Source organism: Xyrauchen texanus, chromosome 24 (genome assembly GCF_025860055.1).
Source record: "Xyrauchen texanus isolate HMW12.3.18 chromosome 24, RBS_HiC_50CHRs, whole genome shotgun sequence".
Classification (NCBI taxonomy): Eukaryota; Metazoa; Chordata; class Actinopteri; order Cypriniformes; family Catostomidae; genus Xyrauchen; species Xyrauchen texanus.
The window spans coordinates 15,161,638-15,436,500 of record NC_068299.1 but is presented as its reverse complement, the minus strand read 5'-3'; the positions used below and the strand labels follow the sequence as shown (position 1 = coordinate 15,436,500).

The window sequence follows — 274,863 nt, the reverse complement described above, 5'->3', positions numbered from 1 at the left end:
CAAGTATTCTTACCTTTGCTAAGAGCACATAATGCCTTTTCCCCCTTTCATGACATAATTTGGAGGCAGTTTTTATTAGACATTTTTCTTTGAGTACTGACTGTTTTTTTTATTTTATTATTATTATTAAAGTGGAAACAGTGGTTCTACTAACAACATTTTTCATAATGATATACATTGAAAAAATTGTTTAATGTCACAATACTTCTTTCCCAGGGTAATGTGCAGAGATAACTATAATAAAGCTATTCATATTACTCAGCCTGTCATATTGACTTTTGACTCAACCGACTTGTAATGTTCTGTTCTGTTTGTGCGACCAATGGAATACAAGGGGAGTGTTTGGGAAACCTGTATGAAAACAGTCTATATTTATGCAATTCACACTGAAAATAAAAATGCTGTGTTTAAATGTGAAGTGTGTCATTTCTGCACTTCTAATGGCATCAAACTAAATCGCTAAAATGATGGCTTCAAACGTTTTTTCCTATTTTTGGTTGGACAAACTGTTAGTCCTGCCCCAAACTCACACCATTGATTGAGCTCAAACATTTAGAACAATGTTTTTCTTGAGCCACAGAGACAAGGAACTTTTCAAGGAAATCAGACTATTCATGGTTTAATTATAGTTCTGCATATTAAACTGGGATACAAGAAAGTATTTTAACATTGGAAATTGCACACATGCAGTCTTTGATACACAATTCCAATGAGATTTCACTGTGGCGTTATTGGTTAAGACAAAATATTCAGATTTGAATGGCATACGTGTTTTTGTGCTTAACGCTTTTTCTCTTCGCTGCTGGTTAGGACACTGTGTGAAGGTGCTGTAGCACTCTTGTCCTTTGTAGTGCCCTTAATTGCATAAGATCTGTGTTTGCTGGTTGGTCCCAGTGATCAGTTTAAGGTGCATTATTGATCCCTGAGTTGAGTGTGATGTTTTATTCATCAAAGGAACACCCAAGTGATTGGTATCTGTTAAAAGCCCAAGGCACAGATAGAGGCAGTGTAGAGAACAGCCCATAGGAACCAAGGAGGTCTGGAATACCTGCAGACATGTATGCTCTGTAAGTATTCCCTCTCAACTCATAGGCAGTTTCTTGGCTGGCACATGCATTCCCCAAAGTTTGCGACCTTTAAAATATAAATCATAGAATAAAAGATAGTTCAACCCGTTAAGCAGTCGTCACCTTGTTGAAAATAGCCTTCTTGATCAGCAGATTAAAAAATTACATTCCTTGCCTAAAACAGTCATTTTCTAGGCTAATTATTCAAAAGCAACAATGTTTTGATGAGAAAAATTAACACGTATTAACACATGGAAAGACTGGACTTGACTCACCTTGGGCGATTATCCTGTGCTTAAAAAAGCCAACTCGGCAGAAGAATAACTTAACAAGCACACACCGATAAAGAAGACTCAAATGTGAAAACATCCATTGCAGCTTTAACCCATCGTTTTGTAAATCTGCTTTCCTCACCACTACCGAAGTGATTTCATAGCTACTTTGCTGAGTTTTGTTGTCTAGCGAGAGGACATTTTCCTGTGCGCCCGCGAGTGAGAGGGAAGAAAAGAAGCACTGGGTCTACTGTGAAATGAAGCTTTGTATCTGCACCAGATATCCTCTTTTTTAAATAATGTTTGTATTATTAATTGTATTTAAAATGTATAACATTAATATGACTGTAATTTAAGTGCAGCCTCTGTAAAAAATAAAGCAAAACTTATTATGTAAAAATGTTGAACAATTTAATGGAGAACAATATTAACCGACTAGTAATTCCAGTGTCGACTAGCAGCATCAGAACCGTTTAGTCGACTTGTCTCACACATCCCTAATGGGCATACTGTGACCGAAACGCTTTTTATTTATTTATTTTTATAGCCAATCACCTGAGCCGTAAATGTCATGCAGCAAATTACTCTGGATCCACAGGAAAATGACATCCTCACAATGCTGATTGCATCACAACAACACCCACAAGGCCAAGCCCTTCACTGTAGAGACTAGGTTGGTGATACAACAGAAATCTTATATCACATATGAGTAGTTTTATATCAAGGTATCGATATATATATATTTTTTATATTGTCATTTATATATTTTTTGCATTAAATTAAAATCCAGAATGTTCTACATTTTAAAAACTTGGTAGTAATATGTATGTTTTGATAATCTTATTGCTACTAATACTTAAATATACTGAAATACTTTTAAAATAAATATTGTTTGATTTATTATAATTATTATTAATAATAATAATTATTATTATTATTAATATTGTTGAAACTAAATAGTCACACACCAAAGATAAGATTACAATTTAGATAATGATCTTTATTATTAATTATAATTATTGACCAAGTAAATGAGCTGACGTGAAATGCATTAGACAGGGGAAATTATTAGCCAATTTCACACTTGTAAGTGCTTGCCAACAAAATAATAAATGACAAAATGGCACTGACAAGTAATATACTATAATGTAATGTATTATCAGGTACTTATAATTGAAGTCATAAATGTATATAAACTTAGTCATTAAAACTAATTTTTTAACCATTCCGCAGATTTCATATTAGCAAACTATAGTTTTGGCAAGTCGTTTAGGACATCTACTTTGTGCACAACACAAGTAATTTTTCTCACAATTGTTTACAGACAGATTGTTTCACATTTAATTGACTATATCACAATTCCAGTTGGTCAGAAGTTTACATACACTAAGTTAACTGTGCCTTTAAGCAGCTTGGAAAATTCCAGAAAATAAAGGTTGTCAATAAAGAAACAGCCTTTTTGCCTGTATAATGGTTTAGTAACAGTATATACAGGACCAGCAGGGGCTTATTTTCTAAACTTACCAGCAAAACCCTGACCCCTTGACTGGAACATGTTACTGTTTAGATTTTGGACAGTGGAAAGCGGTTGGATGAGGGTGTGATCTGTTGATGTACATGGTATAGGTCCATATGATCTCAAGGCAAGAAGAGAGAGTGATTGAGAGCGAGAGAGTGATAAGTTCTTTGCGGAGCTGTGTGACACCGGGGTGCAGACCTCTGCTCCAGGCTGATTGACCCTCCGTGCTCTGGCCAGTAGTTGTTGGATTCTCTGCTCATGCTCTATTGATCCACCAGAGCCCTTGTCCACTCACATCCACATTCACATTGACCCTCTTATAGAAACACTGCTCACACTGGAGCTGTCACACTTCAGTCAGGGAGAATGCTAGGCCTGTTTGCAAGAATATACAGACCTTTTTCACAGACTGTTATGACACGTTTCCGCATTAGGTAGCAGTATAAATCTTGCATTTTTTTATATTCTAAATTTGTTTAATATTTATTGTCAATTTATAACATTATGCTATGTGTTATATAACCCTGGAATTAGTTTTAAAAAACGAATTACCACAGTTGTGAGGGGGTTTCGATTACAGCTACTTAGAGAGTAGTGATGTATGTCTCGAGACCGGTCTCGAGATCACTTTTACGTGGTCTCGGTCTTGTCACGGCCTTGACGGTCTTTGGTCTTGGTCTTGTCTTGGTCTCGGATCTCTCGGTCTTGTCTAGGTCTCGCTGTCTCAGACCAACATAGTGGTCGGGGGATTTAGCAATACAATACTACAATATCCACGACGACACAACGTTCGATAATGCAACAGTATTATTATTTCGCGCCCTTCAAATGCAACCAATCAGATGTATTTTTTTGTGACACAGCCGTTGGCGCTCATCCATTCATATAACATTATACCTCAGTGAGTGAGTGTAACGTAGAGCGTAAAGAGCACAGTCAGTCAGTAGCATGTCAGTGAATTCCTTGGTCATAAAATTTGCTTTCGTAGAACACAATGAGTTCTTCTGCACATCGTCAAATAAAAAGAAGCATTCGGCGAAATGTAGATTCTGCAAAGTCTGCTTGACAGAGACAGCCGGGACCACATCAATGTTCACCAGACACCTGGAGCGTAAACACAGGGAAAGCTGTCTATGCATTTTCAAACTCTTTGAGGTAAAACCTTTCCAACCTCCCATGACCAAACAGATCATGTATCTGCTGAATTATTGGTGTTTATCATGTGTCCTTCTCACACGTATGGTATAAGTTATTTAGGGATATATTTTTTGCAAGCCTCTCTAAGGACGTAACTAACGTTAACCTGATGAAGAGTGTAACTAACGTTACATGCTAAGTAACGAGATTTTGGGTAACTGCACAACTGACAGATGACTTTGAGCGCACCACCAACTGTGTGTGTGTGTGTGTGTGTGTGTGTGTGTGTGTGTGTGTGTGTGTGTGTGTGTGTGTGTGTGTGTGTGTGTGTGTGTGTGTGTGTGTGCGTGTAACCATAGCGACAAAACGACCAACTTTCGGATCCTGCACTTAAGCCTATAAATTATGAATTACTTTATATGTAATTGCTAAAAACAAATGAAGATTTCTAGAATATTTCAGCTCTGTAGGATACAATGCAAGTGAATAGAGAACAGTCCTTTCAAGCTCCAAAAATCAAATAAAGGCAGCATAAAAGTTTTTTTTTCCCTCTGGTCTCGACTTGGTCTCGGTCTTGGTCTCGACTTGGTCTCGGGTCTGTCTTGGTCTTGTCTTGGTCTCGATACCCTCTGGTCTTGGTAGTGTCTTGGTCTCGGTTTAGGCGGTCTTGACTACAAGTCTATTAGAGAGTGATCTTAATCCACCGCTCTCTATTTTTTTCCTCTTCTGGAAAGTCATTCAAATGTAATATAGGAATTTTTCTTTTGGTCAGAGCAAATGGGTATGTGAAAATAATATTTGCTCTGATCTCTTATTCACCACTGTCAAAATTTACCCTGCAAACGTTTACTTCCGCGTTCCAAAACTCGAAGTGTGAAATATGTCTATTGGGGCATAAATCAGATCATTTATACATGATTATGTGTGTACCATTTTTGTGTGTCTTTTGTGTGTTCACAAGTGTGAGTGTGTGGTCGCACTTAAACAGAGTTGAGGGTGGGGAGAGAGGCAATAAGGAAAGAATGATTACCAGATAGGCCTCATGCTCACTGCAGATATGCAGGCCTGGCAGTATTTTGCCTCTGCACAATGTCAAGCATATTGATCAGCCTTTTGTAATAAAGAGAGGGCAGTGTGCAAAATCAATGTTCAATTTTTTTTCTCTCTCTCTGTCAAAGTACCTTTCTAACTTGCATTGAAGCTGATACACATCTAAAGCTGTTTATTCTGCCACATATACAAACACCATGTGTGGACATCTCTAAGAAGTAATTGTCCCACTGATAGATCAGTTTATTATTTATTCTGCATTGTTCATTGCCTGATTCACTTAAGGAATTACACAAATCAGGTAATGCCGCAAAAACGGCCACAAAATTTGTGCTAAACGTAATTTGCATGCAGCAATTCCCAGTTTTGCATGCCAGTGTTCTAAGTGTTAGGTTGTTGAGAATGAAACAGAGATCCACCAGACATTGTGTAGTATAAAAACAAACATTTTATTAAAATCTTGTTTACTGTCAGCTCTCTGTGGAACGGTAAAAGCAAAGTTTATGCAGGCAAATAGCATTTTGTGAATAAGCCATAGAATGGAGGCATATTTGTGAATAAGATGCAGAAATATGGTGTGCAAATTGCCCTAAATGTATGGTGAATTCAACCCTTTTTATTATTATGACATCATAATGGGATTAACACATCATAATTGTTACATTGTTTCACCTTTTTATTTTGAAGACTTTTCAAATGAAAATATACTGTATACACTACTGCAAAAGTTTTAGGCACTTTTGAAAAATCTTGCATAGTGAGGATGTCTTCAAAATAATGCCATACATTTTATAGTTATTTATCAGTTAACATCATACAAAGCCCACTAAACAGAAAAAAAGCTAAATTAATATTTAGTGTGACAACCTTTGCCTTCAAAACTGCACAAATTCTCCTAGGCACACCTGGACAGGTTTTCTTGGTTGCTGACAGATAAAATGAGGATGCCCCTTGAAGAACTTGCCACAGTTCTTCTATATATTTAGGCTGTCTCAATTGCAACTGTCTCTTCATGTAATCTCAGACGGACACATTAATGTTGAGATCCTAGCCCAGTGTGGGCCATACCATCTGTTTTAGGACATCTAGTTCTTCTATTCAGTTCAATTTGGAAAGGGAATGTTGAAATCTAAAATGTATATTTCCTACTGATACACAAAAAGCAGAGTATATAAAATAATCCTTTTAAGACAAATGTTTGCACCTAAAACATTTGCATATTACGGTGTGTGTGTGTCTGTGTATATATATATATACATATATACATACACACACATACACACACACACACACACACACACACACACACACATATATATATACACACACACACACACACACACACATATATATATATATATATATACACACACACACACACACATATATACACACACACACATATATATACACACACACACACACACACACACACACACATATATATATATATATATATATATATATATATATATATATATTATATATTTATACTTGGGAGCAATTTCCAAACCCCTGATGGTACCACGTTCATCTGTAATAAAAATAGTACGCAAGTATAAACACTATGGAACCACGCAGCTATCATACCGATCAGTAAGGAGATGCTTTTTGTCTCCTAGAGATGAATGTGGTTTGGTGTGCAAATCAAATCAAATCACAAGTGCAACAGTGGGTGAAAGTCTTGGGTGCAGTTCTGAGCAACATAGCAGTCATGACAGTGATTAGACATATACCAATTTACAATAACATCAGATTACAATTTACATATCTAATATACATATAATTACACGCAACACAATATAAAATTATAATCTACAATGTACAGTATACAATACACATAATATATAATACACATACACAGAATATAGAATACACAATATACAATAAAAATAATATAAAATATACAGTATGTTGTATTGTGCTGTTTTGATATTCAGGCATTCGTTTTGATAGGCAGTATTGCCAGTATTGTTAAGAGAGAATATAATTTATGACTGTCCAGTGTGAGATAATAAGATTAATAAAGTGCAGTGCTGATGTATATTGATTGTGAGAGATCAAGAGTTCAAAAGTCTTGAGGGAAGAGCTGTCATGGAGTCAGCTTGTGTGGATCCTGATGCTGCGATACAGCCCGTCTGAGGGTAGCAGTGAGAGCTTTTTCCACACACCGCCTGATATATTTGTCCTGGAAGTAGGCAAGCTCACCTCCGATGATGTGTCTGGCAGTTTGCACCACCCTTTGCAGGGATTTGTGGTTGAGGGCGGTGCTGCCGTACCAGGCAGTGATGCAGCCAGTCAGGATGCTCTCTACAGTACTGGTGTAGAACCATGTGAGGATGTGGTGGTCCATTCCAAACTTCCTCAGCCATCTCAGGAAGAAGAGGCACAGGTTAGCCTTCTTCACAATGGCCTCAGTGTGGACAGACCATGTGAGATCCTCTGTGATGTGGACAGAGAGGAACTTGAAGCTGCTGGCTGTGTTCCCTTTCTTTTCTCCTGAAGTCCACCACAAGCTCCTTGGTCTTACTGATGCTGAGGGAGAGGTTATGCTCCTGACACCAGCATGTCAGAATGTTCACATCCTCTCTGTAGACTGATCCATCATTGTCAGTGACCAGACCTACCACCGTCGTATCATCAGCAAACTTAATTATGGTATTGGAGCTGTGTGTTGCCACACAGTCATGTGTGTACAGGGAATCCAGGAGTGGGCTGAGAACACAGCCCTGCGGGGGCGCAGGTTTTGAGGATCAGTGATGAGGAGATGTTGCTGCCCATACCACCTGGCGTCTGCTTGACAGGAAGTCCAGGATCCAGCTGCACAGCGAGCTGTTTAAGCCCAGAGCCAGGAGTTTCACATCAAGCTTGGAGGGCACTATGGTGTTGAATGCTGAGCTGTAGTCTACAAACAGAATTCTCACATGTGTTACCTTTTTTCAGGTGGGAGAGAGCAGTGTGTATTGTAGATGCAATAGCATCATCAGGAGAGCGGTTGTTGCGGTATGCAAACTGCAGTGAGTCCAATGAGGGAGGCAGCACAAAGCAGATGTAATCTCTGATTAGTCTCTCAAAGCATTTGCTGATGATGGGGGTCAGAGCGGTTTAGAGCGGTGAAGGGGTTTAGATTGCTTTGGTACAGGCACAATGGTGGACATTTTAAAGCATGTGGGGACCACATACAAGGAGAGAGAAAGGTTGAAAATATCCATTAAACCACCAGCCAGTTGGTTCGTGCACGCTCTGATGATGCAGCCCGGAATGCAGTCTGGACCCGCAGCTTTACGGATATTCACCCATCGTAAGGATTGGTTACATCTGCTACAGAGCTGGACATTCTATAGAGGGACTATTGACAGCATCCTGAGCAGCTGCATCACCGCCTGGTTTGGGACTTGCACCGTTTCTGACCGCAAAGCCCTGCAGAGGATAGTGAGGACAGCTGAGAAGATAATCGGGGTCTCTTTTCCCTCCATCAAAGACATTTACACAAAACGCTGCATCCTCAAAGCAACCAGAATTGTGGATGACCCCACACACCCCTCACACAAACTCTTCACCCTCCTGCCGTCTGGCAAGAGGTAATGAAGCATTCGGGCCCTCACGGCCAGACTGTGTAACAGCTTCTTCCCCCAAGCCATCAGACTCCTCAATACTCAGAGACTGGACTGACACACATACACACCTGTACACCATCCAACTTTTGCACATGTCCAGAGTTGCACTTTAATTCATTGTCACTTTATACCTGGCTGCTACCTCAAAAACTTCTATGTACATATAACACTATTTAATGGTATGTTATGTTTACATTTAGCATGTTAAAAAGTGTAATCTTTTTGCACTACTTGATTACCAATGTGTACTGGTCGGTGCTGCACTGTCTCTTACTGTGCCTATTGTCCTGTTCCTTTTATTAATTTATTGTACTGTTCTGTACTTTTTGCACACGTTTGCATGTGCACTATATGTAGAAATGTTATTTAGTCTGTGTAGTCTCATGTGGTTCTGTGTTTGTCCTATGTTGATTTATGTAGCACCATGGTCCTGGAGGAACGTTGTCTCATTTCGCTGTGTACTGTACTAACAGTATATGGTTGAACGACAATAAAAAAGCACTTGACTTGAGAGTGAACTAATCTCTGTAGCTGCGGCCATGACATCTCTCTCCACAAGGGTGGTGTTGTTTCCCTCGAAACAACCATAAAAATTGTTTAGCTCATCCGGGAGAGAGGCAGTGGTGTTCACGGTGGAGTATTTATTCACTTTGAAGTCTGTGATGATATGAATTCCCTGCCACATACTTCTAGAGTTGGTGGTGTTGAACTGTCCTTCAGTCTTGTCCCTGTACTGACATTTGGCTGCTCTGATAGTTTTGTGGAGGGCATAACTGGCTTGTTTATGCTCCTCCATGTTCCCGGAATTAAAAGTGGAGGTCTGCGCCTTAAGTGCTGCACGAACATCACAATTAATACATGGTTTCTGGTTCAGGTAGATCCATATAGTTTTGGTCGGTACAAAGTCCTCTATGCACTTACTGATGAAACAATGTCATCATCAGAGGCGGTGAACATCTCCCAGTCCACGTGATCAAAACAGTCTTGAAGCACAGAATCTGTTTGGTCCGACCAGCACTGGATCGTTCTGAGGGCGGGTGCTTCCTGTTTCAGTTTCTGCCTGTTAGCGGACAGAAGCAGAACGGATTAGTGGACCAATTTGCCAAATGGTGGGCGGGGTCCAAATCCCGGTCCCCTTGTGTGTTGCAACTGATGTGTTGGAAGTATTTCCGTGCGATTGATTTGAAATTGGCTTTGATGAAGTCCCTGTTCACAATGAACTTGGCCTCATGGTGCACAATTTCCTGCTCCCTTATACTCCCCATACAGTTCCTTGAGTGCCCGGTCTGTGTCGGCATGTGGCGGGATGAACACAGCTGTGATATTGACCGCAATGAATTCCCTCAGTAGCCAGAATGGCTGACACAGAAGCATGTGTCTGCTTTTCTGCGGTCGGGCAGCCCAGTCAAAGGGCTCTGCTGGCATGTTTGTAAACAGCGGTTTGGCATTGAGGAATTTAAAGTCCGGATTTTGATGTGCTATTGCAGAACCAATGTCCAAAAGTGTTTGTCTAATGTAGAAATAAGGCAGCCAACATCCAAGTAAAAAAACATAAGAATTTTAGACTAAATAAACCAAAAACTGCGATGTTGTATTGGAGCTCACAATGCAGTAGCCAAACTCTGCGTCTGAAGAGCCGCAGAGGAACTCTCTTGCGGCTCTTTAGGAAATGATGTTCTCAGCTTTATGTGCAAAAAGGAAACCTCATTTGGGGATTCTTGGGGCCACATACGGTCCAGATCTTCCGAAGAGGAAATATCTGGCCAATGTGTTGCCCTCAGCTTTTCTCCTCTCTCAGAGGAGATCCCACAGGCCTTTTTTGCAGCTGAGCATGAAATCAATCCCAGAACAACAGCAAAGGACCTTGTAGGCAAGTATCTATATACACAGTAAAACAAGTCCTATATCGATATTACCTGCTGCTCGGCATGGAAGAATCCATTGCTCCAAAACCACCATAAAAAAGCCAGACTACAGTTTACAAGTGCACATGGGGACAAAGATCTTATTTTTTGAAGAAATGTCCTCTGATCCAATGAAACAAAATTTTAACTGTTTGACCATTGTGACAATCGTTATGTTTGGAGTAAAAGGGTGAGGCTTGCAAGCTGAAGAACACCATCCCAACTGTGAAGCATGGGGGTGGAAGCATTATGATGTTGAGGTCCAGCAACTTATTGTGAGAAGCTTGTGGAAGGCTACCCAAAACGTTTGACTCAAGTTAAACAATTTAAAGGCAATACTAACAAATACTAACAAAGTCTATTTATAATTCTGACCCACTGGGAAAGCTGAAATAAATCATTCTCTACAATTATTCTGACATTTCACATTCTTAAAATAAAGTAGTGATCCTAACTGAGCTAAGACAGGGAATGTTTTCTATGATTAAATGTCAGGAATTGTTTAAATGTAATTGTCTAGGGTGTATGTAAACTTCTGACTTCAACTGTATGTATATATATATATATATATATATATATATATATATATATATATATATATAAATATAAAGTAATATAAAAAAAATTATGTTTTTTTTTATCTATGACAATAACTTCAATACAGCACAGCACTCTTTTTGTATTTAGCGCCTGGTAAAGCTGGATTGTAGATAGTTAGCAGTGTTGGATAAGTTTCTCTAAAAGTTACTAATTTCTAGCTACTATTTACATCTTCTACAGTGTAATTAGATTACTGTACTAATTACTCTGTCTAAAAAGTTATTGCATTACTTATTACTAATTACATTCTAAAAGGCTTATCAACCTTGACCAGATGAAAAACATAAGGATAGACATTAAATTGTTCCAAATAAATCATTTAAAATCAAATATATTATTCACGAACTGGCCAAAGAATTTAAAGGGGCTGCATTCAATTAGAAAATATACATTTACACATTAAATGTTAAATTTCAATTTTAAATTCACTTGTTTTTATATAGAATTGTTCTGTAGTCTATACGGTATTTAACACAATTACATCAGAAGTAACTGTAATTAAATTACTGAAAAATTAAGAGTAATCCCTTTACTTTTTTCAATGAAAAAGTAATTTAATTACAGTAATGAATTACTTAGGAATGAATTACACCCAACACTGATAGTTAGTAAAAAAGACGCAATTTTTTGTGCTGAAACATGGCATGCAAAAGTGCCCTAACTGTTTAGTGAGTTCATCACTATCTCATTTGATGACATCATAACTGGGATAAGCATGTCATCATTGTTCCATTGTTTGACCTTTTTGCTTCAAAGACTTTTGAGAATGGAAAGAAACCCCTAATCAGATGAATTATTTATGCATTTGTTCAGTACATTGATAATGTTGATGAGTCTGCATAATGGGAAACAGTGAAAATGAGGTGTCAATATACTGTGAAATCAAGTGTTACAGATGAGTTTGCTTGAAATGGGATGTCCAGTTTAGTCTAGTCTGAAGATAAAATCAGGCTTTCTGTTATGCAAGTGTTCCCATTTGTTCCCTTTTTTCTCTCACTCAGCATTTGATACAGATTATACATTTTTTTTATAAAAAGATTACAGCCGTGGCCAAAAGTATTGGCAGTGACATACATTTTGTGTTTCAGTTGTTGTGGTTTTTATTCACATTGTTTCTAGAATATTATGCAGAGTGATCAGATGCATTTTAAATAATTGCAAAAAGCTTCTTTGGCCAAAAAAAAATTAACTATCACAAAAACCCAAATTTCACAGTTTTTTGGTCCTGGCACAAAATGACCAGCCAACATCATTTCACTAATCATATCAGCAGCACCTGGGAAAGTATGAACAAGTACTAGTTAGGTGAAATCCCTCTATCATTCTGATTGGATTATAAGAGCAGACTGATTGCTATAAAAGGAGGGTAGAAGTTCTTCAAATCATTGTGTTCTTGTTAGCAAAGTTTACCTTTAAAGAAAGACATGAAGCCATCATCCCTTTGTATCAAAATGGCCTCACATGCAAGGAAATTACTGCAAAGAATTTTGCACCTGAAAGAACCATTTACCGGATCATCAAGAACTTTAAGGAGAGAGGTTCAACTGCAGTGAAGGCTTCAGGACATCCCAGAGTGTCCAGCAAGTGCTAGAACCGTCTCTTCCTGAGGAGTCAGATAAGGAATCGTGTCATCACCAGTGTAGAGCTTGCTCAATATTGGCAGCAGGTTGGTGTGAGTGCATCTGCACGCACAGTGAGGCGAAGACTTTTGGACAATGGCCTGGTGTCAATAAGGGCAGAAAAGAAGCCACTTCTCTCCTAGAAAAACATCAAGGACAGACTGAACTTCTGCAGGAAGTACAAGGATTGGAAAGCAGAAGACTGGTGCAAAGATATTTTCTCTGATGAAGCCCCCTTCCGACTGTTTGAGACATCTGGAAAATCGATAGTCTGGAGAAGAAAAGGTGAACGCTACCATGAGTCCTGTGTCATGCCAACAGTGAAGCATCCTGAGACCATCCATGTGTGGGGTTGCTTTTCATCCAAGGGAGTGGACTCTCTCACAATGCTGCCCAAAATCACTGCCATGAATAAAGAATGGTATCAAAACGTCCTGCAAGAGCAACTTCTCCCAACAATCCAGGAGCAATTTGGTGATGATCCTTGCATTTTCCAGCATGATGGAGCACCATGTCACAAGGAGTAATAATGAAGAGACTCGGAGATCATTATATTGAAATTTTGGACTGTGGCCAGGCAACACCCCGTATCTTAATCCCATAGAGAACCTGGGGTCAATCCTCAAAAGGCGAGTGGACAAACAGAAGCCCACAAATTGTGATCAAATCCGAGCACTAATAAGTCAAGAATGGATCGCCATCAGTCAGGATTTGGCCCAGAAACTGATATACAGCATGCCAGAGCGAATTGCAGAGGTTATGAAGAACAAGGGTCAACACTGTAAATATTGACTCTTTGCATAAATTGAGGGGTTTTGCCAATAAAAGCCTTTAAAACTCATGAAATGATCATCATTGTTTTCCAGTATACCATATAAACATGTGAAAAAATTATCTACAAATACTGAAGCAGCAAACTTTGCAAAGCACAAAATTTATGCCACTGCCAATACTTTTGGCCATGGCTGTGGGTCCCAGTATGTTTACCATAAGAAAATAGAATTAATTTAGGTAATCCAGATGGTTTTCCTCAGTTTTTGTGTCTGGTATTTGGCCAGCAGTCAACAGCTTAAAGCAGCTCAGGGTGAGCTTTTGTGTTTGCTCACATGTTCAGCAGTATCATCGCTGACAATGTACAAATGAACACCTGCTGGTCAAAGGTACCTATTGTTTAATGTTACGAAAAATGTATCTCAGTCCTCGCAATAAATGCAGTCAGTGTCAGTGGTAGAGTCTCTGGCAAGACCTTTTATTTTGATGCTACAGAGAAAATGTATTGATTTTTTTCTGTAAACCAATTAATGCGGCTAAATGCACCTGTGTATTATATTGTTGTTGAGGCCTGGCTGTCAATACCTATTTGGCTAATGCATCGATTATATTCACAAGAGAGCTCATTAGAAAATAGTAGACATAAAGTTGAGTTCATGTTCACTGGTAATAAGCAGTCCCTTAAAATTCAACAGAAACCTCTGATTTTAGTAGGGTTGGTCTGCCTGTTACTCTCAGTTCTACACATTGTACATTTAAACACCTCTAGCTCCTTTATTAAATATTTTAGCTACACATTTTTAATGTTTGAATCCATTTTACACATGTTTACAGATTTTCCCCCAAAAATGTCCACAGATTTGGTCTGAGCTTTAAGGACTTCTGACTGTAAAATTCATTTTTTAAACATTTGACATTGTGTAATCTTTATTCACCTCTCTGTCATGTATGCCTCAAATCTCACTTGCTGGAATTCTGCCCCACGAGTCTTTGTTTCACTCATGTAATTGATCTGGCATGGGCTACTGTATGACCTTATGGCAGCACAGACCCCGTGACATCAGTCAACGCCATTCGTCTTGAGGCTTCAGCATCTTAATGAGCATTCATTTTGCCAGACTTGGCCAGGCCCAGCTCTTCTGGTTTGGTTTGGAAGCTGGCCTGTGCTCCACCAGAAACCACCCTGTCCCACTCCCAGCCCTAACACATACACATGTGATCCGCCCAGCTGGATAATCTTTTCCCAATGCTGCAGGAGTACAGGAGGATGAATGTTTTTTCCTTCAATTCTCTGACACACAAATGCACTCAAGATTTGACCCCTGAACATGATCTTATTAGTATTTGTAGGTATTCCTATTTCCTACATAAAAGTGTGATTTTTGTTTTTTCACATGTTTGCTTGATTAACAAAATGTAACGTCTTAAGTGTAAACCCTTTTGTATTTTAACAGTTTTAGAGAACTACAAATGTGTACAAATCCAATAGAGTAAAAGAATCAGACATTTCAGAATATATTGTTAGTATTTGTAGGTATTCGTACCTAAAGGGACATTTGTATATGTTTGCATAACTACAGAAATGTTCAATATTAATATATTGACAACATCTAAAATGTTAACAACTTTAGGGAACTACAAATATTTAAATCATTTTGGTTTAAAGACTCACTGTGTTCATAAAGTGTAATTTTCATTTATACCAAAATATGCCATTAGACAAAGTTTCTCTGTCATTCACTGACAAATAAATCTTTATTTTCTGTTATGTCAAATTTCTTTTAAGTTACAATGTCATGTCTTGAAATGAAAGTGAAACACAAAATTTAAATAAACCGTAACATTGTCTTTGGGTTGACTTTCTTAAAATGTATATTCTGTCATTTACTTACCCTCATGTTTTTTAAAAACCTATTCTATTTAGTTTCTTCTGTGGAATATGAGAATACATAGTAAAATGTAGATGCTGCTTATGAGGATGAAATGAAAGCGAGGCTGTCAGTCCCTATCATGATTCAGTCGTTTGGGTTTGGAACAACATGAATATGAGTATAAATGATGACTCATCTCATTTGACAAAATGTATTTTGTCATTTAGTTGACAAATCTTTTGAGTTCTCAAATGCCTATCAAGGATTCTGTTTTCTGTTTTTAATGCTTTAAAGCAAGTCTGTTGTCTAAAAGGCATGCTTTTTTGGTAACAAATTACAGGCTGTCATGCGAACATTACAACTGGAGTGCTGGCATTTTGCTCGATTTTGTTGTACATGAAAATCCTTATTGCCATGTCATAGTGTTGTATCAGTTGTCTGGGACAGATACTCCTAGTCAGGGTTAAAGCATTCTGCACAAAATAATACATTTCACATTTAAAACAAGTCCATTACTGTATAGAAATGAACATGTTACACAAACAAGATTGGGCCATGGAGCTTTGTGATGTCTTACCACCAATAGCACAAAAGTTTTGTGATGTGGACTGGAGCAGAGATCACCAGTTCCCCAGTATCCTCGCAACTCTTTTATTATTATTATTATTATTGTTGTCCTCCTGTATCTCACAGCCCATATACTTCATGAATTAATAAGTGAAATGTGCATTGTTTTACAGGGTTAACATAATAATTTCTTGTAAGTAACTGAACGGGGGGCGGGGCCGGGTCGGAATATCGCGCGCCCGGTCCCCAATCGGCCTGATGAGGCGCGCGAGGGATAAAGGCGGCCGAGAGAATTACAGGCATGTCCATCATGTGTGTGTTTATGTTGTCTTTTAAGTTTATGTAACACAGTTAAAAGATGGGCAAGGAGGAGGCGAGATCCGGCTTGTCAATATAAATAATAATTTAATGAGAACTTAAACCAAAAGCACAAACATCAGCCTCATCAGGCCGATTGGGGACCTGGCGCATGATATTCCGACCCGGCCCGGCCCGCCCCCCTCCACTCCACAGTAACATTGGACTGGTCTGCCATAACAAGTGCTGAAAATATAAATCCTTTGAAATATTACTTCAATACATTTTATAATACATTAACTTAATGTGAAAACAAATGAATGCCATAGCAGATCTTGTGCACTGTGTGAAATAAGGTATTAATTTATGGTTTGTGCTCCTAAGATCATCTAATATAATTCATGTTTTGTAAAGGCACTATCTGTACTACTGATCTTTTGTATTGTCTAGTAGTGTATCTGTTTGGATCTGCCAAGTAACATTAAGAGTAAAGGTTTTGATGACACATACAAACATTTCCATTAAGTAGCTAGGAGTTTCAGTCAAAAACTTGGTTGGAATTAAAACAAAACAGGACACTCTACAAATGGAGAAATTTATACGAACCTTAAGACACAGTGTTTTTCTGATGGCGTCCGTTTCTTAGAGTTTGTAGCCTTGGACATTATCTGTATGTGCTTGATTCCATGCTTATGAGAGCGCTGTGACTCTGGTCCTGCCCTAATAGCAAAACAAAGCATGATTGGTTAAAGATAAAAAAATGCTACGATTGGTCCAAGTAATGTGGCCGTTATCTGATTGGCTTGAGTAGACGATGGGTGGAGACCAACTATTTGTGGATTGTGCGAGAGCTGCGGGAAGAAGTCACAAATACACAGCAAGCGTTCCACAAATGAATGCTGGACAGAGTTGTGTATGGGTGTTAAATAAATATATTGGTAAAAAAATATTTTATTTGCATATCTTATTTTCTTTATTTGTGAATTCACTGTATTTTTGTAAAAACCTTAATATATATTTGTAAATCTCATTCTTTTTAATTGTGAATTAATTTCATTTTTGCTAAAGTCCTTACATTTATTTTTGGATCTCATTCAATATATTTGGGAACCATTCTTTTTTTATTTGTGAATCTCTTTCCATTTGTATGTTAATTAGAAACATTTTTAACCCCACATATTCACACTCGCAGTTGGACTCTGAGTGTTTTTTACAAAAATGCACATGAAGTATGAATATCTAAACAATACTTGTGAGATCGCATTGGATCCCTCTGTGAGCAGATGCCCTATCTGGAACGTTTTGGGCCCTGGCGGTACGGTGGGCTCAGCCAGTGCAGGTTGGGGTTGGGCTGTTGGGCTAGGCCATGGCCATGTTGGATGGGTGATGATGAATGCGTCTCACCTGGTGGTCTCTGTGAGGGCTGGCAGGCTGCGCTGTGGGAGTCTCCCACCAGCCTGTCCCAGCTAGTGTGTGGCAGGAGGCAGCAGCTAGGGCCACATTAATCAAACCCTCCACCTGCCTCTTTCTCACCGTCTCCCTCTCTTTCTGACTCCCCGCTCTTCTCTTTACACATTCTCCACCAGGCTCGTTGCATAGAACAATGAGCCTTTCAACAGAGTCACTGCAAGGCCATCAGAACCGACAGTCTCACTGACAGTGGCCATTTTAAAGCTAAACCTTGGACTCTCTTTACTCTCATGAAGTAGGTGTGTGATGCTATTACGGTAAGATGAATTCTATCGAGCCCGAGAGCATGTATAAAAGCTAAAATAGACTTGAGTTCCTTTAGCACTTAACATTAGTAGGCTTTTGCCATGCTCTGAAGTCTTAACAGCTTTGGCTCTTTAATACTAGAGTTAGTGATGCTCCTTTTGAGGTCACTGAACACATAATTGGGTACTTAGTGGGGCCCAGTGCTTAGCATGGACCGCTACAAGTTATACTTAATGTCATGCTGGGAATATTGTGGTCTGGCAAAAAAAAAAAAAAAGATGATAGATAGATAGATAGATAGATAGATAGATAGATAGATAGATAGATAGATAGATAGATAGATAGATAGATAGAAAAAAAGCTTGTTAATCAGAGAATATACTGTATCTTAAATCAAATAAATTTTTCTTAACCATTGGTAAATAGTTTTTTCTTGTTTTAAGCATAAACCTCTCTGAATATTGTTAGATTTAAGATTAAAACAAATAAGCAAATGAACAAAAAAATTATGTTTTTCATAGATACATTTAAAATAAATGTTGAATTAAGATTATTTTCTGCCATCTTTTCCTTTTTGGGGATCAGATGAGCACTCGTGTCTTATTAAATATACATACTGTGGGTTGAGCTGAGAAAGCCAGTTTTCGTTCACTAATAATTGCATGTTGATTGCAATATCACCAGACTCCACCTCTCCTTTGCCTGTGTAGGGTCTCTTTGCAATATAATCAGTAAATAACGGTGTCACTGGACCATACCTCCTTGCTGCAGAGATTTCACATCGCTTCTTTCAAAAGGCAGCATCTCAAACAGCGGTTGATCTCAAACACAAGCTGCCATGTTCCGCAGGTGGCAGCCTGACTTCATTATCGCACTTGTCTCTGCGTGCGTGCATGTGTTTGAGCAGGTTCCTAGATGAAGGCTGATATGATACAAAGTGATCTGTGTCGAAGCAGCCTTCGTACATCAGCGCCAACCGCGCATGTGTCACTCTCTATGGAGAGATTTGCATTGTGGATTACAGACATCAGTGGAGCAGCACTGATGCTTTGATGCTAAACTGCATCATCAAAGCTGACTAAATTGTGTTTACAGCTACATCCTTAGTCTTCCAGGATCAAACTGTCCTGCGTTAACCATGTACAATCAAACAAAAAGCATCAGGCAATGCTAGCTAGGGATGATGACATCAGCAGGCAAGGTTCAGCACAGTGTTATCTTTGCTGAAAAATGTCTTATTCCAGCCTAAGATGGGTTGCTTGTTTTAAAGCTGGTCTTAGATCTCCCAGCCTAATCAGGCTGCTCTGGTTGCTGGTTTTAGAGGGTTTAGGGAATTTATTTTGCGTGCCAGGCTCAAAGATCAACTAGGCCAGCTTGGCCTGACTAGGAGACCATCTTAAACCAGCTCAGACCATCAAACTACCTAAGGCTGGTCTATCTTTTTTTCTGTGCTTACAGTATGCATATTTTAACATTTGCGAGTTAGGGCAGTATACAAATAAGTGTTTTTATTATTTAGTTATTTTAGCAGAAGCCATTTTAAAGTACTGCCTGTTTGTTAATCATCTTATCTCCATGTAATTAAGGGCTAGAGTGCCCTTCCGTGCATTTCTATTTAAATCATGCCAATGATACCGTGAGAAACAAGCAGAGCCGGCCCATACGCAACTCAATTACTGCATGCTGATGGAAAGCTAAAACTGTCTATTACGGCACATTTTATGGATAAATTGTTGCTGCTAACTCATAAATCCTGTGGCTTGTGCGTGACACAAACTCTGTATTTTTTTCCTTTAGATTTAAAAGGAGATCTTCAGGATCTGTTGCTATTGGCTCTGGCATTGTGTTTGTATGTGCAAGTGTGTAGACAAGTGTATCCACTGGCTAATATGTGGAAAACACAGATCGCTCATTGCACGTTCCCCAGTTTGCAGATTTGTCAAAACACTTAAATTTCATTTGGGCTTGGAAAGCTGGCTTTCCTCTCAGGAAGTGTTGTTCCTCTCCTTCTTCTATAAACAGTGGAAAAGGGACTTGAAGAATATGTCTCAGACTCACTCAGACTCACTATTTCCACTGTAAACACTTCTGAGCTTTTTCCATCCACAGCTGTGGCTTACAGCTAGGGCTGCCCAAGGCCCCTTTTCAGTGGAAGGATTTTCTAGTGAAGAACTTTGTTTTGATTTTATAGCAGCATCGCTAACTGCTGTCCCTATGAGGGTGTGGATTTTTATGCAAACTATTGCTTAGACGTAGGATGCCAGCCTGAACCAGTGATGACCTTTTAAAAGAGTTAATGTCAAGTCGCTTGTTCCAAACTTTGTTTGAGGCGACTCTACAACCTTCTATAAAATTAAATTAGTTCTGAGGGGCTCTTCAGTGATATGTTGAAGACACCAAATTTCATCCATGTCTATTACTGAAGTTATTACTCTATCTAGATGCTAAAATTAGCTTACAATTACTTGTTGCTCACGTATCCTTTTAAAATAAACAGTATTTATTTTCTGGGTAAACGGACCAAAATATCTAACTCATCTCGCACTCACAGACATATCCAAAGTTTTGTCCAATAAATTGTTCTCTATAGTGAGAATGTCCCTTCCCCTACAACCTGTCACTGACTAGAAATAGCAAGCAGCAAATCATGGTTCACAGCTGAGATGTAACTAAAGCTTATTGGCTTTTTTAAAAAGGCATCAGCCCTTGAATATGTTGCGCCCCAACTTTCTGTTTCAATAGAAAATACATCAACACAGGAAAGTAAACCATGCACAAGCCATGTCAGGGAATCTATAAAGTGGTGATTTATCCAACATGATCACACAGGAACTCAATATATTGCTGTGGAATATTCCAGTATCCTGACATCAACCTCATTCTGACAAACGGCATCTCCCATCAGATATATTTGTGTCAATTCACATGTGTTTACCATTTCCTGTTGCGTGTCTTATAGCATTTTGTGTGAGCAGCTTCAGAGACACGGGTTTTGGTCCAGTGGGAACTAGGAAGAAATTATGTTCACACAATCTATGATGAGTGTGATTCGAAGGTTGCATTTCACCTTTAAGATTACATTTTACCCTACTGACGGTTCGGTTTGGGGCTGGGGTGTATGGTTAATAAAATACTGTATGCATTCCTGTTGAATGTATTATATAATTTACAACTAAAAACAATTAACTTTTGGCACCACTCTGTGGACGGTTCACCAGGAAACTCAAGCTCACATTTAGCTGAAGATCTTTTGACCTACTGTTTGCCAAATTCACTGTGAGATAGATTCTTGAATTCATTGATTTTTATGTCTTGTTTCTCTGTGTAACTCTTTGAAGCACATTGTTTTGTTACTTTTCTTGGTCCTTTTAGGATCAAGAAGGATAACAGTATCAAAATATTAATTTGTCCACTCTGTGGTCTTTGGAGATTTCATTTCCTTCAAATAAGAATAGTAATATTTCTTTCTCTGTGTGTCCCCCTTCTCTTCATTATACAGTAGCTACAGTAGCTATAAGTGAACCTTATGGTGGTCTTCATTTGTTCCATTCACTAATTAAAGTGTTAAGAGAAGAAAAATCTCTTTAAATCACCAGTACCGTACACCCACTGTCTGCCTGATAGGAGAGGTAAACCTGAATTTGAGGCAAGGAGAGCCATTTTTATTGCATCGTATCAGCCGTGATAGAGGTGCTAAGATGGACACTCTGTATCACCGCAGAGCCAAAAACTAATCTAAATGGAAAACACATTGTCTTCATTATTTTGCAAGTGCTGAAAGAACATTGTTGCCATAGTAACAGGCAGGGGAGGCCGAGGGCTGCTTCAGGTCCAGTGAATGGAATACAGGAGAGCCCTCCCGAGCCCAACCACAGAAATGGCCAGTTAGTGAGTGTAAAAGTGCTGCTCACTCATGTAATTAATTTTATGGAGGATTGGTGTGCAGGGTGGGGGGTGGCTGAAATACAAGGTAACACATTTAACATGGATACTTAGGAGCTCTTCGCAGTGCTTAGCGCCGCAAGTCAAATGGCAGCACCTGAGCATGCGAGCGATAGGGACAGTATACGGGCGTGCAGTGGGGGTAGATGAGGGAGTATGTTTGATTAACAGCAGCGATGATGGCATGCTGTTTTGCAAACACGCGGCTGAAATTGCTCACATCCATAAAGCCGTGGCTGCCAGGCATAGCTTGAGTTTTTCTCTAGAGGATTTTTAACGGATGCCAAGAAAGCTGTTGTTTTCACGAGGTGGTACCAGACACTGTGCACACATACGAAGACTAAAAAATTAAGACAAAAAGATTTAGGGCATTATTACAAAAATAAATGAAGAAAAATAACATCAGTTCATATAACTTTCTCTGTAATGCCACCAAATCCATACCAAATCCATCATGTGCTCATATTTATCTCATCTTATATTTTGAATACCAAAAGGATATTTTTTTCAAGCTTTTGGCTGCAATTCTGGCAATCCAAATTGTAATATCTTGCCAAAGGGGTGGAGCTTCATCATTAATCCATTGCATGAAGATTTGTGTCAATCAGCTAATGGCACAGCTTGCTACATGACACACTCGTTCTTTTAAACAGCTTTCTAGATCAAATGCAACACGTTCACAATATGAAACCTGTAGGTGCCTCACGATTCAATTTAATTTAAATTTATGCCACATCCACACTAATTTTCTATAAAACAAAATCAGTTTTCAGTTTCCTAACATCATTGTTTTCCAAAGTATGCAGTAATGGAGAGCGGTTTTGGAAAATGGAGGAAAACACTGTATTAGTGTGGTTGAATTTAGCAAATGAATATAGCTAAATCAATGCGTTTTCAAACAAAAACCTTACCAATGTTGACGTTGGGAGTCAGGATCTGATTCCACTATGATTCTCAATTCATCTCAATGTTTCAGCAACAACATAGGGGTGCAAACTTTGGTGGTTTAAGGTGGCTTGTTGCCAAATTCTGTATACAAATTTGACATTAAGACCATACTAAATTATGTTTGCTCTGACAAGCTAAGTGATATAAAATTAGCGGGTATAATAACTTTGTATCAGAGGTTCGGTGGCTTTCATTCTGTGATATTTGAAATGCTGCATCAGAACGATCTTAAATTTTGTCATTGGCGTTCAGCGTGCCCTTTGTTTCTTGTAGCTTGGCGCAGGAAGGATCATCTTGATTTTTTGCATGTGATACAATGTGTCCAGATATTGTAATTCCTGTGTAAATTCATTTGTTTGCTTAACATATAGAGTGATGCAGAATATTGGTTGAATATTTTTCTTTTTCTTTTTTATTTTTTTTATTTTGTAAAATAAAACGTATTCAGTCTTTTTCTACTTGGCTGTCAAAATTTCATGGGGGCTCCCATGTATGTTGTTCTGCACATGCTGTATCATGACACATTTCTATATTGGTATTGTTTTGTGTATGCTTCTTTAAAGTAATTATTGATCATTCAAATTTGTAATAATTTTATGTCAATCAATCCAGAATCATTTGAGAAAGAAGTGAAATGCATTGGTTAATTTTTTTGTCCCCACCCCTAGCCTGATCACTAATTCACAGTAAACATAGGCTACTTGGTTACAATAGGTGCTGGTTAATGATCTCCTGGTCCGCTAATGAGGAAGAGCTAACAGAAGCAGGCCAGTGTCAGGGACAGGGCTCTGGACCGATAGGGAGGACAGTGCCGTGATCGCTAATGGCTCTGCCGCTTGTGCGCAGAGACCGTTTGTCATGACGATTCATGTCAGGGTTTAATTGGTTTACCTGCTTGTGTCTGTTGTGAGGCTTGTCTGCATAGCTAAAAACAAATTACCCACCACTGACCTTTCAGCTACACCAACCGCCTGGCCACACCGAGGGGAACAGGGTGGGAAAGGAGTGAAAAGAATTGAGTATTTAGGAGAGTGTGTATTGGAAATGGAGTGCCATGATGGCAGTATTTTTTGGCTCACTGCTGTTTGAAAGAGAGTGTTTGAATGAGGGATGCCTTTGGGGATATTTATTTGAGCCGGTTCACAGCATGCAAGGTTTTAAAAGGGACAGCCTGTGAGAGCGGAGCATGTGTCCCTCACAAACCCAGTCGTCCCCTGCTCTATTTGCCTGTGAGTAGTTGAAGGCAACCGCTGGTTTTGAAAAGCAACACTTGTACCATGCAGCTTTGCTTGCACCACTTATCTGTCAAGAGCAGTAAAGGAGGGGGAAAGAGACGGCATAATTTCCCACTTCCTGCATGAAGGATACAATATCCATTCTAGTGACGGTGTAGATGGGCCTCAATTTAAATCTTAATCCACGGGGCTGAGTCGCAGTCCGCCAAATTGATTCTGGCCTGCTGCGTGTGCGACTGTGTGCTCCAGGCGACACTGCAACTTTGATATTCTTTGTGATTGTCTGACACTTTGCCGCCACCTTCCACGTACATGTATGGATGACAAAAGCACTCTGCCCCTATTAGTTACATTATCCTCCATGCCACATGGAGCCACTTTCAGACGAAGTCTGGAGTTTAATTTCTTAATTAACTTAAAGAAAAGCAGAGTTTGGGGCCCGGGTTGCTCAGTGAGTATTGACACTGACTACCAACCCTGGAGTCATGAGTTCGAATCCAGGGTGACTCCAGCCAGGTCTCTTAAGCAACCAAATTGGCCCGGTTACTAGGGAGGGTAGAGTCACATGGGGTAACCTACTCGTGGTTGCGATTAGTGGTTCTCGCTCTCAATTTGTGCATGGATCGTGGAGAATAGCATGAGTCTCCACATACTATGAGTCTCCGCAGTGTCATGCACAGCGAGCCACGTGACAAGATGCGTGGGCTGACTATCTCAGAAGCAAAGGCAACTGAGACTTGTCCTATGCTGCCCAGATTGAGGTGAGTAACTGCGCCTCCACGAGGACCTAGTAAGCAGTGAGAATTGGGCATGTCAAATTGGGGAGAAAAGGGAGATAAAAAAAAAAAAAGAAAAAAAAAAGAGTTTTTTCACATAATTTGTTTAGCAGTGTTAAGAGCCAGCCATGATTAAAGACAATAAAGTTTGTTTAGACTTCTTGTATTTTGGTTTCCATCGTGAATATATACAGTATGAAGGGATATCTTGAAATACTGATAAACGGCCAGGTGCCAGGTTCATCAGAAACACTGTATTTTGTAAAGCTATACCATATTTTCCTTTTTGCTCATGAGTTTCTCATGTACTGCAGATCAGCCGGTGTGAGTTCTTTAAGGCATGCTGTAATTAAAATTAATCATACCTTACACTTCACAGTAGATGCACTAGATGACAGTTTATATCACAGCATGTGCACTGAAGGTCAGGTTATATATTATCATATTACATATTATGTGGTTTTTAAATGTTTATAATGATTATGATAGATAAGATGCGATCGCAAATGCTATGCATATCGCCATATTTTTGTTGCAATGCAAGATGGGAGAAGGCTCGAGTGGATTGACTTGTTTGTATATTATTTGACGTCAGAAAAAATGGCCGCTGCGCTGCATCTAAACAGTGCGCTCTGATGGTAACAGCTTTATACTTTTATTTAGTGATTGTTTGAAAGTTTTTAACATATAAAAATAGACTATTTGAGCAGTTGTTTCATTATGACAACCGATTTTGCTGGTAAACAGCAGAATGAATGCAGATCACACAGGTTTTATCATACGCATCTGAGCCCAGCCTAGTGTAATCACACCGGTTTGAAAGGGTTAAGATATCTGTTCACCTGATTGACAAGTTCTGGTCCAGGAAAGTGTCTTTTCCCTTTAATAATTTTCTTTGCTTTTAATTGGAGTTACACACTAATTAGATTTGTCTTCGAAACACAAGAAAACTCTGGCACAGCAGGAGCTGTTGAGCAGGAAGTTGGATGTTGGGGAGCAGTGTGCGAGTGTGTCGCTGTGTTTGAACGTCTCTGTTGCTGTAATCTGGCTTTATAAATTAGGGCAGTCTTTTTCATAATGTGTTGTTTTGTCATCAGTTTTTTTTATGCAAATGTATAGACATAAATGATAGAGAACAGTTTCCAAAATACCCTCATTCTATACTTCCCCACCCCCAGCAGTCCTCCACACCCATCAAATTAACATGCTTTAAAAACAAAAATCTGTGTTTATATACCCTTCACTTTGATTGTATGGATGCAATGGTAGTGAAAGGTAACTGAGGCTAACATTCTGTCTAATATCCTTTTGTGTGAAATAAAGAAAGTCATTCGAGTTTGTAACAACATTAGGGTTGAGTAATGACAGAATTTTAAGTTGTGGGTGAGCTATCCCTTTATTGGAGATCCTGTCCTATGGTGTGGAAGTGAGTGAACCTAGAGCCCGGTGGTGGACTAGAGTTGCTGATGTTTCAGCACTTTTAAGGCAGGCCTGAAACAGAAGTCCATGGAATTTCTCAGCTTACCTATTCAGCAATAAGAGCCCTGAGGAGTCCACCAACAGCCAAGCTGGTCTGCTGCCTACAGGGTTCGGTTTCCACCAGCCTGTCAGCTCTTCACCTCATGGTCCACAAATGCAATGTTCAGTTCTGCTGAGCTCAGCCCCTCACTGATAGAGGTAGAGCTTGAAATACAGTCATTCAAACTGTGCAGGAATGTAAATTAAGTTTTTCTTTTTCTAAAAACCTGGTCTGGAATTCCTCCTCTCTGCTGTCAGAGGAAATTAGAAATCTCAAGATATAAGCGTCTTTATGAAAGAAAGACCACATTCTCTTTCATGCACAGCTGGGGTTTGTCTTCCTCTCTTTAGTGTTACCACAAAAAGAATAAATTGGTGTAGTAAACTTCCAACATTGTCATATTACAGCCAAGTCTTAAGTTCCCTCTTTTATACAGGTAAATTGACATGTAAACGAATAAAAAAGTTTGAACTTGCATATTCTGGCAACATTTTACTGATGCAACTAATCTTTCTGAATCCATTTGAAAGCGTCCTTTATACTCTGTGAGATGCTCAGCCTTGTCGTGATGTGCATTAATTTCTATTTTTAGATCAGAACACCACATAAGATTCACAATCATGTGCCTCACTGTGACCTGATTTTAAGACTTACTGTCCTTCCATTCATAAGCACTGCCGGCAATAATGTGAAATCTACATAAACAGACATGTAAATTCTTGAACATTTTGTCCCAATTTCATTGTGTGCGATCAATTTACATGTAGGTGTTATTTGATAAATCTAACATCATCTGTACTTGTAGTTTATTTAATGTATTATGGTACAACAGGAATAAAGGCTCACGGGGTAAGAGGCTCCATTGATTTGATTTTCTCCCAAAACACTCAAGAGCAACAGAAATGACCACAGGAATTTCCTAAACACCTGTTTGTCACTATACACTCATATATGTCATTAAATCAAACATTTTTCAAGAACTGTCCAGTAAGTGAAAGGATAAATAAAAAGCCCCCCTGTTGCAGGGGCTAAAGGCCTCTATAAAACACATATTTTTTCTTAAATAGATTTGTTATGAAAAATTTTCAAAGTGTCCCTTTATGATTATATGAGTCCCACTGACTCATACAATCATAATAGAGATTAGTTTGTTTATAGAATACTTGAGATGTAATAAAATGCCAAATGTGATTAAAGTGAACAGGAAATGGTTGACCTTTTTCTGAAGAAGTTATTTTTGAGTAACCATCATCTTAATTTGTTACTCAAAAAAGCATATTGCTGTCCTTCACACTCTCACAATGAAATCGTAAGAATTCATATAATTTTTGACTTGACTTTTAATCCAAGTGGTTGGTAAAAGGCTCCCTCATCACCTTCTTTTTAAAAACTGAAAATCTAAACAACCTTCCATTATTATTTATTTTCAAATAAAATTGTTGCTCCATCAATTTTTAATAAAACAATCATTTTTATTTACATTGATACATTTTGTGACCAGAAAAAAATGAATCCTTAAGGGGTGCCTTTATCCCCATTGTACCCTGCTAAATTACAATGTATCAATGTATTGTTCTGTGTCATTTGATAAAAACCCCAAAACAAAAACATAAAATAATTAAAAGGTTTATTTGTTTTATGTAGAAATGTAATGTAATATTTTTAATACTCTGTTAAATCAGAATGACTTAATTGCATGGTGGTGCATGTGTTTTTTTCATAGTTTTATCATAGACACACAGTAACTAAATACATTTAATTTAAAAAATAAATCTGTTTAAACATTAGTTTTTGTTGAAAAGGTTTAATGTAATTGCAGTGCATTTGTTTTTCTAAATGTAATAAAGCTCCTTGAATATTACGTGTGTGTGTGTGTGTGTGTGTGTGTGTGTGTGTGTGTGTGTGTGTGTGTGTGTGTGTGTGTGTGTGTGTGTGTGTTATTTAAGAGGAAATAGAGCCAACAGCGCCATGTAACAGAAATGGTCTCACCAGTGGGAGATTTAAGATGGTTTACTGCTTGCCACTTTAACCCACTGTGAGGTGGAAGCACTTCCTGGTTTATTTACACAGGGCCGTCTAGGCCTGGCTGTTGGCGATCTCTGATAAATGAGAGAATCTCAGGATGAGCCAGAGGAGGGTGAGAGAAGATTTTTTGGAATGCTGGACATGCCTTTGCTCACCCTTCCACAGACAGACACAAACACATTTGTGCAGTCTCTCACACACAAACAGGCAGTCTTGGACAGTATGTTGATAAGAAAGAAGGGTTGAAGCGTGATTTACGCTCACAGTGATTTGTGGCCATCTCAGGTTGGATGAGCAAAGCGCCACACAGACCCACGGAGCTCTTATCTGAGAAAGCTGGAGTTTTTCATGGCTTTGGTCTCACCCTGTGCCATGAATCAGAGCTGAAGTGAGCAGACACCAAGGAATGAGAGCATTAGGGAGAGTGAGTTCATGGTTTGCCCCAGAAACACTGTCGCTGTTCCACCAGTATATTCATGGTATGATGGGATTGCCCTGGGGTATCTAGTGACACATACCTGCCATCGTAGGGACCCCTGGCAACGTACTGCTGTTCAATATTTATAGATGCCAAATGCTCTCAAATATCAAATAGTTAAACAGCTGTGCACAATTTCAAAACCGGCTGCCTGTTTTGGAGAGTGTGCAAGCCCTGGTTGCCAATATAAAAAAGTTTTTTATCACTCTCCTATATTGGGTAATTAATTGACTTGAAGACCCCATTAAATGTTTTACTTTTCTTGTGTTGACGTACTTCCTATTGAAACGGTAAGTTTGGGCATATTGTAAGTCTTTAAAATAGCCGAGGCCATGTTTGATTTCATGGGGTCTTTCAATAGTGATGCCATACCTGTTTCCATGTATGTCACCGTAGATGGAAGAGTTTATCAAAATACCACACTGTTCATCACTGATACTCAAACAGCTCTCTCAGTCCTGGTCATGACATTTACTATTAGCAGATACAAATCAAAACTGCCCCTAGATTTGTTGAAAAAGGTTATTATTTGCTAACAGCATGCAGTGAGCTGATGAAAAATGGCTGTCACATCTCCAGCCTGGCGTCAGTAGCTCCCTCATGAGAACTTCCCCTCAGGTGAGAAATTAAAGTGGATATTATCTGTGCGGCAGCCCAGCAGCAGATCAGTATGGGGCCAGGATCCATTTTGCTCTGTGCACACAGGAAATGCTGGGTTGACATTATTTTCAGGGTGGCCGTTCTCGCCATCTGATGTGCTTTTCATTCACTCCCGGTGCCTCCACTGGAGGGCAAGGTCAAACCGACTGAGGTCGTTATGCTTCTACAGAGGCGTAAAAGTATTGAGAGCAAATAAAGTGCATAAAGAAACACCATGTTGAACGGTTTCAAATGTGAGTCTCAATGCAAATACATTTTGGGGTCACTTGACTGAAATGATTCTCATGATCTTAAAAACCTTTTGATTTGAAGGCATATGCTTAAATGTTTGAAAGTAGTTTTGTAGACAAAAATATAATTGTGCCAACATATTCATTTATTTCATTACAAAACTAACATTTTATTAAAAAATATTTTTTGAAATGGATGACTTGGATGGAATAATTAAGAAATGCAGCTAATAAGTGCCCAGTATTAAATGGAACTCCATCAAAACTGTTTAAAAAGCATCCCAGCGTGATACATTTAAGAAGCTGGTTGAGAAAATGTCAAGAGTACATTTCTGAAAATTCTATGCTAAATTCACCATAAAGTAGGGTGGCTGCTTTGAATATGCTAAAATATGACATAGTTTGTATTTATTTTAGAGTTCTTTTTAACAACACAATTCCTATAGTTCCATTTCTGTTCTTCCATAGTTTTGATGACTTTTCTATTATCTTTAAATGTGAAAAATAATAATAATAATAAAGAATGAGTAAGTGACCCTAAACATTTGAACAGTAGTGTAGCTGTTGAATGTTCAGTTAGCATTTCTAATAGATTAGGTAAAAACTATATAAATACAGCTACTAACAAAACACTCTCTATTCTTGGAAAGAAGTATTCACAATGTCCATGGTTAAACATTAGCTATGAGCTGACAGGATAATATCCTACTCCATCAGTGTCTCTGGAATAATGTAATCATGTAATGTGCACTAATATTGCATCAGAAACGTATTGCTTGTACTGTAGCTACGAATAGTATTATTTCATGTAAACTAGTGTTGACTTGTCAGATCATTCACCAGCATTTAGTTAAATATATTGAAAGTAGTGATAGAACAATGAGAATGTCACCTTGGCCAATAACTGCCTCCTTGGCCGATTAGCAGAAGTGTTAACTCTCCCTTGTGCCAGTTTCGAAATCTACTAATAGCCGAAACACTAATCAATATTTCTGCCAACATTTGGACATTTTGAGTTTATGATAACCATAAATGGTTATGATAACTGATAACCATATTTTGTCCATTAACGGAAGCATAAATTATCCTTGTGCAAGTTCCATTTGGCCATTTGGAGGTAATCAGCATAACTGCATCGGCTGATAACCAATACTGCTACGTAAATTACCAGAAGCATTTTCTCTCCCTTTTGCCAGCTCCAAAAATCTACTAACAGCCAAAATAAACATTAATTGGCCAGGCCAAAATATCGGCCACAATTTGGCCATTTTTGGCAAGAATTTGCCCATTTGGAGGTTATCAGGCCAATAACTATTCCCACCTAACTTTAGCTTATATTTGCATCTTAATTGCTATAATTACATTGATTTAGCCTCTACTATGCTATACACTCACCTAAAGGATTATTAGGAACACCTGTTCAATTTCTCATTAATGCAATTATCTAATCAACCAATCACATGGCAGTTGCTTCAATGCATTTAGGGGTGTGGTCCTGGTCAAGACAATCTCCTGAACTCCAAACTGAATGTCAGAATGGGAAAGAAAGGTGATTTAAGCAATTTTGAGCGTGGCATGGTTGTTGGTGCCAAACGGGCCGGGCTGAGTATTGCACAATCTGCTCAGTTACTGAGATTTTCATGCACAACCATTTCTAGGGTTTACAAAGAATGGTGTGAAAAGGGAAAAACATCCAGTATGCGGCAGTCCTGTGGGCGAAAATGCCTTGTTGATGCTAGAGGTCAGAGGAGAATGGGCCGACTGATTCAAGCTGATAGAAGAGCAACTTTGCCTGAAATAACCACTCGTTACAACCGAAGTATGCAGCAAAGCATTTGTGAAGCCACAACACGCAGAACCTTGAGGCGGATGGGCTACAACAGCAGAAGACCCCACCAGGTACCACTCATCTCCACTACAAATAGGAAAAAGAGGCTACAATTTGCAAGAGCTCACCAAAATTGGACAGTTGAAGACTGGAAAAATGTTGCCTGGTCTGATGAGTCTCAATTTCTGTTGAGACATTCAGATGGTAGAGTCAGAATTTGGCGTAAACAGAATGAGAACATGGATCCATCATGCCTTGTTACCACTATGCAGGCTGGTGGTGGTGGTGGTGTAATGGTGTGGGGGATGTTTTCTTGGCACACTTTAGGCCCCTTAGTGCCAATTGGGCATCGTTTAAATGCCACGGCCTACCTGAGCATTGTTTCTGACCATGTCCATCCCTTTATGGCCACCATGTACCCATCCTCTGATGGCTACTTCCAGCAGGATAATGCACCATGTCACAAAGCTCGAATCATTTCAAATTGGTTTCTTGAACATGACAATGAGTTCACAGTACTAAAATGGCCCCCACAGTCACCAGATCTCAACCCAATAGAGCATCTTTGGGATGTGGTGGAACGGGAGCTTCGTGCCCTGGATGTGCATCCCACAAATCTCCATCAACTGCAAGATGCTATCCTATCAATATGGGCCAACATTTCTAAAGAATGCTTTCAGCACCTTGTTGAATCAATGCCACATAGAATTAAGGCAGTTCTGAAGGCGAAAAGGGGTCAAACACAGTATTAGTATGGTGTTCCTAATAATCCTTTAGGTGAGTGTATATTGATATATATATCAACCATTGGCCCCTGGCCACACGACTCTCTAGTTTTGGAAATTGGCATTGGCCATTAAAAAAACAATATCTGTCGACCACTAATTAAAATAGTCTGTTATTTTAGCAGAGGTTTAATATATGCCTGTATGTGGCTCCTCTCCGACCAGTCTACAGATTCCACCTCTGAACAAATAATGAGAGAGAGAGAGGTAGAGAAAAGGAACAGAAAGGACAAATGAAAGCTTGCGGGAAGTATGGGAACTGTGAGAAAGTGAAGTATAAGTTGGGGAGAGAGGTGAGGGGACAGAAAAGAAGACTCAAGTCAGTAGCTAAGTGCCTTGTGACCAGAATGAAATGGGAAGCCTCAGGCAGATGTAAAGAGTAAAGAAGAAAGGAGGCAGAAAAGGAGGGGTGGAAAGGAGGAAAAATAGCGGAAAGAGGGGAGTTGGTTTGAGAGTAAGAGGAAGGTAAAGGGAGGGCTAAGGAGGGGGAAATGGTGGGTTGGTGCGGGCATGTTGATTGGCTTGTATGAAAACACATGACTGCAGTGGGGAGCCTCTTGCTCAGGGTGAGTGGCTCTGCTTCAAACCAAACCACATTATATGAAATGAATCTGTTCCACAGCCTGTTAAAGGAGCGCACTGCCTGGGTTCCAGAGAATGAGAGTGGGAGGAGGGGAGAGGAGGGGCAGATTGAGTGGCAGGAGAGAATGGGCAGCAAGAGGGGAAAAAAAGGAGAAATGGGGGCAGGAGGAGGCCAACACACACACATACACACATGGTGCTAGAGACTGCTCGGGAGATTACGGCACATTTTAGGTAAGGACAACAGAGAGCAGTGGAGAGCCTTTACACTACCTTTCTGGACTTGCATAACAAACGTTTGTCTTGTGCTGTCTGCTGGGGCCACTGTCCAGCTCACTGCTCCTCACTGTGCACACACACACACACACACACACACACACACACACACACACACACATTCAAAACCACACTTAAATCCATCCAAGGGGTTAACAAAAGAAGAATATGTTTTTTTTTTTTTTTTTTACCATTTACGTATTTAACACAGTTAAATAGTTTGTGGGTTTTAAAAGAAACCTAACAAAGCATATTCGATATAGTGTTCAAAATGAAGACAAATATTTGGACACCTTCTGGAGATTAGACTTGGAACAGTCCACAGATAATATGATGAATTACATTGATTAGGACACATTTGTGAACTTGAGGGGAACTGATCTACTTAAATTCAATAATTCATTGGATAAATGTCTTTGAGAAGTTAAGTTAGTGAATAGATCTAGCATCATTTGTTTACAGATGCCTCTTGGTTTGATATTTGTTATTTAATGCAATAACTTCATACATTCTGGTATATATTATATTATAATATTTGTAAGGGCCATCGTAGGTGGCTGCTGCTCTTGATTATTGTCGCCAAATCCCACATTGTGACTAGGAAGGCTACTGTCTGTTTGTGCTCTAAATGGACTGTGATTGTGTGTGGCTTTTTGTCCTGCAGCCAATCGATTGGAGGGGGTGGCAGAGTGCAGTGTCAAATTTAAACTCACACTCCATGGACCCACGCCTCTCTGCCACTCAGCTGCGGTGGTCGCACCAACAGGTATTGAGACACATTCTCTGTCTCCCCTCCGTGGGCAGTCTGATCACAGTCTGACTATGCTCTGATCTCTGATCAGCCAAGCTTAAATCGAGCAGGTCCTGTGTGTCTCTGTTCACAGGCCATAATCCATTTACTGTCTAATGTATATTGTACACAAAAATGGCAAGAGCTGCCTTTTTGAAATTGCCATTTCCAGTCTGATTGTCTGGTGCTACGCAAATTCTGGGAGTTTGGGAGTGCACCAGTCTGCCTCGAAATGAAGTTGAGTTTACAGTTTGATACAATGAGCACTCTTGATGAAGAACTAATAACTGGATTTTTACAGGTTAGTGACACAAAATCTTTAAAAGATGTTCAGAGTTTTGTTTGATGCGCTTTGTCTTGATATCAGCAATTAGTTGCTTTACATGTCACTCAAACAGACCTACCCTTTCTAGATGGGCTGATCTTGACCAAAATAAGATGCAACGTGGACCAATATTGATAAGAGGTATTTGGCAAATGAGACATTTACACCACATGTGTCAAGTTGCAATGAGAAGATTCGTGATGAGATGTTTTAGTATGAGCTGTAATTATGATCAGTCTGTTAAGCTTAGCCTTTTTCTTGGATTGTATTCAGGGCTGGTATTAGTCTCTCAGTCCCTGTCCTTAACCCAGGAGAGTGACTGATGGTATTTATAGAGAGCTGCCTTTGTAAAGGGAGTCAAGCGTAAGTGGAAATGCAAAACTCACTCAAGAGGCGTGTGTCTGATTATGAAGACATAATTCTCCCTGCACAAATTAACCCTGTCTCTCTCAGTCTTTCTTTTAATCTCTCGATCAGCCCTCTGCCTGACCCCACCTTTCTGAGGATTAAACATAACATCTTTCCACTGTATAATTTGTACCCCACTTCTATGCTTTTGTTTTCATTCTGACAGTATGAATAATGTCTGCTCTCATTCCTCTGATATGATGATTGTGGTACATTGATTTTCTGCATAATACCTGATCATCACTACATCTCATTTTGTGTGTTTGACGAGACGAATTCCATAAAATGTTGTGATCTTTAAAACAGATGTTCTTGGATGTTGATTGGTCTATACAGTGTTCCTGCTATGCTAAAATAGTCCATATAGTAACAACTATAATGCGAAATACCTGTTCACCCTGCTTCTGTGTATATCACTGCGTACTACTCCTAGAATAACATTTTGTCAGTGTTTATGTCAGGGACTATATCTTCTAGCAGAAGGATGCACATTTTAGATTTAATGAGAAATTGTGTCTTTGCAGCTTATGTGTGTGATATCTTTCATTGTTAAAATACTTTCTCCTATCCCAGCTCTGTTTATTTTAACATCCTGCCCATTCAGACATGCAACCAATGGTGTGAGCTTTGGGCGAGGATTTGAGTTCGTGATTGGTAAACCTTTTTTAAAACAATCAGTTTGAAACAATGTTTTTGCAATTATAGTTACATGCTTCAACTTATATTTTTATTTAGTTGAAGCCTGACTGTTTTATAAAAGCATTTGAACAGTTGCTTAAGTAGAACATTAAAGTATAATATCCAGGGAGCTTTCCAAAGGGCAAATGCTAACAGTATAATTAACAACATTTTTAAATGATATGCAATTTGAGTTAGTCAGTGGCAACAGCAATGAAGTGCTGTGAAAAGCTAGTGTCCCACTGTACACTTTGGTGCTTGAAATGGAACCATGGCTAGCTTCGGCTTCTCTTTGAATAATGAGAACAAGAGTTTGTTTTCATTGAGGTTGTTGGTGTGTTATATAACTGGTGTTTTTCCAGCCCTTCATTGCCTGCGGGGCGAGAGAGTGAGAGAGGGAGGATGCGTGATCAAGCTGTGTGGAGTTTTGGACTCTAGGCTCTGCTTTACGGCTCTCTAACGTCATACATCAGGATGTTCACCAGCCGCTGTAATGATGTCGCCATCGCCTGCTAAGAGTTTGCACACCAAACAAAAGCCATCTCACGAGAGACAGAGTGTACGGGAGTGATAGAACTCTTTTTATTTATTTTTTTGGCCTTTTTCTTCCTCTATGCTGTAGCTTGGTGTGAGAGTGACAGCAGGGTAAGGAGGGAAATAGTTAATCAATAGCCACAAGGTCAGACGGGCGAGCTGCTGGTTTGAGTGTTCGCTTTTAGTGGGTTGGAGCGGAGGATTTGTAATGCTTGTAAAGGCTTAAAGGAACACTCAGCAGTTATTTGTGGTGGTGCTGATGGTCGGGGTGGCAGCGCTGCAGTGTGTGACTGTGTGACACCTGCTGGCGTGTGACTGTCACTGCAGCCAAGATCACAGTTCAAACTCACAGCCCAGTTCCTCCGTGTTTCAACAAGCTGGATGTCTGGCATAAGCATTGCTAGACCTTAAAAAAAATTGATTATATGATCACCCCTCACATTTTCTGAAAACAGGGTCTGCAGTATGGTATGTGAGTTTATTTCACTTGCTTACCAAAAATTAAAGGGATAGTTCACCCAAATATGAAAATTCTGTCATCATTTACACCCTTGTGTTGTTTCAAATCAAGACTTTTCTTTCTTCCATGGAACACTAAAGGAGATGTAAGGCAGAATGATATCCTCGGTCACCATTAGGGCTGCAACTAATGATTATTTAAATAATTGACTAATCTAACAACTATTAGAACGATTATTCGACTATTCGGGCGATTATTGCAACGATTAATCATTAGCTCTTAACTGACTATTCAGATTGTGCCCTGACTTAAAAGGTTGTTATAAACATGATTGATAACAATAAAGTGGGAAAAAATTATCTTTTAAATATTTTTTTATTGTCTACATTGTCGATTATGTTGACTAATCGTTTCAGCCCTAGTCACCATACACTTTCATTGTTTGGAAAGAGATGCAGTGAAAGTGAAAGGAGATTACCACACTCCCTAACATTTCCAGTTGTGTTCCATAGACGAAAGAAAGTCATACAGTGTTGGAAGAACATGAAGTGGAAAAAATTATGACAGAATTTCCATTTTCTAGTCCATCTCTTTAAGTGTAATTCTACTTCCCTAGTCATTGGCGGACCCTAGCCAACATATTGGGGCAATGTTTGGCACAGACAAACAGACGTAGGTTTTCTTGATTTAAATATGTAAATTAAATAAAAAGTTTATTTATAAAATATAATTGTCATTCAACTCTTGCAATTTCACAAAAAACAGACCTCTTGGCCTCAGCATCTCCTTTTTGGGTAATGGACTGAGCCTAAAAAGGCTACAATAGCCCCTGATGTCTGGTGCCATTAGATTAACAGTTAGCCGCACATTCTGTGATGGGGATTTAGGTTGAAATTGTAGCATATCATGCTTTTGTAGGACTTTCAGGTTGTGGGTGCGGTAGACTGTCAATAATCAGCTACAAGTCCCATGTCACCTCATGCGTGACATACATACTTAACTTTAAAAATTCAGAGCTAAAGAAAGCAGTCTTAATACCTGTCCTGACATAACTTCCTAAAATGCACTTACTACTTGAACATATACAGGGAACAATCTAACCCTCCTGATAGTCAGAGACACCCTTCCTGTCACGCAGACAGCCGATGTGTTTGAAGTGAGCTTTATCAGTCTGCCACAGCGGCCTGGTAGTGGGAGGTGGGGAATTTTGCTAGGAACTTTTAAAAGCGACGACAGAAAAGAGGTCAGATGAGAGATGAAGTCTCAACTCTCCCGTTTTCCACCAATTAATCTTGCCGCACGTCCGCATCCTGAGTTATAGTGCCGGCCGGCCATGGGGCCTTGTATTTATTTGCCAGTGAACACGACTGTAAATCAGCAGTGAATGTAGATAAACTTAAATGCAAGGCGTGATACCTTTTACAGCATGTAATAGAAGCACTGATTGGGTTCTGGCTTTACAGAAGTCTGGGAAGACAATTGGAGTGTAATTGGTCACAGCTTCTCTACCAACACACACGCAGACCTGAGAAGCTACAGTATATTAGAAAGGACCTCTCAGACACAATGGTTTTTATAATTACATAATGATATTTACTATATGTTACCCCTAAACTTAACCCTCACCAACGTTTTTATTTGCATTTTTTATCATTACATTTAAAGCAAAACATGAGGCAAAACAAATTTGAGCCTTTCAAATGGTAATGAGCACTTAAATGTTCTCCCTGGTCAGTTTTTACTATACAGACATATTTTACTATATTTAGGAGGAAATGTTTAACTATTTGGCCCTCACAAGAATAGCCAAACCTGTTCACAGTCACATCTACTTAGCTATGTCAATTTAGGCAAACCAAAGGCTTCTTTTGTTTTCACAAAAAGCTAAATATAATTACTGTAGACTAACCATACCCCTAAAAGAACATTTTTTGAATTAAAAAAAAAAAAGTATTTGCTTAATTTATAAATTGATTTTCCAATTTAGGATGTCCCTCAATGTCTCCAATGTGAAGTTTTCTCAGATTTAGCTCACTTTTGGGTACAGTTTTGATCCTAAACTATGGCTAAGTAAACACATATACACACACACACACACACACACACATACTGTACTTGCTCTCTCTGCTTCAACCTTACCGATTGGAACTACAGCTAACAACATCAGAAACAACGTGTTTTATTTGTTGGCTTGTAATTTCCACCTGATCATGGTTGTGCTTGTGTTGTAAGAATCTGACGGGAGTGTAACTCTAGTTACACCTGACCTCCTGTTTCACAGAGCAAATCCATGATCATGAAAGATGGATGGGAACGCTCGTCACCTACAACACAAATGTCATCTGAACGCTAAGTGTCTTTCAGGGCCTTGTTAAGCTTGTGAGGAGATCACAGATCCACACTGAAGTGCCCTCTCGTTTTTCTTACTGCCTCTGACACACTCTCTTTGTCTATTTTTTTTAGAGAGAAGATCTTTTAATGGCTTCCAGGTAGAGAGAAGGAGGCAGCAGTCAAGATGAACTCGATTCCTTCAATGGACAGGCACATCCAGCAGACCAATGACAGGCTGTTGTGCATCAAACAGGTGAGAAAAGGATAACAATCCCAGTACACTTGAGCACTGTTCTTATATTAGGCAATCTCTTATCAAAAGATTTACCCACTCCCACCAAAACACTAAGTAAAAAGATTTTCAATAACATTATTAGATTTGCATTTTCTGAAGAAAATTTCAGTGTTTAGAATGCAGCTTTTATTTTGGGCCTTGGTTCTGCATGAATGAAATACGTACAGTAAATGAATCAACACGTGCAGTGTTAAGGTTGCTATATGGTAAAATATATGCAAGGAAGACAATACCCACCCCTGGAGTTGCGAGTTCGAATCCAGGGCTTGCCGAGTGAATCCAGCCAGGTTTCCTTAGCAACCAAGTTGGCCCGGTTACTAGGGAGGGTAGTCACATGGGGTAACCTCCTCATGGTCGCAATAATGTGGTTCGCTCTCAGTGGGGCGTGTGGTGGGCTGTGCGTGGATGCTGCAGAGAATAGCGTGAAGCTTCCACTATGTCTCCACAGTAACACGCTCAATAAGCCACACGATAGATGCGCTGATTGAGTGTCTCAGACATGGAGGTAACATCCTCCGCCACCCGGATTGGAGAAAAAAAAAAGAAGGAAGACAATACCAATCACAATTCATTATGCTAATAGATTTAAGAAGAAGAAAAATGTTTTTAGTTTACCTAATTTTCAGATTTGTGGTCAATCAATATGGGTTTTTCAATGACTGTTTATTTAAATTTTGGTTATTGCCTTGCAGTCATCACAAGGAGATTTTCACATTTTAATTTTAAATTTAATCCACTTTAAAAATATAAACTTTACAAAGTACAGCATGTATCACACCTAAGGCTGAAATGATCTATATAACAAAGGTTGCATTTGAATGTACTGTATGTTACGTAGTTCACTCTGAATTGATTACTGAAGTTTAAAGCTTAGACTTAGGACTGGGTGAAAATATTGATTTTCGATGCATCAAGATCTTCATTTGAATTATATCAATTCTTAAATCCCAAGCTTGATCTTTAACTATGTGTGCAACACTATACTACAATGAGAGGAAATAATTTGCATTTGCCTCCAAATTTTGCACTATGCAACTGAGAACATCTCTGATTAGCCACTGGCTGGTAAACTTTCAGATTTCACTTAGTGATTGTGTAGTATAATGAGAAAGAACTGTGTGTGTTGTGTGTGTCCAAAGATGAGATCAACGCAATACATTTTTAATTGAATAATGTCTTTTTTAATACCCTTTATGTTTTTACAGTCAGTTGTTGATCAAAAACCATAAAAAAAAAAAAACATTTAATTGTAATTATGTATTGCATGGCAGATTTAAATCTATTCAAATCCTCTCTCATTAATATGCACTCATTTACAGATACTCTTTACAGAACAGCCGGTTCATTGCAATATACCCATATCGATATTGTGTTTGTCTGTCTGTCTGTCTGTCTGTCATCTATCTATCTATCTATCTATCTATCTATCTATCTATCTATCTATCTATCTATCTATCTATCTATCTATCTATCTATCTATCTATCTATCTATCTATCTATCTATCTATCTATCTATCAGCATCTCCTCACCCTATCTGTAGAAAGCTTGTTGTTTAGCAAACTCACTCACACACTTACACATACATGCTTGAGTAGGGATGACCCAAGGCTATGTCTTCTGATTCTAGACTTTTAAAATTACAGTGTATCTAGCAGGTGTGACATTTTGCATCTCTCGACAGCTTTATTGAAATATTTACCATGCCAGCCTCTGTTACAGGCAGTTCAGGATTTTTCTCTTCTGCACATTTTTTCACATGGCTTTGTTGTCTCTGCCTCAATTAGACAAGTCTTAGTGCTAAAATCATGTCTACAGCATGTAAGAAGCCATTGAAATTTAAGCCTATTTAATTGGTTATAAATGACATTTTTGGCTCTGTTATGCATCCCAGATTGGGTCTGATTACACCTAAAGACAAAACGCAATTGATTGCTGCTCATTAATCATATTGATATGGCACATTTAGTGTGGTGAGAGCTGTGAGTTTAGCCGGTATGACTGTTGTCCTAGTCAGCTCAAGTTAAACAGAGAAATCACAGACAGTCGACTTACATACAGCACAGAAATTTTAAGCAAGGAAATCACAGATGATTTGCATGCAGCACAGAGATTCATAGTATTATTTGGTGGCACTGGCTTGGGCTCACACTAATGCTTTTTTGTTATATATATATATATGTTTTTTTTTACCTGAGCAGTACAGTCTGATCTTGTCTAAAGGTGAACAAAATCACCTTATCACACCAGTATGTTTTTAGAAGCCACACTGTCTGAAAAGCTGATACTCTCTCAATCGAATTATGGCTTTCTTCTGACTTCGCTGTTTCCTTTTCTCTCTGTCCCATTCCTCCTTTTATTGTGCTGTCATCCTTTCACTCAGTCATGCGTCCTCCTGTCAGGAAGTCTATTCTTCCTGCAACTTAGTTGGTTATAATGACAGTAGTGTAAAATGTTATGTTCAGTCATATGGCTAACACCTGCTCAAAGGTGTCAGCCATCAGCTAGTGGTAATTGTAATGTCGTTAAACACCATATTTTCTACATTTACTATTAGGTCTGTTTCACACTGCCCATGAAAGCAGACCATGTTAACAGCATTCACACATTAGGATTTAGAACAAGTAGAATTTTGGATGCTGAATATAGTTGCATATCAAGCTAAACAGAAAATACACTATAAAACTATTTATAGTAGTCTTTTGCAATATGTACTTTTATGTAGCAACATAAAATTATAGAGCAAACTACTCACCTGTTGGCAGTGTTGGGGGGTAATGGAATACATGTAATGGGATTACGTATTTAAAATACAAAATATAAGTATTTTATAAGTATTCCACTACAGTCACAATTTTTACAACTTGTAATGTAAAATAATGAGATCTTTATAATGCCAAGCAGGCAGTGTAATGCTGGGAAGTCAGGAGAAGGCAGACAGGAGGTGCGGATCCAAATGCAGGTTTATTAGCAAACTTGAATAAAATAAACAAACACAGGCACAAAAGAACAGTCCACAATGGGAAAATAAAACTAAAGCACGGACGAACATAAAGAAGCTACACGGGTTGGGGAAACATCCACGAAGGGCCGAACGAACACGAATAAACATCCAGAGAATAAGAAGACCAAGAGTGAACATCAGGGAGCGGGAACAGCGAGCATGAAACGACACATCAACATTCAACAATCGACAGTCACTAAACAAAGAACCAGGGTTTAAATACACAAACACAATGAAGACTAAACGAGACACAGGTGAGAACAATGAAGATTGCAGGCAGTGAGAGAGGCCAGGAATTGTGGGAATTGTAGTTTATACACCGACAGTGAAACATGGGGCGGACAACAAGGAAAACGTGACATGGAATATGAGAAGTGGCGTGTGAAACAGGCAACACGGGGCAGACAACACAGGAACGTGACATAAACGTGATGGGTGAAACAGAGAACATAGGGCAGACACACAGGAACGTGACAGTCAGCATATATAAAAATACACATACAGATATTAGTTCACATTTTAAAATATATCTTATAAAAAGTATATATCAGAAATGTAAGTGCTTTTTGTTTTTGTTTTTTATAGTGGGCATGAATGGAATGTAATAGTGATTGAGAGATACCTCAAAAGCCGGTTGTATCATATTTGATGCATGTATTTTCAACATGCTTTTTCAATAAAATAATATGCTACATTTTTAACCAAGCACAAGTTGCTTATATTCAACAAATATCAGTAAAAATATAAACATTACTGTCCCTTTTACTTTATTATAAGAACCTGTAGTTTATCCCAACATAAGAGTCACTTTTCGCACAAGTCCGCTGCCATTATAAATGGATCGATGTAAACATTGAAACCACTTTTTTTATGTACTAATAACCCCTAGATGGTGCCATAAGAATATTAAACTTACATACCAAATGTTTTTGGCTTTTCAGCTTGAAGAGCATTATTGGGGTAACATTGGCAAAGAGAATGTGTGTATAACTATATAACAATATATTGCTATAAATAATTTATTAATTAAAAAATAATTTATATAAAAATAATATATATATTAGTATTTCTAATTTTATTATATATATTTAATAGTGATCATGTAAAATCAACACTTAACGTGCTTATCCAGAAATCACATTATTTTGTGTAGAAACACAGCTCTGTTACACAGCAAAACGCTGTCAGTATGTGACGTTGCTGCTTAATTTGTGCATAGCTTATGCATGCAATGTCAAACAAGCCTTATGCTTATACTGTAATTTCTCCATCTTTTATTTTTCATGTCCTTACACAACCAGTATCTCACATTCCCATCTGATTTTTATTTATGGAGCCTTTCCTACAGAATTCCTGTTTTCTTATTGTGGGTTTCTCACCAGCAGTTAAAGCCTGCATGCTGAACAGTTAGCCAATAGCTGTCATTCACACAAAATGAGATCCTCTTCTGTCTGAGAGGAGAAGGCTGACATCATTATCAGCTTCAGTCAAACTGTTGAGTCAAACTGAATTGCGTATATTCTCTTAGGCTTATAGTAGAGACTCCACTTTCTTCATTTCCTTTCTCTTTTTTTCATATTCATGGGGCAGAGGTAAATTCTCAGATGCTTTGTAAAAAAAAAAAAAGAAAAAAAAAGCTTAGGCCTATTGTTCACACTGTTTACCTTCGAATGCCTGATGATCAGAACAATTCTCTTGGCCCATTCCCAGTCAAGAACATTCCCAGAGGCATTTAATAATTAGAAATAATAAGTGAAACATGGCACAGCATTTAATTAGACAGTCTTTATTTCCCTTTTCTTCTTTAGCAAAAGGAAGGAATTATCATTCACATGGAACATGAATACAAATATGCAGAGTATTCTGATACTGGAGGAGGCAGTTATTCATGGTTCATGTCCTGCGTAGAACTGATGAGATGAGCTCATGCTCAGGGATTTCCTCTGACAGATTAGCTGATGAAAGAAATTGCCCATAAGATTTCAACTTCCTAAACTGTTTTGTCTTTTGTCTTTGTGAAGTTCTGAGGTTATTTGAAGAGTTTTTATACATGCGATTCATTAACTATATTTAAAGGGGAAATATTCTATACTTTTTAACATTTTATCTTTTCCTTGTCCACCAAAAATACCACCAAAACCATTATTTAATTTAGCATGACCATTGCTCAACATTTCTGACCATTATATTTAGAGATCAACCGATAGTGATACCGATACAGATACTGATAGCTAAGGTGGGAGAACTGAGGTTGGATAGACAATCGATCAGATTTTCTAATGATAATTAAATTCACTTAGAAACAAAACCTCTTTGGAGCACTCATGTTTATAATCTGACTGTTACAAATTGGGGTAACTTTCATGTTCCAGCATAGTTCACATTGTCCTTCATTAGGTTGGGCCAAGTTACTGACTACCTTTTTTATCGACATATTTACATGACTTCCAAACATTTGTGATTGCTGGATAAGGATAAAAAAATCGTTTGATAGAGAATAAATGTTTTAGAGTTAATGTTGCGCTGAATCTTTAAAACGATTCTCAAAGAAGTACATTTCCAAGAGTGCACCAGCAGTAGTGATCCAGGTGCTTTATTAAGAGCACCTGCTGAAGCATGAAGGTTCACAGTCATTCAGACAAGCAAACTTCAGAGAAGACACTCCAAGTTCACTCATAGGTTCAGTCCAAAGACGCCAATGGTTGGTGAAATGTTTAATTTACTTTTATGATGTTTGAAATACTGCTAAATATGTTCAAGCTATGTTTAACTTCTGTGTAGATGGTTTAAGGAACACATTGCAGCATTGACTTCATTGATTTTGTGTTAAATGGGTTTGTGCTAAGAAATATTTCATTTGTGTTTGGGGAAAATTAAAAGTATAAGATTTGAAGGATGTACAAAGTTAAAAATGGTAAAATATTACATTTCTGGTAGATGTTAAAAATTTACAAATGAATTTGAATTCATGAAATCATTTTTCTTTATGTAAAAGGAATTAAATGTTTAACTCATTTAAAATTTATTTAAAATGCTTAACGAAATGTTTAATTAAAATGGTAAACGTTTGTTCTCTGTTTTGAAGGTTTACAACCTATCACATTACAACCTAACAAGTTGAACAGACCAATCAACTGACAAAGAAATGAAAATAAAAGTGATTGAGTCGGAACATTGAGTTGTCCTTGTGTCCTTTGGATGTTGAACTGGAGGAGGACTTGACAGTTAAGCATAACTAGACAAATATATCTTCGCTATAGAAATTTTCATGAATTCTTAGCATTTTATAATCATGCAACATCATTCAAAACCAATTGTTTTTAGTTTCTGGTGCCAATGTAGAAATTCACTGCTCAGTCAGCCATGATTAATTTAATCCCTGAATGAAAGTGTCCAATAGCAGCATTGTTAAAGAGATTAAGCGAGTAGTATTCAGCTGGTCATGTGATCTAAACATGGCAGCCCCTATGAGAGGACCCTCTCCATGAACTGTCTAATAAAACAGCTTTTTAAAGGTTACTGAAATGTCTAGAGACTTCATCTCATTTGAGTGCTCAATAATTTCTACATATGTTTCAAAATGACTGTTAATGTCTTTAGGAGTAAAGCCTTTTTTAACGAGGAGAAAATTACTGAGTGCAACTTTAAGAATTCCCTTATATTTCTTGATTTTGTAAATGTGCTCATTTGTAAGTGTGTTAGGTATGTACATGTGCCCATGGTTGTGATCTCAGTATAATGTTTATTTGATGATGTCTTTTTGTAGCTTAATTTCCATTATTAGACTGGATTTATTTCAGAAGACCACATCAAATCTTGCTTTCCAAGATATGTCCCCTTTAAGAGAGTAAGAAATACAGTGTAGAAGACCAGATCTTGTCCAGCAGCAGAACCAAATGACTCAATGCCTTAGTGATAGACCACACTACACAGAATTGGCTTGAGGTGGAGTGGTCCTGCATGGACACTGTATGCATGCAGGGGAAAGGTGGAGTGCTGATATTTGGCCTCAGTTATGTTAACACCTGTGTTGCAATCCTGCCAAAAACCCAGCTTTGCTGACACAAAGCTCTGAGTGTCCACCACCACAACAACAAGCTTTACATACCCTCCCCTATTGCCCTGTTTCCAACCCTCTCTCCTGATTACCTAGAAATCAGAATGTCTGCTTAAAAGGGATAGTTCTCCCAAAAATGACAAGCCTGTCTTCATTTGCTTACCCTTATATTGTTCCAAACCTGCCTGACTTTCGCGAGGGTGGATAAAAATGACAACATTTTCCATTTTAGCTGAGCTGTCCCTTTAAACATAGAACTGCCTCTCTCAAAAGGAGATTCATTTCTATCAGCTTTTGCGGCAAAAGGGGGAATTCACTGCCCACTTATCTTGTATGCTGTGCAGGATTTACTCAGCAGGGTTCAGCAGCAGTAGACATTGGCTCTTTGTCAGATGAGCTCTTTGTCAACACACACACAAATGCGACTCATTCAAATGGCGACCTCTGGCACCCTCGCAAGACAATACTGCTTCCTCGCTTCGCGCAGGGAAGAGGAGGTGTCTGTCCGAGTATAATGCTCTTCAAAGTGCGCAGTCTCCTTCTCAGGAGTGGCCAAACAGCACCAGTGTATTTATGTGCAAAGCCTCTGAAGAGGGTGTACAGATTGCTCGTTTGTTTAAATTTCTTGTCATGTCTTGTGCGCCACCGGGTGGTGGAGAGGTTGGGGTGGGGGAGGGTAATCCTGAGGGGAGAATAAGCAACCTATATAAATAATAAAAAAAGAATCATAAGGAGGAGAGAATAAGTCTCTTCTCATTCAATTCTGTCATAATGCCCCCCTCTTGTGCTAGCCTTATTGGCCAGACTGCTTGACTATTGCTTTTAGAGGTTCGGATCTATTACATCTTAGTGGACAAAAGATAATGAGGAGTCTGGATTAGGCCTTGAAGCACACTGGGCTCTTTGTCAGGAGGATGGATCTGGCCCAGAACGCACAGCTGCGTTCAGACCAGGAGGCCTTGGGTTACCGGCTGGGTTCTTGCAGGGCTGTACAGATGCACTGTCAAAGGACAGGAGGAGTTTGGAGTGCTTGGCAAACTAAATGGCCTGAAAATGATATACTCTTTTAGCTCAGAGAATAGTACTGGTCATACATAAATTAAATCTAAGTGGAATATGGTATATAATTCAGTAAGGGACAGAATCAATGGAGTGGTTGTTGTTGTTTTTTTACATACTCTCAAACCTTTTTTTCTTTTAAATGAGTGGTCTTGTTTTAATAGCCTCATTGTAGGTTATTTTAGATAGCTGAACATCTTTCATCCAAGCTCTCCTGTCTATTTAAATACATTTTCTTGGTTAAAAACAAGTTTTCACAAACATCAGTGGCATGTTGTCAATTAACACATAAAAATTATTTGATCTCATCTCGGTTTGTTAAAAAGAAGGGGGAAAAATGCATTTACAGTAATGGACTGACAATTGAAGCCCAGCAGGCCAGCATTCCAGAGGTTTTAAAAGCATTTAAATTTGAAGCTTACATTTTTTAAAACATTCTTTAGTAAAAAGCAATTCCTTCAGTAATTTTTTTCCTCCCCAATTCCTCAGGAAAATTATGTTCTTTATTTGAGCTGGAAAGTTATCTAAATCACGTTTCATTCGGGGACTTACTGTGGGTGGAGTTTGCTCAATGTAAACAGTGCTTTACAGATAGTTAATCACAAACATTACATTCCTCCCATATCGAGAGTTTTTGTGTAAAATATGCCTAAAACTTCTCATCCGATTATTTCTCGCCGATATTAACTGTATTAAATTTGTGATTTCTTCTCTTCAAACAGCACTTACAGAATCCGGCCAATTTCCAGACTGCAGCAACAGAGCTACTGGACTGGTGCGGAGATCCACGAGCCTTCCAGCGGCCCTTTGAGCAAAGCCTGATGGGATGTTTGACGGTAAGTTGGCAGCTGCCCTTGTCTTGTCCTCGTGTCAGGGGCCAGTGACGAAGGTTAAAGCAACAGTCATGCTTCACCTGTCCCTCTGCCCACCAACCCCTCTCTCTCTCTCTCTCTCTCTCTCTCTCTCTCTCTCTCTCTCTCTCTCTCTCTCTCTCTTTCTTTCTCTATCTCTGTCTCTTTTCTTTTCTCCTGTAAGCTCCCTCATTTTCTTTGATATGATACTGGTGTTTAAAGCTGAAGTATGTAATATTTTTTCAATGCTAAAATAGTTTCACTGCTTAGTATGCGGAGACTATAAGTAAGCCATTCATAGGTAAATTCCCCTAAAAAGTGTAAACACTAAGGTTCTGTAATGCTATCAAAACATTGCTCTATTTGTTTTTGCATCCTGATGCAGCAACAACAGCTCAACCAGTGGTGTGACTTCAGGGCAGGTCTATCTTGTTTCTCTAACCAATGGTGGATGGGGGAGTGTTCAAGAAACAGACTTTTTACGTTCATTTCCACTGGGTGTCTTTCATTCCAGCACCTTTTGTGAAACAAGTTCTTCAGATAATGATTTAGTGGGAGGCTCTCAGAATATTTTCTAGCTATACTTGCATCTGTTAACCTTTCTGGGATTTTCTTTTCTTAAAGAGCATCCAAATTAAATATCCTAGATGGATCAGGAGCTTTGGAAACTAAATAGCAATGACAAAGTAATCGTTATTCTTTAAATACAGCCCTAACCCCTTTAAAGCCTAGAGATTAAACCTCCCATTACGGATTAAACCCCTTTATAGCTTATTTCCATTTGATTAATTAATGTACACACTTTTATCAAGAGAAAAAACTACAGGAAGGAAGACACAGAAGGAAGGAATTTCTTGCATTGTTTAACTTGACTGCCACACATCAGTGAAAGCTGTATGCTGACAGTATAAATGACAAGTATAATGTACAACATAAAGGACGTGTTCAATAGTCCACTCTTATCCATCCGTCCGTCCGTCTGTCCGTCCATCCATCAATCATATGAAAATACATTATACATTACACAAAATACATTACATCTACAATTTAAACAATACCCTTGCAAGACATAGTATACCAAGAATACTGTATACTATAGCTGAGTTAGAATGGCATGTGTGTGCATGACAATGTGTCCCTGGATACTATTTTCATACCTGTGTTCACTCTAAAAAGATGTGTAGTGTGTTTGCATTGTGTAATTAATTTGTCTGATGGAGTGTGTTCCCTCTGAGAGCAGTGGAGAGGTTCTTCTCCCCAGGTGAGGATGCTCTGGTGAGGATGGAGGAAAGATGAAAGAACTGGGGAGATAAGAATGTTGGCTGACAGATGTGGACATGTCTTACACATTTTCCCTCAGGCAGCAGGTAGCTCTCCATTCTCTGCAGACCTGTATATGGAGCTGTTCTTCCATTTTCTCGCAGCTGCACAGTATCAGCACTCAGCCAAATGATAAATGACATCTCCAACTGTCAGTAGCTTTAGCGATGACAACTATCTCTCCAGTCTTTTCGTGTCAACCGCTGCATATCTACAGCTCTTCGGGTCAAGTGATCGGTTGGGTTCTCTTCTCCCACTCTGTGTCAAGAAATAAACAGGCCATTTGTTTTTTTCTTGTGGATTATATTCCATGTCACTGTTTCGATGGCCCTCTGCCCTTCAGCAAAGCTGTAAAAGAGAACATTAGAGTGGTTTAGTGACCTGGAATATTTCTGTTTAATGCATTCTGAGAAAGGAGTAATGCAGAAAAGGCTTATGAGAGGTTGCATTTCTAAATGGCAGTGGAATCTATACGAGCCCTTGTGGCAGCACGACAGGCTCCTGCATTTGGCAAGTGCAGCTGCAGAAGGGAAATTAAAGTTTGGCATGAGTACAACAACGCTGCCTGTCCAAAATTTCAAAACTGTCTGTAGATTTTCTTTTTCATAGATGCCGTTCATCTGCTTCTGGAGTCCCGTTAAGCCATCAAAGCATTATTTTCCCATTAAACCACAAATAGAAATCTGTCAGTGCAGGTTTAATTTGTCATTTTTGTTGCACTACCTTGGTAGCAGATGTATGACAGTTTATGATTATGAAGAGTTAAGTGTGCACCCTGTGTGGAACATAAATTGCACGTCAGGCACGGAGTGTTAAGAATTGAGAAGGTTAGTAAGTGGATAAATGCTGTGCACAGCTGCAGCAGTGTGATACATGAGTCATTAAAGATCATGTGCATTCTGAGTAAGATTTTAGAGCTACCAACGGATTATCCTAAGGGCTAAATGCCTCTCGTGCCATATTGGTTGAAAGATTGAATAATAGAGAGAGAATTCAGAGCAATATATAAACCCAGGACTTAAAAATGGAGAAATAGGCACTTTAATCTGTGTAAACACTGCAAAAATGTCTATTTTCCAGTGCAAATATCTAAACATCATTGGATAGTTCACCCGAAAATGTAAATTCTCTCATCATTTACTCACCCTCATGCCATCCCAGATGTGTATGTCTTTCTTTCTTCAGCAGAACAGGAACGAAGATTTTTAAAAGCATATCTCAGGTCCTTACAATGCAAGTGAATGGTGATCAGACCTTTTGTAGCTCCAAAAATCACATAAAGAAAACATAGAAGTAATCCATAAGGCTCTCCATAAGATTGGTTAAATCCATATCTTCAGAAGGGATATAATAGTCTTGGGGGAGAAAGAGAACAATATTTAAGTCCTTTTTTACTCTTAATATCCACGTTAACTTTAACTTACCGATATGAAGTTGAAAGTGAAAGTGGAGATTAAGAGTCAAAATAAAGGACCTACTGAGCTGAGATATTTTTCTAAAAATATTTGTTTGTGTTCTGTTGAAGAGAGAAAATCAAACACATCTGGGATGGCATGAGGGTGAGTAAATGATGAGAGAATTTTCATTTTTTGGGTGAACGATATATCCCATTAACACTTGTTCCCCTTCTGTCACTCACTCGACGTTGTGTCAGTTTTTTCCCAGTGAATGTCCAGGAGTCTAATGTATTTAACTCTTAATTGAAATATTTTAACCTACTATATAAATTTTTTATGTTTGCAAGGCAGATCTCAGCAGTAAAGTCTCAGTTCTGTATTCTCTATGCCACCTACCACTTCTGTTCTTACATGTGGCTTTAAGGTTTTATTTACCCACTTTTGTATTTTCTGCGAAAGTTTACAACATGTTTTGAACAAAGCTGTAGTTGTGAGTTCAAGGGGCTAAGTGGGGTCTGTGGTCTCTACGGATTAGAATATTGAGAGAACAAACAGAGACGTCTACACACCAGTCACAGAGATCTCTGGGGAAAGCTCATCAATGGAGCCCCCAAATATCAACACATTCTTTACACAAATGTGCATCAGTGGAGGTGACTTTTATTTTAGAATACATTATTCATGCGCTTCTAAATATTTCATATGAATGCACTAAAAAGGGAAATTGCTCTTTTAAGTGTAGTTTTTGGAGAGATATTTGGTGTACAAGGAAGAGGGGGGTGATAGCCGCGTGATGCAAGTATTCCGCTGTGTTCTCGTGTCTCTCTTGGGAGTCTGGGGTAGAATTTCAAGGAAGCTTAATTGCTCATAGCTCATGTAGACTATTGAAAAATTCAATAGCCTTAATGCTAAAGAGTGAGTTTAGAACATTTTAGCTTGATTTTCCTTCAGTCCTTAAGCAGGAAAACTGTTTGCGGCTTACTTGTGATTGCAGAGTTTTGAGACTCAGAAAAGGGGAGAATGTTCAAACAATGGAGACACATGCAGACAAACACACACATACACATAGACCTATGGTAACACAAACGTGGTTTCTCTCCACAGGTTGTAAGCCGGGTCGCAGCTCAGCAGGGTTTTGACTTGGATCTCGGCTATCGGCTCCTGGCTGTGTGCGCAGCCAACCGTGACAAGTTCACCCCAAAGTCTGCAGGTAAGACTCCACGTTCAATGCACCTCTCATGAAATGTCTCCTCTCAAACATCATCACTAGGCCCACACGGAATCTGAGCCCACAGAAATCATGCAGTATTTCCACAGATTTGGAAAGTTTGTCATTTTCAAAGTCTTTCTTGTAAAGCTGGTGAACAGTGTGGCAATGTTACAATCAGACCAGCATAAAACCAGCACAATAGCCAACATAAACCAGCCTGGATCAACATGGAAATTCAAGCTGCTCTGATATGGGCTACAGTTCACCCACCCCTTGTGTTTTAAAATATTAAATGTTTTGGCTAATTTACTTGTACTTACAGCAACTTATAAGTGCATAGTACCGTCAGATATTTTAAAAAATGTTCATAATTTACTCACCCATTTCTTTAACACGTTTTACCAGGTTTCAATCCATTCCACAATCATAGATGCAGAAAATGTGTCAACAGATTCTGTCTGGGCCTGATCACCACTAATAAAACAGAGTGGCACACTGCCTGTAATTAATATACATTTCTCATTCTGCAGTGTGACAGGAAATCTTTTAATTGTGGCATTATACAATCACAGCGCACGGCCATGCATTAGCATCCTTTCACTTTCCTTTGTCTGATACTCACCCATCTCCTTAAGATGTCATGAGGCGATTTAACTTTCCCAGCTTGTCTTTTTTGCCGATTATACACACCGAGCTCTCGGTGTGCCAAAACTGCCTCTGAATAATTCATTGATAAACGCCAGAGTTCACTTTCCAACAACGATCCATCAGCAGAACAGCATTGCTTTGTAATCAGCTCTGTTTGAAATCCTGACCTTCTCAGCCAAAGCTGAGTGTCCTGTTCTTGTACATTTGTCAAAGTGAATTGCGGATGGGCATCAGCCAAACAGAGATAGATGGCTGGCAAACTGTGGGGTTGAGGTGTGTGAGTGCACTTCATTTGAGAAAGGCCTGACGTGGCTCGCTGTTGGGAATGAAGATAAACTGTCTATTTGAACCATGGTTACTGTGGGACACCTTGGAGCTTCCAGAAAGTATTTTGTTTGTGTGTGTGGGGGGTTGGGTGGGTGGTTTACAAGGAATTTTTTTAGGTTACAAACTGGTAATAACAAGGGTATTATGCTATAAATTTGGTTTATAAGGCAATAGTTTCCCCATAATTCAAATCACTTAGAAAACATACTTAGCAATGTTGTTTGAAAATGTAAAAATGCAGAGCGATTTTTGTTTGGGTTAGGGGATAGAATCTATAGTTCGTATTATATAAAAACAACACACATCATTTCAAAGCAGCTTTACACAAAATTATGCATTAACAGAAAATGAAACCATAATATCTATAGTCATCATTGTGTAGTTTGATTAAATATGATTATGAAGTGTTTATAAAAATAAGTCATAAACCCAGTGAGCAAGCCGAAGGCAACTGTGGCAAGAAACACAAAACTCCATATGATGTTGGTTAATGATGAAAAATAACCTTGGGTGAAACCAGACTCACTGTGGGGGTCAGTTCCCCTCTGGCTAACATCATGAATATAATGCCAATATTACTTATAGTGTGCAGTGCTAGTCATGGTTTAAAATGAGTCAACTAAGTAAGTGTTAAGGGTCAGTGTATAAACAAACCTGTTGTAAGAACTGTAAGATTAATGAATAATGTCTTTGAAGTTAATCCTGGATTAACTGCAGAAGTTCATATAGATGCATTGTCCTTGCTTAGTTGGCTGATGAAGACTGCTGGTCTTTCAAAGAGGGGAAGATCATTTTCGGCCTACATTATAAACTTATTTACCCTATTTTTTGCACTAAATCAATCTTAGGTGTTGATCTGCCCTGCTGTTTAATTCAAATTTTTTCCTCGTAAGGAAGACTTTCAAATGGCTTCGCCAAAATCAAGTTGACAATATTAGCACCGTCTGCCATCGTGCGCAGTTTCACCCGTACGACGCTAGCCTAGCCTACTGTATGAATGAATGAATGAACGAACGAACGAACGAACACTCTAAAACAAAATATATTAAACTTGGTAAAACTGAAACAAGGAATGTGGTGTATAATTGTGTGAAATGTATTATGCAAATTGACTAGCAATTTCGGCAAACAAATATAAAGAAATAGGTTGCAGCAGTTTGTCTTTCGACTACACTTGAGAAATCCGCGATGGGACTGAGCGCGAAATAGATTCAGTGACTTCTTATAGTACAGATTCGCTGTCAATCAAAAGGAGATGCAGTCTTTCGACAGATCCTCCAATCATCACGCGGAAGCCCGGAGTCCGGGCCAGCCCACTCCTCATTCACCCCCAGAGACACTGAGCGTCCGTGGGCGGGACATAATCGCAGCATTTATCCAATGACCGTCTATTTTCGGAGCACTGATAAAAACTGTTCAGAGCAGTCACATTGAAGTCAATGGACGCTCGGCTTCAACCGGGAAACGCACTGACGCTACGGGAATGTATGAGAAGTAAATCGAGTCAGCCGACCTGCTATATGTAATGTAGCTGATTCTGAACGAACTCGTCTTCGAGATGAACGTGTTCTAACGCATTTTTAGTCAATAAATTGTTTACACAATAGTACATATTTGACCATTATTTTTTTGACATTATAGGGGAAGCTGAGCTTCCCTTGCAGTCTTAAAGAAATCCCCACTGTGTGTTGGCAATTTACAACTGTAAATGTAACATTTTCCACAAGTGCTTAAAACTTTTACACAGTACTATAAGAGGCTTTAAAAATATATTTGTGGCTGAAATGTTACTATTTTACAGTAAGGCATTAGATAAGTGTTCTCAACTGTTTTTGGTGCCATGACCCATATTTTACATATCAATGCTGACCCAAAACAATGCCACATGTGTTTATCATACAAAAATAAGCAAAAATGTCTGTGAAATACATTACAATATAAAGTATATAAAACATTGAAATGTTTTATCACTACGATCTGCTTGAGCCCATTAATATGCACAATTATTAACATGACATAGACTGAATAGGAAATATCATTTCTAGTGTTTTTAAGGTTGTCCAGCCCTCTACATTGCGAGTAAATGCTATGTGACTAAAATATGATTCATTTGAATAAAAATTAATTTTATTAGCCACTGGCGAGTAATAATCCAGATTTTACTTGCCAGGGCATAGTTGTGTTGTGGCGAAGAAGATTTTGAGCACCACGATCATTTTAATGATGAAGAGAAGCCAGCAATTAAAAAACTGGAATCAGACTTGTCTTTACTGCGTGTTGTGTCTTGTGAGTGCGACCCTGAAGGAAATTGACCATATTTGGCTGCAGTGGCTCCAAATCTGTCGTGATTGTGCTGTCTCCATCTGTCTCCATCACTTAGTTCAGCCTTGGAATGTTACTGACATTGCATTTAATGACGACAACTCTGATTTTGGGTAAATTGTTCAAAGGACTATTCATTCTCAACATTCTCCATTAAAAGTGTTGCAAAAGTTGAGAGCTTGTAGATATTAATTTGAGAACGTGCACAATAAGTATTTTTACAAGCAAGGCATAGACATTATACAAGTCAAAGTTTCCTTTTGCTTAGTTCTGTATATTTTGTATCCAAAGACAAGACCCAGGTACCCCATTTCAATTCATGTCTCTCTTAATAACCTTTCTGTTATTTACAGTCAGTTGGTGATAAAAACATATTAAAATAAAACATTATTTCTAGTCATACATTGCACGGATGAGGGAAAAACAACTGTGCAACTTCTCTCTCTTTACAGTGCGCTCACTCAACCGTTAACACTTCTCTTAAAGAGACAGTACCAATTTAGCCCTTGCTATACATTAATGTAAACTCTGTGTAAATCGCACAAGTAAGGAATAATTGACGGCGGACTGTTGAATTGTTTAAAAATAATGCACACCTGAGGTGGTAATGCATTCACAATATGCAGCAGAGTAACTATTACTCCTCGGGTATGCATTATATTTTAAACAATTCAACGGGCCGGAGTCAATTATTCCGCTTATACCACGGCAACCACACCTTAAGACATCGTTCAGGGTTTTATCTCAAGATATTTTCTGGTTTTCGTCCCTAAAATGCTCTAATGAGAGGAACATACTTTCGCCACAGATTCAGCTTCTTGCTTTAATACAGTCCGAGCCTTCGTTGCTAATTCGAAAACGTCACGTTAGAACTAGCAACGGAGGATAGCGAGACTTGCGCTGCTTTACTGGAGCAACAAGTTAGTGCACGTGTGTGTGTGTGTGTGTGTGTGTGTGTGTGTGTGTGTGTTTGAGCTGTGGGTTGTTAGAGAAACTTTAGAAAATTTAGTATCACGCTTCTGGGATTACCTTTTTTTTGTTGCAGCTCTCGTCAGAAATAACATCATTTCAAAATCGACAAGATGCGTGTCACCATATTCCCATTGTAAACCTTAATATCTTTTATTTTCATCCCCACTGAGGAGATGCAGGAGTGTGCTGACATGATGAACCACTAACCACATCCTCCACAGTTTTAGGAATAAATGATTTAATATGCGTTATTAATAAAAATTGTATATCCTTATATTCTAAAATGTTTACTTCCCTGACCCTTGACATTTATATGTTAAAAATCTATTTTTTTTTCGATTATTATCTCTATCTCATTTATGTATAACTTTTGGTTGGTTTATATGTATATTTTTATTATTTTATATAATTTTTATTTTTTTTTATTTTATTTTTAATTTTTTTTCTTCACCTGTACTTCACCTGTACTTAGTGATTGTATTCATAAATTGTTTGATTTTATTGAACATTTATATAGATAAAACTCCACAGTTTTAGCACCATTTGTGGACTTTTCAGACGGTCCCTTACCCACCATATGCAAATTTTCCAACATATATATTTTAAATTAGCGATGCCATCTGACCAGTTTGAATTCGGGACAAATCGCGTCCCGTATTGATTCAATATGGGACGCATCATTTTATCTTTTAATATGTGATGATCCAGTATTTTACCGGAAGGGTGGTAACCCTAGTCATGGAACCTATCCGTTTATTCGTATACACGTCTCAATACAGTAGAGTTTGATTGGATGTGCAGACTTTTTACATCAACAAATTAAGATATGGGAAGCATTTTTAAAAGTTCATGCACCTTTTTGTTTTGCTTCCCTAAGAAAGCACAATTATATGGTTTTGTTCTCGCTTTTAGCATGGCTTTATTTTTATTTTTCTCTCCACAAATGTATTACAGGGTTCCCATGGTCAAGGAAAACCAGGGAATATCAAGTAATTTTAAAATTGTGTTATCTAGGCCTGGAAAATTCATGGAAATTAATACAATCTTAAAAGGTCAAGGAAATTTTTATGGACATTTCTATAGTGAATATACATTTATCTAGTTATGCTCAGCTCTAAAATATTAGAATATATAATTTTGTGAGTACAATCAAAAAAAAATGTAATCCTTTCCCAGTAATCACAAACAACTGGAAAAGTCACAAATTCCATTGGTTAAAAGGTATGAGAACCCTGCTATTGTAATAAGACCTTACCATTTTTAATAATGACCCAGTCATTTTTGGGTCACGACTTACCCATTGAGAACCACTGTCTTAGATAGTTAATCTCAAGCTAAGACTTAGATACAGTGTTTGCAAGAGCAGTAGATGATAAAGTAATGGCTGGAAGCAGATATGAGTCAGACTTCCTCTCTCAGTCCATCATGGTGACATTCATCTTACCTCTACCATGATGGCGTCTGCCACCCCAGACAAGGAGACGACAGTGGCAGAACTCAGACTCATAAACCTGCTCTTTGCATCCCTCTCGTTTTCTGTCCTTACTCCTTCTCTCTTAATCTACCTACATTCATCACACAAACACAAAGAGAGAGCAAAAGTAAAATGAAGAGATAAGAGATGTGTCCGTCAGGTGAGGGATTTGTTGAGAAAGTGCATTCCCAGCGAAAATCCAGTGAGAGCCAGGATGGCGACAAAGGGTCGGCCACCTGATACCACATATTGGAGTTCAGTGTGTCTGGCTCACTCAAAGCCTGAGAGTGGTGCGACACACCCACATTACATGATCAATGCATAATCAGTGGGCCAAGGAGAGACTGTCACCATCTACACGATGAATTTTTCTCATTTTGCTGTCTCTGTGATATACAATGCAGCTGACACTTGGCTGCGAGGATGGCCAAAAGTCATCCACTCGCACTACGAAATATGGTTTTATTTACCTCTCGTAAAAGAATGCTAAGTACCTGTAATGGACAAATGCCAGAGGCTGTCTTGTAAGATAAATGTAATTCATATATTTATGCTTTGAGCTCACGTTAATGTTACTTTTAAACAGTTATAGCAATATAAAACAGTCACTTGGATTCTTTCTTTGTTTTCAAGATGAAATTTTGGCAACAGTGCCAAATCAAACCCATACGTCATCAGGTGCCTGAAGGGTGTAATTTTCAGTTGATATGCTGTTCACACATGTTTATCACTGACAAAGATAAGGTATGATCAGTAAAAAGTGAGGACAGCTTTTTGTGCATTTTCACCTGTTCAGCTTCAGGAATGTGTGTGGGTGGTAAGATTAAGTGGTTTACAAGGACTTTTTTTTAGGTTACAATCTGGTAATTACAAGGGTATTATGCTATAAATGTGGTTTATGAGGACATTTCTAGTGTCCCCATAATTCAAATTGCTTTAAAAACATACTAAACAATATTTTATTGAAAATGAAAAAATGCAGAAAGTTTTCTGTGAGGGTTAGGTTTAGGGGTTATGTTAGGTTTAGGGTATAGAATCTATAGTTCGTACAGTATAAAAACCATTATGTCTGTGGATAGTCCTCATAATGGTAGCTGCACCAACTTTGTCATAACAAATAGTTGCAACAGTTGTTTACATACCGAAACTGTGAATAAATTGAACCAATTGCATTGCAAAGTGCTAGAAACACTGCACGCTTCTATTGGATCTATTGGTCACAGACATGTAAATGCAATGTGAAGACTCAAGCCAAAAGCAGGATCAGTGGGGGTTTTTTTTTCATTTTTTATTTTTTTTTGTTTCGGTGGAAACATAACTCAAAATTATCAGCAGGGAATTTACTGACTTCCAATCAGCAAATCGTGATCTGTCTGATTTTATTAACCCAAATGATTGCTATTATTCAGGGGTTCACTGTAGGATCAAGCAACCCTAGCATCAAACCGAGAACGTGTCTAAACAGTGTGACGTAACAAAGCCTCATTTGCTGAAATCACACAGCTTGGCCAGTTTGATACTCGCTTTGAAGCACTGGTTCAAGGTTTCAACGCTCCATGAAGCAGTGTTTTGAATGAGTCCATCACTAGCATTCAGTACAGATAGACAAATTGTGTGTCGCTGGGATAGTCTGGTTATTGTTGCATCAAATGAACTCTGGTTTGCACCAAAACCTCTAGTGTGAAAGTGCAAGAAATGTAGTCTGTCAGGGTTTGCTGGTTTGAGAGTGTTGACCTCTAAATCAGTGCTATTAATCTGTGATTATGGGAATTATCTTTCCATAGTGTGTGTTTGCATCTGTGTGTGTTTGTGTGTGCTTTCTTATCGAGTCTGATCTGCTCTGCTTACATGCATTTGACAGATTATTTAACCCGGACTTTGGTTGGCACCCTGCTGCCAGTGCAATAAGATAATTGTTTTTTCTAAAATCTCTTTAGTGCACATAGCTGCGTCTGTACCATGAAACACAAAATACTTTGTCTGAAATTCTTTTATTGGGCATATGTTAATTATATATGGCATAACAATTGCTTTTCGACAGCATTTCAACAATATGCTGTCAGGAGCAACCGTCTGCTGTCTTAGATCAACATCAAATTCTTCCCTCATGTCATGCTGATATTTAATCGAGAGCAGATTAGTTGAGAGAGTGACAGCTAATGTGTTTGTCTATTAGGGCATGTTTCTCACTCGTATGCCTCCGTTTAGACAGCCTGCCATTATTTAAACTTTTTACTGACAAAAAATCACAACTTCCCAAATCACTTTTGTGCCTGCACACAGGAACAGAGATAGTGCTGCATTGTTCAGAGTGAGATGTTATGACAAGATAATTGCAAGGTGTGTCTCAACCCAAGTCTGTTATTGAGCAGATTTGGCATGACGTGCAGAAGACATGAAGTACAGGAATTTAAACAATTCTTTGTTTTCCTCTAAAATCTTTAGCCAGCGTTTAAAGAAATCTACTAATTGTGTCACTTTTACACAAACACACACTTGATATTACTTTATTCCACAAGAAGACCGAAGTTATGTATGCTTCCAATTGTGCATACAGTTTAGTTTGTCATTGGCTGGTCAAAAAGCCTATGTGGGTTGTCTGGAAAGGTAATGGAAAAGTCATAAATTAATTCATCATAAAGTGATGGCACCCTCTTTTAATTGATTTCAGTGAGTGACCTTTCACTGTATTCAAGTTTTTTTTTCAAGGCTATTTGTCCTTTTTTCATTTTGAGATACTCGGTTGGTGCAATTGGTGTCAATGTAAGGTTGACTCATTTGCAATTCTCTAAATGGAAGGGAGAAAGTGAGGTGAAACAGACCTCTCAATGCAACAGAGAGGAATGTTCCTGCTCTACATAGGAAGTCTGTCAGCAGGTTGTAAATCAGCCCAGCTGGAAGGCACGTCAGACGAGCAACCAACCCACCATGTCTAGGGTGATGGATTGCTTTCCAGAGCCCTGCCGTAATTCACATGTCATGTACATGCATGGTTTACAGAGAAGACACAAGTGCAAATACACAAGAAACTCAAGCTCGGGACCTCCCCGTTGTTTTGAGATACCACAGACTTTGCCCACGTTCAGTTGTCAGTGCACACTTAAAAAATGTGCTGTGTCTTTGAGTTTGCTACATCAAAGGTTAGGTGATTAATGAGTCACAATCTCCATTGTTAATATCCTCTTATATGAACCTTCGTGTCTGAACCAGTAGAATCTTATTTGCCCCCAACATATTCTGTTGATTTCTGATGTAATCACTCAACAACAGTTTAGTAACCTCAGACATTGTTATAATAGAAACAAAGGGTTTTGTTTTTTTATTATAGTTTATCTGCTTTGTTCCAAAACCTAGTGACCTGCCTACAAAGGTAGCATTTTAAAGGGAGAGTTCATGAAAAATGAACAGTCTGTCAACATTTATTCACCCTCATGTTGTTTGAAACCCTTGTGACTTTATTTCCTTCAGGCAACACGAAAGGAGATGTTAGGCAGATTGACAGCCTCAGTCACCATTAACTTTCATTGAATAATTTGACTAAGGCTGTTTTTCTGCCTAACATATGCTTTTTTCATTCATCGGAAGAAAGTAATACTGGTTAAACAACGTGAGGGTGAATAAATTATGTTTTAAAATGTAGCTGCCTAAGTTGACAGTAGGCAGTGAGGCAGCTCACCAGGATTTGGAACAGAGCTATTATCGGAAACAATATTGCTTTGATATGTAAATTGCTTTAAAGTAAAGTAGTGTGCTCAGATGTAAAGAGTGCTGAAGTGCAGAGCTGAAGAGAATGACTGGGTTGATTTGAGTGTATGATCAGTGTTTGTGTGTGTTGGTGGAGTGCTATGACTCACAGCTTTGCAGTTAAAGTTAAAGGAAGCTCAAGTTCCTGTTTGAGCCAGCTTTAGCTCTTCACCTCTTTTTTCATGTAGCCGCTCATCTCCTCTCATTTTCTCTGAGTAATTTCATTCTCTCGTAGCTTTATATTAAAGATATCTGTCACACGCGGCGATTTGAAGTCGACTGGATGAGCGAAGACAATGTGTGCGCTGATGTCTTGATGTGTCAATACATTGTAAGTATTTGCGCTTGTTTTGGATCTTAAAGTGAATTATTTCTAATTTGATGTCAGGGGAAATTGATACAGGGTAAAATTGCTGAGTCAAGGAAAGTCCTGCTGTTGATAAAGTGCTATTAATTTACCTTTTAATTTGCTTTACGAGTGCCGTTTTCTTGACTGTGTTATTGTATTTCCTATTAAAACAGGAAGCTGAGGTGGGACATTTTTAAGGGCTCGTCCCTTTTTTAAATAGTCAATAGCCTTTAATTAACATCATAGCCAGGGACATGATTCGCTACTTTAGCTAGTCAGTTTCAGGTGGCATTAGGGGGAGGGGCATTCTCATACAAAAGAGCATGTGGATGGACAAAATGAGTGAGTGCAGTGAGTCATCAATAGTTTTGGTCCTTTTAGAGACTATTAATTTTAAATGCATTTATCTTGTAAAAGTACATTTTGTCAATGTTTAGGAGTACACTAGCATCTAGATGGCTTCAGCGCAAACAGGCATGAAATAAAAGACACAATTTTGATTTCATGGGGTCTTTAATAGCAGATTTGGCTACTTTAATTCAACAAATGAAGAATAGCTATTCATTAATTTATTAAAGGAGTCATGCTATTGACAGCTTGTGGAAGTGCTGGATCACTTTTTGATATTCAACACTTAGGTGTGTGTAATTAACAGTGTTAGCAAGTGTCAAGTTTGGCACTTAGCGTTAAAAGCTAACACAGTTTCCATTAATTTCACCCCTCACACAAAGCTCATGAGTGGCCGCCCACCAGCCCCAAGCTTAATTAGTGTGTGTGGTCTGATGGATTTATACATCAGTGTCATGTGATTAGGCTCTCCAATAGACAGGATTCAGCCGCTTTGATAGCAGTAATCACGGGCTGCAAACAGAGCTTTAACTGAATTGATTTGAGCTTGTTGTTTGTTCTCTCTCTCTCTCTCTCTCTCTCTCTCTCTCTCTCTCTCCTGATGATTTGGTCTCTGGCCAAGATACAGCTTGTCTGCCATGATAGGCCCCACCTCCACCCTTTGCGAGTTTGAAATGTGAGCCGCTCATGCTCTTCCCCTCTTCCGCCCTTCTTGCAAAGTGGCCATCACATTGCATGGATGAGTGAGCGTGCGTGTTTGAGTCAGTGTGTGAATGTGTGGTTCCATGCATGTATGTGGCCATTCATTTCTTAGAAATAGGGTTTTAGTCAAAGGATAACTGGTTAAGAGCATGTAGACATCACTTACAACACCATATATATGAGATGAGGTGAGATTTGTTTCATTTTCTTTCTCTTTTCTTCATTTTCAAAATACTTTATTGGCTTGATTATTTTACATTACCATATTTTCAAAGCTAATCAGGTACACAAGTAGCTGTCTAAACCTACTGGGCATTATTGCCTGCTGCACCTCCCCAGTGAGCTCAGTCCTCCAAAATATAATAATATAAAATATCAAAATAAAGTATTTACAAAAAATTGTATTAGGTTCCAGTAGTGTTAATACAAATAATAATTGCAGTCCAAAAATACTACAATAAAATAATACAATTATTTACAAATATGGAAAGTAATGCTAATTCTATTAATAATGGCAATATACAATCTAAAATAAAATAGAATATATTAATCATTTAGCTAGATAGGACATACACAGAATGAATGAACTAGTGTGTGGTGATCAGAGCAGTGGCTGGTTTCTTAGTGTGTAGTATGCCTATACATACCCCCCTCGCTCTCTTGCTTCTTTTTGAACCATTTTGAAACACAACTTTGCTTCCTGTTCATTTTGTGGTTTTGCACAGCAGACAGTTTACAGGCATATGATTCACTGTCTGTGTGTGCGTCTCAGTGTGTGTGTGTGAAGTTTTGAAGAGCTTAACCTGATTTCCCGCGGGCTCCGTCTTGAAGCAGAGGAGCCAGGTACCTGGAGCCCATTAGCACAGAGCTCCATCTGTGATTGGCTTTGCACTAGAAACCCGGAGACCGCTGCTGAATAATTGATGTGCATTGTGCAGTCGCTGGACAGGCGAAGAGAGAGAGAAAAACAGAGAGGCATGGTGCCCCTGAGAAACAGACAATCAGACAGCGATAAAGAGAGCTTGTAGATTCCTCTGGAGTTCTTCTTTGCCTGCTGTTCAAATCCCATTTCTCTGTGCAATGAGAGGACTACAATGAGAACCACAAAGGCAGATCTCAGCTGTTGGTAAGTCAGAGCGAGGCTTGTGAACACACTTGAAAGTAATGTAGTGCATGTATTGCTGTTTGTGCGTGTGTGTGGGCAATTTGCTGGCAGGTGTATGTGCAGGCTGTGTAAATCTCTTCAAAGAAGAGTTCACTCAAAATTGAAAATTATTGTATTATTCACTCACCTTCATCAACCCATATGACTTTCTTTCTTCCATGAAAAATGTGTCTATAGTAGAATGTCCAGGCTGATCTTATCCATTCAGTGAAATAGAATGGTGTCCATGGCTGGCATCATTTTTGTGAATAATTATGTAAATTTCAGTCTGTTTCTTCAGAAGACTTGGAATATAGTTCACAAGTCATGTGGACTACTTTTATGATGCTTTTATAGTGCTTTTTTGTCTTTTTTTGAGTTTGACTGCCCCATTGTTAAACCTCTCTGGTGGTGTTCCACGAAAGAAAGACATACTGCTTTGGAACAGCATCGAGGGTGAATTTGGGTAAATAATGACCAAATTTTAATTTTTACATAAACTATCCCTTTTACTGCATCCTCTCAGGGAAATTTTAACTAATGGTATAGGACACAGAAAGCACAACTGGAGCTCTAAGTTCTGCATGTGATAGCTTGACTGTGTTTGACCTAGTTCCCTCACTCCTACACACACACACACACACACACACACACACACACACACACACACACACACACCTCATACACAAAACACTCACACATAGAGGGTCAAAGTGGGCTTGATTATCTCCAGGAGGACAACTGACCTACTTGAGGCGCAGTGTTTTTGTCAGTCCTTTAGTAGTTTGACATGAGTCTGGCGACAGCATTTCTTCAACTACTCGTCTGGTTACATGATGAGTCTCTTTCTCTCTATCTATCTCTCTCTCTCTCTCTCTCTCTCTGCCTCTCTATGCATGGCTACTCTTTGCAACGGATGCATTATCATTCTTTATGGGGTTGTAGATCATTGGGTGGAAGAACATTTTCTTGCATTGCATCAGAGGATCTGTTTGCTGGGATGTATAGGGCAATTTAAAAAAGCATGGGTCTTTGAAAAGTACTGGTTGTCTCCTAGAAAATGGGGTCAATGAACATTGAAATGTTGAGTAGTGGGGGAAATGTATTTATTTGTTTATTTTTTTTATTTTTTTTGCTTCTTGGTGTTTCTACAGTGTGATGTCTAAGAATGATCTTTAGTTTTTTAGTAAGCAGTTGCTTGTGATTGCTACAGTGCAGCATTTATAGTTTACGTCCATGCTGAGTCGTTGGGATAACACACTGCACAAGCAAAATCCACAGGTATTGTTCCTGTAATATTTTGTTAAGGCTCTGAGTTTGTACTGATGGGGAAATAAACAGTGGTTTACTAAAATGAGGATCCTGCTGTGCATGTGTGAAACTTCCCCCTTAGTGGTTAAGAGCTTTTAATAGTTCTGAGCTTTTTGCCCATGCACCATTTATGTTTGGTGGCTTTATTTGATTTAAACATGCAAATGTTAGTGTTACATTTTGTATACAAATATTACATGTTCAAATACTTGAGCTGTCTGAAACTAAATCAGTCTAAATCTGCTTTTGAGAGTAAGACAGTTACAAGACAGTTATAAGACATATACACCTTTTTCTGGACTTAAATGTAATTTGTAAAATCAGAATCAGAATCAAAATGAGCTTTATTGCGAAGTATGCTTACACATACAAGGACCATGGCTTGGTGACAGAAGCTTCCAGTGGACAAACAATATTACAAGACAGAAGTAATAAAAAAAATATAGAATAAAAATTAAAAAGGATGTATACTAACATGAGATGAAAACACCAGTCACATCAGGAACCCAATAAAGATTGTTTATTTTCCACGAGTGGGTCGCCATCATATTGATAGCACATGACACCATGTCATGCAAATTACTGAGTTACTACCACTAATAATGGAAATAATAATAACATGTTTACTTTATATAGTGCTTTCAGCCAATGCTCAAACATAAAAGTACATGTAAACAAAACAAACAAACCAAACAATAAAACAACAAACACTATACTTACTTGAAACCACAACGGTGCCCAAGTTAACAATATAGATGAGAATGATGATATGTGTTGATCAGCAGGAGTGTGATCCACCAGACCATCCGAACAGAATGTGTGTGCAAGTGGAAATATTAAATGTCTAAAGAAGAGTCCCTGACTCAAACCGCTACTACCAGCAGCTCTTACGGTGCGGATCACGAATAAACAGCGCAACCTCAAATGCCAAGCACAAGCACAAGGCGGTGTTTAGAAGGTAGAGAGCTTGTGAGTCCAGGCTGTGCTGTCATAGTCTAGCATGCAACAATACACGGATATTCATTTGGATTGAATACAAGAATGTCCAAAATAGGGATGTATACAAGGACAACAGCGGGCATTATACAGCACAAAACCATAAGCACTACTGGGACCGATGGGACAAGTAAGAGCTGAGTGCACCTTTAAAGTGCATATTTTACAGCTTTAGGAGTACACTACCTGTTGTGCAACTGAGGTTAAAAAGTGGTCCGGTGAATGCATTCCATACATTTTCCACAAATCCTGATAAAGTGCCATTCCCTTAGTGCAATCCTTTACTGTTGCCCTTGGTTACAAAGTGGATGCTAGGTACATGTCAAAAGAATTAGGTTATTTTAACAAACTAAACAAACCGTAAACTATCTGATTGCTGTAAAGGTTTTTAGATCACCATGGTTTGACAAAAAAATTGCATATGTATAAAACTGATATTTCCCTTTCTAAATTCTGATTGAATGGGTTGTGATCAAAGCCATTGTAAAAGGCTGATAAACGCACATACACCAATCAGCCACAACATTAAAACCATCTGCCTAATATTGTGTATGTCCCCCTCGTGCTGCCAAAACAGCACCAACCTGCATCTCACAATTGCATTCTAAGATGCTATTCTTTTCACCATAATTGTACAGAACAGTTATTTGAGTTACTGTAGACTTTGTCAGTTCAAAGCTACAGAAATACTCAAACCAGCCCGTCTGACACCAACAATCATGCCACAGTCCAAATCACTGAGATCACGTTTTTCTCCTTTCTGATGGTTGATGTAGACATTAACTGAAGCTCCTGACCCATAACTGCATGATTTGCATATGCACTGCAATGCTGCCACACGATTGGATGATTAGGTAATGGCATGGATGATTGTTGGTGCCAGATGGGCTGGTTTGAGTATTTCTGTAACCAGAGGTGGGTAGAGTAGCCAAACACTGTACTCAAGTAAAAGTACAATTACTTCAAAAAAATTATTACTCAAGTAGAAGTTAAAGTACTTACATAAATGATTACTTGCGTAAGGGTAAGAAAGTATCCAATTAAAAGAGTACTCAAGTAGTGAATAACTCGTTACTTTCACTAATGGCATAACAGACGTTTACTCTCCTATAATGCATTACATAATTCACATTTAACATCTATTACATAATTATTATTATTAATGGAAATTCTGTCATCATTCACCATTATGTTGTTCTAAACCATTATGAATTTCTTTCATCCATGCAACACAATAAGGAGATATTAGACAGAATGTTTGCCTGAGTCACTATTTACTTTCAGTGAATGTTTTATATATATATATATATATATATATATATATATATATATATATATACTGTCAGTCCCTAACATTCTGTCTAACATATTTTGTGTTCCAAATAATACAATGCATTACACTGGTTTGGAACAATATGATGGTAGAGAAATGATGACAATATTAAATTATGGCTGAGCTAGTTTACTCCAAAATGAAAATTATCTCATCATTTACTCACCCTCATGCCATCCCAGATGTGTATGACTTCCTTTCTTCTGCAGAACACAAACAGATTTTTAAAACAATATTTTAGCTCTGTAGGCCAACATTTTAATGCACCAAAAAGCACATAAAGGCAGTATAAAAGTAATTCATAAGACTCCATTGGTTTAATCCATGTCTTCAGAAGTGATATGATAGGTGTGGGCAAAAGCAGGGGGCTATATGCAGAGAATGTGAATCACCAGAAACGTTTTGACATGCCTTGACATTTGTGCTTTTTTCAGTTGCTTAAAAACATATTAATGGCTAAAGTCTGATAACACTGTCTTCAGCACAAACTGGGCTACAATAATATGTGAGCAACATGTGTATACATGTTTGTATTTTTGAGAAAATAACGTTTATGCATGGTTTTTGAAAAAACTAAAATTTTAAGTCACTGAAATAAGGTCATATAACACATACTAAACATTTGTCCTCAAGCCTTTTGAGAACTGAATCTTGTAGCCTAGAGTTTTTGCAACAAAATTATGTGAAAACCATCCTGATCACTCATTCATACAAAACAATATAGTAATTTAACTTTTGTAAGACAATTTTAGTGTTGATATGCGAGGAGGCGTGAACTATCATGAATATTTATGTAATTCACACCTGAGGACACAAAGACCCCTCCCCTGGGCCTATCAATGAGGAATGTGACAGAAAGAGAATGAATGTGATGAGACTTAATGATCAAAATCAAGTTTTAAGTTAAAAGAAGTAATTTGACTATACATTTTCTTTACATAAAGACTTGCAATTTGTGATCAAAGCTGAATTTTCAGCATCATTACTGCAGTCTTCAGTGTCACATGATCCTTCAGAAATCATTATAATATGCTGATTTTCTAATATGGGCATATTTAAAGTGCATTTTACTAATTTACACCTGAACAGATATTTGCAAGCACAAGCATTGTTGATGATAACGAGGCAGCACAAACACGTTAAAATATAATCTAAACATTCACATAATTTTATATCATATTACATTTCATATTTATATCATACAGCATACACTTTAAATGCCTGCTTTAGCAGAAACAGCATTTAAATGTAACTAAAACTTGCTTATTAGGACATATTTCAAATGTCAATACTCTGAATCCTGTCTGGAAACAGTCCCACTAGTAAAATATGTATGTATATATAAATAGCACGTCAGCTAATGAAAACTAAATTACTTACTCTTCTGAAATTGTATCCTCTGCTGGATCAAATCTCTCTTCAAAATACAAACGTTCATCTGAGACCCGCTCTTCTTCTGAGGAAAATGTTAACTCATCCTTACATCCAGGAGTTTACAAACACGCAGAAATGTTTAGTTGTGTTGTGTTGTGTTGTGTTGTGTTGTACATAAAATCTCGCAGTCGGGGGCGTTTACCATTTGCCTTGATCGTCTCAGCACATTAGCATATGAATGGCACGCTCTGCTGGTGGGTGGGATCACATTACCTATAATGAAGCTGAGCCAGGAAAAACGTACATCACTTTGTTTCATACAGATTACATTGTAGGAGAATATTTGTTTTAAATTTGAATTGTTTTATTTAAAAGTAGACATTTTAAGCTTTCTTTAGACATATGTTTCATGTTTGTGTGAACAGTATTCGCAGAGTTTAAGTTAATTTTTGTGACGTGTTTCTGAAATATGCTCGTGAACACAGAGACTGCTGAAAGCTCACCCTTTTTATTTTCTTTATTTTACAAAAGCACAAGGTTTTGTTGTTATTGTGAGTGTACACAAATAAAAGTAGACCCTTTATAGTCTCTAATGATGTCTTAAACTTATCTGTATACCCAAAAATGACGGAGTATTTTAAGTTGTTTCTGCTGTAATGACCAAAATATCTAGCAGGAAGCGCCGGTGCGTCCGTCGACCCCAGAGGGTTAAATTGGAGATGTGATTTTAATCTTGAATTATCAGCTTGTCTTGGTGTTAAATGAAGGCATTGCATGATGAAACTATTATTTTTTTCACTGTGCGCAGTGAAGAAAGTGTTTCACTTTGAAGAGTTTGATGCTGCTGCAGTGACACAGGCTCAGGTAAAATCTGACGTAAATGTCCCATTCAATAATCTCTCAATAAATTACACATTAATTCAAATTAAATCCAGTAATGTAACGACAGTAACACCACACATTGTAATTAAGTAAAATAATTTCATTAGAAATATACTTGAGTGAGAGTAAAAAATACCCACTTTTAAACCTAAAATATTTTTCCCAAAAAGTTACTCAAGTAAATGTAACTTGTTACTACTACCTCTGTCTGTAACTGCAGAACTCCTGGGATTTTCACACACAACAGTCTCTAGAATTTACTCAGAATGATGACAGAAACAAAAAAACATCCCTTGAGCGGCAGTTCTGTGGACGGAAATGCCTTTTTGATGAGAGAGGTCAACAGAGAATGGCCAGACTGGTTCGAACTGACAAAGTCTACAGTAACACTGTACAATTGTGGTGAGAAGACTAGCATCTCAGAATGTTATTCTGAGATGTGGGTTGGCACTGTTTTGGCGGCACGAGGGGGACCTACACAACATTAGGCAGGTGGTTTTAATGTTGTGGCTGATCAGTTTATACATAGATATATCTGTGACCAGACATTCTATGTTGATGTGCCAAGTTGCTACTTTGCTTGGCAACCACAAACCATTGTTGAGTTTATCCATATTTGAAAGTACAGAAAATAAATCAATAATGAGAATAAGATTAATAACATAAGATATACAGCAACGTGTAAAGGCAAATTACTGTGGATGATTATTAATATGACTAATTTGATATTTAGGTGATGTTTTCTCATACAGTGACAAGTGTGTTAGTCATATGAAGTGTAACCAAGGTCTATGCATATAAATCTCACTGTAATTGCACTGCTTCTTCATGAAATATTCAGTGGCGTGTTACATTTTTTCAATAGAGGATTTAAGTTGGAATGTCATGTTAATAGTTACTTATTGCATTTTTACACAAATTAATTGTAGTTTGCCATTACTTAATGTTTGTTAATAATTATTAGTAGGCTACTACAGTGTATAATTACTTTAGACCAAAAAAAATGCTTTAATAACTCTAAATTTGGCCTGCTCCTGAGTGAAATATCTGACAAATGTGCAAGCAACCTGGAATATTTCAGCAAATGTATTGATTTGAGATATTTATCTTTTCTAAAAAGAGAAGTCAGTGTTTCATACAGGAAAACCTAGAGATTTCTCCGTATCAGAGCCAGTACGACCCCGTTAGTCACCAGGACATCAGTTCACCCATTGATGACGTCAACTCTGCTTATTGATACTTTCTTGTCTTGATAATTGCTTTGCCCCCTTGAGTAAAATGTTGAATTTGAACCCTACAGAAACCAGCACCTGCAGGAGATGTCAGAGTGACACAGGTACTCTTCTGAGTTCTAGCATTGTTTGGCTTGTTGAGAGTGCTCTCTCTCTCTTCATCGTCATCCTGGGCATTCATTCTGTTATTTTATTCATTTGTGAGCAGTCACAGAGAAGATGAGTCACTGTGACGCAGATGCTTTTGATGTGCTTCTTCTGTTGTGGGGGTGTATATGTGGGGGGTCATTGGCTGCTGACTGAGCATCCATACCTGTTTCATAGATGCATGGGCTGCACTGTCAACTCAGATTAAACCGGGATGGCTTTTTCCCTGTCATCTTTTACGAAGGCATTAGGTACAGTCCAGGTTTCCGGCTTTATTTGGACTGTGCAGCTCATTGAACAGGAATGATGTTTTATCCTCCCATTTTTGTGCCTTCATCCGTATGTCTCTCACTTTCAGGGCTGCCCTGTGTTGTTTGCTAACGTTTGTTTGCTGGTTAACAAGTCTTTCTGTGAGCTCTTCCCTTTTCATGACAGTCATTAATTTCCATCATAGTTTAATCTTTTTCAATTTAATAGAGCATCAATCTGTTTTGATTCTCTCAAATAGACTGAAGAGAGTCAGTGAGTCTTAATTTATGTGAATGTTACAGTGCTGTTGGAGCAAGTTAGTTCCACTCCTCTACTCTGATTGGACAAGCAGCATTCCAAAAGTGCTGATATTTGCTATAACTAGGATGCTGTGTTCCAGCTGTCAGTCTATATATTTCTTGGCCACGAAGAACGGTTGATCCTGCTTTGACTAAGTATGGAAGTATATTTGTAAGCAGAGCAAAACTAGACAAAATAACTGGACATATTGTGTCTAAAATGTAAGTTACTAAATATGTGCTGCTTGTTTATAGAACTGTTAGAACTCTTGCTTGGGTAAGATTGCTGAAATATTACATATGACATTGACAAAAAAACATGCAACAGTTTATTTATTCCAATTAGAAATATCAGTTTCATTACTTCAAGCAGGTTCTATGTGGTTGTGTTTGTTTAAATCTATGATAAGTGTTGTAATATGGCAGTAGTTTAGCACACTGTTTCTCCCTCTGTGTGTAGGTGTTATGTGAAGCAGAGCGCTACCCTGAGTGGTTATGTCACCTGGTGTGAATGGAGGTCACTTTGTGGCATGTTAGCCCAGTTAGGGGTTAATAACTCCTACTTGTGGGTGTGTGTGGCCTACACTCAGGTTCAGATTTGGCCTTAATTAATATGTGAGCCTCTCTCGTAAGTGAGGACCTGCCCTGTGTCATTATTTAACAGCGGTCCTTTCCTGAGCAAATGCCTGCTTTACTGCCAGACACTGGGCTGAAAGGGAAGATGATATTCTTAGACCTCACAATGCCACAATCATCATCAGTGGTTCATTTGTACAATCTTTCCTGTTAACTGGCCCAGGCAGAATGTTCAGACTTTTTCAGATTTTCTGAGATGATTTTAGCAGAAAGTTTCTTGGATTTAAAGATAGGAAAATGTGGAAAATGGAATTGAAAGTTTTACGCTGATTGCTGAAAGCAACGTCAGATTAGCCAAAGTATTTAATGAATTAACACAGAAGGGGCGGCAGGATTGCATAAAGCTTTCCGAATTATGGCTGTTCGAATCTGCGGGTATGCTGATATTTGTCATTAAAGTGTGGGTGTTACACTAAATAACAATGTTAAAAAATGTGAAAGTCTTGTCTTTAGATTTGAGAATTTTGATAAGGAGAAGTTGAGCGCCTCTCTTTCTTGTTTACAACGTCAAAGGCTCTCATCTTTCTTCACAAGCACACATTTTTCTGCCTTGTGTGAGGTGTATTACACAATTCTCTCTATGAAGGCTGTTGGGATGTTCTCCCATAAGCTGCTTTTACTCACTGGGAAAGACCTGTATTAACACATTGCGGTATTTAGGATGGACAAATTTAGAGTGAATTCATAAAAATGTGGCACAGGGACACAATATTCTCGAATGGCCAGATTATCTGTGACTTAAAGTAGAATTCACAATCATATTCTGTCCTGAATTTTTATTCCCTTACATAAAAGACTTTGAGTCGCACAGTTTGTCATTCTAGTTTCAAAAACAGCTACACTCTTAAAATTCTCTACCATGTTCTCCATTATGCATGGACAGTATCTGTGGTTGCATTTCTCTTTCATTGGTTTCACAGGTCAGGTAAGGTGATACGATGGTCTCGGTGGGGTGAGGATGAAGGGCAGACACGGTATGGTCATGTGGACAGCAGGGTAGGTTATTTACACTGTGGAAACCCTAATGTGTATAGGAAGGCCAGCCGGCATGTCTGCCAAAATACTGTGACGTCAGTTGTAGCTCTCAAACACTCACAAATTGAGAGAAAAAAATAGTAAATATCTCTGAGGACTTGTGAATGTGGCTTGTGCGAAGAATTCCAGCTACATTTACATTCTGGACATTTGTCAAGCCAAGAACCCCTTGGTTGATAGAGAGATGGAACAAGGACCCCCTGTTACATAATGTATAAAATGAACGTTGCATTTTAAGCCTGGCTTATTGTAACATGTTTAGTACCGTATTAATCTATTTACATACTTTATGATGCTTATGTTGCAGAGCCATTAAAAACTATTTGCATCAATTGTTTGCCCAATTGTCTGGTGAAATCACATGAATATACGACAAACTAACCAATAAATGTTGCTGCAGTGGTGTGGGGTGTAAAGACAGTGTGTGAATGTGTACTGTCATCCTAGCAACTGCGGTTCGAATCCGCGTTTTGTCCCACTCTTTTTTACATCAGATTTCCTGTTTCCACTCTTAATATTTCCTTTGATACTACTTAAAATAATAGATAAAAATGAATAGAACTGTTGATTTAATCACAGTGACTTGGTCATGGTGAATGTCGATGAGTGCAAATAAGGGTTTTATCCGGAGGCTGGGTCTGTCGATCGCAATTGTTCCCGAGTGAAACCATGGTTACTGTAGTAAAACCAAGGTTATTTTTTTCAATGTAAGGTTAAGGTTATGTTTAGGGATTGCGGTTAATGTAGTGTGCTTGTTGGACTCTAAATAAACACAATAAACATGATGCAGTGATGCCCATTTACTGTATGTTAGTATTTAATTATGGATGCAAATGGTATCTGGCACTATTTGCACTGAGGTTTAAATGACATACACCATTATTTAAACCAGGGTGCAAATAGCATCTGACTTAAAATAAACATTAAACTTGAATCAAATACTTGAGCTGATATTCTTTAGCTTTGGTTGAAGTTACCGTATTGTATTTTTCTTGTTTTCACAAAACTCCCCTGCTCTAGACATCTTAATAGAGTTTAGATTATCATGCCATTTGTTTTCTTTAATAAAGTCAAACCAAGTTCTGTACTTAGATTCGGTGTTCGCTTGGGAATTGCTCACAAGTAACCTTGCTTCAACACCTTTACTCAAAAATTCAAACACCACTTGTATTAATCAGACTTTTCAAGGCTGCATTCAGTGAATAAGCAATGGATATGACAAAGACCACATAATGATTTTGGCCAGGGTTTGCCTGGGTGAGAACCCTGTGGTAAAATCAGACACTAAACATCACCAAACTTTTATTATATGAAGTGGAGTCTGCTCAATTTGGTCCATGTTGGTCTCCATCCACTTTTAATTAGCAACATCATTTAAAAAAAGGACATAATGAGGTGTAAAGGCAGTAAAACCAAGAGTTTGGCTGAGATGGGGTGCTGGCAGAGATAAAGCAGCCAACCTGAGATGGAACTATGGGCAAACATTCTTGGGGTGGCTACAGAGGTGATTTTGGTAACCAGGGTGACCTGGGATCCCAACACACTGGATCATTTGGGGATTTACTCTGGTCAGTTATTCAAAGCCCTCTAAACCTGCTCAGAGAGTTTCTTCTCCAGACAAATAGCAGACAAAGAGAGGGGGGTGGAATGGGTTGTTTGTGTGGTGTCTGTCTCTCTCTGGTCTGTTTTGCCAGAAGTCTGTAGAGCCACAGGCTGTTGTCCCCACAGTAAGACTGTTTTTAGTGCAGTCTGTCACCTTTAGGAACAGCAGAACGTGGCTAATATGAGTCACTATGGACAGAACCACAGAGCTTGTATGAATTTGCATGATCTTGCAGAGCTACCAAATGTGCCTGTCTGATCACCCAGTGTACAATCTTTTTAAAATAGTGTGGAAAAACCTTGAGAATAAAGCCAAAAAACATTAATTAAGCAAAACACGTGCAAATGGTGCAAGCCTGATTTGTAAGCACAGCATAGTTCTTGCGGGAAGACTAGCAGCTGTACATCATCGCACCATTAGCTAGGTAATTCCTAGCCAATCACATGTAAGCCATTGATTTATAATTCTGCTCACAATCTGTCATATTGCTGTTTCAGTGTGCTAACACAGCAACCTCCACCATCCCACCACCACCAGTCCTGTCATGCACTGGGGTAGGCCTCTCTTCGGTTCTAAGTACAACTTCGTCGGACCGCCAGACGGGGCTTACACCAAAGAGAGTCATTACATTTCTGTTTTATATACATCAAATAATTGTCATCTTAAATTTCACTCAAGTCTGCGAGTCTTCGTGATAGAAGTGTTATTATTCAGGGGACTAGCAATAAACATGTCCAGTTCAAGAGAAAACTGGCCATAGAACAAAACAACGATTAAGTTTAAGAAGAAGATGCAATCTACCGTGTTGCATTCAAGCGTCAAGGTCGAATTTGGGACCAGAATATCCCAGACTTGGGGTGGGCTTATTTGACTTTGGACAGTGTTAAAAGTTTCGTGATTACACAATGAAATGGTGACTCAATATTTTGAAAACACTGTTCATGTCTTTGTTCTCACCATTAAATTACTTTTTTTACACTGTGTCTACCAGCAGTTGTTGGAGTTGCTCTGTTGTGATAATAAACAGCATGCTGTATGCTAAACCTCGGACTGGATTGGAGTCTGGCTAGTGTAAGCAAATCACCGTTTTAGTGTCTGGCTGCTGTTGGCTAAGCTTTTATGGCAGTACTTCTCTTTTCCTGCTGGGGTCCCTGCCTGATGCACACCGCTGTGAGCCAGCCTTGCCACCATAATCCAGTTATGTTGTGGAGACCACAAACATATGTGAACCATATAAGTTCTACTGAGACTATTCTAGTATAAATCTCTATATGGAGAAAGTCAAACCTCTCAAACTGACATTTTGATATTGTTTATTTATTTATTTATTTTCTCCCTGCAGAAGCACTAACTGGTAACTTGTATAGATTAAGATTAAATCAATTAGGGTGAATCTGTTAAACTTTATTTTTGTAACATTTGTGAAAGTTGAGTTCTATATTATTATCTATATTATAGTAGCTATATTCGTTTTTTCAATATATGTAACAAATTCTATAGTATATAAAAAGTTTACTTTAGTTTTTAAAAAGACTGTAAACATTAACTTAACCAAAGTAATGTTGTGCCATCCATGGCCTTACCTGTGATAATGGCCCTATCATTACAAATGCCACTGTTATATAATTGTAAAACAATAATACATGTAATGAAGGGGCTAAAACTTCCATGAATTATGGACAAATGATTGACCTGTTCTCTCCTAATTCTGTTCTAACTGGCCATGTTTGCCTCCAGATATTCTAACGTGACTTAATTCATTAAGCCTGTGTCCTGCTAAACTGATGTCATTCTCGTTCAAATAAAATGTCCAAACAAATGCATGCCGTTACAGTCTCCAGTTACTGTAATCACTTTTTGTGGGACGGTGGATTTTGGCTAGTGAAAATGCTGAGAACCTACTGACCTTGGAAACAACTGGCCATAGTGGCCGGTGAGTCAAAAAGTTAATTTCAAACTTTGCATACAATGAAAGTAAACCTTTACTGAGGCTCACATTTCTGTTCCCGAATGTTGTATACACTGAATTGTATCACTTTTTGATATCGTAACATTTTAAAAATAATAAGTAGATGAGCACAGTATCGGATCTAAAACCGATGCCAGTACCATGCCTTATATAGAGATCATAATGTAGTATACCATACACATTAATACTGTATGAAAACAGCCTTGTGCTTGTGCGTGAGAAATGATGTAGTCGTATTTAGCTAGTTGAGTGGTTTATTGTACGTTGATGGAAGGTGCCGTGTTGATTATGCTAAGCACTGCTTGTTTTTCGTGAGTTTACTGGTTGAATCGCAGGCGGGAGAGCTCTAGTCTTTGTGAGGTGTGGGAGGCATGCTAGGAGGAGAACAACAGTTGAAAATTGGCAGGCGGTGTCTGGCTGTAACCTGTCATATGAGCTCTAAGTTGGTCTTTTGTGCGAAAATAACAGTTGCCAGCATGCAGAGGTAGTGATTTAGCCAGCCGATAAGACCTCTGTAATGGCAGGGTGGAATAATTCTCATTGAAGTAGGTGGGTGATTCCAGCCTCCTGCTCCTATCCTGCTGGGATGGCTTTCACGCCTGTTGCAGAGAGGTGAGAATTGTTCTCTTTGAAACAGACCCCTTTGATATATTTACACAAACACTATTTTCTCACTGTAATTGTGTGTTTGAACTTGGAAAGGAAAGTGAGTCAGGTGCCACTGGGATATTGAATAACTTAAAGTGGTTTCTTGGAGAACTCAATTTTGGATTGAGCAATGCAAGTCAAGTCAGAATAACGTGAGGGCCGGTGGAGACCACAAACATATGTGAACCATACAAGTTCTACTGAGAATATTATAGTATAAATCTCTATATGGAGAAAATCAAACCTCTCAAACTGATATTTTGTACTGTTTATTCTATTTATTTATTTTTTTCTACTTGCAGTAGCACTAACTGGTAACTTGTATAGATTAAGATTCAATCAATTAGGGTGAATCTGTATTTTTACAGATATTTTTGTAAACTCTGTGAAAGTTAAATGCATAAAGTGTCCTAAAATTGTATTCTGAAATGGTTATTAATGTAGACTTGAAATGACTAATGTCACACAAATGAAGCTTAACATGCTGTCTGTGGTAAGACTGAGGTGTGCGTGCCATGCAGTGTTTTTCAGTAGCGTGTGTGCTCATTTACATTCCTCTAGCAAAAAAGGCGACGGAGACAGCTGAGCAGTCTTAGTAGTCATTACTGGCTGATCGATTCAGAGAGGAAAGAGCCAAGACAGACGTCTGTCTCTCTGCACCATTCAGATTCAGAAAGAGAGCGAGAGAGGCATTCTGGACTCTTGACACCTCCCTCTGTGTTCAAATAGCAGTACCAGGCTTCTTTTTTTTTACTCATCTACTGTCTGTGAAGTAGATTTAGAGAAGAAAGGGGGGGTATTGTTCCATGTATGAACTCATCTATGGGGAAAGAGAATATTTTATAAGGTCCCTTGCAGAATATTTTTGATGGCAGAGAAAGACAAGAGGTGCTGCAGTACTGAAACAGTTCCTGGCTTTTGTTTCTGGTCTGTCTGCGTGCAATCGTTTTTAAAGAATATTTGTCTGTCTCTTTCTCTGTGCGCAGTCAGTCATTCTATGAAAAGGGTGCATTTTCCCATTGAAAAGGTGATTTTTAGAGTACATTTCTTCTAGAAACATTTGGTCAGACAAAGTGCTATTGCACGTTCTGAAGTTGCAACAGGGTGGAACAGTTTCAACCAAAATTACTTTTGCTTTCCCTGTTATCAGTTTATGGTTATGGCCTCCTATCATTAGCGTTCAACAGTCAACATTATGAGTTTTAAATTGTAAAAACAAAACCAAAATATTTATGTTTGTTTAATGGGACAAAGTATGTTATGCTTGAAGAATCTTGTCAAACATGAAAAAAACTAAAGATAAGGAAAGTGCTGAATTTTTTAACATGGCTCTGAAATCTCAAATGATGTCACTTCCTGTTCATTATGTCTTTTAAAATGGCAGTTGACTATTATAATTTTTAATTGATATATATAAGCTTACAATACATTTAAGAGCAGATTTTTTTGTGCACTTTATCAAATGTTTTGGACACAAATGGAAAAACTCTGGTACAAGATACATGACTCTCTAAAAACAGCGTAGGTTGGAAAATGTTTGTAAGAAAAGCACATAAATGCAGCACCAACATCCCTGCGGTTTGCGCCTTTGGCAAAGGTCTGGCCCTGTGCCAGCTGCTACAACAGCAGCCTGAACTGACTGTATTGCCATGTCAAGAGCCTCATTTTGTCACCCCTTTCTGGAGTAAAGTGCTGCCAGGCCACATCAGTGGCATGATTCACTATCCTCAGCACTCATTCTCATCTACCATTCCTCGCTCTTTCTCTCTCCCGTCTCTTTCATCATCCACCCTTCGCGAGAGGGGAAGACAGGTCTTTTGGAATAGAATCAGTGCTTACTGTACACTGCAGACATAAAGCATATGATACAGAGAGAGGCAAGCTGAAAAGCTGTTATAGAGGATCCCAACTGTAGTGTAGTGACCTCTAGTGGTAAAGACATGAACTGATGCAGAGATTGCGACACCTAACCGATGCTTGCCTTAGCAATTACTGTCTACGGTTAAGAATTTGAACAAACCCAAAACCAACAATCTTTAACTTCGGCACATAACTCGTCCTGTACTGTTTGCGCTGGAGGCAAGAATTGTAACGAAGGAGGGACCTGAGCCATATGTAGCGACTGAAAAACCATTTGTCTTGGTGCTCAAGATCATTCCTAAACTCTCTTTTTCGTTCTGTTTTTCTCCTTTTTCTGCAGCTCTGCTGTCATCCTGGTGCGAAGAGCTGGGACGACTGCTTTTGTTGCGGCACCAGAAGAATCGTCAGAGCGATCCACAGGGCAAAGTGCCCTTACAGCCGCCCATGAACTCTATGAAGCCCTCACTCTCTCATGGGTCTGTACTCCGACTAAACCCCACTCTGTAGATCACTAACCTGACACTCGCTGGAGCTGTTCCAGGCACTGTTAAAAACCACCGTAGTTTGGTCCACACAACTGCTTTCTCAGAACTAAATTTCCTATCAGAGTTACAGGTCAAGTAGATCATCCAGTACAGCATAGTTTGTTTTTATGTGCCATGTGAACTTAAAGACTAGCCTTTTCCAGGAAGTCATTGACCAAGCATTCATAAACAGCCTTGTAAACATGTTGATGAAATTCCTTCTCAGAAATATGCAAGTAACAGAAAAATAAAATGTGATAACATGAAAACTTGAAACATTGACGTCCAGGTATGTCGAGGTTGAGAGAGCTGTTCTTTGGCCCTGGTATTAAGATCCATCTTGGGTGATCCAGTCTTAAGTGGTCAGATGAGACACATCACTGTTCACACTTGATGCGTCTCCTGTGACCACATGATTTGGGATTTTCGAGGAAAGGGTCTGATTTCATGACTGCATATATCAGTCACTACATCAGTGCAAAACAAGACAAAAAGAATGCACAAAGAAAAAAAACAGCACACTTTTTCTTACAGATATGCTTTGAACATTTATGGCAGAATTCTCAATTATTTTAGTGAAGTACCTATATTAACTGAGGTTAAGTTATGCCTCTCATCCACACTAGAACAATGTTTTCCTCCACAGAAAACTGAGATTTTCGACAACGCTCTCTATTACTGTAGACTTTGGAAAATGATGACATTAGGAAGCTAAAACAGATTAGTGTGAATGTGGCCTGAGCTTTTTATATTTGACCTTGCATGTTAATTTCAAGCACACTAAAAAGTTCTGTTAAGTTCTTGTGCATGTAGACTGAATGTGTGTGCTTTTTTTTTTAAATATCCTGATCGGATGGTAATTGCCAAGCTCAGCCACCATTCACTTTTAATGAATAGGAAAAAAAGAGCAGTATCAATTTTCTTCAATATTTCTCCTCATGTTTTCCACTGAAGAAAGTTAGTTGTACAGGTAAATTTAGTAATTTATATAATTATATAATTTTCGTTTTTGGGTGTACTCTCCCTTTAATACCAGGTGGAAACAGGGTCTTGGATAGATTTTCAAAGAAGGTTTTGCTGTGCTGGAAAGGGTGTCTAGAGTCAAAAGGTTGAGGGAAATCACTAGCTAACTGATGTTGTAAAGAACATATTGTGCTCTAGGGCCAGTCCTGACCTCACAGCTTCATTTTCAAAGAAAAAACATAAGTCTTGTAGTCAGGAGGGAGCATTATCTCTGTGTAAACCCCCAGGGCTGTTTCTGACTCTTATCACAACCACCACTTCACTCTTTCTCAATGCATATTTTCATTTGAAACCACTGATATCTCATTACTGTTTGAACACTGTTTTGTAGTGATGGGTCCTTTCCATATGATGGTGTTCCCTGGCAACAGAATGCTAACCAGGCCCCGGGCTCGTTGTCAGTGGTTACGACGGTGTGGGGAGTTACCAATACGTCACAAAGTCAGGTGAGTCATACATATCCTAGAAGTGTACGAAAGGATATAATAACATTGGTAATGAAAACATTGATCTTTTAACCTAAGCTGCTTTTGATCTAGGTATTGGGTAACCACATGGCCAACACCAACAATCCCATGAACCCCGGAGGCAATACACTAGGGTCGGGTATGTCAGCCAACAACCCAGGGATCAACTCACCTCATTTCCCTGGCCAACAACAACAGTTTTCAGCCAAAGGGGGTTCCAACCAGGCCTACATGCAGCAAAGCATGTATGGTCGTCCAGGGCATCCGGGAGGAGGAGGCTATGGTGGAAGGTAGTGTTTCAAGAGCTTGTTTTAAGCCTTAGAGAGGCAGTTCCAGACAGGATGATGGGAAGTTTTTTGACAACGAAAGGAGTCTTGTTTTGCATCACTCTGGGAGATTCAGTAAGCTACAGCAGAGTTTCCCAGTAGTGATATTTGACACAAGATTTTAAAGCTAAGCCAACAAAAAAGGAATGTTTTTTTTGTTTTGTTTTTTCAAAAGGGATGATATCCCCTTTATGTTGTGCCAAGAGCAAAGACAGACTACAGATCCATAAATGTTCAACAGATCTCTGAAATTCCTCTGTTATTTCCAATTATTGTTATTGCAGTAAAGATAATTTTTTTTTTATATATAGCAAGGGAACCTGACCTTTCGTACAAAGGTGTTCGGTGTCCCAAATTTCATTGGTGACCTAGAAATAGTGCAGAAATGTATTTATTATTTAAATATAAAAATATTTATTAATTTTATGCCAGAATGTTGCTTTGCTGTGAAAATCCTAAAACTCTACACAAATCTGTTTTTGTTTGACAACTATTTTTCAGTTTCCCAACATCCTCATTTTCCAAAGTATGTGGTACTAATTAGCTTTTTTGAAATTCTCTGTTTTCAGTGGAAAAAAAAATGCAATTCTGGTGTGGTCAAGAAGCGTACTGTATGTGTAGCAAAATCAAAGCATTTTCAAACTAAATATTAGTGTGGATGTGGCCTCAGACTTTTGAACCTCACAGAATGCCTCTTGCTTTAATCTAAACGTTTTATGTGAGTGTGTGTATATTTCTTCTACTTAGTTACCCGGGTGGGCCGAATGCTCCGGGTGGCATTGGCATGTCCCCTCATTCACGCCCCCCCTCTGACTTCACCCAACCTGCTGCTGCAGCTGCTGCCGCTGCTGTTGCTGCTGCCGCTGCCACGGCGACCGCCACTGCCACGGCGACCGTGGCTGCCCTGCAAGAGACCAGCAAAGACATGAACCAGTACAATCAGGTTGGTAATTTACAAAAAGATCAATGTGCCCAAGTGGTTTGGCTTCCTACTTGGCTTGCACTGAATGCATTTGTGTGCCCACCCATTCAAGTGCTATTGGACCTCTCCACAGGTCTGTTCATCTTTCCAGATGGGACCTACGCAAGGCTACAACAGCCAGTTCATGAACCAGCCTGGGCCCCGTGGCCCCCCGTCCATGGCAGGAGGCATGAACCCAGCTGGTATGGGAGCTGGCATGAATAGCTCCAACATGAGTGGCCCACCCATGGGCATGAACCAGCCCAGAGGGCCAGGGATGGGACCCTTCGGTGGCCATGGCCAAAGGATGCCCCAACAGGGTTATCCTGGCCCCAGACCTCAGTCAATGCCCATGCAGGGCACCAAGAGGCCCTATCCAGGAGAGGTAAGACCATGGTACAATTCCAAAACTTAAAGGGTTAGTTTAACCAAAAATGAACATTTTGTCATTATTTACTCTCATGTTGTTTCAAACCCATTTGATTGGCTTACTTCCATGGAACACCAAAGTAGATTGAAGGAAAAATGTTAGCCTCATTCACCATTCACTGTCATTGTATGGAAAAATGACACAATGAAAGTTAATGATGAGGCTTACATTGTCATTTTTTATTCCACGGAACAAAGCAAGTCAATGGAGTCATTTGTGTGTGAACAATGTTTTTTAAAACCGACTTGCAGAAAGAATTTTATATTTGCTTTTTCTTTGGTGAAACATTTGTTTGTGTGGTTTTCACAGCCAAACTATGGAGGCCAGCAGTTTGGACCCAATGGTCAGTTTCCCAACCAGCAAGGGCAGTACCCAAACCCAAATGCTTCAAGAGCTCTTCCTTCACCCAATTACCCTGGCCAGAGGATGCCGGGACAGCAGGGCTCTGGCCAATACCCCCCAACAGGAGTTGCCATGGGCCAATATTATAAGGTAGATTCATTTTGCTTGCTTGGAACATTCATCTGAATCATTACATTGTTCAAGCAGATTTGTTTGTTTCTCTGACAGGTCATATTTCTTCATGGCTACCATGAAGGCAAAAGTTACATGAAGAAAAGGAATAAAGAATGAGAAAATGCTCTGAATGGCATATTACTTGCTTTCCATGTTGTTTTTCAACATTTTACTGCTTTTCTTATTTCAGCAAGAGCCATTTAATGGTCAGAATAACAATTTCTCCGGAGGTGGTTATGGGTACAATCAAGGAAACGGAGTAAGTGGAGATTACTTTCTTATTTTTCTTACATACAGTGGCCCCAAAAGGTATTTAGACCCTTGATGATGCTTAAAAATGCATGAAGACCTGTTCACATTGTCAGCAATTTTGTCACTAGATGGCACTAATCTCTCTCTTCTTGTCGCTAGTGGTAGCTCCTAATGCTGTCGCTCTAAAATAATTGGTTGGCTGCACAACTAGCCATAGTTTTCGAAAATCTGATCACAGATGAGCTACTGTAGATTGCCAGTAAAACAAATATATCATTCTTATTTGACAAGGAATCTGTTGTTTTGCCTCTAATAATAAACATTCTGCAGGGGAGAGTGCTTTTATTTTTGCAGTGTTATAAACTGCAGCAATACTTGATGCATTATTTCAACCCAAAGATCGATCTTTCAATGTATCAATCAAACTCACTCAGAATGCTGACAATTTCTGACACTGTATCCACGCATCACTGATTTAGTTTATCCATGTAAGTGGTTACAGAAACATGATATAACAGTGAAATTGATGACTACAACAACTCCATATTTCCTGCACTCATTTCCATTGTCTTACAGGAGACGGATGTCATGAGATTCACTGTCTTTTCTCATTGGCTGGCACAGTGATATTGCTCTGCATTTGCATAATGTTAAACGTTTCTCAACTTAGTCACGTCTTGACATTCCCACATCTTGTCGCCAACGATCACTGTCGCTTGAGTCGCCAGCTCTAATTGAAAATCAATGGTCTCCTGTCGCATCCAGGGACAAAATAGCTGACGATGTGAACGGGGCTTGATTGTCGAAAGATTTTATAACAAAATATCAAACCAAGTGGTATCTGCAAACAAATAAATCTAGAGCTTTCTTCAGAACTAATTTTACTTTTTAAAGCTTTTTTTTTTAAAAAAGTGCACAACTGTGTGCACTTGTTTCCCTCAAGTGCACACAGTTGTCCTAGCAGTGTAAGCACAAGTGTAGTTCATCACATTACCTATGGACATATTTCACTACTTTGATAATCAGAAAGTGCCCTAATCCTTTTATTATCATTTTTAACAATGTATCTTTTGTGTTCTACTGTAATTTGAAGCCTGACAAACTTTTTGTTTTGCTTAAAGTGTGCTTTTGATGTCTTTAAAATAAATGTACTTAGTTTTATATTTTATTATACAATTCATAGATTCTGATGTGTGCCTCAGGTGTCCAAATACTTTTTGGGGGGCTACTGTATGTTTATTTCTTTTTGATTTGTGCATCAGATAATATGTGCAGTTCTGCTATTTTATACATTTTGGCATTGCATTGAGTGTTTGTGTGTTTCTTCGGCTAAAGCCTCCTCGGCAGGTGGTGAACTACCCCCACTCGCCTGTTCCCGGTAACCCCACACCTCCCATGACTCCAGGAAGTAGTATTCCTCCATACCTGTCGCCCAATCAGGACGTTAAGCCCCCTTTTCCTCCAGACATGAAGCCAAACATGACGTCTCTGCCTCCACCTCCAAGTGAGTCCTGCAGAAAACCACACACGACCATTTTGTTTATTGATCTGTACTCTGATTGTATTACAAGCTCAGTCACAGTCTATAAGAAGTAAACCAGTATGAACCCTTTGATCCTTTCATCACCTGCAGCTGGGTGAAAAAAAAGGCCCATTTATCTGAGATTCATGCAATTTTCACGTCCACTCAGAGCTCATTCACAGTAACAGTTCTAGCTTGTATGGCATGGGGTGTCGCCCATGCATAAATCCGCCACTGCTCATTCATAATATATGTGCTTCAGTGGGAAAGGTTGAAACTAGGTGAACTGAAAGGCGAACTTCTCTGTGCATCTCACGCACTATTAATATTACAAACAGAGCACTGAAGTTACACTTAACGTATAGTTCACTCAAAAAAGAAAATTCTGTTATCATTGACTAGGACTTTTAGTAAAAGACTCGTGAAAATGTCTGAATCTTGAAATTTGTTCTTTTAGCCAACCCCAATGAAGAGCTGCGTCTGACGTTCCCGGTGAGGGATGGGGTGGTGCTGGAGCCCTTCAGACTAGAGCACAACCTGGCCGTCAGTAACCACGTCTTCCATCTGCGTCCCTCCGTCCACCAGACACTCATGTGGAGGTGTGTGCTGTACTTTACTGCCTGCCATGCACTGAGCAGGCCTGTTTTTCCACAATGGCATCTACTATGTGAGCTTGTTCTACTACACTAAAACTGTCTTTGCATGTCCTCCAGGTCTGATCTGGAGCTGCAGTTTAAGTGCTACCACCATGAGGACCGGCAGATGAACACCAACTGGCCCGCATCCGTCCAAGTCAGCGTCAACGCCACCCCTCTCACTATAGAGAGAGGTGACAATAAGACATCTCACAAACCCCTGCACCTGAAGCACGTGTGTCAGCCGGGGAGAAACACCATCCAGATCACCGTCACGGCCTGCTGTTGTGTGAGTATTCCTCTTCCACTGCTCCAAAAGACCTTCAATAATGTATAGTCTCTCATGCAATGGCCATCTCAGAGAGTTGTTATACAGCTTGTAATAGGAAATCAGATAACACTGATTTGAAGCAGCTTCTGTGTTCTGCCTTCCCCCTACATTTGCAGCTGGTATCAGTTTAATGCTTGCTTGTTTGAAAGGTGAACGACACAGATAGTGTGTCATGTAAAGGATATTCTAATGATTGTTAGTGGATTGTAACATGTTCTTGTCTTGTTCCAGTCACACTTATTCGTGCTGCAGCTGGTCCACAGACCATCAGTGAGATCAGTCTTGCAGGGTCTTCTGAAGAAGAGGCTCCTGCCTGCCGAACACTGCATTACCAAAAGTAAGTAGATGCTCAAGCAGATATTTTTAGCTTTTCCATTGCTAAATGTTTTTGGAATTCATGGATATCTGCCACTGTGTATTTAGGTGATTTTCATGAAACCTATCAGGAAAATGTCCTGGTCCTATTTTACTCTAAAATGTCCTGTTTTACTCCAAATTTGATCTTATAGAAAATGAAGCCTTTTTTTGGGACTATTAAGATTTTTTTCGTTCTGACATGACAGTAATGCACAGTTTAGCCCCCAATTATCATTGCCGCAATTTGAACATTTACAAACTGTAAAATAGTTATACAGCATTTTAGTACTCCCTTGGTACTGCATTTCATTTTCACTGATTTGAATAAAAATAAGCATTATAATATAGTAAAAAAACAAAAAAGACTGTTACAGTAATGAGAATCATCATTGAGCATGCACACCATTATGCTAGTTACTCCCAAAAATCTGGTTATTTAAAAAAAATTAATCCATGTTTAAGTAACATTTGAAATAATCGCGTTATTCTATGCTTTTTATGTCAAAACGTGAAGAGGCATGCACACAAATTGTGCGCGCATTTGAAAATCCATTAAGAATGGCGGTTAATGTGTTTACATGCAATGTGATATTGGCGTATTGAGCAGAAATCTACCCGTGTCTACCTGTTTATTCTTATGCCCTTTATGACCTTACATCGCAAAAGGAATGCTGTTTAACGCGTTTACATTACCACACACTTATTAAAAGTGCTGTAAGTGATTTTTTTCATGGAAAATTATGCAAAACATTATCCTAGTCCCTTAACGATATTAATTAAATAAGTGTCCTGAGATATCTCACCGGTCTCTCTGACAACTGTAGACTTTGTAAACAGCAAAATGTGTCCACGGACATTGACACTTTTCACCTGTAAATCATTTTGCTCACTCTCATAGTTTTGTATTTGAAGTGGATCATTGAGGCTATGGAGGCGCAATTGTGCCACTGTTGAATTTGACAGCCACAGGAATAAACAATGCTGCTCTTTTGCTCAGATTTGGTCTCAAAATTATCTTTGAGTGCTTGGTTTTGGAATGAGGGGACGTGGCTAATTCAACAGCTCAGTCACGTACGTAAAAGCTGCATAGCACTAAAATCGCTTACAGCACCTTTAAGCATAACTGGTGTAAGAACGTGCATGTAAAAACGCACAATGAAAACAATTGAAATCGTAACAGTAAAACCCCCAGATGTGATACGGTAATGAGAATTGCTAAAAATATGAATGGTCCTTAATGTAGGCATAATTTTCTTTATGCAAAATATCAATTAATATCTATTTGTATTGGTTTGTGGTTAAATGCCAAGACATCTTCTAGAATGGTTTTGTGAAAATCACTCATTATAATCTTCATCACGCTCTAATTGAAACAATGTCTCTGTTGGTTTTCCTGCAGTTAAACGAAACTTTAGTAGTGTTGCAGCCTCCTCTGGGAATACCACTCTAAATGGGGAGGACGGAGTAGAGCAGACAGCCATCAAAGTGTCCCTAAAGTGTCCAATCACATTCCGAAGGATCCAGCTACCTGCTAGGGGACACGACTGCAAACACGTGCAGGTAAGCAGTGCTTCTGTATCTACAACCGGAACCATGCTTCACTATGGGGTGCTGGTGTGTTTATCAGTGTCCGTACAAGGTGACATTGAAAGCCTTGAAAAAAGCAATTTTTTACCAAGAGGTGGTTTACAAAGTGTTTGAATTCTAAAAAAAACTTTAAATACATTGCGGAAATCATTAAATAACTTCAATAATTAAATACGCTATTTGTTTTCGGAAAGTCATGGATACAATCCTGTTACAGAAACACATATCCCCACTGATACAGTCAAACACTACATCCCCCTTCTCCCACTTCTTGCTCTCACAGACACTATTTATGTCATGAGTCATAGAGAATGAACAATTGATTTGATGAATATGTTACTGCATACCTCTTTGTGTGTGTTGTATGTTTCATATTAAGAACCAGTTCCCAAAAAAATAGCATGGGAATTTCATGAATTTCGGTTCCTTTATCGGTTCTCAAACGGGAATTCTTTCGTGATGTGGACAGAACACACATGGGGGAATTTGCTAAGGATGAATTGCGCACAGTAAATGCACTATTTATTAGCACCCTCTCTCTGTGCTGGTTTCACTAAAGGAATAATGCAGATTAGGCAACAGTGCAAACGCACCAACAAAATCTATGATGAACGCAAATCGCAAACACAATTCTGATCTTGCAAGCCGATTTTGAGTGCTATATAGCGGAGGATGCAGCTGACCACCTTGATATGACACACTGCAAGGGACTGTAAGCTCTAGTCTGTTCTATTCTATGCTGAATTTACATCAGGAAACTTGCAGCATGGACAGTGTAGTACTATTTGCGAACAAATGACTCCTATGAGCCGGTTCTTTGTAGAGAATAAAAAACATACAGGGCCAGATTAATCGCATTCAAGGGGGCACCAGGTGACGCCAACTGCTTAGTTTCCTTTGGCCAGCAGGCTCTCTATAGAGTGCAGCACATCTATGCACTGCTACTGAAGCAGTGCATAGATGATGCTGTCATGTGGCACCTGATTTGGCACCAGCCAAATTATTTGTTGAGGATTTAAAAAAATATATTTTATAGATACTGCTGTGGTGTATTTTCATTCACAAGTACAAATCTTTGCAGCAAAAATTTCTCAAACGAGATATATATAAAATGTTCTGAGGTTTGAATGCAGATCATTGGAGGATTCAGTTTTCTCCCTCAAGCATCCTCAAGCAAAGCTTTGTGTCTCACAGGTAGTGGCTGACAACATTTGCAATTTTGGTCAGTTCCTTACATAAAGCTGTTAAAACTTTAGAAAACATGGAACAGATCTCATGAGTCATATGAACTACTTTTTAATGTTCCAATTATTCACTTTTGTTGGAAAGCATAGTGCAATTTAAGGCTGCACACATATGAGTTGTGTTGTAATAAGTTGTATTTTATAAATAATAAATTAAATGAATAAATATAACATATATTTTTTATTTCTCTTATCTCTTGCATAGTCCTTAAACAAATAAAAATGTGCTTTAAAAGTCCTTGAAAGTCCGTGAATTTCACTTTGATGCATCTCTATGAACCCCGGCTGGTATAATATCCAATGTTTCGACGTTTAATCTCTCCTCATTCATGTTTGTTTATGTTTAATAGTGGAGCAGGACTTTGGTCAAATTAGATTTCAGTGTGGGTGTGGTTACCTAGTGTGACGCCACAGAAATAAAAAAACTAAGCAAAGTTAGGACACTTAACTTCTAGTCCAGGCAGGGTAGGTCACATATAGTGTAACTCTTCACAATTCTGTTCATTTGAACTGTTGATTTACTTATGTGGTGATTTTCTGTTTCAGTGCTTTGACTTGGAGTCCTATTTGCAGATGAACTGTGAGAGAGGAACGTGGCGATGTCCTGTGTGCAAGTATGTGCATACACAATGAGAATTGTCTCAAAGAGCCAGATAATTTATGTTATTCCACGTGACATGTTATTCCTTTTGGCTGTGTATGTTATATATTTCTCTCTGTCCCCAGTAAAACAGCATTGTTGGAAGGGCTGGAAGTGGATCAGTACATGTGGGGAATTCTCAATGCCATTCAAAAGTAAGTTTATTAATGGGCACCGCAAATTTTCAAAGTGACATCAAGTTTTTTTAAAAACACTTGAGGTTATGATGCAATTGTTAATTTATAGCCTTCCCTTTACCTGAAGCTGTCCTGATATTTCAATTCCTTTTAAACAAGCTTTGTTTGCCTTTTAATTCTTCCAGTTCAGAGTTTGAAGAGGTCACCATTGACCCAACATGTAGTTGGAGGCCGGTGCCCATAAAGTCAGACATTCACATAAAGGAGGACCCAGATGGCCCTCTGGCCAAGCGTTTTAAAACCATGAGTCCCAGTCAAATGATCATGCCAAATGTGATGGATATGATCGCCCAGCTGGGTCCTGGCCCTTCACCCTACACCTCCCTACCCCCACACCATGGAGGAAACAATGGCGAATATGGTGGCCAAATTAGAGGTCAGCAGCCAATCAGGCTCATAATCTGTTTTATAAAATAGTCCTGGCTGATTTTCTGTCCAAGCTGTCTACATCTTTCTAGCTCTTTGTTTCTGATCTCCTGAGGTCATAGCTCCTCACTGCTGTTCTGTTTTCTGCATCAGGCAATAGTTACCAGGGCCATGGAAACTTTGACTTCTCCCACAGTAACTCTGTTGGCGGAGCTCCTATGAATGACTTCATGCATGGACCCCAGCTCTCCCATCCACCAGACGTGCCCAACAGCCTCATGGGCCCTGACAAGCCTCTCGGCATTGGCATGCCCGACTTGGTAAATCACCTCAAATCCATAGGTTTTACTGCAGCAAGTAGCGCTGCTGTTTGAGATATATTCAAAGCAAAATTTTTTTTTTTTTAACATGAACTGTAGACAAAATCTCCCAAAGGGATAGTTCACCAAAAAATTTAAATTCTCTCATCATTCACACACCCTCATGCCATCCCAGATGTGTATGACTTTCTTTCTTCAGCAGAACATTTTTAGAAAAATATCTGAGCTCTGTTGGTCCATTCAATGCAAGTAAATGGTGATCAGAAATTTGTAGCTCCAAAAATCACGAAATATTCTTCTAAAATCTTTGTGTTCTGCTTAAGAAAGAAAGTCATGCATATCTGGGATGGCTTGAAGGTGAGTAAATGATGAGAGAATTTTCATTTTTGGGTGAACTAACCCCCAGAAGTTTGTGTAGTATCACTTTGAAAGCTTGCTACTTGCTCAATATTTTCCGATACTCGTTAGTTTTCAACAATTATAAAACCAAAAAGTGGTTGATATCCTAATGAAAAGATTAATTGAGAATCAGCAGACAATGAAAATTGTTTTAGAACTATTAATAATTAATTTAGTTTGTGATTATTTGCCATATATGATTGTGTCGGGAACAAATAGCAAGAGAGAGCTAGAGTTGAAAAAACATATATAGCATTTAGATGCACATGATGTACAGTATGTCATCAGATATAAACGTGAAGGGAATCATGATCTACCAATGAGCAATGAATATCTGAGTGTTGTTGTCATCGTGTCATGCTGTAGCTTACAGCAATTAATTTGCATTTGTTCTAGGCAAATACACAATCAAAAACAGGATATGTTTTCTGCAAAAAGGTGCAAACACTGTTTATGTGGTTAAGGTGTCATCGCTATAATAGTTGTCTGTTGATAACTGCCTTCAAAAGCTGCCTAAATGCATAAATGTGTGAGGTCACAGCACAAACTTTTAAGGTCACAACATAAGTGTGCAAGATCATAGCTTAGAGAGAGAGAGAGAGAGAGAGAGAGAGAGATGCACATGTCTTTGAAAATTGATCTTATTTATCAATCTTAACTCTTTCAACATTTACTTCCCCTCATGTTGTTCCAAACACCCATATGACTTACTCTCTGTTCCATGGAACACATAAGGAAATGTTAGGCAGCATGTTAGTCTCAGTCACCATTCACTTTCATTGCATCTTTTTTTCCCCATACATTGAAAGTGAATGCTTACTGAGGTTGTCATTCCGCCTAACATTCTCCTCGGAAGAAAGCAAGACATGTGGGTTTAAAATAACATGATGGTAAGTGACGACGGAAAGAATTTTCATATTTGGGTGAACATTTCTGTGGTCATATTTCACATTCACCACAGGCTAACAGATTTCTCAGTTCAGAGGTTGATGTGCTCTTGAATCATCAGCATGGCACTTGCTCTCTGTCTGTCTTCAGCTGCCACTTGAGCTCTCACAGTTGGAGTGCTCCACCCTCATCGCCTCTCTCTCCTCCCTCCGCAGATGCCCCATCCTGTGAGTGCTGATCAATCCCATGCTTCTATGCAGCCAGGCATGCACGCATCTCCACATCCCAACAGCCAATCAGCTCAGCCATTGCATCACAGCGGCCCCCCATCCTCCCAGCCCCCACGCCAGCCCCCGCCCCTACTGCAGCCCGGCCAAAACAGTCACCCGCATCCCGATATGACCTTCAACCCTGCCGCTGATGGGCATCCAGGTGGCCAGGGATCTGCAGACATGCCCGAGCCTTCCCTGGATGTGAGTATTTGCTCTGATAGTGCTACTCTCATTTCTTGCTACGGCACAATCATGTTAACATCATGCTTTTTTCACAGCTCAAAGCACGCAGACTTTTCAAGAATGTGTGATTAAAGGTTCTTTGGCAATTCTTTGTGATGCTAAGATCTTTGAGATCTCATTTTCAAAATCAAGGTGAACTCTTTTTGTTTATGTTGCTCTGGATGTTATGGTGGTCATTTTGGACTTAAACTGACATCTAACGACATGGATGCAGCAACATCATGCATAAGCAAGAGATTTTGGTTACTGATGCCAAAAAATTTGCATGATTCAATTATTACATGAGTGAAAGTGAACTATACAGTATAAAAGTTGGGTTCCAGATGCAAAAATCACATCCAATTAGACAAATATATATTTGGCGGCTGTGGCTCAGGTGGTAGAGCGGGTCGGCTACCAATTGCAGGGTTGGTGGTTCGAATCCCGGACCACACGGCTCCACATGCCGAAGTGTCCTTGGGCAAGACACTGAACCCCGAGTTGCTCCCAATGGCAGGCTAGCGCCTTGCATGGCAGCTCTGCCGCCATTGGTGTGTGAATGTGAGTGTGGATGGGTGATTGGGACACAGTGTAAAGCGCTTTGGTAACCTCTAAGGTTAATAAAAAAGCGCTATATAAGTGCAGACCATTTACTATATGCTCCTATTAAAGCCATCTGTCTGCTTTATTTCAACTTCAAAAATCGTGTTTAATTGCGTAAGTCGTGGTGAGGAACCAAACTATCCATGAATCCTGAAGGGGAACCAATGATCCACTCAGAGAGTCACATGTCTCCTGACACTCAGTCTACTTTTATTTATATATACTGTATATATAAGTATTTTACAATAAAGTTAAAATATATGGTTTCTATGCTTTAATTCATTCAGTGTTGTAACGTTGTCTTTTTGTCCAGTAGGCCGTTATCACACTTCCACGTTTACAGAGTGGAAGCTTTGCTTAGTAGCTTAAAACCACTTCCATGACAGTGCCCACAGTGTGGAATTATTATGGACTATTTTATGTACAGTTCATCTCAAATACTTAATCTAAACAGACCTACCTCACCTTCCAGTCATTACTCAGGGATGATGAAGTAAAGAAAAACGGTGTCATGTTGTTTTAAACAGGATGTGTGTGAGCAGGGAACCCTTCATATAGTATAAGTATTTTTTTTTACTGAAGGAATGCAAGAATATAGTACAAACATGAGCACATTAGAACATTAGAACAAGACAGGTATACAGTATGTCATAAAGGAAGTAAAGACTATTTGCGATAATAATGATCACATTGCTTTCGTGTACTTTATATAATCTCCATGTATGATATAAGATCCATTTCAAAATAAATAAACATTCCCATCCCAGATTCCGATTACAGAAAATAAATGGTTTAATCGTTTTATACGTGGAGTTATATCCTCGTGGTTTGAGTATGATGAATGAAGCGCCCACTCGCGAGTCAGGACAAAATGCAATGTAGATAAAACATAGAGATGAAAATGTACCAGTGTCTACAACTGTATTATATTTACAAACGGGAGATGAGCATGCTGCAATAGTGAAAAAATGACATTAAAGCATTAAACGCTGTCTCTTCGGACTTGAGTTGAGCACTTTCATCCTCTGGGAGTGAGCTGAAAAGCGTTCACAGCTCCTGATGAAAATATTTTTTGCTGATAAACACCTCGCTTGGATACTATTACACATTAAAGTGGTAGATAACACACAAAGTGAAGTGTTGTGTTAATCCAAAGAAACCGCTGATGTTTACTGCCAAGTGCATCCAAATTGGCTAAACCTTTTGAGAAATACTGCAATAATCCATAGATGGGCGGTTGTTTTGTTACGCTACTATTCAGTGCCGGATGTGACGGCAGGTGGACTGTGATAAAGGCCTGTTTCAAATACTTTTTTGCTTCAAATCAAAGCTTGTTATCTTGGGATTCACATTAGAGTTGCTTGGTTTATAAAATGAGTAGGATTCAGCTGGTCATGTGATCTCAACATGGCAGCCCCCATGAGACGACCTGCTCCATTTAAATAAAAACACAGTTTATTAGGCTACTAATATGACTAGAGACTTCATCTCATGTGAGCGAGAGTGATCAAATTTTTTGTTGTTGTTCGAAAGTGCTATTTATTTGCAGTATTTTACGAAATAGTGCACATTTAAATGATAAAGTGCTTGTGATATCTGTATAGCGTAGAAGTGCCCATTATAATGTCTGTGTACTTGTCTGTCACTCTCTGCAGCTTCTGCCAGAATTGCCGAACCCAGATGAGTTGCTGTCATACTTAGACCCACCTGACCTCCCAAGCAGCAGCAATGACGATCTGCTCTCCCTCTTTGAGAACAACTGACTTCCTTCAATTGGCCTTTTGGAGAGGCCTTAATTTGTTTGGCTGTCAGGAATCAAGAGGCACCCTGACCCTGAGGCACTCTGTACTTTGTAAACAGGAAACAGCCATCCTTTTGCCTCTTCCTCATGTAAATATCTCACTCTTTTACAAGCGACCTTTCCACACATATATGACAGCCATGTTGGTTGGCACTAAAGTGATATCTTTCAATACTAATGGAAATACATGTGCAGCTATAATCAATTCATATGAATACATCACACAGAACTGTGTGTGTGCTCACTAGGAAAGTATTGTAGCATTTTTTAAATTCAGAAAAGAAGACCTAAATAGACAAAACATATATATATATATGTGCCAGCCTCTGTGTGTCTGCAATCTCTTGAAGGTTTGCTCTTCCAAGCTTTACCATCACATCTTCCCAAATCCTTGTCAAATGTCCTTAGCTGTCTGTCTGTCCATCTCCATTGAAAAAGCACAAGAAAATGCATCAAACTGCACCTGGAAGCCTGTAAAGGAGACAACAAAGGGAAGAAAGCTTATATCACAATCACCGAGACAATTGGCACCAGAAGGATGTAACGCTCGCATCCCAGAGACCAACGATGGGAATTTCCGAAAGTCCTCCAACACTCCCATTCTCTCATTTCTCCCATTCTTGTCACACCATAGGATACATGCGAACATGTTCTTTTCCAGTAAGCGCAGCAGCTTTGCACCTCGTTTTGTAATATGATTCATATGTCCACCACATTCAAGCATATGCGTCATGTTCAAAGTTAAACAAATGCTAGAGGGCATCACGACATGTATTGTTTCCTTCTCAAGACAAAAACATTTCAGCACTGTACCCTTGGCATTGTGCATCTTCCGATATACTATACCTCCTCCCGCAATGTCCTTTGGATTCTCCACACTAATGGTCACAAAGCAAGAAGAAAGCAAATCACATTTCGAAGAGTAGTGAATCTTGTGTCATCTGCCTTCTGTGAATTCTCGTCATGCATGAGGCTTGGTCGTTTTAGGCCTGTAATGTTTGTACCTCTCTTTCAACAAACTGCATACGATGTTTAAACATTCAGTGTTGCCAATCGCCCCTTATTTTAGTGATAAATTAAGACTGATTTTCTTTTGTTATTTGTTGTTTTTATTCAGCCTTTTATTCATGAACTGTCATATTTAAAATTTTATTTTATAATGCACAATATATTGTTCATATTATGGTAATAATTTTTTATTTCTTTTGTCCTGTTGTTACAATAGTACAAATGTACAAAACATGTACATTTATCACAAGATGTCCATGGATTACCAAAGTTATGCACCCTGATATGAGAAGGTGTCCCAAACCTATTTCGACAAGGTTAAACCTATTTTCAACCAAATTGTTAAACATAGATTTTGATAAAAATGTGTAATTCCTTCTCACTTTTATCATTTTGTTTACATGTAAAATCATAGTAATTATGCAGCAAACAATGAAGAAAGCTTTTTTTTAGAATATGTTCTATATTTATAGATTTTACTTTTTAATTCATCTATAAAATTAAGCTATATATTAACTCCACATCCATCAAAAATATTACAGAAACTGTACATTTCAGTTAATTTTTACATAAATATGCGCCCTATCTGTGTACATCTCAGTCTAAACCTTTATACAATTAGATAACAGCAGCTCACTAAAGTCATCATCAATGTCCACTTGTACAATGTTTTTTTTATTTTATTTTTTTATGAGAACGAACGTTTTCTGGATTCTTTTCAAATCAACAATGCCCTCTTGAATAATTTTCAGTATTTATGAGTATGTTTGTTTGTAGTGATGACATTTCCATGAAACTGATGTTTCTCAAAGGCTGTCCTTTGTCCTATTGAATACTGTTTGGAATGCGTTTTGTTGAATGCAACCACCGTTTGAACATGTTTTCACTTTAAGTTATTTTTTTATGAATTGCAATATTAGGTTTTAGTTGTATCTGTTCTTCTTGGTGTAGAATTATGTACAAAAATGATGTTTGTCATTGACGATTGAAATACTTAGAACTCCGACAGGAAAATGTGAGTTCAAAGTCTATGGAGTTTGTCCGTAGTTCACTTGTATATCTTTTTTCAAAGATGCACTGCCACGTATTCGTTCCCACCTTGTAGACACAAATAGGCATAAACTGAACTTTAAGACTCCTAAAGTTGGCTCATGCTGAAGTCTGAGTTGTCACATACTATCGCTGTACAGTTGTTGAGGAGACAGTGGATGCTGGGGCAGAAACGGAAAGGGTTCTATGAATTAGACTGTGTTTACTTCTGAGCCACAGGTGAGGGTTTGGAGAGGGTCGAAGAGAAAACAGGGGAAGGGGCACATTACAGTAGGGATGCATGTACATATGTAAATGATAAATAGAGACATGTTAACAGAAATGTATTCATTTTCCCCTGGGAAATGTGCATTGTGTATTTAGAATTTGTAAAGCTTGCATCCTCCCATCAGAATCTAAATTGGGTAAAATGAATCTGTGTTTGTTAGCGTCTGTGGAACCTCTCGGCATTTGTTCACTTTTGTAAAATATCCATCCCACATAACAGGAATTTGGGCAGGGGATAAAAAGAGACACATTTGTTTTACATTTGTGTAATATTTAGCTTATGTGTATTGCTCCATTTCTTGTGTACTTCTCAAGGTGCTACAAAAGATAATGAAGAAAATCCCGGGGAATAATTTGGAAAATAGGGACACAGGGCCATGAGCAGTTCTAAAAGATTGTAAACAAAATCCAGAGTTTGTACAATTTTGATATCATGATCAGGAAAAAACAAAACAAAACAAAAACAAGGTACAATCTGAGGTGATTGGCGCCAAACGTTGCAGTTGTCTTTGCTTGTACATTCTGTTGTACAATCATTTCATATTCTAAACTGGTCAGAAGAAAAGAAAAAGACAAAAACAACAAAAACTAATTGTGATTTTTAGTCTTGCAAAACTGTATGTAGTTAGATGCTGTGACATCCTAATATTTATCTAATAAATATGTATTCAGATGAAACAACTTTCCATTGTTTTTTGATGTCATTTGGTATGCATGCATATCTAAGATGTAAAAATTGCAGACATTTCTAAATAGAAGCCTATATTCACTGCAAGAAGATGCCACCACAAAGAACACAGCAAATGTGATTTTGAAAAACATTGGCTGGTCAAATTGTTTCCAATTGGATAAGAAATGTTCCTCAAGGGGGTGCATCGGGATCAGAAAGTACAATGCTCAACAGCTGTAAGCAAACCTTTTTATATTCTCATTACCAGTCAAAATTTAGTGACACATAAGACAGTGATGCCCTGCTACTTTCAGGGGACCCACTTTGAGTAGGGCATAGAGATACTCACTTTAGATTGGAATTAACCCACTTGTAATCACAAACGGCTGTGATTGTTCCATACTGACCAGCGGGGAGAAGTTATAGGAAGAACCAGGACAGCATGTGAAAACACTGTCTATGTGCTACATCAGCAGTGGTGTGGATGAGTATGTATGCCTTAATCAAAACACTGAGAAACTTTAACAGCAATTGAATTGAAAATACAGAGTTAAGAGTAAAAATTGGAAATGTATTAAAGGAACAGATCACCCAAAATGAAAATTCTCTCATCATTTATAGTTATGTGGATGTGCAAGAATTATTATAGAGGCAAGTTATGATCTATTACAGCTAATTTGTACATAATGCTGCTATAGTTATTTGTCAAGTCAAATGAATCTTGTGAAAAGATGTATGGTAAATGATATTCTGACTCATTGACTTGTTTTTGAACTAATGTTGTCAACAGTAACAAAATGATAATGTAATATTATGAATACATGTGTTTCTTATTTAACAGATTTTATTTGCAGCTCTGTGATGATCTGTTACCCAAAACGGCAGGTAAGCATAATAATAATTATTAGTGGTTATATTTTAGAGGCCCAAAAATGACCAGACACGCATGTCAAAATGTGCAACAAAGTGTGTAATGTACAATATTTGAGCAAAGACTGTAAATTCCACACTTTTACATTGCAATAGTGTTCAGTTTTCATTTGTTTTCAGAGATTTTCAGGGCCCTCTGTACAGGAGAGAATGACTTTGGAGATAAAGGCTCAGTGTATCACAGAATCATTCCTGAATTCATGTGTCAGGTGTCCATTAACTTTTCATAAGTTTTTATATTATTCTGTTTTTTTTTATTCATCAATTCATCTTGGTCAAGCCAGAAATGAATTTTTCCATTAAGGGGCAACTTTTCCCTCTGGATTTGATTTTCAGGTGCATTTTGTAGCTTTTAATTGGGCATTTTTTCCTAACCAAAAACAAAAAAAAGGGTACATACTTTTATGTCAAATATTACATTAAATAAAAAGATAATCTTAAATGTGAATACTTTGGATAATGTATTTCCTGTTACCAATAAAATTAAATCAATATACTGTGTACAAGATTATAAAAAGGCCTCAACAGAGAAATTTGTTATGGGGAATTGTTTGCTCCTATATTTAGAATTTTTAGGACATTTGTCACTTTAAGTGGCATTTTTGCCTTGAGCTCCTGATAATTTCTGACCCTGATCTTGGTTACGAGTTAAATGTTAGGCCATCTAATGATTTGCTGACAGGGTGAAGATTTTACTAATCATAATGGCACTGGCAGAAAAGCTATTTATGGAAAGAAATTTAAGGATGAGAATTTCAATATGAAAGACACTGGACCAGGTGATGTCACTACTGTACCCTCAACTTACCTCTACTTACCTTCAACTGCTGAGAGCTCCTGTCCACTAAACACAGAGATCAAAGTTCATATACAGCAGCAGCCTTTGACTACACACGCAATTATGTTTACATATTCCATGTATGCATTTGGCATGCAACATTATTCAGCTAAACAATAGAGACCCTTTTAGCTCCTCAGGGTTCTGATCTTCACAACTTCATTAAAAGCATGTCAAAAAGTGCAAAAGCCGCACATGCACATCTGTTTAAAACCACAAGGTGGTGCTATGTCTCCCTAAATTCCTGAAACAGATTTTGTAATCTTCTAACAAATGACCTACTTTCCAAGTGAATCAAAGCCAGTGTACCATAGTGCATTTTTGGTGCCAGGGTGTTCCTACACCAGCAAACCCTCTTGTTAGATTAATACGGGTAAATGGTGTTGGGTTGTATAATACGTGACTGGATGTAATAGAAGTAGAGAGCTGTAACTTACCTAAGCCAGATGTTGTCTTTCATCCAGTACCTGCTGCTTTTCAAACTTTCCTTTATTCTCTGGTTGTTAATATCATGAGATTTTCCCTGAATTTATACATCATTAAATGATTCAAATTGACAAATTTGCCAATAAAATTTGAGCCTGGAATAAGCCAGAATTCTCAGCAATCCGATTCTTCCCTCTTTCTTATAGGTGTATTGTCAATGGCAAACTCTGGGCCAAACACAAATGGATTACAGTTTTGCACTACAAAAACAGAATGGTATGCTAGTACAGAGGTTATTTGTTTAATTGTTACCCATTCAGACTGTCTTAAGTGTTTTTACCGGCTTGATATTCCTGTCATTCTCTCTGTCTTGATGGCAAGCACGTTGTGTTTGGTCAGGTCAAAGAGGGCATGGAGAATGGTTCTCTCATGGAGTCCTATGGCTTACATGTTGGAGGAACTGTAAAGAAGGTTGTCATTACAGACTGTGGAGAACACAAGTGATCCTGGAGAGTTCTGAATAAGTATATCTGATCATTTTAAATAGATTTGAATCTTTTCTATAACTGAAACTGCTGAAAGTGTCATGATATCAAAATTGTGCCACTGAAAGTACTTTTGAAAAGTGGACATCCTGTGACATCCTAAACTTCATCTAAAACAATTTTTATAAAGTGTTATGCTAATTATTGATAGTTACTACACAGGCAGCTTTTATGACCCCAATTCCTTGGTGTTCACCTGGCGGAGAACCTCAACTGGTCCCTCAACACCAGCTGTATTACCAAGAAAGCCCAGCAGCATCTCTATTTTCTTCGAAGTCTGAGGAAAGCACACTACATTCTATAGAGGGACTATTGAGAGCATCCTGAGCAGCTGCATCACTGCCTGGTTTTCAGACCGCACAGCCATGCAGAGGATAGTGAGGACAGCTGAGAAGATAATCGGGGTCTCTTTTCCCTCCATCAAAGACATTTACACAAAACGCTGCATCCTCAAAGCAACCAGAATTGTGGATGACCCCACACACCCTCACACAAACTCTTCACCCTCCTGCCGTCTGGCAAGAGGTACCGAAGCATTCGGGCCCTCACGGCCAGACTGTGTAACAGCTTCTTCCCCCAAGCCATCAGACTCCACAATACTCCGAGACTGGTTTTACACACACACACACACACACACACACACACACACACACACACACGTGTCCTGAGTTGCACTTTAATTTTGTCACTTTATACCTGGCTGCTACTTCAATAACTACTATGTGCATAGAACACTATCTCATAGTATGCTATGTTTACATTTGCACAATGTTATTAGCATGGGAGCAGGCTGTGCCAGCCGCAGTCTTTTATGTATTTGATTTGGCTGGGGCCATCTAATGCTATTATATGCATCGGGGAAGGTGTTCTTTTCCTTTCCTATTCCTTTATAATACCCTGCAGAGAACACATCCTGCCCGACGGGGAGGTAACATGTGGCAATAAGACACGTGTGTTCATCCGCTGCAAACCGGCTCAACCCAGTGACCAAAAAGTCTAGAAGGTATTGGGTGTTGCCCAGCCCACTGCCCAGCAGATGCCTGCTAGAGAGGTGCCACTGCCCACAAGGATGCCAGACTCCTTGTAGAGTGTGCTCGTATTCCCAAAGGGGCAGGCACGGCCTGGCCTGGTATGCCAGCACGATGGTGTTCATGATCCAGTGGGATCCAGTTGGAGACAGCGTTCCCTTTCCGCAAAAGCAGACAAAGAGCTGCTCAGAGCTCTGCGTGAGATCCAAATAAGTGTGCAAATCATGCACCAGACACAGCAACGATAAGACTGGGTCTGCCTCCTCCAGGGCAGCTTCGCTTGCAGGCTCACCACCTGACCCCTAAAGGTGTTGTGGGATCCTTGGGCACATAGACCGGTTGGGGTCTCAGGATTACGTGAGAATCTACTGGACCAAACTGCAGGCAAGTGTTGCTGGGAGAAAACGCTTGCAGGTCCCCAACCCTCTTGATGGAGGTGAGCACAATCAGGAGGGCCGTCTTTAAGGAGAGGGCTTTCAGCTTGACTAACACAAGTGGTTCAAACAGGGCTCTCCAAAGGCCCAGGAGGACCACGGAGAGATCCCATGAGGGGAAGAGGTGTGGCCTTGGAGGATTCAGCCTCCGGGCGCCTCTGAGGAACCTGATGATCAGGTCATGCTTCCTCAAGGACTTAACGTCCACCACGTCATGGTGTGCCACTATAATGGCCACATACACCTTCAAGGTGGAGGTGCACAGCCGTTCCTCCAGCCTCTCCTGCAAGAGAAAAAAAGATCACGATCACACAAACTACACAAAGATGGAAAGGCATCTTTAAAAAGTCACGTCTCTAAAAATACATTCACGTCAATGTGTTTTTCTCTAACAGAGAAAATACCACAGCGGGCAGTTGGAGGATTCCCATGAAGCAAACAGGTCCACCTGTGCTTTGCCGAATCACCACTCTCCGCTGAGCGTCCCCTGCCACGACAGCACATCCACTGTGGCATTGAGGCAGCTCAGGATGTGAGTGGCCCGCAACGAACTCAGAGATGGGCGCACTGAGAAAGCAAACTTTGTCAGCATCCCGGAGGAGTGAGTTGTGGCATGAGCCACATAAGCCGCCTTGGCGGTTTTATATATGCCACCGTCGCAGTGTTGTCCGGCCGGACAAACACACGATTTGCCTGGATCAACAACAAAAGCCTCCGCAGGGCGAGCAGTACCACCAACAACATGCGGCTGTGAGCGCCGCCCCGAACCCAGGAACCAATCATCTAGCCGCGAGGGCTCAAGAGAGGCTGGAGGGTTCCAGTCAAATCCAACACTCACGGCGGCCAGGGCAAGCATGGCTGTCAGCCCGTGCCCATTGAAATCCCCAAATCACATCCAGCGCCAACCGAGCCGGCCTTGTACCCGTAGGTAGAAGGCACGGCACAGGGGGCGGCTGGAGCAGCTTTCCCGCGGAAGAAGGAAACGATCACATCAAGGAACTACACAAAGATGGAAAGGCATCTTTAAAAAGACGTGTCTTTAAAAATACGTTCTCTCGAATTGTGCAGAAGGAGAGAAAGACGCTGGAATGCGCCATATATCCAACAGCATTCACTTCTTAATTTAGAGGCGAATGGACCGGCAGTGGGTTTCAGCTCGCTGACACACAACCACTCGGCTCCGAAGAAACATCCTGAATGAGTGCCCGTAAGGGGGAGTGGCATGCAAATTCCACTAGACAATTCTCACTGGCCTGGTGTTTGTGGCTTCCAAGTGCGAAACCTAGTGTCACTACATCGACACAACATCGAGTGAGTGACAGAAGGTGAACTCCAGACCACATGAATTGTGGAAAATCAGATGTGATCAAGGAGCTTTTTACAGGTTAATAAGGTGAATAAGGTCTATCCAACTTTACCTACCTGTCGCCATTGAAGGCATCAGTCTGTGAATTGATTAAGGTATTTTATGCTTACAATGTAAGCGAGTTACTAAGTATGGTTATACATACTACACAAGCTTGAGGATCAAATGCCATGGGGGAAATTATAGTTAAAACCATTATTAGTAATTTTTTTTTATTATTAGGATGAAAGATGAATGGAGATTGTTTACCTTCTATGAACTATGCCAGAGGAACCCAGAAGGTATTTAAAATAAATAAATTACACATGAAACTGGTTATAACATATGAATTTCTTCCAGGATATTTGAATCGTGTACCTTTTTTTTTATCGACTCGGCTGTTTATCAGAATTCTTTTAAATGTCCCTTAGAATAATCTCAAAACTTTTTTTAAACTATCCAGCGACAATATTTCCTGTCCCCTTAAGCACGATATGACATCCTGTTTGGCTACAAAACACCTCTAACCAAAAAGTGGAATTTACAACAAGAATCTTCTCATTAACATGTACTGTACATATTAATTAAACATTCATGTTGATTGTGGAGATTGGTTTATTTTTAAAGTTTAGGAAACATTTCGGGAGACAGGCTATTATAAATGTAACCAATTCTGCCGTGCAAAAGCAAACTACGTAACTATATATTTTGTCTAAATTGAAAACAGTGCAGTCTCCTAAATGAAAACATACGGGGTCTGAACTCACAACTGGTTTGTTTGACTTCTCAGATTGCAATGTTTCTATAGAGACATTCTTATTCCCTTTCTCTTTAAGTCTGCATTGTTGCAACAAACTTGATATAATTTGGGCCTCCACCCTCTTGTGAAGTTTAAGGGATTTGGAATGTGTAGGCCAATTACTTAAAGTTGGCTTCAAGAGAAAAGCCAGCTCCTTTGCCAAGTACTAACATTCACATACAACCTTCATATTCTGATCAGCCACAACATTAAAACCACTGACAGGTGAGGTGAATAACATTGATTATATTGTTACAATGGCACCTGTCAAGGGGTGGGATATAGTAGGCAGCAAGTGACCAGTCAGTTCTTGAATTTCATATGTTGGAAGCAGGAAAAATGTGCAAACGTAAGGATCTGAGAGACTTTGACAAGGGCCAAATTGTGATGACTGGGTCAGAGCATCTCCAAAACGGCAGATCTTGTGGGGTGTTCCCAGTATACAGTGGTTAGTACCTCCCAAAAGTGGTATAAGAAAGGAAAACCAGTGAACCGGCGACAGGGTCATGGCGCCCAAGGCTCATCGAATGCGTGTGGGGAACTAGCCCGTCTGGTCCGATCCCACAGAAGAGCTACTGTAGCACAAATGGCTGAAAAACATAATGTTGGCCATGATAGAAAGGTGTCAGAAAACACAGTGCATCACAGCTTGCTGCGTATGGGGCTGCGTAGCTGCAGACCGGTCAGAGTGCCCATGCTGACCCCTGTCCACCACCAAAAGCGCCTACAATGGGCACGTGAGCGTCAGAACTGGACCATGGAGCAATGGAAGAAGGTGGCCTGGTCTGATGAATCACATTTTCTTTTAGATCATGTGGACGGCCGGGTGCATGTGCATCGTTTACCTGGGGAAGAGATGGCAGCAGGATGCACTATGGGAAGAAGGCAGGCCGGCGGAGGCAGTGTGATGCTCTGTGCAATGTTCTTCTGGGAAACCTTGGGTCTTGGCATTCATGTGGATGTTACATGTACCACCTACCTAAAGATTGTTGCAGACCACGTACACCCCTTCATGGCAACGGTATTCCCTAATGGCAGTGGCCTCTTTCAGCAGGATAATGCACCCTGCCACACTGCAAAAATCGTTCAGGAATGGTTTAAGGGACATGACAAAGAGTTCAAGGTATTGACTCAGCCTCCAAATTCCCCTGATCTCAATCAGATTGAGCATCTATGAGATGTGCTGGACCAACAAGTCTGATCAATGGAGGCCCCCATCTCGCAACTTACAGGACTTAAAGGATCTGCTGCTAACATCTTTGTGCCAGATACCACAGGACAACTTCAGCGGTCTTGTAGAGTCCATGCCTCGACAGGTCAGAGCTGTTTTGGCGGCACAAGAGGATTTGATTGGTTTATGTATACAGTCGTTACAAGTAAAACACACATCTGTGTCTTCAAACCTCCAATGTTGCAAAGATGAGGCAAAAGGTTCACAGAGATTACTTAACTAAAAGAAACACTCTTCAGTCCATTCGACAATAAATTAAGCTGATTTCAGAATGACAAGTGTTCCCTAAGGCTTCAGACTTGGTGTTCAATTGCACAATCATAAGCATCATTCCCCAGGTCTACATCTTAATAAATAATCAGTCCATTTTGCATTCAGCATGACTGATTTAAAATGGACAGAGTTTCCTAACACCCAGAGATGTGCCAAAGAGTGTTGCAATACAAAAGCATGCTGTGCATACATTTAGGCCAAACTGAACTGAAATACACATGAGAAAGTAATAAAACCTCAAAGTCACGGTTCATTTAGAGTCAATGTTTTAATTGAACAAACTTCTAAAAGCACAGTCTTCAGTTTTCCTAGCAAACAAATAAGGCACATATCGGAATGCCGTTTCATGGACCATGAGCAACAGATTTTGATCTCTCTTCACATTCTAATACATTCCTCCTTCAAACCTTTGTTACTCTGTCCAATCCAATATGATCAATATGATGACAAATATACAGACATTATAAACATGAATTTCTAATTTGTCACATGAAAGTTAAATCAGTACATTCAGTAACTTTATTAATGTTACTGGAAATCCTAGAAGTAAATAAAGGCATTTATTCATAACTAATAATTGGAGAGATGTATTCTACAAAATATATCTTGCCAATAATTAAAAATGTATTAATATTAAATAAAATACATTGTACAAATTATATTTCTTGAATCGTTTGGAAAAACATGCACATGCAAATTCAGTCCCACACGCTTGTTTGAAAATGTTACATATTATAAAAACATTTCAACATCATTCCTGACTTGGCAGTAACTGGGGATTATGGCTAATTAGAGCTCACAGTTTCATACAGTATGGGCCTAATTTACTAGAACATTTAATTGATGTAAAAGCAATTCAGTTACATGGTCAATGACTGGAGTTAGTCACATCTTTTGCTCTTTATGCCACTCTTTTGCTTATAATAAACATATCAGTAAAAAAGGCCCTATGACTTACAGTGTGTGAGTCAGTCTCTATTCTGTTTCTACAATGTTAGAACAAAAGTGTTACAACTTTCCTATAACTGCAATGCAAAACATTCATGCTGTATAGCACACAACAATTCTAAACACACATTTATACTTATAACAGGCAAGGCTACTATATACCAATAACATCTATAACAACAAAACACAAATAAAATGGCTTGTAAGGGCATAATCATTTTGTACCAACTTTTGAATAATATTCTATGTAGTCATCAATATTTTCTTCATAGTGTAGATTTAGTTGCATATTTTATACAAAAACAAAAAAAAAGATTTGAATTGTTAAAAAAAGAACAAATCCTTTCATAAATATTTATATCTGTAGGATATAACCAAAGATTACTGTAAAACATAACAGCAAAACAACAAAAGAAGATAACAAAAAACTCCCAGCTCTTTTGTATCTCAGCAATTTGCCCTTTTTCACATACAAAGTTTTAATATTGCATCATAACATTTTGAAAGAGCTTACTTGGCAATGATGGCAATCTAATATATACACAAAACACATACTTGTATCTTTGTAAGGGAAAAATAAATCTTGTCAGGATAACAAATTGCTTCAAAATCTTCATTGTCTATAGTTTCCAAAATACACATACCTTTAATAGAAAATAACATGATTATACTGAAAGTGAACTATAAAAGTCAAGTATATGTATTTCAAGACAAACACAAGCGCAAATAAATCACTTTGTATAGTTTTAAATGCATGTACGCTTTGTCAACACCACAAGCTCTGCCATTCGTTCAATAAAGCAGAGACAAAAAACCTACTGGGACATGATTTCAGGGGAAGTTCCCAACAAATAATAATACAATTTTCCTAAATATGTCTTCAACATTTGCAAAACTCAGGCCTGTTATCATTAAGTCAATGAGGAAATCTTGGTACTGCCTTTGTGTAGTGCAATGCAACTAATAATGCATGTTTTATTATGTGGCCTTAGTTGCGCATTAGATCATCTATTCATGTTTACAGAAATTAAAATGAATTAAATTGATCCAAAGATGCAAGGAAACATTACAAGTAAAATGTCAGCTATGGGCACTCATTCATTTCACTGGTTATTTTCATTACATCATTCATTATGGTGTTTATCAAAAACTAGAGTAACTCATTCCAGCCTAAATGAGGCTTGAAGTAAACCTTGGCATGTAAAATGTATGCACAGTGGAGCCATTAGCAACACCAGAACATTGTGAAAAGTACAGTTACTTAGAATCAATGATGGCATTCTGAGAACAAAGTAGCGTCAACTTACAGACAGACTTGATTTTTATTCAACAGTGATCTAACAATTTAAAAGTGGATGATTGTTTGATTGAATGTACCATGATAATGGCAAAATAAAAATATAATGTCTCCAAATCATTACTAAAGCAAGAAGAATAATTAGCTGGTTTACATTTTCAGCCATCCAATCCATACTCTTCTTCCACAGCATCAGACATGACATCACCTACCGAAAATCCAGACTTTTCATGACCAAGCTGTATTACTCAACTAAGGCACTAGACGTTCCCTTCCGACAAGATTAATATCAAACTGAGGTTTTTCCTATGAATGAAACATTAACAAATATTCAGACAACACAAAATATGTGGACTCCAAAGTTAAGTAAACAATTTTACACATTGTATTTACCATGTAAATGCATTCAACTTAATATGTACATCTTAGATTTACAAAGCAATAACCTCAATTAGAAAATTTCTCACAATGTCGTCTACATTTTACTTTCCAAATATGTAAAGCTACATTTATTATTAGATGATCTTGGGTCACAGTCAAATATGACCAATTAATACTTCATATAAGTCATAAGAAGAGGTAAACGGTGCATAGGCAAGCTGTTTTATCCTGTACACACTTCCTTCCATCCAAATGTTAATGTACTCCCATCATAATGCTCTCAAATACTTCTGTCTCCCTAATACATCTTCTGACCAATTACATTTACCCAAATATTACAGATTACATCTCCAAAGACTCTTCAGATTTACTTACTTTATCTTTCTTTTCCATTTACAAGCTTGTATTGTCCACCAAGATAGAAAATCTTTTCCAAAAATCACAGTTACGACAGGGTATAATTAATCTATTTTCAGTCTAAAGTTATGTTTGCAACTAATGCATAGACATACGATTATGTTGTGTTGGGTAATGCTTAAAGGGATAGTTTACCCAAAACTTTAAAATCTATTATAATTTACTTAAATTTAATCAAAAACCATGTGACTATCTTTCTTCTGTGGAACAAATAAGGAGATATTAGGTAGTATGTTAGCCTCAGTCACCATTCATTGCATCTGTATTGTTCATTCAGTGAAAGTGAATGGTGACTGAGACTGGCATTTTAACATTTCCTTCTGTGTCCATGGATTCATGAATGCTTGTTAATTAGTTAATTAAAACATTTTAGTGCAAGGGTCTGTGGTCAAATTAATGGTTGTGAATGAATAATTAAGGCTTACATACCACATATTGTAAAGATATAAAGGTTGTACCTGCCTATAAAGTAAGGCCTGAATTTACATACAACCTTTTTCCGGAGCAGTGTTCATATAAGATACATGAGCACTGGTCCATATGAGATGTGTAATGCAAATACACTCCCTATCCTGAGGCAAATACTTTTTCGTAAAGAAACCATTTTTAAATGGTAGAACATAAACGAAAAGCACAATGCTTGACCCCTGCACCAGAAAATTAAAAACCTTTACATGGGTTTCAAAGATGACTGAACCAGTTCTCTGGCAAAAGTGTACAACCTACATAATCAAATTTTTTAAAGGACGGTAATGGCAGTTCTGCACATCAGCTAGCCGTGGCTTTGTTTTTAACATCCACACACAACTTAGCAACAGTATGACAACATAAAGGAATAAATGACTGCATAAGTTGTTATGGTTTTGCATAGTTGCCAACAACTCCATGAAAATGTTTTGTGTGCCTCCAGGGCTACATATAGCAGGCTTCACAAAATTATCTAGCATTTGGCATTTCATTCATATGTGTGAAGGATATAAACCACCTGTATGCAGCTAAATCGAAGCATTCAAAAAGTCTATTCTACAGTAGTTTCTAATAGCAAGAGATGGAGTTAGACAATATCTGCCTACATATAAACACAGATGTGATTATCCCAGTTTCGTAAAATCCATTGCACTACGATACGATATACAAACACAACAAATAAATATGTGACATAAAAGCTAGGGATGGAAAATCCATTATCCCTCTGTTAATTCACAGTTAATATGATGTGCTATTGACCCCAGAAAAAATCTGAAAAGGCACACTGGGCCCTTGTTTAAGTGAACTAATTTCACACTTTTGTCGCTCGGCACATCCACATAGTTCACTCGGCAGGGAGAATGAAAGGAAAGTCTGTAAACACACAATCAGGGGACGCAATGATGAGGTAATCCATTGCGTCCTGTATGGATAGAAATACTGTCAGTGACAAATGTTCCAAACATTTTTCAATCGTCCATTATACACATATGAAAATGTAATGTGTTGCAAGCTGCTGATAAACAAAGCCGTTACTATCATTAGAGATATTTACATGAATATTTTGGCACTTTTCACTTTTTTCTTGGAGCGCTTGGTAGGGAAAGTGAAGGGAAAGGGGGTTAGAGGAAGGAAGGAGATGATGGGTAATTCAGGGAACCTCCTTATTGCACACGGCGGCAGTAGTAGCCCAGGACTTTACACTTCTCGCACAAATGTTGCGGGTGTTCCTTGCTCTGGTCAGAAACGTCCAGGCCATCGGGTTTTTCTAAAGGACGCTTAGAAGAACAGAACATGTGAATCACACTTTTATAACATAAAAAGTGTTATAACTGTGAACAAAAACTTGAACTCAAAAGTAAATGAAAATATATATATATTAAAAAAAATATATATAGATAGATAGATAGATAGATAGATAGATAGATAGATAGATAGATGATAGATATAACTGAAATGATTGAAAAAACTGAAACTACATAAAAATACATTTTAATGACTTCAAAATTAAAGGAATGTTCCAGGTCCAGTACAATCAACAGCATTTGTGGCATAATGTTGATTACCACACACACACATAAAAAAGAATTGCTGTTACAGTAAGGCACTTACAGTGGAAGTGAATGTGGCCAGTTCACAAGACAAACATTTTATGTGTTGACCTGATTGTAGTGTGACGAATCATGGATTTTTTTAGCATTACAGTGTTAACCAGATTACAGGGTTCCCCGTTATTTTGGATAGAACTTTACACTGATAAGGTTGGCTGGCAATTTTTTGCATACTAAAATTGTGTTAACATGTACAGTATATTGTTTATTTCTTGAGGTTATTATTGTGAATATTTAAAAGTTTAAGGCCTGGCTCCATTCACTTCCATTGTAAGCAGGCCTACCTTACTGTAATCGAAATAATGACACAAATGCTAGTGATTAAGTTTAGGCAGAGGCTATTTGTATGAAGTGTAAAAAGCAACAAAAAGCATCTTTGCACTAATTGGAAAATATGAGAGAAAATAGTGGCAGGTACTATTACACCCCTAACATACAGTATAGTGGCATCACTGCAGCACTTTTATTGTGTTTATTTAAAGTCATTCAGACACCCTAAACCTAACCATACCTTACCAAAATTAACCATGGTTTTACTACATTAACCATAGGCTCATCATGGTATTTTGTCGTAATACATTTTTACCATGGTTAACCTCATCAAAACTATAGTTTCCACCAAAAAACATTGTTACTACAATATTACTACAGTAAAACCATGGTAAATTCTATCCAGATCAAACCCTGCTCTCAATCCATTCACCTTTACTGTGAACAAATCACTGTGAGGAATCACTTTTATTTATTATCATAATTATTATTTTAGGAAATATTAAGAGTGGAGACATGGGGGAAAAAGTATGACAAAAGGCGGAATTCGAACCCGGATCATCAGCGTGACAAAGCATTTTCACACCGTCGTAACACTCTGAGCTACTACAGCAACACGTGGGGGTGCATTCAGTCGTTAACTTTCCAGATTACTGGAGTGCAAATAGTCACTCAATTCTCCGTTCACTTAACCCACTAAACATCTAACCCATTAACCAGTTTAAGTTAAAAAAATGTTTTACTGAAAAACCAAACTAAATCTAGAAAACACTGAAAACTAATACTAAACTGAAAACTAACTAAAATCTAAACAAAATTGAAAGGACACACTGAAAATAAAATATAAATTAAAACCAAATTCAAAATTCAAAAATATAATAACCCTGGCACAAACCTTTCTGTCCATATTATTCAGGCTGAATTCTGAGATTTGTTTTTCCATTTGGCTAGACTCTATGGAGATATGGTTTTGGAAATCGAAATATCAGGATTTTGTATGTGCAAGTTTCAAACCACAATGGATCAACCACAGGGGTGTGTCAAAAGTTTGTTTAGGACAGATTTCAAGAGTCAATTCATCATTCTTGTTATTAATCTTTGCCAGCAGTACATGCTTTTTCTTTTTTTAAATTAATTCTTCATTTAATTCTTTCCTACTTATTCTGCAAATCAGTATATTACACAAAAGGATTTAAAGCTTTTGTAGATGCCTACAGGATTCCACTTCTTAGGCTACCAACCAGCACAACAACAAGTGAGGGAAGACTCTGTAGTAAATCTTTGTCTTGGACATAATGCAAAAGACACTGAGAATATGCGTGAGCCAAATCTTTTTGGGTGTTGATCACAAATAATACTTCTGCAATTATTTGTTTTCCCACCCATTGCTTTTGGAAGATCGTTTAACAGTCTTGTTATTTTTTCCTGTATGTCTCATCTGCACTCTGTGAATTATGGAAAACCAGGTTACAACAGGCCACTGGGAGGAGATAGCGCTGTAACCTAAGGGAGTGTTTGCACAAGAGCCAAATTATCATTTATGAATGATAATATGAGGAAATGTCTAATACCACCGCAAATTAAGAATTTGGATACTCTAGCATGATGCTCTTAATACGCACAATGAGGTCCTGCCAAAATGAAAAAAGCGCAGGATGCTTGGGGAGGACTTTATATTATACCTCTGTTACATGTCTGTTCTCATACTGTAAAGATGTCAGCCTAGTTCCCTGTGCATGTCATTAAATATGAGAATGATAAAAGCAGGGATCTCCAGATGCCAGCCTCCTAGAGCACATTCTGGCAAAGGGCTATTTTATACAACAGTGTGGCATTGGCGCCCAATAGGAACTGTTGTAGATATAAAATACTTTACAATGTACAATTTGGAGAATAGAATGATTTCCATACTCCACATCTTGGAAGAATGATTTCCATTGTGAGAGAACAATAAAAACTGCATTTTTATATGTTTGCTTCAGATACAGCGTAGGAGAACCAGCTGCAAACCCTAAAAGATTCTTTGATATACAGTATATTGCAGTGAGCTGCATGTGCTTGCTGCAGGAAACATGTTAAGTGGGTGAGACTGAAATGCTAAAGGATTTGCTTGTCAAAAGGGAATTACCAATAATACTCTCTTGTGGATGAGCTTGCCTTCTTAACAGCTGGCTCCTTCGGTACAATGTCTGCTAATGCAATTGGATGCAAAATTACTTAAAGAAAAAGTAATTGCAAAAAATGTGTCCTTCTCAGAACCACAAAACATTATTTGCAAGAATACTTGCCTATGTAGTGTTGTGCTTAAATGCAATGTTAACCAGTGACACCGTGGATGTCTATATGTAATCTTGAGATCATAAGTGGTTCCTGTTCAAACATATGTTTTTTACTGTGTTGTGTATCTATACTCTTTTTCAGTGTTATCGTTAACAAAAACAGTAACACTTCACAATAAGGTTCTATTCATTAACATTAGTTCATTTCAATTAATCAAAATACTACTGTTCATGTTTATGTTAGTACATGGTGACTTATCTAATGATAACATCAAACTTTTAATGTAAAAATGTATTAGTATTCGTAGAAATTAACAAATTAAAAGATTAATAAATGCTGTGTATTGTTCATTGTTAGTTTACTTTACTCTATTGTTTTTAATAATACTAAATATTTTCGTAACATAATTGGGAAAATGAAACTAAACTTAAATGCATTTTTACGTAGGCAAAACGAACAAAAATATATAATTAAAAAAACAATAATTAATAGGATTGGATTTTAGTTTTTGATCAACAGTATGAAATATGAAACCTTTACAACCCATCTTCTTCATTATACATTAAAATGCCACTAGCATTTTAATGTTACATAGCAGTAACACCAGACAGTCCTAAAAAATGAAAGGCATTAAACATATTTAAATTAACGCATTATCTTTGGCAGCCCTAAAATACTGTAAAATATCTAAAAAACTAAAAATCATAGTATGAAAACTGAAGGAAACTAAACTAACTTGAATGGACGAATAAAAAATGAAAAATAAATAAATTCAAACTCTATATTAACTATTAAGTTCCCCTGATCATGAGTGCTTCCTAAAAAAGGAGCCCTTCTCAAGGGTCCAAGGAGTATGTAAGATTGGTGGATGCCTTGGGCTTGTTTCAGGTTTCAAGAGCACCCGCTGGGCCCCATCCCCAAATACGCCCAGGGCAATCTGGAGCCTATTGTAAACCGGCCGCGCTTTTCCACTGACCTGAGAGCCAAATGGTGACATAACAGGTTACTGTCTATGAGGTAGTTTCACGTGACTACCTCAAACATAAACAAACATGGCACGTCACAGTGTGTTTGTAGACAGCTTTTACTCTTGTTTTTGAGAACATATTTAAACATACATTGCTCAACAAGATTGTCAGAGAGGACATCTACGCTAAAGACGACAGGTAATGTAATTACATTATATTGTATGAACTATGCAGATGGTTGTATTTAGATTTTTGCCATAGCATATAATATTATTGATTGAGAATCCTACTGTTTTACTTAACATATAGCCACGATCTTCCAAACTTAGTAGCTGGTCAAAAATCCCCTTACAGAACAAAACAATGCACAAAATAAGATGACAACAGAGTAAGAAAAGCTAACAAAGTTGCCAAATATAACAACTTACTGAAATCAAGTGCAGAGAACACCGGCGATTCACTGTTTATCATGAGCATTACTGGCTGAATTCAATGAAATTCAATTCAATGCAATGTTAAATAGCAGAATGTCCGAGTCCAAAACATCATTGCTCTGTTCACTTTAGCTTTTGCTTATGTCCTTCTTATGGTCCATGTACTCCCTAAACTGTTTTTCAGTTTGTTTATGATTGGTCAATTGAAGGCGGCGTGCATTTTTTTCCCTTTGCGATCTCTCTAGTCTATCTCAGACCTTTCCATACCATATTGCAAGTAGAGCACTCGTTTCGTCATGTTACCTGAATGCTTTTGATGTATGATAATTTTGTGGGTTTTTAATGTTGTTATAGAGTGAAGAAGTACTCCTTGTTGCAGACGGTAGCTAATGTTGTTGTTTGGGAAAACTTTACAATGGTGACAAAACATTATCCTGCCCTCCGTCCCCTGACATAATCGGTTCCTGAGTAGAGACCAACAAACTTTTGGGGCCGGTGCGGAACCAGGTTTTCAGCCCCAGAGCAGCCTTTTCTGTGGTGGAAATGTGCAGAACAGTTCGAGATTTCACACTGGCCGAGGAACCCACACCCACATGTAGGTGGAAAAGGGCTCACATAGGCCTACAGTTTACTCCCAGATTAGAAAAACGTGGATCTATCATTTTAGTGTTACAAATTATATGGACTGTTACAAGAATTTCACTGTACCTGTTTATGAGGATACACATTGATGTGGCATTTGATGCATTCTTGTCCCATGTTAGCCCAGGAGTTCCCACTCATCCACTTCCTCTTGCATTTAGGACACTTGTATTCACCAAAACACCTCTTCTTTCCCTGGTATGGAGTCAGTCCTTCACCTTTGGGTCTGGCCTGATAGGGCATAATGGAGGGAGAGTTTAATGAATAAGATGAACACAGAATTTAGCTCAGAAGAGCTACATCCACCAGATCAGCTAAAACAGCTCTGACCTTATTTTAGGTCCTGAACAATTAGAGGACTCAGTGGATGATGACAAATTTGTATAAATTTGTGACCAGTCAAATTGTATGCAAATAAGTAAGGCATTGTGCACGCACTTGTTTTTGGGGGAACATGAGAATGTGACTTCCTTCTTTTTGTTAAACTGTCTAGAATACGACTGTCATGAAATTAAAATAGTGACCAAGTGGTCTACATTTAAGTTAAAATCTATGGCCAATATTGTTCTGGATATCAAGTAAATATAGTATTTAGAAAGAAAAATCTTACAGTCGACTGATTGGGAACTTCTGGTTTATATATTTAGCCTGAAAGAAGCTGGTATGTGAATCAAAATATTACATGAGTTTATAGCAAGTGTTATATTTTGAATCTATAAATACAGGCTATATTTTATGTGTATTTAAAATATATAAATAAAGTGTCATTTAAAACAGGTGTAATTTTTTTTATCTGTTTGGCATACAGTATCAAGAAATGGAATCATCCAGACCTAAACTCATTATAATGGAAAAGGCTTTAGTGAAGTATTAGTATTTGCAAGGGTGTAGCACTCTTTCAAAAGATAATTTGCTAAATCTTTTCAAGCTAAACCCATATCAAGTCTAAAAGGTGGATTTGTATACAGTATTCTTTGCGTTTTGTTACTTTGGGTTGATTGAGTGTCCATCAAGCCAATCACCGGTTTCATGAGCTGAAACAACACTTACATAGGCTGTAAGTCAGACAGTCTAATCAATGCGGCTCTGTTCATTTCTACAAAGTTGCAGTACAATAAATTACTAACAATGAACAGGACAATAGATACAGTAAGGCACAGTGTAGCGCCGACCAGTACACAGTAGTGCAAAAAGATGACAGTTTCTAAAAATGCCAAATGTAAACATAACATACTATGAGATAGTGTTCTATGCATTTAAGCAGATTACTTGATCTGTGTTAAATAAGTAAAGCCATTTTTTAAATCAGCTGCTGTTTTTACCTCTGTGTTGGTGTGCAGTCGAAAAACTGGAGGAAAAAGATAAACCAGCTGTGTTCTTCGAACACTTTACTGAAGTGAATGGATATGTAGACACACTTTTTTTATACATGAAAACGCATAGATGTTTTTGAAACTCATTATAATAATATAAGGCTATTATTGTTGTCACAGACTGTAGGGAAATTATAGATTTGCTTTGTTCTTATTATGCTTTAAACTTTTACTATAGTCTCTTTGTAGATCAGTAGACATACACATTTTAAAGAATTAAAATGTTCTTTTGATTGGAGCTTTGTTGACTACCTAGTTTCACACTCGTTTGTCACATTCTGGCATCACCAGAAATGGTCACTGAACGAATCATTAAATGGATCTGAATGAATTTTGTGAACGTAGTCAAAACACTCGAGCCACATGGATACATTTACATCCCACAATGTACAAGTGCAGAGTAAAAAATTAATTGTGCACAATTGTCATTATTGTAATTGATTAAAAAATGTATTCAGGACCAGCTTGTTCTCAGTACTTTATTGCCATGTGTGAAACAGAAGCAAGTGCTCCACAAGAAGCCCTTTATATTTGCATCTAATTATGCAAAATGTTGCAATTAATTTGCAATACTTGAATCTTTAAAATACAAAAAATATTACATGTACATAATATGCATATATTAATATGAAACATACATCAAATATATTAATATATACTGTAATATATTAATACTGCACTGTAAGTGTTGGGTCAGTGCGAGCCACCTACTGACGGTTGTGTCCCCCCACTTTTAAAATGACTGCTACGCCCTTGAGTATTTGATTGAAACATTGTGCAGAGCTGTACGTCCACCTCTATTGAATTTCCATGTCGAACTCACATACTTTTTAAACAATAAAAATCATTAAAATAAAATCCTGTAGCAACTGCAAGAGAACTACACTAAGAAATTAAAAAAAATAAAAAGGAGGGGCTGTTTTTCATGAGTTATATGAGACTCTTAAAAAGGAGAAAGTATTCTCACAAGGACTTTATTATGGGAGTAGTTTCAAAATGATTAAATGCTGACATCAATATCTAAGCCTCTACAACTGCAAAAAGGAAAAGACTATGTTTTCCCTTGAGCATCACAAACATCATCATTTTGGTCTCTAAATGCAAAGTTTGTCCAAAACAAACACAATTAAAAAGCTTAACGCAAGCCGATCAAATCCTGTCACAACTGATTCTGTGCTGTACACAAAACGCAGAAAAACATCTAAACAGAATGTTGGTACTTACAGAGAGCTGATAACTTGAAATATGATACTAATCTAGACAAATGCATCATCCTACACTGGACGAGATGCTATGTGTGGTATGGCAGACCTCTCCTGGAAGGTTTAGATTCCAAACCACTGCACAAATTTGAAAATTCTGAATATGAGGAATTTTTATTATTTTAATCATGTAAGTAAATTCAAACCTCAGATAATTGCAGTGTGGTCAAAACATGCTTTCTGGTCATGGAGTTCAACATATTTCCTCTTTCCTTTTTCACTTAAAGTGATAGCTGACCCAGAAATTCTGTCATCATGTACAAAACCTCATGTTGTTCTAAGCCTGTATTACTTTCTTTCTTCAGTGGAAGACAAAAGAAAATGTTAGGCAGCGTGTTAGTCTCATCTGCTTTTGTGGTCTGTGAAATAAAGTTATCCCTTAAGTGAAAAAGGAAAGTGGAAATATGTTGAACTCCATGAAAGCATGTTTATTACTATCCTAACTATCCATTTAAAAAACCTTAACAAAAAAACGAAACAAAAAAACCCTAAAAGAAGTAGCCAACCATAGTGCGCTATGAACCCATCAGAGTGGCTGTGATTTTTACTCAAAAAAGGATTTAGGATATGAATGCATGCATAACTGTGTGTAATCTTGCATAACCAATTGTCCCTTTCCCTGACTGCCAGAGTGTTTATTCCACACTCTTTAGGGGAACGAGTAGCCTAAAGCTGCTTTACTGGTGAGAGGATTTGGAAGTCCCATCTGAGTTTAGAGAGGTGAAATCATTCATTAGCATCTGCTCCATCCACCCAGAGCCAACTGGCCAATTGACACGATGCATGCAAAAGGTCCTCCTCCCCAACCTTAGTAAGTCACTGTCAACAAAATAGTCGAAAACAGCTGGAAACCATGACCGTTGTGGCTGTTGTTTGGCTATACTTTTGAACTTCAGAGAAAGACTGACGCAAGTATATATCTATGACGATGCCAATCCCTTAACTATTGTAACACTGGTGGTCTGGTGTGGGTGGGGTCCTGAATATGAGAAAAGGCAAAATAATCAAAGCGATGAGTGCCGTCAATACCACTGATGCAGACTTTCCATCACTGCTTTTAAACATTTAGTAATTAACTCAACATGGAGTGTGATTTTGGTGTTATGATCTGCCCAATGGTGGGAGATTCTGATATCTGCCAGATGACCTGTTTAAAAAATAAAAAACTGGTCTCATAGAATTACGTCACTATACCAACATTTTTGCAAAATTATTATTACTTGGCTCCTTCTACTTTATGTACTATGGCAGTGTCCTCGTGAAATGAACACAAGAGGCACTACAACAACAACAACTTTTATTCTCTTTCAAACAAATCACTAGTAAAAGTACAGATTCAAAGTTCATAAACACTGTTCCTCACACAATGCTATCATGACATCAAAACACTTTTACTATAGTGCCTTGTAAGGCGATACATTTTACATTTGCATTACATAACTAACTACAAGCTTGTTCAAATGCGATCAAATTGCACGATAGTTCAACCAACAGAGTATTGTCCTCACGATGCAAAGGACGTGTGCAATCCTGAGTTGACACGTGAGCCGAAAGTGACATAAAAGTGCCACAAAAGGACTTTAGCAATTGCACTTTTCATTAAACACTTTGCCTTTTATGTCACTATGGGTTAGTTTTAGGTTTGGGGTATGGAGATACGTTTTGTTGATTTAAACATTACTCCATACAGCATTAACCTTAAACCTAATCTCTTTGAGAGAAAAAGTGCTTTTAGCACCACACAGTGGACATTTTACCTCGGAAATTCAGCGATACGTGTAATGAACCACATAATAACGTTTTGCAAAAATCAGGCTGGTTTTTGATGATGAAAGGATTGAGTTAAAGGGATAGTTGATTCAAAGATGAAAACTGTCATAATTTACTCAACCCCATGTCATTTATCAAACAAAACAAAAGAAGTTTTGAAGAATGTTCATGATGCTCTCTTCCTTGCAATGCATGTGGATGTGGGCCGGGGGCTGCAAAGCTTTAAAAAGGACAGAAAAAGCATCATAAATTAGTCCATATGACTTATATGACTTAAGACTTCTAAAGCCTTACAATAGCTTTGTGTGGGAAATAGGACCAAATTTAAGTTAACTACAAAAGTCGTGGTTCATTTCACTGTATGGAAAATAGATGCTTGGACACTATGCTATAAATAACCCTTTTTGTTTTCCATGGAAGAAAAACATCATACAGGAAAGACATGAGGGTGAGTAAATGATGAGATAATGTAATTTTTTTTGGCAAAATATTCCCTTAAATCTTACTATCAAATCCCTGTCTATCAAAATGATCCTATGCCTCACTATGTGATATATTTTCTTAAGATAGTTTTCACCATCCTTATTTTTATCATGATGAGTTCATGAAGCCATGGCTGCTCAGCAAATAATGAGCAGTTCAGTTCGAATGGCAGCTGTACACAACAGGGTAGGCACTTGCAAGTTACAGCATCTCAATGAGAGAGATTTGATTAGCAGCCTTGAAGAATTCACAACCCTGTGAAAAAGGTTCTATATATCCAGCACTGCAGAGGGCCCTGGGCGAATGCCAGAAGACACACATGATATTCTGTTTACAGAAGTCTGACCTATTTTGGTTGTTTTTAATAGATTTCAGACCAGTAGAGGTACACTGGCAATGCTAACCAAACCTGATGAAATCAACATTTTGAGACTTGAGCACATTGAGAGGTTGGATCGAAATATTCTGTAGCAGTAATAGGAATAAAATATTACAAAAAATTAAATTTTATCAAATTTATTATGTATTGTTAAAGCTGAAGTGTGTAATTTTGCACCCCTAGCATTACCAAACATATATTTAAAAAAAATGATTGTTTTCAAACAGGTTTCCCAAACCTATTGGTTGAACAAAGACCATTGGTTGAGCAAATGTTGCTGTATTAGGCTGATCAGGATGCAAAAACAAACAGAGCCATTTTTTAACAATGCTACAGAGCCATGGTTTCTGTTAACCGGTAAATACTGGCTTTTGACTGTTAAAATGTCCTAAAGTCCGACAAAATCAAACATGGTAGGGCACAATATACGGTAAAAATATTAACACGATACATCAGCAGCAACGCCTTTAGTTGATGCCACAAGTGCAGAGCGTGATGTCATGCCAATAATAACAGTGCTTCGCCGCCACAGATGTTTAAACTTTCTCGAAGCTTGTGGAGTCCTAATATGTGACTGCAATGCGATGTATCCCACACACTGACAAAAGCAGCCGTTATTCCCGTCTCGGCGTGCCTGCAGTGAGAAGATTCTCACTTCAGAATCACATTCCATTTACATTTATGCATTTGGCAGATGCTTTTATCCAAAGGGACTTACAGAGCCCTTATTACAGGGACAATCCCCGCTCGCTCAAGGACACAATGGTGGTGGCTGTGGGGATCGAACCAGTGACCTTCTGATTACCAGTTTACCAGTTATGTGCTTTAGTCCACTACACCACCACCACCACATTAAAACAGCCTTGTGTTGCCATCATCTGGAGGAGCTTTATGCTATGAAATATCATAAAAATATAATAAAATGTTAAAATAGTCATAAAAATAAAGAGTCAATGTAATTAGCCAAGGTGAGAAATTATATAACATAACTAGGGTTGGGCGAAATGACCAAAATCTTACATCAAAATGTGCACGGGTGGGTTTATGGCCCCAAGCAACCGACCAACCTGGGGCCCCATTTCGAAAATGTTGCATAAAAAAATTACATATAATTGATTTAAATCATAATTTTAAAAACATCATAGGAGCCGATGTAGCTAAGTACATTTAAAATGTTTAATGAAATACAATTCTAGTTCAAGATAATTAATGCATGTTTTCCCGTTTTTACAACAATACAGTGATTAAAAAAAGGAATATTTACCTATGTATATTTACGAAAACCTTTTTTAACTTTATTTTTTTTTTTTAATGAACAGGGTGTGCTAAAACCTAATCCATCACTCACTAACATTTTGGAATTCAGTTTTTATTTATTATTATTATTATTATTATAACCCAACAATTATTCATTGTTGTCCCGTTTTTCATTATAACAGAGTATGATACAGTAAAATTATTATTACTTTGATGATTTGTTGTATAGAATAGTAATACATTTCGGTCTTATTAACTTTAATTTAACCTGGAGCTAATATTGTAATGCTGCAGAGTATTGTTCATCATATTGCAAAAGGCTGTATTTTATGTAAGCATTGTAGGAAACATTCGTAACAGTAAACACACAAGGCGTGGCATCCCCTCAGCACAATAGAGCAGAAGGAAACAAAAAACATTGCCATTTATCAAGCGCTGAAACTTTGCTTGGTGCAGAATCATCTGAAATAATGTTAAACATTGTAACAGTCACCTCTTTGCAACCTGAACTTGTTAAGAACATTAAATCTTTGTGACACCTGTGCAATCTTGTACAAATGTGAACCACTTTAAGAGCGCTGACAACAGAGTATTCCCGCATGTACCCAGAACATCATAACACCCTTCAAGTGGTTTTTGGAGAGCTTTCCTACCGGGGCAGGAGACACCTTTTTTTTTTTTTTTTGCACACCTTTGCTCCCTGTTGAGTGTTTTATATTTTATTTTATTTTTATTTTTTAGTAGATGCTAAATTAATGGCTAGATGGACATTTTTTTCTTCTTTTATTATAGAAAAGCATGTATAAAACAAACATTTACCGTTTATTTTGCGTCATTATTATATTACATTATTATGCATAGACCACAGCACTACAGCAAAATAAACATCGAAATGAGATGGCCAGATTTTTCCATTTTGTCCGGAAAATTTTGGCATTCCTGGGTACGTTAGCCGGCACCTAAATTTTTTAGTGAAAACTCTGCACAAAGCCACAGTGTTAAATTTTTTGTGGAAATCGACCTACTGTACAAATTGCTTTGAACTAACTTTTTGTCTGGCTTATGGGTGTTTTTGAGTCAAAGAAACTCAAAATGTGAAATATTTTGCATCTATATAAAACACGTTAGACCAACAAATTCCCCCATACCACAACAGAGTTGTCTGAACAAACAATTTCATATTTAATAAAGTTGCTTATTTGCAAATTCCCAGCACACACTGCATCATGAATATAGAGTATTATGTGGGTAGTGTTACAGGTTTTTTTTTTTTTTTTTTTTTTTATACATTTGCCGAATTTATTTACATTATGCCGTTTTTATTTTGTGTTTTGGTTTTACCACTGTTAGTCAGTTGTTGTATGGTGATATTAGGTGCTCATCTTTTAACTTAATGAGGTTTGCTGATTGTCACCATTATTGAGGTTTGTTAAGGATTGAGGTTTATTGTGTGTCTGCGTCAAACAATAATTGAAATGGTTACAAAATGAAAGTTCTCATATTGAGAATTGATAGTTTGCTGAACAAGAAATTAGTAGTTCTCTGAACAAGAATTTTTGCATTTAGGAAAAAATTAATTCACATTGACAAAACAAAGCAATGTTACTGAGGACAATTATTAAGACAGTTTTTAAGAGAACTAAAAACTCTTACTGAAAGTTTGCTTTTTTTCCAGTGTATTTTAACATTTAAAATATTCTGCACATCCGCTTTAAATATGATAGAAAGCATAAAGAAAAATTTTCCATTAACGGTGCTGGTTTGTACTTTTTTATTTGAATAAGCTACAGTAAATAAACTATTTGTTTATCATTTGGAACACATTAGTCAACTGCCAGATCTGAAATCCACAAACAGCCCCAGAACCCCAATTTTATTATGCTATTGTTTTCCTGTGAGAATATTCCACCCACAAAACAAGCAACTGCGCAAAACACTCCTTATTTTCCAATTGAAACAATCTCAGAGGAAATAAGGCAATCACGAGTATGCTCTATTTAGAGCCACTAACAGGGAAATGACAAACTAATGTCGTTGACAGTAACGCCACAGTCTAAACAAATCCTGACCAAAGCCTGTGTGTTTCAGATTGGTGTTTACACAGTTCTATCCAGTGCATTGCTCTGGAAGTAATATGACCATTTAAACCCAAATCTAACTTGGAGTTTAATAGAAACAGCAGGATTGTGTAAATCAATCTGGTTTTGTTTGTCCAATGAAAACAGAGCTAAAAGACAGGAAGGGAATTGATAAGAGCAACACTGAATGAAGAGTTGATGTTTGATATATCTTTCCCAACCTGTCTGTGAATGTGTGTCAAGACAATGTTTACTTCAGAGGCAATATGCATTAAGGATAAGGGGTTTTAGAGGGAGGCCTCACACTGTCCGGCTGTTTAGGGAGTTATAAAGTAATTTTTTGGAACAGAAAGTGGACAAAACAGTTTCCCACTATGAGCATGTAACTATAAACACGAACACTAAAATATTTACTGCCTATCCATCGCAAGGTCAATCCAATGTTCCAAACACCATCACTCCATCTTAAAGGAATTAATCAAAATTCTGTCATTATTTACTCACCCTCAAGTTATTCCAACCCCATATGAATTTCTTTTCCTTGTTAGAACAAAATAAAAAAAAAATTTGCATCCAATTTTCTCCCAATATCGAATGCCCAATTCCCACTACTTGCTAGATCCTCGGGATGGCGCGGTTAATCACCTCAAACCAGATGGCGGAGGACAAGTCTCAGTTGCCTCCGCTTCTGAGACCCTCAATCCGTGCATCTTATCACGTGGCTTGTTGTGCATGACACCACATTGCATGTGGTGGCTCATGCAACTTTCTGCGATCCACGCACAACTTACCACGCACCCACTGAGTGTGAGAACCACAAATTGTGACCACGAGGAGGTTACCCCATGTGATACCCTCCCTAGCAACCAGGCTATTTTGGTTGCTTAGGAGACCTGACTGGAGTCATTCAGCACACACTGGATTGGAACTCGCGACTCCAGGGGTGGTAGTCAGCGTCAATACTCGCCGAGCTACCCAGTGATCTTTTCAAGAACATCCTGGCTACTCATTTTCAGATAATGACAGTGAATGAGGACTGGGTCTGTCTAGCTCCAAAATGACTAAAAAAGCACACAACATTTTTCATAAAAGTAGTCCATAGTATTCGTGTTATATTTCAAGACTTCTGATGCCATAAGATAACTTTGTATGAGGAACATGCCAAAAAAAAAAGAAATATTAATATTCTCTGAAAATATTGACACGCACCCTAGTTTTTCTTTCCACAATCATGAAAGTTCAAGAGAGAAGTAGCAATCTGTAAACAAAACGTCTTTTGGGTCGAATCTTTTCAGGGAATCAGCTTATCGACTTCATAAGACCGGTTTGAATGATTAATGCATGTGAAACATAAAATGCAGTGGTTAACAGCTCTCTGGATAAGATTATCACTGCAAAATTACTGCTCTGTTCCTCACACAGTTATCTCATGACTTCAGAAGACTTGGAATATAGTGCACAAGTCATCTGGACTCCTTTTAATCTTTTATGGTGCTTTTTTGCCTTTTCGGATCTTGACAGCTCCATTCACTTTCATAAATGGAAAAGAGTGGTCAGGATATTTTTCAGGACACAGTCACTTTAGGAGCCTTGATCGCAAATAGAAGGGTCACCATCTGAGGACCAAGCAGAAGTCTCTGAGTTTGCAGAACGATCTGAACTTTAGATAGCAGTATACAGTGATGGTAAATGCTTAAGGAGAAGGGAGATCAGATCGAGAGTCTCCTTTCACCATCCCTCCAGCTGTGGTTCCTATGGAGACAGAATATGTTGTGGGGGGGTCCTAACTGCAGAGCCAATCTCCCCACAACAGGACAAATACCACTGCATGGTAGTCATCGCTCACAGCTGAGACGTTCCTCCAATCAGGCCCTACAGGACTAAAAGGGGAGGGAAATCAAAAGCAGATGGGTTCCACACTGGTATAACATGAGAAAACACTAAAAGTCTCTTTTCAAATCACCCCTCTGCTTTCAATTAGGACTGTATAGATTAACAAAAGGGTGCTAGAGGGCAATTGTGGATAGGGAATCTAAATAGTGATTTAGAGAATCAGCATTTGGATGCATCCACCAGACAAGAGATAAGACTGCATATCAAATGAGAGGGAAATGTCAAAATGGTAAGGGTAAATTTAAAAGAAGAAAAGAGTGTTCAGATAGTTGACAAATACTGTGTCCATGGACTCAAATGTTATATGAATGTATGCCTATACCATAGGTTCTGTAACTTCTTCACAATTTTGAATCACATTTTTGCCTTCACTGGTTCATTTTAAATGGTGCTGCGTGTGACAAATGAAAGTACAAATATTCCATGTAGTCTCTCAATTTATATACATTATGAGGCCATGCAAAAGTTGCATGCATAATATTGTAGCAAAATGCTGTTTAAAATGGTTTTACATTGAGTATAACATCACACTTTCCAAAAGAATTTCATGTCAATTACCCATTCACTAATTATGAAATCATTTATTATAAAAATTTTAAAGACTAAAATTTGACCACATTTTGTATGGTTTATGTGTACTTCTATGGGCAAAATAAAGGAATTTGCTGAAGAGTGATTGTGCTGTTAAAGAGAATTCTTGGAGGTAATTGCACAAAAACCAAGTTTTTGGCCTCTGCTGCCCAAGTTTGGTTTTGCAAGGAAATGCATGTCAACTCCTGGAGCAGAGAATCAACAAGAGATTGCAAAAATCAAAACACTTTTTTTTTCTTTCACTCACACAAAAAAATGCTGTGTATCCAAACATAAACAAAAAGTATGCCATTATGTTTGGCCAATCGTGAAAGCCACAGTGCTGGTTAGCTGGCATACAACAACAGATCAAACATTCCAATTCATTCTTCATTCTTGTAAATATCACCCAAATGATCTGCTATGATTTATATAAAGTTGAATTCTTTGGCATAAATACATGCGCTTCACAGAAGCAGAGTAGTTTCACACAGAACACTAAGCACTGGAAACTGCTAAACCACATATTTCCCTTGATACAAATATCCACAAAAACACAAACACTAAAGACTTCTATTTTTTTTTTTAATAACGGTAATTCATTATGATTACTATAGACTAGCACTGCCCTTAAAACAGAGCTTTGCATTTATTTATTTTAAAGCAGTATTTGCTTTATTTATAAATCAGTTTTCCAATTGAGGATTCCCCTTAATGTCCTCAAAAGGAACATTTTGTATGATTTAGCACATTTTGGGGGGAAACACCATGCCACCTCAAGTGGATGCTGTTATTACAGTAATAGGGGGAGGTACGAAATAAAAATAAATTCTGATATTCATGTTATTTTATTTATTTATTTGTTCTTTTCACTAAAGGTTTTATCTTGATAAAAATACTTTGTAAATTTTTTTTTATTAAATTAGAAAAATACAAAAATAGAAGCATTTTTGAACAGCACTGTATATGTATGAGTTAATAAGTGTATTTCTATTTATTCAACTCTGTGTCATCCATGCGTGTGTTACAGAGCTCTGGGTCATTAGCATTACAATGTGGGAATGGATCAAGTGGAGCTCTGTCTGGCCTGGATGAGGAGATTCAACCAAGGCCAAGACAGAGCCTGCAGATGTCCTTTCCCAGAGTCTCACACACAAGAATGATAGTGTCGAGCTCATCAGCTGCGTCTGTGTATGATTTCCGGAGTGCTCTGCGAAAGCCCGGACTTGAGCAAGCATTCCAGTCAGGTGCACGCTGCTGTTATTTATTAATCCCAACTAGGATCGCTAAATGAAGCTAGTGTTTCCTTGGGTCTCTCCGTGTCCTTTTCTCTTGGGTGCAGCTGTCTCTTTTAATGCCTGAAAGGCTAGGACAGCATCACCGAAACTGACAAGAGTGAACAGGTGTGCTGTTTAACGATGAATCTGTCAGCTCACAATGCCTTAGTGTTAGGAAAAACAATCCTCCTTAAACCAATTGTGTAAAAAGAATTCATAGAGAATCCAGCAAAACCCCCACTGAGAAAGCATGTTAGGTTTACTTGGACACATTATCGTTTTAGTTGCTGACCTGGTGTCAGCATTGAAATTTTTTATTGATGATTGGTGTTGGAGTCTAGAGTAGCTGATATTGGATATCTATGTTTGTTATGTGAAAGGGAAGGAAGCAGCTATTCACAAAGAACTTATCCACAACAGCAACCCTGCACAAGTATGATGGCACTAAAAGAAATGTGACATCAGATTAAACAATAAACATCAATAACTCAATCATTTAACATGTTCAGCAAGCCAACTGGATATTTCTTAAAACAATGACCATAAATATTCCCAAAACCAACTGTTTTGAATTGTGAAACCAAAACATGTACAGTGGTCACTCATTATCAGTTTTAAAATGCAGCCCAGATTTTTGAACTTTCTCTCATTTCTTACTTATTACAAAGCTAAGCAATGTTTTCCAAGTATTCCAGATAGTGCTGGACTGCTTCCTGGTTTTTTGGCATAGGCCCCTGGAGTTTGGCTGCTCCCTCTGCCAGCATCTGGAATCCATCAGTACAAACAATGGAGGCCCCGGTTCTGGAGCCTCTCACCCCGCTCCCATGGGATTCCACTCCACACAGCACTAGAACACCAATACCACCAGATACAATGTGTTCAGTTACCCAACAGAGAAGATGAGGGGGGAGACTCAACTTTCTACTAATCTGTGTTTAGCTTGGCCAGGATACAGAGGAGATTGATTTGCTGATAGATGCTGAAAGACACTCAGATCAAACTTGGCCATTCCTGAGGGCACAGTCTCTGAACTGCTCTGTTTACTATTATAATTAGCTGCAAATCTCTTGATTAAGACTCCTAATATTCGGTCCATTGTTTATGAGTCATACTAATACACTGTACATGATGCACTCTACACACAAGCACAGAAATTCATCTGACAAACATTCAGTAATGGAAATAGCAGCACTCATTCCCTTGACCCTTTCTAGAACAGCAACATATGTTATAGAATACTTTAAACAACAGACATTTGGCCATAGTGAACAGCAATCTAACACTTGCTCTGAAATGTATGGGATAACAGATTCCTTTCGTATACCCCTTTACCAACACCAAACCAGAAATGTGTTCCTTTTTACTCATTGTACTGTATATAATTTATTATTATCATTAATACAATTAAAATGGCCATTGCAGAGCGCAACAGTGCCCATCCACTTTTTCAGACATCTTCAGACGATTTCATAAAAGTCTCTGAGATTAATCACATTATTACAAGCTTTGATTTGAAGCAAAAAGTATTTGTAAATCTGACAAAAAGATGAAGGTCAGACTGTGTGCTTGTAAAAACAATGTAAATATATACATTTATTGATTTTTATTTGTTGATTGTTAGTATAGAAACAATACATTTGACTATTATTGCATTATTTACTATTATTTAAATTATTCAGATATTTAGATAGTTTGAGATTGTATAGGGAACGTGTCATTCATCAATATAATCTCTCTCTCTCTCTCTCTCTATATATATATATACACACACACACTGTACAGTATCTCCACATATTAATCTTACTTAAAAACAAAAAACACAAAAATGTTGACGGCCCTTAGGCTATATTTGTATTTTATTTTACATTCTGTTTATTCGGTTTTACACAGCAAAATTTTCCCACCCTGAAAACTGCTTAAGTACCGCCCTGGTTGGGATTCACTGCTTTAGGGGCACAAAGCATGGTCTGATTGCTCACTTGAACTTGTTGAGATTGCTGGCAGTGGGAGCTGGCATTTCATAGATTCCAGACTAATATAGCCAGACCAAACCCATCTACACTGACTGGTGTGAAAGAAACAGAGGATGCAGAGGTAGGCGACCCTCATACTTGGTCACTAAGTACATCTAAGTGAGAGAGTCTCTTTATGCTAAATCTAGCTGCGGAACACACTTCTATTTATTTATGAAGACATATTTATTAACTAAAGTAAGTAAAGTACCACTGCCGTTGTGTCAAGTGTGAAAGATGTCCAGATCTTGCAAGACACAAATACTGTATGTACAGTATATGCTGTATAGGAGGCTAGTTGCCCAAAGACAAGCATTGCTTGCACACTTAATTTGTCCACTAGCAGCTGCTCCTCCAGGGCAACGACTGCTGAGATAAGCATTCTTATCTTCTATAGGGCAGTGTTGGCTAAATATACTGTTACACTTATACAATCACTGCATTAATACTTTTTTGCAATGATGAAATAAAAATAAAACAAACAAAATTTGTTCTTAAACATTATACTCTTCACTGCAATCGATTTTATTTTCTTCATTTTTCCCAACTAAAAAACACAGATCAGATAAACGCAACAACAGGTACATCCATGCAAGAAATGATGCATTTCTATCCCCAAAATATTTAGCTCACACGGCATTTCCTGTTTTTAACAATTTATGAAATGTTTAATAAAGCAATATGCCATGAGAGGCTATGCGTTACACTGATTTTACGACAGGTAAGGGGTTGTTCTCCACTTTGCATTTTTCTTCAATAAATAGTTACACTTATTAAAGGAATATTGTCCCTATTTACTTCCTCACTGCAACCTCAATTTTTCCTTTTCTTAAAGAACATAATTTTTGTGGTAATCAACATTATGCCACAAATCCTGTCGATTAAGCTTAACTTGTATTGAACCTGGAATATTCTTTTAACATTCAAAATCAGAATAACCAACTCTTCCACAAAGTAATATAGTTCATTAACCTAACTGTAAGGCTATTTACAGTTGACAAGCAACGTACTGTAGCAACTCAGAGACTTTTCACACCAAATATTTTTTGCATTGGTCTGCTCTGTCTTTCAATTGTTTTTCTATGTAAGCATGCACTAAAAAAACTTATTTGATCTTTGAATAACCCCATTTTTGATTTTCGGATGCTGTCTAGATAAAAAGAACCAAGAAAAGCTTTTAAAAACATTTAAATAAGGTGTCAAGACACCTGCATTCTGTATTATTCATTTTGCAGCAGCAACAATGTGTTCCATCTGAATGGCCCCTTAGAGTATTAATATACAAAGTGTGGTTAAAGGTGTACTTTTATTGCCATTGTAAAATAGCTTAGAACATGGCTCATCCAATCAAAATCTATTGTCAGAACTATTCGTTTAATAATTCACTTACATAAATAATGTTTGAAAACTTCTTAGAGCAAAAATACGATTTGATAAATAAACTGCCGTGGTTATCGTAGCTGTTCTGCTACAATGACTCATTAAGAAGGTGTTTAAGATAGACATCCAGAGGTCAGAAGTGGTCTGTGGCAACCATCCGTGCAAGTTTATGAACTATCCAGGGTTTCTAAAAAGACAACTAGGGGCAGCATTCTTACAGGCCGACCAGGTTCCAGAACAAAATCACTGAGGGTGCTTTTGAAAATAGTGGGGGTGCTCTGTATAAAGTGGAGATGTGTCATAATTACACATTTTTAAAATATATTAAATCATGTTTAAATGCTATGTACAAAACATTTATTGTTTCGTTTTTTCACATGAAAACTACAGCAAAATTCTGCACATGATGATTTAGGACATACTGATTTGCACAATCATACATGTTTATATGTGTTGATGCAGCAATTGTGTGTTCACAAACTGCAGGGATTTTTGGGTGTTTGATGGGATTCAAGGAAATCTGCTTGCCAATTTACAGTATTAGACGTACATATTCAATTGAGCAGAGGTGTGCAATTGTTTTGGTACAAGGGCCACATCAGCCGTTAAGTAGAACTTGAAAGAGAGAAGGTAAAAATGTCTGCATAGTTGTATCTTTTAAGCAGAGTAGTAGTAGTGCACTCATGCACTCAATGAATGATGCACATTTTTCTGCGTATACAGACTGATGGGACCATTCTGTGATTGCTTGAATATTGCTGCTACATTTCTATCATGTGTTAGTAAAACTGAATTAAGACTGAGTATAATTATTAATTGTATATTTTACCTTACTTCAATGCAGTAGTAATTTAGTATTAAATTTAACACTCTACATCAGGAGTCTGTTTTAATAGTAAAAGAAAATATTTGGAAAATATAGATTTTAAAGGCTTATTTTAATGTTGTCTACAAAGTGGACACATTTGTTTTATTCTTAGAACATTATCAACCTGTTTACACACTCATAGGTCATAATGTGAGTCTCATCAATGTTTGGCATCCCATTCAGCACACATCTGAATAAAACAGGCTGCATGACACTGATAAATGATTGCTGCCACAGTAACATTCACATAAAGGTGTATGGGATTCAGCATTTTACAAATAACACAAAGAACAAACATTTTCCTCTCTCACTTGGTTTTGTTCGCGTGTCCCCTCCACGTGCGAATGATGTGAAGATCTATTGGGATTTCACTTAAGTTCATCACTGAAAATGTTTGCTTGCAGACTTGGCACTAAATAGCACATGCAGCATCATAAATGGACACGGAGTGACTGCATCACACTTTTCTTTGAGCATACTATTGCACTCTTGAGCACTTTAAGGTTTTCTTTCCGAAGTGGAGAAAGCACGAACTCGCATGCATGGTTGCCAGATTGCATAAAATAATTATGACATAAGGTGAAATATTTCCTATTTGTGCAAGTTTAAATCTCTGATTGTGGTGTTGCGTCTATTATCTGGCAACCCTGAGCATATTAAAAGCTTGTGGATGCACGATAGGTCCCAGAGCCAAATAAATGAAAGATCTAATAAAAAACGTTCAAGACAAATCGACTCGCGGGCAGCAATTTGCCCTGGTCTGCAATTGTGGGTGCTCTAAGGTTCGTTTGAGTGTGCTTAGCAACCTCAAGCACCCCCGTAGAACCGGGCCTGCATCCTTACCAAAGGGTGTAATTGTGCAACATTTCCAAAAACCTTTCCAGTCATGCACAAAAAGTAATGATAGTATAAACCTTTCCAAATGTTCTTCAAAAACTCACAACAATGGTTTTGAGCAAGACATCAATATAGCAGCCTCCACTAGAGGCTGAATAACACAACACTCAATAAATCAGTTCTTGGAAAATAGAACTTTTTTTTATTTATAGGCAATCAAATTACATTCAGTCTCACTAATAAATGAACTACTAATTAACATACCACACTATTTGCTATGTCCCACCAACCCCAGTTTCAAAAAGAAAAAAGTATTTCCAAGAGGCCATACATCCATGAAAATGATGGAACATATAGCAACATAAAGTACAGCATATTATGATAATAATGGGTCAACAAGCAAGAGAAATGTTAAAGGAGATGTGTGCACTAACTCATAACAATAACCCAATTCAACCTATAGTCTCAGATTTAGTCGACACATTCACGGAGTGCCTACAGGCCATTTGCAGACCGTCTGATGCATGTTGCACTCAAAACTGGAAAGTACTTTCTTGATCTGGCAAGCACTTGTCTAATTAAAGGACCTGGAAGGATTTTTTATTATTCACTGTATAAAAAATAATCCTGGTAGCTGTGGTTTCCAGAATAATTATGTAAAAAATACAGTAAAAATGTAAAAATATTTACAGAACAACCTGTACATTCTACAGATTAGAACTGTTGTAATTAATATGTTATTAATGTAATATGTAATTAATATTATTAAAAATAAGAAGAAACATAACTATTCCCATAAAATATAATTAAATATGATGGGTCATGTACGGCATTGTGGGAAAGCCTGACTATTCCTTTTTACTGTAATTTCAACAATAATTTACTGTAAAAAGTACATGTACTCTCTTGTTAAACATAATATAATTTTTTTACCATTTATTATACAGGAAAATCATACTTTTAACATCTAAAAAAAATATATTTTTACAACAATGACTGTATTGTCTTAAAATATATTTAAAACAATTTACTGTATATTTTAGTTAATATTTGATAATCAATTAACATTTTATTTCTGTAGCATTTTTAAACTCTTTTACCATAAAAATGGCAGACATTTTCTACAGTGTTCCAAAGGTAATAAGTAGTGTTTGTAAGTTAATGGGTTGATCTAACAAGTGCTTTTGAGACTAAAATAATCACAGGATTTGCCAAAGTTGTCAGGTTAGTGGAATCAAATCTTTGAAAGATATTCTAGTTTTGCATAAAAGCACTCTGTAGCTGGTTAACTAGATATCCATGAGCAGAATTTTAAGTTGAACTGTTTTTTGAGTTATGTCTTTGAAATAATCAGTAGTGATAACACAAATTATTTCACTGTGGTGCTTTCAGTACAACAATTTGTAGAGACTGAAGCAGTATTATTATTATTATTGTTGTTGTTATTATTATTATTATTATTATTATTACAGCAGTCTATTATTGTGGTATAATCTATTTCAGAGACATCCACCTCTATAAGCCATGTAAAAAAAAAAAAAAGACTGCAGTTGGCCACTTTACATGTCGATCAAATGCTCTCTTGGTGTGAATAAGCTGCAATGTGTATCAGACTATTTGTTATTTGGTCAAAGTTCTAGTAATGGGATTAGTGTCAAGCTAATAACCTAGCTGAATGTTTAACAGCAAAGGAAGATTGAGTGAGAAAATATTATCTTCAATAGTCTGATGGCAAGGCTGAATATATTGACCCACAAAGCAGTGTTAGATTTACACTGAGGCAATCATCTCAACTGGTGACAGGCAAATAGCTGGCAAACCACTGACATTTTTCATGAGGGCTTATAGAACACAAGTGCTGTCCATTCTGTGGTAAACACTGTAAGTTGGCCTGTACGTACTGTAGATCAAACCCTAAGAGAGCCTAATCTTGAAATAACAACATGTTCCATTAAAATTTAGAACAAATGTGGGATTTTATAAAGGCCCAAAAACCCATCAAGGATGATACTATATCTTATTATGCAACAGTAAAAAATTCAGTCCTAATTTCTTCACTTTCACATATTATTTTAAAGCTCCATGATTAAGCACACAAGCCCTTATTTTTCATGAAGGAGCACCTTTGAGGTTTCGTTTGATAATTTTACAGAAGTAGGCCAACAGTAATCGAGCGTCACCTCCTGTGTCACTATGTGTCATTAACACCGCGTGTATAAACCCCCGATGACCAAGAATATTTGCCATTAGACGATCATTTAAAGTGAAGCTGGAGCATTTTGAGTTCAATATCAAAGTTAATATTTGTTCATTTATATTTTCGCAGGAGTTTGGCGTGGGCCTCTGGCTCTTCCATACAGGAGCTGCACTGGTTGACATCCTTGTTGCGGCTCAGTGTAGCCCGTTGTTCAACTGAATGACAGACAAATGTGCCGTTGATGGCATTTATATATATATTCGCTTAAAATTCCCTTTTTTGGGCTAAAATGTTAAAGGAATTTAAAGTACACAATAATCGATCAGATAATTATAATAATCGCAAAAGGTCTAAAACTATGCCATTGTGTTAAATCTGACAAGCTTTAACAATCAGGGCCATTTACTGTAAAGCTGTACACATAAAACACAATCCTCCTTCAAATACAGCAATGGACAAATAAGCTTGGCAGTGTCTGCTGCATACACTGCATTTAGTTACATACACTTTGGCAATAAACTCAAATATGTTTTACATTATATTGAACTTTTAAAATAATTACCAACATTTATGAAATGAGACCAGTGTCCATATTTCAGTGTTTAGTTGACTAAACACTGAACAGGGTACAGTTTATAGAATATGCATTCTTCCTCACTGTATTACAGCCTCTGTAAACAACTCACTTTTGGTGCCCATCCATGGACATTTCACCAAGAAAATGAAGCTCACACGTGGCCATATGTGCAACTACACATTTGCAGATATTCAATAATAAGATATACCTTGATAATTAACATGCACAGTATTGTTATTGTGAGAACTTCAAAATAACATGAACATTTCTAGATAACCTATTTGCCATATTGTTTAGATTGTTCTGATTGCACTGTATTTCAGATCCTGCATTACCATCAATAAATTAACATTTCCAACACTCTAACTCTTACAGTAATTAGAAGATATACCAAATTACTTGGAAACTCTAAAGTTCATGTTTCTTTTTCAATTAAACTTTTCCCTCAAAATGTTACCGTTGTTGCTACTTGTTCATTTGTACTGAAAATAAACCATAATAAATAAGATAAATGCAAAATAGAAGCATTAGACTCTTGAACTGGACTTTTGAAAGCCACCATGTCTCTTTGAATATTATATAGTTCGATCTTTGCAAACATACTTCCTTTGTGATCTTTTCATTTAAAAAGTACAAAACAAAACAAAATCTTAAAACTTTTATTTATATTTAAAAGTTTATTTATATTTCATCCCATTGTGTAATTTAATACAATACAGTGATAATACAGTATACTATGATAAATGCTTAAGCAATTATCGTGATATAAAAATGTGATACCGTCACATCCCTACGTGCAACAACAGTTAACGCTTTGGCCACTGGAGGCAGTGTTTCGCATTTTGGAAGGACAGACTAAATTCAGCAAAAGAAAAGTCAACCTACTGTTTCCGAATTTACTGTGAGATCAGTCTGAACTATCAAGGCCAATATGGATATCAATTCTGACACCTCTATAAAATAAAACGTTTTCGTGATTTCTGAGAATAAAATGGTTAATAAAATCCCTCAAAAAGCCATTATTTCCAAAACATAGGCCTAAACTGCAAATTTTTAGACTTTTTGTTTTTGTTTTCCATTTAACAACAATTGTAGAACATGATCAATCAGCTTCTATAGTTCTAATGTCAAATTGAAAGATCAAACAGAATACATTTCACATTTTCTTTCGTCTTTAATGAAATAACTGAGTGAAATAACTGCATATTATGCATATTTTCTCTGTCATTAGCCCGGGTAAGTATTTCTATTAAATGAGTTCAGTGTTTGAGCTCTGTCTGTGTTTGCTTAATATGACTACTTAGTAAAAAACAAAACAAAATAAGACAAAAAAAAAAAAAAGCTTATTAAGCATTAATTTACTTGTAAAATAATTAATACAAGCATTAGTTTTGCATTAAAAAACACTTACAGGAGCGATTCAAGTAATGTTCAATTCTCTCGATATAACATAAGTATCAGAAGTATCAGTATAACAAAATCAATCTACCCATCACTATGCATAACTTCTTTGCTAAGATATGCTGATGAAAACACATATTGTGTTAGTGCTAACACAGAACTAAGGCAGTTCATGTTGGTCTTTCAAAGCAGGGTTAGTGGAAATGGTCTCAGTCAGCCTGCTCAACAACTAATGAAAGATCTCATATCAGTTACTCCATCAGAATAATGTCATTTCAGCACAATTCCCATTCAGTTCAGAGAATATTGTTCTAGCAGAATAAATATATAAAAAAAAACACAATTCCCAAGCCTGCCTGTGAAACCCTGCTGGTACTAAATGCCTGTAATACAGGTAAGCCCTCCATCCCTTAAAACAAACCAGAGCATGTTTACTTATCTTAGCAAACTAATATGAATCACATCTGAAATCTCTCTGCCTGGAATACACTTTATTATCTCTCATAACATTATTATAACCATGTTATTAATATCTTGGCTTTTAGGTTCAAATCAGTGTTGGACTTGAAAAAAGTGCGGGTGGGAGTCTTATTTATGAATGAACACATTGTGTTCTTCAGTTTCTCAGGAGGCTTTCTCTTGGCCCGATGTGTAGATAAATGTTTTCAATGTATTTGGTTTCACAAGAAAAATGCAAGAGGTTCACATTAACACTAGCTGGCATTGGCAAAATATCTCCCACAGATAATGCTGACATTTCTATTAGTCTTTTCTGATCACATTAGAAATGTTCTCTCTCACACTCACCATAAGTATATTCATCATCTTAATGAAGCATGTGGTCCTTGAAAATGGAAACTAAATCAGTTGCCATAGTCAATGACATGGGACCCTACAACGTAAACTGTCGTATTCTATAATCACGACAGTGATCGAGGTTAAACAATGGCCCACAATTATATTTGTCATGCTTTCTGAAAACATATACATGCAGGAGATCAGGGTCCTTGGTACCAAGCGTGTTGCTTTCAGGAAAGTAACCTCTGCAATGGTCAAAATCCCAATTCCCTAAACCCCTGTGCGATTCCGGGAAGCCCTAACAACTTGTACAGCTGCAAAATGGGATTAAGTTTCCGTAGCAATGAATGACATGAGCAGGTTGATTAGCTCCTGTGTTAAAGAATGAGGTTATGTATCAAAATGTTTCCATCTTATTTCAAAGCACAGAGTATATTGCACAATATATTGGTTACTATTAAAAATGCAAGAAAGCTGCATGTGGCATGGGGGGCGTGGTTGTGTGTCGGTCTTCGCTCAGTATGATTGCTGAGCAGTTCTCTGTTGTTTCCAGAGCAGAGACTGTCTGTTATATCTCCAGCTCCACAGATAAGCTCTATCTGTTTACATTTCAGCATGTTTTACTGTCCTCTCTCATACCCCCACCAATATCTCACTCTCTATCATACACACACTCACAAAGCTACATATAGGAGAGATTAGGGAGTGTTGCAACATTAGGTGAGTTCTAACACTATCAGTTTAACCAATTGGAAATTAGCTACAAAGGTGAAATCACTGTCATACTGTAACGTTGGGTACTTGGAGAGGAAGAGAGCAGACGCATAAGTGTAACAAACTATAAAGCTAAACATGACAACAAAACACAACGTAACACTTCAAAACAAACAAGTAACACTTTAAGGACCAACAATGGAATGAACAAAACAGGAGTGTATTTATACAAACAATGACTTATGATGGAATGGAGGACAAATGAGGAGGTTTGGAAACAGATGGAAGAGATGAGGGCAGTGGATTAGGGGCAGTAGTCTAGGGGCAATTTTCAAAATAAGAGTCCTTAGGAAACCATGAGGGAGACAGACTGTGACACATACATGACCACACACCTCACCTGAGGTGGTTTATAATTTCATTTGTGATCAATTTAATAAATTACAGAAATAGTATCAACTGGGACAGCAGGTTCTGCTATATAATCTGATATATAACATCCACAAAGTTTTTTTTAACCTACATTAAATGAAATATAAATATCATGGCCAACCAGATGAAGTGGTTGGCAACAATAATTTCCAAATTACTTCAACGGGATCCACAAAGATTGTACAATATGGGACAATGCATAGGGATATATTATATATTTATATATAGTATATTTGTACTTGACATTAATTTACACATTTAATTCATTTAATTTGTAACAAACAATTATAAAAATATTATATCAAAGTTTGATACATAAAGTGTACAGTCCACAGAGTTACAGACATTGAAATAAAATGTATTACAACACTTTCCGGTCTCCCTTAATGTCTCTGGAAAAGCATACATAGGTGGGAGCAGGAACCAGATAGACTCAGTATGTTAGTGATTGGCTGGAGCAGAATAGAAGGAAGATCACAGGTCAGACAGTAAAAACATTCCCATACTGCCCTTCCCCCCTCACTCATTCTCTGCCTCACACCCCCACTACTTCTTTGAGCCCTTCCAGCTGCCACAGTGACTCAACACAGGCCTTCCAGCATGCTCCAAGAGCCTCTTTTGTATGTCTTTTGTGCTAGGCTCAAGAACCAGTAAACCACAATATGACTTAAACTTGATGACAGGAAGCCATTTCTTCCATATAAAGCAAAATCTGAAAAATCACTACAAGTTGGTCTTGAAACATGAACAATATTCCAATCAACCAATCAGATTTTAGGGTTAGGTTTATGCTAAGGGTTAGGATACAGGGATGACATACAAATAAGTGTAGGCTGAACAACATTCTTACCAATTTAGCCTTTCCCTCTGATCTTATGGATTTATGTTAATGTGGTAGGAATGTTGATCCAGGACCAACAAAACATGTTGATACAGGAACACATCATACATGGCAAAATCACAACCTGGGTGACGAATGATTATGTAACCTCTGTCAAAAAATTGAAAGGAACTAAATTTGTAATTCCTGAAGGAAATACAAGTGCTTGCAAGGCAGCAAAATTACACTGTTGTCATAAAACTCACTCACTGAGCTCACACGTCTTGTTGTCCGTCAACTGTGAAAAATAATTAACACAAAACGTGACAGTCTGTTTAGTGTAAAAGCAGCTACAGTAGATGCAAGAACTAAAAAACTTGAAATTGACATTTCTAAAAAAGTTTGCAAAATATACTCACCCTCATGATATCGCAGGTGTGTATGACTTTTTTCACCAGAACACATTTGAAGAAAAATATCTTAGCTCAGTAGGTCCTTAAAATGCATGTGAATGGAGATTTCACATTTGAAGCTCCAAACTTCACAGACACTTAGCATAAACATCATCCACATGACACCAGCTGTTAAATGAATGTCTTCTAAAGTGACATGATTGCTGCTGGTGTGTGTGACAGGGAGCATCCGAGAGGGATAAAGTGATATAGTAGTGGTGGTGTAGTGCTCTAAGCACATAACTGGTAATCTGGTAATCAGAAGGATGCTGGTTCGAGCCCCACGGCAATCACCATTGTGTCCTTAAGCAAGGCACTTAACTCCAGCTTGCTCCAGGGGGATTGTCCCATGTAATAATGTCCCCTGTAAATCGCTTTGGACAAAAGCATCTGCCAAATGCATAAATAAATAAAATACGAAATAAATAAAGGCTGACTGCAGAGGGTGGTGCTACGAGAGATAGATCGTTTACGGTCAGCTGACCATCGTGTGTTTGTGTCTTTTTGTTCAGTTTTATATTTAAACTATTATTTATATTGTCAAGCCGGTTCTTGCCTCCTCCTTGCTCATTTAAATCCCTTTACACCGGTGCCGAAACCCAGGAAGGAGGAGGGATGCACCCTGGGTGGACGGCAGTGTCGAGGACTCCGCGACGGGCATCCCTTCTCCTTTTCTGAACCGGCTTGACGATATAAATAACAGTTTTAATAATAAACTGAACGGAAAACACACAAACATAAAAACAGAGCAGCTCTTTAACCATCGTCACCGGCCGCCTTTATCCCTCGCGCGCCCATATCAGGCTGATTGGGCGTGCATTGTTCCAGCCCGGCCCCGCCCTCCTCCACTCTACAGTGTGAAAAAGATCTATATTTAAGTACTTTTTTAAACTCAAATTCATGCTAGCAACGGTATGCGTGTATGACGTAATCTCATTGGCATTTGAAATGCGAGGCACTGAGGCACGTGCGTAACAGCTGGAAGAGCAGTGCTGTTTGCAAGTGAGAAGCAGTACTTTGGTTGGTTTTGGTTTAGATCTGTATTGATCTGTTTCTTTACTCACAATGGTGAATATGTCACACGAGAGACAGCTTGGACACACCCTCTCATGTTGCTTTAGAAGACATTAATTTAACTGCTGGAGTCGTATTGATGACATTTATGATAACTGTCTGTGAATCTTGGAGCTTCAAAAGAGAAATCTCCATTCACTTGCATTTGAAGGACCTACTGAGCTAAGACTTCTATTTTTCTTTAAATGTGTTCTGGTGAAGAACAAAAGTTATGCACACCTGGGATATTATGAGGGTGAGTAAATAATAAGAATTTCCATTTTTGGGTGAACTATTCCTTTAAAAACTTTATTCTCTCATTGTGTGTGAACAATTTACGGAAGCCCTGAACCACAAGGTGAAAAAATAAAAAGTGTGTGTCTCAGTTCTCTTACGAGAGGTTCTCTTGTATTGCGTAAGCTAGCTTACGCTACGGGAAAGATTAATCTTTTCTGAGATATTGAAGCCAAAAAATTATCCTTAATTTTGTATCCATTGTCAACGCAGTGCAGCAGCTGCATACCTTGAGCGGGCTAGCTAGCGAGCTCATTGGTTGCTCTGCGGCAACTGCTGCAGCCTATAGACGAACTTGAGTGAACTCGCGTCCAATGAGAGGCGCCCGCGCCGTCACTGTATCAAAGCCGCCAGAATGGGCGTGGCTAGAGTGCATATAAGCGTAAGTTTGTAGGCTGGAACTCTGATTTCCATCTATTCAGCGAAGCTCTTCGCATCTCTGAACTGCAGAAGCCGCGTCGGCGTTCGAGGGGCATCTAGCAAGCTTGGACAGCGCTCGAAGAAGCCGGCCGTCTTCGCCACCTTCAGCCATCCTGCGAGCTACGCCATCCGGCGACGTATCCTTTTTAGAGCAAGCTAGTTCCTCAGCGAACTTCACAAAAAGAGCAACGAGCGTCTTTTTAAAGATGCCTCGCACCACCTGCGCCTCATGCCGCGCCCTCTCAGCGCCGGAGACCGCCATCTCATCTGCGCTCTCTGCCTGGGACTGGAACATGCAGAGCTCGCCCGCTGACGGGCGGATGCGACCTCTGCGAGGAGCTTCCGATGTCGACCCTGCGGGCTCGACTCGAAGCACTCAAGACCGAAGCTGCTGCGCCGCTTTCGCTTCGCCAGCAGAAAGAAGCGCCGCTCCCAAAGGCTGCCGGAACCGGTGTTAGAAGCGACTACCTCGCCGGAGCCTCTCCCTCGAGCCTCGCTCACCCTCCCCGCCTCGGACGCCGCAGTTGCCGCCGAGCGGCCGCGACTGCTGCCATCTCGGATGACGAGGCGGAGGATAAGGGCTGCTGTTTCATCATGGCTTCGGACAGCGAGGAGTGGTCAGGCTCCCAAGCCTCCTCCTCGGCCCAGGAATCCAGCAGGACCTGCGCCGAGTCGAAGAAGAACTAACGCCTCCTCACACAGGCCGCCGACCGCCTCGGGCTCGAGTGGTCACCGCCCTCTGAGCAGGCTCCCAACAGACTCGATGGCTGCTTTCTTCAGAGCCGCCGCCATGGCGCCGCGGCCGGCCGCTGCCTTCCTGCCGAACTCCACGCCGAGCTCTCTAAATCGTGGAAGCGCTCTCTCGGCCAGGAACCGATCCCATGTCTCCACCTCTCTTGCTTCGGTGGACGGCGCCACCGAGAGGGCTACTCTTCCATCCCCGGTCGAGGATTCGGTAGCAGCACACCTTTTCCGCCCTCCGCGAGATGGCGGTCTAAGCCAGTGCTCCCGTCTAAGGCCTGCAGAACTACTTCTGCCTGTGTTGGCAGCGCCTATGCCGCCGCCGCCAAGCCGCATCTGCTCTGCATTCCATGGCCGTCTTACAGATCCTCCAAGCTGACCTTCTTCGAGAGTGGGATGAGAAAGGCAGGCACCCAGAGGCTGTTTCAGATCTAAGAAGCGCGACGGATCTCGCCCTCAGCGCCACCAAAACTGCAGCTCAAGCCCTAGGGAAGTGCATGGCCGGCTGACTGTGACCGAGAGACACCTATGGCTAACGCTAGCCGACATGGGAGAAGCTGAACGCTCCACGCTCCTCTACGCCCGCTCTCTCCGTCCGGTCTCTTCGGTTCCGTGGTGAGTGGCATTGTTGACCGTTTCTCGGAAGTCCAGAAAGCCACCCAAGCCATGAATCTCTTCCTGCCTCGTCGCGCTAGCTCCTCTGCAGGCCGCCCACGTGACCAGCCTCCTGCACGAGCCTCTTCACAGCGCCCAGCTCAGCAAAGCCAGACTTCTCAGCGTCGACAGGGCGGCCACCCTAGATCTGCGCTCAGACAGCCGCCGCAGACCGCCGCCCCCCCGCGAGCCTCGGCCTAAGATTGCGCTGAAACCTGAGCAACCGAAGTCCTCCTAGCTTTGTTGAGGAAATGACAGCTCAGTCCCACCGCGGCCGGACCACCGTCAAAGCTTCGCCCCCTGTCAGTCCCCTTCTCTCAGGCTACTGCAGTGGTGGATTCAGCAGCCAACAAGCCGGTGATACTGCCCACTTGCCTGCACTCAAATGCCGTTTTCACGGCGACCCAAAGAAACGGCCAGCAAACACCTCTCTGTATGTAAGTCCCATGCCCGTGACTATGCTCGCGCATCACTTAACAGATGTGACTCTTTCCCCATTCACCTCAATCGGGAAGTCACTCACAGAACAGCCTGTCCCTGCTGTCTGCGAGCAGTCATGCATAAGCACAGTAAGCACGCTCACACATTCTGTTCAGCTCGCTGTGTGCGGCAATCAGGGCGACTTGGCCATTCACCATCTAGCTGCTACGCTTCAAAGCGTGGAAAGCTATCCCAGGGATATCCAAATGGGTGTTAAGCACAATAAAACAGGGCTATTTGCTACAGTTCGATCGCCGCCCTCCCGCTTCAGAGCTGGCTCGAAACTACTGTGAACACGGAAGCAGCCTGCATGCTTCGTTCAGAAATAGCAAACCTTCTGTGCAAAAGGGCCATAGAGAGAGTGCCACCTTCTCTGAGCGAAGTCGGGGTTTTACAGCCGTTATTTTCTTGTCCCCAAGAAAGACGGCGGCCTCAGACAAATATTAGATCTCAGGGTTTTGAACAAGGTGCTCGCAAAAAGACCGTTCAAAATGCTTACAATCAGGAAACTCCTCGCGCATGTGCGCCAGGGGACTGGTTTATTTCTCTCGATCTGAAAGATGCCTACTTTCAGATTCAGATAAATCCCGTCACAGGCCATTCTTGTGATTCGCCTTCGACAGCCAGGTTTATCAATACACCATCCTTCCGTTCGGCCTGTCTTTAGCACCCGTACTTTCACGAAGTGCATGGATGCGGCGCTCGCACCCCTGCAGAGTCAGGGCTTGCGAATTCTGAACTATTTGGACGATTGGCTGATTTTGGCACAGTCACATACGGAGCTTCTGTCTCACAGGACAGTTCTCCTCAGTCATCTGAACAGTTTGGGTCTTGCAGTCAATTGGACCAAGAGTTCACTACAGCCCAGTCAGGCAATTTCCTTCCTTGCAATAGAACTAGACTCCATGGCGATGACAGCTCGCTTATCTACACAGCGCGCGCGCCGTGTTCAGCGACTAGCCGCGTCCAGCGACTAGCCGCGTCCTTTCAGATGAACAGCCACACGCCTCTGAAAAAATTTCAGAGAATGCTAGGTTACATGGCCTCAGCCGCAGCAGTACTTCAGCTGGGTTTACTGTGCATGCGCCCGCTTCAGCATTGGCTAAACACCCGCGCGTCTCGCCAGGCTTGGGCCACGGCCCGCCAGCCGATCAGAGTGACTCAGACCTGTATCTCAGCTCTGCAGCCCTGGGCAGTGGCCGAATGGTATCAGCGGGGAGTGACGATGGGAGCTGTATCTCACCGAAAAGTCATCTCGACAGACGCGTCCAACACGGGTTGGGGCGCGGTCTGCGAGCGCTCTCCGGTTTTTGGCCTATGGTCAGTTCAGGAAAAGCTCCTTCACATAAATTGTCTGGAAATGATAGCGGTCGATGCACGCCGCCGTGCGCTTCCTCCCGGTCATTCAGGGTCACCACGTCCTGGTCCGTTCGGACAACAGATCTGTGGTATCCTATCTAAACCGTCAGGGCGGTGTCAGATCCAGGAACCTCTTCCATCTGACAAAACGCATACTGAGTTGGTCCCAGTGCCACCTGCGCTCGCTGAGGGCGACGCACGTGCCAGGCCACCTGAACGACGGCCCAGACAGACTGTCCAGAGACAATATTCCCTAGGGGAATGGTCCCTGCATGCTCAAACAGTCCAGAAGTTATGGAGCATATTCGGCAGAGCAGAGATAGACCTCTTTGCTTCAGAAGAGAACTCTCACTGCCCAGTATTTTTCTCGAAAAGTGAGGACGCGCTGGCCCAGGACTGGCCCAACCGCCCGCTTTACGCCTTCCCTCCTGTCTCGCTATTGCCACAGGTAATGCAGAGGATCAGGGAAACACGTCACTCGGTGCTCCTCATAGCCCCGCGCTGGGAGAATCAGACATGGTTCCCGGAGCTTACGCAGCTGTCACTGACAGCCCCGTGGCCCATTCCAGTGAGAGCAGATCTCCTCTCTCAAGCTCGCGGCACAGTCTGGCATCCCCACCCAGAGTGCTGGGCGCTGCACGCGTGGGTGATCAACGACTACCCGTCGCTTTGCCAGAAGGAGTAATAAACACTATCATACACGCTAGAGCACCTTCCACGAGAAGACTCTATGCGTCCAAATGGTCTGTGTTTTCAAAATGGTGCACCGACAGAGACCTGGACCCACGGACATGTGGGGTGTCGTCGCTGCTCGTGTTTTTACAAGAGCTGCTGGATAAGGGCAGATCCCCATCCACGCTCAAAGTGTAGCGTGGCGGCCGTCGCGGCGCTCGCCGAACCCCTGCACGGCCAGTCACTGGGAAAAACGAGCTGGTCATCCGCTTCCTCAGGGAGCTAGAAGGATGAACCCCGCGCTCCCATCAGTTCCTATCTGGGAACTTTCTGTAGTTCTCGAAGCTATGAAAGCCCCCCTTTCGAACCGCTTCAATCCGTGGATTTGAAATACCTTTCACTCAAAACCGTTTTTCTAACTGCCCTGTCATCAGTTAAACGTGTGGGAGACCTTCACACGCTGTCTGTCAGTGCTGCGTGTCTTGAGTTTGGACCAAGTGACTCCAAGGTCATATTAAAGCCTAGACACGGCTATGTCCCCAAGGTGATTGGTACTCCTTTCAGAGCACAAATCATTTCCCTATCGGCGCTGCCAGCATCCGATAGCGAACGCGACGCCAATCTCCTTTGCCCAGTCAGAGCACTGAGATTGTATACTGCGCGCTCCGCCTCTTTCAGACGCTCTGACCAGCTTTTGCTTCGCTCGAGGGCGCACCAAAGGTTTCGCGCCTCGAAACAGACACTGTCTAGATGGATAGTGGACGCTATTGCTGCCGCGTACACGTCAAAAGACCTACCATGCCCGTTAGGCATTAGGGCTCACTCCACTAGAGGCATGGCCTCCTCGTGGGCATGGTCCAGCGGGATTTCCATTCACGACATATGTGTGGCAGCGGGCTGGGCTTCTCCCTCCACCTTTGTCAGATTTTACAATCTGGAAGAGCACGCCCTGCAGGCAAAACTACTAGCGGTTTAATACGCTACAGCTCCCCTGGTGAGCTGCACTGACGGGACACATTCCACACAGACCTGCACCGCCGCTCTGTCTTTCCCTTCCCACTATGTGCTTATGTATTACACACACACTGGCCCGCACTCTTGCCGGCCAAATATTATTCCCCCACTCACAAGGGCTCCCCGGTCCCCCACCCCGGGGCTCATGCAGTGGATGCTTGGTGCGCACGGCGTTGACAATGGGTTCCCGTAGCGTAAGCTAGCTTACACAATACGAGAGAACCTCTCGTAAGAGAACGAATCGGTTACCTAACGTAACCTCGGTTCTCTCTAGATGAGGGAACGAGTATTGCGTAGCCGGCCGTGCTTCGCGCCACGCAGCGACTTTCGCTTCATTCAATGAAAACCAGGGTTCCAGCCTACGAACTTACGCTTATATGCACTCTAGCCACGCCCATTCTGGCGGGCTTTGATACAGTGACGGCGCGGGCGCCTCTCATTGGACGTGAGTTCACTCAAGTTCGTCTATAGGCTGCAGCAGTTGCCGCAGAGCAACCAATGAGCTCGCTAGCTAGCCCGCTCAAGGTATGCAGCTGCTGCACTGCGTTGACAATGGATACAAAATTAAGGATAATTTTTTGGCTTCAATATCTCAGAAAAGATTAATCTTTCCCGTAGCGTAAGCTAGCTTACGCAATACTCGTTCCCTCATCTAGAGAGAACCGAGGTTACGTTAGGTAACCGATTCGTTCTTTCCTAAGTCTTAAAAAAAAGATTTCTCTCTTACAAAATATTTTTTCAGTGTTTTTTTTTTTTTTTTACCTTGCAGTTCAGGGCTTCCATAACAATGGACTCATTTGTGTCTATTTTTTTTTTATCTCTCTTCAGGAATTTTAGGAGAATCATAACATTAATACTTCTGTAAACCATAACTGATAACTCAATTAAAAAGCAATACATTTTAAAAATATTTGAAGAATATATTTTCCTCTGGATAGAGCTCATTAAAGCCAAATCAGTTCTGTACAAACAATTGTCAGACTGATTGTCAGAAAGATCACAGAAGCGATAGCCTCCCTCCATGCACAGCTGACTAATTTCACCGTTCCTTAATAAATACAGACTCTATAGATGGAATCTTGCCTTTACTTTGATTAAAAAGGAGAAAGATCTGTGGTCCCGAATTGTGCTGTAGTCAGCATCCCACTGGGTGAACAATACGGGCTGACTTCCTGACCCCTCCTTCTGGGGATCCTAAAGACAAACAATGGAACCCTTAATTAACATTGGCCCTTCCCAGCACTAGGCCCTTCCTGATGGTCCTGTTTCAGACCTGAACACAAAGCTAACTGTGTTACTCCTCTGACACTATCTCCTGTACTTATGTGCCCTGGCCCTCCGTAGGAGCGCTGCCAGTTAAGCCACAGTAATATACTTTCAGAATAGAAGACAGAGAGAGCGATTAGTCCTTTCACATCCTTAGGTCAAATGCGAGCAGTGGTATTTAATTATGTGAACACTGGATTCCAGCGAATCCATGGAGAATGATGGATCCGACAGTGTTATCTGTCCACAATATGAAATGAGCTCATGGTTGTACATTATCTGTTCTACAAAGCTGGGCAGGATGTGTTTCCATGTTAGATAAGGCCAAACAAATGGTCGTTTTGCTGAAGTTATTAGGTTGGCTACAATGCAATCAAAGGAACTAGGTTGTAAGTAGTCTTGCAATAACAAACAACCTCTAACAATACTGATGACCTTGTGCAAGTTTATGGTGACTTTTTCAAATGTTCAATCAGTGGTCAATTCAAAAAGTGACTAACCACTGTAAGCTTCATTAGAGTAGAGCTAAGCTCTCGCAAACTTTAATAATAATAATAAAAAAAAACACTCTCACCCACACATAAGCTTCAAAATTCATGTTTGATGTATGACTGAGTATTTTATGTTGCATAATTATTATTTTTTTAAATAATCCTTTAAAGTCTCCTCAAGTAATGATATCAACGGATCTTATTTTACTAAAATTGAAATAAAATCGCCTACAAATCACAGTTTCTCATATCCTTTTTACCAGCTGATTGTATAATATTAGTACCGATACGGAATCCACTTCTTATGATTGTTTTCTTTCATTAACGTTTGTGGTCAAAAGACCAGACATGACCGCAACCCCTCATTGGGAAGCAATTGAAATCTATATGGAGGTATCTGTACAAATACAAGTTAATGAAAAAATAATTACCATGGATTTATGAAATAATTGAAGTCAAAGCTCAGTGAAGGGCTGAGGATCTTAGTCTTTTAGTCTCTTTATCCAAGCAATTTTACCCTGTCTGCACCAAAGCAGGAATTGTCTTGTTGAAACCACTGTGCTTGTTTTGTGGGCCTTTTTAAGCCTGAGAATGCCAATGTGCCCTTTAATTTGTCCTTATGAATCTCTTTGAGGAAAACATACTTTTAAAAATAAAAGGAAAAAACAGATCAACTCAATGGCCAGTTCCCATTTTTTGTTTTCTCATTTCTAAATATGACAACAAATCAGAACTCACTTGAAGATATGTTATAATGTTCCTCCTATGATTGTTGACATAGAGTACTCATTCAAAGAGACAAGTCCAGAAAAAAAGAGAGGAGCATTTGCTGTTGTATCAGCAAAGTCAGAGGAAAAGAACACAAAGCAGCTGACAGGAAACCCTCTTATGATATTCTTTTAACTTTGATTTCCTTTTTGAGGAAGTGTACTAAGTGTGCTCTCCCTAGTGCTGGCCTTCAGCTGACAGTTTCCAAATGCTGACAAGGGCTTCTCTAATGATACCAGCAGCAAAATTGTACCTTTAATGTGAAATCAAGATTAAATGTTAAAATAAGCACTCTGTTCTACACTTAATCACAGTCTATTGCACAATTCCATATACTGTATAATTGTTCAGCAGGTGCTATTTTAGCAAAGTGACTAAGTGTATAACTATTTTTACATTTTATTTAGTTAAATATTAGTATTAATAGCCAGTATTAAATGCAAATAACTAGTACCAGTATGTGAACACTATATTTTTTCTAATTTGGATTTCTGTGTTGCAACATCAAACGGGTTGTTTCCAAGGACAACAGACTGACTGGCTGTGAGAATCACTGAAAAGCTGGTAGGGTTGGGAGGGTTACTTTTGAAAAGTATTCCACCACAGATTACAGAATATATGCTGTAAAATGTAATTTGTAACATATTTAGTTAGATTACTCAAGGTCAGTAACGTATTCTAAATACTTTGTATTACTTCTTCAGCACTGGTAGATTTTTTCAATTGTTTTGACTATAAAAACTCTGTCAGTACAGTAATACAATACAAACACAAGTTAAAAATACATTCTCTGAAAAACCTAAATATCTTATGCAGTGTTGTTTCTTGTTATAAGGATTTATAGATATTTTTTACAGGAAAACAATACAAAAATGACTATCAAGAACACAATTTTTGCCCTAATATCAAATGTCTTAATAGACAGGTATGCATGTAAAATGACTAGAAATAGCATTTTAGCTTAGCATAAAGCTGACAATTTACACAAGGTTTATTTCTTATCACCAAACTTATCGAAATTACACATCATTAGAAAGTGTTTCACCGCTGTTCAAATGCACTTTGGATCGCATCATTTATATGTATAAATGTTTTCCATCTGAAAGGACTAAATATTAAATGAAACAAATGACAATAAAATGCAAAGTAATCTCTTCAGTAATCAAAATACTTTTTGAATGTAACTGTAGTCTAATTACCAAAAATTGTAACAGTAGTGGAATACAGTTACTTGTATTTTATATTTTAAATATGTAATCCCATTACATGTATTCTGTTACTCCCCAACCCTGACAGCTGGCCAGAACAAACATGAATGCAAACAGATTTATGAAGCAACATCACACTAAAATTCGTTGTATAATATTAGTCTCTTAGTAATAACACCATGTAAACTCAGTCAATAAGTTACTAAGAATATTGACAACACTAAATTAAAAACTCCTAATTTGAATTTGAATTTGAAACCCCCCCAAAATTATAGGGTGTTTGGTAATTAGGACGTCAGGATTTAGTCCGGTGTCACACAATATCATACCGTTTTTGGAGTCAAGTTAATGGTTTCACTAATTCTAAATACAGACAGTCAGTTTGGGCCCTGCGATGGACTGGCGACCTGTCCAGGGTGTCCCCCGCCTTTCGCCCAATGTTAGCTGGGATAGGCTCCAGCCCCCCGCGACCCTGTACACAGGATAAGCGGTTGACGATGGATGGATGGATGGATGGACAGTCAGTTTGAGCTGAATTTCAACTTAGTTATTGTTCTCTCTATTAATTCATAAATTACTGGTATGTTCATAGGAAATTACAAAGCAGTTCACAGCAGTTTTCCATCATGGTACAACATTACCAGCAATGATGACACATAATGGCACGAAGGGGAACCAAAACTCAGATTAAAATTCTTCCTTTATTTAAACAACTGCCTGATTAATTGTCCCAATAACCATGACATAATAAGCAATAATAATATCTAGCGTTGAGTTCTGTGATTTAGAATGTATGTTGCTTTTGAAACATTCATTAAAAAGTGATCTACCGCTCAGAGCAATGTATCATCTAACATAACTGTACAAGTACACCCTTGCATATTTCAAAACATTTCTTAAAGTACACATTCACGGTTTATTATTTGGACCTTACAAAGTTTCTGATTGAAAAAAGACTTGCTTATGTATGCGGCTTACAGCTATTTATTTGTTTCTATCAAGAAGCAGAAAATGCATTGTCATTTTGGCTCCCTTTAAGAGCCATATGTATGTTATTATCTCAGTAAGGGACTGGGGAGAAGGTGACTGTCTCCTAAGAGCTCTATGATTGCCTCTTACATCAGAGTGTTTTCCTTTCATTGGCAGGTATAGTTGTAATGGGAGCTTTTGTTCTTGTCAAACAAATAACACAACCTTAGGCCAATGTTTACAATTTCAGTATATTACATAAATGGAAATGCCCTTGATAACAGCAACAACAAATCACAAAGGCTTGATCACTTTGACTAAAAGCAGGCAAAACGTTCAAGAGCCAAAAATAATTTCAAAAATTGTTTACTTCAGTATTAACTGAGTTAAGATTGCACTGATGGTAATGGTGTGGGGGGCAAGACACCGGCACCATTTGTTCTAAATAACCCCCTGAGTGTTGAATCAACCACCTCTAATCAACTGTTTAAGTGGCCCAAAACACTTGGGGGAAAGAAATCATAGAACTTAAGGGAAACATTTGTGTTGTTATGCTTGTTGAAACCAAAGAGATTCCTGCATCCTGAATGAATGCAAACAACTGAATCAGAAACTGCAAATTACTTGGTTAGTTGGTTTTTGGTTTCCAAAAAGGAAAATAAAAAATATATGTGATGACCTGATTAATTAACTGAGTAAATATCAAATTCAAATACATGACATTATTGTGACATTATTGTGGCAGATGAGCAAAGCATTAAATAGACATTACAAAATGTCTCATATAGAAAGTCAATGATTTTTTCTTTGTTTTCACAAATCATTGAACATAAGGTAACTGTTACTGCCCTACAATCGAGTTTGTCAATCTGTACGAGGTAGACCAAGTGGCCTTTATCATTGAACAGATTCTTGCATTCCAACTGCACAATTTTTGAATTGTTTCTCTATGTACAGTACACATCGTTTCATAGCACTGTGCTTTTAAGATGTGGTGTTTACTATTTAAAAACAAATCTCGAGACTGCCGAATTCTGTTCCCTTCTGTTGTTCTCCATCTTGATGTTTTTAAATGCAAGAACATGTTCTGTTCAAACGGCTCCTCACTCATGCTGTACTGCCTGCTTATGGTAAGTATGGTTTGGTGGGTTAGGTGACATACAGTAAATTCAATGCGTTAATTAAGTTATCTTTTTATAATTATATTAACTCGAGAGCACAAGAAAAATAAATCACTTTCTATTCCAGGATGTGAACATCCAACAAACCAAGACCCCAATCAAAAACAATAAAGGGCCTTCAACTGTTAAAAGCTACAAAAAAAATTAAAAAACAGCACAATGTACAATTCGTTAAAGAAATCATGAAGAAAAAGGAATATGGAAACAGGGCTATATATACACACATTCCATTGGCGTGATTATGATTCGAACAAGAGATGTATTATCTTAAATGAATAATGAAACCTCTGTTTTAAATCAATGGCATTCATGTGTTTTGTATTAACACAATGGAATCGTCATGAGACCACTGTATCTGGCTCATCACTGAACTTCTTCCAAGTATGATTTGCATGATAATTTTAGAGATTTCTAGCATGATTTGAGCACCAGAAACCTACAGAGAACATCCACTGTGTACCCAACATGCAATGTGCCACTTGAATGAAAAATGCAAGTAGGAGAGAGAAACATGATTGTGACCCTGCAGTGATTTTTTTTCCTACAACCAAAGGCATTATTTTCTGCACCCTGTTTCAACCATATCCTAACAAGACTTACATTGATTAGAAGAGGGTGGGAGTGAAAATGCTTGCTGTGAATGACAGCCAGTGTCACTGTGAGACTGTGACACAAAAAAGGGCATTGGCAATAAGGATACATTGCAAAGGACATGACTCAAGGGCTGATCTTACATGCAGAGGCTCTCACAAGCCCTGCAAGCCGCATTCCAACACACACATTTTCCATGAGGAAATCCCAGCGCACCCTTGTATGCTGGGTAGGTATGAGTTTCATCCCCTGAAACAATCCGATATTCGACTGGCATAATATAACTGGGTCACATTAAAAATCAGACATTTGAGAAAGGGGTCTTCCAACAATTTTTTACAAACCTTGGAGTCCCTTTCACGCCCATGTATACCATTTACTGTATATACAGTATATATATGCATGTCCCAATGGTTGATTTTTCATAAAATGAACAGAGTTCAAATTTTCCTTTTTGTTATATGAGGGTTTCATTAAAACAGAATTGGAAACGTTTGAAAAAATATCACTTGTGAGCAGAGTATTTCATTGGGCATAATTTCCAAACAATTATCAAATAACAGTATGCAAAAAGTGTGAAAATATGATTTAATTTAATATTTAATTGTGTATATTTTGGGTACATAAAATGTAACCAATGAAACATTTAACTGTGGCCGGAATTCTCATGACTTGCCAAAAAAAAATTTAAACTGTATATAAACAGTTGGAAGATTATTATTTTTTATTTTTTTAAAGTGATATCAGTAAATAGTATTTGTAATTTTGTGGCTGTGCGTTTATGTGGACAAAATAATAAAAAGTATGGAAAAAAGGTCTTGGCATAATAGTTGGCAACAGGAATTCTTGTAAATGAATGATAGAGCAAAACTGTTCCCCCATTTAGTATAGCCTGTTTACATAACTCTCACTAGCTACCCCAGAGCAGAGCAGAGTTGGCCTACAGCTGCCAGCTCTATGGTGTTCTTTTTTTTTTTTTACTTGTTCCCTGTAGAGCTCTACCGGGGCCAGAACCACTTCCCTTAAGTGACACATGTGAGTAAGAGTGGTCTATTGCTCTGCAATCTGAACCACACACACCAGAAGACCTAACCAACACACATGCTTCCTGCCCCCTCGCACTGCTCTAACTGGGTCATGACATTCCCCAATTCCTGTCTGTCCTGTGTCTCTCCAGACACCCCAACCATGGCCAACTCCAGTCTCTGAGTTGGTTGTGTTTTGAAATTCTGCCCCTGCACTGTCTGGGGAGCTTGGCCACATGCACCTCTTCTGCTGGGAAGTGAATAGACCTAGATAGTGCCCTGGGAGAAGGCATGAGAATGTGATTCTTAGCGCTTGCTTTAGATCACAGGTCCTGCTGTGCCCTGTGAAGTCAGATCCTCAATGTTTGTGTTGGCAGGGATTATGTAGTCCTCTGGACAGGACAAACCCTAAGTGGAATTAATTTCCTTTGAGACAAAGACTCAGCAAGTGCATCATTTTCCAACTGTCCATTCTAGAGCACTGCATCCGAGACCTATCCAGATGGGTAAATACGTAGATGCGCCATATGATATGAAAAATGGAAAGTAAATCAGAGAAAGTGGGACTCCAGGGGAGGTAAATTGCTGAAGTGTTGAACTGAGTAGGTGCGGACACTATCAGACGACTGGTCTTTCCTTGTGTTTCCACTGGCATGCACATGAGCAACTGAAATTTAAAACAGGACAGATCTGACAGTGATTTACTCTCAGGCTCTGTGCTTGAGCTGCTCTACGCATACTGACTGGTCTCCAGCTAATATAATAGACAGTAGAGTTTTGTCCTAATTAACTCAAAATTTGCTCTTTTAGTATGTGTCTTCATATGCAGTTTCAAATCAGAGGATAACACATCTGACATGCATTCAAAATTACACCATTAGACAATTGATCTCCAGTCCTTTTTGTCTTATGTACCCACGTCATTTCAAAGCTTTCCTTTTTACTTTAGTGCATGTCATAGATTAAAAAGGCATACTACCACACTACTCTTACTATTTCTGCCATATCTTTTTACAACAGAATTAGTAAGAGTGTTACGGTAGTATGCCATTTCGAAATTAGCCCATTAAACGTCAAATGTGTCTCTGGGACAAAATTATGCTAGAGCAGGTCACATATTCTGCTGTACTGTGTCCACACAAACTGACACAAATTGCATTTAACTTTTGTTTTCTTTCCTGAACTGAAAAGACATTTATCATATTAATCTTTTGGCAAGATTTACATTTTACATCGTAATTTATGTTTTAATGAAGCAAAACCTAAATCTTTCCAAGTAACACCTGGCTGGAACTTGCTTATTTGACCACTGGTTAGTAATCAGTGATTTAGACAATACTCATGGATAAATTACCTAGGAGGAAAACAATATCTTGGCAATAACAATAATATCACAATCGCTATAATATCACTTTGAATTCATGATTACATCATATAGCACAGATACTGTAGTTATATGCCAAATTGAAAATGAGTAATATTTTCCATAAGTCATTAGGGACAGCAAACACCCTTGCAAAAACAAACATAAGTGTATGTCAATGCACAGTGTTGACAACGTCAAAGGAGAATGCCGTAAATTACCTGAGCCATGCACAAAGAGGTGGAGATATTTTATCATGATAGGACTTTTAGCGGTCTGCAGGGAACCCTCATCATCTTTCATAAGGGGAGGTTTGCCACTTTAATCCTACATCTGGTGTGCATTACCATTCCATGCAGCTCTGACTTAAGTCTGGGCCTGAACAAGAACCTCACCCTCTCACTGTGTCCAAAAACTATAAAATACTAACAGCTTGAAATTAAAGATGACACTGTCTCCTTCACAAACTCTTGTATTTTATATTTGTTTTTGGAAAGTTTACAGGTTTAAAAAAAAAAAAATGTCTTCATGAAATTACTGTTGGAATGAAGAAAATGAAAGAAAAGACAAGGGAAATGTCAGCCAATTCTCTGAAATGGGGCTTCAAAAGCTGCCTCCATTTAAAACTACACATTTTTGGTTTCACCTTCAAAAGTAATACAAGATTTTTAAAGGGGCCAGAACATTTTTTTTTTTTTTGCTTTTAGATCGCTGTGAGAATGCTGTTGCAATAAACTTATCCAAACAAGAAAATTAAAGGTCAGGGAGTGTTTCTCATGACCTAGCTCATGTTATCATTTTGAGTGTTTTTCCAGGTAAAACAGTGAATTTAAGTGTATAAGCTAATTTAAATCACAAACTTGTCACTTGTTTATCTCGAGGGCAAAAATATTCTCACTCTGGTATCTCTGATTTTTGCAGTATTTCTTGTCTCACTGAGCCCATTCATACTACATTAACTAGAACATTCATTGAAATGTGTTGCCTTGTAAACATGTAAAACTGTAAAAAACAAAACTGCTTCATGAAGCTGAGGAAGGGGGCTCTTTAGTTACATTTGCTAGAACAACAGCAGCTAATAGCACCTGTAAAACACACAAGGCTACCTCCAGGATGACACTATTTCTGAAAATGATGCCTCATTTCCTGCTGACCACAGTTTATGTGTGTCCCTGATGTTAATCATGTTTTTGTTGTGGTGGAATGATGCCACTGATTTCAGATATTACAGAAAGAGAAAACAATTATGCATGTAGACCAAGATCAAATCTTCATGAAAAAGAGAAATCTTAAAAAAAGCTTGATTTCCATGCTTTAAAAAAAGATTGTTAGGTGGCCTCCGTTTTACCTCAAGGCTCACAACAGTAGCTCTCTGAATTAACTTGATACACATGACTAAAAAGACAGTGAGAAGCCTGTTTGACAAGTAGGTCAATGCAGTCTGTCTCTCTCTTTTTCTTTATCCCCAGGGTGTGCAATTGTTGGTTCCTTACCTGAGGGCAATCTTTGATATAGTGTCCCTTGTTAAAGCAGAGATGGCACAGGTAGTTTGGTGGAGGCCTCTTGCTGGGCTTGCGTGGCTCAGAGGATAGGGAGAGGTCGGAGAAGTGGTCCGTTAGAGAATTCAGGCCATCCACTATGTTGTTAAGTGAGCCATATGGGGAAACACTTTTGTATAAACCATTATTCAGTGCCTGAAAAGTATAAAAGATCAAGGAAAACAACAGTTTAGTTAATCACAATGTTAACAAAACCGAAGCACAAAAAATTATCAATATCTTCTTAACAATTTAAGGCATGTTACACTAATTAATTACAGTTTTAAGACTTTACCGAAAATAGCATTGGCCAATAAGCAGAATTAATTCTGGGTTTCAATGGTCCTAGAAAATGTGGACATATCAGAAAATTACAAAAAAAATGATTTCACAGCCAGAAAAAGTAACTGAAATTAACACAATCATATATAAATATATACATATACACATACACTGGCAGCCAAAAGTTTGGAATAATCTACAGATTTTGCTGTTTTGGATGGAAATTGGTGCTTTAATTCACCAAAGTGGCATTTAACTGATCACAAAGTATAGTCAGGACATTACTGATGTAAAAAACAGCACCATCACTATTTGACAAATGTCCTTTTTTTATCAAATCTAGACAGGCCCCATTTCCAGCAGCCATCACTCCAACACATCTTATCCTTGAAGAATTATGCTAAATTGCTAATTTGGTACTAGAAAATCACTTGCCATTTTATCAAACACAGTTGAAAGCTATTTGTTTTGTTAAATGAAGCTTAACATTGTCTTTGTGTTTGTTTTTGAGTTGCCACAGTATGCAATAGACTGGCACATCTTAAGGTCAATATTAGGTCAAAAATGAAAAAAAAAAAAGAAGCTTTCTCTAGAAACTTGACAGTCAATCATTGTTTTGAGGAATGAAGGCTATACAATGCTTGAAATTGAAGATTTCATATAAAGGTGTACACTACAGTCTTCAAAGACAAAGGACAACTGGCTCTAGCAAGGACAGAAAGAGATGCGGAAGGCCAGATGTACAACTAAACAAGAGGATAAGTATCAGAGTCTCTAGTTTGAGAAATAGAAGCCTCACATGTCCTGAATGACATTCTGAAGCTGACAACTTCATTGAATTCTACCCGCTCAACACCAGTTTCATGTACAACAGTAAATTGAAGATTCAGGGGCGCAGGCCTTATGGGCAGAATTGCAAAGAAAAAGCCACTTTTGAAACAGAAAAACAAAAAGAAAAGGCTTGGCAAAGAAACACAGATATTGGACAACAGATAATTGGAAAAGAGTGTTATGGATCTTAACCCCATTGAGCTTTGATGGGATCATTTGACTGTAAGGTGTGTGAGAATTGCCCGACAAGACAGCCACATCATGGCAAGTGCTACAGGAAGTGTGGGAGAAATGTCATCTGAGTATATGGACAAAATGACTGCCTCTTTGAAGTAGTTGAAGTAATTTTTCACGTTATTAATATCCTGACTATACATTGTAATCAGCAGCATGCCACTTTGGTGAATAAAAGTACCTATGTCTTTGCATAAGAGCAAAATCTGTACTTTATTCCAAACTTTTGGCCACCAGTGTATGTGTGTATATATAAATATATATATATAAGGCCGTAGCAAGAAATTCTGGGATCTTCAAAATATTGCTCTGGGCCCCTTACCTAATACAGTTTCGAATTTATTGTTGGTCCCCCTGGGACCTCTGGGCCCCTAGAATTCACCCCACTGGCTACTGCCCTATATATATATATATATATATATATATATATATATATATATATATATATATATATATATATATATATATATATATATACATACATACATACACATACACATACACATACACATACACATAGTACCGGTCAAAAATTTTGAAACACTTACTCATTCTTTATTATAATGTTTTTTTTCTTTACATTTTAGAATAATAGTAAAGTCATCAAAACTATGGAATAACATAAATGGAACTATGGGAATTATATTGTGACTAAACAAAATCCAAAAATAAATCAAAACTGTGTTATATTTTAGCATCTTTTAAAGTCGTCACCCTTTGCCTAGAATTTGCAAACATGTACTCTTGACATTTTCTCAACCAACTTCTTGAGGTATCACCCAGGGATACTTTTTAAACAGTATTTAAGGAGTTCCCATCTATGTTGGGCACTTATTGGCTGCTTTTCATTATTATTTGGTCCAAGTTTTGGTTTTATAATTAAATAAATTAATATGGTAGCACAATGATATTTTTGTCTACAAAAGAAATTTCAAACATTTAAGCGTACGCCTTCAGATCAAAAGATTTTAAAGATCATGAGAAAAATTTCAGTCAAGTGTTTCAAAACTTTTGACCGGTAGTGTGTGTGTATATATATATATATATATATATATATATATATATATATATATATATATATATATATATATATATATATATATATATATATATATATATATATATATATATATATATAAAGACATGGAAATGTCCATAGTAAAAAAAAAAAATTTCTAGCTATGCACGACTTTGAAATATTTTCATTGGCTAGATATTTTGAGTGCAATATATATATATATACAAAATAAAAAATATCAAATTATTTAAAAAAATCCTTATCCAGCAATAACTTATGCACAACTGGAAAGTCGTGGAAAAATTATGGTAATTCATTCTTCAAAAGATGTTGAAGCCGACATAACCCCCTAGAGCAAGTAATAAGTACATCAATCTGAGATTTGCAAATCAGATTGGCATATAACAACAGAAAATAGTTCAACGTTAAGCATGCGTTACATAGACGACAGTTTGGAAGGGAAGATGTTGCTTGAGTGATGTCTTCCTCTGGTTATGGTTTCTGAGGTTATGTTATTGTTGAAGTCTAATGTTGGACAGTACTGAAACTTTATACTTGGCAAGAGCAGATAGCTGTCATCTAGTTCTTAGCAAGGACAATAAACAGTTTCTTCCCATATCTCCCAGACGAGTCTCTGTTCATCTGTTAGATAAACTCTGGATACACCAAACAAGCTTTATTAAATCTTTTCCTATAGATGTACATCTGGTTATCATTTTCCATCCCAGATGATTTCCATTCTTTGTGGAAGAAGTCCCTGCAAAACACACATCCCAAGTGTTTGCACTTCATTCAAACTGTAAACTAATTTACGCAATTCTGAGCATGTATGACATAAGATTATGAGTCATGTAAAATCAGTAATCTTTAGAAGTGTTTATGTTCAAAATAAGTAGGCCAACAAAAAGCAGTGTCATGAGAAACTGTGTGTCCAGCTAAACTTTTATTTTGACTTGCATGACCAACAAACAGTAAGTCTAAGATCAACAGGGAATATGAATAGGAAAATGGAAAGTTCTCCCTAAACATAAAACTAACAAATTCCAGCTATGGTTGCAATTTTATGAAAATACAGTGATGACAGCTACTAGCAGTTTTTTATCAGAATTCTTTTCTAATATCAATGCTTATGCAATAATGCAATCACAATTTTGATTGTAGTTGCCAGAATGGAATTTGCCTAGGATCTCTGGGATATGGCCCTCACACATTTACGCCAGTGGAGGACATCTCTCCTCACCCCTCCCACACAGCTAGAGAACCAGTCAGGGAGGTCAATCCTGCCCTTCACTGCTGCCACTCGCTGGACAAGCGAGTAGCAGTATGTACACACACACACACACACACACAAGCAAAGGTGTTATAAGACATGTGACTATTTAACTGCCACCTAGATGATGTACACAGAACCATTTGCTGGCAATACTGCACAAAAAATAAACAGAAACCATATCTATAATTCATGCAGAGATGATCAGATACTGTATGTTAATTTCACAATACATATAGCATAGACTGCTAAAAAATCAGATTCTGACAGGTTGATTTTGGCATTATAGAAAAGAAATGCTTTGATAAAAGCTGATCAAAGAACTATTATTTGTGCAATGAGAGGTTTTTGAAAGCATTCCTAACCTCTAGCATCCTTCCATTTGAAATTGCATCCCAAAAAAAGAAAAAGGAGATGGCGAATTAGAGAGAGAAAAAGGCATAGGGAGGGAGAGAGAGACTTGTCACAATGTTTTTATTAACTCTGATTACGAATTAAAGTTTTGCCGTTCATCAAACTTTCCACTAAACATCACCACTTTGACTCTGTCTCAGCCACAATACTGTCAATGCATCATTAAAAAGAAAATGTGTTACTCAAATGTCCATGCTTCTGGAAGTAATTATCTTGTTTAGAAAAATAAACCAAAAAGTACAAAAAGAATCAATAGTGAATTTTAGTTCCATGAGCACTCCAATTAGTACACAGAAATTTATTGAAATGTTGCATTTAATTTGAAAATCATTCCCATTTCAATGAGATTTGAAAAGAAGCCACACCCATTCTTGGCTTCTTATACATGTTTCATGACAAACTTAATTATCAAGACAACATAATGGCACAAAATAATATAAAAATATCGACAGTACAGTACATTAATCTCACTTGAATCTTGACTATTAAATTATAGAAATGTATCCTTTATTGGAAAAGCAATCTACAGGATGATGCCATCTTAAAAAGAGATTCAGCAGGCAACAATTTTCTTTTCCTAATTTGTGTTCTTAAGCTTCTACACTTTACATCGTAATATATTTAACTATGTTCACATGCACATCAAATTACTATCTGGCCCTATATACTCTTTAAATAATACTATCAAACATATTCATTCAGAGAGGATCATTAATAATATTGACTTTGTTTATGTGATAAAGAATAATAAAATGACTGTCATGTCTGTAACCACAAAAAACTAAAAAAAAAAAAAAACTCACAAAGAAGCATCATTTTTGATTACATTGAATTCAGATAGGGCATTCCATTTTTTTAGACCTTTAAATCTCATTCTGAGATTTGAGACTAATTGGACCTAAACAGCCTCTACTTGTTCAAATTAGGCAGTTGGCAAATAAAAAGCAAGTAATCTTATGATCAACATGAGATACTTTCAAGGATGACTGCCTAATTTGGCTGTCCACGTGCAGTTACAAAACACAATAAACTGAGTGTGCAAAGCTGTACTGAGCACGCTGACACTGATGTCTATTTTTAATGCCACTAAGTGATTCATTCTTTGTATAGTGCTATTAAATATAAATACATAAAATCGTCAAACTAAAAGTAAAACTCTTAATTGACCTCAATTATTTTACAACAAAATCTAAAACGTATTACTAATAATAAAAAAGGGTGAGAATAACACTATTACAATTTTTCTTTGGCTAAAACAAATAAATAATAAAAAATATATATCTTATGCAAATCGAACAAAGCGTTTTATAGAGTACAAACGTAGCTTCGACCAGACACGCGCACAACATCAGATCGTGTCAGACTGCGCTTTCCTTAATAAATCTTATTCCAGACGACGGAGACCGTTCTCTGCGTAAACGTATATTTTCACTCCAGAATAAAAGTACACTGCTGAAGTACAGAACTTTAGTTACCTCATTCCTCTGCAGCTGAAAGAAATTATTGAGATAGTTGGAGTTGTGAGAGCTCAGGTCATTGGCAGGAGTTTTGCTGAAGTTCAGGTCCGGGTGGGAAGAGTTGGGCTCGGGTCGGAATGCATCGAAGGCACTCGTCTGATGTGTGTCTTGTAAAGAAAGGTAAACCCAATTTAGAAGCTGTGCAGGCTGGTACACTGATGTACTGCTGTCTATGGCAGACAACAAGCTCATGTTGTAATTTTGAGTCTTCCACTGTTACTTTTGGAAAGGGCTAACTTTGTTGACTTGTTCCGAGTCTACTGTGAATGCGCCGTCCGTTTTCCACACCCCGAAAATGAGCACTTCTCACTTCTTCCAGCACAGACCCTTTGCTGGGATCCCGGTCCCAGGATTATAGTTACACGAAAGTCATTGCTCTAACATGTCAGAATAAAAAGTTTTAGCCCGCTGTCCATGGCCCGTTATCTCGCTTTATTTGCACTGTAACTAGAAAACTCATTGAATATTCATGGTGTATCCGCGTACATCATTGTCTGCAACAGCCAATCAATATGCGCTCTATAATATATGCGCTTATGTATAGGGACAATCTTTTCATTATTGGCTACCAGCTAATTTGAACAGATAAATAATATTTTCACTGTATTTATTTTTTAAACACATTGCAATGCTTAGTGCATGATTTTTGTTTTATTAAAGATTATTTTAAAAACTAAAAGATCATACTGTATGTAGTTCATTCAACATTAATTCAAGATTTAACAAAGAAACTGTACTTCACAATCTATTTCAAAAATGTAATTTGGGTTGTATACCAGTATATTAATTAAATGAAAACACTGTCAAGTGTTGTACTCGTAATATTGTCATAGAGAAAATCATCAAATCACCTTAAAAATCTCTCCCTGGAAAATATTATTTGATTAACACCAGTCCACATGGCTGTAGATATCCCTTAAATACACAGAAATATATGTGAAACAAAACACATTAAAGAAGCCAATAGGCTGATGTAAGCAAATGGCTTTGTTTGTTTAGCAACAGGGGTGAGATTCTTGAGTGGTAACCCCACAAACAGATCCCAGGGAAATGCCCCATATTTCCTAGCCATGTGCCCAATAAGGCTAAAAACTCCTAAAGAGAATAAAGAAGAAAGTGTAAGAATGAACATTTGTAATGTATCCAATTTATTTTATAATTAAATAGAGTAGGTAATCATAAAATATAAAACAAATAAATACATAAAAAAATAAACCCATGATAAAAAGGCTGCATTTTGCACAACCAGTCGAAAGCAGGAGGGTTTTGACATGTCCTAATGGATTCATAAGCATTTCAATGTTTGATTGACTCACCTGTGGTAGCTACAAAATTCAATGGCAAACTAATTTGTGCTCCACCTTGTGGTGTTAAGATACTCATCCTCCTGCACCACTTTCTAAAACTTAATTCACCTCACGGATCTTAACCCTAAAATGCATAGTTAATTGTACCCCAAGAATGTATTTGCAATTCAATAAGATGCATATTATTCCTAAAACTGCCTATTACAATTTCTTGTAATCAAATAAACCACTTTTACAAAAAACATTGAAATCTTTCAGAACAAGATTCAATACATTACTTGTATATCTAACATTTCAGTATTATAGTCTAACAGTACAGAACCTACACGGAAATACGTCTGTGTGTGGGATCTTAGTGCATGCATTGGCAGCAAATCACCAACATGCCACTGTGGTCTTTACAGACAGGGGCACTGCAATGAGAGCAGGTTGTGCTCACTTTTCTGTCTCTTGTAGCTCGACAGTAAGAACATCTCTTTCTGTTTTTCCGCAGGTCGCGCTGTTCTTGAAGTTGACTGGTTATACCTGGCCATGATTTTACTACCCCACATATTTTCATGGCCTCAAGGATGGTCTTTGGTAACTTTGGGGTTTCTTCGCAACGCCTATGCATTTGAGGCATTACAAGCTCTTTCACCAGTTCCTTCATGAACAACCTCTGCATGTTATAACCACTTGACATGAAGTTGGGGTGCTGAGCAATAAAAATGGAGTAGGAGTTTACAACAGCAACATCCAACATATTATACCACAGCAATGTGGGCCATCTCCCTGTTTTGCGTCTGCAGGTATAATTCCGGGTCATTTGGTCAACACTGTCGACTCCTCCTTTGGTGAGGTTGAAGTACTGGATGACCTCTGGCTTGTTTTTAGCACTTGTTTTATCCAGCGCTTTGCTGGTATGCATGGTGCTTAACAGGATCTTTGCCTTTTTTAACTTTGGCACATAGCTTACCATGGACATATTGCCACAAAAACCAAACTCAGAGCTATAAAGTGCTCGTAACTTGGATGGCCACATGACTGGTGGTACATCTGGATTATTATGGTGAAGGGTTCCAACCATGGTCAAATTTCTCTCAAGCAGCTTTTTTGCCAGAGGGACACTGGTAAAGTATTTGCCCATTGTAATGTTGAGACCTATCATAAGAAACAAACACATAAACGGACAGAGAGTTAGGCAACTTGCACAAAAACAATAAGGGTGGCCTGACAATGGTTGTGACAGAGTTGGTGAATAGAAGGTTGCTGGTTTGGTCCCTTAAAAGTGTGAACCATCAACTTTCAACATTCTGCTCTCGAGCAATGTAGTTAACCCTAAGTTGCTCAAAGGGTTTACTTAGTTTTCTTTGGATAAAATTGCGGGCTAAATGGCTACTGTTTATTTTAAATATACACTAGAAAAGCAAGAAAGTACAAAAGATATTATAATGGTTTCTAAGAGAATTATCACATCCTTATTAATCTATGACTAGAGGTCAACCGATAAAGGATTATGCCAATACAGATAACTAAGGTGGTGAGAAAGGCCGATAACCAATTAATCGGCCAATAGTTTTTAAAATGTATTTATAGAATGTAAAAACAATAAATGTATTCTTTCCTATGACGGGCACAGAAAAGAGTCCAAAATAAAAAAAAATGTTATTGTTCAACCAAAATCCCAATAATAACCAGACATTTTTTTAAATATTTAGTGCATAATGCTGGAATTGTAAGTATAAAGAACAACAAGCCCCCCATTTTGAAATGACAAAAATAAAAAAACTAGCAGCATAGATTTAATCTGATGACTAATAATTATGAGATTTACCTGTTTCCTGGAGTCCACTGGACAACTTTAGGACAGTGTTCTCTGCAGGGTTCACCTCTCCTGGCAGTCTTCCTATGAAGATGACAGCGTCAATGGCATATGGGACTCTGGCATCACACATCCAAAAGATTTTTATACCGTATTTGGTAGGTGGGCCTGGCTTGAATTGCAGAAACTTGCACCTGCCCCTGAATAACACAAGTTGTTCACCAACAGTGACACAATCACTAGGGATGAACCTTTCTCTACAGTTGATTAGGAACCGATCCCACACATGTCTGAAGGCTGCCAATGTGTCGGATGTCTCTCTTTCTACTCTGGTTCTCTTGTCATCAAATCGCAGGTATCTGCCAATGTCCTCAAATCGTCCGCCTGACATGGTAGCTTTATAAAGTGGGTTCTGTAATGGATCTAGAAACAGCTCCTGTGTAGGGACATCCTCATTTTTTTCCATACCGATAAGTAGTGTCAGACCAATAAAGGCTTTTAGCTCTTCTTTAGTGACCTCTTTCCACAATTTGCCTTTTGCTGATGCTGCTCTCTGTCCTTCCATGTTGGTGCATTGAAGGATCTCATCAATGATGTTTTCACTGATGAAAAGTTCCCAAGCATCTTTAGGTGTCACAACTGATGGTCCTAGTGCAGGTCCTGGACAGCTCCTTGATGTAGAGCTTCTGGTTTCACTTTGAGGAGGAGGAACTTTGCTCCAATAAGACTCATTATTACTCTGTCGACTCAAGTGATCTTTACTCTCTTCATCACTGGATTCTGCAGATGAGTACTCAAAGTCAGTTGTACTGCCAACTGCTCCCACTATTTCCTGACCCACTGTCACATCTGTGGAACTGCTACATTCTGGGTCTTCAGTGTCGGAGAGCTCAGATTCTGAATCTGGGGAGGCGATGGATTCATATTCTTCTCCAACCGTTCCCAAACGCTCAGCTGTATTCCTTTCAACAATTCGGTGAACCACGGACAACACTGTAATACAAACACGAGAACTGTTATATTGGCATGAAGAAAATGTACAAATAAGTAAACATGTTAGTTGCATGCCTGCGTGAATTATTGTTTTAAATTAAACGGTATGTAACCACACAGAGCATTCTCATTCATCTCATTCAATATAAGCCTATTTCATCACATACACTCTACTAATGTCTAGCTGGATGGCTCTTCTTTGAACTTGCTCAGTGAAACTATGAAATAGCAAAAACCAAGCCAATTTTTAAATAAAAAGACATCAAACATCGACACAAAGAGGTTTAAATAAACTGGACTGCATGAATGAGCATTGTCTTTGCTTACTCAGCAAAACGTTTTGCAGCAAAATCAGGAGCAGACAGAAATGTGCAGTATTTGATCTCCCTCTGGTGGATAAATATCAAGTAGCAGTTTGGGACACATTAGTCTGCATATCAATATTTTGAACAATTAAGATTTCTATTTATACTTTTTTATCTCACTTGTGCTGGTACTAAAATTATTCTTTAGAGAGTTTTAATAATTTGTTAAAACCTTTACATTTTTCTACACTGATTAGAGATATATTTGCCAAATCTTTTAAATTGGAAAAACTGGAAAAACATTTCTCTCAGTCAACAACAATTTGTCAGACAGAGAATTAAGACTTAAGTCTGTAATACCCTTATTTTAATGTAAGCTTGATATAGGAAACACAAAGCAACTTCTTTGCATAACATTAAAATATGCAATAGGCAAAGATATGGTATGTTATAAAGCATTAGACAGCTACATTTGCCAAAAACCATACATTCTTCAAATTGGAGCAAAAATACATCATCCATGATAATTGGATGATGTCATTCTTTCAATCAAACAACTATAAGAAAAGCAAAGATAAAAGCAGTTTCGGTCAGAAAAGATTGCTATAATCCAATGAACATTAAAACACAATTATAATTCAGTTTCCTTCTAAACGTTTAACAAATATGCTGTTGCACATCAGGTAATCTATTCTTAATGGTATTTCATATGCAACCTGTAACTGTACCCATATCTGTATGCTTTACCACACACAGAGCACTGGAAAAGTCTCACCTTAGAATGTGTCCATTTATGTTATAATTAACAAGTATGTAAACATGCTTAAAACCCTTTCTTTACTCAGAGCAAATATAAGGTCTCTCTCCTGTGTGATCTCTCTGGTGCACTATTAAGTCATATTTGTAAAAAAAACTGGTCACATGAAAACGGCCTGTCACCGGCCTGTCACAAGCATGTCTATGCAAGTGTATTTTCAAATAAGAAGGCTTGGCGAACTTCATTTGACACTGATCACAAGTGTGCAGCTTCTGTCTCCTGTGAATTTTAAAGTGATCCATGAGCAGGTCTGATTCATTCCCACAGGTTTCACCCCTAAATCGCTCTCCTTTGCAGTTAGTTGAATCTTCTGCCTTTACCTGCCTTCTCAGCAGGCTCACGGCGATGTTCTATGGCCTTTCTTTGCTTAATTAAATATAGAATTCCTCTGCTTGACACATCAGAATTCATTTTAGTAGATATTATTTTTTCTGTTGTCTTACACTGCTCTGTTGAACATTTCATTCCTTGGATTGATGCATCACAATTTATCCCTGTTGTTTTTCTTTTTCTGGATGCAGCACTTCTTTCTGCAATTTTTTTTCTTCTGTTCAGAGGTTTATCAGAAAAAGCAAGAGTGTTCCTTTCGAACTCATCATCCATCTCAACTGGAGGTATTAGATCAGTTGTTAAGTCATCAGGCACTTCCTTCATAACTTGTAGACCAAGGTCCAGGAACTCATCTGTCGCACCACCATGAGAATGAGGGGACATTTCTATTATGTTCACATCAACCAATGAAGAGGCATCTTGATCATATTCCACTTTTACTTCTCTTTGGGGAATGTCTGACTGACTGAACTCTGATTGCATTATCACTGTATTTGTCAATGTGTCATTTTCCCCTTTTAAGTATCCACTCACACAGTGCAATGAAATTAGCTCTTGATTATTGGAAGGAAGCGTACTGCTCATTTTATCTTCAGAGTTTGTTTGCATGAGGTTCAGCAGAGATGGCAAACTTTGCTCCATTATAAAGAAACATTTGCCTTTTGGTGTATATTCTATCATCTAGTTCATCTTTGATGATGAGCTGTAGAAGAGGTCTTGTTGTTGAGAATGGAGGTGAATCCCTCTCGTGGCTGAACCAGGACTACAACAAAGAAAGAAGGCCGAGATTAAGCAATCTATCCCGTCATGCATTTGTTTGTAGTATGGAGATGACTATTAAAGATTGCATTGCTGTTTTATTTTTAAATTACCACCACCATACAATTGCATAACCATGTTGGTTAAACTAAACTCGCATTTCGTCGTAGGTAAATTAATATTTGGTAACTTCAAGGCAGATAAACAACTGGAGTATCGGCGCAAAATAATAGCGGTTACAGATAATGAAACTAGAAATCTACACTTATATCCTTTACATGATTAAAAAATAATGTATATGTAATACTCTACTCACCAAAGCGACTTAGCACTGGAGGAAATAGGCCTTTATCACACTTCCGCGTTTCTCGCTTCCGAGGGAGCCCCTCGCAGGGTAAACTTACTTCCGGTATCAACAACTGCCTTTGAAACGTGAGCAAGATATGATGAAATTAGTCTTCACACAAATTAAATAGCGTATGAATGTTTGATCTGACTTGTCAACCCTACAGAGCTCTAATTACGAGCTTGATTGTGGTAAAATAACATTCTGACACCTTTGAGGAAGCCACAACGTGATAGAATGCAGCATATTCAGTGAGAAATTCGAGATGCTAATAGCCTAAGACTACACCGGTAATAAGTAACTTGTGAATTCGCTGTCATATCGTTGTCTGTTTGGGTTGGCTCTTACACTATCACAATTGAAAAGAACACGTTGTGTGCGGAGAATCATCGGCAGTTTGCTCCCTGAACAGCTCCAGAATGAGAAGCAACGCGTCTGATCGCTCGCACCATGGACACGTACATAAACAGGGACACTTCTGGCATCTCTCTCTATTACATCTCATTCACATGCTTTTAACACAGGCAGACAACTTAGTGGGATAAAGTTAATGTTCGAGTGGACATTCGGGATTAAACTCTGTTTTTCACATCATGATGCCAATCCAACTCAGATATACAGGTGCATCTGCCCTTTTTTTTTTTTTTTTTTTTAATAGCACACGGCTCAAATGTCCAAACAATATATTTTTTTAAATGGTCATTTTAACATCCTTATAAGTAAAAGAATGGAACCATTACTCAGATGTTCAGGAAAAATATAAATTTCCTGACCGTTTCTTCGTGAGAAATACTATTAAATACATCGTTTATGGCACAGTTCTTATTGCTGTCTGTTTATCTTTTTAAAACTGTATTTATATATTTGGGAATTTCATACGAGGTTCAGTTAGACATTTAATTTTATTTGTATTTTTGCATCTGTGCTGGAAGTATAGCTTTTTAAAATGTATTTCCCTTGATATCGTGATGAGAGGTGTGGTTGAATGAATACAGACTGCGGACTGAATTGCCTAATCAGTTGAAAAAGGTGATAAATAATTGATGTGTATATCATGTTTGTGACTTGTTGGAAAACATACCATATACAAGAGGTAAGAAGCATTACTAGAGGCAAATGTAAACTAAAGCAATAGCCGCAAACCTGTAGCGGAAGTAGCTTTACTCTGCGGTGACGTAGTTTCTGATTCTTCTTCTTCAGTGGGTTGCGAACCAACGAAATAGGTGCACACTGCCACATAACGTGCTGGATTGATAAAACAATTAAGACTAGGGAGATTATTAATGTTTTCAATATAAGAATTCTCAACACCACCTTTATACTTTTTTATGTTTATTAAAATTGTATTCAAATATAATTCTGATATACCTTATTAAACATTTGTTGGATGAGGATGAAATGGAAGTCTTATACATTTTATACAATCATGAAGCCTTAAATAATTCAGTCATTACATCCAGATTTTCCGTCTATTCCATTTTAGGCACAAAACCCTTCGGATCTCACGTTAATCACTTATGTCAAGCTTTTCTAGAACAACAGGGCCATTTTCAAAGCTTAGATGAACGTGACCCTGATGGTGGTGTGTAGTGAGATAGATAATCTGCTTCTCTCCAGACATTTACTAATGATCTATGCACTGTAGAGAAGAAAGAGACGTGTGCTCTCTCCTGCAAAGAACATCTGCTGTAAAGGACTTAAATATCAATCTTTTTCTCACCCACACTTATATCGCTAAAGATATAGATATTTCAGTCTTGGGGATTACATAAATGCTGCCTTTATATGCTTTTGGCTCTTCAAAATGTTTTTACCCAGTTACTTACATTATGAGGACCTATAGAGCTGAGATATTCGTATAAAAATATTTCTTTGTGGTCAGCAGAATAAATGAATTCATACAAACCTGGGGTGGTGTGAGTAAATGATGAATTTTCATTTTTGGGTGAACTATTCTTTTAAGTCGAAATCCCCTTAATGTAAGTTTGTTCTGCAAAGCTCAATAACCTATTTCTAAAACAGTAGGCCTAAAATATTATAGTGTAATATAATTGAATTATATTGCAAACTATTCCATAGGGAAACTAACTCGATTGCGTCATTCAGTGTGGAAGTGTGCCGTGGCTGCAGAGCTCTTTTGGCGCATTCTGTAACTGGTGGCTCTTTCATTGCTGGATCATGGTGTGCATAGTGGGTAGTGTAGATCCTCCCCAGGAATTCTGTTATTAAACACAATGAAAAAACAAAAACAAAGATGAAGTGGAAATAGCACAGACTGATGGGTCCAGCCGAAGTACATACCACTAATTAACAACATCAGAGCTCATGCTAGCTCTGTCTTTAAAGGGGTCATGACATGAGAAACCAAATTTGCCTTGATCTTTTGGTATATAAGAGGTCTTTGTATCATTAAAACGTCCTGCAAGTTTAATATTTTAAGACGTCCTCCCCATTCTAAACGAATCATTTATTTAATCAAGCTCAAAATACAGCTCGTTCTGGATTCATGGTTAGAAGTGACGTGTCGGTTAGAAGTGACGTAACAGCGTTTGCATATGACCGCCTCCAGCACAAGATAACTACGATTTAAGCGCAAGACAACTACGCTCATTTCAGTATCGCCGTCGCCTCACAAGTGTTCAGTCGATGGACAGCGAGCTCTGACAGAGACTACTTGTGCACAGGAAAATTACGATGCCACACAGATGTGCTGTTCCTGGCTGTGGTCAAACAAAACCTCTGAATAAGCTGCCGAAAGATCCAGACGTCAGGGAAAAATGGATGCAGTTTATTTTTTGCGGACGTTCCAGTCACGGCAGTGTTAACTTAAGCGTTTGTTCTGTACATTTTAAGGATGACTGTTTTGAGAACAAATCTCAATATGATGCTGGCTTTGCCAGAAAACTGTTGCTCAAAGATAAGTCCGTGCCGACTATTCTGGGAACAACGACGACGCAAACTGTAAGTAATCTATTTTAAACTTTTAAACTACTTTTTAAAGCGCAATTTCATTCATTATGAATAATCACAGTGTTTTTACTTAGTTTACTTGCATATTGTTCTGGCTGGGGGCGTCAATAATTGATACATAGGCACTGACGTTAGCCAATCATAACAGTGGGCGTTAACACTGAAGTCTTAAATGGAAAACGCCCCCAAAACAGACTGTTTGAATCAGAGGATGAGAAACAGGGTGGGAAAAGGTCATAAATCACTAGATTTTAAAAGTTTTCTTAAAAAAAAAATATATTAATACTATAATTGCACCTAAGGGAACATAATAATACAATAAAAAAACCATGTCATGACCCCTTTAAAGGTTTACAAGTAGTCATTAATAATTCTCTAATGGATAAAGAAGAATCCAGGAACCAGACTATCATGCTCTATTCAGCTGGACAGGGGACTCTAACATGGCAACCCTCTCTTTATGTATAAAACAGCTTTTAGAAGGCAGACTGAGTCTTCATCTCATGTGTGTTATTGGTTTTTAAAAATTAAAAAAATGTCATTTCACATCTTTTGGAGAATAACGTTTTTATTGAGGATAAAGATTACTTAAGGGCACCTTTAAATGACTACAGAAATAACATATGCATAACCCTGTGTTCATATGTCCATTCCATTATGAGAATTTACATATATTTGATGCTTTAGTCTTGTCAAACTGAAAAAAACTGATTAGTTTAGATCACACTTGTTAGTTTATACCAACATTCCAACAGTTTACACAACATATTGTAAGTAATTCACAGTCATTACAATCAGATTTTTTGGAGTGGATTTGATTTGGATTAGATCCCATTGGATCTAATAATTATCACTGGTGTCAAGGTTTTCAGCTTTTTTAGAAAAACACGGCCATATTCACAGCTTAGATGAAAGTGACCCTGATGCAGGAGTGTAGAGAGATACAAGACGCTCTGCTTCTCTCCAGCCAGTTAACAATGCTCCATGCACTGTAGAGAAGAAAGACCTGTGTGTGGCCTCTCCTGCAAATAACACCTGCAAAGGCTGCAATAAATAAATGAATTAAAAGTGTTATTCATATACCCATATTTGATATTACAAGAAATAAATGAGGCTGCTAGATAAAAAAACATTTAAAAATTAGAGTTGTACCATAGCATTTGAGTCTTTCAAAGGTAGGGGTTTAGCAAGGTTATCTATGTCATATCCTGAACAACCTTTGGCCACATAGGTGTATGATCCAAAGGAATAAGGATCATGGAACCATTGTGACCTCAGGAGCTTTCTTGGTGCAATAGTTGGATTTCCTAAAAATTGTTATGAAGAACATGAAAAGCTTTTATTAGTTATTGGGCTACTGGTAATATTTCATATTCTGCATATTTTGATTGCTCCATAGGAATCTTCAGACTAATGAGACTTGTGTTATCGCAGGCCCTGTCCATTCAATTTAGTATAGATATGTATCATTAAATGATGTACCATTAAGCTGTAAACAGCCTCTTACGGTACTTACGGAGTACACATTACCTGTAAATTTGCGAAGGAGCTGTGTGACACTTTGCAACACTTCAGATTCAGAAAGAGTTTCCATGTATTCAGATTCATGCCCCGCTATCCAACCACAGAGGACGTTTCCAAATCTGTGTAACATTAGAAAAGTAGTAAAATATCTCATATTTATGATGGCTTTCTATATATATATATATATATATGATATTATAAAGTGTAGTATTGAAACATGGTCTAGGATTGTGCTTGCCTCTCAGCGGGCTTCAGCACATTGAACCCAAACAACTTTCTAATCCAGGACATCTTTACATCAGAAACAACATCTGCAAGATCAGTCTCATCCTCCCATACAAGGTAGATCAATTCACAGTCTTCCTCCCAGAAAGGCTGCTCAAACTCCAGAAAGATCTTGTTGTTGGTCCCAAAGCCCATTCTCTGAATGGAGTGCAGTTTCTGCTGTGGAAGAGAAGGGCTCAGAAAAGTGTCCTGGTGCTTCTTCAGGTATCCTTTGATGGAACAGCAAATCAAATGAGTTGCAGGCCTTGCAGAAAGCTATTATGTATTTAAAGCAGCATTATGAATTTATGATGAAAATAATAAAAAGCTAAATCCATCAAGTTTGCAAATACAATAAAAACCTCTGACAAACAAAACGATTCTTTTATTGTTCTCATTGTCTTTCTTTCAAAAGCAACTTAAAGTATATTAACGTAAATATATTATGTTGATGACAAATACACAAGTATTTTAGCAGTGTTTTAGGATACCAGACAAATACTGCCTGAGAGCTAAAGGCAAATGCTCACTTACCCAAATTAAATGTAGGAGTCATGCTACTAGACTTACCCAATGGAACTGTGACAATGACATGGTCTGCTGCAAATGTCTTTCCATCAAGACATTCAATCGTAACAGGGAATGACGTTCCTTTAGTGTCTGGTCCATTTTTTGTGTAGTTCCAGTGAATACACTTCACTGGCTTATTGTACAAGACTATGTCCTTGGGAAGTTCCTTCATCATGTGATCAATTAAACCTTCATAACCCCTGAGTGACAGACACATTAAAATATTGAATTCCCAAACTTAGGAGATTAGAAATCTCTGTTTGAATTTTATAACTGAGTAAAATCTACAGAACGGTTCTGTCACTCTGATCACTCACCCTGGGAAAGTGCAGTCCAGTCCTGGAAGAGTCTTATACATGCCAAAGGCTCCCAGGCCCACATCATCCATTGTGTGTGTTCCACTGACACAGCACTCCACCTTTAGCAGTGTGTTTATCATGGCCATTCGTATCTCTATGTTAGCCTGGTCTTCCTTCCACTCCTCTGCGGCCGTCCGTTCTGCTTCAGCCTTGAGAAACTCTCCAACACTTGGTACAGGCTCTCCACCACTTTCATAGAACTGCTGACTTCTTTCCAGTAATTTCATGAAAAACTCCACTGCTGGCGCCATCGTTTCAGGCCCCAGTTTCCGACCTGAACTGGTAAACCAGTTGGGAACAAATAGTGGATGTCCACCAATGTCAATCACCTGGTTTTCTTCAGACATTGACTCTTTGTCAAGGAGTTGGTAGTCACAGGCCAAGCGAAACACTGGGTTCTCCTTTGATGGGCCATGGATCCAGTTAGCACCGATCTCTACAATGTTATCACCTTTTTTTTAAAAAAAAAAAAGAAAACTTACTGACAATATATTATCTTGAGAATGTGCAAATGTCATTGGCCCATCCCATTCCAAACATGTGTTTCATTAACTTCTCATTAAAACAATTTCACTCTCACTAGTTTAATTTGTCTACTGACAATTTGTCCACTATTGTCAACAGTGAATGCGTCACATGAGAGTTTTGTACCCCCAAAAAAAAAAGTTAAGAAAATTCCCACCACATATCAAATTCTGAATTGTGTGGGGAAAATTGATGGATGGTGATGGAATATAGTCTACATAAAAGGAATTTGACCGTTACGGCCTATAGCCTACTTAAAAAGGCATTTAAACAGTAACAAAAATAAATGATTAAGGCACGGTAAAGCCTAGTTTCTTTAATGTTTTGAATCGGCAACTTTTCTGCAACAAAAAGACTCAGATCTCATGACAAGTAACAAGACAAGTCACAGACACTACGACAGATTACAAACCAGCTAGATGTCCACACGTCTTTTCACCAGGTGTGTACACTGTACCAACGAGTGAGAGACAGACACATGAGCCACAGCCAATGAAATATATGAGAGATGGCAAGTGGAGAGTAAGGTATTGGATGGCAGGAGACAAAGAATTATAGAAAATAAAACAAAATATAACCCACATCTGCCTACCTGCTATCTTTATTATTTTCAGCTGTTTTTCTAATTTGTACCTTTAAAAATGGTGCATATATTCACAAAAACAGGCACAAGCCAATCCTTTAATGTTTGTTGACATGCTATCATGAATAAACTGTGCAAGTTTGTGAATGAATTTCACTATTGTAAAAGATGCTGTTTGGGCAATTCGTTTGAAACGGGAAGATGCTAAAGACAGCTGTAACTGGTTCCAAACTCTTTTGGAGAGTTTTCCACTTCAAACACATTCAGACATTGGGCTGGTAGAGTCACAGCAGCTGAGCACTGCATAAACAAACAAGATTGACTTTGCCAGTTACGCATCTTAATACCAGGTGTACACAGTGGCTAAGTTGAGAATGGTCATGTTGTTGATACACCCAGTCTGCGATCAGTTCAGTAGTCAAGTTTGTGAGATGCAGAGAGCCGACTGCAAGCTGTGTAGTGTGCGCCTGACTTAAAATGTTTTAAGGCATGAAAATAAGTTTTAATGTACCCTTCATAACACAAAAAGAAAAAGTTTAAATCTGTTAGTGTAGAAGAGTCAAGAGTTGCACCAAAGTGCTGAACAGTAAAATTTAAAACATATAAAAGAAAAAATCCAAGTGAAAACATTAATAAACAACATGCGGCATACAAAAAACACTGCGCAATAAACAGAATACAGAATGTATAACTAAAACATAAAACACTTAAGCTAAGAATTATCAAAAGACAGAGAATACAGATAAGATTTAAGAACAGATATAAAACTAGCAAGTGATGGAGCAGACCTCACGTGAAAGGACAGGCTGTTCCAAAGTTTGGGAGCCGCAGTGGAGAAGGCCCAACCACCCTTAGTTAAACAGCGACAACGAGGGACAGATAAGAGAAGTTTATTACACGACCCAAGTACACTTTGGGGAGAGTAAAGAATCAAAAGGTCACTGATGTACTTCAGTGTGACACCAGATAAAGCCTTGTACACATAGACAGAAATGTTAAAATCAATTCATTCATTTACAAGAAGCCAATGTAAAGAAGGAACATAGCTGCCCCCTCCAAACAATCTGGGTCTTGTCCATGCGCTAATCACGCTAGATCAGCCAATGGGGACTCAGCACCAGGTGTGAGGATGCTATGCATAGAGCAGGGCCCCCCAGTGATCATGTCAACTAGTGACCTTCTTCCTTGTTACTCCTGATGTGAACGGCCAACCGCAGATTTGTTGATTTCGAAAATAATGCTCCTGACATTTCATTCTCCATTAAATGTAAACTTAAAACGTAATGTTGGCATCCTTGTACAGATTAAAATAAGTGGTATTGTTAGCTTTAATTTTTTTTTTGTTTTGTCGAAACGCTGCACACAAATATTATGTGACATCATAAAATAAATCTGTAATTGAGTGAACAAACTGCCAAAATTAATAAAGCCGTAACGTTTGTTTGTTATTAGTGTGGAAATGCTCAGTAGGCTTAGGTCTAAATTGTGACATTAGTGCAGGCCAAAATCATATGAATTAAAAACGTCTTGCTCAATTAAAGCCAATTAAAACACCTTGTCATGGTCAGTAATTTTTATGCAATAGGAATAGCATTGTGTGGTATGTCATCTAAAACTATCCAATGCAGCCTCTTAGCATGAAACACTTTTGTAAATAGGCAAAGTGATAATCTGCTGAAACCATTTTAATCAAGCTCCTTTACCACAAAACTGTTCACAAAAAGACTGCACACAGATGTGACACATTTCACAGAATTTAAAAACACTGCTACAGGCAGGCAGGGCAATTGAAATCCTGATCCATGGGTGACTGGCCAACACAATGCCAGTGAAATCACAGTTCAAAAGTGCTGCATCCAATCTGAGGAGGGAAACAAGAATTTGAGGGAAAGTGTTCTCTATGACTATAAATATATTTATAAATAAATAACAACACATCCTCATTTTTACATACCCACTGCTCGTGTGTAGAAAGTTCACAACAAACCCTACAGAACTTTGACAGGTTACCGGAGTATAAAATTAATCGACCCTCACCTTTTGAAGTTTGAACAAATAGTTATTGTCTGGTAGTCTGCAGTCACAAACAGTAACACATTAGCTATATTAACATATTGCATACCAACATGACAAACTATTTCATCAAATATTGAAATCAGTTTTTCTGATCTTTTGATATTGGCCTGCATTAATGTCAATATTTAGACCTACTGTAAGCCTACAGAGCATGTATGCACTAATAACAAACAAACTCTTTATTAATGTTGGCAATTTGTTCATTCAATTATTGAAAATTTTTCTGATGTTCAGATGTCATACAGTCATAATCATACTAGACCATCAGCAAAAAAATAAAAAATCTAAATTTACGCTGCTACATGAGGCGGAAACGCGGCATAACAGTCTCTAAGTGTCAGTTGCAACCAAAACACGCAAGGTGCAAAACACCGTAGAAATAACGATTTATACAGATCATAAGATTCATAATAAACAAATACAATATTCTAACGTGTTGGCAAAACGGTCTGTCACAGGAAATAGTAGCGGGAGAATAGGACTACGATGAACGAATAAAGGACGACTAAAATAGTTACCAGTTACATACTTTACTTTTGTCTTACCCAGCCTGCCTGTTCGTATTCTTCCACCGCTTCTTGCAGTCGCTTCTATGATGCGTACATTACGAAAACCGTGTTTTAGTAATTTCTGAGCAGCACCGATTCCCGAAATGCCGCATCCAATTATAAATATCTGAGAGTCAAGACCTGAAGGTAATGCCATATTTCCTCTATCTGCCCGAGACTGTCATGGATGACGGGACGTTGAACTGCTGCGATCAGCGCACTCCGCTCACTCCTCCCCCATCTTCCTCCTCCTCCCTCATGCTAGCGGAGAACTGTTTCTGTTTCAGAGCCACACGAAACGTCATTGAACGGAAAGGCCGGATTTTTTTTATTTTCTATTATTATATATATATTTTTTTACTTTATAACTTTTATTGAAAGGTACATTACAAACATTTTTTTTTTTTTTTACACCTGTTTGTCACTGTGCACTCTCAAATTGTTCCTGATACATTAAGTCATTGCGTGTATTTTATATCATATTTAATAATTTGTTAAATATTGCAAATTTATTTAGCTAATGAATATCTTAGAACATATCGCATTTATGTTAAGGAAAAACTACTTATTTGCCCAAGGTCAGTGGCGGTTCTACATTGAATTGCACCCTGGGCGAGACCACCTTTGAGCGAAAAAAAACACACACAAAATTATCCACAAACAGTCATATTTTATTATAACAACATTTCTCTTAAAGAGAAATTTATATTTCTCAATTGCACAAATCCTTCCTAACATCCGACATTGTGCAGAATTGTGTTCATTGTCTTTTGGCAAACTATGACAGTTATCAGAACTTAAATATACACTATATACATAAATGTGCCAAACATATATACAATCAGATATATAAAAAATTTAACAAATGCAGAGAGCAACAATAATGTAACACATTAAGAATAATATACATATAAAATATAGAATAGAATATATATATATATATATATTATATATTACACACAAATGTGAAAACACACTAAAGAGAATCTAATTATTACACTATTGCACTAAGAACAGAAAACACAAACTAAAACTAAAACCTGACTTTTCTGGATTTCCTTGATGCAAAATCATCAATGATGTCATCGTATGAAATCTGCTCCCCTATTGAGTGATTGATACTGATGACGGCAAGGCCAGTGAGCCGTTCCTGGGACATGGTTGATCTCAGGTATGACTTGGTCAATTTAGTTTTGAAAAGCTCCTCTCTGCTTGAGCCACAGTGACTGGCAGAGTAAGTGCAATCCTGATAGCAGTCCAAAAATTGGGGTAGATCTCCGATAGATCCTTATCATGCATAAAAGTGGTAAGCTCAAGGAGGCTCATGGTCTTTGATGGCAGTTCAGGGAAGTTCTTAATTTCCTGCACAAGCTCTCTACTGTCCACATCAGAGTGCCCCTTAAAGTGCAGTGTGCTGCCTAGTGCCTCGCATTGCTCTGCCAGCTCCTCACCTGCAAGACTTGGGAAATTTGTCAAAACCCCGAATTTCTTTCCCACATTTTCCAATGTGGAAAATCTCGCCTTGATGGCTGACGTGGCTGCATCACCGACAACGTTGACACTTAATGACAGTTGTCATAAACATGCATAAAAACCTGCTTCATATTCATGGCATGTGTCATGTAGCAAATAAGTAGTAAATAAATAGCAAATGTCTCTTTGAAACTACCTACAGATTTTAAAAAAAATTCCGTTGGCTAATTACAGGGCCTAACGTAACCCAACTGATGGAAATAAATAATACCTGAACTTGTAACAGTTTGGTTGCAAAGCACAATATTATGGTGAAATTAGATCTCGTGTTTGTTGACTTAAAACCGAATTATTGTTGTATAAGCATAGCAAGCATCATAGCAAATAGGCTAACAAACGTAAGAGTTACCAACAATTAACATTAGCCCTTCATTCATGACAACATGGATACCGTAAACATATCACAGAGAGAACATAGTTGCATACCTTTATCTTTTGCTCGTTTCTCCTCTTCTTCTTTTCTTTTCTTTCTAAATTGTGCACCTGATGGCTTTGACCTTTTCCTATCCATCCCTGTTTATTTGGCACTCGACAATCAACAGATTTCCCATCCCCCGCCCCCCAACACTGTCACTCACGTTACGAGTCATGGCCAGAAGTCAAGACTAAACCAATTCACCTTGGTGAGGTGACCACATAATCGTTTTGTATTACTTATTTTTATTAGCCATTTCACACAGAAAAACAAAAATGTGCAGGAACTATAGGCCTGTATTTATAATATTATGAATAAAATGTGCGTTATTTGGAAGAAAGTCGAGTGTGACTGACTTTAGCCCACTAATTTCATTAGAGTATTGCTCTGTTATACAGTGGACCCCACCCCAGTCAGTCACCCAGAGGTGAACTATCCCCTGCCTGCTGCGCCCCCCTCCCCTTTCCCCTTCTCACACACGGCACCTTCTCAGCACGCAGTGAAATGATAGATAATAGAAAACCTCTATGTAGAAAACCGCTTCGCGGCGCAGAGGATTTTTATTTTTTTTTTTAATTAACTGCTCGTGCCGCCCCCCATGTGACATGAAAAAATGCCGCCCCGAGCGAATGCCTGGTTCGCCCGTGCCTAAAACCGCTACTGTCCAAGGTGATTATGTAAAAATAAAATAAAAAATAAATTAAATTAAATTACTGTCCAATAACTGGAAAGGATAATAATGATAAGGCAAGGCAAGGCAAGTTTATTTATATAGCACATTTCATACACAATGGAAATTCAAAGTGCTTTACATAGAAGAGAATAAAATAAAATAAAATACAGTACAAACAGTCGGACACACAGTGGCACAGTGCTCATTCAGTAAATGCACAGCTAAACAGATGTGTTTTGAGTCTGGATTTGAATGTGACTGCATCTGCAATGTAGGAGCACATCTGATCTCTTCTGGAAGCTGGTTCCAGCTGCGGCTGGCATAATAGCTAAAAGCAGACTCTCCTTGCTTAGAGTGAACCCTTGGTATTTCTAGCTGATGTGATCCTAATGATCTGAGTGATCTGTTGGGTTTATATTCAATGAGCATATCTGCAATATATTGAGGTCCTAGCCCATTGAGTGATTTATATACCAGTAATAATACTTTAAAATCAATCTTAAATGTAACTGGGAGCCAGTGTAAAGACCTGAGGACTGGTGTGATATGTTCATATTTTCTGGTTCTGCTCAGAATCCTGGCAGCAGCGTTCTGTATGAGCTGCAACTGTCTTATGGTCTTTTTGAGAAGGCCAGTGAGGAGTCCATTACAATAATCCACCCTGCTGGTGATGACAGCATGCACAAGTTTCTCTAGGTCTTGACTGGAAACAAAGCATCTAATTCTTGCAATATTTTTCAGATGATAGTATGCTGATTTAGTTATTGCTTTGACATGACTACTGAAACTGAGGTCTGACTCTAGACACACCAAGATTCCTGACTTGATTTTTAGTTGTTTGACCCCTAGCATCAAGGTATGCATTCACCTTGAGAACGTCATCTTTGTTTCCAAACACAATGACTTCAGTTTTGTCTTTGTTTAACTGAAGAAAGTTTTGGCACATCCAACTGTTTAATTCATCAATGCATTGGCACAGGGAGTCAATGGGGCTTTAATCGTTAGGTGATAGGGCTATGTAGATCTGTGTGTCGTCTGCATAGCTGTGGTAAGCAATTTGGTTCTTTCTCATTATTTGGCTCATTGGGAGCATATACAGGTTGAACAGGAGTGGCGCAAGAATTGAGCTTTGAGGGACTCCGCATGTCATGGCCGTCCACTCAGACTTATGGTCTCCTATACTCACATAATAACCTCTCCCTTCTAAGTATGACCTGAACCATTTTAGGACCATCCCAGAAAGCCCCACCCAGTTTTCCAGCCTGTCAAGAAGTATGTTGTGATCAACAGTGTCAAATGCAGCACTGAGGTCGAGTAGTACCAGTACTGATAATTTGCCTGTATCAGTATTTAAGCGAATATCGTTTATTATCTTTATGAGCCTGTCTCTGTGCTGTGATGAGATCGGAAACCAGATTGAAAATTGTCAAAGTATCCATTTGAGTTCAAGAATTTGTTCAGCTGATTGAAGACAACTTTTTCAATGATCTTGCCTATGAAAGGAAGATTTGAGATCGGTCTATAGTTGCTTAATATGGTCTTATCCAGATTGCTCTTTTTCAAGAGGGGCTTGACAACTGCAGTTTTCAGGGAGTTTGGAAAACTCCCAGAGAGAAGTGAACAGTTTATCACTTCTAGGAGATCTGCTTCTAAACAGTTGAACACACTTTTGAAAAAAGATGTGGGAAGTGCATCAAGGGCGCAGGTTGATGTTTTAAGGTGCTGTACGGTTTCTTCCAAAATTTTGCCATCAATTTCTTTGAAATCAGACATAGTAACTACTTTCTCAGGTTGTGGTTTGATTTGTCTGACCCCAGCACAACTCAAGGATGTGCTGATCACCTTTCTGATATTATTGATTTTTTTCAGAGAAGAAAGAAGCAAACTCACTGCACTTGCTGTCTGAGAGCATTTCACTGGGAATCTGGCTTGGGGGGTTTGTCGGTCTCTCTACAGTCACAAAAAGAGTGCGTATGTTGTTTAAGTTGCTGTTTATAATATTCGAGAAGAAAGTATGTCTAGCTTTGCCTAGTTCCATATTAAAAGCATGGATGCTGTCTTTGTAGATGTTATAATGGACTACAAGTTTTGTCTTCCGCCACATGCGCTCTGCTTTTCTGCATTGTCTTTTCATATTTTGCACAGCTGTTGAGTTTCTCCAAGGTGCTTTTTGTCTGCCACTCTTGATCCTCAAATGTGACTGAAACGAACCAGAAATGATGCACCCTTATCTGAAGTGGTTATTTTGAATAAGCATTATCTTGATGTGTTACTCAAAATAGCATATTGTCTTCTCAAAAGTATTTGCATAAGTTGACAACTTGTGCCCTATAACTATCACCCGGTATCTGCACTATATCAATAGGCCTAAAACCTTTATGTTTAATTAAGGTCTTATTCTGAGAACTGGCCTTTTTCCATTTAATGAGAGAACAACATGCAACATCAAAATGTGCATTTCAAAGATCTTATCTCTACGTTAAAACAAAACTTTATCTTTATGAGATCTTTTGAAGAACTTTCATCTTGTTTTCTTTCATTATAACACTAACTGTCTTCCTTATTTCTTAAGTCTTTTTGTTCATGGTGGACATTTGAGTTAGTGGCAACGAATTGGTCATTACACATCTCAAACAGTAAATAACTGTATTCACTGAATACAAGTCTTACAAAAGCCTATGTGATCTCACTTTATTTTAGGGTTTTATAATGCTAGTGTACTCAGAGAGTGGTACTAAGTTCAAAGTACAAAAGTCAAGAAGGCTGTTCACGTTTTAAAAACAATTATAATATCACTCTGACATAACATATTTTCCAGTGTCTATTGCAATTTATTCAGGGTGCCATGAGTTACTATACAGGTATTCTACATGAGTAAACTAACATGACAATATGATATAGAAATAGCCATTATTATGTTAGCAAAACCAAGATGATACATCCCTGTGAACACAATTCTGCATATATTAATTTTATTTAAAAATGTATAAAAAAGAATATTGTTACTGAAAAACAATGTCAAACATGTAATCTGTATGTTCTAAGTTTTACAAACATTTACAAAATATACAATAGTTTAAAATCATAGAGCATAAGCGTGTCATAAAATAACTTTCTAGGTCATTTGTCAATGCCTGAGAATTGTGGTACTTACAGCTACCAATATGTAATGTACATCTGTAGCCTATATTTTTATACATTCATTATTGCACTGATATCATCACCAAAACAAAAAACCCTACAGTATAACTAGCTATCCCGCTAGATGTCTCACTGTTGTTGACCAAAAAACTGAAACGATTCCTCCGTTTCTGAATGTGCAGTCTGCACATTTTCTCATTCACGATTAGTAATCTGAGAGATGCCATCCAATTTCTGTAATATCATTGACCTCAGTGCACTGTATCTGTGAGACAGGTTAAAAAAAAGATTAAACAATATTTTTGTAATGTAGTGGCATATTTTGATTATGTCTGTTACAGGAACAAAACTAAATGGTGATGTAATACTTACTTTCTTTGCAGTTTTAAAATCTCTCTCTCTTCTTCCTCTTTCAATTTCTTGATGAAGCTGTCCAAAACAGGCATTTCAAACTTGATATACTGTGCTACCTGAAAGACAAACTGCATTAAAATTGTAAACATTTGAACTTTTAATCCAAGCAATGAATGGTCTCAATATTAACAAAACTGGCACAGAGAAACCAACGTTTGCATCAGCATTTTTATATCAAAATCATAATTTTTTTTTTTTTGTAGGTTTATATCAAAACCTACAATAGCTTTGTACCATTGTTAGTCTCCTGGATAGGCTTCTAAAATTAGACTTGAAGAGTAGCAACTGGAAATTACGTTGTTTACTGTATCTATATTTGAACAACAGAATGTAAGTTTGTCTAGGGAAGCAAGTTTTAAATTATCTATTCTGAACTTTGATATGTACAAAAATACTCACATCGTATGTAATCTCTTCCCCAAGGTCTGTTTCCATAATAAATATTCTGGCGATTTTTTCACATGGACCATGCAACAGACGAGATACCAAAGGGTATTCTGTGTCTTTAAGCTTAGTTTTCTCTGATGGCAAAATATGAAAAAAACTCAGTTTGACTCATTACAAGTAAGGGTAACATATGAACGAAAAACGTACCCCCTGATTCATGGACTAGATAGAGGGCAAACTCATCTGCCTTATTCTCAACCTGTAAAAGTACAGAGGAGCATTGTGATGAGTAGTTAAAGATAACTGTATTTATTAGAATTAGGCAAAACGTACCCGAAACTTATTAAGGAGCAGGTTAAGAACTCGCTGTGTTGTCATAGTGCTGTTCACTCTGACATTAGTCACTGATCCATAGGATGGAGTAAAAACCGATGTCTGAAATGACAGTAAAGGAGTTAAGCTTCAGTTCTATAATTCATTGTGGATATTTAATCTTTAATAAAAAATGTAAATGTGATTTGAAAAAAATTTTAAAATGTAATTTGAAAAAACAAAACAAAACTGCATATTCAATTAAATAAATAAAAATATACTGCTTTCAGTCTGAGCAAACTCCAAAAGGGTAAAATCAATGCTGATATACTGTACCTGTATATAAGAATTCTCTCATTATTATTTAATAAAAGTGTACAGTTGCAGAAGTTTTTGGACAGCAATGGTCTTTACAATTAATGTAAAAACCATAATAATTTATTAAAAAAAGAACAAAAGTAACAACAATATATAAATAAACAACAACAACAAAAACAAAACAGTGTATTGCCATGTGAGTTTTATAATTTCCTTGTGGGCTTTCATTTATTGTTTTACACTGTTTTATGTAGAACATAATTCTGTACAGTATGGTTCAATTACAGTACTGTACATACTGTACAACAAATATTTAGTTAAGCACAGCACATGGTGTATATTAATGGTGTAACTGAATGTGAAAACATTCAGTTCACATGGTGATGCCTTCTTTTTTGCATAAAATATTTTGCAAACTCAAACTGGGATGCTTGTTTTCTTCATAACTTGTTGCTATGCTAAGAACTTAAAACATGAACATCTGTTGAATTTCTTTTATGTAATGTTACTTCTTTTGCTACATTTGTGGTTAAGAGTTTTTAGCGTTCAAACATTAACATCTATAACATTTGTTACAATTTTCTTTTGTAAGTTTTGGGTATTCTGTTTGTAGAGCACTCTAGTCTATGTCTTTTACATGTATTTTTTTATCATATTATTTCCCTTATTAGGTACACTTACTGTAAGTTATGGATGACATGACATTGTACTGTATTGCAGCCCTTCTTCTAGTTATATTTATATAAGAGGTCTGCTGGAAGTAAACATTGAAAAGCTTTACAAAGAAACTTCTCCACATCTGCAAAGAGATCTTTGCTATGCTAACCTACAGTATATGATATTTGAAGGCCATTAATGAGAGGAGCAGGTGACAAGCAATAATAAACACATGGTTCTGCCAAGAGGAACGCATGTACAGGAAAACATTGCCTCTCAACACCTGCATCCATCTCACAACACGTACTGTATGTACAACATAAACACTTTGACGGTGGACACTTCCCCTCACAGATGTTGCTGTGGCACTTTATGAGAGCACCCCTCTTCTCTCTCTTGTTCGTCCATCAAAGTTGATGATGACCATGGCACGTTTGTCATTTTGTTGGGTTTTGATGAGTGCGCAGATGGCTGAAGAGACCAATCCGAGCCCGGAATTCCCTGTGACACACTGGACAGGTCAGGAGGGATGTAGAACTCTGAGGTACAGCGACATGTCCTTCCTTGGTAGATTTGCGCTGCTGCCTCTTCAAGATAGCACAGGAGCTTCTCCTGCTCTCACAGAGGATTGCACCGTCCTGGATTTTTTTTCTCCAGACAGATCGGTCCTGTGTTAGGGATTCCCAGCTTTTCAGGTCGAGTCCAAAACTCTTCAAGGAAACTTTAAGAGTGTCCTTGTAGCGCTTTTTGGGGCCACCTTGTGCTCGCTTGCCTTTTTTCAGCTCGCCAAAGAAGACTTGTTTTGGAAGTCTCACGTAAGACATTCTAGTCACGTGACCAGTCCATCTAAGCTGTTCCTTCGCAAGCATGGTGTAGATGCTGGGGATGTTTGCCTTGCTGAGGACTTCTGTGTCAGGAATTCTGTCTTGCCACTTGATCCTCAGCAGTTTCCTCAGACAGCTCAAATGGATATGATTCAATTGTTTAGCATGGCGCTGGTAGACTGTCCAGGCTTCACACCCATACAGAAGAGTTGGCAAAACAACAGCCCGGTAGACCTTCAGTTTTGTCTCCTGCTTGATGCCAGTCCTTTCCCATACCGAGTCACGTAGACGTCCAAAGGCTGCACAGGCCTTGACAATCCTGATGTTAACTTCATCATCTATGTGCACAGCACGAGACAGTGTACTACCGAGGTAGATAAACTTGTCAACGGCTGAAAGCTTTTGCCCATTCACAAAGATGGTTGGCTCAGTATAGGGTTTCCCAGGAGCAGGTTGGTATAAGACTTTAGTCTTCTTTGTGCTGATTGTTAGGCCGAAGTTGTTGCAAGCTGAGGAAAGGTGGTCCATACTGTCCTGTAGATCTTTATTTGAGCCAGCAGCCAGAGCACAGTCATCAGCAAACAAGAGTTCTCGAACAGTGACTTCCTCTACTCTAGTTTTGGCTTGCATCCTCCGCAGATTGTATAGCCCACCATCAAAACGGTAGATGAAGTTAACCCCAGTGTTGTGATTCTGGAATGAGTCTCGCAGCATTGCAGAAAACACCATGCTGAAGAGCGTTGGCGCTAAAACGCAGCCTTGCTTCTCCCCGTTTGAGATTGGGAACGGATCAGAGAGTTCTTGCTGATGTCTGACGCTGGCCATCATGCCATCATGGAGATTGCGCACAATGATGATAAACTTGTCTGGACACCCATACTTGGCCATGATTTTCCATAGGCCCTCCCGGCTGACTGTGTCGAATGCTTTTGTTAGATCAACGAAAGCCATATATAGATCAACATTTTGTTCTTGGCATTACCATGTCAGTGGTTCCGCGTAAATACCATGTCAGTGGTTCCACGGTCTTTTCTGAAACCACACTGACTCTCAGGTAGCAGACCCTGGTCTAGATGGACAATTAGGCAGTTCAGAAGGATTCTTGCCAAGATTTTGCCAGCAACTGATAGTATGGAGATGTCTCTGTGGTTGTCACAGTCTTGCGGATTACCTTTCCTTTTATATAAATTGATTATTGTAGTATCCTTGAACTCCTTGGGAACGGCTTCTAATGTCCACATAACCTGGAAGAGGTCGGTCAGTTTCTCGACTAAGCGAGGCCCTCCAGCCTTGTAGACTTCTGCTGGAAGACTTCGGCTTTGCTGGTTTCCTCAGTGGATGGTAGAACAGCCAAGGACTGGTTTATTTCAACTTGAGGCAATCTCGCAATTGCCTCCTCATTTATGCATGATGGGCGATTGAGGACCGCACTGTAGTGTTCAACCCACCTTTCAAGTATTTTGTCCTTCTCCGTAAGGAGTGTTGTTCCATCTAGGTTCAGGAGAGATGAAGTTCCTGAGTGTTGCGGACCATAGACCTACTTGAGTGCATAATAGAGGCACTTGGTGTTGTTACTGTCAGCGAAAGATTGAATCTCCTCAGCTTTTGCGCACAGCCAGGCGTCTTGCATGACTCTGAGTCTCTGCTGAACAACTCATCCCTACCTTTCGTCTGAGATCCTGCCCTGGTTTTCTCAAAGGGAAAGGTTTATAGATAGTCACAGTTCAAGATTTATTGTGCTTATTTCATATAACTGCATCATATAAGATAAAATAAACTTTAGAACACTAAAGTTGTGTTTTAATTACCTTGTGGTTGTAAAAATGGCCATTGATGGAAAAGCGATGTCGTTTTAAGCTCTGTGAATCAGTGGAGTTGTGGATTTTGCACCTTCTCTGGACCTTCATAAAGCTTGCGTCACTTCTTGTTCTCAGCAATGGTGGCACAACCTCCTCAGCACTAAACCCATCCATAGCTGCATCAAAAGAACAAGCAGAGACATAAGTAATATTATAAGTAATCTAGACACATCTGGGTCATAACTGGGACGGAACTGGTTATAATTGTTGTTTACTGCATTATGCTTTATATACAAGATTATAAACATGATGCTTAGCCCATTACATTTTCTTAAGACTGGGTTTTAGTCTGTCTGTTAAAACATCTCCCAAATGTTCATGCATTCAGATGTTGCACTGATAGCACAAACCTAAAAATATCTGATTAATTTCCAGTATGTTGAAACAAAATACAAAGCGCATAGACACTGTAAATGAGGAAGTAACAGCTATTTAGGGTGAGCTAATTTTGGGAGGAAATTAAAACACAAACATAAATAAACACAATGATACAACATCTAATCATGCATTTAGTTTAAAAATTATATGAAACAACCTCCAACTTTGTAAAGGGTAGTAGCGAATTCTCAGGGCCACCAAAGCCTTCTCTGCTGGCCTAAAATGCCAAATAAATACATCGTTTTTATCTTTTCATTCTCAATCACCTTTTTGCCTATGTATTTTTAATCGCTTTCTACTCTTAATTAATCTACAAACAAATAGAGAAAAAGAAAAGTTTATCCAGTCAGTATTTATTCCTTGATTCTTACAAGCAAAGTGTGACAACTGGCAAACTACATTTTCCAAAAGCACTTAACCGGTCACTAAAAAAAAAAAAAATATATATATATATATATATATATATATATATATATATATATATATATATATATATATATATATATATATTATTTACATTTCTTGTTGCACTTAAATCTGTTTTGTATACTATTCTGATGATAGTGAAACTTTGTTAAAAAAAGCGTCCGGCCGGGCTTTGCGAAAATGTCTGGGTTTTGGCTTTAGTTGCATTATGATGTGCATCTGGTCTAATACTTCATTGTGTGCGTGCGCATATTTGCATTGCTTTAACCCCTCTTTGTAGCTTGGAGCAACTATTGGCCAAATTCTTGCCTGTAAATCTCTCTGCGAACGCACGAAGCGCTGTTGTGTTCGGCATCAAGCAGTTGCTTAGCAGTAGCAGCAAATGACAGCTGAGTGGAAACAATGCCCAAATGTACAAATTTACAGAAGATTTGCACAAAAATTCCCATGCTTTCGACCAGGTGGAGATCAGTGGGAAGCAGAATGTATGACATGTAAAGCTGGCACTTATATGTCAGTTGCTTATAAAGGTGCAAGTGATTCAGAAGCACACATTAGCTCTGCCAAGAATAAAGTGTCAGCAAAAGGTGAAAGTTCATCAGGTAAATTAACAGACTTCTTTTTGCAAGCAGGTAAAATTGTTATCACATTGATTCATTTTCCATGGCCATTCAAAATAATAGTTATAGTAAATGAAGGTACACTCAAGGCATCAAATATTTTATTTTAGTACATGGACATTCAAATATTTTTTGGAAATTTGTTTTTATTTATAGATATTTATGTTATGCTAACAGAGTCTTTTTCACTGTATTAAAGTTTGCATTCATAGTAATACTGTTTTGAACCCTATTATTCCACCCCACTTGTTTATCAGTTGGGTTGCCATGAGACATCTCTTATGAGAGTCAAACCCCTGCTAAGCCAATGGGAGCATTGCATTTTTTTTTCTGTATATCGAGGAATGGAATGCATATATGGTTGGAGATATCAAGTAGGAATATCCCACATCCAACTTGAATGGAATGCAGCATAACCGTGTACCCTGACGAAACTAAATGTATTGCAAGCAACATTTTTAATCGCAAATATTATATTATATAGATTTTTTCAGGTATAAAAAATTGGTAGATGCATATGTAAAATTAAAATTTTTGAATGTCTGAACGGGAGACGTTAAACAGTCATGCTGCAGTTAAAATTAGCTTGAGCATCAAGCGTCGTTTCAAATTCTGGATTTCATGCATGGACATGTTTTTAAAATGTTAATTGGTATTACTAGTTAGCTGCAACATAATGTATGATGCCCAAAGGCAGAGGGTGTCTTATTCATTGTGAAACTGTGTTTTCTTAATGGCATGAATCACACTGAAGCTTAGACTTTTAAAGCACGGCCGACCACTGGTAAAGGGCATGTAGTGGCATGACCTTAGACACAAACAATCAACTGTATTTTTTTTCGGAATTCAGAACTGAGTGGGATATGCATCATTTTCATACTCACTGGGTATAGCCATGCCACTGATTTTGTTGTTGTTGGGCTCTGAAGAAATCTGGCGTGAAGGACTTTGTTCACTATTTTCATTCCTATCAAAATAAACACAGGTAAACAAATACAAAATATTAAAAATTTTAATAGACATTTTCCACAAATAATTGGATAATAACTATTTTTTTTTCTTAATTTTTAAACAAAGGGTTAGTTCAAATGTGTTAAACCATTTGTTGACATCTTTTGATTTTAAATGTAGAATTTTGTTTTAAAAATAATTACTAGAATCTATTTTTTTTTTTATTAAACTTGATTTGTCTTTTGCAATATAATAATTACAATTGATTTTTATTCATTTATGAATTATGATCTGATAAAACAATGATCATCTTTTATGTTCACGTGCTAAATATTTTTGCTCCTAATATCAAAGCAAATGTTTGTTTGTTTGTTTATTGACTTATAATATATAAAGCTATATAAGACATTTGAGATTAATACAAGGTAAAAATTCTAAAATATGTTCAGGTGATACCTTTCTAAATATTTCCATTAAGTATGTCTCTGAACAAAATCATGGTCTGATAGTTTCAAAGGCATTACAGTTCAGTAGAATGTGTTTGATAGTCAAAGAGGTTTGACAGAGAAGGCATAAAGGAGGAATGACTCAGATGGCACCTAGTGATCATGACTTGATCATGGCTTGACTTGAAGTTTCAAGATAATTTTCTTGTTATACTAGCATTTATTTCATATAGCTTATTATTGTTGCATTCATCCCATCCATCTGCCACTTGTTAGAGATATATGTGCTTATTAATGATCTAAGGTCAGAGGGTTATCAAAGCAAGGTTACTGCAGCTTTGCACATGATACTTTGTGCTGATTATACTTTCCATGATACAGGTGTGTACTGCACGTGAGACTAAAGAGAAGCCCAGGCCTCAGATTAACCAGTTCCTCTGTGGGTGAAACAGCAAGACCATGCCTGATCAGCTTTCACCCAGTTAACATGTGTCAAGACATTCTCAAAACAAAACCCTAGAACAATGACCATGGATCAGCAGCACCTATCTAACTAGAAACTTTTATTATATGTATGCTCGTTTTCTTAAAAAGTGATTAATGTCCTGATAATTGTATTCTAGCTGTGAGTTTTGTGCCTGATTTCTCACATGGCTTTGACTCTTGGAACGTTCAGCATTCTGTATATGGTGCCACTAGTGGTGAAGAAAATACCCTATTCACCTTTAAGGTAGTCAAAACCAAAACACTGACAGTGCATCAAAGAGTATTTTAATCTCAAACAAAAGTATCAATTTGTTAGATTTTAGGAAGAGTACAATGCATAGCGATAACGTGTGAATTTATCTCTGAAAGTTAAAGGAGAAGTAATTTAACAATCTACAATAAAGCTCTAAACCTATAACAAAAACTGGCCTATGCCTTCAAATGCCTGTGACTCTATAGTAATAAAATAAACAAATTTAAGGAGTTAAGCCCTAATGAAAGGAAAAATACACACATCTGGGTGTGGTGGGTCAGGGTTCAGGCGATTCCACCCACCTGCTGGACTCTGAGCTTTCCGACCTCCACACTCCTGAGCAGGCATAGTAAAACCGCTCATTGTCATCGTACATTTGGAGTCTGATTGGCCTCTTGAGGCCCCAAGAGATATTGAGTAAACCCTCCACGATCAGCTCGCCCTCTTCCTGCAACAATAAACGTCATTGAAATACAGTAATTAGATACATGGTATTTGATGCACAGTTGATGCATAATGTTTTGACAGATTAATATATTTTAGGTAAAAATTTACATGAATATATAAGGGAAATGTATATTTTAGGTTTACATTTCTTTTAAGTTTTTCCACAATTTTTAAAGGAATATTCCAGGTTCAGTACAAGTTAAGCTCAATCAACAGCACTGTTGATTATCACAAAAATTTATTTTGACTCTTTCTTTAAAAAAGCAAAAATCTGGGTTACTTACACAGGAAGTGAATGGGGCCAATCCGTAAACTTTAAAATACTCCCCGTTTCAAAAGTATAACAAGACGTAAACAATATGTGTTAACATGACTTTAGTGTGATAAAATCGCTTACTTTCTGTGTAAAGTTAAATACAATTTTACAACTTTGCCATGACAACAAAATGCTGTACAATTAAAACAACTTTACATTCTTAAGAATTAATGCAATTGCTTATATTAAATTATAAGCTTCACATTTCTCCATTTAAACCCTCAAAAAATTGGCCCCATTCACTTCCATTGTAAGTGCCTCACTGTAACCTCGATTTTGGCTTTTTATAAAGAAAAGGAAGGATTAGCTGAAATACATTGTTGTGGCAATATTAAGTATAGCATGTCACACCGCAGGACTTCTCAACTTCCCAAAATACTTTTAGCAAAAATAGTGACAATACACACAAGAACCAATCTGCGCAATTTCTACACTTCTGCTTTTTCTCCTGCTTTGTTTAAACGTTTGGGGAAATACTGGCAATACTGCGATTAAACGGTTGCTCATGTAAACAGAATATTGCGATTGTGATTTTGCGATTATGCTAATAATCAGAGTAATTATAATCGCATCAAGATATGTGGAGTACTCCTATTTTAATCACTTTATACTGGCATGCAAACGCTTTAATCTCATTTCTTCCACTCTGACCAAAGTGCGTCTGTGCCAGTGCTGCATGTGCTCATGGCAACCAGTGTAATCTGACAAACAAATTACTATTATGAACTAATTATTTTTAGTGAATCAAAAGAGGCAGCAAATCCAGAGTAGACCGACAAACAAATTACTCTTATGAATGAATTATTTTTAGTGTATCAAAGCAAAGAGCGTATCAGTGTAGTAAAAAATTACTCTTATTAACGTGTTAATAAATCAGTCAAAAAGACTCAAAACCTGACTGTTTTTACATAATTAAAACATCACATTTCTCAGTGGATAATCAGAGTATTGGCACTAGCATATAAACTGCATTAAAGAAATTTGTCAAAATCATGTAAACATCTTAAACTAATTGTTCCTTATTCTCTGATTATTGCAATAATCAGAGTATTGGTGTACATGTAAACGTAACCAGTGAGTACAGTCAAGTGTCATTTAGGTGGAGGGCCGAGTGCTCATTGTTACTGCAGTGTAAATATTCAGGGCAGCTGCGGTGAGATCCCACTGGTCAGCTTCCTCTCTACTCTCTGCACAGCACACACACACTTCCTGCCAGGCATGCAAGGTCAGAGCATAGCTAAATTTAGTGCCATTATCCTTTGCTTACAGTCCTCATCTGTTTTAGCTTTATAAAAGCCACTAAGCTGTCTCCTGACCAGATCATACCAAACAGCATTCAGTTGGGGATAGAACCTGAGCACAAGAATCATCACTAAACTGCATTACACCAGTGTCATCCTACAGGATTTTAGTGCAGGTAAACTTGTGGTTAATAGAATTATATTTCATTTACTAACAATTTTGTGATTATTATAACTAATTCTTGATAATGAATTATAACTAATTCACACTGTAATTTTTGGTAAAAAACCTGAATCCATCTGGATAACTTTATAGATCCTTCAGGTACAGTAACAACAACAGTCACCATTGTTTTACAGTGTACAGAATGCAGACATAACAGACACACTCTTATCTTTCTCCAGGATGAAACTTAGAAGATTACTACTCTCTGTGGCTCCTCTACCGACAATAACAGAGACACACGAGGACCTCTCTCAGTCCCTGGAAGAATATGTGAACTCCATCAAAGAGCTTGCGCAGCCAGCCTGTGGATATCCATTGAGGATAGCCAGGACTCGGAGAACTCGTCTCTTTTCAAAGCCCCTGGGTAAGCACGCTGGCTCTACGTTCATGCCACACAGTGCTTCCCGAGCTCTGCAGCCCCGGAGTGCTTCCCTCAGCCTGGGTGAAATTACGCTGAGGTTCTGCAGCCAGACAAACTATGGTGCTAAAGATCCGCTGGACTGGTTGTTTGGACAGATGCAGTTACAATCACATGACGAGGATTTGTGGAGGACTGAGAGCACACCTGCTGATTTGTGGTTACTCTAATGAGCCAAGGCTTAATGGCATTCTAGAGGATAAACACTGAAACACATTTTGATGAATGAATGCAAAGGAGGCTCTCATGAACTGAACTTCTTTTATTATGAATGGGACTTTTTGTACCAATATGCTAATGGTTACATGCTGTTAAATTTGTGCTTTTTTGACACTGGGTGTTTTTTAATAAACAAATTTCAGAATGTATTTTCACTTTGAAAATTAGTTTATGTCTTGTTTTCTAAAATGTTACTATACTACTAACTACAAACTACATCTATCCATCCATCCATCCATCCATCCATCCATTCATCCATCCATCCACGACCCTATTTACACCTGGTTTTATATTCATCAAGAGTGATCTGATCACAAATGTTCAGATGAGGGGCCTGGGTAGCACAGCGTGTATAAACTCTGACTACCACCCCTGGTGTCGCCAGCTGCGTGCTGAGTGACTCCAGCCAGGTCTCCTAAGCGACCAAATTGGCCCAGTTGCTAGGGAGGGTAGTCACATGGCGCGTGTTGAGCTGTGCGTGGATGCTGCGGAGAATAGCGTGGGGCTACATACAAACTACGTGTCAGTGGTAATGCAGTCAACAAGTGTTATAGATGCGTGGACTGACGGTCTCAGACGAGGAGGCAACTGAGATGCATCACTACGGCACCATGAGGATGTAGAGCGAATTGGGAATTGGGCATTCCAAATTGAGGACAAAAAAATGGTCAGACGAGACACATCACATTTATAAAGTTAAAAAAAAAATACACTTTTACATTCCAATCTCACCTAAAACATGATGCTTCAAGCAGAATATTATTTGCATCTATCTATCTACTGTATCTATCTTTCTATCTATCTGTCTGTCTGTCGATCTGTCCATCTGTCCGTCCATCCATCCATAAAAAAGAAAAAAGAGGGAAGGCCTTGCTGTATAAAATGCACACACAAAGTCTGACAATATTGCCATAGTAAATCATATCTACTGTATATAACTACAGAAATACCATGAACTATATGTGTACTGAGCTCTATTAATACAACAAATGATGGGGGAAAAGGGGGAAGAAAAGAAAATTCATAACAATTCGAATAATCACCTGAAGTCATCATAATTTAAAATATATAAAGGCAGTTCTAAAGTTTAATACAAATGCTAACAAATGCCATCCACTGCTGACATAAAGCTTTCTTTATACTTTCTGTGTGACTGGCCTGGTCAGTCTCCCACAGTATCTCTATTTTGACGTAAAAACGAGGCTAGAGACAAAACACACAAAGTAATTTTCTCTCTGTGGTTAGAAACACACACATATTACTATTATTATTCTTATTATTGTTAAGCATTTTCACCTCCCAGAAAGACAAGAGGGGTAAAAGCAGGGTAAAGTCCAGTTATGAAACTACAGCGACCTCTGTTGGATTTCCGGAATTTTAGCGCACCTGTTGAATGTCACAGGCAGAGGGCGCCAAATGACTGTTCTGATTCTGTGTGTTCAGATGTTACTGGTTAGACTCGGTTAATCAATCCCCCTGCACTTTTCAGACAGCTTTTGCCATTATTGTGTGCAATATGAATAAAAAGGTCAGTGATTAATCTAAAACTGACAAAACAGCAATTAGCAAGATGGGGTAGGGATAGTTTACCCAAAAATGAATATTCCACAATGATATACTCACCCTCCTGGCATCCCAGATGTGTATGACTTTCCTTCTTCTGCAGAAACCAAATGAAGATTTTTAGAAAAATATCTCAGCTCTGTAGGTCCTTATAATGCAAGTGAATGGGTAGCACAATTGTGAAGCTTCAAAATCCACATAAGGGAGCATAAAAGGAATACATACAACTTCAGTGGATAAATGACTTGATTGGTGTGGGTGAGAAACAGATCTATATTTAAGTATGTTTTTTTAATCATTAGGGGCAATATGCAGAAATAATGTGAATCATCAAAAACAGAAGGAAAAAGTGAAAGTGAAGTGGAGACTGACTGAGCAGGGAGGAGAACTTATAGTAAAAAGTACTTAAATATTGATCTGTTTTTCACCAACACCTATCGTATCACTTCAGAAGAAATGGATTTAACCACCAGAGTCATCTGGAGTCCTTTTATGTTGCCTTAATGTGGATTTTGGAGCTTCAAAATTTTGGCACCCATCCACTTGCATTGTATGGACCTACAGAGGTTAGATATTCTTCTAAAAATCTTCATTTGTGCTCTGCTGAAGAACAAAAAGTCATACACATATGGGATGGAATGAGTGAGTAAATGTTGATAGAATAAAATTTTTGACTGAACTATTCCTGTACAAGTTTTCCAGCATAACCTCTAAGTGTAGGTGGAGCTGTTCCCTTCCGAGGGAACTTGCACTGCGTCGTTGAAAACGACTCTTTGGGGAACGCTCCTTAGCGTGCGCCTCTGAATTATGAATGAAACTATTCCAATCTTGATTGGTGTTGCGTCATGACGTAACGTGACGGCATAACCGGATGCATAAAAGTGGCGCCGGCACACAAACACATTAGCTTTACGCTCTTCAGCAAGCGCTCTATGTGTATTGTTTGTCTTATTTGGTGTTGTTTGTCTGATTTAAAAATATTATGGCCACCCAACAGTTCATGAAGTGCGTGCACCCTGCCCTCGTTTCATTACGGGTAGGGACACGCGCGCTTTATGTTTGAATTGTTTGGGAGCGCAGCACGCACTGAGCAGCTCTCGAGGGATCTGCCTGTGAAAGTTGTGAAGCACTACCCATGAGAGTGCTGCGCTCCGGTTGGCGTGCTTTGATGATCCGCGAGGCTCGCGTTCCCCACGGATCTGGTCCGCGTCTGTTGAGGCAGCGGCGGTTGAGATCATGGGGTTGCAGCGGGATCTTGCAGATGAGAATGAGACTGCTGCGGCACTTTCTCATTCTTCGTTTGAGGATCCGAGCCTACTGTGAGTGGTGCAGAAGCCGGCGTCGCGGCTTCTTCTGCCCACGATCAGGTCCCAATGCTTGAGCTCTCTGCTTCCGAGGAAGTGGATATGCTCAGCATTGATCGCGGACGACCGTGAGTCAAGCACGCCAGTTTTCGGCCAAGCTTATGAGGAGCTGATTGAAGTTGTGGCGCGTGCGTGGCCAGACTTGATATCAGCTGGCCACAAAATGAGCAGGAAGCGCAAGTTGAAAGACAAATTAGGCGAGCGTTTCCTGCGGCACAGATCACAACCTCAGCGCCGGGGTTTGCCGTTTTCCCGATCTCCACAAAAAAAATATATAAATATATATCTCGAGATCGTGGGGTAAACCGCATTAGATCCTGTGTCTCCAGCCCCAGTGTGGTGATTACAGGCGATGTTTTGGGGGCACGGGATATGGGCTAAAACCCGGCGCTGCCTAGTAAGCCCTGCAGGGATACATCTGCTTTAATAAGTAGGGCTTACATGGCGGCAGGTCGGGCTGGTTCTTGCCTGCACTCAATGGCTATTGGCGGCTCTATGGCAGCTATGGTGGCCACAGAGAGGTATCTGTGGCTGAATTTATCGGGGATAAAGGAAAAGGTTAGATCTTTTCTGCTTGATGCTTCTCCGTAAGGTAAGTCTAAATCGAGTAGGGCAAGCAGATCAGCCCCAGCCATCAGTCAGCTCCTCGCACCACAGAGTTCCCCAGCTGCACAGCAACCGAGGTTGTTCTCGCAGCGGCGTCCTCAGGGAATCGGTGTGGGTTTCCGCCGTCTCTGACGCTCGGGCCACATCAATTTCCAGCGAACGCACACCGTGCCGTTCGTGTCAAAAAAAAAATTAAAAATATATATATAAAAAAAAAAAGTATCCATTGTGGTCACAAAAACCGTATCGACTAAATCCTGCCGGTCTCTTGCTTCAGGAAGTCGAGAACAGTGCTCGGGAAACACCCGAGACCAGCCTCGAGAGGCTGGATCCCTTAGTAGAAGCTTCGGGAAGGAGGTCCTACCAAGGTGGTAGAACCTTGGAGGGCTGTCCCCCCCCCAGCTGCAGAGCCCCAGTGCTCTCGTCCTAGCTGAGTGCCTGAGTTCAGTTTCACTCTAGGGCAGGCCTTTTTCGGCGCGTGGCCTAGTGGGCATTCGTTCCCCAAAGAGTCATTTTCAACGACGCAGTGCGAGTTCCCTCGGAAGGGAACGTCTCGGGTTATGACTATAATCCTTGTTCCATGAGAAGGGAACGAGACACTGCGTCGTCCTGCCACGCCCCTCAATGCCTGAGAGCGGCTTGCTTCATCGCTAGGCTAATGTGTTTGTGTGCCGGCGTCACTTTTATGCATCCGGTTATGCCGTCACGTTACGTCATGACGCAACACCAATCAAGATTGGAATAGTTTCATTCATAATTCAGAGGCGCACGCTAAGGAGCGTTCCCCAAAGAGTCGTTTTCAACGACGCAGTGTCTCGTTCCCTTCTCAGGGAACAAGGGTTATAGTCATAACCCGAGACGTTTTCATGAAGAGTTGATAGGCTGTTTACAATAGACCTGTCCCCTAGACAAGTTTAACAAGATCTTCACACAACAGCACTCTTTTTACTCTTTCAACACTATCTGTATGTCAAACAAAACCTGTTTAAAAAAATAATTAACTACTATTGATTTTGTCTTCAAGGTAACTGATGTTGAGCTATAGTTACGCTACAACATAATCTCTTATTCTGATGATTTATAAATAATTTCCTTTAAAAAACTTTTTCTAATCTCAAACAATGTAATATTCATTGCATTTTAGTCGCTGCTTAACTGGGCTTTTGTCCTAATCTTTGTAAACCAGACCTCCATCCCACAGGGTGGTGTGGCATAGTGACCAAAACTCAAGGATGCTCAAGACTGTAAGTCGCTTTGGACAAAAGTGCCTTTTAAGTGACTACATTACTCATTAAGCTCACAGGTTCTTGCACAGACTGCTTGCATAGCCTCCTCCTACTGCAATCCATCCTAGTTTCTCTTTCTCTTTTTATACTTTTTCTCTCTACTGTCTGTTCTTTTTCTTGGATGGCACATCATTTGGGAAATTTCTCCATACAAATTGCCTTCAGATAGTATCCATTCAGTATATCCATTTACCCACACATTATCTGTGACTCATATGAGCCATGTGATAATTTAAAAGTCAGGAAAACTGGCAATTCAGAAATAGCCCTCAAGAGCAAAATTTAGGGGAATCACAGCAGTTCAGCTAGCATTGCTTAACTACACAAATACACCACGTACTACGTCACCAAAGCATTTCATCACTTAGATTTAAACCAGTGGGAGAACTCAATCATTCCACTTTGACAATGAGGGTTCCAAGACCTTTTTGACCAATGAATTTCATGAGTGCTCCAGTCGTTCATTATCAGTGTTGGGCAAGCTACTCAAAAAATGCAGCATGCATTTAGCTTGCTACATTTAAGCTACTTTATATTTTTTTCAACCGCAGATGCACAGAGCATACTGTCATAGACAAAGAATCTAAAAGACTTATTCACACGATGTTTATAAAAGCCTTGGTATAGTATATTACAGTTTAGTGAAATACAATATACAAGTATACAGTATGGTGCAATACGTACCGGTATGTGCACATAAAAAAAAAGGGGGGAAAAAAATGTCAGTTCATATATAGACATGCTACTTATACAAACTCATGTGTTCAACATGTAAAGTCACTATTTTTATATTTTATTTTTCATATTTATACTACTACCTCTACAAACACATGTGTTCGATAAGAAAAATCTAAATTTTAACATTTTATTTTTCAGATTTAGACTACTACCTCTACAAACCCATATCCATTTAAACATAATTTAATTTGCACATTCCTGTATAAAAACTGTGTTCCTACAGTATACAGTATACTATTCATCTATACACAGGGTTGGGAGGGTTACTTCTGAAATGTATTCCACTAAAGATTACAGAATATATGCTGTAAAATGTAATTTGTAACATATTCTGTTAGATTACTCAAGGTCAGAAACATATTCTATATATTTTGGATTACTTCTTCAGCACTGGTAGATTTTTTCAATTGTTTTGACTATAAAAACTCTTTCAGTACAGTAAGACAATATACATTAAAAATTAAATTAAAATACATTCTCTGAAAAACCTAAATATCTTATGCAGTGTTGTTTCTAAAACAAGATCAAACAAATTGATCTTTTTTAAGGATTTTTAGATATTTTTACAGGAAAACGATACAAAAATTATTATCAAGAATACAATTTTTGCCCTAATATCAAAGGTCTTATTAGAAAAAAGAAAGTATGATCCAACGTGAATTAACAAAATATGGTCGTGTCTGGTAACATGTGCATGTAAAATTGCAGAAATAGCATTTTAGCTTAGCGTCAAGCTGACAATTTACACAAGGTTTATTTCTATTTCTTCTGTTCCAAACTTACTTAAAACTTAATTCTATGTCTATTCGTATGAATGTAACACATCATAAGAAAGTGTTTCACCGCTGTTTAAATGCACTTTGGATCTCATAATTTATGTTTAAATGTTTTCCATCAGAAAGGACTAAATATTAAATGATTTTAATAATACAAAGTAATCTCTTCAGTAATCAAAATACCTTTTGAATCTAACTGTATTCTTATTATCAATTATTACAGTTACTTATATTTTGTATTTTAAATACGTATTCCCGTTACATGTATTCTGTTACTCCCCAACCCTGTCTATACAATACAGAAATACAGCAGCTAGACACAGAATTACAGGATATATCATCAGAGGCCAAATTTCTTGTGTGTGTGTGTGTGTGTGTGTGTGTGTGTGTGTGTGTGTGTGTGTGTGTGTGTGTGTAGAGAGAGAGAGAGAGAGAGAGAGAGAGAGAGAGAGAGCACATCTGGGCAATAACAACGTGATTTCTGATGATAACAGATGGTAATACCATGGTACTTTGATATAAATTTACCATATTTATGTACATTATTCACATGGTGCTTCAAAGCAGGGAAAGGAATATTGTTGTTCACAATGTTGTTCAACGTGTTGTTTTCTATCTCACATTAATCACATGCAATAAGGTTTAGACATTTATATCTTGTAATGAATTACAAAGATTGAAAAAAGATTACAGCTCTCGTTGCATATGCATGACATGCTTACATTTTTCAATAAAGGGCTTTTCCACTTTAAAGCCCACATGTTAAGCACAACCGCTTCCCAATGTTGAGTGCCACATTATATCAGGTTATGACACATCGGCCACCCGTTTCAACTGTGTTCTTTCTTCCATGGTTCAGTCCAAAGACATGTCAGTGTTACGAGCCGAAATACACAATATTCTTGCAAAGAACGCGATATAGGTTGTTTCATATGAATTAATAAGCCTGCTGTCCAGCTGGGCAAATGTGTGGCAAGTCCTCATGGATGTGTCAGAGCTGGTGTTTACAACAATCGATCACAATCTGTGGGATGATGCGATATGCCGGTGGTGCGTGCACAGACTGCAACACACAGTGCAGGACTAACAGCCATTAATTCCTCATTCTGGAGAAGGATGGCAGGCTTCGGCCCATTCTAGTTCTGAGATGCTTGAATCCCGTGCTCGCGATGCACCCATTCATAATGTTAACTCAGAATCTGATCTTATCGCACATCTGTCCTCAGGACTGGTTTGCTTCAATAGATCTAAAGGATGCGTGCTTAATGTACCAATTGCACAAAAGTACACTTTTCCCCAGCCAGTAAATCCATGGTGCTAGAGCAGCCAGACAGAGACGAGTTACTGCAATGCACAGGAAATTAATTGACTTCATTGGTAATGTTTTTCTTCAGACACAGAAGAATGGTTTGTATGCAATCATTTATGAGGTGCGCATGCATGAACTCCTAAAAAGGAGATTTACTGGCTAGGGAAAAGTGTGCTTTCCGACTAGTGGCGTATATATGTTGCCATGACACACTGGCCCACATACAGCAGGGTAAACGCAAATATGCATTTCCTCAGGTGTGCCTGTCATATGCCAAGTCTGAGAAGACAAGGAAACGATTCTATTGTTTGCACCAAAATGGCCCGAACAGCCATAGTTTCCAGAAATTATAGAGATGCTGTACATCTCACCATGGGAAATACTGCTGAAGAGGTGCAAGGCACAATCTAGAATCCCCAGCCCCAGCTGTGGAACCTACATGGGTGGCCCCTGAATGGAGTGCGCTAAACGCACCAGAAGTGACACGTTCAGTCATGAACACCATTTTACAGGCCAGAGCACCATCCATGAGGCTCCTCTATGCGCTAAAATGGAATTTGTTCACTAACTGGTGTCTCTCACATGGAAGAGACCCAGTAAACTGCCCCACATATGAAATTCTCATATTTCTTCAAGAGCGATTAGATGCAGGCCTCACTCCATCAATGCTCAAAGTGTATGTGGCAACTATATCTGCGTATATTGTGTTGTGTAAGTATGTATACATTTGTTATGTAAATTGTGTTGTGTAAATATGTTGTTTATTGTAAATGGTACTGCTATGTTTTTCGGAACTGCACACAAGACTTTCACCTACTGTTGCACTTGTGTACACAGTAGTGTGACAATAAAGTGATTTGATTTGATTTGTATCATGCACATGAAGCCGGCATGCCTCTACAGGCAAGCATGATTTAATCATAAAGTTCCTTAAAGGAGCAAAACAATTAAACCCACCTCAGCTGGCTACAGTCCCAACTTGGGACTTAACTTTAGTCCAAAAGCTCTCGCAGGTCCCCTCTTCGAGCCTTTGGACTCTATTGATTTGGGCATGCTCTCTGTTAAGACCGCACTACTGCTGGCTCTGGCCTCAGTAAAATGTATCGGTGACCTTCTATCCACTATCAGTCGACAATTAATGTCTGGAGTTTGGCCCTGGTCTTTCAAAAGGCACTGTCAAACCCAGAAAAGGCTATGTGCCTAAGGTCCTAACCACGCCCTTCAGAGCACAAGTGTTTCACCTTCAGACCTTCACCCATCCTCCATTTAATTCGGATGAGGAACAATCATGGCATTTGTTATGATCTGTGCAGGCACTACACACATACGTTAAATGTACACACCAGTTCAGACTGTCTGATCAGCCCTTTTTTACTATGGAGGATGCACAAAAGGAATGTCCGTCTCCAAGCAACCACTTTCTCACTGGAATGTCGATGCAATTACCCTGGCTTATGAGTCACAGGGTAAAACTTGCCCAATTGGTGTTAAAGCACACTCAACTAGAGGCATGGCCTCCTCATGGGCATGGATGAATGGTGTGTCCTTACAAGACATAGGTTTTGCAGCAGGATAGTCCTCTCATAACACATTCACAAGGTTTTACAACCTAAACATAACATCTATCTCTTCACAAGTCCTCTCTGTTTAGAGCGCTTGCTATTTCATTGGCCAAATATATATACTTACACTCCTCCCTCTTAGAACAAGCTCCCCATCTTCTACACAACTGCCTGCATTAGGCCATTGTAATTTACCATAAGTCACAAGCACTTACATTTTAAATAAACTCCCTTCTCGACTGGGTTCATGAAGGAGTTACTGTAATTCATGCTATATGACAATAGTTCATATATTCGAGTGCTCTACTCCTGGCCCAATTTGAGGGTCACTCACTGCGAAATACTCATGTCGTTCGCCGTCCCACGAGACGGCCGACATGTGGCATCATGTTTCCTTCCTGGGAGGTTGTGTCATGTAGTGTGCTGTGATGGGATTCTGTTCCCTATATGCATTAATAAATGCAATGTCATCTTGGGAACATATCGGTTACGTACGTAGGGAATGAGACATTACAAATGCTAGCCACACTACAAGACTCGAGGCATGAGCCATTTGCTCTTTGTTCTCAGTCAGAAATTCTGAGTTTGTGCTCCTGTTTTTATAGCAGACAGTTTTGTGTCAAAACAGACGTGGCTCAAAAGCCATAGCCAATATTAGAATATTGCCATTATTGTAGAGAGGTTTCAACTAGGTCATGTAAGAATGCACTCCCCATATGCATTAATAAATGCAATGTCTCAGTTTGGAGAAACCTGTAGTCAGGTTGATGTTAAATACTATTTTTGACTTGATTGAAACCAATTCTTTAAACCATATGTTAAGAATTTGGGTGTGATTATGGACTGTGATTTTAAATTGGATAAACAGATTAACTTAGTAGTTAAGTCTAGTTTTTTCCAATTGAGACAACTCACCAAGGTTAAATCTTTCCTGTCTTTTATAGACTTTCAAAGACTGCTTCATATTTTTATCTTTTCGCGTCTGGACTATTGTAATGGCCTCTATGTAGGTATTAGTCAGGCTTCTCTCTCCAGACTGCAGAGGGTCCAGAATGCAGCAGCTCAGCCTGTTGACGGGTACACCGAAAGCGGAACACATTACCCCTATTCTCTCCTCTCTTCACTGGTTGCCTGTCCATTTTAGGATTAATTTTAAGATTTTGATGTTTGTTTTCAAATCTCTTAATGGTCTTGCACCAAAGTATCTGTCTGAACTGATCAAGCAGTATGCTGCCAAGAGCGCTTAGGTCTGCTGACCATTTGCTTTTAGTTGTCCCTCGGGTTAAGCTGAAGAGCAGGGGTGAACGAGCATTTGCAGTAGCTGGACCAAAGCTTTGGAACAATTTGCCCTTGTACATCAGGCAGGCTCAGACACTTGCTGCTTTTAAATCTAGTCTTAAAACCTATTATTATAGTTTGGCATTTGACGCTATGTGAGAGTTGTTTTATTGCATTTGTTTAATTGTTTTTATTTTTGTGTCATTGACCGTTTGTAGCAGTAATATGGGTTTTAAGTGTACAGCACTTTGTCAAACACTGGCTGTTTTTAAAAGCGCTTTATAAATAAACTTTGACTTTGACTTTGAATTAACTTAGATGTTACCACTAGGAATGCACCGATCTGATACCTGGATCGGTATCGGCTCCGATACTGAAGCATTTAGCAAATCAGGTATCAGTCCGATAAGCCCGATCCAAATCCGAAACTGTGTGTTAGTCATGTTTGTTAATGTCAAGCTCCAAAAATGACATAAAAGAATCATAAAAACACAATTAAAGCAGTTAATATGATTCGTGCATTTTATTCAAAGCCACTAGAAGATGTACGATAGCTCTGTGAGTCACAAAAGGCCAGCGCAACCTTTTTTTTTAACTCAAACATACAAACTAGCAACAACAACTATAAATGCACAGTGTTTTCAAATTAAAATATTTTTACAAAATTAAATAATATCATAATAATAATAATTTAATATCTTTGCATTACTGCAAACATGTTCTTTTCTCAATATCAATCAGCGGCCGGTAGGCGACTCCTGCGCCCCTGGCAGCGGCCCTGACCGCTCCAGGCGGTCGGCTAGGAGCCCCTTCTCCCCTCGCGGTCGGCGGCCATCGTCCTCGTTCAGGCGGCTGGGCTCCTCGTCCCCCGGCAGATGGCTGCGGCTGCTCCATTGGGGTGGACGGTAGTGGCGAGAACTCTACTACGGCGTATCCCTCCTCCTTCCCGGGCTTCGGCACCAGTGTAACGTATTCAATGATGGGCAAGGAGGAGGCAAGAACCGGCTTTTCAATATAAATCATATTTTAATGAGAAACTTAAAAGACAACATAAACACACATGACGGACATGTCCGTAAACGATCTCTCTCTCTCACATGGCCCTCTGCAGTCAGCCTTTAAACCTCACAGAGGCATAATTAGCCTAATACGGGACCGGGTGTGTAGGATCACGATTTTAAGAATTACTGTTAATTTTGCTGCTATATTATCCAGTATACTAGTTAATAATAAAGTGTTACTTAATAAGCTATACATTTATATATAAATAATGTGTAGTTAGAGGTTTCTGTTTCTTTACATATTAAAGAGTACCCCCAATTAGCTCCACACAATAATGTAAAGATATTCTAAACTGATTATGTAAAAAAACAACACTGGTATTGACTTGGTATTGGTATTGGTTGATACTGAGATTTCCAATATCGGAATGGGATCGGAAGAGAAAAAGAAAAAGTAGTAACGGAGCATCCCTAGTAATCACATGAAGCACATTTTCAGGTTTTGCTTTTCAAAATAGAAAACAATATTCACTACAGGAATGCCAATGACTATTCCATTACTTTTTAAGATTTTAATAATGATTACCATGACTTGTTTAGAACTAGAAATAACAATTCTAAAATACCTTGATTTTGTTATACATTTCTAAATACCAATAACTATGATGACCTTCAGCAAGAAGAATAAGAGCTATAGAAATGGTGTGATCATATGAGCTTTTCATTCAGACACATGAGGTTTTTTTAGGTAAACTTTTCAAACAAAGACAACCAAAGGCATGCTAAACATGACTGTATAAACACACAAAAACCCACACCCTGTCAACCATAATCACGTGATTCAAGGTCTCTTTCATGATGCAAGACACCGGTTTTCGTTCAAGTATCTGACTTTCATGGCCTTTAGCCTTTATGTGCAAATGTGACTTTTTTTATGGATCAAGTGCATCCTATTACATTTATGATGATCAGTTACAACCGGTGTGATATATTATTCATATAACATATTTAAACTCAGAATAATTGACTAAAACTGTTACTTTAGACAAGGTGTCTCTCTGAGTAGCGGAAAATCTCTTTACTTTCAATATCCTACAGATGAGGTTAAATTAAGACAAAATTGTTCTGCTGCCTGAAACACAAACACCCTGGCGGGATTCCCAGTGACCTGACTGTATTCAGTAGGTCATAACAATGTGTCAGACTGTTCCTGATTGTTGACAGAATACACCAGAACCTCCAATTAAAAAATACTTGTCAAGTTAAAATAAGAAATAACTAGCAGTTTTTGTACTCTTGGTCATCTGCACTGAAAGCAACAGATAATTCAATAAATAATGTCTTCCTGTATGAAGCCTCAGTATGACACCAGTGTTCTCAAGTTTGTTTTAAAAAGAATCCATCACTATGTGCACATAAATTCAATATAAGGCATAGAGGAGAACAGGGAGTGTGTCACACATTTTGTTTTTAACTCAGCATTTTTTTGTGCTTGTGTCCAACTTTGTATCTGCTACAAATTAAAGTGGTGGTCCAGTGGTAGAAGTACTTTGGAAATGGAAAGTTGTGTTATAACCCTCTGGTCAGCCATGGTATTTCTATAAAAAAAGAAATACTTTTTTTAGTATTGCTTTTTTTTTTGCATTTAGTAAAAGCTATATTATCTATTTCTAAGATATGTTTTGTATATATATATATATATATATATATATATATATATATATATATATATATACACACACACACTCACACACACACTGGCGGCCACATATTTTGAATAATGTACAGATTTTGCTCTTATGGAAAGAAATTGGTATTTTTTTTCACCAAAGTGGCATTCAACTGTTCACAATGTCACATTCATAGCAGTGGGTTTTACTCAGCTTGCTGAAACACAACCGCTTGGCTCCGAAGAAAAATCTGTCTGAACACTTCCCTCCTTTTATACCCATATGTCCGGGGGAGGGGCATGCAAATTCTGTTCACCAATTCTCATTGGCCTTTTCTCAAAGGATAAGAGTTAACCGAGGCTCTGAAAAGAGAGCCCTATAGTGTCACTACATCAACACAACGTCGAGTGAGTGACAGAAGGGGAACATACAATTTTAAAGTACCTTCAAAGTACCTTAAAGTCGTATCTGACAGCAACAATAAAAGCTATAAGTTATGATCCTTTTCTATTGCTATTACTTAATAACAAAAAGTTTTCTACTTACTTTAAAGTCCCTCATCCTAAATCCCATTCTGAGACACAGACAATAATCTTATTATTTTGCTATCTCACATCCTCTGAGTCAGATAAGCTCAATGAATAATTAACAAGCAAACACAAAAAGCTTAATCTAGATCACAGTTTCACTTTCTGTGAAAATGCAATGCATACCTCACGAATGCGAAGTTTAAAGCTTTTTCCCTCATGGTAACAGTTGTAGGTTTTTAGAAGAGACAAAATATCAGACCTGTAAATGAAAGAAGAAGGATTTGAGTTGATTGGTATGTTCCTAATGTTAAAAGTGTGTCAGAAGTACAATAACTTACTTTGCAATAACTTTCTCCTCATTCAACCTCACATAGGAGATCTTGTCATGATCCATGGTGGAGTTCACTTTCTACATGAAGAGTTTCAGCTAGAGAAGAGTAAAGAGAGCAAGGGAGAGAGAGAGAGAGAGCGAAAAGTGGAAAAAGAAAGACTAAGTTAGTGACTGACAGCAAAGATGCAAAAAAGATGTGTGAAGTGTTTTTCAAATTAATCATCATCCAAACCAGCCATGTCACAGTGAATCTTGAGCAGGAGGACTAAGCGAAAGTAATCACAGGAATAGGAGAAATCACATGAGCTTGTTCTACAGTTAAGAGAATGTATAATCTTGCAGGCCAGGTCTTGTTTTAACATGTTTGCAAAAACATTATAAAAAAATAATTAATATCAGTTATCTAATTTTGGGATACAATTAGATTTCTTTTTTTTAAAGGTCCTTAATGCATTTACATGTATTAATTTTGCTGAAACTCTTATTCAAAGCAACATACATTGCATTCAGCAAGGTCTACAATTTATAAGTGTGTGCATTCCCAGGGAATTGAACACATGGCCTTGGGCTTACTAGCACCACTGAGCTGCAGGAACTCTTAAGAGTAAGTCACTTGTCTTATAATAAAGGAAAAGGAAAGCATAATAAAGTCATTACATCTGGCCCATTCCAACAGTTGGGGGCTTCCCACGCCTTTGTAAAGAGCTTGAACCTTTAGGAGTAGTGACAACGACAGGAATTTCCAGGAGTGGCATGAGAGCTGGGAAGTCCCTGATGAGAGTATAAAACTGCAGCAGGTCATGCAGCACTTACACACAGACACACTTCCACCATGAAGCTACAAGCTCATGCTATCTTCGCTTTGCTGGCTTTTACCCTCAGCATCCTTCTAACAGGTGAGTGATTCAGATGAAAAGAGGGGACTCCCAGACCCTCTAAAACAGTCACAGAGCAGCTGGCGGGTAACTTGAGTTAGCAACTTTTTGTACATAGCTATTTGTCTTTTTCTTGTGTTTTTTAATTTATTAATTTCAGCGAACACAGCTTAGTATACATGAATAGTTAACCCCACAAAATAACATTATGTCCTCATTTACACACCAACTTGTTATTCCAAACCCATAGGACATTGAGACTTCAGTCACCATTCACTTTCCTTTATTTCTTTTTTTTCTCTACATTTAATCAAAGCGTATGGTGACTGAGAGTGTCATTCTGCGAATCTCAAATTGTGCTCCACAGAAGAACAAATGACAAATGGGTTTGGAACAACATGTGTGTGAGTCAATGATGACAGAATTTTTTTTTTTGGGGGGCAAAATATCACTGATTATTTATAAAGAATTTGAGTGTGTTCATCACATCATGTGTTAATATCACTGTATCTCTTTTCTTAAAACCCAAGGGGTACAGAGTCAGTATGTTCCAAAGACGTGTCAGTGCCCACAGGTTAAAAGAAGAGTCCAGGGCCCATTTTCTGACCTCAAAGTCACACTAAAAGGACCAACGTGCTCCAAAGACGAGATCATGTAAGTAGTTCACATGCATTCCCTGTTCATGTAGCTTAGTATGTAAAGTAACTTCATAAGATGCAGAACAAATACTGTATGTGCACCTCTCATTTATGTTTAAATATCCTGTTATTGTCTATATTTTCCATTAGAGTCACACAGCAGAAGAACAAAAATCAAGTGTGTCTCAGTCCGGAGCATAAACAAGGCAAGATACTGCTGAAATGTTGGCAAAGGTAAAAGAGTGTTATCATTTAATATGCCTCTAAAGCAAAGCATTTCTAAACCTCACTCACTATTTCCAAATATTATTGTGGTCTAAAAGTCATAATTGGTTCAACTGGATCCATAATCTGTTTTATTTTTCAGAATGCAAAGGGAAGGAAAGGACAGCAAAAAATGTCTACGCCGACAAAATCCACAGACAAGGCAAAGAAAAAGGAAGCAAGTCAAATCCAAGAATGTCACCTCTTGACCTAAAATTGAAAGAGCATGGAGGCAGAAAAACTAAACAGAGATTCTCAGGTGAAAATACTCTGCACAGCCTGAACAACACACTGAACTGAGGGACTGTTGAACAAGCCAAGGAGAAAAGAGAAGGCTGACCTCATGACATGCGGATGGAGGGCAAAGAGCCAGCATGTAATGACAGCATGTTATTACAGAGACAGTATCAAAGTCATGGGTAACACAATAAGGTTCCATTCGTTAGCATTATTTAATGCATTAGGAATCATGAACAAGCAGTTAACAATATAGTTTACAGTTTATGTCAATTTTTGTTAATGTTTGTAAATAAAAATATAATTGTTCATTGATATTTCATAGTGCCTTAACTCATGTTAACATATACAACTTTTGATTTTAAAAATGTAGGTGTATTTGTTGAAATTAACATAAACTAATATAAATAAATGCGGTAAAAGTACTGTTCATTGTTAGTTCATGTTAACTAACGTTGCTAACTAATGTTAAACCTTATTGTAAAGTGTTACCAAGTCATGTTATAAGGAGATAATTCAAACCCCGCTATGCAGTTCTAACATACCATCCAGTTTTAAGACATTTTCATTTGTGTGTATTATAAATACATGTGTTGAAGAAAATGTACTTTGTACTGTTTAATATGAAATAATTAAAAAATAATAGCACACACAAAAGGAAAACTTTAAAGTGTTTCTGTACTTTCTTTTCTGAAATAGGACTGAATATGCTATACATTTCTTATTTTGCATACCAGTTCCTTTCAACAGCTGGACATTAAAGCATATATCAATTTACAAATTTGGCTAGTGCTTTCATTTGGGAATGCATTCAAGGTGTACATTTCTTTTTATCCATTTATGGATTCCCTGTACTGCTAAAAGTGTTTTCTACTTGATCTGAACCCACATTTAGTTTGTTTGTTTTTTATTAGAAAGTTAATTTAGACATGTTAAATAAAATGTTTGACTTGAATCAAAATAGTTAATTTAGATGTAACCACATGAAGCACATTGTTTGTCAGTTAAACTATTTTTTATTTTTTTTTCCAGTAGGGAAACTATGACCTTGAGATACCAAAATAGAAACAAAGATCCCAGATTTGGCAGCAGGGTTCCCACGTTCAAGCAAAACCTGGAGATATCAGGGATTATTAAAATATATTTTAATTTCATGGACATTAATAAAAACCCAGAGAATTCATTGAAATTTCTATAGTGAATATACATTTTTCTTGCAAATATCAGCTCTAAAATATTTAAGTGGCTAGAAAGTGCTTTCTGTGAATGCATTCTCTAAAAGAATTATTTTTAAAAATATTGATCCAGTAATTACAAACAACTGGAAAAGTCATGGAAGATATCATGAAAATTAATTGTTCAAGTGTGGAAACCCTAAAGTATGAGCAAATAAATGGGTATCAATAAACTACTCAAAAGATTTAAATATTGATGTTTTTCACCCACACCTATCACTTCAGAAGAGTCATCTGGGCTCCTTTTATGTTGCCTTAATGTGGATTTTGGAGCTTTAAAATGTTGGCACCCATTCACTTGCATTGTATGGACCTACAGAGGTGAGATATTCTTCTAAAAATCTTAATTTGTGCTCTGATGAAAAAAGAAAGTCATACACATATGGAATGGAATGAGGGTGAGTAAATTATGAGAGAATTTACATTTTTGGGTGAACTATTCCTGTACATGTTTTCCAGCATAACCTCTAAGTGTAGGTGGAGCTGTTTTCAATAGACCTGTCCCCTAGACAAGTTTAACAAGATCTTCACACAACAGCACTATTTTTACTCTTTCAACACTATCTGTATGTCAAACAAAACCTGTTTAAAAATTTATTTTTAACTACTATTGATTTTGTCTTCAAGGTAACTGATGTTGATCTATAGTTACGCTACAACATAAACTCTTATTCTGATTATTTATAAATAATTTCCTTTAAAAAACTTGTTCTAATCTCAAACAATGTAATATTCATTGCATTTTAGTCGCTGCTTAACTGGGCTTTTGTCCTAATCTTTGTAAACCAGTCCTCCATCCCACAGGGTGGTGTGGCATAGTGACCAAAACTCAAGGATGCTCAAGACTGTAAGTCGCTTTGGACAAAAGTGCCTTTTAAGTGACTACATTACTCATTAAGCTCACAGGTTCTTGCACAGACTGCTTGCATAGCCTCCTCCTACTGCAATCCATCCTAGTTTCTCTTTCTCTTTATACACTTTTTCTCTCTGTTCTTTTTCTCGGATGGCACATCATTTGGGAAATTTCTCCATACAGATTGCCTTCAGATAGTATCCATTCAGTATATCCATTTACCCACACATTATCAGTGACTCATGTAAGCCATGTGATAATTTAAAAGTCAGGAAAACTGGCAATTCAGAAATAGCCCTCGAGCAAATATTCAGGGGAATCACAGCAGTTAAACTAGGCATTGCTTAACTACACAAATACACCATGTACTACGTCACCAAAGCATTTCATCACTTAGATTTAAACCAGTGGGAGAACTCAAACATTCCACTTTGACAATGAGGGTTCCCAGACCTTTTTGACTACTGAATTTCATGACTTTTCTAGTTGTTCCTGATTACCTGATGAGGATTTCTAACCATTTATAGAGATTTTCAGATTCACCATAAACACTGCTAAAAAAATAGTGTGGAGCAGAGGGGGGCGGGCTGGAATGTCGCACGCCCGGTCCCCAATCGGCCTGATGGAGCACGCGAGGGATAAAGGCGGCCGGTGACAACGGTTCGAGAGAGAGAGAATTACGGGCATGTCCGTCATGTGTGTGTTTATGTTTGTGCTTTTTGTTTTGAGTTTAATTAAACATAATTTATATTGACAAGCCGTTTCTCACCTCCTCCTTTCTCCATCTGAATCCCCTTACAAATAGCTTCTCAGACCAGAAATACCAACCTACAGTGCTGTGAAGAAGTATTTGCCCCTTCCTGATTTCTTCTATTTTTGTGTATTTTTCATACTAAATTGTTTTAGACCTTCAAACAACAGCTACACTGAAAGGTTTTCAAGCATGAACTGCCCATTTAATGTCCTGCCACATCATCTCAATCGGGTTCAAGTCAGGACTTTGACTAGGCCACTTCAAAACTTAACATTTTCTTCTTTTGAGCCATTCAGAGGTGGACTTACTCCTATGCTTTGCATCACTGTCTTGCTGCATAATCCAGTTGTGCTTGAGCTTCAACCCACGGACTGATGACTGGACATTCTCCTTTAGGATTTTATGTCAGTGAGCAGAATTCATGTTTCCCTCAATTATTGCAAGTTGCCATGGCCCTGAAGCAGCAAACCATCCCCACACCAACACACTACCACCACCTTTTTGTGGAATTCTGTGTTTGATTTACACCAGATTTGACTCATCAGTCCACAGAACATCTCCCAAAAGGTTTGAGGATCATCAAGGTGAGTTTTGGAAAAATTCAGAAGAGCCTTAATGTTCTTCTGGGTTAGCAGTGGTTTTCGTCTCGCCACTCTTCTGTGGATGCAGTCATGAACAGTGACCTTTATTGATGCGAGAGTGCCTGCAGTTCCTTGGATGTTGTCCTTGGCTTTTTTGTGACTTCATGGATGAGTTGTTGCTGTGCTCTTGGAGGAATTTTGGAATGTTGGCCACTTCTGGGAATGTTCACTACTGTGCCAAGTGTTCTCCATTTGGAGATAATCGCTCTAACTGTGGTTCTTTGGAGTCCCAGAGCCTTTGAAACAGCTTTGTAAACCTTCCCAGACTGATGTATTTCAATCACCTTTTTCCTCATTATTTCTGGAATTTCTTTTAACCTTGCTATAGTGTGCTACTGGGTGAGTCATTTTAGCCAAATTCATGCTGTTGAAAATGTTCTATTTAGGCAGTGATTTGACTGAACAGGGCTGGCAGTAATAAGGCCTGGCTGAACCCCATTATGACCCCATTATGACCCCATTATGACCCCATTATGAATGCAGTTTCATAGATTTGGGGATTTAATAACTAAGGGGGCAAATACTTTTGCCACACAGGCCCAGTTGGTATTGATAACTTTTTTGCTTCAATAAATAACATTACCAATTTATATATATATATATATATATTTAAAGAAAATATAGATTTTGTTTGAATTTATGAAACAATTTAATATGAGATATACACAAAACATAATAAATCAGGATGATGGCAAATACATTTTTACAGCACTGTACACAAGATAAATCCAGGTGTTGAGAATCATTTCTGTCTCAAAGCTTTGCAGGAAATCATGTGACTGATCCTGCTTGATATGGCAATTTAGGAAACAGAGAAAGGAGGGAAAGTGAGGGAGAAAAAAGGGCAACTCTGTGCACACCCCAGTGCAAACAGACAGAAAACAGAGACTCTTGCGAGTGACACGGCTTTAAAGAAATGGCTAGTAGGACTCTAAGTACCAGCTTGCTGCTCCTGCTCTTAATCTGCTTAAACTTCATCACAGTAGTGCTTAAAAACACCAAACACACATTTATCAGTATTGTTTATAGATTTCAGTCAGTTATTGGTCATGTAGGTGATGTGGGCAACATGGTTTTAAGCTTCTGGATTTGTCTTTAGATAAAAGGACTGCTGCTATGTCCATCCGAGAAAAATGTCAGTGTATTAAAGAGACTGGCTCTGTGCAATGGAGAAAAATCACAAACTACACAATTATAGAAAAGGATCCTCTGTGCAACAAGGTTAAAATCATGTGAGTAAAACAATCTGAACTGTATGGACAATTACAAATTATAGCTAGATAATTATGATTAACATAATTAGATAATTATGTTTAGAAAGTGTTTGACTGAAATTGCTGTGTTTCCAGTCCAATTGAACAGCAGCATCCAGAGATCATGTTTTAACCTGAAAATTCTGCATCATCTAACACCCTTATGTCACTAAAGAGTTCATATAAAAATGTTCCATACAATGAAAATGCATGCCGATTACTCGTTTCAGATGCAATCATATCTAGTGTTATTCTAATAAATGCAGTACTGTAGAACTATGAGTCTAATTAATGAGTAACAACATCCCTGGACATATTGCAATTTGTTTTATTGTTAGCAATGTGAGAGGATATTACACAATATCTCTTGTTAAGACATGTCATAATCATGAGTGACGTTAATTTAACTGCTGGTGTCCAAAGCCAGGTCATGGAAAGTTGAATCATATAGAACTCATTTTGAATTTCTTTCATTCCAATCTGGGCATGAACAGGCGTGATATGCTACACAATACCACTGAGAAAAACTCTTTCTCAAGGACCTCTGGAAACATTAGTGCTGTTATGACTTGATCTGTATCTAATGCTTACTTTTGCCTTAGTAAAAGCACTTTACATGCTATATGTTGACAATACATATTTTTGTGCATTTCGTCCACATAATTAGAAATACATGTGAATTTTGGCTATAGTCTAAGCAATAACCAAAGGATGAAATTAATTTTGAGTTAAAGTGAAGTTTGTTGGGGAGTGTTGATCCCTCTGATCAAATTTTGCCATATTATATAGACCTTGCAGTGGTTACTTTACAAACATCAAAAAATATGCCAATCTCCTTCACAGACTCTGGCTGTCAAGTACACAAGTTTGTTTGAACCCAGATTCCAAACAGGGGAAAAGATAGCAAAGATGCTGGAAAAGTTATGTGAACAACAGCAGCCCCCTAAAGTATTATCTGCAAACAGACAATGTGAGCAAATTCTCCTGATGTATTTACAATTTATATTTCAATCATGAATGCATTATAAATGTGAAAATTACTTAATACATTTCTATTTTGATTAACTTGATGTTACAAATCAAACTAAATACTGTATGTGTTTCATAAATGGCCAAGTTGTTCCTCACATGCACAGAATAATTAAATCTTTGAATGAATAAAGTGAAAAACACTGCCACCATGTGATGAAATAAAATCCTCAATCTAACATTTGATTTTCTCACAATTCCCTTTCTACAAAAGTCAAACCATCTCCAAAAGCTGTAATGCATATTAATTAATGAACATTCAGACTTTAAATAATATGGGCCATATTTTGAAGTAATAATATTATCTTTTCTAACACATAATTACCACATCTGTTAGGAAAAGATTATTATCAGCAACTACTGTATGTAGCAACAAATGTAATAAGTGTAGCCTTGTGTTGCATAGATTCTACACAGTTGCTGTTTTAAGAGATGTTTGAGTCAGGATAAATCTGTTCTCTGGTGAATCTTAAGTGCTGACATTGACATTAATGGCATGAATTGATTTAGTGTTAGGAACCTGCAACACTAGGGGTCATTAGATGACCCTGTTCTTTTGCATGCTCAGCTTTTGGACTCTCTGAGTAATTAAATGCCTTCACCATTCATTGTCCAGGATTAAATACAACACACAGAAGTAAAAGCTCTGTTTGAAGCTCCAGAGGAAGAAAGGACCAAAATTGCCAAAGAAGCATTAATACTCAGCAACTTGCCTTTCCTGTGTAGAAAGGCTTTTAAACTTGTGTCATTGTAATTTAGGCCATTGTCATTTATCCTGCCGGTCCTTTATTTGCATAAATAGATATGTATATGTAGATGGCATAGGTATATATTTTGTTTTTGTACTGCTATTTTCTAAAACATTATAAAAGCCTGAGCTTTGCATAGCCTGTCTGTATTGGATCAGATGTGTTTATCATTTTATAAGCCAAATAAATGACTATTAAACTAGACTCAGTCCCTATATATCTCTCTGTCCTTTTGTATAGATAGATATATCCATCTTGTAGCATGGTTAAACACTCTTATTTAATAATAACTTTACAGCTATCAATTATCATAAATTAGTTTTTTTTTTATCAGCTAAAAGCCAAGGATTCTCCTATTCAATGGAGGGGGAATATATATATATATATTCTGTGAAATAACCCTGCCTCTGTCTATGACCATTCTCATGAATTATACATTCTGTCTCATCGCAAGGAAACGCCTTGAATGACTTTCAAGAAAAATAGAGATACACCATCTACTCTGTCCAATAGAAAGAATTGCACTTAAATAAAGCATTAGACTGATTTAAGAGGTCCTATTTAGAGATGCTCTTCACCTGCCTGAATAAATTACACCCTGACACCCACCAAATCAATTACTGCAGACCAGCTGTGGCTTTCATCTGCAGAAAAATATCAAACACCATTCACAATACAGAGAGCCCTTAACCACTGTTTTGCAGAAGTGCACTGATTTGGACAAGAATGGGAAAACCCAAAGTTTCATATATGACTATATTTGCTTCCATCATAAAAGGGAAGCATGAACATATTAGGCCTGCAAAAAAATATCACAAAGCTGAGACACATCTGGCCTGCTGTGAGTAAAAAACAGCGCAATTGCAAGTGTGATATTGTTTTTCTACAACAATTCAACTATCTAATATTAAATTACTTTCAAACCAAAAATGGCCTTGTATACTCTGTTACGGAGTAATGACTTTCGTTTGTAAACAAATCAATGTTTTCTTTTTCCTTGTTGACTTCTGTTGTTTCTGTGGTGAAGGACTGATTCTAACCAATCAATCAATTGAGTCAATGATTGCATGACCAGCCCAGTCTCATGAAAATTCGTAACTTTTTTACGAATTGGCTATTTCGAATGACTTCGTACAAGTTTGTTCGTATAAATTTGTACGATTTCATCACATGCAAATGCCCGGATGTCTAATGTGGAAGTAAGCATGAGTTTCACGCAGGAGGCATTAAGGACATGCTTATTAACATTTTGCACTTACGCCAATCCCCTCATATAAACCTAATCGATCAGTAGAGTGTGTCAAATGGTAAGAAGCTGTTGTGTGTGACAAAAGCAAGTCATTCAGTGTATTAAATGGACACGATGTCCAGCATCCATTTGTTGTAGAAATGCATGCGAGTGCAGTTGTTGGATATCATATGAATTAGCCAAGAAAAGTCGTATGCATCCTGACGATTTCGCCGTGAGAGTGTGTAGGCACGACTCACTCATGAGCAGAAAGATGGTCATTTGTCGCCACCTACTGGTATAAGTATGAACTCTCCAGAGATCAAATTCAATGGAGTGTTCCAAGAACGAGGCTTGTCTAATCAAATTCGATTACCAGGACGAACTGTTGTTTAAAAATATCAACAGCTTACATTTTGACAGGTTTACTCAAGTAAGTCTAGTTAGTTTTGAAAACTATCCAAAGACACAGCCCATACACACCCATGGGAACAGTTTCAAACAGACGCCTCCGCAAAAGTCGCTCTTTAAATACCACTACAATTCAGAGAGCTCACCTGCACAACCATCCTGAGATTATACTGAAATTAAAACAGATTTTCCATCCATGCACTCTCATCTCTACAAACTTATTTGTCTATTTGCCTGCATTGGTTTTCCTTACCATCTCATGAAATCCCTTTGGTTTGGACAAAGCACTCGCTCAGTTGATTCGTAAGGCACAGCGTCTTATCTCCCACTCCTCTCTTTCACTTCTCCCTGCCGCTTCCTCAGGGAATAAACGGGTGATACGGTCAAAATATTCTACTCGTTGTGAAGACTGGCAGCTGTGTAAACCAATCCGTTCGTTCGTCTGATTAGAGGAGCCAATCAGAGGAGCCAGTGGGCGGTAGTCTTTAGTGGTTGCCCTGGGAAACGCTGTGACAGGGTTCACGCCATGAGTACAATGTCTGTGTGATGATAACCGTAAATCTATTAATCAGCTAACGAAAGATGCCGATAAATTGCACTCGATATAACTGTGTTATTACAACTTCATGAAGCTATAGTATTTTAATAACATTTGATATCATTTAGCTTTTGTTAGTATGCTTATTCTTAAAATAGTAACAATGCTATAGTAAATTGGATAGGTTGAGCAATGTGTTTTAGTCTGACTTCAAGGGAAAATTAGTTTCCTGTTTTTAGCTCTGTCTGAGAACACCATCTAGGAAAATATGACGCTGAATAACCTGAAAAAAAAAAAAATATCTGAGGAAGTAAATGCTTTGAGCTGCCAAGACGACACTTCCCCCATGGGATGTGGGTTTGTTGAAAGGAACATGATTATGCCAGAGAGATATCCAAATAAGGGAACGTGAAACATGGAAACAAATTTAGAAACAATGTAGATTTCATAGCAGAATGCATATCTGTTCATCTCGATTAATTTATTTTTCGACTTCAGGATTTGCTGGGTTTAATCGAAGCAGGCTGGGCGGCTAAATTTCTATGACAACAAGCGACATAAACGTGCAGCTCCTGTCTACTTGAATGTGGAAAGACTGTCCAACATGATTAGACAAGAATACGATCAAAAGAAAACATTTCAAATCAGTAGTGGAAATCTGTCAACACTGGTATCATAAATTGTGTTTCTTTACCTCAGATCACGCTAAAGAAACAACTTTCCCATATTGTATAGCTAATGCGCATGTGCGTCCTCGAGTTGGTAGACAGACGATGTCTGTATCTAAAATGTGACTGGCTATATACCTGTAAGGTGGGACTTCCTTTTCTGCATCCGTTGATCATTTGATTGTTCCAATTATTCCCATTCATTTAAATTGAAGTAGCCCGCCTCTGCTAAATAGTCTCTGGTTTAAGGTAGGCTATTTGCAAGGCCGTTACCATGGCTGTGTTCGCAATAGCATACTGCCACTGATCTATATAGATCTGTGCATAGCCTACTACCCATACTATTCCTTCTGCCATATGTATTTCTGGCAGAAATCCTATGAGTTGTATGGTAGTATGTAATTCCGAACTCAGCTCATGTCTTGAACATAAAGGGAACCAAACCATTTTGGGGGTGGTGGTATTTAATTCTGTATCTTTTTATGGGTAAAAAGCATCATTGCCTGACCCAGGCAAAGATTTTTCACTCCAGTTCTTTCGAACAGTGGGATTTGTACTCTGAGACTGTCCATTAACAAATGCCAGTACAACGATGTGGTAAGTTCGATTAACACAACATTATACCAGCTGCATTATGACAACAATATTAATGCAATTAATGTATTTACTTTGTAATGCAACAATTTCCATCAAGTACTTTAAGAAAAATATGTTCAAATGCAGAACATCATATGTACACTTGTAGTCAGGATGTTGAAATCATCCATCCAGGTTAGTGGAGAGCAATAATAACGCCTGGGGGATTTTTGCAGTATTTAGACTGAAAGCCTTCTTGTCTGGGTCAGTATGATGTGTCTCTTAATTGTATTGATCTATGTGGACTGAATGCAAAAGATCCAGACTTAAGGTTACAAGTGACAACTCTTATCATACAGTGTACAAATTTTGTATTAAGAGCTCATGCCCCTTGTAAAAGTAAACAAATAAATACATTTTAAAAAATTACACCTCAGGAGATTTGTGTCATTTTGCTATTGCTATCCCTGAAAGCCATGAAAATTCCTTCCACATCTCAAAATCTGTATTGGTTCAATAGAATTCCGTGGTGGAAATGATGGTTAGCAACGATTAAGCACAGGTAGCAACATTTTGCATATGATTTTATTAAAAATATCTCTAATTTCATTTTATCTAATTGTTTGTACATCGCCGAAATGAAAATTAACGAACATAATTTAGGATTTCAGATATTTTATAATATTAATGATATTTTATTCTATAATTTATTTTTTAGAGTTTTTAAAGCATGTACAATTTTAAAGCAATTGCAATATTAAATAATTCTGAAGATTAGCCTGTCTGTGCGCACACTCCTCTAGGTAAAGAAATCAGATTCAGCTGATTGTAGGCCTAAATGTGAAATTAGAATGCTTAGAAAGAGTTGTTTTTAATAAACATTATCACTTTGGCATTCGCAAGGTTAATTTGTGAAAGATTATGTCATTTAGTAATTGTATTAAGATTAATTCGGTGTCGATATTTCTCTTTAGCTATTGAAATAAAAGATCATGCTTAGATTTATTCACTTTTTATTAGTTTGTAATTATGTATTTGATATTATGTATTTATATATTGTTATGCATTATATATATATATATAGAGAGAGAGAGAGAGAGAGAGAGAGAGAGAGAGAGAATAGAAAAGTATAACCAATGATGGAAACATGTAGTAAACATAAATATACAACAGACAATGTGGGAATATATGAATATGTTTTACAGACAAAACTTTGGAGGCTCAGAAGAAAGAGATCCAGAAGAAGGAAATGTTGTCTGGCCAATAAACTGAAAGAGGGCTCTAAAGGCTCTCTTAAAACTGCACATGAGATCATCTGGAGATTCTCTAGATTTCCTGGAATGAGAGGTAAAGAGTAGGATGTATTTATAACATGTTCAACAGTTCAATAAAGATGACGCAGATTGTCTAAATAAGGGTGGCATTCCTCATTACTTTCATATATGAGCAAATATGGACATTATAACTGAAATATACTCAACTTAACTGGAATTTAACGAAGAGCTTGTGAATCACGACTGAATTTAATCATGAAATTGTAATGTATTGTGATATATTGATATGGTGATATGTATTGTATCGTGAGGTGCCTGGTGACACCCAGCCCTAATAAAATTACTGAATATATAAAGAATTACATTATTGATAGGCATCAGTTTGAGATGTATAATTATCAGTATGAATACTGGTGTCGGTGCAAATAACAATAATCAACAATGTATTAATTTGGAGTGTTTTGTATGGCGTCTGAACATTGTACAGGCAGAACCTGCAATTTTAATATCTTGAAATTAATGTATGGATTCAGATTGGGAAAATGTATTTGTATTTTAAATGTTTTTTATATAATTATATTGCCCTGCAATTTGTTCACCCACAGCCTGTGTATATATGGACAGAGATGTGATGCCATGTACATTGAAATTATATAATTAGATTATGAAAACATGAGAGGCAGTGAAAATGTATGTTAGATTCAGTATACACAAGACCTCTCTCTCCATCAGAAGATATCCATATAGTATAAGAGTTCTGTCTGATATCCAAAACCAGTCAGCATCAACAGTTTTTATGTTAACTCACTCTACCAGCCCAAGAATCAGCAAGGGGAATACAGCAGAAGGCAGGAGATTAAGTGATGGTAAATATGAGCAGTTTATTGAATAATCTTAATTGTGTATTTCTCAATGCTCAGTCTAACTTTGTCTGACCAGCACAAGTTTTACTATACCATGCAATGTCAATATACAATTACTTCTTCACAACATTGTCCAAAGACATTGAAGACCTTCCAGGGACATGGTACTTTTTTTATATAATTAATTGCACTGAATTATTGTATAAAATAGACAACCATAGTATTAATTTATATAAAAGTTTAATCTCATGCCTACAATGATTTCTAATCCAAGTTCACATTTACACTGTAATCATTGGTGCTTTATCTGATGGTTCCACATCATGGTATTCATCTATCTCAGTATCATCCTATCTGAAACTTTGAATAAAGTGCACCTTTCTTGTGTCTGTTTGTCTTTTCATGCGGTGGGCACTCTTCGCAGACAAATCTTGCCCAAGCATTGACTGAGCACTGTCTGTTGGACCGTATAATCGGCTATTGCTGAGGAAAAAAATATTTTTTCTTTTTCCTGAGATGATGTGGAAGAAAGAGAATGTCTGTTCATTGTCCCCCATGTCTGGGACACAGACAGAAGACAAAGCTGGGTCACTATAAAATGCACTGTGCTCTTTAGGTGGATCTGACCTTTTCTTTTTGCTCAATATGAAGTTAAAGAATCCGGTCACTAGCAGCATAATTCCTGTAATGGAAAGGCATTTTAATACCTTATTTTTAATACTGAAATAATAACATATATCACCATTAAGTTCAGCAACCTGCTCAAGCACCTATTATTGCGTGCCATACAAGTACTGGTTTCAGGAAACACATCAAAAACCTCATTGTGTAGTAGATAAATATTTGGAACCCCCCAACTTTGGCCATCTTCTTCCAAACAATGAAGAACTTCAATGTGGTTGGACAACTAAGCATGAAAAACAGACATGAATTACTATAATGCAGTGATTAAAAACACAGTACATTAAAACCACAGATATCGATCACAGTTTTATAACAAAAAATATAATTTGGTATAATGTACGGCAGGCACATCGCCAACAGAGCGTCAATGAAATCAACATCAAAAAGCATTATCACCACAGAAGAAAAACTATTGGTTATACAAACAGGGTGATAATTAAATTGCAGAGATTTAAAAATACTTTTTTTGTTAGAAAAATATCTTGATAAAGAGATAGTTCACCCAAAAATGAAATTATTCTCATTATTTGCTCACCCTCATGATATCCCAGGTGTGTAGGACTTTCTATCTTCACCAGAATGCATTTGAAGAAAAATAGAAAAATATCCCAGTTCAGTAGGTCCTTAAATTGAATGGCAAGTGAATGACCATTGCTCTTTTGAAGCTCCAAAAATCACAGACAGTCTGCATAAACGTCATTGATACGACTCCAGTGGTTAAATTAATGTCTTCTAAAGTGACACGATCACTTTTGGTGCAAAAAAGATCAATATTTAAATACTTTTTAACTATAATCCACTGCTTTCAGTAAGGTTCAAGAGAGGGTGGAGTTCAAGTGGTCTCTCGTGAGGCATATCCGTGTTGCCATGATACCAACATAATCTCACATTCTCCACTTGGTTGAGACATCCAGGATAAGCACACAAATACACCATTGTGAGTAAAGAAACAGATACAGATTTAAATCAATACCAATTAAGCTTCTGCACAGTGTTCTCCACCAACTCACTTGTAAACAGCACTGCTTCTCTTCCAGCTGTGACGCTCATGCATCTGTTCTCAATTGTTTCAAATGCCAATGCCATTACATCACATCACACGTGCGTACTGCCGCTGATAGGAAACATGATTTAGAGTTTAAAAAGTAGTTAAATATTTATCTTTTTTGCACCAAAATTGATCGTGTCGCTTTAGAAGACATTCATTTAACAGGTGGTGTTGTATCGATGATGTTTATGCTGACTGTCAGTGATTTTTGTGGCTTCAAAAGGAAATCTCCATTCACTTGGATTTTAAAGACCCACTGAGCTAAGATTGTTTTTATTTTTCTTCAAATGTGTTCTGGTTACTCACCTGGGATATCATGATGGTGGGTGAGTAAATGATGAGAGAATTTCCATTTTTGGGTGAACTATCCTTTAAAGGAAGTAGAATCCAGTACTATAAGAGAGACACAGAACAACACTTCAATAATTAGTTCCACTTAATGCTTTTTATCCAGTTAGATAATAGTAAACAAAGCTGTAATGATCATGAATTTCCAGTCAATGTCTAGTTCTCTCATGTTCATGCATGTGCAAACCATTTTATATTTATTCCCAATGGAAATATCGCCCAGTTGTTCATGCAGAACCTCTTTGGTTTGGCAGTGAGCCCAGACAGATCAGATAATCGGGGACAAGAGGCCCACTTACATTCATCTGTGTGTAATCCCCTAGTGGAGCTACTGTATAGCCAGCAATGGTTGGAAATGGAATGACATTGACTTCAGTTACCATATTTCTTCCATTGGGCACTGCCTGTGGTCTGTTTGTTTGTGTATCTAACTGAAAATATTTTGGTTAAGTTACTTGAGGGTATCACCTAATGCAGTGCAACACTGAAATGAACTGACTGAAGAGACTGTGATATTGTACACAACTTTTCGTTCGTGAATAATGCCAAGAGTCTGAGAATAAAAACATAACAGCTCCAGCCAAAGTCAACACTGACAAGACCTGAATTTTTTTATGTGCCTTTGGTATGTATAGGTGGATTCTAACAAGTGAAAGGGCAGTGGTGGCTCAGCTGTGAAGGCTCTGGGTTACTGACCAGAAGGTCAGGGGTTCAAGCCCCAACACCACCAAGACACCACTGTTGGGCCGTTGAGCAAGGCCCTTAAACCTATCTGCTCCAGGGGCGCCATATCATGGCTGACCCTGCACTCTGACCCCAGCTTAGCTGGGATATGTGAAAAATAAATAATTTCTCCATGTATATGCAGAAATGCATGTATAATGTGTGACAATTGATAATTTTTTTTTTATTAAATGTAAGTGTGCCAGAACAAAGACAGCCACACACATACAAAACTGAACAACAATAAAAGGTACCAACTGCTCTAGTTTAAGAACCACAAAGCACATTTTGTATGTGCCTTCGCTATGTATAAGTGGGTTCTAACAAGTGAAATGTAAGAGTGCTAGTTTAAGAAACACAAAGCACAAATCCAAAGCATAATACACAAGCAGTGGTAAACTGGAAAACTTGCTTGTTTTATTCGGGCACTATTGTCTCCTGTTGTATATCTCTTCTAAACTCATTTTAGAAAATCACTGCAGCTGCTAATATGTGTATTGCAGGAAAGAGACAAACATGTGACATCGAGTGTCTCAGAGAACTTTCAGATTAATAAAAATGTGCTGTATCTTCTGCAGCAGAACGTTTTTTTTAATACTCCAGGCTGTTGAACTCCCCCTGTGTCAGAGTCTCTATGCCCACTGCACAAAGCACTGAAACCCATTAGAGAGGACAACACAAAAAACACGTAACACTCACATAAATCTTGACTTGCAAAAATTACAATCTCACATAATTCAATGCAATACTCTAAATGAGCTGGTGTAATTAGTAATCTAGCCACTAGATGTCAGATTTGCCAAACTCAGCTTGCGCTCAAATTTACAAACGTCACTATTGTCGTTTGCAGGGTGTAAATTATCTATCTATCTATCTATCTATCTATCTATCTATCTATCTATCTATCTATCTATCTATCTATCTATCTATCTATCTATCTATCTATCTATCTATCTATCTATCTATCTATCTATCTATCTATCTATCTATCTATCTATCTATATCTGTCTGTCTGTCTGTCTGTCTGTCACATGTCTGTCCTTTTATTCTGTCTTGCCACATGTTGAACACTTTTTTCAAGCATAATTATATATTAATAATAATGTTACAGTTATTATTTACATTAATATTTAAAGAAAATGAATTAGTTTTGGTTGAACACATTTTGGAATGGAATTATTTCACCAAAAAAACTATTGTTAATCTAATTTATAATTAAATAAATACAGTATTCAACTTTAAAGCCATATATGGTATCAAATATTCCACAGCATTTGAAGGTATCTTCAAGGTCAAAGTGAAAGGACTGTTCCCTTTAGAACTTCAACCGCTTTAGAACTTCAGGTTTATTAATAGCTAAGCTATTCCTTAAAATGGAAATCAGAACTTTAAATATTAGTGTAAGGATGGCAGCAGAGTCAGTGCCACTATGGCCCCATGGTCGGTAATCTCCTTGCCTGAGCTGGAGGGTTCTGTAGGCTAGTTCCCACTGAAGCATTCACTTAGTAATCAGCCTAACATAAAAAACTATGTTAACTATGTTAAAAGCCAAACACTGACCACCATCTGCTAGTTCCTGCTACATTCCATCTCTACTTAAGGTTAGGGGATAAAACAGGACACGCCTAATGAAAAAGAATACAATATAGTTAAAGTATATTTGACTAACTACTATGTAACAAAATGAGTACGAAACAGGCATGTTCCCTGAGGGCACACACACACACACATACACGCATGCACTTATCCATCCATCCATACAAAAACACAGGCCTACAGGTTACGTCCATAATGACCTTCACGAGGAGGTATTTTACCCTGCAACCATTTTACAGCTGCTGAGGGACATATTCAAATTAAATTACCTTCAACCAATCACCCAATTAATCAAAAATGCCCTTGCCACAAGGTCAGATGTGTTTTTACTAAGTAAATGTACATGGAGAGAGTCACAAATGTCTGGCCGATAAGCTCTGCTCTGAACCAGATGATTAATGGTGAAAAAAGCGGGTCTGCTGCATGTAGCAGTACTTATAGAGTCTGATCCTGACACAAGACAGCTGTTAATCATTCTAAAGCAGACACACTGGACAGACACCATCTCATCCAGTCTTTAGTTACCTGTGTCAAAGGTCAGACTTTTGTCTTATCAGATCACAGCTGATTAGAACCATAGTGCGCCGCATGACAGCATGACAGAGTGAGGATTCATTTAATTAAATGTAATTACATGTGACTACAGTTGTGTAACAATATTTTAATATACTGATGAAAATGCCAGGGCACCAAGTTGAATTACAATATTATACAAATGACATGAATGTGCTTGATGTGAACATTTAAACAAGGCCTCACACAAGTAATCACAATTTTAGAGAAATTCATGGTCTGTCAAAAAAGAAAATGACCTCAGTTCTCAGTTAACTGAGGCCTTGGAGGGAACATCATTATATATATATATATAGATATATAGTATATATCCGTTCTCACTCCATCAGCACACTTCACTGTGTGTATCACTCCGCTTGTGTTTGTTTCTTTACATGCAAAAGATCATTATATATCACACACACACACACACACACACACACACACACACACACACACACACACACACACACACACACACAGTATATTATTGTGCACTTTAAATTCCAATCGCATTTTACTTGGTTTTAATTGGAGAGCCTTAAAGTAATGTGTGAAAGTGAATAGTTTTGGACCAAAAAAAATGTAGGCTACTATTGCATAATATAATATAATATAATATAATATAATATAATATAATACCAAGACTAACGTTGACCAAAAATGAGAGATAGATATTTGAAGTATTTTTTAATATTTCGATTTTTAAATATATTTGTCATTCTTAGGTTTTTAAAGCCTTAAATTAAATAATTAATCATCACAATATCTAAATCCTTAAAACAGACAAATAATCACCGTAACATATACTGTATATTTTAATATACTCTATGTGCTGTCAGAGTGAAATAGGCTGCCATACTATTGTTTCCCACAGAACTGTTTTTGCACGCTAAATTCAAAATAAAGCAAAATGGATCCTGATCTGTGGTACAGTGGAAAGTTATTTTAAATACCATAGTGAAAATAAAGAAGAGACTTGCACCCACTTCCTAAGAATAGCAATAAATAAATGCAAAATTCATGGAATTTATGTCCTTTATTTAAAATGTTATGTTATTTAACAACTTATACAGAGTGCCTTTTGAGGTGCTTGATACATTGCCTTACCGCAAAAAGAAAAAATAATATCTTTAGTGCAGTATGACACAAAGCCTTTTATCTTGCTGGAACACAGATGACAGAATATTCAAAAGGATGAATGGAACGAACATACTAAATAACCTACAGCAAATCCTTTGATGACCACAGAACAATGGTTTTAATGAGTTTGATATGATGTCATGGTATGGCAGTCAGCAATAACATATGATTTTAGTAGACACTGCAATTGTGTTAATTACTAATGTGAGACATTGTTTTGATCAAACCCACTTTTGAAGTAACATGTGGTCAGCAAACTCTGGTTCAATTATGATCTGTAAAAAGTTAGTTTAAATATGGGTGAATGATTAATATATTCATGCTGTCCAAAGCACTTTGGTTAGCATCTTTGTTTAATCTTTGTTACTGTTCTCCCCCATATTTTCCATTCTATAAAGCAATCTCAGCAATGGATCTGTTATTCATTAAAGTCTACTGGGGTGTGTTTAATCTTGATTACAAAGGCAATTTTATCTCTTAACATAAACATCTCATGAGAGTATTCTTGGTCGGCATCACCATACTCCGCATCCAGCAGGACTTTTGCTTTTATTGCAACACAAAGTGAAAAAAAGCTGTTTTGAAAGGGTTCTTTTACTTTAACAAAATAACCTTATGATGACTGATACTGTTGCATTTTTGCAATTTTTTTCTTCTTTTGCCTAGATACAATTCAGTTTGCAAACTGAAAGCAGACTCAATATGATGTCCACATCCGAGATTTGCAACTTTACAGTATATACTGTACAACAAATTATGAATACAAGTGGAGTGGAAGGTGTACAGTAAAATCCAGTAAGACTGAACTTCATCAATGAAATACTTATACGCAGCCTGTATGTCTCACATACAAAATATCTAATATTCACAACAACAAAACTGTAATTAAAGGGGAAACAGCCAAGCCTTATGCCCGATGAAAAATATAAGTAAGGCATTCCTTGTTGGACACCATCATGTTTTTGACAAAGTTGATTCCACCACTGCCTCAATGTGGCTGCAGGGAATATTGCACTTTTAGTTTCATTATGAAAATGCTTCTATTTGAAGTTTTCCCATTTTTTATTATTATTACAAATTATATTACTTGCATAATAATTTCTTAAAATTGCTAAGTCACCATTTGCTTTAATAACAGCATGCACTTGAGCTGATATGGATAGTAAAAGTATGTGCAAAATCTGATGATCCATGTTATCCCAGCATGATTTAAGAATATTCCAAATAGAAAAATTAAATCAGAACTTTTAAACAACATTTTACATCATATTGTTTCTTTGGGTTTGTTTTTAAAAATCCAAAAAAATGCATTTATTTACAGGTTTAAATTTTGAATTCCAGATTTTCTATGTAGTTTGAGACTTGAAACCAAGCTTTATATTGGACTACATTTACATTTACATTTATGCATTTATCCAAAGCGACTTACAGTGCACTTATTACAGGGACAATCCCCCCAGAGCAACCTGGAGTTAAGTGCCTTGCTCAAGGACACAATGGTGGTGGCTGTGGGGATCGAACCAGCAACCTTCTGAATAACAGTTATGTGCTTTAGCTTATGTGCTTTAGCCCACTACGCCACCATCACTCTATTTAGATCATTTTGCTTATTAACAGGAATATGTTTTGTGTGATCAACATTGAGAAACATGAGAGGATGTAGGAATAGGACTGGCTGACCTTCACCTTCAGAGGGAGATGATGAATGAGGTCAAAGGTGTGTTGGCATCAGTTGATGACAGGCTCGGTAGAGGTGCATCAGTAGAGTCTTTGGAGCCTCATGTTCAAGAAAGCCTCATAACTCCAGCAATATATCAAGCCCACCATCAGACCCACCATGCCAAACTGACCTTGTTAAAGCCTATTGCTCTGATCTTCTCCAAAAAAAAACGAGATGTCATAATTAATTGGGAGAGATCATAGCTGATCCTGGACTAAAAAAAATGATTTCATCTCTGTCTTTGCTCCATCAACAGGATCATAGAGTAACTTACCCATGAGTCCCTCTGGAAACAGGGAAATTCTGAGGAACCAGAGCTGGCTTATTTGATGAGTCAGTTCAGATGAGAAAGAATTGATTTCTGTAGAGAACAAAGTAAAATAATAATAAAAAAACTGAAGTCATAATGTAGTTCATGTTGTTCTGCAAATATTCAGCAGAGAAAAGAAAGAAATGACTAATAAATACAAATGCATGTAATGCAAAAACATAATAAACATGTTCAGAAACATATCCAAGAAAATATAACAAACCATGATAATTTATGAGTATTCTTAACATTTCCTTTCTAATGCTATTAATGAACTGGAGATTTTAGACTTCAGAAAAGACACAAAGCACCATAAAGTTATAATAAAACTGGTCCAGAGGACTCATGTGCTATATTCAAAGTCTTCTGAATTTGAACAATAGGAGGAACAGACCAAAACGTAAAGTCATAATGAAACTTAAAAACATGAGTCCCCATTCATTGTGATTGCATGGAAAAGAGCGACCAGTATATTTCTCAAAACATCTCCTTTTAATTTCCATGGCAAAAAGAAAGTCATAGTTTGGAACGACATAAGGGATAGAAAATATCACAGAATTTGCTTTTGAGGTGAACTATTCCTTTAATGTATTGTGCAATAATGTACTGTAACACCTTACCTGACGTACCTGCATGACAGCCAGAAGGCAAACTCTTCTAGTGTGGTGTCAGGACAGTCTGCACACCAGTTTGGCGCTATCCTTAGTTTTAGTGAGTAACTGGCCTGAGCCCCTCTAATTATGTCTGATTGCTCTAGTCTTTGTTCCTCTGAGCATGAGTTCATAAATATCTTTGGGTGGAGATAAAGCCTGACGACCATGGTGTTTTCACAAGGCCCTCTGTGCACTTCTGCTGGATTAGAAAAAGCCACAAGTGCAGATGAGTCTGTCCTTGTAAAGCTGGCAGCTGTCATCTATCAGATCACCATATAGAACAAATTGGAGATGCTTTATCAGCAGTTTATACAAGAGCAGGCATCACATATCTTCTGTACAGTATGAATCTCTGTTAAGGATCAAACTGTCACATTTAGTGATTCACATACTCTGGACTTCACATTTCACAAGCAACAAAGCCTACGGACTCCACCGCTATGAGTCACTGAGTGATGACGACAAGCTACAGCCGGTGCTAATCAGACATCACTTCAGTTTTTTTACTTCAGAGGATGAACTCTAAATCGGATACTTCACAAGCCACTGCCTGAACCTTGGATTTAGGATGGACCCAACCGAACCTCTCCGAAATGACCTGCAGGTTGAGCTGTGACGCACCTCATTGATCTCTGCCTGCATCACCTTTGTCTCTTGAAAGACTACACTCTTGAAATGAAATACAGACTACCATTTAATTGCCAACATCAGCCAACTAACAAAAGACAATGCATCTATGTGAACTTCTGCAGTTAATCCAGGATGGACGTCAAAGACATCTTAAAGTTCACTGAACACTTAAAGAATCCTAAACACTAGACCTTAACGCTTACTTAATTTACACATTTTAAACCATGACTTGACCTGCACATAAAAAACTAATACTGGCATTATATTCATGTTGTTTAGCCAGAGGGGAACTGACCCCCACAGTGAGTCTGGTTTCTCCCAATGTTATTTTTCTCCATTAACCAACATCATATGGAGTTTTTTGTTCCTTGCCACATTCACCTTTGGCTTGCTGACAGGGGTTCTAAATACAATCATTATTTAATTATTAAATTTTTATACACAGTTTACAATCATATTTAATCAAACTACACAATGATGACTCTAAGACTTTATAGATATTACGGTTTCATTTTTTGTTAATGCATGATTTTCTGTAAAGCTGCTTTAAAATGATGTGTGTTGTGAAAAGCAAATACAGACAACTTGACTGACTTGACAAAGCTCCAGTTCGGATTTGAATCCATGGGAGAGCCAGGTCAGAACTTATGAGTATCAGTATAAATAAAATAATGCCTGACACAGGGTCCAAGCTACATGAGTCTAATTGAGGTCATACCATAGACATCTATTCTTCTATTTTTTTTATAAAGCTCTTTATAAAGACTACAGAATGACCCTAACTCAAAACATAACTTATTTTATATATACAGTATATATATATATACAGGGACGGATTACCAACCAGACCGATGGGGCCAGTGCCCAGGGGCCCTTGACTACCAAGGGGCCCTTGACTGCCCGGGGGTGCCCTGGCTTTAAGGCTGCACAATCTAGTTTGGTGATATATATATATATATATATATATATATATATATATATATATATATATATATATATATATATATATATATATATGTAGTTTTAATATTTATTTTGTTATATTTTTATTATTATTATTATTATTATTTTCAACAAAGGACATGCCCAAATGTCCCCAAAGATCTTTTTCTTTCTTTTTTTTTTCATCCCCAAACTTGTCAGGATCCCGACTCTGTAGTTGAGTTTTTGTTGTGTCTGGATCTTGTCACCTGTCTTTCTGTGTATCTAGTGTCAGGATACTGCCACTTCAGTTGGTCATGTTTATAGTTTTAGTGGCTGGATCCTGACACTAGAGTTTATGTGCACTTTATGTGCACTCCTGCCTGTGCTGTCTTAAGTGAAACCCCGCCCCCTCATTTACCTTATTATTAGTTAATCTGCCTCACCTGCCTTCCCTTGTTACCCTCCTCATTTTGATTTCTGTTCCATGCCTGTTCATTGTGACTGTTCACTCTGTTAGGTGTCTTGTTGGTTTCTACCGTGCATGTTCCATCCCGGTGCATCGAATCCAGTTTGTCCTGGACCTTGGAGTTTTCATTATCAGGGTAGTTGCTGTTTGTTTTATAAATTTTTTAGTCAAATAAAGCCCATCTTACTTGCTGCAATGAGTCCTTGAATTCTCTCTCCTACCAATCCTGATGAAGCTATAGTAAACCCCCACACACATCTGTTTTTCTTTTCAGTTACTTCTCCAGTGCCCAATTTCCACTTCTCAAGATCCTGTAAGGTTGAGTTGAAGGACTGCAGAAGAAATTTTCATTTTATCATCAGAAGCAAAAGCTAAATTGTCAAAACATTCCCTGTCTGTAATAACAAGGGTGCTCTCACTCCCTCTATATTTGTGGTTATATTTGTTGTTTTTGCTCTGATATTGAAAGCAGGAAATCCATACAGCTCTTATGCAAGATTGCAAGCTCATCATCATTTCAGTCAGGGCTTTGCTCTATAATGAAGACATCTGTTCTTCTAACAAATGGAATATTCCTAATGAACTCAAATGAAGGCAAGCAAAACAAGTATCACCTTAAATTGATATAATGTGTGCATGGCTAAGGAAACGGAACCGTCATTTACAAACTTTTCCAAAAATGTCATATTGAAAATAAATAAGAGCAGTCACAAAATATATATACATATGCTTCTCTTTTCCAGAGACATGTATGAACCCCATTTGAGTCTTGATATTCTCACATTTCACATCACCAAAGTAATTTATTCATGGCTTGCTATGTCTAAGGAAAACCACATGTTGGAGCAGCACAAATTTCTCAACAACAAAAAAAGGAAATGGAAGGGAGACTGTAGCTGTGGGGTGAACAAATAGAGCCCATTTATCTTTTTTCTCACAGTGGTCATTTTTCAGTTTCTCTTGAAAAGCATTTTATGGACTACAATACTTCACTAGCTGCAATGTGACAGTATACTACCTATTAAAGTAAGAAGTAAATAATACAATATCCATATCCAAATGCAATTGTTAGAGAAAGGAAAGCATTCAACAATTTAGTGAGAATTAGAAATAGCACAAATTTTGATATGATGTCATCAAAAATGTTGATTTTAATCATATGCTGTCTGGAAATATGAATAATCTTAGAAACTTCTCTTTGTAGGTGTTTCAGAAGAGAAGGAACATTAATTAATGTCTATGAAAAAGAAAAAATATAATAAAAAACTATGAACCCCAAACTATTGCATTTGATGAGTAATGATGGTTCAGCTTTCATTAAATGCTGTAGTAAATCTAACTTGCATGCATTTTAGAACAATCTATTACCATATAAAATATTACCACATAAAAGACTAATATCTTTAAATCTTGATTATTCTTAACTGTGTTATTCTAACCTTTGTCTTTCTGTGTTTAAAAATAAAACTAATGGATTGGAACATGTTTGGAGCATTGAGTGGGCATTACATATTGAATTTTGTTCTTAAGTGACTTGCCAGTTAAAATAAAGGGGGGAAAATTATCCCACCAGACTGAACAGCTTTAATGAGTGGATTTTAAAGAACTGTTCTCTGTTGCACACTGTCTTGTTCCAGTCACATTACAGATAGTGGTGATGAATGACTCAGTTAGCTGTGGGAGGACATAAGGAGCCATGGCGTAAGAGGGAGAGTCATGGAAATTGAGAAAAGACTGCAATGAGCCAGGGTTCTGTCATTGGACTGATTTGTCAGGGAGATTAATGAGTGTAAATCAACAGCTTTAAGTGTGGCATGCTATCAGCTACAGCTATTATAGTAAAGCACTGTTTCCACAAACAAATGTAATGATTTAGTCTGAATTAATTAAAGGATCTGCAAATGAAACGTGTATGTCATGTTAATGAAACCTGTCCATGTTAACAATTCATCATCATGACAATCTGCATTGATCATTTTGCAGGCAAGAAGAAATTGCTGTCTGCCCGAAACCTACACTGCCCTCTTCTGGAGAATTATAAAATGTACAGGCTCTCCAGAGAAAAGCATTTGATAAACAGTGTTATCACCATTTTCAATGCAGTTGATTACATACTTGTTCAGCACAAAGTTGATTAAGGCCCATATGTATAGCACCACTTAATCCATAATTCACCTGTCAGACAGCGAAATGCCTGTCATGACAATTACAGCTTTAATTACATTATCTGTAATCATGTAGGCCCTGACTTACTGTTGCACCAGTATTACATGATTATGTCTCAAAACGCCATTATAATGCAATGCACATGAAGAGAAAACATTCACTCTTGTAACCCATGCAAACTTCAAGTGTTATACAAATAAAACCAGCATGATTTTGGCTATGTTGCAGATTTTAAGGATCATGTATGAGCCACACTGGAGCCTGCCAAAGTCAGCAGCAGTTGGCAGCCTCCAGCACAGTTGCTCTACCAGTAGGGCTGTCTTTAGGCTCAACATTTCTCAGTAGAGCACAGAGAGTTCAATCATGGCTCGGTGGTGATACGGAATTCAGTTTCTATAGAAAAATTAATCAGGATCTGAAAGGTATTAACCAGTCTGTCTGATGAAGATATCTACTTAAGGCAGCACAGACATAGTCCCCCAAAAGTATTCAGACACTCAAGCCACACTTAAAAATTTGTTAATGACTTTGTATTACAGTATAAAAATATATCATATAATTTTTTTTTATCATTTAGAGTTTTGTTTATACAAAGGTAGCACGAACACACGTTTTTTTAAGCAAAACATTTCTAAAGAAGACACATGTTATAATACAATTATAATACAATATATTGTTCAAAATTTAGACAACATATTAGAATTCATAGATAATGTCTATCTACATTATAATCTACGCTCTGATAGGACACCTGTGTGAACTTGAGAGGATCTGATCTCATACATCCAATAAAATGTCCATGAAACCAGTTGTTGCCCAACTGTTAAGCAACCAGTAATTGCAAAAATTAAGTAAAATTTGTCCTGAGTAATCATTTGTTTGCACTGATGCCACTTTAAAATTTGTTATCCTATGCAAAGAAAACCATACATTTTTAAGAGTGAATTAAGCATATAAAAACTTTTTGAATCAACATTATAAATAAAAGCAAAGGAGACTTATAATCTTAAATTGATCACAAAGATTCCTGAATAATATATTTAAGAATGGAAAAGAAAAGTTGGAAAAGTAGATAGTAAAAATGCACCTTTCCTTGGCAAATATGTCCACAGACATGAAAGTGACAAGAGGTTTCAACTGTTTTACTTAAACCAATAACTGAGGAGCTTTCCTTCCTATAGCCTATAGTCTTAGTGTGACTGTGCTCAGAGACAGTTTCATGGCTTTTAAACAGGCTGCAATAAACCCCCAAAACGTCATAAGATAAGTGCTTTGGGCCAGATACTAAACAGCATATTTGAAACACTCAAGCAAATGAATGAAATTAAAAGTGAATTTGGTCATGAAACCATGTTTGGAACAGCCGAAGGACACTCTTACACTACAAGTTGGCATAACACCACATTTGTCAGGACATTTAACACGCTGATACCCAAACTTTTAACTCTGTCCAGCTGCTATCTTTTAATCCATGAATTATGAATTAAATTCTAAAGAAAGGCATTTGCAAGACATTTTTGTAAGAGACCTGAATGTGCATATAAATGAGGCCTTAAATGACCAAGGTTCAGCAATGCAACTATATGTGGCTCAAGTTGATAGTTTCTTTGACTTGCTTGCTTTTAGCCAGTTGTCTCGCTCACATGTGACATGTTAAGCTAATCAGCTCACATTGTGTATGTTGATTGGTCCTTTGACTTGTAATCGGGTAGCTAATCAACTTGCGTCTCTCTTTGTCTAACATTTATATGGCTCAGTTTTTCTCTGAAAAAATTTGCATTTTCTTGAATTAAATGAGCAGTCAAAACCCACTGTGTGAGCAGTGACACATCATTTGGAAAAACAGTTCAAATTAAATCAACCAAATCACTTTATTGTCACTCAACCATATACAAGTCTTGAGAGCAGTTCCAGGCAACATAGCAGTCATGACAGCGAAGAGACATTTACCAATCTATAATAAACATCTAATTTACACATAACACAATATACAATATACACCAAATAATATACAATATACAGTATACAGAATACACAATATAAAATAAAATGTATACAATAAAAATACACAGCATTCCCTGTCTTGTCTCCTGAAGTCCACTACAAGCTCCTTGGTCTTGCTGACGTTGAGGGAGAAGTTGTGCTCCTGTCACCAGCATGTCAGAGTGTGCACCCTTCCTCTCTGTAGGTTATTTCATCATTGTCAGTGATCAGGCCTTCCACCGTCATATCATCAGCAAACTTGATAATGGCATTGGAGTTATGTGTTGCCACACAGTCATGTGTGTTGAAGGAGTACATGAGTGGGCTGAGAACACAGCCCTGTGGGGCTCTAGTGATGTGGTGAAGAGATGTTACTGGCCTTTCTGACCACCTGGCATCTGCCTGACATTAAGTCCAGATCCAGCTGCACAGAGTTTCACGTCAAGCATGGAGGGCACTATGGTGTTGAATGCTGAGCTGTAGTCCACAAACAGCATTCTCACATATGTGTTCCTTTTTTCCAAGCTGAAGTATTTGGTGATAAAACATAACTTGAACTGCCAGACAAGAATAAGACAAGAAAATTGCATGGCCTTCATTATAAAAGTAGAGAGAGTTATTAACAAATGAACTGGAACAAAGTAAAAGGATGAATTTCTCCCTTTGCCTTTGAGTTCTGAACAGTCAAAAGATTCTTAGTTTGGACGCATCACGACACCCGAGATTCCCTCTTGTTCTAAAGGGAGCTGTTCTTTTCAGACTCTTGATGTAACCCTAACCCCCTAACCACAACTTATTGTGGTCTTATGTGATGTAACCTAACCCTAACCCAGTAACTTGTACAGTTTTCCACCAACTTTGAGATTGTTTATAACAATAAAACATGAATAAAACCTCAAATGAGCCAATGCATTTAGTTAAACTCAACAGAATTAATTTAATACAGAAGACATTCTATTTTTTGTCTTTACATACCATACATTTGTAATTAGGAACAAATGTGTCATAGCCACCTGTTGAAGTCCTTGCATTTGCCATGTATCCTGATTTTATACCAGGTGTAACTAAATTATTGATCTATAGAAATTTACAGTGTGTTGCTCTATGCATGTTTCTGTTTCTGTGAAGCAGCAGATGAGGGATGACACTAAATGATCCCAACATTAAACAGAACAGAATCCATTAATTGTATCAATTGCACCACTCATCAACATGAAAATACTTTTTGCATAAACAGATAGGAGATAGACAGATTCTTAGGTTTAGTGAATAGGGTGTGAATTGTATAGGTTTGCTTATGTTTTATCTTATATTTTATTATATTTCTGTGTATTTCTCTCCATTGGCTTGGTTATGTAGTAGAAGTACACATTTAGATTCCCATGTTATGTCCAATGTGAACACATGCTGTATTTCCTTTAGTCACTTCTATTCAAAGTGTGAATCAGTACTGTGTCATCAGTCGTAAAGTACCGCATTGTGAAAAACTTGCAGAAATAGCAAAGGTCTATAACCCTATGTCCTATAATCACTGATATTCTGGGAAGAAAATGTAACTAATCGATCTCAAAATCAAAACAGGAAATAGAAAATTAATGATTTGACAACAGTGGTGTGTGACTTCTTCTAGAGGACATCTTTCTAACCTTGATAAGTATATCCAGAGATCAACATTTATTGATGATGGGGTTAAAGGAAAATATTTTTGCCAAAGGGGTCTAAACAACAAAGAATGACAAAAATGTTAAAAAAAAAAAAAGAAAGAAAAAAAAAGAATATAACTCACAGACTCTTAATTTCACACCTATTTTGATATATTCTTTAGTTTGTGTTCCGGAGAAGAAAGAAAGTCATACACATCTGGGGTGACATGAGAGTAAATGATGAGAGAATTTAAATTCTCTAGACTTTTCCTTTAATTGGCCCTTTAAACAACAAGTAGCCTGTTTGTACCTAGGTGGGGTACAAATAAAGATTTTCATGCATTCATTTTCCTTCAAGCACTTTAAATCATTGAACTTACAGGAGAATCAATATTTCTGTCCCACAGACTTATAATATAACAGAGCCAAGAACTACAGTATTATTCTTGTTTTCACAGAAGAAAGACTGGATGAGCCAGAAAGAGCTCCCACCTGCAATGTAGGTTTGAATACACATATTTAAACTGTATTACTGGACAGAATAAATGGCTGGGGATCCAAGAGAAATAAACAGACAAGAACAGGCGTGTGGAGCCAAGGAGGCAACGCGGCCATCCGCAGCTCATCTCTCACACTCCTGCAGAGCCCAGCTAAGAACAATGACAAACACAGACCAACAGAGATGAGCCACTGGGGCATTAAACCCTATTATTACACATGTTCTCCTGTTATTGTAATGTCAAAGTAGAGGTTTATTTCTGCAGCCTATTGACAGTGGTTTTAATGTTACCACAGGAGCCCAATGTCTTTCCTCAGAGGAATGCAAGTCCCGCAAGGATGTGTGGTCATGTCAGCGAAGCGTTGATTAAGATTAAATGGTGTTTTTCAGGTGATCATTTGAATGTATTGATTGAAAACAGATGCATTTTAAAACAGTTTTTAAACTATGCCTGAGCTGCCACATCCTTTCTTTCAATGTAAGGAAAGTCATATCAAAGTCAAATTGATTTATTCATAGTATTTTTGAAGTGACATGAATATGAGATTTACAGTCCAGAAATGCATGCAGTACTTTTTGTATACACAAGCCCAATGGGTTAAAGCAAACAATAAAAATATGAGTAAAATGCAATCAAGTGTTTCAGTTAATATTATTTTGTTTATGTTTATCTGGTTATATTCCAGTTGTTTTAGTGCCTCCTATACAGTATGTGCCAATAACAGGATAATTCACCCAAATATTAAAATAAAAAAATAAAAATTCTCACCCTAATGTTGTTCCAAACCTGTATGACTTTCTTCGTTTTATCGAACACAAAAGGATGTTAGGATGTCTTTGTCACCATTCAATTTCATTGCATTGACCTTTTCTTTACATATGATGAAATTGAATGGTGACTGAGACTGAACATTTTGTGTAATATCTCCCTTTTATTTTTCACCAAAGAAAGTAAATCAATAGGGTGAGTTAATGATATAACAATGTTAATTTTTGGGTGAACTATCTTTTTTAATGACAATTCGCAACAAACAAACAAACAATAAATACATATCTTTGTAAACAGAAATAAAGCAGACATTTCAATATTATGTGTCCCTAACAGATCTTCTCCATCTCTTATCTAGGATGTCTGCTAAATAATATTTTCACAATTCTTCTCAGACACATCTGACATTGCCTGGCATTTTGTTTCATTCATAAGAAAAACTCCATAGTTTTAGTTGCTCTAGATTACTGTCTATGGTTCAGTTGTCTTTGGACTATAAACAGGAAGGCAGTGTTATCTTAGTCTTGGTGCATGACTTAGACTGTTTCATGACTGTAAGGACCCTTTACAAAATATGAAAACATTTTAAGCAAGGCATGGAAACCACATCTAACCATCTCACCTTAATGTGTGGGAAATGTTCCCAGATCTATAGCTATTAAAGCTAGAGCAATCTCAAATATGTTTCAAATCTGAAAGATAAAATCCACTTAGAGCATAGCATTGCAAATACATTTTTAGCATGAAGCAGGAGTGTATTTAACCCATAAACGCATACCTCAGGTCTTTAGAGACCCGGGACCCCATTCCATCCCCTGTACCTCATCCATTTTTTGGATTTGTGGCCACACCTCTTAGGTAGTCCTTAATCTATCTCTTATAAAGAGTGTAGCACAAAACAAATGGCAAAATTACAAAAAAATATAATAAAAATTTTATATATATATATGTATGAATGATATAAATATATACAGTGCATCCGGAAAGGATTCACAGCGCTTCAATTTTTGCACATTGTGTTATGTTACAGCCTTATTCCAAAATGGATTAAATTCATTATTTTCCTCAAAATTCTACAAACAATACCCCATAATAAAAAAAAAATTAAAAAAAATCACATGTACATAATTATTCACAGCCTTTGCTCAATACTTTGTTGAAGCACCTTTAGCACAAATTACAACCTCAAGTAGTTTTATGTATGATGCTTCAAGCTTGGCACACCTATTTTTGGACAGTTTCTCCCATTCTTCTTTGCAGGACCTCTCAAGCTCCATCAGGTTGGATGGGGAGCGTTGGTGCACAGCCATTTTCAGATCTCTCCAGAGATGTTCAATCGGGTTCAAGTCTGGGCTCTGGCTGGGCCACTCAAGGACATTCACAGAGTTGTCCATAGCCACTCCTTTGTTATCTTGGCTGCGTGCTTAGGGTCGTTGTCCTGTTGGAATATTAACCTTCGTTCCGGTCTGAGGTCCAGAGCACTCTGGAGCAGGTTTTAATCAAGGATGTCTCTGTACATTGCTGCATTCATCTTTACCTCGATCCTGATGAGTCTCCCAGTTCCTGCCGCTGAAAAACTTCCCCACAGCATGATACTGCCACCACCATGCTTCACTCTAGGGATGGTATTGACCAGGTGATGAGCGGTGCCTGGTTTCCTCCAGACATGATGCTTGCCATTCAGGCCAAAGAGTTCAATCTTTGTTTCATCAGACCAGAGAATCTAGTTTCTCATGGTCTGAGAGTCCTTCAGGTGCCTTTTGGTAAACACTAGGTCATGTGCCTTTTACTGAGGAGTGGCTTCCATCTAGCCACTCTACCATACAGGCCTGATTGGTGGAGTGCTGCAGAGATGGTTGTTTTTCTGGAAGGTTCTCCTCTCTCCACAGAGAAACATTGGAGCTGTGTCAGAGTGACCATCGGGTTCTTGGTCACCTCCCTGATTAATGCCCTTCTCCCCTGATCGCTCAGTTTGGCCGGATGGCCAGCTCTAGTAAGAGTCCTTGAGGTTCCAAACTTCTTCCATTTACGGATGATGGAGGCCTCTGTGCTCATTTGGATCTTCAATGCTGCAGACATTGTTCTGTACCCTTCCCCAGATCTGTGCCTCGATACAATCCTGTCTTGGAGGTCTACAGACAATTCTTTGGACTTCAAGGCTTGGTTTGTGCTCTGACATGCAGTTAACTGTAGGACCTTATATAGACAGGTGTGTGCCTTTCCAAATCATGTCCAATCAACTGAATTTTCCACAGGTGGACTCCAATCCATTTGTAGAAACATCTCAAGCATGAACAGGATGCACCTGAGCTCAATTTTCAGTGTCATGGCAAAGGCTGTGAATACTTATGCACATATGATTTTTTTATGTTTTAATTTTTTAATACATTTGCAAAGATTTCAAACAAACTTCTTTCATGGTGTCATTATGGGGTATTGTTTGTAAAATAATGAATTTAATCAATTTTGGAATAAGGCTGTAACATAACAAAATGTGGAAAAGTGAAGCGCTGTGAATACTTTCCGGATGCACTGTATATATACAAGGTATTTAAGACCCGAGGTATGTAGGAGTGTCAGGTCTTTTTTCCCCACTTCCATAAATTCTATTTTTTATGATTATTTCATATCTATTTAAATTTACTCTCACAGGATATCTACTTCTCGGTTTATTACTAGAGAAATTAGTACTCTATTTATACAAACAAATACTACATCACACTGACGTTCTGTGCGACAATGTATTACCAAAAATGGTGAATTATCAATATCCCATCTGCATGTAAAAATACATATTTTACATGTTATTTCTTACTCAAGGTGGAGCTGATGTTTCAGTGATTGATTTGATTTACCTTTGATGATGCTAGCTGACACAGAAACAACATTGAAGTAAACTATAGCAAATGTAACACATGAACAGTATTATATGACTATTGTCATTTGAGCGTACTACTGAAATAATGTAAGCTGTGCATCTACTTAGACTTAATAAGTGCCTGAGAAAATATGTGTAACGTATGTAACGTTATGTGGCTTAAATGTATCTTACGAGTAGATTATGTGTTATTTGTAGCTCAGTATGTGTTTGACAGCCAGTTGCATCTCATGAAATTTCAGTGTAAAATTCTAAAATCCTGTTCTAGATTTGTCCTGATTTGTTGCTTAATCTCTTTGATTTATGAAAAATGTTTGATAAATATAATTGCCGGATCTAAAGGTCCAGAAATGTAAGAGTGTTTGGGAAATTTCCCAAGCATTCAAGGTTTACATGCAATTTTCCCAAATAACTAATTCTATGAAAGGATTTTCCTTTTTATCTGTGCACCAGGAGGCCCCCGACCTGTGTCCTGGCCTTGTGGCCCCTGAACCCTTATGAATAACGGCCAGAGATCCCTGGAGGATGTGCGATCACAGCCTGCAGGATGTTAGTCATTAAAAAAACCCACTGCTCAATTTGGGGACCAGGCCTAATTGTTTTTCCTCTCACCTAGGTTCAGGAAGGTACAGCTGGTGCACGCACACACGCATCCATAGTAATTTATGGCTTTATGATTGCTGTTTGGAATCTTCATAGAGAGGGTACTGTCAGCCTGCTCAGTAATATTGAATGTCCATCCATCTATCCATGTGGTTATATATAACTATAAAACACCCAGCAGCTTAAACAGCCCTGCTCATCCTGCCCTAATGTGATGAAGAGCTACAACCTCTGCTCCTGGTGCCCTATTCAAAGCCCGTCTCTCTGCTCTGAAACCCTATACAGGCTATATAATCTCCAGTGGGCCCCAAATGAAGTTTATAAACCATTACTTCCCGTTGAGTGACATAAACTTGGAGGGCATGCTCTTTGATCACCTTGTGTGAAATCACCTGTGGAACTTTTTTCTTCTAAATGTGTTGCTGAGCTGTGAAGATCTAGAAAACATTTAATGATTTGGCAACTGAAATGCAAATTGGCTGAATCGATGGTATACTCCTTTGGGTGATAAAGTAAATTAATACTGTCAAGGATGCTTGGTTGTAAAGAAAACGTGGTGTTAACCATTTAGTGAAGAGATGAACCCTCAGGATTTGGTTCACTGACCAACAAGACGCAAAGCAGTAGTGATGTTGTCCGGGTCTGTTAAAAGCTTGCCTCATTCTCTGAGCAGTAAACCCATCAGATTCTGACAGATCCTCTCTGAGACGGTTAACATCTCTCAGTCACTCAGCATTCCTTACTCCTTAAATGTGGTTGAATGGCTGACCCCGCTGACTGCACTGGATGCCAGAGTTTACTGGAGGAAACTGAACCCTCGCTGTGGTTCATAAACAAAGGCTTTTCTCTGTGAAACCAACTGTAAAGGTTCTCCTTTTTCAAGTCATGGTTGAGTCCAAACACCTCTCAAATTGCCTGGTTAACTAACAGAACCAACCTGAACTGTAAACTAAAAATCTTGGATATATCTTTGAATGTTTATTTTTATGATGTTCACCATTCTGTCCATTTGGTTGAGTGACTCTTTACCTTAATTCTAATTCTTCCTGTCAGCAGTTTCAGTAAGACCTTACAATAAGGTTGTAGACATGTTTTGAAATAATTGCTCATTGTCAGTTGATACTCCCCAATGCGTTAACATATATAACCTTTTTGTAAAGTATTACCACAGTGTAATTATTTCTTATGACAACATTTGGCGGATGACTAAAAAAAATGAATATTTGCATATTTAGTGCAATGATGTGCTGAAAAATTCAATGTCTAGCTAAATGTAAATAACCAATGATGCACAGTGTATAACAGAATCATACAGTCACTTCAGTCACAATCTCTTTAGATAGGAACCAGAGACAATAAAGTAAATTAACTTAATGATGAGAAGAGTCTTAACAAGACTCATTAGATTGTTTTTGCACTTAAAATGTTGAGGGGGAATGGCAAAACACACAAAGTTAATGGACATGTACAAATATTCCTCCATAATTTTACCACCCTTAAATATTTACTGGTTTTCATTTACATTGCCTACATATATAAACACATAACCTATTCCATCATACTCTTTCCAGCTACACAAATATGAATCAGTGGATCTTAAGGGAATATGAATTTAATTTCATGCAGAGTCAAAGCATCAGCCATGGGACAGAGGTCTTTACCCAGCCAAAGGTCTGCTTTCTAGCTCCAATACGCAAAGAAGTGCTTTCTCAAATACTTATGATAAATTTTGCTTTGATTCTCAGAAGGAAAAAGATGGAAAAGGAATGTTATTTTTGGATTTGAATATATCAATTTTAAATCAGTCAAAGCGATACACTACAGTTGTTTTTAGGTTAAGCGATTACAGTGAAGTTTATTCAATGTGTTGTTGCCTCAGCGGTTGTTTAGATAACTGCATGTGAATCTGTAACCGAATCATCGCCCAAGATTCATGCCAGCATAAACAGAGAAAAAAAAAATCACTAAACAAATGTATTTACTGTATATTGCTCATAAAATTGAATTACTAATGAAGTTAACTTTAGTATATCATCTTTAATCAGTACACAGACAATATGACATGTCTTAAAAACATTATGATAAAATCTAAAGGTTAAAACAACAAATATTTTTGAGTCAGGAATTCTTTTCACCATGCAGTATGCTATATAGCAGTTACAAGTGTACTACATCATGAATCCAGTGTCCATATAGGGCAGTAGCTCTCAAATGATGGGCCGTGAACCAAAATGGGTTGCAGCTCTGTTATGATAGAGTTGCAAAAACCAGGAAAAAAACAATGATTAGTGTATATAATTAAATTCAACTAAACACTAGGATAGAAAAAAAATGGTAATACTTTATTTCAGCGTTCGCGTTACACTTATTAAATGTTACTATTATAAATGACTATATAGGAGGCCTGGCTGGAGTCACTCAGCACACCCTGTATTCAAATTCACGACTCCAGGGGTGGTAGTCAACATCAATCCTCACTGAGCTACCCAGGGCCCCTCGGTTTGACATTCTTTACACTGCTTCCATACATCAGCTCTTATTTAGGCCAATAGGCTATCTCCAACAGTAGAGCTGAAACGATTGGTCGACGTTATACAAAAATTTTCATTATCGAATAGTCGTTTGATCTCATTTAACGTAGCATGAGATCACTAATGATGAGAGCAGCACTGCAGCTCGCGCTTGATTGAGGAGAGGAAGAAAACACATGTCCAGATGCACTCTAAACTTTCCAAACAGCTTCAGGTGATGTAGATCACAAATTATGAGGGAATTATACTAAAATACAAAATAATAAATACAAAAGCACTCTCTTTGTGGAATAATTGGAGTCAGAGCTCTTTAAAGGAAACACCCCATTGTTACATCTTAAATGCAGTTTTAATGCATTACAGCTTTATTCAAATTTCAAATAATACAGAAGCAAGTCATGTAATTAACTACAAACTCCAAAACTGGCATTTCTCTGTGTGGTCAGCGCCTCTTCTATGAGTTGCACGAATGTACCGTTCTGAGGAGGAGAGATTGAAACTGCACCCGGCTGATGCACACTCTGTTGCGGGGATGCTCGTCTCTCTCATGCGTGCTTGCCACAGCTAGATTATAACCCGAATACTTTTTTTGTGTGTGAGTTAAAGATGGTTTGAAGTGAAAAGAAAGGTGAGAGAGGGTAATTGCCCCATTATACACTGCAACAAAATATGTTTATGATTGGTTTTGGCTTGTTTTAAAATAAAAATATCTAAAACTAACTTAAAACAATGTACATTTACTTTAGGAACTATACTGCAGAAGAAAAAAAATGTATCTGAAAATTTTGGATATAATATAAAAAATACAAATATTTTAAATATCTAAAAATCCTTTAAAAAAAAAAAGATGCATTCACCTAAGAAGCAGCATATAAGATATTTCTACATGCTTTTGGGGAATAAATCTTGAGTAAGACTGAGTAAGTTGATTTTGTCTTTACTGTACTCGCAGAAGTAAAAACAAGTGAAAAAAATACACGTATACAAAATACACTTACTATATATTTAAGATATATTCTCTTAAAGCAAGTCTAAATATCTTAAATGTTCTTAAAAATAACTTGCTTCTCAAGTAAATGTATCTTGTTTTAAGTATTTTTAGACAATTTAAAATGGAAAACAAGACAAAAACACTTGATAACAATAGCATTTTTGGTGAATTTCTTTAATGAATTAAAACATAATAAAAAGTATTTTTTCCCCCTTTAATTCAGTGAATGTCATTTAGAGGTATTTTTAAAAGATGATTTTGTTCTCTTTATTGTTAGTAAGTATGTTTAAACAACCTTTTAAGTTGGGACACAAGCTGAATAATCATTTACAAACTAATGATTAATTGTTAAAATAATCACCGAATAGTCAAATAATCACTCTAATAATCGTTAGATTAATTGATTATCAAAACAATCGTTTGTTGCAGCCCTATCCAAGAGCCTAAGGAGGGTTCTCTTACGAGAGGTTCTCTCATATTGCGTAAGCTAGCTTACGCTACAGGAAAGATTAATCTTTTCTGAGATATTGAAGCCAAAAAATTATCCTTAATTTTGTATCCATTGTCAACGCAGTGCGGCAGCTGCAGACCTTGAGCGGCTAGCTAGCGAGCTCATTGGTTGCTCTGCGGCAACTGCTGCAGCCTATAGACGAGCTTGGGCGAACTCGCATCCAATGAGAGGCGTCCGCGCGCTCACTGCATCAAAGCCCGCCAAAAAGGGCGTGACTAGAGTGCATATAAGCGTAGTTCGTAGGCTAGAACCCTGATTTTCATCTCTTCAGCGAAGCTCTTCGCATCACTGAACTGGAAGCCGCGTCGCCGTTCGAGGGGCATCAAGCAAGCGTGGACAGCGCTCGAAGAATCCGGCCGTCTTCGCCACCTTCAGCTGTCCTGCGAGCTACGCCATCTGGTGACGTATCCTTTTTAAAAGCAAGCTAGTTCTTAAAGAACTTCACAAAAGAGTACGAGCGTCTTTTTTAAGATGCCTCGCTCCACTTGCGCCTCATGCCGCGCTCCTCTCAGCACCGGAGACCACCACATCATCTGCGCTCTCTGCCTGGGACTGGGGCATGCAGAGCTCGTCCTCGCCGAAGGCGGATGCGATCTCTGCGAGGAGCTGCCGATGTCGACCCTGCGGGCTCGACTCGAAGCGCTCTGGACCGTTGCCGCCGAGCGGCTGCTCTGCTGCCATCTCGGACGAAGAAGCGGAGGATAAGGGCTGTTCCATCATGGCTTCGGACAGCAAGGAGTGGTCAGGCTCACATGCCTCCTCCTCGGCCCAGGAATCCAGCAGGACCCGCGCCGGAGTCGAAGGGGAACTAACACGCCTCCTCACACAGGCCGTCGACCGCCTCGGGCTCGAGTGGTCACCGCCCCTTGAGCAGGCACCCAACAGACTTGACGGCTGCTTTCTACAGAGCCACCGCCGCGCAGCACCCGCTACCCGGGCCGCTCCCTTCCTGCCGGAACTCCACGCCGAGCTTTCCAAATCATGGAACGCGCCTTTCTCGGCCAGGGTCCGATCCCACGTCTCCACCTCTTTTGCTTCGGTGGACGGCGCCACTGAGAAGGGCTACGCTTCCATCCCTCCGGTCGAGGATGCGGTAGCAGCACACCTTTTGCCCGCCGTCCGCGAGATGGCGGTCTAAACCAGTGCTCCCGTCTAATGCCTGCAGAACAACTTCCGCCTGTGTTGGCCGCGCCTATTCCGCCACCGGCCAAGCTGCATCTGCTCTGCACTCTATGGCCGTCCTACAGATCCTCCAAGCGGACCTTCTTCGGGAGTGGGATGAGGAAAGCAGGCATCCAGAGGCGGTTGCAGACATACGGAGTGCTACGGACCTCGCCCTCCGCGCTACCAAAGCTGCAGCCCAAGCTATAGGGAAGTGCATGGCCGCACTGACTGTGACCGAGAGACATCTGTGGCTAACGCTAGCCGACATGGGAGAAGCAGGGCGCTCTACGTTCCTCAACGCACCGCTCTCTCCATCTGGTCTCTTCGGCTCCGCGGTGAGTGGTATCATTGACCGGTTTTCAGAGGTCTAAAAAGCCACACAAGCCATGAATCTCTTTCTGCCTCGTCATGCTAGCTCCTCTGCAGGCCGCCCACGTGAGCCTCCTGCACGAGCCTCTTCACAGCGCCCAGCTCAACAAAGCCAGACTTCTCAGCGTCGACAGGACGGCCGCCCTCGATCGCACTCAGACAGCCGCCGCAGACCGCCACCCCCCCGCGGGCCTCGGACTAGAATTGCGCTGAAACCTGAACAACCGAAGTCCTCCTAGCTTTGTTGACAAAACGACGGATCAGTCCCGCTGCGGCCGGACCACCGTCAAAGATTCGCCCCCTGTCAGTCCCCTTCCTTCAGGCTACTACAGTGGTAGATTCAGCAGCCAACAAGCCGGTGTTAACGCCCGCTTGCCTGCGCTCAAACGCCGTTTTCACGGCGACCCAAATAAATCTGGTAAAGAGCAAGCATGCCATATGTGTAGAAAATGTGCCCACAACCCAGTGTTCACCTCTACACACAAGCATTACACATCCCGTGTCCATACCAGAGAGCAAACATGTCTTATGTGTAGAAAATGTACCCACAATCCAGTGTTCACCCCTACACACAAGCATTACACATCCCGTGGCCCTATCACGGCACACTCACATAAAGCGGTTACGAACCGCTCGAGTGTTAGGGTTAATAAACGCACCCACGAATCCGTGCGTGCGCCCATTCTCTGGCCGCTCTGTCACTTGACCAGCCTTATGTGTAGAAAATGTGCCCACAATCCAGTGTTCACCTCTACACACAAGCATTACTCGTTCCGTGTCCCCATCAGAGCACACTCAAAAGCGGTTACGAACCACTCGAGTGTTAGAGTCAATAAATGCGCTCACGAATACGTGCGCGCGCCCATTCTCTGCCCGCTCTGTCACACGGCCAGCAAACACTTCTCTGTATGTAAGTCCCGTGCCCGTGACTATGCTTGCGTATCACTTAACAGACGTGACTCTTTCCCCATTCACCTCAATCGGGAAGTCACTCACAGAACAGCCTGTCCATGCTGTCTGCGAGCAGTCCAGCATAAGCACAGTAAGCGCTCACACATTCTGTTCAGCGGCTGTGTGCGGCAATCAGAGCGATTTGGCCACTCACCCTCTAACATTACGCTTCAAAGCGTGGGAAGATATCCCAGGGATATCCGAATGGGTTTTAAGCACAATAAAACAGGGCTATTTACTACAGTTCGATCACCGTCCTCCTCGCTTCAGAGCTGGCTCGAAACTACTGTGAACATGGAAGCAGCGTGCATGCTTCGTTCAGAAATAGCAAACCTTCTGTGCAAAAGGGCCATAGAGAGAGTGCCGCCTCCCTGAGCGAAGTCGGGGTTTTACAGCCGTTATTTTCTTGTCCCCAAGAAAGACGGCGGCCTTAGACCAATATTAGATCTCAGGGTTTTGAACAAAGTGCTTGCAAAAAGACCGCTCAAAATGCTTACAACCAGCAAACTCCTCGCGCGATGTGCTCAGGGGACTGGTTTATTTCACTCGATCTGAAAGATGCATACTTTCAGATTCAGATAAATCCCGTCACAGGCCATTCTTGAGATTCGCCGACGGCCAGGTTTATCAATACACCGTCCTTCCGTTCGGCCTGTCCTTAGCACCCCGTACTTTCACGAAGTGCATGGACGCGGCGCTTGCACCCCTGCGGAGTCAGGGTTTGCGAATTCTGAACTATTTGGACGATTGGCTGATTTTGGCACAATCACATACGGAGCTTCTGTCTCACAGGACAGTTCTCCTCAGTCATCTGAACAGTTTGGGCCTTGCAGTCAATTGGACCAAGAGCTCACTACAGCCCAGTCAGACAATTTCCTTCCTTGGAATAGAACTAGACTCAGTGGCAATGACGGCTCGCTTATCTACACAGCGCATGCACCGTGTGCAGCGACTAGCCGCGTCATTTCAGATGAACAGCCTCACACCTCTGAAGAAGTTTCAGAGAGTGCTAGGCTACATGGCCTCAGCAGTACTTCAACTGGGTTTACTGTGCATGCGCCCGCTTCAGCATTTGCTAAACACCCGCGCGTCTCGCCGGGCTTGGGCCACAGACCGCCAGCCAGTCAGAGTGACTCAGACCTGTATTTCAGCTCTGCAGCCCTGGACAGTGGCCGAGTGGTATCAGCGGGGAGTGATGATGGGAGCTGTATCTCGCCGAAAAGTCATCTCGACAGACGCGTCCAACACGAAGTTGGGGCGCGGTCTCGCGAGGGCTGTCCGGTTTTTGGCCTATGGTCAGTTCAGGAAAAGCTCCTTCACATAAATTGTCTGGAAATGATAGCGGTCGAGTATGCGCCATGCGCTTCCTCCCGATCATTCAGGGTCACCACGCCCTGGTCCGGCGTCGGGACAATCTAAACCGTCAGGGCGGTGTCAGATCCAGGAACCTCTTCCATCTGACCAAACGCATACTGAGTTGGTCCCAGCGCCACCTGCGCTCGCTGAGGGCGACGCGACGTGCCAGGCCACCTGAACGACGGCCCAGACAGACTGTCCAGAGACAATATTCCCCCAGGGGAATGGTCCCTGCACGCTCAAACAGTCCAGACGTTATGGCGCATATTCGGCAGAGCAGAGATAGACCTCTTTGAGTCAGAAGAGAACTCTCACTGCCCAATATTTTTCTCGAAAAGCGAGGACGCGCTGGCCCAGGACTGGCCCAACTGCCCGCTTTACGCCTTCCCTCCCGTCTCGCTATTGCCACAGGTAATGCAGAGGATCAGGGAAACGCGCCACTCGGTGCTCCTCATAGCCCCGCGTTGGGAGAATCAAACATGGTTCCCGGAGCTTACGCAGCTGTCACTGACAGCGCCGTGGCCAATCCCAGTGAGAGCAGATCTCCTCGCAAGCTCGAGGAACGATCTGGCACCCCCACCCAGAGCGCTGGGCGCTACACGCGGGTGATCAACGACTACCCGTCGCTTTGCCAGAAGGAGTAATAAACACCATCATACATGCTAGAGCCCCTCCACGAGAAGACTCTATGCGTCATAATGGTCTGTGTTTTCAAAATGGTGCACCGACAGAGACATGGACCCACGGACATGTGGGGTGTCGCCGCTGCTCGTGTTTTTACAAGAGCTGCTGGATAAGGGCAGATCCCCATCCACGCTCAAATTATGCGTGGCGGCCGTCGCGGCGTTCGCTGAACCCTGCACGGCCAGTCACAGGGTAAAACGAGCTGGTCATCCGCTTCCTCAGGGGAGCTAGAAGGATGAACCCTCCGCGCCCTCATCGGTTCCTATCTGGGACCTTTCTATAGTTCTCGAGCTATGAAAGCCCCCTTTCGAACCGCTTCAATCCGTGGATGTGAAACACCTCTCATTTAAAACCGCTTTTCTAACTGCCCTATCATCAGTTAAACGGGTGGGAGACCTTCACGCGCTATCTGTCAGCGCTGCGTGTCTTGAGTTTGGACCAAGTGACTCCAAGGTCATTTTAAAGCCTAGACACGGCTACGTCCCCAAGGTGGTCGGTACTCCTTTCAGAGCACAGATCATTTCCTTGTCGGCGCTACCAGCATCTGATAGCGAACGCGACGCCAATCTCCTTTGCCCAGTCAGAGCACTGAGATTGTATACTGCGCGCTCCGCATCTTTCAGAAGCTCCGAGCAGCTTTTCGTTTGGCTCGAGGGCGCACCAAAGGTCTCGCGCCTCGAAACAGACACTGTCCAGATGGATAGTGGACGCTATTGCTGCCGCGTGCGGCGTCAAAGACCTACCATGCCCGCTAGGCATTAAGGCTCACTCCACTAGAGGCATGGCCTCCTCGTGGGCATGGTCCAGCGGGATTTCCATTCACGACATATGTGTGGCAGCGGGCTGGGCTTCCCTCCACCTTTGTCAGATTTTACAATCTGGAAGTACCCGCTCTGCAGGCTAAACTGCTAGCGGTTTAATACGCTACAGCTCCCCTGGTGAGCTGCATTAATGGGACACAGTCCACACAGACCGGCACCGCCGCTCTATCTATGTGCTTATGTACTACACACACACACACTGGCCCGCACGCTTGCCGGCCAAATATTAATTCCCCACTCACAAGGGCTCCCCCGGGTCCCCCTTAATTCCCTGGGGCTCATGCAGTGGATGCTCGGCGCACATGGCGTTGACAAAGGGTTCCCGTAGCGTAAGCTAGCTTACGCAATACGAGAGAACCTCTCGTAAGAGAACGAATCGGTTACTAACGTAACCTCGGTTCTCTCTAGATGAGGGAACGAGTATTGCGTAACTGGCCGTGCTTCGCGCCACTGAGCGATTTTTCGCTTCATTCAATGAAAACCAGGGTTCCAGCCTACTGAACTACGCTTATATGCACTCTAGTCACGCCCTTTTGGCGGGCTTTGATGCAATGAGCGCGGACGCCTCTCATTGGATGCGAGTTCGCCCAAGCTCGTCTATAGGCTGCAGCAGTTGCCGCAGAGCAACCAATGAGCTCGCTAGCTAGCCCGCTCAAGGTCTGCAGCTGCCGCACTGCGTTGACAATGGATACAAAATTAAGGATAATTTTTTGGCTTCAATATCTCAGAAAAGATGAATCTTTCCCGTAGCGTAAGCTAGCTTACGCAATACTAGTTCCCTCATCTAGAGAGAACCTAGTACTAGTACTAGTACTTCCCTCAGTACATGCTCCATTAATCTTTGGAATGAAGCAGCCACGTACTTTAAAAACCAAAAGGAAGATGTAGAAACCTGCTGATGGTACAAATGCAGTCTTTTAAAAACTGACAGTCTCCATCTCCACTTGCCAGTAGCCACTCTTTAGGTCGAGCATTCTAAAGTAAGTTCATAATGTGAGAACAATATATCCTGGATTTGTAGCATGGAGTAGACATTGAGGTAAGTTTTAGCCTTTAGAACTCTGTAGTCAATGCACAGTCTCGGTCCTCCGTTCTTTTTAGGAGCAACCACTACAAGTGATGTCTAAGGTGAGACAGATGGAAGAATTATCTTTTTGGCTAGAAGCTCTTTGATTTCTGAGTCAATTAATTGTTGTTTGTCAATAGATACTTTGTATGCTCTTTCCTGACTGGTACCTCATCTGTAGTTATGATGCAATGTTTCACAAAGTTGGACTGTCCAATTTCCTGTGAACAAATGGTTGGACATTCCAACATCAGATTTTCCAGCATTAACATGAACTGTTAAATAGTTTCAACTTTCTGGGTGAAATGATGAATGGTCTGAAGAGCTACATCGGATACTGAACATGTAGCCATGGCAAGAAAGAAGTGCACTGTTGATGTGGAATCATGTGTTAGAAATGGAAAGGTGTTGTCTCTATCAGCATAATCTGTGGAAGACAACTGTAATCAAACTGAGGTTTTCTTAAATCTCGTATGATTCCTGAGGAAAGCAAAAAAAATCCATACCCAGGTTGATAGGGGACAGTAAAATCAGCATCCTTCAAAATAAACAGAGTCAGGGCAATTTTTTGACCTTGAACCTCGCACTGCCATTTCACCTTTCCTATGTTTGTTTCTGTCCATTTGCATGAACGATTGACCCTTACTTCGCTGACACTGTTCCTGTTTACTCAACTGTTTCCAGCCAGATTCTTGTATGAGAGACAATGTGCTGCTAGTGTCAATCATTGCTGAGAAATATCTGTTGCATTGAATAATAGGGATGGTGACCATTTGTCAGTTTGCATAGGCTTTTTCATAAATTGTACCACTCTAGTGTTGGCAGGTGGACCTTTAGTTTGGGGCTCACGTCTGTGCGGTTAACAATTCACAAGGCTCTTATCTTTATTATCCCACTATGTGTTAAATCCGAACTGTATCAACAAAGGTGATGTGTATCGTCCATGAGTTACTCAATGCTTCACAGAGCACAAACATTTACAAAGGAAATGTCTGCTAAGGCAGAAGTGGTCTCTGTAAATGAAAAAGCATTTTCCTTCAAGGAACAAGAAGTCCTTCTATGAACATAAAAATTGTCTCATATTAGCCTTTTTAGCACATAAACTCATACTGCAAAAATGAATTAAACAAATACAGAGACATAATCAAGAATACAAATTAAATAGATGAAAAGAAAACAGAATCTTACTTATAATGGGGCTTGAAACCATGGGATCTGTGAGCCATGCTTCCTACCTTCCAACACTAACTAATTATACAACACACCTTCATTTATACCAGGTGCTAAAGTAATCTAGCACCCCCTCATATGAGAAGTAGAACTACACCTTGAGAAAAGAATGTAAAAAGGCTTGTGACTGTTACAAGCTGCTGCTCATAAAGATCTAAAAAAGTGGTTCTCAACTGCTTTTGCCTGAGGAGAGAGACTCTGCTATCAAGAGGCGACCTATCACAGTACCAAAATTCCTTCTTATAAAAGCAAGCAACAATTTCCTACAAATCAAACACCAAAATGTATTTATATTAATATGAACAGCACAAGCCCAACAATATGCAAAATGATTAACATTGCAGAGGCTGAAAATAAAAATTGAACTTGTCCATGTTGGCAGCTGCCTGATTTGGCTAGTTTCTACCAAGCAAAGCCTATTTAGCCCAAGACAGCCACATGAATGGATGAAAGGAACCAATATGACAGATGTAGATAATGAAGTCCACCTTACTGGTATAAGAGCTAATAATCTTTTACAGTAAATACAGACATCGCATGTCAGTCAACTCGAGAATGTGCATTCACACTAGCTAGCCAAATAGAGTTTATTTTAGCATGATCTTAGCTAAAGAAGCACAGTTTATTAAATCATTGTTGTTCGCATTATCTGCTGATTTGAAATAATGTTCTTTGATCATAATCTTGACCCACAGTTTTGAAGATTTAGGTCTTTCCCCATTCAAGTAGATAGGAGCCGTACTTTTATACCGCTTATATCCATAGAAAATACCTGGGAGCAATCTAAAGATTGCCGCTGAGTGGACTTGCTTTGAAAGGGACATTGTACAAAGTGACAGATGAATTTGCATCAAGATACATTTAATTAAATACACAGACTTTAAGGTCTACAATTAAAGATGTGGGAAGCATTTTCTCCTCCCTTTAAAATGTTGATAAGCCTATTTATTTTCTCTCAGTGCTGCATGCAACCCTAGCAAAATTAACAGATCTGCAACCTATTTTTGGAACCAAGGTTCCAAATAACCTGTGTTGTTAAAATTATGCTAAACAAACATGTGCCTGATTGCACAAGGATAATATGCCTATGGTTTGGTTTAAAAATGATTCAAAAATGAATATATGCTGTAGTTGAAATTTACTACTTTGAGCAATGTGACACAATTTAGTCAACAAACATTTGATCCAAATTAAATTACTTTAGTTCTGTGAAACTACTGTGAAATCTACAACACTAGTTGAGCACAATTACACTACCATCATTATCTGCCATCCCAGTGAAGGCAGACGGTTATTGAGTATGACCCCACTCTGTCCCTTTATGAATAGATTGTCGAGAGACCGTCTATTCCGTGGTGTGCTGTTACATTTCGAAAGCATTCAAGAGGTTATCCAGGAGGCAGATGGTTTTCATATGAGTCTCACCCTAGGTTGCTCAATTACAAGTTGCTTGTATTACAGGTTACTGGCCAATTAAAATGTGCTGGCTAGTCTTATTGAAATACAACTGGTAATGCTGTTATCCCTATTTCTCCAGTAGGCTATTGAATCTCAGAACTGGATCCATAATCTACACCACACCATGGCTGCTACCACTGAGCTCTGATTTCAAAGGGATTATGACATGAGGAATACATTTTCCTTGATATTTTGACATATAAGAGGTCATTGTATTATAAAAACTTACTGTAAGTTTTAAAACTCAAACATTACTCTCCAATTCAAAAAGAACATTTATTGTTTCCACGACTCATTTTGAAATCGGCTACATTGCGACATCACAGTGCAATGTAATTTGCATACTTCCCACATCCACAACATGTAATCATCATGGATGGTGAGTTGACAAACGATTGTGGAACTTCAACATTGAAAGTGGTACTATTGTAACTGTAGTTTGCATTATCCAGCAAAAAGAGTAAAGTTAAGTCCCCATGGCCTTCTAAAGGATGCCAACATTAAGAATGTGTGGCTAATTCAGACCAAGTACCTGAAAGCAATGTGGGAATAAATGTTTGGATTCTTTGGACTCATGGATGAATTCCTCTGAGAACCAAGGATTCAAGCTTTGCAAATAAACTTGTATTGAAAGATGTAGTAGTGGCAACAATATTGGACATAAAATGAATGCCGGTCTTATCTTGCTGGTCAGGATAACTTTGTTTGATGGATATGTGAGCAATTATAGTCTACCGTTTTATCACAGAATAAACCATGATCATTTCTCCAAAGGGGAGCAGATGGTGCTTTTCTGGTTACCGACAATGAAATACATAATTCCTCACATAATATTGATTTGAGTTTAAATTATTTAAATATGGCAGAAGAACGTGGAGTGCAATGAAAAACAGTGGTGAAATGTATGGAAGTAAGGCTGCCTGCTTTCTCATCTGTCTCATTGTAGCCATGATGTCTCATATTTTGGCCGAAATGTATGTGTCGGGATGCCTATTTGCCTGTATTTAAAGGGCTTTAGTTCACCCAAAAATTTTTATTCTGTCATCAGACAGTTACTCACCTTCATGCCATCCCAGATGTGTATGACTTTCTTCTACTGAACACAAATGAAGATTTTTTGAAGAATATCTCAGCTCTGTAGGTCCATATAATGCAAGTGAAAGGTGGCTAGAACTTTGAATCACCAAAAATAAAATAGAGCCAACATAAAAGTAGTCCATAAGATTCCAGTGGTTTCATCAATGTCTTCTGAAGTATTACAGCTTGTATAGTGTGTTACTGTTATTTCAGTTGAACAACTGTTGTAGTTTGATTATGTGCTTTACATAAATTAGAATAGATGTTCATATCAATGAATGCCTAGGATTTTGTAAACGGAGTGTTTATTGTGTAAATAACTTCTGCCACACAGTGCAGCTATTTGCACCCCAATAGTCTGGTGTAACCACAGATATATACGACAAACTAATCAATAGGTGTTGCTGCAGTGGTATGGGCTATAAAGACGGTGTCTGAATGTGTACTGTTGTCCTAGCAACCGCAGTTCGAATCTGCATTCTTTTCTCTCTCTTTTCTCATCTGATTTCCTGTTTCCACTCTTAATATTTCCTTTAATACTATTTCAAATAATAGATAATAATTAATACAAATGTTGATTTCATAACAGTGACTTGGTCAGGGTGAATATCGGTGAGTGCAGAGAAGGGTTTGATCTGGAGGCTGGTTTGTCGATCGCACTCGTTCCCTCACTCGTTCACTCGTTAATTTTGTGGTTACTGTAGTAAAACCAAGGTTATTTTTTCTAAGGTAAGGTTAAGGTTAGGTTTAATGTAGTGTGTCTCTGAGACTATAAATAAACAATAAACACACTGCAGTGATGCCCAAGTATGTTAGCATTTAAATATAGGTGCAAATAGTGTCCGATACAGGGTGCAATTAGTATATACAATTATTTGCACCAGGGTTGGGGCACAAATAATGTCTGCCACTATTTGCACCAGGGTGAAAATAGCATCTGCTTTTTGTAAATTGCTTACCAGTTTTCATTCTTCCATTCTTGGAAAATACAGTTCCACACTTATAATGGCTGGAGGGCGTTTGCTTTTCAACAATGGCAGCCAATCATTACAGTGGGTGTGTGTTAAAAGTGAAATACACAGAAAACCGATGTATTTGAGCAAGTAGGTATAGATAATATTCCGTCACAACAAGTGCCTTCTCCATATTGTCTGAGGACACAAATCAAAACAGATCCTGCCGGAGCAGTGTGAGAAAGTGTATTGCTAGATAAATATATATATATATATATATATAACATAAATCTGTTATATAGAGTGCAAGGGAATGTAGTGGCAGAAGAGGTAGGATGTGTTGGATGACTATAAAAAGACTAAACTGTGAATTGCACATAATTTTTGCTCAATGGGGCAGTTTTAACTATTCATGAGATGGATAGCATGAGGGAAAAAACTGTTCCTGTGCCTGATGGTTCTGGTGCTCAGTGATCTGTTGCACCATCCAGAAGGAAACTGTTTAAAAAGGTAGTGGGCTGGGTGAGTGGGGACCAGAGTGATATTTCCAGCCTTTTTTCTCTCTGTGGAAGTGTAAAATTCATGAATGGAAGACAGGAGGCAACCAATAGTCCTCTCAGCAGTCTGAACTGTACTTTGTAGTCTCCAGATGTCCGATTTCATAGCTGAACCAAACCAGACAGTTATTGAAGTGCAGAGGATAGACTCAATGACTGCTGAGTAGACTTGTAAGGATATATTCTCCCATTGTTACAGAAGTAATTCAGACTAGTGGTGGTCAGTTTAAGGCTAAGGTAGTCTAATGGCACGGATATGTTTACCTGGCTGTTCCTTCCATTCAGGGGCGAAAATTTCATCAAAATGTTGGGGGGGACAATAAACATAACAATTCTCAAGAGCAATTTTTGAAGGGGACACCAAGGTTTTTTTTGTTGTTGCCCCGTTTGCATTTGTATGATTTTATTTCTTAAACAATTATTTTAAGAATATATCATTATATTATTTACAATACACATATTTTAATGATATTTTAGGGGGGGGACAACCCTCAGATAGGGGGTTCCTGACCCCCCCCCACGCGATTTCCGCCCATGCTTCCATTTGTAAGTGTTCTTCTGTTACCATCTTGGGCCTATAGTAAAATACATTTATCCCTTGAATACCTACAGTATATACATGTTGAATGACAATAATTGGAACCTCGAACCTACTAGCAATCTGTACCATGTATACATAAAGCATTCAGGTGGTCAGTACCATCAGCACGCAAGCTTGCATTAATATCTTGTGTGTAGGCTCTTATTTAATGAAGACTCCAAAATGTTTAAGTGTTTCAGTGTGTCACATTTATTTTCAAGTGATAATGTTACTTTCAAGGACATACAAACTTGGCTGGGTCTCGTTTCTAAAGTCCAGAGTAAACAATCTCAGTTATTGTAAACACAGTGGGTATCAATGTGTCTATGAATAAAGAGAGCCTTCTTGGATTATGAATGCAATATGCTAAGAATGTGTAAATGATAATAAACAGAAAAGTAATTATTACACAAGAAGACTGTTGAACAGTTTTATATGTATTCTTTGAACAGTTCTAACAGCATACATCAGATTTAAATCTATACAAAATAAAAGTTAACTGCACATTTAAAATGGAGTGCAATGCCCAGCACCCATCCACATAGACGAAATTATAATAGAGATTATGATTTTTGAGACTTGAATATATTTCCTGACTCGTGTAATCACAAACAGTGTGCGTGAACTATTGGGGATATCACAGCACGTGTGTAATATCAGAACCAGAAGTGCTTTTTTTTACAAGTTAGATGCAACAGTTCAAGAAATGTTCTGGGTTCAATACACGTTAAGATCAATCAACAGCATTAGTGGCATAAAATTGATTACCACAAAAATGTATTTGGACTCGTTCCGCTTTTCCTTAAAAAAAGCAAGAATCTGGGTTACAGTGAGACACTTAAAATAGAAGTGAATGGGGGGTGAATGTTAATGTCAAGAATGGTTGCTGAGACGAGACAGGGGATGTAGGATCTGTTTGCTGGCTTTAATTCAAATGATGACAGACACAACAAACAGGAACTCAAAACAACAACAAACAAGAACTGACAAAGGAATACAAAAACTAAAGGGTATTTATACAAACAAGAGTTAATGAGTGAATGGAAAACAGGTGAGAACAATGAGGAACAGATGGCAGTGATGAGGGCAGTGCATACTGGGTAACGTAGTCCATGGGAAACACTTCAAAATAAAAGTCCTGGGAAACACGAGGGAGACAGACTGTGACGGTAAAAATACCTACTGTTTCAAAAGTATAGCCACAAGACATTAAGGATATGCCTGTAAACATATTTTTAGTGTGATAAAATCACTTTTAAACCTTTTTTTAAAGTTATAACCAATTTTACAACTTTGGTACAAGATGATGCAATGTCAACAAACCCTAAAATGAGTGTAAAAATGACAATTTAAACAATTTTACAGCTCAAATAATACATGAGATTTAACATAATAATTAATGTAAGTGCTTTTATAAAATTATAAGCTTCACATTTCTGTGTTTAAATCCTTTCAAAAATTGGCCACATTCACTTTCATTGTTTCCATTCACTTCCATTGAAAATGCCTCACTGTACCCTCGATTTTTGCTTTTTAAAGAAAAGGAGGAATAGTTGAAATAAATTTTGTGGTAATAAACATTACGCCACAAATGCTGTCGATTGAGCCTAACTTATATTGAACCCTGAACATTCCTTTAAGTTTATATTCATATTTATCTTCTCATAACATGTTTGTGAAATATTATCCAATGTTTCTATATAAACAGAAATTAAAAAAAAAAAAAAAGTTTTTCTTGGTCCCAATGTTTCTAATTTCTCTTCTTTCAAATTTCTCTTGTTGCTGAGAAACTCAGTGCTTTGTTTACTGGAGTTTCCATCCAATATGGCAGCGGGGGCATGTTTGATGACCTAATCTAACAAAACTATCTATAGCTGCAGGCCAGAGATCTCCAAAAGGGGCGGGGAGGTGTTACTCCAGAAAGGGCCTGGGTCAACACCAAAAGGCGGCGACACCACACACGGTTAGGGTTAGCAAACAGGTTAGGTGCTTTTTATACTTTTGTTGGCGATTAAGAACTTTATAAGAGAACCTCAAAGAAGAAAATAAAATAAAAAATATGCATGTCCTGACCGCTTTTAAAAAGACAGAACAGAGCATGAACTGTTTTAGTAATATTGTGACTCTAAATTGTGCATTTTGGAGCATGTTCTCAGTCTGTGATCCTATGCAAACACATTCATGACTAAAGTTTATTATGTGTTAATTGGATTCAAGTCAGTGCACCGTAGCTGAAAACCAGGTTTCAATGGCCTGCATTTCAAAGATAAACCTGCTCCTGAATACAGCACATTATTTCAGAGGTACTTGACCATTATAACTTGCTTGCATGGAAATGAATCAGAGGTAAATGGAATCTAAAGTTCTGTGTGAAATGAAAGCAAAGGGGTGAAAACAATTCCAAAGGGAAGGAAAGAAGAAGGCTTATTTTACATTCACCCGAAGCGCCCCAAAAATGCACATCCAGCCTACTGCTACAATGGATGCTTTTGTGCCACAAGTCAGGGGTTAACCGAATTCTGTCAGCATCCGTAGATGGCCCCTCTCGATGCAGTGAAGAGCTTTCCCTGCGCTTCATTCCTGTGTTCTTTATTGAGACCTAACAAGCAGGGCTCTTTTTGTGTGTGTCAGGCCAACACCAACACCATTTTCAACAAAGCCTTGCCAGCCAGACACTTTTCTCCTGTTTATACTGCTGCACACCTAGAGCCAAAAAGATTACATTACCACGTTATTCAAAGTCTTCAGTATTACAAAATCGTTTGAGAAGAGAGGATAATGGAAAATGAATTCTCACTGTGACTACTTTATCCTGCTTTTTACTGTGTTTGCCAACAACAGTATAACACCCACACTATGAATATAAATTTATAACAGCTCTTTTCATTGTTCTGTATTATATTTGTTAACACTGTATACATAAAACGTATCTGATGTAATGTACTGTGTAAAGTTTTTTTTTTTTTTTTTTGCTGAGGCCAGTGGTCTTGCTCATTGAAAGGGAAGGGGCTTTGTCCACACCCTCAACTTGCCAACTGGCACTACAATCCTTTCAAGACATGGGAACATGACATGATTTTTAATTTGCTTCTATAGCTGAAGGGGGAAAGACTTGCAATGGAACGCTAAGCTCTATTCAGACGGTTTTGCTCTGCACGCCTCACTGGTGGCAGCAGCCATTAAAAGTTGTCCTAATTTTTGGGGAATTTTTATCATTGTGAACATCCGTGATATGTCAGTCTGTAATACTTATTATTATTTTTTGTTTTAAATGTTAAGAATATTAAATAAATGATATTAAATTGTTTGTAATAATGTTTATGTTTAATTGGATAAATCCAACAAAGGCTATTTTTTCTGTGCTAGAATGATATAAACATTCTGAACAGGAATAATGTGTGTGTAATGTGAAAAGTTTAAATTAAGTCGATGAAAACAAACAAACAAATAAACAAGCATACAAAAAAAATCCAATGACAACTATTTTGTTGTTGTAGCCTTTCTGTTCTAGAATGAGTGAAATATTCCATGTATGTGTCATTGCTAACTCAAGTGATTGCGAGGTCAAATTTCTTCTGTGGTCCTTCATGGTCCTGTTTGTGTAGCCTGTGGTGGGTTTACGACCTCTGGACTGGAAAGGTTGCCGAGCCTGGTCCATGTGGCCGTGTAATGATGGGGTAACTTAGAAAGTTCAATAATTTATGACTCCCTACCTCTTCCCTATGATGGCCACATCAAAGAGCACCTGCAGGGAGGCAAATTGGTGTTAAGTGGAGCACCTCCTGTGGATTCCTGCCCTCTTCATCATGATTAGAACTTGAAGAAATCTGGATAGGATTTTATGGAGGCCTGCCACACAGGAGCAGGAAAGTTTCAACTTATGCCAGAGCACTGATTCACCCCAAGCTGCCCTTATGTCCAATACACACAGCTGGACACCCTACAGAAATGCCAGCAGGAACGACCATTGCTCGTACTTTCCACTCTAAATTAGAACAATTAAAGTCCATTACCTCTTCTAAACTTTGAATACATCCAATCAAATGATCCGGAACAGATAAGCTCAAGTGTTTTGATTTCAGCGTATGATGCTAAAATGTACTAGAATGGAATTAATGACATTCTGTTTGGATTTTTGCCTGTGCAAAGTAATCTGTTGCTGACCAGACCAGCTAAGTCTGTTTCCCATAAACCCAATATTACATTTTGGGTTTTGGATAGTAAAATGCCATAACAGGGCATGTCATGTAAGCAAATCCAGAACATTTGGCAACTTAATTCTTTAATTTTGCTGAGAAAAACTGGTGATCTGTTGATAAAGTGTACAATAACACAAAAGTGCCTGAGCACATTCACATCAGTGAGTCTCTGTTGAGGCTGAGAATGTATGTCGGTTGGCTGATAGCCCCTCCTGTTTCTTTTTAAACCTCCCAGAATAAAAACTCCTCAAAATAAATGACAGTGGAGTTAATTTAGAACAGAGCGCGGCCACAACGGCTAATCAAACACAGATCTGGCAACAACCTGTGCTCAGCTGAATAGGTCTCTCTCTCTCACTCTCTCTCTCTCTCTCTCTCTCTCTCCTTCTTCACTCTTTATTTCTTTGACTCAGACAGAGTTCAACCCATCATGGGGGGATGGGGTTGGGTGGCTGGCATCTGTTGAAAAAAAGCTACCAGAGAGATTTTCTTTCTGTATATAAACAAGCAGAGCATCAATTCCCAACTTAAAGGTTAAATGAGTAATTTTTTTCCTCATTAAAAAGTTTACCCTAAAGAAAGTAACAGTACTTTTGAAAAATATGTTTAAAATCAAGTTCACTTACATGTTATTAAAGGCTACAGTGATATAAAGCTGTGTTATTCTACATAGAACAAGTTACCTCACAACATGATTGCACAGGAACTCAGCATGTTGTTTCTGAATGCCTATCCTCTGAAATCGAACCCATTCTGCAAGATTACTGCCAAGAATTCAAATGTGTTCATCATTTACTGTAGCGGTAATGACAGTGCCACCTGATCTTACATACATATTTGCACGTTTGGTAAAACGCTAGTAAATAACAATATTTGTACATTTGTAAATAAGAAATAAATAAATACATTTGTACATTTTACTATTTTATGTATATTTTTGATCCCTGAACTCTACCCTTAAACATCACCACTTTTCAACAATATAAATGTTATAATTTATAACAGACAAGGAGTGGGATCTAAATGCGGGTTTTATTAAGAAAAGAGTGAAAACAAACAAACAGGAACAAAAGAAACATCCACAATGGGAAAACTGAAATTAAAACAAGAAAACATCGGAAGAACACGGAACTAGGGAAACACGGCGGGATGAACACAGCTGGAAGGGTAACGGCGTAGACATGAACAGCGAAACATTAACCACGAGATAAACACACGTAACATTCAACGATCGACACGGAGTAGAGAACAAACAGGGTTTATATACACAGACACAGGATGATCAAAAATGACAGTCAGGTGAAAACAATGACAGAGTGCTGGCAGTGATGAGATCCAGGAATTGTGGGAAGTGTAGTTTTAGACAAAGACAAGTGAAACACAGGGCAGACAACAAGGGAATCGTGACAATAAAAAGTGTAACAAGCAAATTAATGTAAAGCACCAATCATTTTTGTTACAATATACTAATTTATATATATATATATACTTAGAGCTGCTAATCCCACCCCCCTAAATCTAATCCAAACCATTTTGTAACCATAATAAAAATGTAAGAGGCAAGATACATTTATCACAGTAATTTATTTAAAACATTTAAAATGTCAAATGGCAGTACAAAAGTTGTCCAAACAATATGTGCTGCATTTGATGTGCTTCCTGGCAGCACACAATAGCTGAGTGCGATAGAGATTGGAATTAAAGTTATTAATTTTTGAAAATCAACTCCTGAAGCAATCTGTGCAGGTGCTGTCATATTTCAACAAATAAATTACAGATGTATATATGGATATGGCATGTCGTAATTGTTCACAAGACACGTGAAATCCAATTAATATTTGACATCACTGCTGTTAAAACCTGTCGTAATGCTTCTTGAGAAATCAGTGCTGGATTTGACAGTTCTCAAAACAAATTACTTTCACTATTGTCAGTCTTACGCAATCCTCCTATGTTCATATTTCTGAGAAAAGTCATTTAAACAAGGGAACTTAAATTAGTTCATTTAACCAGTGTTATTATAGTTTTGGATTTTTAATTTATTTTTTATTTCTAGTTTATATTTATTTTGTCATAACATTTCGTTTTTGTTATTTTTCACAGTTTGTCTATTAGTTTTAGTTTAGTTTTCGTTTTCTGTGTTTTGTAGTTTCAGTTAGTTAAGTTTTATTTTAGTTTTAGTATTGTTTATGGCTGCCAAAGCTGAGTTTTTACTGATGTAATTTAAAAAGTCTAATATAATTTATATTCTCAGGGCAGTCTTGTGTTACCTCTGTCTAGTGGAATTTTCATGTTTAATGTGGATTGTATATGTTGCAAATTTTATAATATAGGGTGAATATGGGTAAAGTGACAAAGGACATTTAAGCTTGATCCGTATTTCAGCTCTGTAGGTCCATACAATGCAAGTCAATAGGGGCCAACATTTAGATGCTATAAAAAGCACATAAAGGCAGCTTAAAAGTAAGCCATAAGACTCCAGTGTTTAAATCCATGTTTTCAGAAGATATATGATAGGTGTGGGTGAGAAACAGATCAATGTTTAAGTCCATTTTTACTGTAAATCACAACAACATTTTCACTTTTGCATCTGAAAGCCACATGCAGTGCTGTTTAGTTTCACTTTCTGAAAGTGAAAGTGGCGATTTAAAGTAAAAAAATGACTTAAATATTGTTCTGTTTCTCATCAACACCTATTATATTGCTTCTAAAGATATGGATTTAACCACTGGAGTCATATGGATTACTTTTATGTTTCCTTTATGTGATTTTGGAGCTACAAAGGTCTGATCACCATTTACTTGCATTGTATGGACCTACAGATCTTAGATATTTTTCTAAAAAACTTTGTTTGTTGGGAATTCTGTTATATGTACCCTGGTATAGTATATAGTTGTGTTTGTGTTATGGTTTTAAGAAAATAAAAATTGTGTCATACACATCTCAGGTTGGCATGAGGGTAAGATAATTTCCAGATTTGGGTCCCTATCTATCCCTTTAAGGGGATTGGAAAATTTGTGCAATCTTCTGAGTGGCAGGCTAGAAAATGCTACAAATGTACAAACGAAAAACCAATAGGTTGCAGCACCTCCCACAGTACCTCTTCACCCAAAAAGTAATTTAGTAGCAGCTAAAAAGTCCCTCTAAATGGTTAAGAGGACCTATAGTTCCTCATGTGCATAAAACAAGCTTTAATTCCTGCAGTGGGAAAGGGCCTTTAGTGGCCAAGTTGAACTCAGTAGTGCTTCTCACTAGCATGTGTTTATTATGCTAACATTTCATGCACTAGCTAGCATATCATTAAAAGAGTTTAATCTGAGTTACCTTGACATGTCAAATTTCGTAGAATTTTCTTGATTCAATTAGGTAAGTATTTCAATCAAAATTAATTTAAGAAAACTAATTTCAAGCATGTGGGACCACTGTCCCTGAATGAATCGAGTTGAGCCAAAGAGTTGTTGTTTTTTGTGTGTTAGTTATGGCTATTACGGCTATTACAGAGAGTGGATATGGAAGCCCAGGAGTGGCATTTAAAAACGAATGAAGGAATAAATTATCAATCTATTAATTTGAAAATACATTTTTTAATAAATAAAACAATTTGTAAATGGACAAATAAATAGACACATTTGAATGTGAATGTTTAATTCATGTTTTACAATGTACTTATATTTAGCAATAAAACAGCACATTAATAAGTCATTTTTAAATGCATCTTTTAAATCGTGTTTTAAAAAGCAGACAATTTCTTTTCTTTATCCATTTGCTTTTCTTTATTTTTTGACTTTTCCTTTTCTTTTTCCATTTGTCAATCCATACCTGTTGAATTGTAAATGGTCTGCACTTATATAGCACCTTTTTAACCTTAACGGTATTCAAAGCACTTAACACTGTGACTTATTCACCCATTCACACACACATTCATACACCAATGGCGGCAGAGCTGCCATGCAAGGTGCTAGCCCAAGGACACTTTGGCATATGGAGTCGTGTGGGCCAGGATATGAACCTCCAACCCTGCGATTAGTGGCCGACACACTCAACCAACTGAGCCACAGCTGCCCCAATGAGTCCCATGAGTGCCAATTGAAAAAATTATCCTCATACATTTGCCAATGGCTTATCTTTTATGTTTTGCTTTTCCTTTCCTTTTCTTTTTCCAATTGAGAATCAAGTAAAAAAAAAATGCCATTGAACTGTTGTCTCGTGGGAGCAATCAATGACATTTTGACTCAGTTATAAGACACACCCTCTCTCCCACATGCCACTCGAAGAGGATGTAAGATGGCCTGTCATTGGACGATGGTACAAGCAGTTTACATGATATTATTGGATCTGCAATCTGATATTATTGGCCGCAGATCGTGAGGCTGGTTCTTTTGACAGCATCATGATTACCAGCTCCCTTCCTGAACACATATCACTGTGCACGCTCAGGTAGGGCCATGTTCTGCATTTCACTGCAACAGTGAACGAGCCACAATTTTCTTATATGCTTTGCATCTGTTTCTTATGCGTGGGATTCGTAGATCCAATAATATAAAGTAAATTGCACTTACTGTGATCCAATGACAGGCTGTCTTACATCATCTTCGAGTGGCATGTGGGTGAGAGGGTGTGTTATAACTGAGTAAAATTTAATTGGTTTCTCCCACAAGTCAACAGTCCAATTACATTTTTTAAACTTAATTCTCAATTGGAGAAAGAAAAGGAAAAAGGAAAGGAAAAACATGTTTTGCTAGAACTACTCTTTACATGAATAAATGTGAATTCTCATGCAATCATGTTGGATTGAACTTGTCAGACACAGGTTCTAGAGTAATTGTGTTCAAGTTGCATTTTAGCTCTGAAATGACATTTATTCTCCACTGACGGTTAGATTTAGGGTGTAAATGTAATCAAATATGCATTCCTGTTGACTGTATTATATAATTTATAACCAAAAATACAACTCTCTTTTGGCACCACTCTGTGGACTTTTCACCCAGAAAATGGAGCTCAAATCTGCCATTACATTCAAAAACACTTCCATATTTGGCCACTGGGGGCAGTGATTAGAATTTCAGATACAATTTGAATTTCTGTGATCAGTCTGCTCTTGTATGGGGCACCTGTATCCAGTTAGAGAACCACAAAATCCCAAGGGGGGCATTTGCTCACAATCAGCCAGTGGAGATTATGTAAACACGGGTCCCCAAATGTAATTTGGCAAAACCAAATTAATTATGCAAGCCATTAAGAAATAGAAGGTTGTTAAGGCAACAAAGGGCAAGCAACTGAAAAGTTAAATCACCCACCAAAATGTTACATCTGGTTTCTGTACACATAGTCAAAATCAGCCCTCAGAACTTCACCAGATAATGTTCCACCTTTACAGATGGTTTTAAACTATTTAAATAATAAATCTGTTTAGCCTAAGTAATTTACTTCAGCAGGATGTTATTTATTTTGCAAGAATCATAAACATTTTTGTTTTCAACAAATCATTATGCAGCACTAATGATGACTTTTTTTTAAATGTTTTCCATAACATTATCCACATTGAGGTCAAAAGTTTATGGTCACTGACCGGTACTCATTCTTTATTATTTATTTTATATTAATAGTAAAGTCATAAAACTATGGAATAATTTAAATGGAAATATGGGAATTATGTTGTGACTAAAAAAAATCCAAAATAAATCAAAACCATGTTATATTTTAGCATATTGCTTACTATAGGCTGGGCACTAAGTGGCTTCTTTTCTTAATTATTCAGTCTTTTAAATAAAAGTTTAGTTTTGTAATTAAATAAGTTAATATGTTGGCACAATTACATTTTTGTCTACAAAACTAATTTCATACATTTAAGCATACGCCTTCAGATCAAACGTTTTTTAAGAACATGAGAAACATTTCAGTCAAATGACCGAACTTTTGAACGGTTGTGTACATTCAAAACAAAAGAGAGCTTCCTCCACTTCACCATGACTGACAGCTACTGCCTGGACACTGGAGCATCTGCACTCCTTCTTAAATACACAGACACCATTTTATTCTTTGAAATCAAGACGAAAATGTTGTAAAGTGTGAACAGATGTAGATTTATGGTGCAGATGGGCCTTGTAAAGTTTAAGTGTCACCTCTGAGAAAGAAGAACTTTGATGGACAGCAGCATGTCTTTAGTGATGGTTACTGTGCAGGCTCTATACAAAGAGCTTTTACCTTTTTACTTTCACAGACTCTGCGCTGACACATGCTGATCTCATTCACAGAGTAAACAAGAACTCTCTGTGGTATTAGTCACACTGTTTTACCAACAGATGACCAAATTCATTAAAGTTTCTGGCCTGAGGAGATGTTGGATAGCATCACTGCATGTTTTAACATTTGAATCTTCTTTTGCACATAGTAATACATTATAAATATTATAGATTATGTCATGTTTTAAGAGAAAAGTGTATTTAATAATGATACAAATTTTACAATTACATTCTACACATCTTTCACAAGTATAATTGTAGGATGCAACCAGCAGTGAAATCACTCATATCAAGTTAGATGGTTTTTGTGATTTTTTAAAAGGCAAGGCACATTTCTCCGAGAACATTTTCAGAGAGCTTGCTAAACTTAAGATGAAAAACAAATAAATAAATAAATCGGAAAACATGCTTAACCAAACAACAGAGATGTTAATTAATCTAGTTCATGTGATCTTTCAATTTACATTTACATTTATGCATTTGGCAGAAACCTGGAGTTCCCCTTCTGTCGCTCTCTCCACGTTGTGTCAGAGAAGCGACACTAGGGGTCTCTCTTGAGCGCTGATATTTACCTCTGAAATATGAAAAAGGCCAATGAGAGTTGGCAACCAGTATTTGCATGTCCCGCCCCCGGACATACGGGTATTTAAGCGGCGCAAATACGGGAGTTCATTCAGAAAATTTATTCGGAGCCGATGGTCATGTCTGCAACTGCTGCGTGTACACACCGAGTTCCTGCTATCCCTCTGCTGCATGTTGATTGATCTTACGGCACACAACAGCGGCTTTCTCCTGGTTGCACGGCTGTGCACTTCCTGCCCCTGAGCGCTTCGACAGTGCAGATATTAAAGATCTCTTTCAAGTTCTTTTTTCCTTATAAGAGCTATTTCCTTTACCTCTGGGTCACATGGCCCACAAATGCCGTTCTCACGGCACTCTGCTTTCAGGCCTCAACAGTCCCCAACTCCCTGGATGCGGTGCTCCCGCCCTCAGCCCCACGACTGTTCCCCGGCTGGCCGGTTCAGACAAGTCCAGAGGATGCCAGCGTCGGACCTCCTCCTCGGACGATTGGCTCATTCTGGCCTCCTCGCGGGAATTATTATGCGCACACAGAGACCAGGTGCTCAAGCGTTTAGGGTTTCAGGTCAACTGGGAGAAGAGCAGCCTCACCCCGATCCAGAGCATCTCTTTTCTCAGTTTGGAGTTAGACTCAGTCTCAATGACAGCACGTCTCTCCAACGAGCGTGCTCAGTCAGTGCTGAAATGCCTCGCTTCCTTCAAGCCAGGCGCCATGGTCCCTTTAAAACATTTCCAACAGCTCTTGGGGCATATGGTATCCTCTGCGGCGGCCGCGCCGCTGGGGTTGATGCATATGAGACCACTTCAGCACTGGCTCCAGACTCGAGTTCCGAGACGAGCATGGCGCCACGACACGCACAAGGTGAAAGTTATCAAGTTACTCCCTGGCGAATTCCCCTGAGGAAGGATCTTCTTTCTCAGGGACGGGGCACGCTCTGGCATCCGCACCCAGACCTCTGGAACCTCCACGTCTGGCCCCTGGACGGGACGCGGAAGATCTAGCCGGCCTACCACCGGCCGTCATAGACACTATAAACCAAGCCAGAGCCCCTTCGACCAGGCATCTTTACACCCTAAAGTGGCGTCTGTTCACAGACTGGTGTTCTTCCCGAGCCGAAGACCCACAGAAGTGCGCGGTTAGGTCAGTGCTCATGTTTCTACAGGAGAGGCTGGAGAGGAGGCTGTCCCCCTCCACCCTCAAGGTGTATGTCGCCGCTATCGTGGCCCACTACGACACGGTAGATGGCAAGTCTCTTGGTAAGCACGACTTAATTGTCAGGTTCCTAAAAGGTGCCCGGAGGTTGACTCCCTCCCGGCCTAACCTGTTCCTCTCCTGGGATCTCTCGGTTGTCCTCACGGGACTCCAGAGACCCCCCTTCGAGCTGCTAGACTCAGTTGGACTCAGGGCCCTCTCTCTCAAGACCGCATTGCTGATCGCGCTCGCCTCCATCAAGAGGGTCGGGGACCTGCAAGCGTTCTCTGTTAGCGACTCTTGCCTGGAGTTCGGTCCGGCAGACACTTTCGTGATCTTA

The 274,863-nt window shown here is 38.4% G+C and overlaps 6 protein-coding genes and 1 pseudogene across 11 annotated transcripts; 3 read left to right on the top strand and 4 right to left on the bottom strand.

Moving 5' to 3' along the window:
* Window positions 1-38,948: 38,948 nt before the first annotated feature.
* On the top strand, window positions 38,949-98,501 carry LOC127618013 (zinc finger MIZ domain-containing protein 1-like). Of its 5 annotated transcripts, XM_052090224.1 has the most exons (21): window positions 38,949-39,070; window positions 47,953-48,066; window positions 51,903-52,008; window positions 79,953-80,088; window positions 81,491-81,605; window positions 81,699-81,916; window positions 82,700-82,895; window positions 83,008-83,298; window positions 83,653-83,835; window positions 84,050-84,118; window positions 85,447-85,615; window positions 86,091-86,232; window positions 86,347-86,557; window positions 86,831-86,936; window positions 88,356-88,516; window positions 90,334-90,401; window positions 90,514-90,582; window positions 90,750-91,000; window positions 91,144-91,310; window positions 92,813-93,070; window positions 95,350-98,501. In XM_052090224.1, the coding sequence occupies exons 1-21, from the start codon at window positions 39,002-39,004 to the stop codon at window positions 95,455-95,457; spliced, it is 3,207 nt and encodes a 1,068-aa protein (XP_051946184.1). In that variant the 5' UTR covers window positions 38,949-39,001; the 3' UTR covers window positions 95,458-98,501. The 5 variants fall into 5 exon arrangements, with proteins under 5 accessions (XP_051946184.1, XP_051946185.1, XP_051946187.1 ...); XM_052090225.1 differs by lacking the exons at window positions 38,949-39,070; window positions 47,953-48,066 and adding an exon at window positions 49,263-49,448; XM_052090227.1 differs by lacking the exons at window positions 38,949-39,070; window positions 47,953-48,066; window positions 51,903-52,008 and adding an exon at window positions 61,676-61,826.
* A 448-nt stretch (window positions 98,502-98,949) lies between these two features.
* Window positions 98,950-101,416, top strand: LOC127617508 (peptidyl-prolyl cis-trans isomerase F, mitochondrial-like). Its single transcript, XM_052089477.1, has 6 exons — window positions 98,950-98,978; window positions 99,332-99,375; window positions 99,541-99,629; window positions 100,103-100,199; window positions 100,891-100,961; window positions 101,054-101,416. The coding sequence occupies exons 1-6, from the start codon at window positions 98,950-98,952 to the stop codon at window positions 101,186-101,188; spliced, it is 465 nt and encodes a 154-aa protein (XP_051945437.1). The 3' UTR covers window positions 101,189-101,416.
* A 5,181-nt stretch (window positions 101,417-106,597) lies between these two features.
* LOC127618020 (zinc finger CCHC domain-containing protein 24-like) lies at window positions 106,598-163,968 on the bottom strand. The gene is made up of 4 exons (XM_052090235.1): window positions 163,496-163,968; window positions 157,927-158,127; window positions 116,121-116,285; window positions 106,598-111,127 (listed from the first exon to the last, which is right to left on the bottom strand). Exons 1-4 carry the CDS (start codon window positions 163,727-163,729, stop codon window positions 111,014-111,016), a joined length of 714 nt encoding a protein of 237 aa, XP_051946195.1. The 5' UTR covers window positions 163,730-163,968; the 3' UTR covers window positions 106,598-111,013.
* A 708-nt stretch (window positions 163,969-164,676) lies between these two features.
* Window positions 164,677-170,640, bottom strand: LOC127618015 (uncharacterized). Its single transcript, XM_052090229.1, has 5 exons — window positions 170,544-170,640; window positions 170,166-170,272; window positions 169,204-169,853; window positions 166,658-167,638; window positions 164,677-165,984 (listed from the first exon to the last, which is right to left on the bottom strand). Exons 3-5 carry the CDS (start codon window positions 169,769-169,771, stop codon window positions 165,197-165,199), a joined length of 2,337 nt encoding a protein of 778 aa, XP_051946189.1. The 5' UTR covers window positions 169,772-169,853; window positions 170,166-170,272; window positions 170,544-170,640; the 3' UTR covers window positions 164,677-165,196.
* A 3,081-nt stretch (window positions 170,641-173,721) lies between these two features.
* On the bottom strand, window positions 173,722-179,854 carry paox (polyamine oxidase). 2 transcript variants are annotated; one of them, XM_052090231.1, is made up of 7 exons: window positions 179,612-179,854; window positions 175,841-176,333; window positions 175,524-175,723; window positions 174,928-175,183; window positions 174,696-174,808; window positions 174,318-174,472; window positions 173,722-174,209 (listed from the first exon to the last, which is right to left on the bottom strand). In XM_052090231.1, exons 1-7 carry the CDS (start codon window positions 179,769-179,771, stop codon window positions 174,063-174,065), a joined length of 1,524 nt encoding a protein of 507 aa, XP_051946191.1. In that variant the 5' UTR covers window positions 179,772-179,854; the 3' UTR covers window positions 173,722-174,062. The 2 variants fall into 2 exon arrangements, with proteins under 2 accessions (XP_051946191.1, XP_051946192.1); XM_052090232.1 differs by lacking the exon at window positions 179,612-179,854 and adding an exon at window positions 177,779-179,588.
* Window positions 179,855-211,414: 31,560 nt separating this feature from the next.
* On the top strand, window positions 211,415-213,360 carry LOC127618022 (C-X-C motif chemokine 9). The gene is made up of 4 exons (XM_052090236.1): window positions 211,415-211,484; window positions 211,994-212,117; window positions 212,252-212,335; window positions 212,469-213,360. Exons 1-4 carry the CDS (start codon window positions 211,421-211,423, stop codon window positions 212,572-212,574), a joined length of 378 nt encoding a protein of 125 aa, XP_051946196.1. The 5' UTR covers window positions 211,415-211,420; the 3' UTR covers window positions 212,575-213,360.
* An 11,595-nt stretch (window positions 213,361-224,955) lies between these two features.
* LOC127617507 (transmembrane protein 72-like) lies at window positions 224,956-232,766 on the bottom strand (annotated as a pseudogene).
* Between the last annotated feature and the right edge of the window lie 42,097 nt (window positions 232,767-274,863).

What these genes read in the sequence shown, in the direction of transcription:
- LOC127618020 (XM_052090235.1), bottom strand. Translation starts at nt 163,729, where the DNA reads ATGAGCTTGTTGTCTGCCATAGACAGCAGTACATCAGTGTACCAGCCT. An exon ending in TTCAGCTGCAGAGGAATGAG is followed by an intron (nt 158,128 to 163,495) that starts GTAACTAAAGTT and finishes TATACTTTTCAG; the next exon opens with GCACTGAATAATGGTTTATA. An exon ending in ATGTGTATCCTCATAAACAG is followed by an intron (nt 111,128 to 116,120) that starts GTACAGTGAAAT and finishes TGTTCTTCTAAG; the next exon opens with CGTCCTTTAGAAAAACCCGA.
- LOC127618015 (XM_052090229.1), bottom strand. Translation starts at nt 169,771, where the DNA reads ATGATAGAATATACACCAAAAGGCAAATGTTTCTTTATAATGGAGCAA. An exon ending in GAAATGTTCAACAGAGCAGT is followed by an intron (nt 167,639 to 169,203) that starts GTAAGACAACAG and finishes TTTGTATTACAG; the next exon opens with TGTTGTCCGTGGTTCACCGA. An exon ending in CAGTGGACTCCAGGAAACAG is followed by an intron (nt 165,985 to 166,657) that starts GTAAATCTCATA and finishes TTCTTATGATAG; the next exon opens with GTCTCAACATTACAATGGGC.
- LOC127617508 (XM_052089477.1), top strand. Translation starts at nt 98,950, where the DNA reads ATGTGCTACATCAGCAGTGGTGTGGATGA. An exon ending in TTCCTGAATTCATGTGTCAG is followed by an intron (nt 99,630 to 100,102) that starts GTGTCCATTAAC and finishes ATTTGCTGACAG; the next exon opens with GGTGAAGATTTTACTAATCA. An exon ending in TATGAAAGACACTGGACCAG is followed by an intron (nt 100,200 to 100,890) that starts GTGATGTCACTA and finishes TCTTTCTTATAG; the next exon opens with GTGTATTGTCAATGGCAAAC.
- LOC127618013 (XM_052090224.1), top strand. Translation starts at nt 39,002, where the DNA reads ATGAACTCGATTCCTTCAATGGACAGGCACATCCAGCAGACCAATGAC. An exon ending in CCGTCACGGCCTGCTGTTGT is followed by an intron (nt 86,558 to 86,830) that starts GTGAGTATTCCT and finishes GTCTTGTTCCAG; the next exon opens with TCACACTTATTCGTGCTGCA. An exon ending in TGCCCGAGCCTTCCCTGGAT is followed by an intron (nt 93,071 to 95,349) that starts GTGAGTATTTGC and finishes CACTCTCTGCAG; the next exon opens with CTTCTGCCAGAATTGCCGAA.
- LOC127618022 (XM_052090236.1), top strand. Translation starts at nt 211,421, where the DNA reads ATGAAGCTACAAGCTCATGCTATCTTCGCTTTGCTGGCTTTTACCCTC. An exon ending in TGCTCCAAAGACGAGATCAT is followed by an intron (nt 212,118 to 212,251) that starts GTAAGTAGTTCA and finishes ATTTTCCATTAG; the next exon opens with AGTCACACAGCAGAAGAACA. An exon ending in CTGCTGAAATGTTGGCAAAG is followed by an intron (nt 212,336 to 212,468) that starts GTAAAAGAGTGT and finishes TTTATTTTTCAG; the next exon opens with AATGCAAAGGGAAGGAAAGG.
- paox (XM_052090231.1), bottom strand. Translation starts at nt 179,771, where the DNA reads ATGGCATTACCTTCAGGTCTTGACTCTCAGATATTTATAATTGGATGC. An exon ending in GTGCTGAAGCCCGCTGAGAG is followed by an intron (nt 174,809 to 174,927) that starts GCAAGCACAATC and finishes AATGTTACACAG; the next exon opens with ATTTGGAAACGTCCTCTGTG. An exon ending in GCTCCTTCGCAAATTTACAG is followed by an intron (nt 174,473 to 174,695) that starts GTAATGTGTACT and finishes AACAATTTTTAG; the next exon opens with GAAATCCAACTATTGCACCA.